This window comes from Hyla sarda, chromosome 2 (genome assembly GCF_029499605.1).
Source record: "Hyla sarda isolate aHylSar1 chromosome 2, aHylSar1.hap1, whole genome shotgun sequence".
NCBI classification, from domain to species: Eukaryota; Metazoa; Chordata; class Amphibia; order Anura; family Hylidae; genus Hyla; species Hyla sarda.
This window is the reverse complement of record NC_079190.1, coordinates 431,330,911-431,619,268: the sequence shown is the minus strand read 5'-3', so window position 1 is coordinate 431,619,268 and position 288,358 is coordinate 431,330,911. Positions and strand designations below refer to the sequence as shown.

Below are 288,358 nucleotides of genomic sequence, written 5' to 3'. Positions count from 1 at the left end.
AGCAAGAGTACGGAATTGTACGGCATACTCGCCAACGGAAGAATTACCCTGGACCAGGTTCAACAGGGCAGTCTCAGCAGAAGAGGCTCGGGCAGGTTCCTCAAAGACACTTCGGATTTCCGAGAAGAAGGAGTGTACAGAGGCAGTGACGGGGTCATTGCGGTCCCAGAGCGGTGTGGCCCATGACAGGGCTTTTCCGGACAGAAGGCTGACTACGAAAGCCACCTTAGACCTTTCAGTGGGAAACAGGTCCGACATCATCTCCAGATGCAGGGAACATTGGGAAAGAAAGCCACGGCAAAACTTAGAGTCCCCATCAAATTTATCCGGCAAGGATAAGCGTATCCCAGGAGCGGCCACTCGCTGCGGAGGAGGTGCAGGAGCTGGCGGAGGAGATGACTGCTGAAGCTGTGGTAGTAACTGTTGTAGCATAACGGTCAGTTGAGACAGCTGTTGGCCTTGTTGCGCTATCTGTTGTGACTGCTGGGCGACCACCGTGGTGAGGTCAGCGACAACTGGCAGAGGAACTTCAGCGGGATCCATGGCCGGATCTACTGTCACGATGCCGGCTGGCAGGTAGTGGATCCTCTGTGCCAGAGAGGGATTGGCGTGGACCGTGCTAGTGGACCGGTTCTAAGCCACTACTGGTTTTCACCAGAGCCCGCCGCAAAGCGGGATGGTCTTGCTGCGGCGGTAGTGACCAGGTCGTATCCACTAGCAACGGCTCACCTCTCTGGCTGCTGAAGATAGGCGCGGTACAAGGGAGTAGGCAAAAGCAAGGTCGGACGTAGCAGAAGGTCGGGGCAGGCAGCAAGGATCGTAGTCAGGGGCAACGGCAGAAGGTCTGGAAACACAGGCAAGGAACACACAAGGAACGCTTTCACTGGCACTAAGGCAACAAGATCCGGCAAGGGAGTGCAGGGGAAGTGAGGTGATATAGGGAAGTGCACAGGTGAACACACTAATTGGAACCACTGCGCCAATCAGCGGCGCAGTGGCCCTTTAAATCGCAGAGACCCGGCGCGCGCGCGCCCTAGGGAGCGGGGCCGCGCGCGCCGGGACAGAACAGACGGAGAGCGGGTCAGGTAGGGGAGCCGGGGTGCGCATCGCGAGCGGGCGCTACCCGCATCGCGAATCGCATCCCGGCTGGCAGCGGAATCGCAGCGCCCCGGGTCAGAGGACGTGACCGGAGCGCTGCCGCGGGGAGAGTGAAGCGAGCGCTCCGGGGAGGAGCGGGGACCCGGAGCGCTCGGCGTAACAGTAATCACCGGCTGGTGTTTTACTCAAATAATTTTTAAGCGTACTGTAGCGCATTTTTCTGCCTTCATAAGTGCATACCACATACCTACATCTAAGTAGTGTACTATTTTGTACCTGTTAATCTGTCAAGGGCATAGATACTGTGAAAAGACAGCCAAAAGTACACACCTGCTGCTGTTCTAGACAAATACTGTTTTAAGCGTAGCAAAGCGTATTGTACTCCCCTCATATATGCACTATGTATGTCAGGCAGAGAAGTGCCACGACATGCACAGAGGAATGGCAGAGGACTAAATTCATCAGGTGCAGGCAGAGGTCGCAGCAGACTAGGGACGAGTGGCAGCAGGAGTCGTAGCGAGAGGCCTGATCTTCCGGTATCAGCTAGCGGTCGTGTTTCGACCAGCAACCCATCTGCCGTCATCGATTGGTTAACACGGTCATCCACTTCATCACAAGTGACATCTGATACCCCCAGTCAACAATTGGTGGGTTCCTCAGACACAACCCTCAGTTGGCATGGCCTGGGTGCAGTCCCTGTCCTCCCATTGCCTCTGTCCTATGCGGTACCCTCCCCTAAAGAAGTATCTTATGCTGTGGGTTCAGCTCCACCATTCAGTGAGGACGATCTAATAGAGGACAGTCAGCAGCTACTGCTCAGCCAAGAAGTGGAGGAGACATGCGCCACTTCCTCCGCTATGCGGGCAAGTTGTGATGAGGAGAGTGACGTGGGAGGTGGTGTTGCCAGTGTTCAGAGTCCTGAAGCAGTCACTGTTGAGGAACTTGAGAACATCAGTGACATACAGACACTTGTTGATGATGATGAAGCCGATCGCAATTGGGAGCCAGGTGCAGAAGGGACTTCATCATCATCAGGAGAAGAGAGTTGCAGGTTGCCCATGAGGCAGCAGCTGAGCCAGCAAGGTGGTAGCATGGTTGGCAGTCAGCATGGTGGCAGAAGTGAAAATTCTGGAGCCAAACGTGCCCAGAGGAGACCACCTGCTTCGCGGCAGCCTACCTTCCCGGGAGGTAGTGGAACAGGGGTTCCTGGAGACGGCGGCAGTAGCAGTCAATTAGTGCGGACTGTTGGTGGAAAAATTAGCTACTCGGTAGTGTGGCAGTTTTTCATCAAGCATCCGGAGGAGGCTAACATAGCCACATACAAGATGTGTCGGCAGAAGGTGAAGCATGGCCAAGGTCCCAATGTTGGCACCATGGCCCGGCGTCAACAAATACTGTGCCACCATAAAGCGGCCTGGGAGAACCGTGGCTCCGATGTGGTGGTCCAGCTTGCTGCATCACTCAGTGGCACGCCGCTCCCTCTTTCAGCAAGCCAAGGTTCTACCACCTCAGCCAAAAGGGAGCTGTGTGTCCTTCTGTTCCTCTAGATGCTCCTGCTCCTCCTACTTTTAGTCAGTCATTCCGCCAGAAATCCATCGGAGAAGCCATATCCAAGAGACAACAGTAGGTTCCAACTCAGAAGCTAAATGTGCTTCTGTCCAAGTTGCTGGTGCTGCAGTCCCTCCTTTTTCAAGTGGTGGACGCTGCACCTTTCAGAAAACATATGGCTTGTGCCGAGCCGAGTTGGAGAGGCCCAAGCTGTCATTTCATTGAGAACACACGAAAAAACCTCCAAAAAAACTCAAGATCAAGCAGGGCGCATGGAACTCAGGTGAGGTAGGAAAGGTTTATTACCCACAATGCAATGCGTTTCGCGGAGAACCGCTTCATCAGGCATAGATGTGCCTGATGAAGCGGTTTTCCGCGAAACGCGTTACATTGTGGGTAATAAATCTTTCCTAGCTCACCTGAGTTCCATGCACCCTGCTTGATCCTGAGTTTCTTGGAGGTTTTTTCATGTGTCTGCTGTCTATCCCAGGAGTGGTTGCTGGATCCTACTTGGTCTAGTACAACCATCGAGGGTGAACACCTGAAAATTTGTGTTCATCTTATACACGTATCTACGATATAACACCATGGAGCGCTTTCCTTTGTTTTAGCTGCCATTTCTTTGCGAAGGCAGTACCGGCCCTGCACAGTTTTATGGAAGAGAAGGTGGGCCAGTCCTTGAGCCTGTCGGTGTGTCAGGGATAATACGCCACAACACCAACTTGGACAAGTCACACCGCTTTCTCTTCCACGCTCTCAGGCCATTGGTCCTGTGACAGTGTGCGACTCCACCTCATCCTCCACCGTGTCCTCAGCTTCCATTGAACGGACAAGTCTCAGTGCCCCTTCAGCATACCATGTGTGCAGGGCATGGCGGTGTCACTCTGTTCTTCACATGGTTTGCCTTGGCGAACTGAGTCACACAGGGGAGGAACTGCTAAAAGTCATTCATAAAGAAATCGGAGCATGGCAAACCCCATGAAAACTGGAAATGGGAACCATGGTCACCGACAACGGGATAAAGATCTTGTCTGCGCTGTGACAAGGAAGGCTGAGCCATGGGCCCTGTATGGCACACGTGTTCAATCTGGTTACCAAGCAGTTCCTGAAGTGTTCCCCCCATTTGCAAGACATCCTAACAATGGGAAGGAAACTTTGCATGCACCTCAGCCACTCGTACATCGCAAAGCACCCCCTGCTTAAGCTGCAGCATCAGAACGATATTCCTCAACATAGTCTGATTTGCGATGTTGCCACACGTTGGAATTCCACCCTCCATATGTTGGACCGACTATAGGAACAGAGAAAAGCCATCACCGATTTCTTGATGATCCAAGCGGATAGGGGTACTCCCCTGTGTAACTTCAATGTCAACCCAGTGGTAGCTCATATGTGACACCTGCCGTTTGCTCAGGCCCTTTGAGGAAGCCACATTATTAGTCAGTCGCCAGGATTATGGGATGAATGACATAATTCCACTGCTTCATTTCCTACAACACGTGTTGGAAAAGATGGCTCGTCAGGGCACTGGAGATGTGGCGCCTACATCTCTGTGGGGGCTGAACTGGAGGAGGAGGGGCACAGTTGAGCACAGTTTAGGTTTTGCGAAATGGGCGGTTTTTCTAGTCATCTGACAGGAGAGGAGTAGGAGCAGCCAAAGGAGCTAGAGGGTTATGAGACAGAGGACCCAGACACACCGTGGCAGTATGCAGTGGAGATGGAGGCAGGGAGTCCCTCTGAGTCACTTGTACAAATGGCACAATTCCCGAATTGCCACCATTCGGCAGCGGGATGACTTCTGGTTCTCCACCTTATTGGACCCTCGCTTCTGGCACAAAATGGGGGCCTTTTTTTTTTTTTTACACCCACTGAGAGGGAGGACAAACTGACATACTACAGAGACATCCTATGTAGTCAGTTGGCCGATGCCTATCGGTGCCATGGTCCACTCGAGGGGCCCTCTGCGCTCACCTTCCACTGCCATGGCTGCTGGGGAGGGGTGGCAGGAGCAGTACCAGCTCCATCAGCAGAAGCCTGAGTTTACAGTCACTCATGAGTACCTTTCTTCACCCGCATAGAGAAGCAACTCATCGGCAGCAGGTAGACCTGAAGCAGGACCTGAACCAGCAAGTGGTGGCATAACTTGGCATGCCCATGACAACACACCTTGAAGATCCACTGGACTTCTGGGCAGCCAAACTTGGTTTGTGGCTGCAACAAGCAGAGTTTGCCCTGGAAAAGCTGTCCTGCCCGACCAGTAGCGTGCTATCAGAGCGGGTGTTTAGTGCAGCGGGGGTCAAAGTCCCCCCGAGGAGAACTCGTCTGTCCATGAAAAATGTGACTGAAATTGTGAAGATGAATCAGGCATGGATCAGCCAGGATTTCCACCCACTAATGCCTGATGCATCAGAGTAGATTGCCCATGGTTCCACACCAACACTTCACAAATATGTATAGTGCCAGACAAATTTAAGGCACTGCTCCCCAGTTACAAACATTCCTCCGCATCAGACCTTTTTTCACCCCCCTTCGTCACCGGGTACTGGTATTGCAACCCACTGCACCACTCTGTCACTGGGTCACTTTCAGGACTCCTTATGCTGCTGCTGCCACCTCCAGGCTGTCTCATTCTGCCACTATATGGTCTCCTCATGCTGCTGCCACCTCCACGATGTGTTATTCAGCCACTATATGTTCTCCTCATGCTGCCGCCAACTCCAGGCTGTGCCATTCAGGCACTATATGGTCTCCTCATGTTGCCGCCACCTCCACGCTGTGTCATTCACAGCCGCTATATGTTCTACTCATGCTGCCACCAACTACAGGCTGTGCCATTCAGCCACTATATGGTCTCCTCATCTGCCGCCAACTCCAGGATGAGCCATTCAGCCACTATGTTTTTATACTTACGCTGCCACCAACTCCAGGCTGTGCCATTCAGCCACTATATGGTCTCCTCATGCTGCTGCCACCTCCATGCTGTGTCATTCAGCCACTATGTTCTACGCATGCAGATGCCAACTCCAGACTGTGCCATTCAGCCACTATATAGTCTCCTCATGCTGCAGCACTGCCACGCTGTATCATTCAGCCACTATATGTTCTCGTTCTGCAGCCAACTCCAGGCTGTGTCATTCAGCCACTATAAGTTTACTCATGCTGCAGGGCCTGGGACATTACCTAAAAAATGTTATGGTAGCACTAGCAACCAAAAATCTTTAATTTAAATTTGAAAATTCATCAGGGATTGTGAAGCCCTATTTTCTCCTCATGCTGACGCCAGCTCCAGGCTGTGTCATTATGCCACTATATGGTTTACTGATGCTGCTGGGCCTGGGACATTACCTAAAACATTTTTATGGTAGCACTAGCTACCATAAATCTTCAATTTAAATTTTAAAATTCATTTTTTAATTAGGGATTGTGAAGCCTATTGTCTCCTCATGCTTCCGCCACCTCCAGGCTGTGTCATTCAGTCACTATAAGGTCTCCTCATGCTGCCGCCAACTCCAGGATGTCAGTCAGCCACTATATGCTGCCACCAACTCCAGTCTGTGTCATTCAGCCACTATATGGTCTCCTCATGCTGCCAACACCTCCATGCTGTGTCATTCAGCCACTATATGGTGTCCTCATGCTGATGCCACCTCCAGGCTATGCCATTGTGCTGCTCTACAGCAGTGATTCTAATAGCAATGCCTGTAATCTGCATGTCATACGGAATAACAGTATTATTTCACTAACACATCACACTTACTATGCATGTTAGGACAAGGCAAAGTTTTCTACACCCCTATTGAGCCTCTCTGTGGGCCAGAAATAGCCGTTTTTAATAGCGATTCGTCACAAAAAAATTCAGACCGAACCAAGTTTTCGGAAAATTCGGCGAATCAGCTGAATCGAATTTTTCAAAAAATTCGCTCATTTCTAGTAAGTATGCCTGGTATGTACATGTATCTATCCCAAGATAGAAATGAAAAGTATAAATAATATGAGGTCAGACTAGGTGGACAATGCCCTTGCGCTATGTCCATGAATGCCAACAGAATACCCATTCTAAAGACACATCATATGGCTGTAGAGGCCAGTCACTTGAAAGCAGAAGATTCACCCTGTATCTTGCTTCGTGCATAGTCTATGTCACCAGTCCAAGCAGATTTGTAAGAAAGCAATGCACAGCACAATAGGTCCTAGGATGGCTCGCTCGATAATTGGCCAGTGTAGAGGGGCCAATGGTCGGCTGATTGGATCTTCTGTGTGCCCATTTAAGTTATTATTATTGTCCCTATTATTGTGTGGCCCATAAAGAAAAAATGAAAGGGCTCCACGAGAGATTCAGCCTTGCGAATAGTCAGTAAATGAGCACCAATCACAGAGTTCGATGCTCATTAAGGGGCAGTGTTCACTTGTTTATTTAATTGCAATTATCGAATTCAAAGCGTGGAGCATAAATGGAGGATACATACTAAGGACACATTGAGACTTGTCTTTACAGATTAATTCCCCGCTTTGTAATCAATAATTGCAATTCAAAACCTGAATGTGTGAACACAGCCTAAAAGTGCCCTCAGTCAATGGAGTTCATCAACGAACTGGTGGAATTTGCCAAGAAACAGAAGCAGCACTGCATTGTGGTTTCCAGTATTCAAGCATAAACATGGTCCTAAAGTAGTAATCCCATGAATAGGTATGGCTTGCTGCTCAGTTGTTGTATAGGGCCAGGGATGCTGCCATTTGACAGGAGTTCCTACTCCTGTACAAATCCGAATGGACCACTGAACCGGAATCAAATAACACGGCTGATTTGCTCATCTCTAGTGCTGTGGGATCCAGTGCAGTGAAGGCATAGACTGTAGACACTTCCGGTAGCGCCATACTATGTAAGTGTCATAACTTAATCAGATAAGTTTTTAACAGTATGTAAATTGCGAATACTGTTTACTGTAGCTGCATTTATGAATTGTATTATAGAGAAAATTAAAGGCTAACTACAATGTTGTTGATGCAGCAGGATACACTTTTAAAACTCCCTGAAATTATGTAGTCCACTGTGAAATCGAGGCGTCTATGGCAATTCCGTAATAGAACATTTGCTATACTTAGCCTTTAAGTAGAATCTAGTTGTAAAGAATGCTCACACTAGAACTTACCAGTCTTCTACCTTATGCAGCACAGTATTCTATTGCTCAGATAGATTCCCTGACAGTCATAGTTCTACCTACTGTTTTGTGAGGCACAGCACCCTCCCACTCCTGTTTTGGGCACAACATCTGGCTTCTGGATTTAACTTTCTCCTCCCTCTACTGGGCTTAGTAAAATGTTATATAATGGACTTAAACAATTGTACCTTCACTGCTTATTTAATTTTCATGTGTAATCGGTTGTATTGCAGTTATGAGATTTACTGAGGGAGGGGAACACAACACACTTGTCTTAAAAGTAACAATTTAGATTTTAATCATTGTTGGTGGAGAGCAATCCGTACCAAAAAAGTGCAAATGTCTGCAGATGAGAGCAGGATTTTATACACCTATGTAGCAGCAACAACTGCACCCAGCCCTGCCTCAATGCATATAAATATATATATGTATATACACATTTATAAAAAGTTAAACACCACCTCTATAAATGCTCTTACACCATAATCATTAGATGCATTGTGACAAAATAAAATCCATTCCCACCTATGTTGCAGAGGATAAACCCAGAAATACACAACACTACCTGTTAAAATAAAAAACAGGGGACAGTGCATAGAGGAGGAAAAAAGGCAAAAAAAAGTCATCAACTGAACAATGACATTTGGATTATTTGTTACAAAGTAATCTCTTGAAAAATAAATATTTGCTTTGTTATCAGGAAGCTATATTCATATTAACGAAACTCTTCTCACTTCTGCGGCTAGTGAGTTCAGACTGTATAAAGAATCTTCTGGCAGCAATGGAGTTATCGCGAGGTAAGAGAACCAACGCAATGGCAGCAAAGTGTTTAAAAAAGCATAGGGCCCACATTTTGGGCCCAAAATATTAATGCGTCAAAGGGTTCTGTCTCACCAATGCATGACTAGGGTAATTTGCAATAGTTGCTGCGTTACCCAGACTTATATTGCTGGGCAGTAACTGGTTGTGGAGACTTCCTCCCTTAGCAGCTGTAAGTTATTGACTTTGCACAGCATTAGGAAATAGGGTATAGTCAATGTCAATCTACTTTAACAAACCCTTTTGCCTTCTAGTGCCACTGCCAGTAATGGGTTAGAATACCCAATAAAAAATGTCAATAGACATTGAAAACATTACCGCACAGTGTAAATCTGGCTTTTCTGGTCCTACAACTTTATGTCATATAGTGTCCTTGGTGTGAGCCCCTACTTTTGGTTGGACAGTTGCCATAGGCACATGGAAAGGCTTTACTTCTATGACCCACATCTAACATTGTCAACCATATAACATTCACTGAATGTACTTTCTGACTGAGTTTTAGTTGCATTGTCTTTAAGGATGTAAAAAGTAAAAAGGAGGGGGGGATCTAGTGTAAGGCGCTCTGTTGTCCCTCATCATCAGTACTGCAGCATAGCTAGAGACTTAATGCCCCACATTTATTTACTTTTTGTCCTATGAAAGAACAAAATCCTTAACGTCTTCTCATTAACAGCTAATCCTGAATCCTGCCAGGGACAGGATAACTTAGACTGTAGCTTCTATCACAAAATCCTTGAAACTAGTTTTCTAAAATTCTCCACAAAAGCCTGTACAGTTCCAGTTTTCACATTTTTCTTCTGCTGAATATGGATTTCTTTCCAGTGTTCTTATCAGCAACGCTAAGTCCGATCAGTAGCCGAGCTTTCTCATCCTCCTCCTGTTGATTCATATCTGTCTTTGTCTCACTTTTCCCTTTTGTTTCTGCACCAGCAGCCGGTTTAAGACGTAGTTTTTCCTTAATGACCTGCAAAAAATGATTGATAAAAGTATTAACAAGTGCAATTAAGACTTGTGAAATGATTTGACTGTGGTTGCTAAACTTACCTGTGCCACAAGGGCCTTCCGACTGTCTCTCTTCACTGCCATGGCAAAGTCGAGCCATGTCCAGGTATTGTTGTGATACTCCAGACATGGTAACACTAGGTTCAGTTCTCCCCAGTCTACACTGTTTTTCTCACCCTTGAAGCAAATAAATAAAATGAGTTAAGTTCAAGTATTTCTAAATTAAAAAATCTAAAATAATTGCAGATATGGTTATACATTTGCTTCATCTCCTATCTTAAAGCATTAATGTCAATTTTAAACAAGTCTGACAGATCATAAAGACATGTCAAACTTTTAAATAGTTGGTGCACATCCAGACCCACACCAAATTTCTAGAATGAGTGGGCAGAAGCACTTGGCACTACTTTCCTCATCTTGCTAGAGAGACGTATTTTATAGTAAGTTTATAGAGCATGTTTACTGCATTGAGCTGGCAAAGTTTGGTTAAACTGCAGTAATGGTTAAAGAGTACCTATCATGAAAAAAACTTTTGATATGTTAAACATTAAGGCATTTAGAACACTTTTCTAAATGCATATCATTAAAAAATATATATATTTTTCCTAGTGAATTTTCTGTATGTAAAAGCTACCACTAGGGGTCTCCCTAGATGGTCCGGCCACTAGTCTTTTATAGATTTTGTAGCAGTGTAAAGAAACATAGCCTGTACTCACCGCTCAATACGGGTCTAACGGCCTCAGGTACCGGACCTCCTCGGTAGCTTGGGATTCACAGCAGCTGCTGACAGCGCTCAGAAAACAGGCAACTGCCGGCGGCTTCGTGTTACAATCAACGCTTCTTAGGCCGGAAGAAGCGTTGATTGTAACGCGAAACCGCCGGCAGTTGCCTGTTTTCTGAGTGCTGTCAGCAGCTGCTGTGAATCCCACGCTACAGAGGAGGTCCGGTACCTGAGGCCGTATTAGAGGTACCTGAGGTCCGGTACCTGAGACCCGTATTGAGCGGTGAGTGCAGGCTATATTTCTTTACATTGCTACATTGTTTTCTGACATTTGACTCTCTGTCCTAGCACCACCGTGGGTCAGAACAGAGACTCTCTCAGCTGTTCCAAGAGTCCTAAGAAGGGTGTGAGGATTTATGTTACTAGTGCCGCTACCTGTCTATTGTCTTTGAGAAGCTGTATTTTATAGATTTTGGACACATGCCTGGCATGAGTCCGAAATCTCAGACTGCAGCCGGGACACGTGACGTGCACAGCGCAGCTCCATGCCTGTCTATCAGATAGGCGGGAGAGAGTGCTGTGTGCGCCATGCGTGCTGCTGGGCTTCCTTGCTGGCGAGATGGAGTTCGTACCCCTGCCGGAGTGTCCGTGTTCGAGCCCACCCGAGAAGAGTTCAGGGACCCCACAGGGTGCAGAAGAGCAGAGCTCTCTCCTGACATGGCCGGCCGCGTCATCAGGCTCCTCCTGCCTGAGGAGAGCCGACGCGCTGGCCATGTGTCGGTGCAGCGCTGCTCTGAATGAGACTGAATGAGTCTGCCTTCTATGATCGAGGTCTTCTAAAGCCCGCAAAAAAATTAGAAGTAAGTGTACTAATGTTCACATCACCATATAAGTTGCTACTTTAGTGTTTTACAAATAGGGTGCCTCCAGCTGCTAGTAGTAGGCATGGTTGTGAAACACTGAGATGGAGGAAGGGCGGAAGTGAGCCTGGCCAGGCTTCAGAAGACGTCGCGCCTGCCGGGCTACACCCCCTTCCTGCCTCCACACAGCAGAATAACTGAGCAGCCATAGTAATAGTGAAAAAGGTATTTATGAGCATTTTTATGTCAAAATAAAGACAGGGATAGAGTTAGTGAGTGTCAGGGACAGATGGGGGGATTATGGACAGTTTAGTTGATGATAGGTACTCTTTAATCTTTCCTCCTTTAACACAAATCTGGCCTGCTTGAACATTAAAACCAACCTTTCAGCAGCAATGTTTGCAGAAACCAAGCTAGTCTCTTACGCCAGAAAGCAGCGGAAGAAACAGCACTGTGAAACCTAGCTGCAGTTCTGAGGGGCAAGAACTTTCTTGAAGGCAGAAGATCTACAACTACTGTAATACAGTCATACAAGCTGTAAATGCCTAATGGCTATCTTGGTGGCAAAGGCAGCTGGCACATGATGGTGGAGATCTGCCACAGATTTTAGGTAAAAAAATAACATCAGAATTAATATTTGATACGTCACTACGTACCTTATAGCTGACACAGAGAGGCACCTGTGGGATTTTAATGTAGATGAATGAATTGTTCATGGCAGCTCGCTCTTTCATCTTGTCCAGATCATCGACAGGATGCTATTACAGGAGAAATACACATCAACTTCTGATGTTACAGCATTTTTACTATCAAAAGGAATTCTTCAGTTAAAAACAGCCTTCCAAATTACCTCTGGTGCTTTCCGGAATGAACGTCTAACTCCAGTTGTCCTATTTAAACCCTGTCCACTACCCTTGCCTGGGCCTAGAGAGACAGTATCCTCTGCCACAATGAGCTGTCGCGGCTTTACTACCGGCATGCCTGGGATAACGTGCAAGAACAGCAAGATATAAGTAAATTCACGCTTTATTTTCCAGTTTAGTTACTAAACACAAAGGTCACAAGCATAAGGATGATGATATTCTTTTGGATGGCCTACAATTTTACAAAACTCAGTTACTTAGAGCATACAATCTGAGATTACAGAGACTCTGTTTACAACACCATCATAATTCCCATTACAAAACAAAATCCATGATTACAGTGATAAAAACTGTGATGGTAGTGTCTGGTTTGTCTGATAGAGTACATTAACAACACATTACAGACTAAACTGACTTATAATGGAGTCCAGCGTTGTCCTCTGATGGTAATCTGAACAAATTTTATAAGACATCTGACTGATTACTATGTGCAAAATTATCAAATTTTAGACAAAATTAGCCAATAGTTTTTATATAAAGGCCCATGTTCAATACCCTAGATACAATGAACACACAACACATTCTCATTCTCACCTGTTGTAACAAGTTTTGATTTATCCTCCTCATCTCCAACCTCCTCCTCTTCTACACTGCGTCCTGGGAAGAAGAATCCCATCATTCTATGAAAGAACTGATGGGTGAGCTGGATTGTAAGAGGAACCACATTCACCTGCAAATCATAAATAAATAAAATATTAATATATCATACCCCTTTCTTTCAATTGATTGGTTATACTTGATGGACATGTCTTTTTTCAACAATACTAACTATGTACTGTATTTAGTTAAGAATGCAGACACACAAAAAAGGCTGAGTAGCCAGCTACTGCTATGTTAGCCAGCTACACAGTCTATGTTTACCTTTTTGTAAAGGGTCTGTAAGAAAAGAGGTGGGGTTAAAGGGGTATTCCGGGAAAAAACATTTTATCCCCTATCCAAAGGATAGGGGATAAGATGTCTGATCACAAGGGGCACGCCGCTGGGACCCGCCTCCCCCCCACGATCTCCCTGCAGCACCCGCATTCTATGCGGGTGCCGCGTCTCCAGTTTCGGAAACCTCTGGGTTTATTTATTTTAGTTTAGCTTAGTTTTGTTTATTTTCGTGCAGAAATGCTACAGATTTTCTGCCGTGGAGAAACCACAGCATACCCTTACTGTTTGAACATAACCTAAAGGTAGACTGCAACAAAGCTTTGTTTAACTGAAGCTAACCCAGGGATCCAAATGACTGACAACATCACAATCTCTGAACCCCCTCTCCCCCAAACCGCTAGTATGGATTGGTAAATTTGCAGCCAGCCACACATTTTGTCTTCAGCAGCTGAGATGTGGTATTGTGTGGCATTAGTTCAAATGACTTGGTCACTATAAAATACATGGCTGGATTGAGTCCAGCAAAGCAGAACTCAGTCTTTCTTATACACCCTTTTTGTCTAAAGCAGCTAATAAAGTATTTATTCTGCTACCTGTTACAAGGAATATGGAACAAGAAATTTTTCTGAATACATGGCAGATACTAAGCACAGTACATAGAATACATTGGCATACATTCTACCATAAAAAGAAAAAACAAAAAACAAAGAAAGGCTGTTACTTCAAAGTGTTCTTTTATGGAGATGCCTCCCACAGGAGGTCGGACTTTGCTGTACAGTCTTAAAGCAAGCTGTCTGCCAGATTGAGCAGGACTCTGAGGCCGTAGCGCCACCTGTGCAATCAAAGGATATCCAGGTAATGAGTGGGTTATATTTATAAAGCAAAATAAAAAAATATAGGCTTGAGTATGAATGTTTGTAATTCAGCTCTGATATTCCTCACCTTATAAACTGCATTAGGAAGCAGATTGTTCATAGTAAACCAGCCAAGTTCTAGCAGATGCTCAGCAGTGTCATCAGACTTGTTGACCTAAGTAAAAAAAATCGGATATATTTTATTAAAGTTTTAAACATTTTACTATAAAAGAAAAACACACATCCCCCCAACCCCCCCCCCCCTAAAACCCAAAAAACAAAACAGTCCTATGGCCATAATATTCCTAATGCTAGACATGTGTCGTCCTTAACTCGAGCAAAGGCACCATGTAACATCACAGTGGGACAGGTAGTGCAAAGAGAGAAAAAAAAGTGTCAACAGAACATCACACACCATACATCCAAGATGTGAGCAGCACCCACTCAACAAAGAGGAGTCAGAGCCGGGTGTCCGTGGGCCAGAGCAAAGTCCCCCCCTCTACCTGAACGAAGGGAACATCAGCAAGGCAACGATCAGGGACTGTCCGGACCTAACCTGAGCTTACGCACCCACGGTCTGCTTAATGCGATAAATTTGTGGGTAGCTTTGTACCTTTCATAAATACCTCTCTCTAAGCGGTACCTCTCTCTAAGTGGACTATAAGAGAAATTAGAGTAATCAGGTCTGTCACCGTTGGAGGACTAGCTGTAATCCAGTAGTGGGCAATGAGCTTCCTAGCCTGATATAACACACGAAGCACCCCGATTTCAATCCCTGAGGGCTCAGACCCACACCTCGTAAGAACCCCCAAACACAACTTGGGTTCTGACGACAGAGTGATCCCAAAAGTAGTGTGAATAAGTTGGAGCACCTCCCACCAGTACAGTGTCAGGAGAAGACAGCCCCACATCATGTGGAATTGATGGGCCCCCAACTGACCACATTTCGGACAGGTGGAATCAGGTCAGAGACCAATGTTATGCAGGAGGACTGGGGACTTATACATCCTGTGTACCAGGAACAACTGCGACAAACGAATGGCCTCGGAGAGAGACAGATAAGGTGTGAGACCCCCCTCATCTGATATAGTCCCTGGATCCTTCTCCCATATACTACGTACCAGCAAGGGGAATCTCTCATGATATGAGTGCAGAAGTTCTGGATAGAGCCAAGAAATAATTCCAGCAGATTCTCTCACAGTAATGGAATGAATATCCAGCGATCTCGACCTGCCCTGCACCTCATAAACATGTACGTATTTGAAAAAGGTGCCATGCGGAAGCTCAAACTCGCCCTGGAGATCCCCAAATGATTTGAAAACAACATTGTCAGACAGCTGTTCCAATCCGCACAACCCCTTCAAGAATTCCGGCAACCCATGCATAAATTTAGTACAAACCATGAGACCAAGCATATTTCTGGTTCGTGCCTAAACCTTACACAAAAGCAAAGTAGTGGGAGAGGAATCACGGGGTCTAGTAAGAGCCCCAATTTCTAGAATGTGTAGAGGTACACGACCACCATGCCTAGCCATAAACAGTTTACCCACTGGGCCCAAAGCACTCACACCTGCCCAACCCTAAGCTGATGCAGCTGGGAGGTTGACCTAAGTTTTAGAAGAGAAAAATATTTATTACTCTGGAATAATGTCCACATATAATTTATAATTAGTTTTTTAAGGGGCTTTTCTTAGTGATTGCCATCAGAAAGGGAAGTATTACCTGTCCATACAATTCCCTTACAGTGGTTACAGCAGGAGGAATGTAGCACATGCCAGCTAAATGAAGGGTTGACCATGAAAATAACAGATACACAAGAGCAGATATGGCCTTACTTTTTCGTGTGATAGCTTTCCCTTACCTTGCTATACAGAAACCTCTGCAACTCTAGCTCTGCAATGCCCAACTGTCCATCCTGCTCAGTGAGTCTCCATCGCGCCTGTGCAAAGTAGAATTCAGTACGACGAACCACGCTCACATCTTCTTGCTGTTTACGCAATTCCATCTTATTTGCTCTTTGCAGCTGGAAGTCTTTAAAGCACCTAAAATAAAGCTGACTGTTATAATAAAATGGTCAAGAATGAGGGTCACAACACTAAAACCATCTGCCTGGTGAGCGACAGATAAGAGGAAGACAATAATGACTGACACCTGTTATTATTTTTGCTTTATGTCCACATAGTTAACACATATTGGGGTTCCGTCTCAGGAAGATAGTAGTATTAGGTTACCTGATGAGGATGTTCAGTTCTTCACTCTTCTGCTGTAAGTCCATCTTCTCCTGGAAGAGCTGTCCCTGCAGCTTATGGTGTTGCTCGTGCAGACACTCATTCTTGCTCTCATCGTGAAGCAACTAAAAGACAGAGTCAGCATTTCATTTTGGAAAAGAGACTGTTCCATTTTGAGAAAGCATCAGAGTGTAAAACATTAACAGACTACTATAAAGAATCCAGGGTGAAGAAAATATAATTAAGCTTAATGGACTGCATTGATATATATTGGATAAAACATGTATTTGCCATAATGTGTTTTGGCTGTGCAGAAGTTTATTTACTTCTATGTTGGCTTTTCAGCATCAGTTATTAAGAGTGACTGTAGCTTAGCAACTTGGTGTTATGGGAGTCTATGGTACACTTCTTCCCTTAGTGGTGGCTCAAATTGCCATTCTGTCTATCATGCTTTTTTTTTTTCCTTTATTTTTTTCCATTTTATAATTATATATTCGTCACAATTACATTAAATGCATCTTTATACACAGAACCTTCAATATGTATATAGTTTATCCCTCGCCATCAATGATACCTCACCCACCTCCCATCCCTTCCCTCTTCCTCCTCCCCCTCTACCCAGCCTGTTGTCTGTTAACATACCAATAATCATTCTTTTCATCTCCATCTATTCTATTCTTCTTTTTTCTTAGGCATAGTTTTTTTTTTAGTAGTATAACACTTCATATTTTTTTACTTTATTCACCAGGTTAATCCACCCTTTAACTTGTGGTGGCATTGGTGCAAACCATCTCCTAAAGATCACTATCTTAATCAGGCACAACAATTTTAAGAATAAATCTTTCTTTTCACCGATTCTCAAACCAAAAATCGCTTTGTCAAAATCATAAATTACTTTTATTCTGAAATTCTTATATCCTTTTTCCCATAACTTTTGTATTTCTTAATTTATATACCGTGGTTCCGGAAAAAAAGTGGTTCCCCTAATCCTAGTGATTGTCAAACTCCCTGTGATACCTAACAACCTCCTGATATACCTCCATGTCTTATTTAACATTTTCATAAATGCAGTATTTCCTAGTTGGGAGTCTCTCTCTCCTACACCTTCTAAAATTTCCCATATCGTGTAACTCCTTTTCATAAAACAACACTTTTTTTTTACCATAACAACCTCTGTCACCAAAAAGTTAAGTTGTGCTGCACTATAATAACATTTTAAATTGGGTACCCCCATACCTTCTAGTTTGACCGGAGGGTTAATCATTTTCTGCTTTACCCTCATACGTTTGCGGCCCCAAATAAGACCATTTCATTTCCTTTCTTAGCCTTTAAAATGTTTGTCATCAATCCATGTTGGTGCCGCTCTTTAAAAGTGTAACAGCATTGGCAATACCACTATTTTAATAAGGGCTATACGGTCTGCCATAGTCAATGGGAGTTTGTTCCATATACTAATTTTACAACTAATTTTATCTAAAACTGGAAGTATATTATTTTTATTATAATCTTCCATCGTTTTTGATATTTTAATCCCTAAATATTCCAATGACTCACTAGATCTCAGGATTACAATATTACCTATCGCCACTCTAATCTCTCCATCCAATGGAAGAAAACCCAATTTAGACCAATTAATTTTATAACCAGAGTATTGTCCAAATTGTTCCAAAATCTTTATTATACCTGGTAATTTTTCAATAGTGTTTTTGACAAAATTAAAACATCATCCGCATATAGTAAAAAAAAATTCCCTACCCCATTAATCCCGAAACACTCAAATACTTCTGCGGATCTAATGATATGCGCTAAAAGTTCTATTGCTATTGCAAAAAGGGTGGGAGAAAGTGGCCATCCTAGCCTGGTGCCTCTATTTAAGTAAAAGTTATCTGTTAATTCCCCATTGATTATAATCCTTGCTTTTGGGCAGTTATATATTGTATTTTTATTTTTTTTTTAACTGTAAATTTTTATTGAAATTTTCAAACATATAAATCAAAGAAAATGACAAGTAATCATAGCAACACGGACAATGCCCACAAGGATACAGGATGGTATAAACTGAAGGCTAGCTACAAGCCACTATGGCATAACAATAAACTAACTGATAATTCGATAGCTAGACAGTCAACATAAGGCACGTTCCTGTATGTGAAAACAATAATTTACCGAGCCCAGAGAGCAGCACAAACAACAATAGGGGGAGGGGGGGTGTTAATGAGGGAAAGGGAGGGGGAAAACACTGAGGGACCACACAGACGAACACTAAACGAAACATAGGACACAGATCAGGAGAAAGAAGAAGAAGAAGAAGAAAAGGAGAAAAGAAGTAGAGAGGGAGACAAATTCGACAGGTCAAGGCAGCTGTCTGTCAGAGAAACGATCCCAAGGTTCCCAAACCGAGAGAAAGGAGGGAATAGTGTTATTCAATAAGGCTATATATTGTTTTTATAGCTTTATCATTTCTCCCAGGTTCATCTCTTCTACTACCCTTACGAGGAATCCCCACTCCACCCTGTCGAACGCCTTATTAGCGTCATGAAAAGAGATGGAGCGGGGCCCCTAATCTATCACCTGTATATTTAGGAAAGTTCTCTGTATATTACTATAGATATTTCTACCCCAAATAAAACCTTTTTGTTCTTCACCTATGATATGACCTATTACTTTCTGTAAACGTAGTGCCCATAGTTTTGTGAATATCTTACAGTCCGTATTTAATAGTGAAATCGGACGATAGGAGTCCACCTCCAGCCCATCTCTGCCCTTTTTAGGAATTAGAGTAATGCAGGCTTCTGCCTTTGAAGGTGAAAGCCTACCACTTACTAAGGATTCATTCAACGTTTCTAGCAAATAGGGTATGAGTGTCCCCCCAAAGCTCTATATATTTCAAAGACCATCCCATGACTCCCTGGGGTTGAATTCCCAGAGAAAGACTTTAAAGGGGTACTCCCTGATGCCAGGCTCAGTAAAACAACGAAAACTCAAAAGCTCGGCATTAACAGCTGAGGTAAAGTGAGGTAAAACAGCAGACGTTGCAAAAGGAGGTCAGGCTGTAACTAGCATCCACTAGATGAGGTTTGCATACTAGGCGCTACAAGGCCAAAAGAATGGCCAGAACAACTCCGGCTTTGATGCGCTTCAGAGCCCCGGAATAAGGGTAAGAGGAGGAAACACATACAGCAGACAAAATGTGTGGTATCAAGCAAGCATCCACGGCAAGAGCTCATGGACTTGTGGTTGAGCTAAGTTCCAAAAAGATCCACCTCGGGAATGCCCCACTTGTGGCAGAGCTGAAGAAAATGCTCTGAATGGAAGTACCATTTACTGTAGTCCAGCTTCTTTTGGCTGAGGAAGTCCACAGCCAAGTTGTCCATTCCTGGAATATTGACCGCAGACAGGGCCGGAATGTGGAGCTCCGCCCAGCAAGACAGCCTAAGCAGCCTCCAACATGACCTACCACCTGCTCCTGGTGCCACTCTGGTGGTTCACATAGGCCACTGCAGTGGAGTTGCAGGTCTGGATAATGAGCGGCTGACCCTGAAGAAGTGAGGTCGAAAGGGACAGGGCAAAGATGATGGAGGAGGTCTGTGTCGACTAAACAAGACTTTGCTTCAGGAAGTGTAAGGAGGCTTGTGCTGGACCTGTAAGGTGTCCTGCACTGCCCGCATCAGCAATCTCAACTGATCGTCCTTGCCTGACTTACGGGATGTTTTGTTTGAAGCATGGTGGGGAGATTCATGTTCTGCACCTATCGATTATTGAATCAATATCTTCTGAAATATCTAATAGATACTCTTATTAATAGGGAATCATTTTGTATTTTTATGTTTAATACTCTAATTCCGGAAGATAAAGTTATTGAAAGCATTACTGTTTAGGTGCTTTATATATCACGCACTGTGTTTCTGAGAGGTTTATTAGCACTATCACTTGAATTTATTATAATTTATAGTTTTCAGTGCGTTTTTTGGGCCACTAATGATGTAACTTTATTAATATGGATTTATATTTTGCTGTTAATAGTACTATTAGAATATGCTGCTAATGCCATTAGGTTTATTTTATGTTATTATGTATCATTTTATAACTGCATATATCTACTCTATTTGTTTTTGTATTTCCGGTCATGTGACATCCTAAGGGGGTGTATATATACTTGCGAGATGTTTAGTTGTATCGTGCCTGTGGATAAAGCCGGCGTTATAAGTTTTTTTTTACCATTTTACTAAATTATATCCAGTTTACTGGAGTACAATTGGATTTGTCTGTTGGGCAGCGCAAGTTTATCCTCCTGGAGGTGGATTGTGGAGTCTGATCGTTATCACGCCCTTGTTGCATGTTGGAGGAAGGAGCTGCAGCCCCATTTCCTATGCTCGGTTCTTGGCTCACTTGTTATGTTATCTTCCTCTCGCCCTTTGAAGGAGTCACACAAGGAAGCGCCTCTTGTTCTTTTTAATACAGCAGAAAACAAAACTTTTCATGTCTTCCATGGATTCTGTAGTGTTTTTTTCTAAAGTAAAAACATGCTGTTTCAACATGCTTTTTCTGCATATTGCACAACACAAGTCCCCGAAGATGTTAGTGCATGGAGAGCCAATTTCCATTAAAGTATGGATAAAATAATTCAACTAAACTACCAAAGACAAAAGATTAATCAGGTATGTGCCACATAAATACTCAGTAAATTAGGTCTTGGTAAGGATGGAATCTGAAGCTCTACTTTAAATGTAACTAACTACATTTCAGTCACACAATGCAATGTAGAAATTACAGTACTGATAAGAAACAATCTGACCTCAAAATGACAAAAACACAAAAAACAAAAGATGGTCCCACCTTTACGACAGAGTACATCTGCTTCTCCAGCAGTCGTATTTGCAACACATGTTGGCGGACAGCCTCTTGGAGATGTAGAATGCTACTTCGCTGCTCCTCAGGGTTACTGGAGATCTCCAACTGGAAGCGCACACGCTGCTTTTTCTCACTGTGTTCCTAGTGATATTATACAAGACAAAATTAGTTAATCGATAGTGATGAGCACTGTAAGTGTAGTGACTACATTAACAAATGTTTTTACTTAATACTTATACAGTGGGCCCCCAAGTTAATTAGTTGATTTTGGACACTACACAAGTAGTGCAACACTGCACTGTACAGAGGCGCTTCATCCATGCTGACTGGCTGGCTCATCCAGGCAATCTCATGTACTGCAGAATAGCAATGTTTCTGGTGCTGCATGTTGTATGCGGTTTCAAGTTACAATGAAAGGACCACTGTATGTGGAAAACTCTATAACTGCAGGCCATTATATGCAGGACATTATAACTTTAGAGGCAATAAATGAAATAAAGGCATCAAAATTATTACATACCTTTCGTTTGGGCTCCACATGCAAAAGCAAATTGTTCACAATATCCAAGATCATGGCATATTGTGCTGGGTTGGTAGAGATTTCTAGGTGCTGGTGTTTTAAAGTAAAAGTATCAGCAGCAGCTGCAATGAATAAGAGTGTGGATGGTGAATATACAGCAGCAAGTGTGCCTGTCAAATAAAGGTTGTTCAAAAATCTCCACATTAAAGATTTGGTACAAAAAAAAAAAAAAATTCCTAAAAACTTTGTAAAATAAGGAAATTAGACTTCTGACTATAGGTTTAAGAGTTGATCCTACAGTTTATTAATTTCCCTACTCAATCTTATTTGGCGATCCGCTCAAATCTAGACTACCTTTGGTCCATTCAACAATAATGCAGGGACAGGTGCCTTATGCTTTAACCCCAGCATGTGAACCCAAAAGTCTAGATACTCTAGATAAGTGGCTGGGAAGATTGGACTTTTATTTCCAGGCCCTTGATGCTCAGCACTACCTAAAGTAATTTAAAGGAGTCATAGAGGATTATAAAAACATAGTTGTCTTCTTCCAGATACCGCACCAACCCTGCCCATGGGTTAGATCTGGCAATGCAGCTTGATGCCACTGAAGCAAGAAGGCAGAGCTGCAATTCCACACACAAACACACAAGCAGCGTATCGGCTTGAATTTTCATTACAGATCAAACTAAATTAGCACATTTTGCTTCATATCAATAGGCAAGGCTTTTTCTATTCTTTCATGTCCAAAGCAATGTACAGGTGTGCCACAGACTGAGCATAAAAAACAGAAGAGAAGTTGATCCTATGCACATAGATACACTGCATCCATTCAGCTGAAGAATTTAATAATAGGTACCAGACTTCTTAATGCAGCAGGGTAAATACCTTCTTGACCTTTCAGCAAGTCTTCCTTTTCTGGGTGTAGTGGCATTGAGGGAGGTTTAATTTGCAAAGCCAACTCAGGGTCTATATCGTGACTGTAGCTGATGTAGTACATGTGGCAATTACAGCGAGAGATTATTCTTTGCATTTGCTGGTTTTGTTGAGCCTCTGCTGGTTGACTCCAGTCTGTAAGAAACAAAAGAAAAAATGTAAGAAATAGGAGGGGAATAAAAAGGAGATTTTTTTTTACTCACCGTAAAATCTCTTTCTCGTAGCCTTCATTGGGGGACGCAGGATACTGATGGGTATATGCTCTTGCCACTAGGAAGCGCTGAAAAAAATGTCGGCTCCTCCCTGGCAGGATATACCCGCCCACCTGCCATGAGGAAATCAGTTCTGTCACAAAGCAGTAGAAGAAGCCAACAAGACGGAGAGATGTCCAAAGGACCCTAGAAGGAATCCCGAATAAAAAAAAAAACATGAACCGGAAAGGAGAATCCGGGCAAGACATGAAGATATGGGTGGGTGCTGTGCCCCCCAATGAAGGCTACGAGAAAGAGATTTTGCAGTGAGTAAAAAAAATCTCCTTTTCTCGGTCGCTTCATTGGGGGACACAGAATACTGATGGGACGTACCAAAGCAGTCCCTGGGGTGCGAAATAATAACCGCCAGAGAAGAGGACACAGTCCTGAGACTGAACCACATCCACCTGCAAGGCTTGCTGGCAAGACCCTCGGCCAAGAGACAACCGGGGCCTGGAAACAGAGCGTCTGGAAGCTCCACCACCCATGTAGATGGCCCAAGAAGCCAAAAGGAAGAGACTGGCCATAGCCGAGACCTATAGGCCGCAGAGAGACATGAGAAGGTCGTCTCGGAGGCCAGATGTGTCGTAACCATACTGTAAGGAGGTAGGAAACCAACTTCAAGGACACCACGGAAACAGACAGAGGACTGGCCCGGCCGATAAACACATGGAAAGGGGAGAGAACTGCATCCAGAGAATCAACCGATGGAAGAGAACATGGTGAGAGAACACCAGGGAGATCAAAATGCACCCTGAAGAAGGCGAGCACATAGAACGCGGAGACCAGAAAAACCCGGGAAAAAAGGAACAGAGACTAAACCATCCCAAGAGACATGATGGATTTGATTGACGACCCGAATCGACAAACTGTTGTTTCCAGAATCCCCGTCTCAGGGGACACCGCGAGAACCCTGGAGGAAGAACAGACTCAGAGTTTGACTCTGAGCGGCAAAAAGAGCAAATAGAGAACCACGTCCATGCAGAAGGTCAAACTGGCTAGACTGGCGCATTCTGGCTGACCAGAATGCCCTCCGTCCCAGGAGTACAGGGACCCCGAAGGAGCAGAAGGGAAGTAGACCAGCCTGACAAGGACCTGCACAACCTGAGAAGAGCATCCCAGAATACCGGAGCGATCAGACATGGGAACTGGAGTTCCCCAAGTCTCCCAGAAGCCCCACACCTGTAGAGTGTGAGCAAGCCCATCTTCAGAAAAGAATTCCAAGAGCAGTCCTGCCATGCAGAGACAAGAAATAGTGTGGTTGAGAGAGACCATCCAACAAAGGGGATCCCTAAGAAAATCTGGAAAGAAATGTCGTGCCTGCCACATTACTAAGGCCCCAAGGAAGGGATGCCAATGCTGCCTAGCAGGGTGCCTAATACAGGAAGACTCCCCGGCCCGCAAACACAAGTGAAGAGGGGAAACAAGCCTTGGACCCATTGGTCCAAACAGACCAGAAGACTTTAAAACAACATCCAATCAAGACAGGAACAGAAAGGGAGACAGAGGGAGGGGGGGGGGGGGGGGAGAGAGAAATGGCTCTACATGGTTAGTTCCCCAGCATCGAGAGAAACAATAGTCAGTCATGGTGAACAGCCCTGCGGAAGAAGGAATATCAAGGTTACGCCAGGCATGCTAAACACCGCCCCACGGAAATGGGTGAACATCCGGTAGACAACAGTAACCCAAGGAACTCTGCGACAACATATTGAGGTATGGAGAAACTATCCTCGTAGGTATGTGGACCCGGGATTCTCGTGGTGGATAAAGATGTGACTACATATGCAAGAAAAGAGCGTACGAATCATAATAAAGCTGTAGGAGGTACATCCTCAGGAGAACGAAATCTTTGGACCCTCTGAACAAAAAACAGAAGCCATATCCACAGAGCAATCCCGACTCTTTTCTGAAGGCATTAGGGGCTGTTGAACACACCATGTCATCCTATCAGGCCCCATTCCAGAACAGAGGTGCTCAGCCACAGTAGAAGTGCGGAATGAGACCATGTGAAAGCCCAAGTCCGCCCCCTGAAAAGGGGAAAGGTGGGCACCACACGTGCAGAGTGTCCACAGTATAAGTAGGGACACAGAGATGGATACTGCATGATGGTAGTGGGGAACAAGGACTGCTGCCACGCAAAGCAGGAGGCAAAAATTTGTATTAATGTACATAAAGAAGCCAAGGAAAGATGGAAAAATATTCAAAAGGCATCAAATTACAGATTAGACATTCTTATAATTTGTCAACAAAAGTTAAATTTTATTTCCATCATTTACACTTTCAAGATAACAGAAAACCAAAAAATTGCGTCTGCAAAAGTTTGGACACCCTGCAGAATTAATATCTTGTACTGCCCCCTTTGGCAAGTATCACAGCTTGTAAACTCTTTTTGTAGCCAGCCAAGAGTCTTTCAATTCTTGTTTGAGGTATCTTTGCCCATTCTTCCTTACAAAAGTCTTCCAGTTCTTTGAGATTTCTGGACTGTCTGTCACGCACTGCTCTTTTAAGGTCAAACCATAGATTTTCAATTATGTTGAGGTCAGGACATTGTGAAGGCCATGGCAAAACAGTTGGACAGAGGTTCTTTTCATTAAATTCTGTTCCCCTTCTTCTCCAAACGTACCTTTGCTTATTCTGGCCAAAAAGTTCAATTTTAACCTTATCGGTTCACAGAACTTGTTTCCAAAATACATCAGGCTTGTCTATATGTTCATTTGCAAAGTTAAAACGCTTATTTTTGTGGTGAGGACGTAGAAGAGGTTTTCTTCTGATGACTCTTCAATGAAGACCATATTTGTACAAGTATCTCTTTATAGTGGAATAGTGTGCCACAACTCCAGTGTCTGCCAGATCTTTCTGGAGGGATTGTACAGTCAAACGTGGGTTTTTGAATAGTTTTTCTCACAATCCTCCAAAATTTTGCTTTAACTTCCACTGTTCCTGATGACTGCCATTTCTTAATTTCATTCCGAACAAAGGATATTGACATCTGAAAACGTTTTGCTATCTTCTTATAGCCTTCTCCAGCTTTGTGAGCGACAACTATTTTCAGTTTCAGATTTCTAGACAACTGCTTAGAAGAACCCATGGTGTTGATTGTTGGGGCAAGGTCAGATGAGTCGGGGCATTTAAAACCTTTGAGATTGACATCACCTGGTCTTCCCAGATGATGATTGAGAACAATCCATGACACTGGCAGGTCTCAGCTTTGCAAAGGGGGCAGTGCATGCTATAAATTCTGCAGGGTGCCCAAACTTTTGCAGACGCCATTTTTTTGTTTTCTGTTATTTTGAAAGTGTAAATGATGGAAATAAAATCTAACTTTTGTTGACATATTATAAGAATGTCTAATTTGTAATTTGATGCCTTTTGGAGATTTTTCCATCTTTCCTTGGCTTCTTTATGCACATTAATACAAATTTTTACCTGGGGTGCCCAAACTTTTGATCCCCACTGTACCTATGAGCCAGAACGATGCTGGGAGCAGACCAACGTCACGCCACCTGAGAAAGGGGAACAGTGACTGCACCTGTTTCTGCGAAGGTCTAACAAACCTGCAGAAAAAGCTCCCAGCCTACCCCCTAACAGTGCTATAGACAGTATGCCATAGAAAGCATTAGAACTGCAGACACAGATAACTTATGTAGGATGCAAATGGTGCAGGAAACCATGCAGACACAGTCTGGCTTACTGGTATAAGGTCCATCGTATATGCTGGAGACCACGCAGATCACTGTCTGGTTTACTGGTTTAGGGTTCATCGTAGATGCTGGAGACCACATAGAACACTGTCTGGCTTACTGGTATAGGGTCCATTGTATATGTTGGGGACTACATAGACCACTCTCTGGCTCATTGGAATGGAGTCTGTGAACGGGGTCACTCCTCCGGAAACCGCACACTAGTAGTAGGGTACCGGAAGTCTAGCCGCGGATATGGAAGACAAGTGAACGGTGAGTGGAGGAGGGGGGGGAACGACACAGACCACAGTCTGTCTAACTGGTAAAGTGGCCATTGCACCCAGAAACCTTGCCCACCATGGGTTACTGGACTTAGCTGCAGGTGCGACGTACATGTAATGGGTGACCGACAGCGGTGGAAACCAAACTGAATGGAATACACTCCAGAGTGAGAGGTGGCGTGGTGGACTGGTGATTGAACTGAAAGCACAGGTGTGGCGGAAGAAGGCTCAGAAATGGAGGAGGGGACAGCTCGAAAGGGCCCCTTAGTTTTTGCTAGAAATGTATTGGCATCCGTTGGGGGACCCCATCGTTTATCTGCCAATACTGTATATGGGAGGACTAGAAATCAGCTACAGCAGCAGCAGACATGGCATGGCCACTGACAGTAGGGAAAAAACTGTCATGGAATGAATTTCCAGGACCCCAAGTAATCCAAGGAACCCTGCAGAAATGAGTTTCAGTACCATCAAAAGTGCACTAATATTGAAGCGACCCCCAAATCCTGTTGGAAGGGTCCCACAAATGTATGGCCCATGGACAGGAATCGTAGATCTAGCCAAAGGACCGAGATGAGACTGCAGGGATGCAGATCATAAAATCACTACAAGTGGGAGCGCATTGCAGGAATAAAACCAGGAGCTGTAATACATTTTACAACCACAAGGGGGTGAATATATAAATATAGTGCAAGCTGCGGCGGAGACAGTGGGTGAAAAAAGAACAATAATGTCCCCAGCTCCCCCGGCTGAAAGACAGCAGCCTCCAGCTTACAGCGTAAGCTGCGTTGGCGAAGACAGCGGGGAAAAGTAAACAGTAATGTCCCCAGCTGCCGAGGCGGGGGAGGAGGGCAGAGCTAAGCCCCTACTCCCTCAAACCAAGGCAGCGGCCGCCGGCTTACAGCACAAGCTGATGTGGCGAAGACAGCGGGGAAGAATAAAAAAGAATGTCTGCAGCAGCCAAAATGGGGGAGAAGGGCAGAGCTAAGCACAGAATAATGGCCACTGGTTTACATAGTAAGCGGTGGGAGGAAGGAGAAAAAGAAAACCCGGCGCTAGCAGGAGAGGGGACTAGGGGTGGAGCCATGCTCCGTTTCCCTGCCCGACCATCATGGCCGCTAGCAAAGAGTAAGTGCCGGGCAGTGGAGAGCAGTGCAGGGTTAAGTGCAACCACCCCCGCTGCCGATACAATAGATTTAAGAACAGCTTGGGAAGGGAGGGTGGGGGGATGAGGGAAGGAATACTCTACCGTGAAGATGTCCTCTCATACTCACCTGATGGAGTCTTCTGCAAGCTTAATGCCACACTGCATCATGCCTGGCTACCATAGCGGGGTGAGCAGGGGCAAGAGGTACTACCCTGGCACTGGCTGTTGGGGAGAAGGGGTTAACGGTCCATACTCTACAGTAGGGCAAAAAAGTATTTAGTCAGCCACCAATTGTGCAAGTTCTCCCACTTGAAAAGATGAGAGAGGCTTGTAATTTTCATCATAGGTTTACCTCAACTATGAGAGACATCATGAGAAAAAAAAATTCCATAAAATCACATTGTCAAATTATGGTGGAAAATAAGTATTTGGTTAATAACAAAAGTTCATCTCAATACTTTGTTATATACCCTTTGTTGGCAATGACAGAGGTCAAACATTTTCTATAAGTCTTTACAAGGTTTTCACACACTGTTGCTGGTATTTTGGCCCATTTCTCCATGCAGATCTTCTCTAGAGCAGTGATGTTTTGGGGCTGTCGCTGGGAAACATGGCCTTTCAATGCCCTCCAGGTTTTTTATGGGGTTGAGATTCAGAGACTGGCTAGGCCCCTCCAGGACCTTGAAATGCTTCTTACCAAGCCACTCCTTCATTGCACGGGCGGTGTGTTTGAGATCATTTTCATGTTGAAAGACCCAGCCACATTTCATCTTCAATGCCCTTGATGAAAGGAGATTTTCACTCACAATCTCACGATACATGGCCCCATTCATTCTTTCCTTTACACGGATCAGTCATCCTGGTCCCTTTGCAGAAAAACAGCCCCCAAAGCATGATGTTTCCACCCTCATGCTTCACAGTAGGTATGGTGTTCTTTGGATGTAACTCAGCATTCTTTCTCCTCCAAACACGACGAGTTGAGTTTTTACCAAAAAGTTCTACTTTGGTTTCAACTGACCATATGACATTCTCCCAATCCTCTTCTGGATCATCCAAATTCTCTCTAGCAAACTTCAGACAGGCCTGGACATGTACTGGCTTAACCTGTTATGGACTCAGGGCGTATGCATACGCCCTGCATCCCGAGTACTTAAGGTTGAAGGGCGTATAGATACGCCCGTGGGAATTCCGGTCCCCGCCGCTAGCCTTTTGGGGACCGGACCGGGATGCCTGCTGAAATCATTCAGCAGACATCCCGGCACATCGCTGAGGGGGGGGGTCCTGAGACCCCCCCCCCCCCCATGTCGGCGATCGCAGGAAATCGCATTTCAATTCAAACATGCAATTTTCTGCTATTCCGGGCTGATCGGGTCTCTGGTGACCCAATCGCCCGGAAAATAGGGATGATCGGAGCTGTCAGTGAAAGCCCCGATCATCCTGAGGGATAGGAGCGAGGTTGCAGCCTCCTCCTATCCCCTGCTATTAGTCAGCAATGAGTGCTGACCAATGGCAGTTGAAGACGGGGGGTTGCCATGGAAAACCCCCGCTCTGCCCACCCCTGGATGTCAGGCAGAACGGGGGAGAAGATGGTGGCCGGTACCTGCAAAGAAGGTGACGTGGGGACCTCCAATCGTCGGTGACATCAGCGGAGATCAGCGGCGCAGGTAGGGAGGAGATGGCGTGGAGCATCAAAGAAGGTGGCAGTAAAGCGATGGTTGCCAAACTGCAACTCCCAGCATGCCCAGACAGCCAAAGGCTGGAGGATCACACTTTGGAGACCACTATTACAGTGGTGCCCAAACGGTAGTCATCCAGATGTTGCAAAACTACAACTCTCAGCATGTCTAGACTGCCCAGGCATGGTGAGAGTTGTAGTTCTGTAACATCTGTCCCTTCAGATTTTGCAATTTTCATGAAAATTTTGAAAATTGCTGCTATACTTTCATGCCCTCAAATGTTTTCAAAAAGTAAAAATATGTCCATTTTATGATGCCAACATAAAGTAGACATATTGTATTTGTGAATCAATATCAAATTTATTTGGAATATCCATTTTCCTTACAAGCAGAGAGTTTCAAAGTTAGAAAAATGATACATTTTCAAAATTTTCATGAAATTTGTGGATTTTTCACCAAGAAAGGATGCAAGTAACAACGAAAATTTACCACTAAAATAAAGTAGAATATGTCACGAAAAAACAATCTCAGAATCAGAATAATCGGTAAAAGCATCTTAGAGTTATTAATGCATTAACCCCTTCCCGCAGAATGTCATATATAAACGCCGGGTTGTGCAGTGCGTTCGCGCATCCCGGCGTTTATAAATGACATTCAGTTAACCCGGCGATGCGCAGCATCGCACGGGTTAACTGGCAGAAGTCCCGCTGTTTCCAGCAGGGGACAACTTCTGCTTCACCCCCAGGACCATCAATTGATGGTCCTGGTCAGCGATCACTGTGATTGGTCCCTGTGGACCAATCACAGTGATCTGGGGTGAAAGTTCAGATCCCCCGCACTGCCCGCCCCCGGAAGTCGGGCAGAACGTGGGACGAAGGCTGCAGGGGCTCGCGGGGACCTGCGGCACACGGGGGGAACACGTGGGGACCGGCGGACTTACCTGGAGCAGCGGCAGGACCGAGGAGCAGCGCGGGACCGGCCACGTGGACGAGCAGCGACGGGACCAGCAGGTAAGTATGTAGTCCTCAGAGGCAGCAGTGAAGATCTTCACTGCTGCTACTAGGAGTCTGAAAACTACAACTCCCAGCATGCCTAGACAGCCTTTGGCTGTCTGGGCATGCTGGGAGTTGTAGTTTTGCAACATCTGGAGGGCCCCAGTTTGGAGACCATTGTATAATGGTCTCCAATCTGTGCTCTTCCAGCTGTTGCAAAACTACAACTCCCAGCATGCACTGACTGTCCAGGCATGCTGGGAGTTTTAGTTAAGCAACATCTGGCCCTTCAGATGTTGCCGAACTACAACTCCCAGCATGCCCTTCAGCTGTCTGGGCATGCTGGGAGTTGTAGTTTTGCAACAGCTGGAGACACACTGGTTGGGAAACATTGTTTCTAACTCAGTGTTTCCTAACCTGTGTGCCTCCAGCTGTTGCAAAACTATAACTCCCAGCATGCACTAAAAGACCATGCATGCTGGGAGTTGTAGTTTTGCAACATCTGGAGGGCCCCAGTTTGGAGACCATTGTATAATGGTCTCCAATCTGTGCTCTTCCAGCTGTTGCAAAACTACAACTCCCAGTATGCACTGACTGTCCAGGCATGCTGGGAGTTTTAGTTCAGCAACATCTGGCCCTTCAGATGTTGCCGAACTCCCAGCATGCCCTTCAGCTGTCTGGGCATGCTGGGAGTTGTAGTTTTGCAACAACTGGAGACACACTGGTTGGGAAACATTGTCTGTTTCTAACTCAGTGTTTCCTAACCTGTGTGCCTCCAGCTGTTGCAAAACTATGACTCCCAGCATGCACTAACAGACCATGCATGCTGGGAGTTGTGGTTTTGCAACAGCTGATGTCCCCCCCCCCCCCGCCCTGCCACCCCCGTGAATGTACAGGGTACATTCACATGGGCGAGGCTTTTACAGTGGGTTTCTCGCATCTTGAGATGCAGCAAATTTTGCGCTGGGAAACTCGCTGTAATCCCCCGCCCATGTGACTGTACCCTAAAAACACTACACTACACTAACACAAAATAAAATAAAAAGTTAAAACACTACATATACACATACCCCTACACAGCCCCCCCTCCCCCAATAAGGTCCGGTACACCACTGTTTCCAAAGCAGAGCCTCCAGCTGTTGAAAAACAACAACTCCCAGTATTGTCGGACAGCCGTTGACTGTCCAGGCATGCTGGGAGTTTTGCAACAGCTGGAGGCACCCTGTTTGGGAATCACTGGCGTAGAATACCCCTATGTCCACCCCTATGCAAATCCCTAATTTAGGCCTCAAATGCACATGGCCCTCTCACTTTGGAGCCCTGTCGTATTTCAGGGCAACAGTTTAGGGCGATATATGGGGTATCGCTGTACCCGGGAGAAATTGCGTTACAAGGTTTGGGGGGCTTTTTCTTCTTTAACCCTTCATGAAAAGGAAATGTTGGGGTCTACACCAGAATGTTAGTGTAAATTTTTTTTATTTTTTACACTAACATGCTGATGTTGCCCTATACTTTACATTTTCACAAGAGGTAAAAGGGAAAAAAAGCCCCCCAAAATTTGTAACGCAATTTCTCCCGACTACAGAGATACCCCATATGTGAGCGCAAAGTGCTCTGGGGGCGCACAACAAGGCCCAGAAGGGAGAGCGCACCATGTACATTTGAGGTGATTTGCACAGGGGTGGCTGATTGTTACAGCGGTTTTGACAAACGCAAAAAAAACAAAACCCCACATGTGACCCAATTTCGGAAACGACACCCCTCACGGAATGTAATGAGGGGTGCAGTGAGAATTTACCCCTCACAGGTGTCTGACGGATCTTTGGAACAGTGGTCCATGAAAATGAAAACTTGTACAGCCCACTGTTCCAAAGATCTATCAGACACCAGTGGGGGGCAAATGCTCACTGTACCCCTTGTTACGTTCCTCAAGGGGTCTCGTTTCCAAAATGGTATGCCATGTGTGTTTTTTTTGCTGTTCTGGCACCTTAGGGGCTTCCTAAATGCGACATGCTCCCCGAGCAAAATTTGCTCTCAAAAAGCCAAATATGACTCCTCCTCTTCTGAGCATTGTAGTTCGCCCATAGTGCACTTCAGGTCAACTTATGGGGTACCTCCATACTCAGAAGAGATGGGGTTACAAATTTTGGGGGGTATTTTCTGCTATTAACCCTTGCAAAAAGGTGAAATTAGGGGGGAAACACACATTTTAGTGGAAATTTTTTTTTTTTTTTTACATATGCAAAAGTCGTGAAACACCTGTGGGGTAATAAGGCTCACTTTATTCCTTATTACATTCCTCAAGGGGTCTAGTTTCCAAAATGGCATGCCATGTGTTTTTTTTTGCTGTTCTGGCACCATAGGGGCTTCCTAAATGTGACATGCCCCCCGAGCAAAATTTGCTCTCAAAAAGCCAAATATGACTCCTTCTCTTCTGAGCATTGTAGTTCGCCCATAGTGCACTTCAGGTCAACTTATGGGGTACCTCCATACTCAGAAGAGAAGGGGTTACAAATATTGTGGGGTATTTCCTGCTATTAACCCTTGGAAAAATGTGAAATTTGGGGGGAAACACACATTTTAGTGAAAAAAATATATTTTTTTTTACATATGCAAAAGTCGTGAAACACCTGTGGGGTATTAAGGCTCACTTTATTCCTTGTTATGTTCCTCAAGGGGTCTAGTTTCCAAAATGGTATGCCATGTGTTTTTTTTTTTTTTGCTGTTCTGGCACCATAAGGGCTTCCTAAATGCAACATGCCCCCCAAAAACCATTTCAGAAAAACGTACTCTCCAAAATCCCCTTGTCGCTCTTTCCCTTCTGAGCCCTCTACTGCGCCCGCCGAACACTTTACATAGACATATGAGGTATGTGCTTACTCGAGAGAAATCAGGCTACATAAGGCTAAATAAGTATATATTTTCTCCTTTTACCCCCTTGTAAAAATTTAAAAATTGGGTCTACAAGAACATGCGAGTGTAAAAAATGAAGATTGTGAATTTTCTCCTTCACTTTGCTTCTATTCCTGTGAAACACCTAAAGGGTTAAAATGATGACTGAATGTCATTTTGAATACTTTGGGGGGTGCAGTTTTTATAATGGGGTCTTTTGTGGGGTATTTCTAATAAGAAGACCCTTCAAATCCAATTCAAACCTGAACTGGTCCCTGAAAAATAGTGAGTTTGAAAATTTTGTGAAAAATTGGAAAATTGCTGCTGAACTTTGAAGCCCTCTGATGTCTTCCAAAAGTAAAAACTCGTCACTTTTATGATGCAGACATAAAGTAGACATATTGTATATGTGAATAAAATTTTTTTTTATTTGTAATATACATTTTCCTTACAAGCAAAGAGCTTCAAAGTTAGAAAAATGCAAAATTTTCTAATTTTTCATCAAATTTTAGGATTTTTCACAAGGAAAGGATGCAAGTTACCACAAAAATTTACCACCATGTTAAAGTAGAATATGTCACGAAAAAACAATCTCGGAATCAGAATGATAACTAAAAGCATTCCAGAGTTATTAATGTTTAAAGTGACAGTGGTCAGATGTGCAAAAAACGCTCTGGTCCTTAAGGCCAAAATGGGCTTGGTCCTGAAGGGGTTAAGTGACAGTGGTCAGAATTGCAAAAAATTTCTCCATCCTTAACCCCTTAAGGACCAATACAAATAAACCTGTACGCCCCTAAAAGGCCAGGCCTGTTTTTTTCACATCGGGGATGTCTGTCTTTATTAGAGAATAACTCTGGTAACGTTTTGCCAATCACGATAATTTTGACATTGTTTTTTCGTCACAAGTTGTCCTTCATGTACACAGTAAAAGTAAGCCAATATCATTTGTATTTTTTTTTCTTACAATGCAAAAAATCATGAATTTTTTTAAAAAAATCACGATTATTTGCTATTTTAACCCCTTAACGACGCAGGACGTATATTTACGTCCTGCGCCAGATCCCGCGATATGAAGCGGGATCGCGCCGCGATCCCGCATCATTTCGCGTCGGTCCCGGCGCTAATCAACGGCCGGGACCCGCGGCTAATACCACACATCGCCGATCGCGGCGATGTGCGGTATTAACCCTTTAAAAGCTGACCGCCGCTTCTAAAGTGAAAGTGAAAGTGACCCGGCTGCTCAGTCGGGCTGTTCGGGACCGCCGCGGTGAAATCGCGGCGTCCCGAACAGCTGATCGGACACCGGGAGGGCTCTTACCTGCCTCCCCGGTGTCCGATCGACGAATGACTGCTCCGTGCCTGAGATCCAGGCAGGAGCAGTCAAGCGCCGATAATGCTGATCACAGGCGTGTTAATGCACGCCAGTGATCAGCATTAGAGATCAGTGTGTGCAGTGTTATAGGTCCCTATGGGACCTATAACACTGCAAAAAAAATGTAAAAAAAAAAGTGTTAATAAAGGTCATTTAACCCCTTCCCTAATAAAAGTTTGAATCACCCCCCTTTTCCCATAAAAAAATAAAACAGTGTAAAAAAAATAAAAAATAAACATATGTGGTATCGCCGCGTGCGTAAATGTCCGAACTATAAAAAATATATCATTAATTAAGCCGTACGGTCAATGGCGTACGCGCAAAAAAATTCCAAAGTCCAAAAAAGCGTATTTTGGTCACTTTTTATATCATTAAAAAATGAATAAAAAGTGATCAAAAAGTCCGATCAAAACAAAAATCATACCGATAAAAACTTCAGATCACGGCGCAAAAAATGAGTCCTCATACCACCCCATACGTGGAAAAATAAAAAAGTTATAGGGATCAGAAGATGACATTTTTAAACGTATAAATTTTCCTGCATGTAGTTATGATTTTTTCCAGAAGTGCGACAAAATCAAACCTATATAAGTAGGGTATCATTTTAACCGTATGGACCTACAGAATAATGATAAGGTGTAATTTTTACCAAAATATGCACTGTGTAGAAACGAAAGCCCCCAAAAGTTACAAAATGGCGTTTTTTTTTCGATTTTGTCGTACAATGATTTTTTTTTTCCGTTTCGCCGTGCATTTTTGGGTAAAATGACTAATGTCACTGCAAAGTAGAATTGGCGACGCAAAAAATAAGCCATAATATGGATTTTTAGGTGGAAAATTGAAAGGGTTATGATTTTTAAAAGGTAAGGAGGAAAAAACGAAAGTGCAAAAACGGAAAAACCCTGAGTCCTTAAGGGGTTAACACTAATAGGTTGCATATATTTATACTTCCTGACCAAGTAGTTTATGAAACTTATACTTTCAGATGTCTACTTTATTTTGACAAATTTTTTTTGTTTTTAATTCACATTTTAAATTAATTAGAAGCCTAACAATTTAACTTGAAATTTTGAAAATTTGAAAAGTACCGTATTTATCGGGGTATACCACGCACCGTCCTATAACACGCACCCTCATTTTACCAAGGATATTTGGGTAAAAAAAAGTTTTTTACCCAAATATCCTAGGTAAAATGAGGGTGCGTGTGTGTGCATGGGTATACCCCGATACACCCCCAGGAAAGGCAGGGGGAGAGAGGCCGTCGCTGCCCGCTTCTCTCCCCCTGCCTTTCTTGGGGTCTAGAGCCATGCTGCCGCTGCTTCTCTCCCGCTAACTATCTGCGCCGCTGCCCATTCTCTCCCCCTGACTATCGGTGCCGGTGCCCCATTGCCGGCGATGATAGCCAGGGGGAGAGAAGCGGCGCCGGCAATGGGGCAGCGGCACTGATAGCCAGGGGGAGAGAAGGGGCAGCGGCACCCATTGCCGGCGCCGCTGCCCCGTTGCCTCCCCCATCCCCGGTTGTATAATTACCTGTTGCCAGGGTTGGGTCCGCGCTGCTTCAGGCCTCCGGTGTGCGTCCCCTGCGCCGTTGCTATGCACTGGACAGCGCGGCACAATGACGAGTGACGCCGTGCAGTGCATAGCAACGACGCAGGGGACACATACACCGAAGGCCTGAAGCAGAGCGGACCCGACCCCGGTAACAGGTAATTATACAACCGGGGATGGGAGAGGCAACGGGGCAGCGGTGCCGTCAATGGGTGCCGCTGCCCCTTCTCTCCCCCTGGCTATCGGCGTCGCTGCCCCATTGCCGGCGCCGCTTCTCTCCCCCTGGCTATCGGCGCCGGCACTGATAGTCAGGGGGAGAGAACGGGCAGCAGCACCGATAGCCAGGGGGAGAGAAGGGCCGGCAGCAGGGATCTAGACCCCAGGACAGGCAGGGGCAGAGAAGCCGGCAGCGACGGCAGGTCTCTGCACCTGCAAAGCCGCTGCAGTTCATTGATTTAAAGCGCCAGCTTTAAATCATTGAACTGCAGCGGCTTATCGGCGTATAACACGCAGGTAGACTTTAGGCAAAAAATTTTAGCCTAAAAAGTGCGTGTTATACGCCGATAAATACGGTACATCTTTTTTTTTTTATGTGCTATGCAAGGTTTGCAGAAATTTGAAGGTGGTAGAACATAGGAACACTCCCCCCAAATGACCCCATTTTAAAAACTAGACCCCTCAAGGTATTCGCTAGGGGGTACAGTGAGTATTTTAACACCATAGTTTTTTGGCAGGAATAATTACAAAGTCAGTGTTAAAAATTCGAAATTTGCTATTTTTAACAAATGAATAATTTATGGGGCATAATTTTTGTACATCACTTCTGATATTGTAAGAAATGCACCCTATATTTTATCAAGCTGCTCGGCCCGTGTTTGGAAATACCCCCGCTTAGGCCATATTTGGTTCCTTGGCCTCGTGGTAGGACCCCAAAAGAGAGGAGCCCCCTTTGGCTTTCAGGGTATAGGTACATTTCTGCAGTATAGGTGTCCGTTGTCATGTCAAAAAAGGGATCCAATGTATACTGTACCGTCTAATTCAGAAATGAATGGAGTTGCTACAGTATACGTCAGCATCACTCTTTTTGACATGATGCTGACTGATACCTCTAACACTGCGGAAACGCTGTATGAATGGGACGCAGTGTAGGGTCACAGAGCGCATCCGCAGCATATTCCACACCGCGGATGCCCGCCAGCAGTCACAAGGGTGAGATCACTGCTGTGGCTGGGTAGCTCAGTGTGTCCGTTCATGACTTCCGGCGGGAAATCCAACGCTATTAGTGGACACACAAAGCTACCCAACCGCAGCAGGGAGCTCATTATTGTGACTGTTGGCGGGCATCCGCAGCACGTAATATGCTGCGGATGTGCGCCGTGTGATCCTACACATACATTTATTAAATAAATATAATGAAAAATAAAAATGTATTTTTATTTAATTTTTTTACCCTTTTTTTTACATTTTTTTTTTTTAATACTTATTGTTGTTACACTTTTATTTATTTTATATTTTTTTCACTTTTTTTAATGCTTTGGAATACTTCGTATTCCAAAGCATTGCAGATATATGCTGCCTGCTAGTTTTACACTAGCAGGCTGCATATGAGGACTTTCCTCTGGCACGTCCTCACAGGCAATAACCGGGGCAGACCTGGGGGTCCTAGTAAAGACCCCCGGCTGCCCAGGTAAGCAGCAGCACCCCGCAACTAGTTGCAGGGTGCTACAGGAGAGAGACAGAGGGAGCCCCCTCCCTCTGTCAAAACTCCTTACAGCTCGCGGTCGCTTCCGACCGCGGGTGTAAGGGTTAAACTGCCGGGATCGAAGTTTTCTTCGGTCCCGGCAGTGCAGCAGGTCCCCGCCCGCCGGGGATTACACACAGCACCCCGCGATCACGCTGCGGGGTGCTGCAGGGGTGACAGAGGGAGCTTCCTCCCTCTGTCATAACACTTACAGCCCGCGGTCCCTTTTGACCGCGGCTGTAAGGGTTAAACTGCCTGGACCAAAGTTTACTTCATTCCCGGCAGTGCTGCAGGGTCCCGGCTGTGTGTTACAGCCGAGTCCCCGCCGCGATCTCATAGGTGCACTGGGCAGCATGCACGAGAAGCATGGACGAGTATAGATGTCCAGGTGCCGGAATGGCCGCCAACCTGGACGTCTATACTCGTCCGTGATCGTTAAGGGGTTAAGGTGAAAATGAGCTGCGTCCTTAAGGGGTTAAGCAGGGGGACATGTCTGGCACTGCATGATTTGAGTCCCTGGCGGCGTAGTGTGTTGCTGATGGTAACCTTTGTAACTTTGGTCCCAGCTCTCTGCAGGTCATTCACTAGGGCCCCCCCGTGTGGTTCTGGGATTTTTGCTCACCGTTTCTGTGATCATTTTGACACCACGGGATGAGAGCCAAAGATCGAGGGAGATTATCAGTGTTCTTGTATGTCTCCCATTTTGTAATAATTGCTCCCACAGTTGATTTCTTCACACCAAGCTGCTTGCCTATTGTAGATTCAGTCTTCCCAGCCTGGTGCAGGTCTACAATTTTGTTCCTGGTGTCCTTCGACAGATCTTTGGTCTTGGCCATAGTGTTGTTTGGAGTGTGACTGTTTAAGGTTGTGGACAGGTGTCTTTTATACTGATAACAAGTTCAAACAGGCGCCATTAATACAGGTAACGAGTGGAGGACAGAGGAGACTCTTAACCCCTTAAGGACCAGGCCATTTTACACCTTAGGACCAGAGCGTTTTTTGAACATCTGACCACTGTCACTTTAAACATTAGTAACTCTGGAATGCTTTTACCTATCATTCTGATTCCGAGATTGTTTTTTCGTGACATATTCTACTTTATGTTATTAGTAAAATGTTGTCGATACTTGCATCGTTTCTTAATGAAAAATTCCAAAATTTGATGAAAAAATTGAAAATTTTGCATTTTTCTAACTTTGAAGCTCTCTGCTTGTAAGGAAAATGGATATTCCAAATAATTTTCTTTTATTCACATATACAATATGTCCACTTTATGCTTGCATCAAAAAATTGACAAGTGTTTACTTTTGGAAGACACCAGAGGGCTTCAAAGTTCAGCAGCAATTTTCCAATTTTTCACAAAATTTCAAAAATCACAATTTTTCAGGGACCAGTTCAGGTTTGAAGTGGATTTGAAGGGTCTTCATGTTAGAAATACCCCACAAATGACCCCATTATAAAAACTGCACCCCCAAAGTATTCAAAATGACATTCAGTCAGCATTTTAGCCCTTTAGGTGTTTCACAGGAATAGCAGCAAAGTGAAGGAGAAAATTCACAATCTTCATTTTTTACACTCGCATGTTCTTGTAGACCCAATTTTTGAATTTTTACAAGGGGAAAAAGGAGAAAATGTATACTTATATTTGTAGCCCAATTTCTCTCGAGTAAGCACATACCTCATATGTCTATGTAAATTGTTCGGCGGGCGCAGTAGAGGGCTCAGAAGCGAAGGAGCGACAAGGGGATTTTGGAGAGTATGTTTTTCTGAAATGGTTTTTGGGGGGGCATGTTGCATTTAGGAAGCCCCTATGGTGCCAGAACAGGAAAAAAAAAATCACATGGTATACCATTTTGGAAACTAGACCCCTTGAGGAATGTAACAAGGAATAAAGTGAGCCTTAATACCCCACAGGTGTTTCACGACTTTTGCATATGTAAAAAAATGTAAAAAAAAATGTCACTAAAATGTGTGTTTCCCCCCAAATTTCACATTTATGCAAAGGTTAATTGCAGACAATACCCCCCAAAATTTGTAACCCCATCTCTTCTGAGTATGGAGGTACCCCATAAGTTGACCTGAAGTGCACTACGGGCGAACTACAATGCTCAGAAGAGAAGGAGTGATATTTGGCTTTTTGAGAGCAAATTTTGCTCGGGGGCATGTCACATTTAGGAAGCCCCTATGGTGCCAGGACAGCAAAAAAAAAACCACATGGCATACCATTTTGGAAACTAGACCCCTTGAGGAACATAACAAGGGGTACAGTGGGCATTTACCCCCCACTGGTGTCTGTCAGATCTTTGGAACAGTGGGCTGTACAACATTTTTAATTTGCACAGCCCACTGTTCCAAAGATCTGTCAGACACCAGTGGGGTGTAAATTCTCACTGCACCCCTCATTACATTCTGTGAGGGGTGTAGTTTCCGAAATGGGGTCACATGTGTTTTTTTTTTTTTTTTTGCGTTTGTCAAAACCGCTGTAACAATCAGCCACCCCTGTGCAAATCACCTCAAATGTACATGGAGCACTCTCCCTTCTGGGCCTTGTTGTGCGCCCCCAGAGCACTTTGCGCCCACATATGGGGTATCTTCGTAGTCGGGAGAAATTGCATTACAAATTTTGGGGGGCGTTTTTCCCTTTTACCTCTTGTCAAAATGAAAAGTATGGGGCAACACCAGCATGTTAGTGTAAAAAATTTATTTTTTTACACTAACATGCTGGTGTAGACCCCAACTTCACCTTTTCATAAGGGGTGAAAGGAGAAAAAGCCCCCCAAAATTTGTTAGGCAATTTCTCCAGAGTACGGCGATACCCCATATGTGACCCTAAACTGTTGCCTTGAAATACGACAGGGCTCCGAAGTGAGAGCACCATGTGCATTTGAAGCCTGAATTAGGGATTTGCATAGGGGTATTCTACGCCAGTGATTCCCAAACAGGGTGCCTCGAGCTGTTGCAAAACTCCCAGCATGCCTGGACAGTCAACGGCTGTCCGGCAATACTGGGAGGAGTTGTTTTGCAACAGCTGGAAGCTCCATTTTGAAAACAGTGGCGTACCAGACGTTTTTCATTTTTATTGGGGAAGGGGGCTGTGTAGGGGTATGTGTATATGTAGTGTTTTTTACTTTTTATTTTATGTTAGTGTAGTGTAGTGTTTTTAGGGTACAGTCACACAGCTGGGGGGTTACAGCGAGTTTCCCGCTGCAAGTTTGAGCTGCCGCACAAAATTTGCTGCATCGCAAACTTGCAGACTGATACTCACTGTAAGCCCCTGCCCATGTGAATGTACCCTGTACATTCACGGGGGGGGGGGGAACCTCCAGCTGTTGCAAAACTACAACTCCCAGCATGCACTGTCTATCAGTACATGCTGGTAGTTATAGTTTTGCAACAGCTGGAGGCACACAGGTTGGGAAACACTGAGTTAGGAAACAGACAATGTTTCCCAACCAGTGTGCCTCCAGTTGTTGCAAAACCACAACTCCCAAACATTCTCAGGCATGCTGGAAGTAGTAGTTCGGCAACATCTTTAGAGCCAGATGTTGCCCAACTACAACTCCCAGCATGCTTGAGTTGTAGTTTTGCAACATCTGGAGGACTACAGTTTGCACACCACTAATACAGTGGTTCCCAATCTGTGCCCTTCCAGATGTTGCAAAACTACAACTCCCAGCATGCCAAAACGGTCCAGGCATGCTGGGAGTTGTAGTTCTGCAACATCTGAAGGGCCAGATGTTACAGAACTACAACTCTCAGCATGCCTGGACAGTAAGGGCATGCTGAGGATGTGTAGTTTTGCAACATCTGGATGGACACAGTGGTCCCAAAACTGCGGACCTCCAGATGTTGCAAAACTGCAACTCCCAGCATGCCCAGACGCCAAGGGCTGTCTGGGCATGCCGGGAGTTGTAGTATACAGGGTCCCAATACAGCAATGCATGTCGCTTTACGGCGATGTGCATTGCTGTAAAGGGCCCGACCGCGGCTGAAGAGGAACTTACCTGTCGCCGCCGCCGTCTTCATCGCCAGGATCCGGGTCTTCAGGGACGAGGTAAGTACCGGGGCCGGGCCCCAGCACTTCCCCGTCCCCCGCTGCGTCCTCCGGTCTTCCTCCCGTCCTCTCCGGACTTCCAGGGGCCGGGCAGGGCGGGAGGAAGTAACCGCCCCCCCCCCGTGCTTGGTCGGTTAACTAACCGACGGATCGCAGGGTATAGGAGGAGGTGGCAGGCTTGCCACCTCGCTCCTATACTTTAGCATGATCCTGGCTGTCTGTGACAGCCGGGATCATGCAAAATTATCGGGCGGTCGGGTCCCAGAGACCCGATCAGCCCGGAATGGCCACAGATCGCAAGGGCGATTTCCCTTGCGATTTGCGGCGATCGCCGACATGGGGGGCCTACATGGCCCCCCTCGGCGTTTGCCCTGGATGCCTGCTGAAGCATTTCAGCAGGCATCCGGTTCCGATCTCTGCCCGGCGGAAAACGCCATGACGTTGTGGAACGTCATTGGTCCTTAAAGCCCAGGGTGCCATGATGTTCCACACCGTCATTGGTCCTTAAGAAGTAAAAGAAGAAGTTACAGGTATGTGAGAGCTAGAAATCTTGCTTGTTTGTAGGTGACCAAATACTTATTTTCCACCATAATTTGCAAGTAAATTCATAAAAAATCAGGCAATTTATTTTTGGGATTTTTTTCTCATTATGTCTCTCATAGTTGAGGTATACCCATGATGAAAATTACAGGCCTCTTATCTTTTTAAGTGGGAGTCAGCACAATTGGTGGCTGACTAAATACTTTTTTGCCCCACTGTATGTACCGTGCCCCTTTATTGCAGAAGGGGGAACAAGTAGCGCCATGCTCCTGAACACCCACCTTAAAATGGAAAATAAAAGGAATGAAAAAAAAACTAACTAAACATCCTTATCTATAAAACAAGAAAAAAGACCTGTTTCTGCCTCCTACTGACACTAGCCAAAACTGATTTCCTCATGGCAGGTGGGCAGGTATATCCTGCCAGGGAGGAGCAGACTATTTTCCTAGTGTGAGCGCCTCCTAGTGGCAAGAGCATATACTCATCAGTATCCTGTGTCCCCCAATGAAGCGACCGAGAAAAGAACATAACATTTCTGTTTGACACATACAAAAGAGATTCTAACCTGTGGTGGTGCTGACCATGCCTCCAACAGCTTGGCCACTCTCCATGAGCTCCTGCACAGAGTCCAGGTTCCTATGACGATGCTCCTCAATGTTCTTAACCTGCATTGACAAACAAGTGCTTTACACAGCCTTCAAGAATTGGCAATAAACACATTTGTTTTCTTAGAACAAGAAACAAAAATGGAAGACAAAAGGAACACGAGTGACACTTCAGAGCAATAAGCAATCTCAAAGTGAACATGTCAGGTCCCCTATGGCCCACAAACTACCCCCTGAAACCTAATAGGTCTGTTTAATAGTGTTCCAATGGATGGATGAGATTCTTTGGATTGGAATGGCACTTGTGCAGTATGTCAATTTCCCCTAACCGGTCATGTGTGAGTAGACTAGGCTGCAATTAGTTGTACTGGCTGCACCCTTCTCCCTTCCAGTGAGGCTTGCTATACAAATTAAGTTTGTGGGAAGCCCATCAACCTAGTTAGGGGAAATTTTAAAAACAGTGCAAGTACCATTCTAAGTTTTTTGTTTTTGTACTAAGTGTCGAAATGCTGTTCAGCAGACCTATCAGGGTACTTGGGGCACTTTGTGGACTATAGAAGACCTAACATTTTGAAGAGCGGGGATAGACTGACCTCCAGCCAGCGTTGCCCATCCTCTCCATCGCTTGGACTGCTCTCAGTGGTAGCAAAGTACTGCATGCTGTCAAGCTGGCAAGTCCATGATGTCTTCTGCTTCAGGGTGTCTCCATACCAGGAAGGTTGGTGCTGGCACTGCAAGAGCAGGGCTTTTGCTGCAGATACAATCACACAACCTTCAGTTTCTGCTCCTCGAAGCACCATCTGTAGATACAAATTTAAGATTTATGCACATGGTACTGCAGAACCACTGTAGACTATAAACATTATGTCTAAGATTGAAAAAGGAGATTTTTTTTGTACTCAACGTAAAATCTCTTTCTCGTAGCCTTCAATGGGGGACACCTATACTATATATGCCTATATATACCTATATATGCTCTTGCCACTAGAAGGTGCTGACACTATGGAAAAAAAAGTCGGCACCTCCCTGGCAGCATATACCCACCTACTGGAAGAGAGGTAATCAATTTTGTCACCAAGCAGTAGGAGAAGCCAACAAAGAAATATGACCGAAGGACATCAGAAAGGAATCCCGGATAAAAAAAAATAAAAAAAAGAACCGTAAAAGAAAATCCGGACAAAGAATGAAGAAATGGGTGGGTGCGGTGTCCCCCCCAATGAAGTCAACGAGAAAGAGATTTTATGGCGAGTACAAAAAAAAAAAAAATCTCCTTTTCTCTGTCGCTCTTCATTGGGGGACACCATACTCATGAGACGTACCAAAGCAGTCCCCTAGGGAGGGAAAAACAACCAACAGCAAAAGGGGAATCAGTTCAGAAACCGAACCCACTCGACCGTAAGGTCTGTGGACGAGATCCCGGGCAGAGACAACCGAGGCCCACAAACGGAGCTCCCGGAAGAACCCTGCTCCATGGAGAAGGACTAGGATGCCAAGGAAGAGACCATCCTATGTATGGATTTCAAAGCTACAGTCCATAAAGAGAGACAAGAAAAGGTTGACTAGGAAGCCAGAAGGGCCGGAATCATTCCGGGAGGAGGTAGGAATCAACTCCAAGGAACACAGAACCAGGCAGAGGGCTAACCCTGCTGATAAACAAAAATGGACAAGGGCACAAACAAGAGAACCCCATCCAGAGTCAACCAAGTCAAGTTGGGGCACGAGAGCTAACCTGCCCGAGACCACAACCCTCCCTAAGGTCCAAAGAACCAGAAGGGCCGACCTAGAAAAGAAGACACACCACAGCATACTAGGATAGTGTCCAAGACACGGGGACTAACCAGACACGAACCCCAGCAGTCTGAGTGGACCGAAGCAAGGAGGAGGAAACAAAACGGTAGGTTACTCCAGAAGACTGTAGTGTCAGTGTAGCTCAACTGACACCGACAAGGAAGGAGGAACACACCCTCCTCCCCCCCAGGTAGATTGCACAGAGGGAGCAGGAGAGCAATGGCAGGACCCAAACAACAGACTGTCGCCGAGCCATACAAGAGTGCATAAACTCCTCCAACAGAGGAGAGTGCCAAGTCTGTGTGAGAAGCAGTAGATAACCAAGAAACAGGAAGAGAGCCAGGCTGCAAAAGTGTACAGCTCAGCTGATTACTGTCAGAAAAACAAGGGCCAAGCCAGGTACCCCAACTAAATAGAGGAGGGGAAAACAGGGGGTGGTCGCTATGAAACCCAGGCCCAGACCATGCCAAGCTCCCTGATTCCCGTACCCCCTGTGGAAGGGGATGATCACAGTGCGCCAGGCACTATAGGAGCAGTGAAATGCCACCGGAAGGTCGCCCCATCATGCCCCATGCCAGAGCAGAGGAGTTTGACCGCCTAAACTTGTGAAAACAAGATCACAGGAAGGCCCGAGGCACACCCCACAGAAAAAAAAGGAAGGTGGACTCTACACGTGCAGAGTGGCTTAGCATATGTAGGGACACAGAGAGTGGTTAACGCACGATAGAGGGGTACCAAGACTGCAGATGCGAAAGAAACTGCAGACATTCAAACGTCTGGGCAGCATGGTGTCACAACCATGCCCCCCCCTAGCAGACCAACGTTGCACCCTTAGAAAGGGGAACAGAGAGTGCTGCTATTTCTGTGAAATTCCATGGAACCTGCAGGAAACGCCCACACCCCAGCTCCAAATGGCGCCACACACCAAGACTTCTGTCACAGACGCAAGGGATGAAGGATGTATGTGGAGCAGGAAAATGCAGACACAGTCTGACCGACAAGTATAAAAGATCCAATGAAAAAATTGAGACACGCTTTGGAACTTCACCTGGAAAGCGAGTCACCGGACTGTAACCGCAAGAGCGGCAAGAATGGGGAAGGTGACCTGGTGGGGTAGAAAACCATACAGACACAGTCTGGCTATCTGGCAGAGGGGCCACAGCGGGTGCTGTAGACAGAATCACACACAGAAAGTGGGTTACCAGCCTTCAGCCATGAAAGTGGCAGGCATGTAGTTAAGGAGGGAACCTGGTAAAGGAGGGAACCCAGAGAATCAGTATGTGGCGTATTGTAAGGACCCCCAAGACAAATACAGAAGGGGGGGCCGCATGGAAACATGAACCATATTATATGGTTTGATGCTGTGCTCCTGTACTTCTGTATTTGTCTATGTCCTTAAAGGAGTACTCTAAACTAAATCTTTTTAACGCCATTAGCTCTGATTTACAAAGTTATATAATACTCCCAATTACCTCCATTGCCTTCTGTGTACGCATAGTTGTTTTACAGCGAATCCGGAAGTGCAGCCTCCCTCACAGCATTATGACTGTTGTTCCTCAGTATGTGCGCGTCAGCGGCCATGTCTGCAACGAAACGTCATCGTTTCTCCGTTCCTCCCCTCTGTCAGCCCTCCCCAGACAGTGCGTCCATGTCACGCCCCAAGTTGAATATTCATAACGCTGTTCGCTTACTCAGCCGGCATTCGCTGGGCTGAGTAAACGCCTCTCTAACCTCCCTCCTATCATCCGGCGAGTCGCGCGCATGCGCATTCGCCAGCATACAAGGACCGGACATGTGATCTTATTCCACCAGTAATATAACAGATAGTTACGCCGCCGTAACTATCTGTTATATTCACAAAGCAACCTACGCCAATATGCAGCGCGATCTCAGCTTGATTGGAGGATGTAGGGGGGGGAGGAGATGGCGTAGTGGCTCTGGGTGGTGGCTAGAGACAGGGGGAGGCAAATACGAGGCAGTGAGGGGCGTTGTGAAGAATAATATTAGGGGTGGGGAGAAAGACTGAGGGAGGGATTGTGACCGGAATCATATGCGCTAGGAATGATGGGTAACGTCAATTATGAAGTCAGTTTCAGACGTACAGTACCCGGAAGTATGCAAAATTACCGGGGGCTGTAGCTGGAGAACCGCTGGACCAATCCTGGAGATCACCACCTCTATTTAAAGGTATTTACGAACCCTATTCTATGGTGATATTTATTTGCTTATCATAGTACTCCTTTAACTGCAGATACCTCGTGTGGCTGGAAGTTGCAGCTTCCCTCACTGGACTGGCTGTAGCGCCCGTGCTACTGGCAGTTTTTCTCTTTATATAGCGAGTGGTGGTATGGTTAAGCCACTTCAGCCTTTGGATCAAGAGAGAAGAGGACCTTGCTGCTTCTGACTCCTCTTCTCCTGCACCATGGACGCCATTTTTCGCCGGCTCTTATCCAGAGTTGAAGCCGAGGGAGGTTTACCCTGGCTGCGTCACTGCCTAGACTCCGCATCCCTTGCTGATGTGTACTGCCTTCAGCTGACCGCCAATCAACCTTCTGGCCTTCTTCCATTGGAGCCTGCAATCCAGATGCGGGGCCTAGCTCGGCTCCGCTTTCTGGCACTTCTTCTGGTCGCTCTGGTATTGCGACAGCTCCTCTGCTGGACAGTCCCCCAGAAGAACTTATAGGAGCAATACCAGGAGTAATAGGAGATCCCGAACTGGGTATACTCCGCCTCCTGCTGTTCCTAATGGTAGCAGGCGTAGAGGATCCCAGCAACACCAGCAGTTATCTATAGCAACTGATGTCCCTGCTAACAGTCAGCCTCTGCAGGACCAATCAGTTATGGATCAGAGGTCATCAGCTCGAGCTGGCACAAGTGGTGAGATGTCTGTTAACCCTCCTCATCTCTCTCCTACTTCTCCTATTACTTTAACCCCTTCTCTTCCAACATTGTCTGTTCAAACTAATTCTGGTGTTTCTGCTACTTCTGGTTCTTCTGCCATTTCTTTGAGGGACGAATTCTTTAATAAATTTGAGGAATTTCTGGCCAGGCACTCATCTGCTGCTGCTTCAGCGCCAGATGATAATTTCTCTGTCCCTCATCCTATTGGTAATATCCGACCTTCTGTTTCTGATTTTCCTCTGTGTAACAATGTTCTTCCTATTTTGGGAAGGGGCTCTGGTGTTAGTCAGACTTTTCTTAAGGAGTCCATTCCTTTTGAACTGTCGCCTTTAGGCTTTCACCTCTTTTTTTTCTCTTCCGTAAAAGAAAAAATTTGGAACATTGAATACATTGATATTATGTCTTTGGTCCCATCTTTTAAGGATGTTGTCTTGGAAGACGGGAACAAAGATAAAAAAGATGTAGACAAAAAAATCTCCTAGATTTAATTCTTGGTTGTATGCTTTTTGTATTTTTTCATCTGTTTTGGGAGAGCGGAAACCACAACTCTGCTCCGGTTTATTCTGTCACCTAGAAATTATTTTAGAAGCTTATAAAACTTTTGGTGGAAACTTTTGGTGAAAATTTTTGCCAAAAATTAGCGGCTTTTCCCAATAAAAAATGTGGACATAAGGATGTTTGTTTGTGGCTTAGTCCGATTGCTCCTTCTAAACAGCTTTTTCGCCCCTTACCATTATCCTCAGAAGTTCCTTCCATTTGTAAAGGATTGCGTTTCTTCTTTAATGAAGCAGTTTACAAATGGCCAAACAATTGTAAATATAAGTATGAATGCGCCTTTTGCAGCGGATCACATTCCATGTCAAAGTGTTTTAAAAAGCTTCAATCCTCAGGTTCCAAAGAATTTATTTCAAAAAGCCTGGACTCCGGTGAACCTTCTAAGAATGCAGCCGTTCCTAAATCATCATAATATAGCTGCAGCTAAATTCATTAGTGATGGTTTAAGACATGGTTTTCCTGTTCCTCAATTTTTTGGGACTTCTATTGTTCATAATAATTTATCCTCAGTTAAAAAATATCCTTGTTTAAGAGAATATTCAAGTTGAAATTTCTTTGGGCAGAGTTGCTGGTCATTTTCTTTCTACCCCCTTCTCTTGTTTCAGAGTCTCCCCTTTGGGCATCGTACCAAAAAAAGAGCCTAATTTTTTTAAGCTTATACATCATTTATCTTACACACTCACATTATCTTGTTTTATTAATCTTACTTATTTCAGCATTTCGTTAGTCTCTGAAAAGACAGTTCTCCCTACTACGTCAATTGATTTTCTCGGAATACATATTGATTCCATTTCTATGGAGTTCTCTTTACCTGATGACAAATTGTCCCGTTTAAAACATATCATTCTTTTGTTTCTTTCTATACAAAAAGGAACTCTCAGAGAATTCCAAAGTTTATTAGGCCTCCTTAATTTAACTTCTAGGGTTCTACCCACGGCCCGTGTTTTTTTCTAGCAGGATGTATTCCGCTATTCGAGGTTTTTCTTCTCATTCTCATATCCGTATTACCTCTTCCCTTAAAGAGGATCTGTGTATATGGTTACAATTCATATCGTCCATTAATGGTCACAGTGTGTGGCAGTCCGAGTTCATATCTTCTGATGCCATTCAGCTTTATTCTGATGCTGGAATGTATGTATATACCAGTCCTCAAGAGCACAGGGGATGTAGTAAAGAGAATATGTGGATCCAGATGATTAAATTAAAATACATTTATTATGTGGAATGGAAGGTATATAACCGATCACCTAGCAGGGCCCTTGCATCAGGCGAAAGGTATATTCCTAATTGACTAATACAGGTAAAACAGTAAAATAGCACAAAAAACAATTCTAAAATGAATATCGCTGTAAAAAATATTAATGAAGAAGATGGTGGATTTGCAAAGAGTCTCTTTTGGTTATTCAAGCCTCTTTCAATTAATGTACAAGGACCAAGTCTATCAATCATGAATGATGTACCACAGATATCACAAATGTCAGGAATACCACAAATACCAAAAGCATCAGAAAGTCTCAATGGTAATAGCGCTGATCGTCAGTGGTAGATCTTGGGAATCATATCAATTATAAGACCTAAAACTATGTTGCGGTCTTGGATGCAGTGTAGCAAATTAGTGTCAGCGATGAATCGCAGTGCACAGCACCACTCACCCTCCTTAGCGAACTTGTACAGCCGCGTCCTGTAAGAGCGATGTCTTGCTTGTATTGCGGTGCCTGTCTGTGTTGCAGTCAGGGGGAGTGGTTCTCCGGGGGACTCCGAGTGTCCAGGACTGGCACGGAGAGGCGTACGGCCTAGTGGGATGGTATCCAGGAGCTCTGCCGTCCGGGGCTGTGAATGAATGGCTGACAACAGGTGCGTGTCTGATTGATGCGCTAGCAGTGTGCGCGTTGTAGTGGTCCTAATTCCACGGGCATCCAGCTGTCTTTTAAAGTGATATACACAATGGATTTTATGCTTTAAAACAGGGTCAGACGCGTTTCAAAGCCACGGGCTTTTTCTTCAGTGACCAAAAAGCCCGTGGTCACTACACTACACTGTATCCAAGACCGCAACATAGTTTTAGGTCTTATAATTGATGTGATTCCCACGATCTACCACTGACGATCAGCGCTATTACCATTGAGACTTTCTGATGCTTTTGGTATTTGTGGTATTCCTGACATTTGTGATATCTGTGGTACATCATTCATGATTGATGGACTTGGTCCTTGTACATTAATTGAAAGAGGCTTTAATAACCAAAAGAGACTCTTTGCAAATCCACCATCTTCTTCATAAATTTTTTTACAGCGGATATTCATTTTATAATTGTTTTTTGTGCTATTTTACCTGTATTAGTATTATTCAATTAGGAATATACCTTTCGCCTGATGCAAGGGCCCTGCTAGGTGATCGGTTATATACCTTCTATTCCACATAATAAATTTATTTTAATTTAATCATCTGGATCCACATATTCTCTATTCTCTTTTATTTTTACTACATCCCCTGTGCTCTTGAGGACTGGTATATACATACATTCCTTCTCACATTGTTTCAGGCCCATTGGGTGGGGCCATCACCTTTAACCTCGAGCACTTTACCCATATCCTAAGTGAGCTACACATTTTTATCCATTTATTCTGATGCTGCTGGCTCTTTAGGATATGGCGTTATTTTTGGCAACCATTGGTCAGCTTCTTCTTGGCCTTTTAGCTGGATTGAGAATGGTTATACAAGGAACATTTTGCTTGTAGAATTATTCAGAATTCCAGAATTCTACTCCATTCTGATAATAATGGGGTTGTTTTTTGTATAAACTTTCAATCTGCAAAATCTCTTGAGGTTATAAAAATTTTACGTCAGATTGTTCTTCTTTGTCTACATTTGGTTGAAAGCTTCTTTTATCCCTAGATGTCGTAATTCTTCTACAGATGCTTTATCTAGATTTCATTTTCAGACTTTTCGGGAGCTGAACCCTTCAGCATATGTTCAAGGAACCCCTTGCCCTCCGGATCTATGGAACATCATTTTCCATTGATTATGGATTTACTTCATAACTCCCTTTCGTCTCAATCTTGGGCAGCTTATTCATCTGCTTGGAGACGATGGAAGGGTTTTTGTTGTTCTATTAATTCTGATTGTTTTTCCATTGATCCTTTTACTCAATTTTCCCTTTCTCTGGTTTCCTTTTCAGGCAAATAATTAAAGGTTATAACAAGTGTTCTTTTTCTTTAGATTCCCGTAGACGTATCTCTATGGAATTGTTGGTCAATCTGGTCAATGCTCTAAGTCATGTATGTTTCTCTGAATTTGAAATTCATCTTTTTAAATGCGCTTTTGTCTTACCTTTTTTCGGTGCTTATAGGATTGGCAAATTTACAGCCATTAATGCCAAGTCTAGTTCTCCTATCCTTATCTCGGATTTAGTTTTTCGTGAACAATTTATTCTCATTTTTGTTTGCAAATCTAAGACTGATCAGAGAGGATTGGAGCATTGGCTTCGTATTAATGCTATTCCTAGTTTTGTTCTTTGCCCCTTCAGGACCCTTTTATCCTGGGTTGATCTGTGCCCAAAAATTCCAGAGTCTCTTTTTATTCATAGTGACTGTAGAGTTTTGATCAGATTTCAGTTTTCCAGTGTTTTACGTAAATGTGTTTCTCACCTTGGTCTCGGTAGCTTTCGGTTGATGCCCCATTCTTTTAGAATTGCAGCAACTGAAGCTTATCGTTTGGGTTTATCTGAATCTGTAATAAAAAGACTTGGTAGGTGGTCTTCGCATAGAGTTAACCTTTACATTTGTCCTAATCTCTCTATTAAATACTTCTCTATTAAACACCCGTTCTCTCTACAGGTGTTCGTTATTCCGTATGGATTGTTGGTAATGAGTTTGTTCTTCACTCTTTTAATAGATCTTTTAATAGGCTTCTTCACTCTTTTAATAGACTCTCCAGCTTAAATTTATCCTTTGATTTGGATGTTGTTGATATTTCGTGGTTTGGTTTTTCTAATTTAACGTATTCGTACATTTTTAGATAAGATTAACCATATATCTTTCTCGTCCTTCTCCTTCTATTATAATTTAGCATTTTGGTGTTCATGATATTGGATTAGTTCAAACTGTTAATTTATTATCGGAGCTCAAAAATGATTTTGTTAAATTACATAAGATTTTTCCTTTACATAATATTTTCTTTACCTCATATTCTTTTTATTAACAAAATCCGTAAAAGGGTAAACAGGAACCTGGCCAAGTTTCTTCCTTCTTTGGGTTACTTCAGTTTCCGTCACTTGGAACTGGAAGATAATTGTCCGGGCCTGCTATTGGTCTTGACATTTTGAATCTTGATTTTCAAACTATTATTGAAAAAGGCATTGCGATGTTGGGGGTGAGGGGGGGCATTTAAAATGGCCCTGATGGGGGTTAGTCGCAAGTTTAATGCAGGTGGACATAATAATATTCATTATTTTAATATTTTATTATTGTTATTATTTACCTTACTGTTTACGGTTTTACTTTAAATAAACATTGGGGCCTATTTCACCACTATATATTTGTTTGTATTTTTGGGTTAGTTTTACATGCAAACTATTGGTTCTATGTTTCCATGTAAGGACCCCCAAGACAAATACAGAAGGGGGGCCGCATGGAAACATAAACCATATTATATGGTTTGATGCTGCGCTCCTGTACTTCTGTATTTGTCTATGGGCTTGCTCTATGTCCTTAACTGCAGATACCTCGTGTGGCTGGCAGTTGCAGCTTCCCTCACTGGACTGGCTGTAGCGCCTGTGCTACTGGCGGTTTTTCTCTTTATATAGCGGGTGGCGGTACAGTTAAACCACTTCAGCCTTCGTACAAGACCCATCCTCCCTCCCTTTATTATTTTCCTTTTTTATTTCTTTATACTTAATTTTGTCGCAATGTTTATAAGGGGGTTAGTCGCCTGTTTAATGCAGGTGGACACAATAATATTCATTATTCTAATATTTTATTATTGTTATTATTTACGGTTCTACTTTAAATAAACATTGCGGCCTATTTCACCACTATATATTTATATTATATTGTCTTTATTGGTTAGTCTTACATGCAAACTATTGGTTCTATGTTTCCATGTAACTACACTTTGGCAGTGGATAACCTGAACTACCGTCATCGGTGTGGGAATGTATGGTAGTGGACTTGACGTAGTAGTAGTAGACCATGCACACAACCTCCAGGCTGACTGGCAAAGGATTCCTGAATGCTCAGGGACACTCCATCAAACCCCTCTACAGAAAGTGGGGTATTGGAGTACAATCCGAAGTAACGAGCAATGAGGAAAGTCTGGCTGACTCATTAGTCCTGAGTACCTGCAGGGACCCTCATCTAGAGTCTTTACACCAGCAGAGAGGTACGGGAAACCTGACATAGCTCGCGGCAGCTCAGATATGGGAGACCGACAGCGATGGAGACCGTGCAGACAACAGTCTGGCTGAACAAGTACACTTCTAGGCGCTGGATAAAAGGGGACAGCCAGATAGGTGATCACTGTGCCCCACTGCAGCATGTGGGAGGGAGGGGAGGCCTATGAGCCATAGATCGTATCCCCGCCACCTTGGGAGATCGGGGGAGGCTGAGAAGCCGCGGAATGCATCCCTGTACCCCATCTAAGGTCCATAGGACATGCTGGGACACGTTTTCGTACACCTCCATAGCAGTGGGGTACTGGGACTCCAGTCTCAGATACATCAGCTGAGTGATGAGTGACAAGAGGCAGAGGAGACCACGCAGACCACTGTCTGGCTTACTGGTATGAGTCCATAGTATCCAACAGGTCCCTCTTTTGGACACCACACACAGCAGTGGGGTGCCGGAACTCCAGCGGCAAATACATCAGCTGTGTGATGAGGAACAGGCGGTGAAGGAAACCATGCAGACCACTGTCAGGCTTACTGGTATGGGCCCATAGTAGACAAATGGTCACTCCGGCGGACATCCTGCATCAGCAGTGGGGTACCGGAGTGCCAGCTGCAGACGCGGCAGCTGAGAGATGAGTAACAGGCGAGACTACTGGCCGGCCTATCGACATCAGGACCAATCCATGCCCACGCAGGGACACTTCCACGGAGACCTCTCACTAGACGGGAGGATCCAGAGCCCTAGCCGTAGATGCGGCAGCCTGTGGAGGAGGGAATCATATTGTATCACAAGCCAGAACACCCCCATGATGGGTGACCGGCGGACCTGACAGAGCGTCCTTAGCGCCTGCCAGGGATACAAAAATAAATATCTTGCAAGGGAACCCAACCAGTGTCTTGTCTCGGTAGAGAGGGACTGGAATTCAGCCATGGGAACGACGGGCATGGCACTCAGTGGTAGACACTGAATATATCCCTCACAGTTTCAGAGGGATCGAGAAATCCCTGGCAGTAACCCGCCACATCGGTGCGCATATGTTCCCTGCAGAAAATAGATATACCAGAGGCATACCTCAACTGACAATGTAAATAGTCTAAAGCAGGCCACCGTACAGGGTGACGGAAATAATAAAGTGACCCCCGATTCTGTCCCTTGAAAAGGAACCCTGCAGACATTAAACTGATAATCAGGAATCAGGGACCCCCACCTATAAGTGACCATTTATAGTAATTATGTCTTTCTATGTAACATTTGGGCCCCCTCAGGAGCCATGGCCCAGGTACAACTGCTGCCTGATCTTTTTTTGGAGGAGATAAATGCTGCCAGTTTACAAGACAGCTAACCAGGGTGTATGGCCAGCTTAAACAGACAAAAAAATGTAAAAAATCCCCTTGATTCTATGGGCTGCAGCATGTGGAGGAAAAAAAAACAATGCACTTGGCAGAAATACTATGGTAGGCATCAGAACATACACGACCACAGAAGAACAAAACATCATGGCTGGATCTATTGGACAAATGTGTACATTTACATTTATAGACTATAGATTATGTTCCTGGACAAACCACTTCAAAGGGAACCTGTAAAATTGAAAATGCAGTCCAAACTGCAGACATCATGGTATGGAGCAGGAGGAGCTGAGCAGATTGACATATAGTCTTATGGGAAAAGGTTCAATATACTTTGTCATTTTTTTCATGTGAACAACTTCTCATTCTGGGCCAAGTTGTCGTGTGGGCGGTCCTACTCAGAGAGTAAGAACTCTCTATACCCACAGATTGCTGTCACTCACAAGAAGCCACTTGACCACTTTGCACAAAATGATTAGATTTACATGGATAAATGACAAGTTATCCTGGAACTTATCACAAAAAACTATATACAAATCTACTCAATTCCCCCTGATCTATTTCATAATGCCCAAAGAAAGGACTCTATTTTCAAAGTGACAGGCTACCTTTACTAATAAGAAGCACCTTTTCATTTGCGCCTCATGCCACGTCTCCAGTCATTTTATAGCATCTTTTTCACTTAAAAATTGTATGGTTTATATGTATGTACATGACAAAACTCAATAAAAAAGCTCTGATAAAAAAAAGTAGTATGGAGAAAAAACATGGCCTGTATCCCACTTGTCTAAAGGTTGTGTGGGATATTGCAGCTCTGCCTCCGTAACTTTAATGGTATTACTGGACACAAGCCATGGTGCAGATCTGGGACAGATGCACTCCAGGAGCCAAACACTTGCCATTTGTACAACAAATGATCCAGTTATTCAGCCATTAATACATACCTGGCAATTTACCAGCTCAATGAGCCAGTTGTGGTTATAGATATCTTTGTCTTGACAGGCAGCTTTGCCACACAACTGTTCACTCACTCCAGGATCCTCTTCTGTGAAAACAACAAACTTATCGGTCTCTTCAATGAGCTTCTGCAGCATGTCTGCTCCTAGAGTAAGCCACGGGGACAAAAGCAATCAGTAGATGACACAAATATTGAGATGCTGGCAAATTCCTCTTAAAGAGGTACTCTGGTGGAAAACATTTTTTTTAAATCACCTGGTGCCAGAAAGTTAAACAGATTTGTAAATTACTTCTATTAAAAAATCTTTACCCTTCCAGTACTTATTGGCAGCTATATGATACAGAGGAAATTCTATAATTTTTTTATTTCTTTTTTGTCTTGTCCACAGTGCTCTCTGCTGACACCTAATGCCTGTATCAGGAACTGTCCAGAGCAGAAGCAAACCTATGCTGCTCTGGACAGTTCCTGACATGGACAGGTGTCAGTAGAGAGCACTGTGGACAAGACAAAAAAGAAATTCAAAAAGAATAGAATTTCTTCTGTAGCATAAAGCTGCTAATAAGTACTAGAAGTAATTTACAAATCTGTTTAACTTTCTGGCATCAGTTCATTTAAAAAAATAAAAAAATAAAAGTTTTCCACCGGAGCACCCCTTTAAGATTAGTTAAGGAAAAAGCAGAAACCAGCTGCAATTCCCACCTCCTGATGGAGATCTCTCAGCCCGTCCAGTAACAACAGGAGGTGCAACTTTTTTGGGTGGAGGAAAGCTGCGCATGGAGCCTCGTTTTAGTTTTTTAGCTTGCAACTGAGTGTCAATTTTCAGTCCTTTTAAGGCCTCTGTGGAAAGATTACGCTTCAGTATGGCTGCTTTTTTGTAACCATCATACAGTCCAAATGCGATATCTCTATTTAACGTTGTCCATGATGCACGAAGATCAACAAGGTGAAGGCGATGGGTGTAGGTTGGGTTCTCCTCACCAGTGGCAGACAATTCCTGTCAAGTAGTAAAACAAAACTTTGTTTTTAGTTGTACAAATAGTATTTATTTTCCCAAACATATATGTTCATTACTACCTCCCATTACAGGAGCGACCTATATATTAGAGTTTCCCAACCTTCCCAACCTGTCTTTAAAACATACCTGTCATTTCAGGATGCACTGCCCTGTGTGTACATGAGGAGCAGCAATATTTCTGCCAATTTTTCCAGCAGAGTTCTGCTTTGCTGGCTTCAGCTATAATTTGCAGTTCTCGCTAAGCTAGTTGGCAGAGCTCCCTCCTCCCCCCTCCATAGACTTGTATTGGTTTGCCTTGAAGACACCGGACAAACCTGAGCTGATTTTCAGAGTGAAAAGGAGTAAATACTGCCAGTCTGTTTTTTTCTCTGTTCATCTCCTACAAAACAACGGACACCAGACGAAAACCCAACAGACCCAATTAAAAGTCAATGGAACATATTGATGTCTGTTGTGCAACTGACCAGATCAGCTCCATTTTACAGTCCCAAATGGATTCTATGATGGAGAACCCCAAAGGTAGCTAAACGCTAATGTGCACTTAGCCTAAGCTTTCTCACTACCAGTGTTATGCTCTCTTATGTTCTTACCTGCCTTTCATAACTCAGTGAAGAAAGGCTAAGCAGATGGGTTTTCTGCACAAGATTGTCTATCTGGTGGTCTGCGTTTTCATCACAAGCTGAAGCCATCAGATGCACAGTTACTAGGCTCAGTTTGCTGGTCATCTGTGGCACGCTCCATTCTGAGATAAGGCGACGCATTACTGTGCCAGCTGTTAGGAAAAGGTGGAATTACAAAATAGTTGTAAATAAAGTAGTACATGTACTGTTTAATATGCATTGTTTACTCTAGTAAATGAACAGAAGGATGTTAAGTATATCTGACTATCAGCATGCAAACACTACAAAGGAGTGAATCTTCCATAAAAGTAAAGAACTGTCTCCCCTTCCGGGCTAGTATTATGCTTAGACCATTAAAGGGGTTATCCTAAGATTTTAACTTATTTATCCACAGGATAGGTGGGGATCCTACCACTGGCACACCCACCAATCACAAGAATGGGAAGTCTCTTGTACACTCTTGCACACTCCTGCCTCATTCACTCCTTATTGGACTACAAAAGAAAACTGAGTACATCACCGTGCATACATGCTTGACTGCAACGACATTCACTTGGTGGACATGGAATGCCTGAACTCATTATTGGTGAGGGTCACTGGAATAACTTCTTTGTCATCCGGGGTTTGTTCATAAGGAAAAGCTATGCGTTTTCTCTACACTTGTGGCGTGTGTTCTCTTAGATATTGTAAGGTTTGTTTCATTTTAGTCTAATATTTTAGTAAAGTAATATTCTCTGTTCTTAAATGTATTAGGAGTGGTTTGATGTTAATATTGACACTGTTACTTACCTTGTGGGATAAGCCTTTGCACTCCACGGGTAAAGATTTCACCCTGGCTGCACTCAACTTGAATTCCACGCTGCTGTGCAAATGATGCCCAGTAGTGGATCTAAAAACAGGGCAATAAAACAGCAATTGTCATGTATGGATATTATTTGTATTTTTTTGTATTTTTAAATAAAGAGTTCAATTGATCCAGACTACTCACCTGCAGTTGTGGAAATAAGGCGGTGTATGAAAGCTGCTTATAGTGCTGACCCAGCTTCTTTTTCCCAGGCTTCAAGTTATTAAAAAGCTTTCCACGGCAGATAGGGCGACTCACACTGCTCCATGTTGCCCAAAAATTCTGCATCCAGCGTAAGGTACTGCTATAAACCAAGATGCGAGGCTGGCAGACTTCTGAGTAGAAAACAATATTCATCAATTTGTTAAATTCTTAGAAAATGCTGATTCTTCTCATGTCAAGCAAAGCTTTTCAAAGGCATCTTTACCAAGCCAACCAGAACACTACTCTGTACGAATGAGGTGCAAAAATGCCCAACGCTGTCTACACATGGACATCTCTGATATCTCTAGTCCTATTGGAAGGCTCAATAATGGGTCAATCTTTACTTACAGGGTGGCAACCTTTAGAGAGTTTTTCTCCTGCTGGAGGATAGCAAATTTGTACTATTCGGAAATGAAAAAGTCAGGGACATTAATTTCTGTTTTGTTAAAATATTTCACATGTTTTGTGTGAGGTATCTGCTCACTGGCCGGACTGTTTTGCTACAATCATATCATTACAAGAGATATCCCATGAAAAACTTTTATAATCTATCCACAACAAAAAATAAAATGGAATTCCAAAGGATACTGAATGGTAATGCATGTGCATTGCCAATCCATTCGAAAACTATGGAACAATATTTAAGTACAGCCCTCAGCTATCTTCAACAGTCCCATACACACTGAAGAGTTGCAGGGCACATGCATGATCACCGCTCCATTTAAACTATCCTGGAACATAATGTTCTGGATCACTGTTCTATTGATCAGTTAGGTTCCTGTGGATAAATTATGCCTCTTTTGTAGTATAACATCTTTAGGTGCACCTGTCACCAGTATTTGTCCTGCAGATTTGTCACAAATGCCCTAGATGGAAATATCCCTTTATTTAAGGTGTAACTATTATTTCCCGCAGATTCTGTAACGTGACAGGGAGTGCTGCACCTTAGGAAACCCTACTTGTGTTCAGAATGAAAAGTTTTCATTAGAAGTTGATATGTTACTTACCAGCATGGGACTGGGTTAAATCCATTTTGATTGAAAGTATGAGGTTCTCAGAGCGGAAGGCACGATAAGAATCATGAGGCTGAATGGCAGAGAATTCTGCAATGCTGTCAGGGGAGCGAAGTGCTACACTATGGTGATCATGTGGGTTTCCATGGCACAGCCACTGCATATCGAAGATCATACAGAGGTCGGGCAAGTGAAGGAAACAGCAATCATCATACCTACAGATTATAAAACACGTTTTCTGTTAAACTGCTGACTCACCTCAAGTTTATTACACATCTATACAGATATTCAATGTGTGTGTGTGTATGTGTATGTATGCTCCAGCATCACTTCCATATGGCTGAAGATATTGCCATGAAACTTGGTACACGTTACTTATACTGTATGTCAATAAAAAATTAAAAAATTAAAAAATTAAAATTAAAAAATAAAAAATTAACCCTTACCCACCCCCATTTGTGAGGGTCAGGTTTTTGTTTAAAGTCCAATACAAGTCTATGGGAAATATATTTTACTGCATAACTTCCAAACGACTGGAGATATTTAGATAACACTTGGTCACATGTTACTTATATGTCAACTTAAAGGCCATCTGTGGCCAAAAACAACTTATCCCCTATCCGCAGGATAAGGGATAAGTGTTTGATTGCAGGGGGTCCGAACGCTGGGACCACCCGCAATCTCCTGCACAGATGGGTATATGCCAAGATGGGTATATGCTCTAGCCACTAGGAGGCGCTGACACTAGGAAAAAAAAGTTGGCTCCTCCCTGGCAGGATATACCCGCCCAACCGGAAAGGAATATCTGGACAAAAAAAGAAATGGGTGGGTGTGGTTACGAGAAAGAGATTTTACGGTAAGTAAAAAAAATTAACTTTTTCTCGTCGTTCTTCAGTGGGGGACACCTATACTGATGGGACATACCAAAGCAGTTCCCTAGGGTGGGAAGAACAACCACTAGTGAAAGGGGATCAGTCCCGAGACTGAACCTACTAGTCCGTATGGCCTGAGTACATGGAGATGGACTTGGATGTCAAAGGAAGGGACCATGCTTCGCAGAGACTCTAAACCTAGATCACATTGAGAGACAAGAAAAAAAGGTTGACTAGGAAGCAAGATGGGCCATCCTGGAAGGAAGTAGGAAAACAACTCCAAGGAACACAGAACCTGTTGGAAAAATGGAAAAGGGCACAACAAGAGAGCCCCACCAGAGTCTATCGATTCAAGAGAACATGGCGTAAAAACGCCAGGGAGAGCAGTGGACACCTGGACAGAAGGCAAGCACAGAAGGTGGAGACCAGAAAACCACTGGAAAAAAGAAAGACAGCAACCGGCTCAAGAAAGGCTTCGTACAGAAGATCGATGAACTGAACATCTGCAGACCCAAAACCCCCATCCAGGGGCGCATAACAAGCCCCCGGGAAGCAAAATAGCTTGACTGGTGTAATACGGAAGACTGAAACGCCCTCCATCTTGAGAGAGCATGGACCCTGATGGAGATGACGGAAGGTACTAACTGCCAAAAAAAGGAAGGGAACGTCCAGAAAAGGGGCATCCCCTGACACAGTAACCATAGGCCCCGAAACTGGAGGTCCCTAGGTCTCCTGAAAGACGGACATAGAAGAATAAACGGCCAAAGAAGGAGCGGAAAACCCTGAAAAGGAGCATCCCGGAACACCGGAGCGGCCGACATGGGAAAAAGGAGGTTTCTCAGTCTCCTGGAACACTTACATCTGAAGGGTAAGGAAAGCCAACGTCCGCAAAATGCTCCAAGTGACAAACTTCCATGTGGAGACAAGAAGAAGTGCGGCACTGAGTGACCGCCCCACAAATGGGAACGCGGAGAAGTCTGGGCAAGATCCCTGAACCTGCCTGAGACCTCAACCATCACTAAGGTCCAAGACTCAGGAGGGCCGACCTAGAAAAGAAGGCACGCCACAGCATCCCAGGATAGTGTCCAAGACAAGGAGACCAACCAGTCCTGGGCCCCAGCGGTCCAAGCGGACCCGAGCACACTGAAGCAACAACCGTTCAGGACGGGAACGGAGGTGGAAACCTGGCTGGGACACCCAGGCTCTGAACACAGGATGGTTACTACAGAAGACCGTGGTGTCCATGTAATGCAACTGACACCGTCAAGGGAAGGAGGAGCACACCCTACCAGCGAGAATGTGCCAAGGGGGAAGGACAGCAATGGCAGGACCCAAACAACAGATGGTGGCTTGAATGGCTGTCACCGAGCTGTACATGAGTGAATAAACCCTCCTACAGAGGAGAGTGCCATGGCTGCATAAACAGCAGTAGATAACTAAAAAACAGGAAGAGAGCCAGGCTGCAATAGTGGGCAGTAAGCACACAGGCCGACAGTAAAAAGCTCTTCTGAATGCTTTCAGCGAAAAACAAGGGCCCAGTCTGATACCCCACCTATATAGTGGGAAGAGAGAGATGGCTCCATCTCGGCAGTAGAAAGTGCCCAGCTAAATAATCCCCCCTAGTGGAGGGGAAAAAAGGGGTGGTAGGCATGAAACTCAGGCACTGACCATGCCAAACCCCCTGATTCCCATACCCCCGTGGAAGGGAAATTGTCAAGTGCGCCAGGCACTGTAGGAGCAGGGGAGTTCCATCCTATGGCAACGGGACAAAGTACTGGGCGGACGTAGCCCCTAGGAACTCTGAGAGAACATATCGAAGAGCCAAGTTGTGTCCAAGAGGGATTGGAATCCTGGACACTGGATGCAAGGAAGAAGCACACACATACCCAGCAACCAACAGCTTTGCGAGGAACCACCCCAAGGGGTGAAAACCTTGGGCCCGATGGGCACCAACAGAGCCAGTCTGGTTATGTGTAAGGCAACAGGCGCCTGAAAGCAGGTGCTGCTGTTGCTGTGAAAGGCCATGGAACCTGAAGGAAACGTCCACATCCCATCTCCTAATGGTGCCACACACCAGAACTGCTGCCACAGATGCAAGAGATGAAGGAGGTATGTGGGACAGGAAACAAGCATACATAGTCTGAAAAGAAAGTCACCAGGCTGCAGTAGCGGGAGTGGCAGGAAAGGGGGAGGTGATCTGGTGGATAAGAAACCATGTAGACACAGTCTGGCTATATGGCATAGGGACCATGGCCACACTGGGTCCCGCATTCAGAGCCACACATGCAGGACCCGCTATGAGAGCGGCAGGCATGTAGAGAGGGACCTGGTAAAGCAGGGAACCCTGCGGTCCAGTATGTGGTGTATTGTATAAGGCACATGGTGCAACATGGGGTGACTCACTCAGAACTACACCTCGGCAGTGGGTTACCTGAACGTCCAATCTCGCAGTGGAAAATGTATGATAGATGACCTGACGTAGCAGCAAATCATGCAGACAACCGTCTGGCTGACTGGTAAAGGATTCTTGAATGCACAGGGTCACTCCTTCGAACCCTCCCACAAAAAGTGGGGTACCGGAGTGCGGCCGAGCTAAAGGGCGACCTGGTGGTGCCAGACCCAGCAGACGAAGTCTGGCTGACTGGCATCAGTCCCGTGTAACTGCAGGGAATTCCTCACACTGGCAGTGAGGTACGGGAACCTGGCCATGCCTGCGGTAGCCCTGAGATGGGGGCCCGATGGCGGCGGAAACCGTGCAGACAACAGTCTGGCTGAACAAGAACACTTCCAGGCATGTCGAAAAGGGGGCGACAGCCAGATAGGCAACCACTGTGCCCTTCTGTCTCATGTGGGAGGGAGGGGAGGCCTAGGAGCCATGGATAGTATCTCCACTGCCCTGAGGACGGGGGAGGCTGCGGAGCAGATATTAAACTGAAAAGGACAGATATTACAGGCCTGTAATACTTAATGGATATCACAAGAGGGACCCATAGAAATTGAGGGCACAATTCAAAGAATGACCACAGGAGGACACCTGAGTGACAGCAGTGGAGAGGAACTTTTTTATTTATTTTTTATTTTAGTGAAATAAATATATCGGGGAGGAAGAGTGGAGAGCAGGTCGCCCCCGCGTAACCTCTGCCCGCAGGAACCCCTCTGCATGAAGGGCTAGGATGCCCACAGCAGGAACAGAACATATGCGGACAGTCCCTGTAAAGGCGGCGGGATGAAACGGGAAGGACCCTTGCAGTGCGCAAACCTGGAGAGGAGGAGCATCCTGACCTCCCGGTTCGCGTGCTGGCTCAGGGGGAGAAGAGGGACAGAGCTACGAGCATATGCTAGGAGCTAGGGGAGAGCTAGAATATAGAAACTTGCCAAGAGCCAGGGATGCAGCAGAAGCTGCATGAATAAAATAGCAGTGTTAACCTCAAACTGCCCGGACCCCCACCCTAGGTCACATAAACAGCCCCAGAAACTGGGCTACTACTGCTTGTTTGTCGGGGGGGGGGGGGGGGGTGTAGGGGGGCATACTCACTTCAGTTGCCACATACTCACCCCTTGACAGCTTCAGCCAGCATTTAGGCCACGCTGCGCTATACCAAGCTAAGATAGTGAGGCGAGCAGGGGGACCCGGACCCAGGGTACAACCTCCAGACATTGGCGATAAGGGGTTGACGGCCCACACACTTATCTTCCGTGCCCCTTTGTCGCATATGGGGGAACAGGTGGCACCATGCTCCTGAATCCCCACCTGAAAAAGGGAAACAAAAGGGAGATAAGAACCTAACTAAACAGCCCTTACTAGAAAATAATCTAAAAGGGAGCAGGTCTGGGGAGCTCCCCGACCTGTGTCTTGCCTCCTACTGACACTAGCTAAAACTGATTACCTCCCTTCCAGCGGGCGGGTATATCCTGCCATGGAAGGAGTCGACTTTTTTTTTTTTTTTTTAGAGTGTCAGCGCCTCCTAGTGACAAGAGCACATACCCATCAGTATAGGTGTTTCCTAATGAAGAGCGACCAAGAAAGTTAATTTAACCCTAACCTATCCCCCATTTGAGAGGGTCGGGGCTTTTGTTTAAAGAATGGGAAATGTTTAAAGTCTATGGGAAATGAATGTTCCCGCATAACTTCATACAGCTGGAGATATTTTGATAATACTTGGTACACATATTACTTATATGTCAAATAAAAATATATAATGGTTAAAGTAACCCTAACCGACCCCCTTACATGAAGGATGGGGTTTTCATTTCAAGTCCTATGCAAGTATATGGAACTTCTGTTACCTTCCAGTACCTTACTCTACAAGTTCTGCATCTCCTGGTGAGTGCGTCAGTCCGGCTGGCAAGCCACCACCCCACATGCCACGCTGCATCTCGCTAAGACTCGCCCACCATTTAAGCCATATCCCTTTCATTTTCTACCCTTTTTGTGCATTGGTCTGGCTTGCAAATGACACCTACTCCCACAAAGCCACGCCCCTTCTATTTTCAGCTTACACTATATATTAGGGATATGAGGATGGGATATGGGGTCAGGATATGAGGATGGATATGAAGACAAAAGCTTCCTCCTGCTTTTCCTCCGGATAACGCAGGATACTCAGCTAGTGCTTAATTGTACCACTGAATGAAGTCATATGTTATAGACCACATATATGCCCGTTTGTCAGTATAGGATTTCTTTCCCTATACAAAGGTATTCCTGAAAAGTATATTGTAAGTATATTGAAGTATACATTTTTAATAAAAGTGTGCAAGTGTGACTAGTCTGGAAGAAACTTAAAGGGGAACTGAGCTTCACATACTTACTTGGAAGCTGTGCGTACATTGACATCTAAGTCCCCTTTGAAGATAAACTGCCCAGGATTCCAGGCAAACTTAAGTCTGTTCCACTCCCAGTGCATGTTCTCTGTGGTATTATATGGGTCCTAAAAAAGGAAAAAGAAATTCAATGCATTCATAACATTTTACAAGCACAAAACATTAAAAAAAGATTTGCCTTAGTTGAAACCTTTACCTCAGTTGCCAGTTGATGAAGATTGGCTTGTTCAATGTCCATGCTGAAATGTCCATGAAGCAACAGTCTGCTCTTGTCCCACCATGGGAGTGGAGCACTGGGATCCACAGAAGGTTTGGTAAGAAGGTCCACATACTGTCCTACCAATGTCCAGGCTGGGTCCCAACATGGTCCCCAAACTATGGTGTATAGCTGAATTTCAGCTGCAAAAAAAACCCACAGCCAAATATAACAATCATATTTTTTGCAAAAACAATGTCTATGAAGTAAGAACTCTCCAAGAGGCATTTATGGCACATCCATAGGATATACCATACCTGGCTCAGAGGTGCAGATCTCACCCCCACCTTTTGGATGAATGTGGTTTTACAATCTCTGTTCTTCAAAAGTAATATGTTTATATAGAAGGCAAGCTTAAAAGGGGCTGTCCGGGTAAACTCTACTTCCCAAATTATCAATTGGTCTGGAGAGACAACTGCACACTGTGTGGTCAGGCAAATGTTGACAGCCAAGAAGTATTGTGCACAGGTCCAATATTACAAGCCTTCAGGGCTCTTTAAAAAGGTTTGGTATATTTATGGGACTGTTTCACTACCTTATTTTTCCGGTTTAGCTGCTTGTATCTTATAAACCTTCTCTCACAAAACCTGCTGATCATGTCAAGGCCTTGCCTACACAAATGAGATAAGTCTATTTTTATTCTATGGTACACTGAAAGAAGTGGGCAGCATTGAAGAACATAAAATAAATAAAAAGTGTAAGCTATAGCCAGTGCTCTGCATGTTTTTAGAGTGCAAAAAAAGTGCTGAAAAAGTAAAAAAAAAAACAGTTATAAGCACTTACAGTGAAAGTCATGGAAGAATTTCAGGGGTGGCATGTTCCTCTCCACTGTTGAATCGCCCCATGGAGCCCCTAAATGTACAACTTGCTTTCTGCGAGCGCTGGCTTGTCCAACCTGCTCAGTCCCAAGCAGTCTCCCAGAAAGATGCCAATCCCGGATCTCAAAGAGATATCTAGGATAGTCACGGATGCGCACTGAAATGGAAATATATGGGAAATGTTTTATTTTAATATAAATTGTTTTATTTAATATATATTTTAGTTTTCATTTACATACAGTCTAGATGGTAACAAAAAAAGTTTCAGCCTATGATCTGTATCTACATATTAAAGTAAATCAAAATGGAAAATGTGAGCTGGAAAATATCTGCACCATGGTCCACGGTGAGAGCTATGTTATGGATTCCTACTTAACAGCGGAAAGCAGAATCCACAAAGTTTTATCGCAAAATTGAAGGTGGAGTCTTTATCAAAATATGTGAGTACTAATTTTGCACGTCACTACAAAAAATACTACAAGGCAGAGGAGGAAAAAGCAGGAATTGAGTTGCCTGTGTCGACTCAATTCCTGCTTCTTCCTCCTCTGCCTTGAAGTTGCCTATGTTGTCTCTTGTGTGCGGGAAGGCTGCAGACAGGATCCCCATCGCCTTACCCACATTCCATTGTTGTGTATGTGGCTACACAACCACTTGCGGTAAGCGGTTTTCACTTTTTCCCTTGCCATGTCACAGGCATTCTTTCACCATGGAGCGCCTTCTTTCCCTGTTTAAGATTGCCTGCAGACTACAAAATTGCAGGAATAAGATGGTTATCTTACTGTCACTGGTGGCCAAAAAAGGTAGAGAACCCTTTTGGTGTCCAGGTGACAAAGAAATGAGCCTGGAAAAAGCAAAAATGGCTGTCCATTGTAGCTGACAGACAACCAAAGTTAACAGGAAAATCACTCTGCTTCTTACCCTAACAATAAAGAAAACAGAAACAATGTAGTATACAAGAAAAAATCTCCTTTTCTCGGTCCCTCTTCATTGTAGGACACCTATACTGATGGGACGTACCAAAGCAGTCCCCTAGGGTGGGAATAACAACCACCAGAGAAAGGGAATCAGTCCAAAAACCAAACCCACTCGACAGTAAAACCTGCGGATGAGATCGGGGGCAAGAGACAACCGAGGCACAGAAACTGAGCTCCAGAAACATCCCCCGTACATGAAGATGGACTAGGATGTCAAAAGGAAGAGACTGTCCATTGCAGAGACTCTAAACCTCCGGTCCAGATAGAGAGCCAAGAAATGGGCGACTAGGAAGCAAAATGGGCTGGAACCATCCCGGAAGGAGGTAGGAAATCAACTCCAAGGAACGCAGAACCAGACAGAGGGCTAGCACGGCTGGAAAACAAAAATGGAAAAGGGGCACAACAAGAGAACCCCATCCAAAGTCAACCGACTCAAGAGAACACGACAGAAAAATGCCAGGGTGAGCAACATACGCCTAAGCAGAAGGCGAGCACAGAAGGTGGAGACCACCCCGGCCAGTGATACGCTGAGCCCACTGTCATGTAAGAAGCTCTGGCCGGCTTCTTACATGACAGTGGACTCAGCCTATCAGTGGCCAGGGCGGGACATCGCTCCGGCCGGTGATAGACTGACGGCGGTCCGGCGTTCCAGTCCCCAGCGTGTGGCCGACGTAGGTGAGTTTAAAGTTTATTTTCTGTATCTTTTGCAGCCCGGGTCTATGGATACAGGGTACAGCAGTGGTCTCCAACCTGCGGACCTCCAGCTGTTGCAAAACCACAACTCCCAACATGTCCGGACAGCCGTCAGTATAGAGTTCCAGCGCTAGCGGCTCCCAACAAAGAGGAGGTGGGCAGTGCTTGAAGGTGACATCTGTGAGAAGTACCCCGCTGGGCTGATCATTAATTGGGGGGGCAGAACAGCGCTGGCGGGTCACCTAGGATTAGTTCCACGATGTGGGGACAGCGCTGCGCTGATAGAACATTCCCGAGGGGGAGGGGCCCAACCGGTATTGTGGTATGGGGGAAAATTCATATCGTGCAGCCCAAAAAATTTGGTATTCGGTATGAACCAGTATACCGCCCAGCCCTACGGCAGCCTGTGGAGGAGGGATAGATTGCATGCACACTCCAAGCACACTCCCTTGATGGGTGCCCAATGGACATGAGGAGGAACCACGAAAGCGTCCTTGGCGTCCACCAGGAAAGACAATGCGAGTGCCATCCACTGAAGAGGACGTGCCGCTGGTGACTTACCATGCGCACGCGTCCTCCTCGATGCTCCGCTCTGCTTTTTTCCTATGGGCGCACACATGGGATGTCAGTGACGTCCCTGCGTGCGCTACCTCCCGGCAGCCCCTGCGTTTTTAAAGTTAACGCTGGGGCCACCGCAGAGAGGTAACCACCGGGACATCCTTGTGTCCTGAAAATATTTTTCGGGACACAGGGATGTCCAGAATGTGACGGGGGCTGCGAGCTGTGTCGGCCGCCCGGCACCCCTGTTGCTATGGCGCCCTGTGCGGCCGCACAGCTCGCACACCCGAAAGGCCGGCCCTGCAGGTACCCAGCACATACTTTAAAAAGTATCCTATTGGCATACACTGGTCAGTGGGACTTTTTTTTTTTCTAGATTTACTATAGAGAGGTTGTTCGCTTTTTTCAATGACTACCAGAACATTTATGAATTCAGAAATCTTTGTTATATTAGCAGTGTCAGATACTTAATGCAATGTATTTACAGTTAACTTATCCATTCAAATACAAAATGTATATCTCTTAGCTTGAGGTTAAGCCAGTGCACATCTATTACTAAATAGTGCAGTTGTTTTTGCTAATTTATGTAGGTGCCCATTACGTTTTTTTTGTATTAAAGAATTACTATCATTTGAAAACAAACAAGAAAAAAACCTCTGACATGTCAAAGTTTTTGGTTCGTCTGGGCTTGGGCGCTGAGACAACCACCAATCACTAGACAGAATAGGGAGGAGCATGTGGTTAAACGCTTTATTCTTTGCTGTCTACTCGCTGCAGGAGACGGGCTTAATAGACTTTCTACAGAACCTGTCTCCTGTAGCAAGGCTACTGCGGGAAATGCAAGCACTCACATGTAATGAACTCACATGTGCCTTAAACTTCAGCGTATTTTTTTTAGACTAGGGCTATATGGTGACTTTGGCCACAACATGGGTCTTGCAGCCAAAGATTGCTGTGCTATACTATATGGATCATACTGCATCACAGATAATTCAAGGGAATGGAATCATGTTGCAACTCGTAAGTGGCCACAATATTTGTAAGCCAAAACCAGGAGTTCTGCATAAACAAAGCAAAGTATAATGGAAAGATTTGCACCTTTTCCGTGATCTGGCTCCAGTTCTGGCTTTGGTTTATAAATACTGATGCAAAATACTGACCCCTCCAAGGTCTCAACATGAGTTTTTTTTCCCCAAAATGTTAGCTATACAAATAATAGCTTCAACCCAATCTGTACAATCAAATATTTTTATAACACTATAAAGTATGTCAATAGTCAATGTAAAAATTGAACTCTATATGCTAGGATATTCTGTATTATGTAGTAAGCAGTTTTGGTAAAATGTTTAAAAGCCAAATCCTAACCATTAAGGGGGGAACTTACCATAAAATGTTTTGAGAGAGCACTTCATCATGCGGCACCACTGGATCACAAGGGGTAGCCCCTCAGGCGGGAAAGGACTGATGCTGTCAATGTCCCTCATATTCTCCAACACTTTGTCCAGCCCATGCAGAGTCTCATCTGCTAAGGCCACTATTTCAAGATCTGACATAGTCCAGGTTAGAATAGACTTCCGCATGGGAGTATTGCTGTAAAGGCGACGGGAGCGCTGGATGTAGATTTCTATGTTCTTCTTTTCCAAGGAGGTGTAAAGCTCTTCAATTTTTCGGGCTGGCAATAATTCCCCATGTTGTTTGCGCAAAGCAGCAACCTTGTCATCGAGCAGTCTTAACCTCTTGGCACTCTCCTTGCTCTCATCTTTCATTAGCTCATAATTATCTCTTAATTTCACCTCAAAGACATCATCCAAGAATGCAAATGAAAACTGTTTAACTTTTAGTACAAGGTCTGGAGGAAGTGGCTCCGGCTGAGTCCTTGGAGAACGATGGAGACCTTTCAGCCACTTCTGCACCCCTATTGCCTCATCAAGTATACAGGAAAAGTCATATCCATGAGGAAACTCAATGGAAACACTGGTAATATACAGAACCCATGCAGGGTTCCTCTCGGTGCCAAGAGAGCTAAATTGGCTTCGATGTAACAACATCTCCTCCAATTCAGGTATTCTCTGTGCCTCAACCTCTTTAAACAGAAAGATATTGTGGCCATCGGCATTGACTGTTACTTCAGGAGATTGCAGTTGATAGGAGCCTCCATGCTGATTGAGCCAGATCTTGTGAGCTGTGAATAGGAAATAATTCTCCTTGCAAACAGCAGTATGTAGCTTCACTGAACTCAACTCAACTGTTATCTGCATCCCCTTCCGATGAAGGCCTGGACTTTCTACAACTGGATTTTGTGACTGCTGAGGTGAACACTCGTCTGAAAAATGTCTGACAGACAACTGAGCTCTCCTGTCTAAGGTTGTGATCAGCAGATCCCTGCTCTGCAGAGCAGACAATGTGTGCTGATACAAATACATGTGATCCCAAGGACTCCAGTGCAAGACCAGCTCCTCCTGACACTGCACCTGTAAATGGCAGGAAATATAAATGATTAGCATTCTTGTTTTTCACATACTAACTCAAATAATAAGGCCAGAATTACACAGTTTTTGAGCCAAAGACAGAAGTGGATTCAATGTGGATCCAGTAGAGTAAAAGTCATTATTTTATATTTCACATATATTTCACGCTTTGGCTAAAAAAAAAAAAAAACAACTGCATTACACTGCACTGCAGGTGCGAATGCAGCCTAGGTAAAATGTTACATTACAATGTATATACTGTATAATTCACTGTAGTGCCTCCCAGACCTAGTTTGGGGGTTGAACAGCACTAAGTAGTCACTAACATTGTCCTTAAAGTATTAGTCCCCCTTCGCTGGGGCAGCAGGACACAATCAAACTTCACAGAAAATCTTGGAGGCTGATAATTGCTCTGAGACTCGTGTTCAGACGGATTCCCGGAAGTCATATGCTGGAGGTCTCACAGACTAGCCCGGGAAGTTTAAATGTGTCCTGCAGCCCTTTAAAGAGGTCCTGTCAGCCCTCCTGACACACCTGATTTAGTACTCGTTCCTAATGAAATAACTATTCAGGAGTATTAGAATTCAGCATTGGCCAATTTTTCTGCTGTTGCTTCAGGAAACCCATGAAGGAATTGACAACTGGGTGTTCCATTCCTTTTGCAACGAAAAGGTGTTGTCCTAGACAGTCTTACACCATGTGCGCTGACAGGACAGTAACATTTGTAAAATGTAAAAAAAATTATAATACTGTTTTATGAGGAATGCAATACTTTAAAAACAGACAGTTCTGGAGAAGCAGCAGGTCCTCTTTAATGGCAGCTCTTACATGTACAGATAAAAAAAATGTCTCTTATGACAGAAGCACTTTAAAGGACACATTCATAATCTGTTCTGTTTTGTTATAAGGTTGATGAAAGTATTGGTGGGAGTCTCGGAGGGAAGACACCCTAACAAACTATAGAACAGCTGCCTATCAGTAAATATGGGGTTTTCAGCTCCTGGACCTTTAGTGAAACTATATTAGGACACACGAAAAGAAAGATTTTGCTTGTAATAGTCATAATACATGGTAAGTCTGCAGAATAATATTTAAAAAAAAGGCCATTGTGCATAAAAGCTTTACAGCTTCTCTAAAAACAATTGAGCAATAACTTGTGTAAATGTGTTAAAAGTGTAAATGCAGGCATCGAGAAGAAACAATGCAAAAGTGATGCTTGACAATACATGCTGTCAAAAAGGAGATTTTTTTTTGTACTCACCGTAAAATCTCTTTCTCGCAGCCTTCATTGGGGGACACCTATACTGATGGGTATATGCTCTTGCCACTAGGAGGCGCTGACACTACATAGAAAAAAAAAGTTGGCTCCTCCCTGGAAGGATATACCCGCCCACTGAAAGTGAGGTAATCAGTTTTGTCACAAAGCAGTAGGAGAAGCCAACAAAGAAATACGTCCAAAGGACCCTATAAAAGAATCCCGGATAAAAATCCAATAACCGGAAAAGACTATCTGGACAAAAATTGAAAAAAATGGGTGGGTGCGGTGTCCCCCCCAATGAAGGAAGCAGGAACACAACACCAAGGAACACAGAACCAGATAGAGGGCTAGCCCGGCTGGAAGACAAAAATGGAAAAGGGAACAACAAGAGAGCCCCATCCAGAGTCAACCGATTCAAGAGAACATGGCAGAAAAAAACACCAGGGAGAGCAGTGGACGCCTGAGCAGAAGGCAAGCACAGACGTGGAGACCAGAAAAACACTGAGAAAAAGGAAAGACAGAAACACGCTCTAGAGAGGTCTGGCAGATAAGATCAATGACCTCAAAGTCCGCTGACCCAAAAACCCCTATCCCAGGGGTCCGACGTGAGCACCCGGGAGGCGAAATGTGCTTGACTGTCAGAATCCGGATGACCGGAACGCCTTTCAGCCCGGGAGTACATGGACCACAAAAGGAGGAGACAGAAGGAAGAACGGACAAAAAAGTAGAGCGACAGACATGGGAAGTGGAGGTTCCTGAGTCTCCTGAAAGACTTACACCTGAAGGGTAAGTAAACTCAAGGTTCACAAAATGCTCCGGATGACAAACTTCCGTGACGAGACAGAAGAAGTGTGGAACAGAAAAAACACTCCACAAACGGGATTGCGAAGTCAGTCTGGGCAGGATTGCTACACGTGCCCGAGACCTTAACCATCACTAAGGCCCAAGAACCAGGAGGGCCGACCTAGAAAAGAAGGCACACCACAGCATCCTGGGATAGTGTCCAAGACAAGGAGACTAACCGGCCTTGGACCCAATGTGGTCCGAGCGGACCAGAGCACTCCGAGGCAACATCCCCAGGACAGGAATGGAGGGGGAACAACAGGTAACCCAGCAGGGCACAGAAGGGGTATCCCAGAGACAGTGGTGCCAGGCTATGAGAAATATTTTATGGCGAGTACAAATAAAAATCTCCTTTTCTCGGTCGCTCTTCATTGGGGGACACCTATACTGATGGGACGTACCAAAGCAGTCCCCTGGGAGGGAAAAACAACCACTAGCGAAAGGGGAGCAGTCCCGAGACTGAACCCACTCGACCGTAAGGCCTGCGGACAAGACCCCAGGCCAGAGACAACCGAAACTGAGATCCCCCATCCATGTATATGGATTAGGACACCAAGGAAGAGATCGTGCTTAGCAGAGACTCTAAACCTACGTCCATACAGAGAGACAAGAAAAGGTTGACTAGGAAGCCAGATGTGCCGGAACCACCCTGAAGGAAGCAGGAACACAACGCCAAGGAACACAGAACCAGACAGAAGGGGAGGATGAACACACCCTCCAGGGAGATTGCGCCGAGGTAGGAGGAGAGCAACAGAAGGACCCCAACAACAGACAGTGTCGTCGAGCCATACATGAGTGTATAAACTCTGCCAACAGAGGAGAGTGTCAAGGCTGCATAAGCAGCAGTAGACATCCAAGAAACCGGAAGAGTGCCAGGCTGCAATAGTGGGCAAAAACACACAAGTATAGCAGTAAAAAGCTCATCTGAATGCTCACAGCCAAAAAAACAAGGGCCCAGCCCAATAGCCCACCTGAATAGTGGGAAGAGAGAAGGCTCCATCTTGGTAGTACAAAGCGCTCAGCTAAATAGTCCCCCTAGATGAGGGGAAAACAAGGGATGGTCAAGAGGAAACCCCTGAGGAAGGGAGAAAGAGTGCACTGTAGGAGCAGAGAAATGCTGTCCAACGGCAACGGAACAAAGTACTGGGTGTGCGGAGCTCCCAGGAACTCTGCTACAACACAACGAGGTATGGAGGAGCCAATGTGCATCCCCAGAGGGATCGGAATCCTGACCCCTGCTGCTGGGCAAAGATACAAAGACGTGACTACGAATGCAAGTAAGGAGCACACACAGATACAAAGCAACCAACAGCATTGAGAGGGAAACTCCATTAGGGTGAAACCCTGGACCAGATGGACACCAACGGAGTCAACCCGGTCGAGTCTAAGGCAACAGAGAAGGCGCCTGAGCCACCCTGTCCAGGAACTCAGGAAGATACCTGAAGACATCAGGCCCATGCCAGCACAAGTGTGCTCAACCGCCACAGACCTGCGGAAACAAGATCACAGGAAGGCCCGAGGCACACCCCACTGACAGAAGGGAAGGTGGGTTATACACGTGCAGGCCACTGACAGAAGGGAAGGTGGGTTATACACGTGCAGGGGGGGCTTTAGCAGATGTAGGGACACTGACATTTCCAATGAACATACATAGAGACTCTACGTGAAGCTTCACATGGAAGTGAGTCACCGGATTGCAGTCGCGGGAGCTGCAAAAATGGGTGAGGAGACCAGGAGAAGCAGAAAGCCATGCAGACACAGAGTGGCTATCTGGCATGGAAACCATGGCCACACCAGGTCCCGCCTTCAGAAAAACACACAAAAAGTGGGCCACCAGCCTTAAGCTATGAAAGTGGCAGGCATGTGGAGAGGGACCTGGTAAAGTAGGGAACTCCACAAACCAGCATATGGCACATTGCAGAGGGCTATGGAGCAACATGGGGAGACCCACTTGGAACTACGTCCAGGCAGTGGGTTACCTGCACGTCCGCACCCAGTGGGAAGTGTATGGTAGTTGATCCGACGTAGCAGTAAACTACGAAGACAGACGTCCGGCTGACAGGTGGAGGATTCCTGAGCACAAAGGAAAGCTCCTTCGAACCCTCCCCATAGACAGTGGGGCACAGGAGTGCGGCCAAACTTATGGGCGACCCGGTGGTTTAGGAGACCATGCAGACTAATGACTGGCTGACTGGCAGCAGACCGTTGTGCCTGCAGGAATCCTCTGACAGAGTCCTTACACCAACAGTGAGGTACGGGAAGCCACAGCTATGCACACGGCAGCCCAGAGATGGGAGACAGACAGCAGCAGAAACTGTGCAGACAACAGTCTGGCGTAATGAGTGACCCTCCAGGTGCTGGTGATAAGGAGGGGACACAGTCAGATAGCAATAACTGTGCCCCTTTGACACATGTGGAAAGGCAGTGAAGCCTAGAAGCCATGACTAGAATCCCCGTCACCCTGGGAGATCGAGGGAGGTTTGGAAACCGTGGATTGAATCCCCTACGCCCTGCATACCGCACAGACACGCCAGGTCACTCCACCAGACACTAAGCACTAGCAGTGAGGTACCAGAACTTCAGACGGCGATACTTCAGCCCTTGGAGAAGTGACAGGCGGCAGAGAAAACCATGCAGACCACTGTCTGGATGACTAGTACGGGTCCATGTAGATAAACGGGGCACTCCAGCGTTCACCTCGTACAAGCATGGAGGGTACCGGTAACTGCAGCCGCAGATACTTCAGCCCTTGGAGAAGTGGCAGGCGGCAGAGAAAACCATGCAGACCACTGACTGGGTTGCTGGTATGGGTCCATGTAGACAACGGTGCACTAAAGCAGTCACCTCGCACTAGCAGTGGGGTACCAAAATCCAGCGGCGGATGTGGCAGTTGTGAGATGAGCGACAGGTGAAACTACTGTCTGGCCTAATGAGAGCAGGTGCAATCCATGGCCACGCAGGGACACTTCCACGGAGACCTCGCACTGGATGTGGGGATCCGGGACAGCAGCCGCGGATGTGGCAACCTGCAGAGGAGGGAATAATGTATGTACACGACAAGAACACCTGCGGACATGGCAAACATGTCATGACAATCTGTGGTAGAGGAGAAACAGTTCTGACTGCAACACCGGTATCTTCCAAGGAATCATGAAATCCCTGGCATGACCCGCCACAGCGAGTCACATGTCTCTGACAGAGAGAGAACCCTGGCAAAAGCAGGTATGCCAGAGGCATACCACAACTGACTCATGCAATATGTCATATCAGGTCCCGTACAGTGTGAAAGAGACAAGAAAGGGGCACGTAGACAGTCCCAGAAAAAAGAGCGCAGCAGATTTTTTTAAAAAATACCCACTTTTCTACTGGGAGGGGAAGGAGATCTGCTCCGAGTCCCCGTACAGCAAAACGGCCGCCGACACCTGTGAGGGGAAGGATGGCAGAGCTATCTTTACCCCCCACCATAATAGCTGCTGGGTGAGGCAGATAAAATAAAAGTGACAGGTCCCGCTCTGAAGGAGAGAGGACGGGGGCGGAGCTAATCTCCGAGACCCCGTCCCTCCAACGGCGGGGGAGGGAGAGCAGCGGAGCCCGGCTAGGAAGGGTCCCGTCAGGATGGAGGAGACTACGGCCCTGAACCAGGGAGTCAGAGGAGATACAGCCTCTGACATCCCTGGTAGCGCTAATGACCTCTGCAGTGCACCAAGTCCAGAGGACTCGCTGAGGGGAGGAGAGGGGCGGAGCTAAGCTCCGTAAAAGTAACCGATCCTTCCCCACCGTGCGCTCCGAAAGTAGCGCTGCCAGAGTAGGGAGAGAGTCCTCTCACAGTCATACCCCAGGGTCCCACTCAGAACTCGGGGAGAGGGCAGACCTACCTGCCACCATTATGGCTCCCGCCAGTCAGTACAGCGCCGTAGAAGCAGAGAGCTGCAACAAGGGATATGGGGAGCAATAAGTACAGGTAGCTGCCGCAAAAGCCGGCGGCTGCCCTGAGACAGAACAGGCAGGCGAGACCACCAGAGGGAGTCCAGACCCCAATAAAGATAGGGCCAATGACACCTCAAATTGGCCATGGAGGAACAGCATATCCTCATTAAAGCAGATGCCCATCCGTAGTACACAGGCCCTTCAACACCAAGGGAGAACATTAACCCCTAAATTCCTGTGCCGGGAGGGGGAGGGGGGGGGGCCAACTTCATACTTTTATGTCCTGTGCCCCTTAGCCGCATATGGGGGAACAGGTAGCGCCATGCTCCTGAACCCCCACCTGAAAAAGGAAACAAAAGGGAGTAAAGAACCTAACTAAACAGCCCTTACTAGAAAATAACTTAAAAAAAGACGAGGTCTGGAGAGCACCAGACCTGTCTCTTGCCTCCTACTGACACTAGCTAAAACTGATTACCTCACTGCAGGTGGGCGGGTATATCCTGCCAGGGAAGAGCTGACATTTTTATATGTAGTGTCAGCGCCTCCTAGTGGCAAGAGCATATACCCATCAGTATAGGAGTCCTCCAATGAAGAGCGACCAAGAAAAGAGCAATTGGCCTTCATACAGTGTTTGTGTATTTTTTCTGACTGTACACTGTGAAAACTAAGTTTATGAAAACACTTCTACATAAGGCCTGCAAGTGGAGCAGCCCAGTATAAGCTTATTATAACATATTTTGGCTTTATGCTATCAGCATGTTTTCTACATAGGAAGGTCGAAGTGATATACAGGAGGAAACATGTATGTAAAAAATAATCTGCAATTAAATCTTCCAGTCCTACCTCTAAAGCCTGAATAGTGGTGTGGTAAGAAACGGACAAAATGGAGAGGTAGAGCAATTGGTCAGTCTGGTCCACAGCCTTACAACATGGTTCCAATTTTTCAGTGATTGACTTCAAAAGAGATGCAGTGACACCTTGCAGGCTCAGACTGCAGCTCTCTGCGCTTCCTATTAGGGTAAGTAGGTCTATCCTCACCCGTGCAGCACCTTAAAATAAAACAAAAACATTATTTAGTTACATATATTTTGATATATAATGAATTGAAAAAAATAGTTAAGAGGAAACCATAGGGGTGTATACCCATATCAGTCATTATTGTTTCTTACAGGTTGCTGAATAATAACATTGAGCAGAATGTACGCAGGTCAATACAGAGCAATACTGGAGTGCACTGGGTGACAACTGTGAATCTGCATGGTCCAGTGAATTCTGCTGTAGTCCCTAAATTTCCTTTAGTCCCTAATCATGTCACGTTTTGGGGCGTAGACATAGCTGGTATACGCTGGTATACCTGTATGAAGGCCAAGTCCTGAAAAAAAAAGTGTGGGAACTCACCCAAGATTTCTAATACAATATAATTCAAATACCATAAGGTCTATTCACCCCCACATAGGTCTGTCCAAGGTCCATGTCACTAAATGTACCATTCTAGGAAGGACAGAGGTGATCACCTGGACAGAGAGCCTTGCCCAGGAGAAAAGCCAGGTGGTCCTGTCCCAGCAGAGTGGCTGCCAGTGCTGGCAGAAAGAGGAACATGTATTAAAGCTGTAGTGACACATGGGTGGACTCCAAACAGACAAATTTGAAAAGAGCAGTGAAGGGATAGGAGAGGGTCTTCAAAAAGACCCGAGAAGCAGTTATAAGGCCAGAAGATCATTGTAAAGAACTGGATAAGTGTCCAAAAAGGATTCAGGGGGGGGGGGAATTCATCAAGGGTGGTGTAGGGGAACATTTTACACACCTTTAACCCCTTAAGGACCAAGCTAATTTTGGCCTTAAATGGCCACAAAAAAACAATAGAGCCATAGAAAATAAGTATCTCTATGTCTATTTCATTATTTTTTCCCCTAGTTTCCCTTAGAAAACTGCTCCTATAAAAGTGGCCACTAGAGGTCCTCATAAAATGTCCCACACCTGTTACTATGGTCTTTCCGATGTTAGCAACATCAGCTAGTCGGTGGGAGAACACGAAGTGAGGGGGTGGGTGGGCTGTGTGCGCTACCGGTTTGAAGATCTCCGAACACAGATAGCTGGGGAGAGCTAGCAGTGTGTGAGCTGCTGTGATTGGCTGAGAGGAGGCCACACCCCCTCACACCTCCCCAGCTCTCAGCAGCATGGAGTGAGAGAAAGAGAAGGCTTCAGTGCACAGCTCCGTCCATAGCATAGAGGAGAAGGAGCAGAAGTGACAGCATGTTCAGCCTTATACAGCAGCGTGTACCCCAGTAGTAAGGAGATGGGGAGGGGGTTTGTTACAGTGTGCCAGCCCAGTATTAAGAAGTTTACATGAGGAGGACAGCTGACAGCTCAGTGACACACAGTGAGGGAGGAAGTTTAGTCATGTACAGTGAGGGAAAGAGAGGGACACGCCCCCTGCTTGTGAGAAGATGAAAATTCTGTGTAATCTGATATAAGTTGATTTTAAAAGAAATACAGAAGCTAGACACATAAAAGATATATGTACATGATCAGGATAAGGTACTGAGTAACATATAACTTTTTTTTTCTGTGATATGATAGGTACACTTTAAGAACCAGGCCAATTTTATTTTTGCATTTTCCTTTCTTCCTCCTCGTCTTCTAAAAAATGATATTCCCATCCACAGACCCATATGAGGGCTTGTTTTTTGAGTGACCAATTTTACTTTGTAATTACATCATTTATTTTACCAAACAATGTACGGCAAACCCAAAAAAATATTATTTATGTGGGAAAATTGAAAAGAAAAACGTAATTTAGCAAATTTTGGAAGGTTTTGTTTTCAGGGTGTACACTTTTAGAAAAAATTACATGTTTTCTTTATTCTGTGAGTCAATTCGATTAAAATGATACCCATATTCTATACTTTTCTATAATTATACCTCTTTAAAAAAAAAATCTCAAAATTTTTAAACTAAATTATTATGTTTAAAATTGCCCTATTTTGACCACCTATAATTTTCTAATTTCTCCGTATACGGGGCCGTATGAGGGCTCCTTTTTTGCGCCATGATCTGTAGACTTTATCCTGTTTTGCTTATATTTAACTATTTAATCACTTTTTATTTTTTTATTTATTTTTTTAAATAAAAAAATTAAATAAAAATATGTTAATGGGGCCAATAAAATTTTTATTGGGGGAGGGGCTTTTTCACATTTTATTTTATTTATTTTTTTTACATTTTTTTACATAGTCCCATAGCGGACTATTTATAACAAACATTAGATTGCATATACTGAACATGCGCTATGCTTGATCTCAGACCAGAGCAGAAGTCCCCGGGATGACGGCTGGGGCAGGTAAGGGGACCTCGGGCAGTCATGTTGGATTGGATCCGATCATCCATTTACATGCCCACACTGCCGCAGATCTGTATTGATCACAGCATCTGAGAGTTTTATTTGCGGACATTATCGCGATCGTTGATGTCTGCGATTACCGGCAGGTCCCTGGCTGCTGATAGCAGCCGGGACCTGCATGTTATGTACATGACATAAATGAACGTCATGGTGCGTTAAGTCCCACCGCATCTATGTCCATTGTCGATAAGGGGTTAATTTGTGCCGTGTAAATAAAGTGCATGCACCAAATTTATTAAATGGTGCAAGGCATGTAATATATGGGTCTAGTACACATTATTTACTTTAGTACACTAGTTCGTATGATGGCTCCTCTGTGACTTTTTAACCAGCTTGTGACAACTTTTGTGCGACTTTTACAAATGCTGTCCAAAGTCAGTTTTGTAAGACAAGTCTGATAATGTGTAGATTTGAGAGAAATTGAAGGCACTGCGACAATTACCACTGAAATAGTGTATAACAACACAAACCAAAAGTCACAGGAAAAGTTGCAAATATTAACCCCTTAAGGACCAACACAAATAAACCTGTACGCCCCTGAAAGACCAGGCCTGTTTTTTCACATCAGGGATGTCTGTCTTTATTAGAGAATAACTCTGGTAACGTTTTGCCAATCACGATAATTCTGACATTGTTTTTTTGTCACAAGTCGTCCTTCATGTACATAGTAAAAGTAAGCCGATATCATTTGTAGTTTTGTTTTTACAATGCAAAAAATCATGAATTTTTTTTTTTTAAATTACGATTTTTTGCTATTTTAACACTAATAGGTTGCATATATTTATACATACTGACCAAATAGTTTATGAAACTTATACTTTCAGATGTCTACTTTATTTTGACAGCATTTTTTTTTTGTTTTTAATTAACATTTTAAATTAATTAGAAGCCTAACAATTTAACTTGAAATTTTGAAAATGTTGAAAATTAGGAACACCCCCCAAATTACCCAATTTTAAAAACTAGACCCCTCAAGGTATTCGCTAGGGGGTACAGTGAGTATTTTAACACCATAGTTTTTTTGGCAGGAATTATTACAATGTCAGTGTTAAAAATTCAAAATTTGCCTTTTTTCACAAATGCATAATTTGTGGGACATATTTTTTGTACATCACTTCTGATATTACAAGAAATGCACCCTATATTTTATTAAGCTGCTCGGCCCGTGTTTGGAAATTCCCCCGCTTAGGCCATATTTGGTTCCTTGGCCACGTGGTAGGACCCAGAAGGAGAGGACCCCCCTTTGGCTTTCAGGGCATCATTATATGAATAGTCCCCATTCATACTGCGTTTCTGCAGTATAGGTGTCCGTTGTCATGTCAAAAAAGGGATGCCAATGTATACTGTAGCAGCAGTATGAATGGGACGCAGTGTAAGGTCACATAGAGTGCATCCGCAGCATATTTCACACCGCGGATGCCCCCGGCAGTCACAAGGGCGAGTTCACTGCTAAGGCTGGGTAGCTCAGTGCGTCCACTCATGACTGCCGGCGGGAAATCCGCCGCTATTAGTGGACACACAAAGCTACCCAGCCGCAGCAGGGAGCTCATTATTGTGACTGTTGGCGGGCATCCGCAGCATATTATTTTTTACTATATTTATTTAATAAATGTGTTTTTATTTTTTACACTTTTTGAATTAATTTTTTACACTTTTCTTTTTATTCTTCTTGTTTTTATACCCTTTTATTTATTTTATATTTTTTTTACTTTTTTTAATGCTTTGGAATACTTAGTATTCCAAAGCATCGCAGATATAGGCTGCCTGCTAGTTTTACACTTGCAGGCAATTACCGGGGGAAGTCCTGGGGGTCCTTGTAAAGACCCCCGGCTGCCCAGGTAAGCAGCAGCACCCCGCGATAGTTGTGGGGTGCTACAGGAGAGAGACAGAGGGAGCCCCCTTCCTCTGTCAAAACTCCTTCCGACCGCGGCTGTAAGGGTTAAACTGCCGGGACCGAAGCTGTCTTCGGTCCCAGCAGTGCTGCAGGGTCCCGGCTGTGTGCTACAGGCAAGTCCCTGCCGCGATCTCGTGGGTGCACTGGACAGCACCCACGGGAATAATGGATGAGTATAGACGTCCAGGTGCCGGAACGCCCGCCAACCTGGACATCTATACTCATCCGTGGTCGTTAAGGGGTTAAACTGAGATAAATGATGCGACAAATTAACCCACTGTTTACACCCAAAAACATGTAAAACCTTTAATAAATTCCTGAGGGGAGCATAAAGTCCCAGCAAACAAGGCCAGAGAGGTCACAGAAAAACAGGAAAAATTTGAAGCCAATACAATACTCCAAAATGTGGCCGTGTGAGATCTGAGTGCTGGAGAAAGCTGGCAAGGAAGGAATGATTGAAAGATGTGTAACTCTATAGGAGTGGGAAAAAGGCTGCAGATTATGAGAGGCAGGAGAGCTCCTAAGAACAATTGCATGAAGAACCATCCAATTACTGGGATTAAATGTAGCTAACTGGTCGGCCGCAGTAATTGTGAGCAATGTCTGAGAAATCATACAGCGATAAGGAGAGATGCTCAGCAGGGTAATAGAGGATGGATGGCATCCAGCCTGTAATGAGATGAAGATGGAGGAAGAATCACCTGCTAGCATAGCCTCTCCATAAATCACATCACCAACATACATGGGTGAAATCAGATACTGGCTACACTGCCAAAAGGAGAGAAAAAAACCACATGGCCGTAGCCATTCCTGCTAGCAGAAGGCAACTATGTAATGCAAATAATCTGCTGAAAGTGACAGGGTTAAGGGACTGAAGTAGTGGTTGGGAAGATACATCCAGCAGTGAAGAAGAAGGGGGTTTAACAAAAGCAAACAAAACGCTTTATTTTGTCCTTATCTCATGTTTAAATAATTACAGAATGAAAGTTAAGTTTTATCTAGCATTGTTGGTCTAGTATTGATGCAGTGACCGAATGTGCATAAAATGCCCCAAAAATGTGAATAGAATGCCCCAAAAATGTGCATAAAAGCAATGCAATAAATAAACTTAAAAGCTTAAGGCTTAAATGGCATCCTATTTTTCAGCCTAAAAATATGCTGTGTGAACATAGCCTTCGGCTGCCTCCAGTTTTCTGTCTATTCTGCCAACTCATTTTTACACGTACCTCTGAACACTGCCTCTAACATGTATGCTTTTGCAATGAGCACAGTCTGTAGCCCCTCTTGTGCATCTGACTTGCATCTATGGCTACATCCTTATTACAATTTTTTTATGTAATGAGTAAACTGAATATGATCTTGCTACATACATCTTTGTGATGACTGTGCATTATAGGATATAGTTACTAAACCTTCTGCCCACATAAATGGTATTGTTACAGTCAAACTGGCCTGTCATAAACTCACTTTTAAAATCCAAGAAAGAAGTTGCAGGGCTAAAAATTTTAATAAACTCACCCACTAAAGTGGACAATGTAAACAAGTTCACGTCCTCCACCCTGGCATCCACTTTCCAGAGAAGGGCCAACTTGCTGCCAAGCTCCCCACATGGAGAAATAGAAGGGAGCGGGTCTTGTGAGGCTGGCAGAGGATGTTTAGATGCTACAGGCATAAGATTCAGTACACAGGAGAGACATTCTGCACATGTATCTGAAAACTCAACCTGCAGTCCTTGCACAGTGGATTCTATGAAGAGTGTATCGGCTTGTAGGATTCCTACACCCAGTGATTGGTTGTAGCTGCCCTGAAAAGAAAGAATAATCTATATTTTATGTATGCATAACTCATAGAAAATATAAGTCAACCACAATAGTTATTTTATAGAGAGTAAGTTCACCATCAGACATGATTTTACAGTTTATATTTAGACATTGATGCAACTTTACAAATAAAACACTCATCTTGAACTGAGGTACAACCTGTATCTATGTATGTGTGCACATATATATATATATGTATGTGTGTGTATGTATGTGTGTATGTTCCAGCATCACTTCCAAACGGCTAATATTAAGATATCAACATAAAACTTGGTACACGTTACTACTATGTCAACTACAAACATAGGATAGGTAAATTTACCCTTTCCCACCCCCATTTGTGGGGGTTTAGGGTTTTAGTTTAAAGTCCCATACAAGTCTATGGGAAATATATGTTACTGCATAGCTTCCAAATGGTTGGAGATATTCTGAAAATATTTGGTCACATGTTAGGGTACATTTACACCACGTTTCTTACATACGGGGACTGGATCTGGCTGGGAGGTTGGAAAACTGGGCACTCCCATATCCCAGCTGGACTCGGCCCCATCTGATTCATTCGAATGAGCCGACTAGAATCAGATAGTGACTCCGGTCGGCTCATTTCTGTCCAGTATCCAGTTTTGTGACCGTACTTAAAACCGTAGTATACCAGGGTTTTTAGTCCATTCACAAAACTGGATACAGGGCAAAAATGAGCCGACCGGAGTTACTATCTGATTCCGGTCGGCTCATTCAAATGAATCAGATGGGGCCGGGTCCGGCTGGGATACGGGAGCGCCCGGTTTTCCCATCTCCCAGCCAGATCCGGTCCCCGTATGTAAGAAATGTGGTGTGAATGCAGCCTTACTTATATGTCCATGAAGAAAGCACACATGAAGATGGCAGAGTACAATGTTCAGCTATCTTTGTGTGGCCCATAGTGTAGATTGAAGCACAGAAAGCAAAGCAGCACAAACTGCACGATGAACTTGCAGATGACAAAAGAATAGACTTATGAAGAAAATGCTTAGTGTGGGGAAGGATTTAAAAAAAAACAAAAAAAAACAGTGAGCTTAATTCTTACGCTGAAGTCCTTTTAAGAAGACAGATATTAACTAAACCCTTTCAGACCGTGCTCCTTTTTCAGCCAGGTTTACAACGGTAGATGGGTGATTATTTTGCACAGATGGGCTAAGGTACAATATTAAACATTTGTTGTCTCCTTTACAGCTTATGTGCATGGTCAAGTTCAGATATTAGAAATCTTTTAAGGTTTAGTAAAGATGGTTGGCATCAGTAGAAACAAATGTTCTTCCATCTTAAAATGCACTGCCTTTAAGTCTGACAGTTCTGAGAGCTCAGGCGCAAGATGGATTGGCTTGCATAGCTGCACCTGCAGATTGTCCTTTTGCATTTACTGATACCAATTACTGTATCTCCGGCTCTCCCATAGAGATAATAAAGGGGCCGTGTCGGTCGCCATTTCTTGCGGGGATCGATACGCCCCATTCCTGGTGACTGCTGGGGTGCTGTGCAGATGATCATGGGGGGGTCCCGCCATCAGGGCAGGTTAGTGTTCCTGCATTGGAGAACTCCTTTAATGATCTCATTTTACAAAAAAAAAAATTATTAGCACTGCAGGGCCATAGTTGATAATCCTACCTAATACTGACATGTACATTTATTTGTGAACAAATCCAATATGAAAGAATACGAAGGCACTCACCATCTACAAACATCTACAGACATAACATAACTAAAATGAAAATGTCATTTCCAGTATGCAGTTTTGTACGAAAGAATATGAAGGCACTCGCCATCTACAATGTGTCTTCTTTATTGCTGATGAAAAAATGTACAGGTATATGGCGGCTGCATACGTTTTTTCATCAGCAATAAAGAAGAAGACACATTGTAGATGGTGAGTGCCTTCATATTCTTTCATTTTGGATTTGTTTGCACGAATGAGCCAGTTTCCATGAATGAGCACCACCACACATTCTGCTTTGAACATTTTCTCCGGTTTAAGTCCGTATGCTGCATTTGAATACAGAAGGTTAACTTGCAGTGCCTGCACTTTCTCTTTACCTATTATCGGACATTGATTTTTAATATGTCTGTCCATGCTATGCAACAAACCTATAATGCCTTTAAAAAGGATCACATTTTTGTTAAAAGTACTAAAAGCTAACATTCATATGGGTTACGCGAGTTTGCACTTGAATCAAATATAGCTTAAGCCACTGATGTGAAGTTACACGTAAAGGTGTGTTGATCAGGACTAGAAAAACATGGCTGCTTTCTTCCAGAAACAGTGCAATATCTGTTAACAGATCATATTTGGCATAACAGCTCACACTGAAGTGAGTGGGACTAAGATGTAATACAAGACACTGCTCATGGAAACGGTGCCATTTCTGAAAGTAAGCAGCCATGTTTTCCTCATCCTAGCCAATCCGATAACTGAATGCAAAACAATAGCACAATAACAAATGACCTGCTCTGTTTATACCCAATACAATATCCTTATTAGAAAGTTACCACTGTTGCTTTCTTCGCTAATGAGGTCAGACATAACATAACATAACTAAAATGAAAATGTAATTTCCAGCATGCAGTTTTGTAAACCATAATCCTCTTACTCTTACCTGTAAGCTAAAAGAATCAAGCACAAAAGCCTCACCCCATACATGTGTATTTGGTGGGTGCAGGGCTTGCTGGATGTGGGAATCTTTGCCCACTCTCCAGCAGAGGTTGCTTACAGAGAGTAGAGCCCTCTGGTGGAGATTCTGTGTTTGCAGGTGCTTGAACTCTGCAGGAAAAAAAAGGAAATAAGTAACCTCATTTTAATCACACTTTCATCTTGTTTGGACTACAGTTCTTAGAATTTATTATTTCTACTGAAAAATTTGCATTTGGAAGAAACCCAGACAAGCATCTGCCACCAGACATGACATACCCAGTGAAACAGATGAAAATCCAACAGCAAACGGTTGTGCTTCATCCAGCTGGACAGACACATTGACATTAGAGATGTTGGAGTTGAAAACTATAGGAGCTAATATCACAGGAAGTGGTCTAAAATAAAATAAGACATCAAACATGTAAAATATATAACCATCATATTTAGAACAGGATTATTTTAATCCTTTTAAAAGGTTGGTAGCCTGTTAAAGGGGTTCACCAGTACAGATACCCAGGGGGTTGCTGTCAGTCTATGTTTATAGCAACCCCCTTGCAGCAATGATGCTTTGTGCATCCACATGACCACTGTAATCATTAGCCCAGTGTTTCCCAACCAGGGTGCCTCCAGCTGTTGCTAAACTACAATTCCCAGCATGCCCGGAAAGCCTTCGGCCATTCCATGGTATATTCACCTACCACACCTCTGACATGTTTTGTGATTTTTTTTTGTCGGCCCCCATTTACCTGCTATTCAGCTCATAAATTCCAGTTACTTCCTGGTTATGGTGGCTATGCCTGTGATCTCAAAGACTACATTTCCCTGCATGCACTGCTCTCATTTCCTGCTCTCCGCTGCCTGAGCAGAGAGCTTGTTACGTTAGTCACTCCCACAGCTCTGCTAGCTCACTCCCACATAACACTGAGCTCCAATCATAGCCCCCTATACAGCAGGGTGGCCACGAGGAAACAAAATGTAATCTCAGTGCTCAGAGAGAGGGACCCTGGAGTTGAAGCTGCAGTTTTATACTGTAAAATAACTCCCTCCCCCTCCCCTCTGCTTCTCTCAGTGAAACAGCTTTACTCTGGCACAATCAGCTCCCCCCTGCTCTGCACTCCTCTCCTCCTCAGCTCTAGCCTCGTAAATCACTCTGTCCCCAGTTCTGAGTGTGACAGCTCTACTCTCGCAGCTCCCTCTCTCCCTCCCCTCCATTCTCAGTGTGACAGCTCTACACTGGCAGCTCCCTCATCTCCCCCCTCTCCTCCGTTCTCAGTGTAAAAACATTAGCAAGGAGAGGGGAGAGAATCAGCCTGTTTGCTGGGGCTGCTATGATCTGAATCAGCCGGCATATAGGCAGTGCTGCTCAGCCAATCACTGCAGAACAGAGGGAGGATAGTGTGAATATTCATCAGATGGGAGGGGCTAAGGCCGAGCACAGGGAGCTCTCTGCAGCACAGGGGTTTTCTGGGTAATTGTCACGTCACGGCCCCGGGATGCTGCTGATAACAGCCTGAATAGGGGGTCGCAAGTCATGAAAACCTGGAACAGCTGAATTTCCTGTCAGACAGAAGAATGCAGATAAAGCTTGTTTCCAAGCAGTATTGGTAATGGAAGTGATTTACAAACCTATATAAAACTTTACCTTCTGCTCTTAAAGCTGAATTTTTTTTTTACTGTGAGACATGTCCTTTAAGAATATCTATGTTGTTTTGTTAATTATTTGTATGCACTCACTGTCAGATCCTAAATGGCAAACATTTACCATTTTAACAACTTATTCTTTGAAAGAAGGAAATGGCACTGAGAACTTTATAATTGTACTGCATTTAAACCACAATTAAAATGTACAAGGCCACAGTTTAGTACTATAAATAAAATAAAAAAAAAGAAAAACATTTCCTACAACTTCTAAACTTGCCGATTATTTTTGGTTGAAGCTTTGGAGACCCTCTGTATTTGGCGATCCAGCGCCAGCAAGCTGAACCAATGAGAGAACTCCTGGTGGCGGTAATGAATGATGCAAGTATTAAGAGCCATGTTACTCTGGATATCAATAGAAGTGACCTGTTCAGATATAAAAGGAATTGGTCAAAAGGTACATACATAGGCAATAAACCTCAACTAAGGACTATGGAACTGCAGTGAAACAGAGACCTCAGTGTGGGCAGGTGTTTATTAACCATCTATAACTAACCTTCATCCTGTGCATCCAAACAGTAACTTTGTCCCTGATTTACAAAGAGTGTTGTGTCGGTTTCTTTGTGGGTTTTAATTCCCTACAATTTTTTTTCCACGGTATTTCCTAAGGTTTCCCTACATTTTTCTTTTTTTTACACATTCTCTGATCTGTAGGGTTTTCCTCAGCTAAAATCCCCCACATTTTCTGTGGAAACCTTAGTAAATATGTTGGGTTTTTGTGAAACTGTCGGAAACACTCCCCTTTGCTGTGACCACACCCCCTTTCCCTAGCAGACACGCCCTTTTTTGGGTTTTCTCAGTAAAATGCAGAGTTGGTCGAGTTTTTTCATTTCTGGCGCAGGCAGAATTCTGGCGCAAATTCCGGCACAGACAGAATTTTCTGTCACAATGTGCCAGAATCTGCCGCACAACCAGACAAAACATGTCAGGTTTACATTAGTAAATCAGGGCCATTGTGTACAGTAACTCACCTGAACATCAGCCTTCAAATGATTTAGGCATAGGATCCTTTGTCGGCTTTGTGACAGCAACAAACCATCTGAAGATAAAAGCCAGACAACATACAGCATTATCTTAAAGTAACATTACATTACTACAAGCAGCAGTACAATTTAGCATTAGACTCTAAGCACTGAGTTCAGCACTAAGCCCTAGTTCATCTTATTCTAGCTTGGCAGCTGGAGTTGATATCTAGTGTTGTCACCAGTAAGCCATGTTCTTTGTTGCCAAGTAAATGCTTGTTTTGCTTACTCTTTAGCATTATGGGAGCAAAGTGTTTTATTATTATTATTTTTTTTTTTAACAGCTACTTCATAAATTATTACAATACTGAACACAAGAATTTCCATTTTATGTACAGTCAATATAATTAAAGGAGTCTCAGAACCCAGTAAAGGAATGTTGCTTAAGACGAGGCAGGCACATGCCTCAAAATAAATTTGGCACACAGATGGCACACCAGGCTGGAGTCATTTTCTGGCATAACTTACACCAATTTCTGACACGAAGGCCATGCCCCCTCACACTCAGTCCTTCCGATTTTTTTTCTTTATAGAGTTGTGTGTAAAGTGGCACAAAACTGTGACTGGCATACAGCCTTGATGAATAGACGGGCATTATGTGTAATTACATAAAAATAGGTTTTTCTGCGGAAAACATTGATTACACATCAGGTTGGGTGATAAATGTATGATCGCTGGGGCCCCACAACTGGAAACTCAACCCTCCACTAGAACAGGAATCCTGTTCCTCTTCACTGCATGACTGAAGTGAAGAGGTATTTTAAACCCTTAACGACCTATGCCATATATATATATATATATATATATATATATATATATATGTATATACACGGCGCGGCCGTGTGGCAAGTCTATGAAGCGAGCCATAAACATATACATATGTGTTAATACAAGTTTTTGTGAGAAAACCCCTGAAAGTTCTTCAATTACAACTTTCCACTTGAACTTGCAATAACTTACCTTCTATTAGGAGTTCAGAGCTCATTTGTGCCAGTTCTGAGGTGCCTATGAACTTTCTCATGGGCAGCTGATCCTCCTCCCGTGAATAATAAAACTTCAGCAGTTTCAGTGTCCAGTTCAAGTGCCTGACAAATAAACAAGGATATAAAGCATCAACTTGTATTTAACTCAGTTATTTATTATCTCATCATCATGCTCTGGTATTACCTTTGTTGACTGTTCATAGACAGGACAACAGTGCTGCTCTCAAACCCTACATCTAGTCTGCATGGTAATCGCTCTACAAGCTGCAGCCACTTAGGTGCCGTCATGTCTCCTGTCAAGAAAATGTCAAAAAAGATTAGGTAGGTATAAAACAAATGCCCTAGACTGGTTAATAAGAATGTATTTTATAGACAAAAAATAATAATAATAATAATAATGTAAATTACACCTAACTTTATTGTGACTAAAATCATATAAAAAGATCAACCACCCTAAAAAAGGGCAGAGTGTGACTATAACCAATGGGGTGCGTGTGAGCCAGGTCTAACAACGCTTCTAGATGAGAATACTTCCACAATGTGGAATTCAATAAAGCATTTCAGAATTTACTTCAGACCTTTATATAATGTTCACAATCACAAGAACAGAGGTACAGTACAGTGCCATATAATTTTATGGGCACTGTATTAGACATTTGTAACAAATACATGAAGTCATTTTATTTTTTTATTCTTTAAGTTTTTCATAAGAACATAAAAATACAACTCCTACTCAACCACACATACCCCATCACACAAAATACGTTGAGAACAAATAGATAGTAATCCATCACTTAAAGTGAAATAAGAGCAAAAAATATATAAATACTAGTATATGTTCGTAGTAGAAAGGAAGAAGTAAACAGAGTAGAAAATACAGCTACTCCTACAGGCTCATTCCTTGGTCCAATCAGGCCACTTACTCCATCTATCATGTCGTGCCTCTCGTACTCCTAAATGTTTATCTATATATCCCTCAATCATAAGTTTGTGATGAACAGTGGCTTTAACAGCCAAAAGATCTGGTATATCAGCGGATTTCCACCGCTGGGCAACAAAAATTCTAGCTACAGTAAGGACGTGGTAAATAATAGTAAGGTGGCAAGTCGGTATGTTGTCTAGGGTCAAAAAAAGAAAGGCAACTTCCGGGCCCCATGGAAGAGGGAAAGGGAGTGAGCAATCAAGATAACACTTGATACTAAGCCAAAAAGGGGTGAATAAGCTCACATTCCCACCAAATATGTATTAAGGTACCGATAGCATTACCACATCTCCAACAATACTTCGAAGATGAGGGATATAATTTAGCCAACCTAGCAGGTGTATTATACCACCTATAAAGCAGCTGACGCAAAGATTCAAAATGATTAACAAATCTAGACATCTTCCTATGCATAGCAAATACAAACCTCCACTGCTCATCTGTAAATTTTTGACCCAGATACTCTTCCCACCGGAGCTGATATGTGTAATGCCTGGGTCTATTAAGCTGTAAAAGCTCCGCATAAGCAATAGAGATTCCTTTAGTAAATATCCTATTGTTTAAGAAAAACTTCTCATACCATATTTGCAGATCTTTCCGCAGCCACTATGATGAAACATAGGGAGTTTGCATCAGGAACTCATCTACTTAGAGCAAGAGAAATTCCATACAAATGGGGTATGGGTTTTCCTACAAAAGTGCTGATAACATATAAGGGAGAAAAACATGTGGCACTATCCCCTCAAGCGCTACTACAACTCTGCCAAGGCTGGGGATTAATATCAAGACAAACGGAGGCACAAAAGTACAATAATGGTACTACTTTACAAGTCCCAACGTAATGGGTTACAGTCACCCACAAGAAAAAGAAAAGTCCCAAGAATAAAAATACGTGAACTGCTGTTATGGCAGATGATACCTGAACAATTTCTCTTATTTTTTTCCTTCTAAAAGTGCTTTTTTTGGCTTTCTTTTGCCCTGTTCCTATCTTTTGCTTCCTATTCCTTTTTGTTTGCAATTTCAGCAATATGACTACTTTAAGTTCTAAATAATGATGGTATAGCACACGATTAACTATGTTGGCAGAGGTCCAACATACCCCTGAATGGGCGGAGGATAATCGCCCTCTATATCTGTGTTGTGTATGTGTGATGCAAATAAATTTAAAAGAAGAACTGAGAGATTGTTGTTTAAGTGGATGTATGTTGATCCATCACCTTTCTATGTATGTAATGGAAAGTTTTGGAAATCTTCTGTAATATCATCCCAAGGCTACAATCTGTATTACGTGCCATATAGAGGATACTGTTAGCATCTAGTTTTCATACCGGCTTAATGACAGAAGTAATATAATCATTATAATGGGTATTAAGTTTATTTCTATTAATGTTAAAGGGCTCAACCCGCCCTTTAAGCGGTCAATGGTATGGAAGGAGGCTAGGAGATTAAATGCGGATGTGATATGTATACAGGAGATGCACCTCCTTCCACAAGATGCTAAACGCCTGTGTATCCCCATGTGTTTTATGCGCATGCACCCTATAAAAAGGTGGGGGGGGGGGTTGCGCTGGCTATCCGGGATAATGTAGCCTTTGTACCTCAACATGCGGAGAAACACGATAATGGCCGGTACATTGGGCACTGTCATGAAATAAAAAAATTGATATGTTGTAGTACTTAAGTACTACAACATATCTCTAATATACCGTACTTTAATAAAAAAAAAGTGATTTTAAAACAGTTTAAAATCACTTTTAAATTCGGCCACTAGGGGTCACCCTCCTAGTGGCCGAATGCATTCGGCAGTGACGTCACTAGTGAATTTCGACTCATTGAAGCCTGGCAATGAGTCGGAATTCACTCACTGCGGTGCTCGCTCCCGTCTGTCAATCAAACAGGCAGGAGCGAGCGCTGAGAACAGAAGAAGCGCGCATTGGCTCCCCTGCTCCCTGGCCTTGCACGCCGGCCCTGCCTCCCGGCATCCCGTCGCTGCTGTCCTGCCCGTCCCTGCACTGTCCTGGTATGTCTAGGGGGTGGGTGGGTGTTCGGGTAGCGGGTGTTGGGGTAACGGGGTTCAGGGGAGGGGTAGCGGGGTTCGGGTTGCGCCGCGGCCATGTATTGTTTTTAACACAGGTTGCCTCCAGTTTTTCCCCACTACAACTCCCAGGATGCCCTGACAGCCAATAGATGTCAGGGCAAGCTGGGAGTTGTAGCGGTGAAACCGCTGGAGGCACCCTGTGTAGATGAACTAAGGGCGGAAGTCCCCCCCAGCAGGCATCAGTGATGTGGTGCCTGCTGGGGAAGTCTGCCTGGTAGTGAGCACGCTACCAGGCAGACAAAACTGCATTTTTTATATAGTAAAAAAAAAAATTAGGCAGGGAGGAGATTAGGGATAGATGGGAAATAGGCAGGGACAGAGAGGGGGAAAAAAAGGGATGGTGGGAGCTACCCTTTAAATGTCAGTTAAATAAGTAGATTTTGTATGCTTACCGTAAAATCTCTTTCTTGGAGGATCCATTGGGGGACACAGAGACCGTGGGTATATCTTGCTGACACTAGGAGGCTGACACTAGGCATACAAAAAGAAGTCGGCCCCTCCTGGCAGGATATACCCCACCAACTGACTCTGAGCTAATCAGTTTAGTCCCAAAGGAGTAGGAGAGGGCCGACAAAAAAAGAAAACCAGCAGGTGTCCGAGGTAACCAGACAAAAAATAACCGAACACTACCCCTCGGACAGAAAACCAAACCATAGTAACCAAAACAAAAGGGTGGGTGATGTGTCCCCCAATGGATCCTCCAAGAAAGAGATTTTACGGTAAGCATAAAATATCTACTTTTCTTGGTCGGCTCCATTGGGGGACATAGAGACCGTGGGACGAACCACAGCAGTCCCCAGGGTGGGAAAAATACCCAAAACAGAATCAGACAGAAGACTGAGCCACTGCTGCCTGCAACACCTTGCGACCCAAACCGGCGTCAGCGGACGCAAAAGTGTGCACCTGGTAGATTCTGGTGAAGGTGTACAAAGACGTCCAAGTGGCCGCCTTGCAAACTTGCAAGGCTGAAGCCCTATTAAGTAGCGCCCAAGAAGCCCCAACGGAACACGTGGAATGCGCAGTCACCCAAAAGGGTGGGACCTTTCCCTTACGACGGTACGATTCCGAGATGGCAGAACGGATCCACTGCGAAATGGTCGCCTTGGAAACCGGAAGACATTTGCGACGACCCTCCGGAATCACAAAGAAAGTATCACCCTGCCGGAAAGATAGATCCGAACAGTGCGAACCACATCCAGACAATGGAGGGAATGCTCATTGGCGTTGGATGGAGCCAGACAGAAGGAAGGAAGAACAATATCCTCGTTCACATGAAAGGAGGAGACCACCTTGGGCAAGAAGGAGGGAGGCGGCCGAAAAACAACCTTGTCCAGGTAAAGGACCAAGAAGGGAGAGCGACAAGAGAGAGCCGCCTGCTCAGAGACCCTCCTAATGGAGGCAATGGCGATGAGGGAGGTGACCTTCCAGGAAAGAAAGAGAAGAGAAGTGTCCCGATAGGTTCAAGCGGAGCTTCCCTCAAAGCACCGAGCACCAGGTTGAGATCCCAAGGAGGGGTGGGAGACCGGTACAGCAGAGACGCATGGGCCAAGCCCTGCAGGAAGGTGTGGATGTGAGGGTTGGAAGCCAACGGCCGTTGAAAGAGAATAGAAAGAGACGAAACTTTAAGGGAGCTGAGCGTCAAACGCTGATCCAGACCAGATTGCAAGAAGGCCAGGAAGTGCGGAAAGGAAAAGATAACCGGAGAGACAGACTGAGCCTCACATCACCTGAAATAGGCCCACCAAGTGCGGTGGTAAAACCTACCATTGGAAGGCTCACGAGCCCACAGCATGGTGCAAATCCCCCTGGATGAAAACCCCCGAGCCCTCAGAACCGCAGTTTCAACCACCACAACGTCAAATGCTTTGACAGTAAATTGGGGTGGCAGAGAGGACCCTGGGAGAGCAGATCGGGGTGAACCGGAAGACGCAGAGGAACGTCGGCGACCAGGCGAATTACGTTGGCGTATTATGCACGTCTGGGGCAACCAGAATGTCAGGAACACCCTCCGCCTTGAGTTTCCTCAGAACCCTGGGCAGGAGAGGCAGAGGGGAAAAGAGGTAGGGAAGACTGATGGACGACCATGGAATTACGAGCGCATCCACTGCCATAGGGTCATATGAGTTTGCTACAAAGCAGGGAACCTGTCTGTTGTGGCGAGACGCGAAGAGATCCAGGTCCAGGGTCCCCCAAAGAGCACAGATCTGCAAGAATGCCTCCGGATGGTGAGACCACTCCCCCGGATCTGCGGAAGAGCGGCTGAGAAAATTTGCTTCCCAATTCTCCATGCCTGGAATGTGAATCGCAGAGAGAGCAGGCACTCGAGTCTCAGCCCAGAGCAGAATCTTGGAGACCTCCTCCATCACTGAGCAGCTGTGCGTTCCGCCCTGGCGATTGATGTAAGCCACCTCCGTCGTGTTGTCCGATTGGACTCGAACGGGATGACCCTGAAGGAGGATCTCCCAATGGCACGGATCTCCAGAAGATTGATGGGGAGGCGAGCCTCCTGAAAGGACCAGCGACCAGATCCTGAAACACACATTCCCAACCTAGGAGACTTGCATCGGTCGTGATGACCTGCCAGTGGAGGGGAAGAAATGACCACTCCTGGAGAAGTTGGACAGAGTCTGCACAGTGAAATGAAGGCTCTCAAAGTTTTGTGACCGGGACGGAGCATTGATCAGAAGATCGTCCAGGTAAAGGACGATCGAGATCCCCTGAGCCCGAAGAATGGCAATCCCCGCCGCCATGACTTTGGTGAAAACCCTGGGAGCCGTTGTCATGCCAAAGGGAAGAGCCACGAACTGGAAGTGGCCCGCTGGAACAGCAAAGTGGAGGGAATGCTGATGGGCAGGAAAAATTAGAATGTGCAGATAGGTGTCCCGGATATCTACTGAGGAAAGAAACTCCCCTTGATCAATGGACGCGACTACCAAGCGGAGGGACTCCATGTGAAAGCGGCGTAGCTGCAAGTTGTGGTTGAGAAACTTGAGGTCCAGAATGGGGACCACAAACAGATTTGAGTAGAACGCTGAAAAAAGCTCCCCTGGAGGAACTGGAACAATCACCCCCTGAGCAAGGAGGGTACTCAAAGCGAAAGACAGCCACCAAAGATGGGGAACAACGAGGACGGGATCAGAAGAACCAGTCCCGGAGAAAAGAAGCAAACTCTATCCAGTAACCATCGGATATGACGTCCCGAACTCAGTAATCCTGAACCTGCGCTAACCAAATGTTCCGGAAAAGAGACAGACGTCCTCCCACCCGAGAAGAGGATACGGGTGGGGGCGTCCCTTCAGGAAGAGGAAGGCTTATGGTTACCGGACTTGGCTGAGAAACCGCCAGCACGGTTGGCTTGCCTCCAGGAAGGATGTTCTTTGAAAGAAGGGGCTTTGCCTGCTTGGGAGGGCGCCTGCTTGGAAGGACGACCTGATGCAAAGGACTGAAAGGGCCAAAAGGTAGCCGTCCTCCGACAGAGGTCGGAACAGCAGGGTTTGTTCTACGTAAGCAGAGAGCTTTTGCCTCCAGTAGTTTCGGATATGATCTCCATTGGAGGAGAAGGGGGAGGAGTACCGCAGATGACCCCCCCTCCAAAGCGTGCGCACCTAGCTGATAGGTGCATCAGTGACCCGGTAGCAGTCGGACGGTGGGAGCCCCGTCAGCGCGCCCGCATACAGTGAGTGGGCGGAACTACATCCCAGACCAGGCCGCAGCCTCAAGTAATTTTTCCCCCCACCGTGCGCACTGTTCACAAAGCGAAAGTAAAGTGCGGCCGGCCGAGAAGAAAGAAAAGTACAGGCTGCTGCGAGAAGTAAGCAATGCCAGGGAGTGGCAAGGGGAGGGAAGCTGCCCCGCAATCCCCGAACCCCGACAGTGCTGATAGTGAATCACTATCCCCAACCCCTAGCCCCAGAAATAAATAAAGAAAAAGTCCCCCAAATGCTCAGAAAAAGATAGAGAGAATGAGGGAGGGAGGGAGGGAGAGGGAGGGGGGGATTGGGGGTTGAGGAATATACTCACCCTGCATACAGCCATACTCACCTAAAATGTCTTCAGCCAGCTATGATCACCTGCATCATATCAGAACCAAAGTGCAACCCCAGGCGCTGGCCGTTGGCGGGAAGGGGTTAACGGTGCATACTCTATGCCCTGTGCCCCTTAGCTGCATATGGGGAAACAGGTAGCGCCATGTTCCTGAACCCCCACCTAAAAATAGAAAAGAAAAGGAGAGAAAAACCTAACTACAGGCCCTAGCTAAAAAATAAAAAAGAAGACCAGGTCTGGAGTTCTCAGAGTAATAAGTGAAAAAAAGACCAGTAGGGTCAGTTTTAGGGGAAGATGTAGTGGAGTCCATTGTCTGCTTCCTACTGACACGGTAATGTGGCCAACATTGGACTCCACTACAACTTCCCCTAAAACTGACCCTACTGGTCTTTTTTTCACTTATTACTAGTTCAAATTTATATGATGCATGGAGAGTAATTAATCCTACAGAAAAAGCTTATAAGTTTTATTCTAACCTGTGTAAAGTATATACTCGAATTGACCATATCTTGGTATCAGGCTCCGTATTATCCCTAATTGAAGATGCTAGTATTATGCCTATTGAATGGTCAGACCACGCTCCTATAAGTCTTACAATTAAAAGAAAAATATCCTCAGCATCCAGTATCCGTCTGGAGACTTAATTCTATGGTTCTGCATAATCCGAAGTACCTAGATACAACCTTGTCTGCCATATCTAGCTATTTTCAGAAGAGGAGACCCCGGAGCAGCCTGCCGTGCTATTGGCCGCTCATCTATGTGCGCTCCCGACGGGAGCACAGCATAGATGAGCTAAGGGTGGAAGTCGCCCCCCCCCAGCAGGCATAAGTGACGCTGCACCTGCTGGGGAAGTCTGCCAGGTAAGTGAGCACTCTACCAGGCAGTCAAAAATATATTACTAAGGGGTTAAAAAAAAATTACAGGCAGGGATGGGGTTAGGGATAGATGGGCAATAGGCAGGGACAGAAACATTATTTTGTTACATGGTGGGAGCTACTCTTTAACACAGCAAATTAGCAAGATATAGTCTCAACTTTACCCTTTATCTCTTTAGGATTATGAAAAGGTGCTACGGCAACTGAAATTAACCTGCTACTGGCAAGGCAATAAAGCTAGTTCACAACTGGCTAAGCAGCTAAAAAAATGAGAATCTAAAACTCGAATTCCTTTTTATTTCTAATAGGGACGGCTCAAAAACTATGGACCCGCAGGGAATTGCTAACCATTTTCCTAAATACTACCAAGAGCTATACAATCTTAAGTCTGAGCCCTCTACTTTCCAACCTACTGCTGACACAATTTCTTCTTTCCTTTCCTCTGTTTCACTACATATGCCTCCCTCTGAATGTAAGGATTAACTGACATCTGATTTTTCTATTGATTAAATACTTTCTTGTATTCGTTCCTTTAAGCCCTCTAAGTCCCCGGGCCCTGATTTCATTTCAAATGATTTCTATAAAATGTTTGCTCCTCTACTAGCTCCATACTTGCTTAGGACTTTTAACGCCTTAAGGACGAAGCCCATTTGGGCCTTAAGGACGCAGACAATTTTACTTGTACGTTTAAATTTTTTCCTCCTCACCTTCAAAAAATCATAACTCTTTTATATTTTCATCCACAGACTAGTATGAGGACTTGTTTTTTGCGCGACCAGTTGTCCGTTGTAATGCCATCACTCACTTTACCATAAAATGTATGGCGCAACCCAAAAAATACTACTTGTGTGGGGAAATGAAAAATTTTGGAAGGTTTCGTTTTCACACCATACAATATACGGTAAAAATGACATGTGTTCTTTATTCTTTGGGTCAATACGATTAAAATGATACCCATGATAATATACTTTTCTATTACTGTTAAGCTTAAAATAAAATAGCAAACTGTTTAACAAAATTAGTACGCTTAAAATCCCCCTATTATGTAGACCTATAACGTTTTCATTTTTCCGTATAAGCGGCGGTATGAGGGCTCATTTTTTGCGCCGTGATCTGTACTTTTTATTGATACCATATTTGCGTATATAAAGCTTTTAATACTTTTTTTATAACATTTTTGGGGACTAAAATGTTATTCCACCATACGGTATCATTAACATTTTATTTTAATAGTTGGGATATTTCCGCACGCGGCGATACCAAATATGTATATAAAATACACTTTTTGGAGGTGAAATAGGGAAAATGGGACAATTTAAGTTTTTATTGGGGGAGGGGGTTTTTCACCTTTTTTTTACTTTTCTTTTTTACTTTTATTTTTACACTTTAATAGTCCCCACAGGGAACTATTCATAGCAATCAGTTGATTGCTAATACTGTTCAGTGCTATGTATAGGACATAGCACTGATCAGCGTTAGCTGTCATCTTCTGCTCTGGTCTGCTCGATCGCAGACCAGAGCAGAGCAGAAGACCCCGGGAGACGGCCGGAGCAAGGTGAGGGGACCTTCGGACCCCATGCTGGATGATCGGATCGCCGCGGCAGCGCTGCGGGCGATCCGATCATCACCCGCAGATGCTATCAGCAGCCGGGACCTGCCGCGCATGACGCGAGCATTGCTCCGATGCTCGCGGTTATGCATAGGACGTAAATGTACATCCTGGTGCGTTAAGTACCACCTCACCAGGACGTACATTTATGTCCTTCGTCGTTAAGGGGTTAATGCTATTGTCTCTATGGGTGCTCCCCCTGATGAGATGCTGGAAGCCCTGGTAGTCACCATCCCCAAAGCAGGTAAACCAATCGATAATACAGCGAATTTTAGGCCCATCTCATTACTCAATAGTGATATAAAGCTTTACGCCATGGTGCTGGCGGTCAGTCTTAATAAAATTCTGCCTAATTTGAAGATCTTTAAAGATCAAGTTGGCTTTGTTAAAGGGCGCCAGACATTAGATGGTACCAGACGTTTTCTCGACCTCATTGCTAAAGTGCGCGCTGATCGACTGTATCTAGAGACAGATTTTTAAATGAAAGATGCAATAACCTAAGTCAGGGATGCACATTGTTTCATTAATCTGTATGCAACAACTATTATAAACACATAAAATACTGATACAGGTGTCTGATATGGAGCAGACATGTTCTAGCTTGGTAAACATTTAAGTTATGATGCCCTTGGTGCCAACCTGTGTTTGTTTGTTCCTCTGTGCTGCTGCTCTCTTCAGTGTTAGCCTGAACTGCTGGAACCAGTCTTTTCTGGAGCAAGTCACTGTGGAACAGACTCTCATGCACCTCTGTGTGTAGACTCCGCACCTTTAGACCAACTGCTTGTAAGATCTTCTCATTGATGCTGCATTCCAGAGTAAGAGAAAGAGAGAGCTCTGCCAGACAGGCCTCATCCTGCAATTATAAATGGGGGGGGGGGGTTGATCACCTGGTTTAGACATCTCATCTGTGCTGGTTAACCTGTTAATTTTCCTTACTTCTTTTTTTTACATATAGAAAAATGTATTCAATTACAGTGTGGTATGATACACATTTCAGCAACAGCTATTTATGAGCCATTATAGGAATTCTATCTGCATTTATTTTATATGTCATAAGCAATGAGGGCATGGGAGCTAAAAACCCTTCTTAAAAGGATAGGTCCAGGTTGGAAATCAGTAAACAGGTTCAAAGGGGTTCAGGTTAAAACAGGGTAAAGTTGTAAGGGTAGCGAAAGCTTGTTAAATAAGGAGATGGAACTTAGCTGCTCTGCTTTAACATGATACTAACCTGCTTACTGCTCTTCAGTAACTTGCTAGACAGCTGGTTAAGGCTCAGGGTGCAGTCCATTCTGTAAGGAAAACAGGAAACTAATAAAGGATTCTGACATATCCCAACTTCCTGCCTTTGGGGCATCAAGCCTTAAGCATATTCCAGGGGTTAGGCTGTGTTCACATTTGCATTGGAGACTATGCTGCAAATTCTGTTATATATCATTGGGCTGGGTGGTATGACCAAATGTGTATCACTGTATTTTTTAAGTTACGGCGGTTCCGCGGTATATAACGGTATTTTCACCCCCCCCCAAATCATGTGACCCGCCAGCGCTGTTCTGCCCCCGCCCCAATCATGTGACCCGCGCGCGGTGTTCGGCTCCCTCCCCCCCCCCCAAATCATGTGAACCGTCAGCGCTGTTCTGCTTCCCCCAATTAATGATCAGCCCAGCGGGGTACTACTCACAAATGTCACCTTCAAGCACTGCCCTCCTTCTCTTTGTTGGGGGCCTCCGGCGATGGAACTCACTGTAGCCAATGGCTGTCCGGGCATGCTGGGAGTTGTAGTTTTGCAACAGCTGGAGGTCCGCAGGTTGGAGACCACTGCTGTACTCTGTATCCCTATGCCCGGGCTGCAAAAGATACAGAAAATAAACATTAAGTCACCTACGTCGGATGTTGCTTGGGACTGGAACGTCGGACAGCCGTCAGCCTATCACCGGCCACAGCGATGTCCCGCCCCGGCCAGTGATAGGCTGAGCACACTGTCATGTAAGAAGCCGGCCAGAGCTCCTTACATTGACAGTGGGCTCAGCCTATCACTGGCCGGGGCGGCACATCGCTCCGGCCGGCGATAGGCTGACGGCTGTCCGACGTTCCCGTCCCCAGCGTGTGGCCGACGTAGGTGAGATACAGTTTATTCTCTTTATCTTTTGCAGCCCGGGCATAGGGATACAGCATACAGCAGTGATCTCAAACCTGTGGACCTCCAGCTGTTGCAAAACTACAACTCCCAGCATGCCAGGACAGCCGTTGGCTGTCTGGGCATGCTGGGAGTTGTAGTTTTGCAACAACTGGAGGTCTGCAGGTTGGAGACCACTGGAGTACAGTATAGAGTTCCAGCGCCCGGCGGCCCCCAACAAAGAGGAGGAGGGCAGTGCTTGACATATGCGAGTAGTACCCCGCTGGGCTGATCATTAATAGGGGGGGCAGAACAGCGCTGGCGGGTCACATAGGATTAGTTCCCCGATGTGGGGACAGCGCTGCGCTGGGCTGATAATACATTCCAGAGGGGGAGGGGCTCAACTGGTATTGCGGTATGGGGGAAAAGCCCAGCCCTAATATGACTAATATGCCTAGTTAATTGGGTGCTATGATCATGTGACTGATTTTTAGGTTGTTTATATATGACCAAAGTGATGCAGGAGCGTTGGGTACAGACACATAAAAAATAAAAATCAGGGACAAGATAACATTTTCTCAACATATAAATGTAAAATGTAAAACACTTATACAGCTTGTAGAATTGTTGCTTTATAAACTTTTTTTTAGTAACAAATCCTCCTACGGCAAAAAATGAATGGTTACCTTTTTCCATCGCTGACCACTACAATGGCTGTCTTTGTTAAGGTCATGTGCCACAGAGATTCTGAGGAAGCTACATTGAGAACCATTATATTCACAGAGTCCAAGTGTACAGACAGTAGCTGCAAAACAAAATACATTTGTGTAAGAATGTCTTTGTTCTGTTTTGTTGGACAATTAACCACAATGTAGCTGTTGCAACATCAGAGGTCAGAGAGTACCTAAGGCCCCATTCACACGGCAGAATTTTGGAGCAGAATCCAGTGGAAAAAAGCAGCTCAGCAATTCTGTTGCAGCAGACTCATATTGTTTTCAATGGAATTCTGGGCACTTTGCATGTGACAGAATTTCCAGGGTGGGGACATCTGCCATGGAAATTCTAATTCCAACCTCCACAGAAAGAATTGAGATGTAATTTCTCTCTGTATAATCCGCTCGGAAATGCATTATCATCTCTGGAGACGGCACATTTCCTAGTTGTCCTAGCACTGGCTTGTTCTGCGGACGCCTGCTTCTTGCGGAATATCTGCCCGGAGATATTCAGCCTTGTGAATGGGGCCTTAGTGTTCTATTCCCACAAAAATGGCAGTGAAAATATCTGCACAGAACTAGCTCTGGTAAATTGCATTCTGTGTAGTGCCATCTTTATAGTAAGCACTGGTCAGAAATCTGCAGGAGTTCAGTTAAACAGGAAACAAAGATGTGTCTATTAATAAGCTTGTTGACTTTTTCCAGCAGTAAGGGTATGTTCGCAGTGCAGAATCTCTGCTGGTGGAATCCCGCGCGGAGATTCCGTTAGGCTGCCGCCGCCGAAAATACTTGGGCACTGTGCTGTCACCACTGACTGCTATGCAGTGCTCGCGAAATTCCGCACAAAGAGTGAACATGTTCTTTCTTTGCACAGAACAATTTCAACGGCACAATTGTCCGCCACTGAAATTCCGCAGTGTGAACGGGTCTCGTGGAAGACCCATTCACACTAATGGTACAATTCACTGTGCGGAATTCTACTTGCGGAAGTCCGCTCTCGGAATTCTGTGGGAATTCTGCAGTGTGAATGTACCCTAACCCAGAGAATGGACTATAATATATACAGGTTCCAGTTCAGGAACACTGTAGAAATACATGAAAATCCAAAAGGTAATCCCTCTCTAAAATGTAGTTATTCATAAAAAAAATCATAAACATACAACAGATATTAAATAGGTTTTCCAGCCTTAGAAAATCACAAACCAATCAGTACTAGATCAGTGGGGTCAGACTGCCAGCACCCCATCGATTAGCTGTTTGAAGGGGGTGCGGTGCTTGTCCGAGCACTGCAGCCTCTTTGATGTTTACTTCTGCTCCTCCTTGCATTGCTGTAATATTACTAGTGATAGTGTCAGGTACCCAAGACGATCTAGTATTGATGGCCAGTAATTTTGTAAGGCTTGTTAACTCATATAAGCATAATTGACACATGACCGAAGGAAGCTAAAAATGTCAGAACTATTGAAATCATTGTTAAACAAAAACTACATACTTGAGACAAGACTTTCAGTATTGATGGGTTAAAGGCTGTTTTCTCAGCATGCTGTGATGTAACTCCAGATGGAGCATCAGGAACCTGTGGTCTCAGTGGTAACAATCCTTGTAGGTCAATTCGTATGCGCACTTCTCCAAAACACAGGGCAAAGTAGTGGCTGGAAGCAAATGAGGTTAGACAAATCAGCCAAACTTACATTCCCCCCATGAATTACATAGATATGAAATCTACTGAAACAATGAATGTTGGGAGATGTCTATCAGTTGACAGGCAACACACTTACAAAGGAAAAAGCTAATATGGTCCTGGTATTAAAGACTACCTTGTATATTTAGAAGCCCAGTGATCTCTAATCACAAAAATCCCTTTACTTATTTATGGATATTTATCATTAAAGGGGTACTCCGGTGGAAAACAATTTTTTGTCCATGTCAGGAACTGCCCAGAGTAGGAGCAAGTCCCCACAGTAAACCTCTCCTGCTCTGGACAGAGGTGTCAGCAGAGAGCACAGTAGTCAGACTGAACAACAACAACAAAGAACTCAACTTCGTCTGCAACATACAGCAGCTGATAAATACTGGAAGTGTAAAACAAATGTATTCAAATTAACTGGTGTTGGAAAGTTAAACAGATTTGTAAATTCGATTTAACAATCTTAGTCCTTCCAGTACTTAGCTGCTGTATACTTCAGAGGAAGTTGTGTAGTTCTTACCAGTCTGACCACAGTGCCACCTCTGTCCGTGTCAGGAACCATCCAGAGTAGGAGCAAATCCCCATAGCAAACCTCTCCTGCTCTGGACAGTTCCTGACATATACAGAGGTGTCAGCAGAGAGCACTGTGGTCAGACAGGAAATAACTACACAATATTCTCTGTAGCATACAGCAGCTGATAAGTACTGGAAGGGTTAAGATTTTTTAATAGAGGTAATTTACAAATCTGTTTAACCTTCTGGCACCAGTTATTTTGAAAACATTTTTTTCCCCAGAGTTGCCCTTTAATGTCATAGGACAATAGAACATTCCCTTTAGTCTCCTAAGATAGAGGTTTCAAAAGCAGTACTTACGGTAACTCATGGTTCAGCAGCTTGCTAGATATCCAGATACTGTCGATCTCCTAAAATAGGGAAATGAACAGTCATTTAAACTATTTTTTTTTGTTTGTATTCTAAAATCTATTACCGTTTTCAGAATGCATAAAAATAGTGGTAGGAAAGCAAACAGGACAAGGAAAGGGAACAGCATGACGGTTCTCCAGCTCCCAATGGAAATTTTTTCCTGCACTATTACCAAGAAGACAGCTCATCCTTCACTTCTGTGCTTCCTATCCATATAGTGTTTCCTGGACACATTCCTACATGGCAGTGAGCTGGGTTTTTTGGCTACTTTTTTCTTATTTGGGGCAAGGAAATGTCATCCTATCATAATCAGCAAAAGATCTATTGGAGTCCAAAATGTTCATGATGTATAAGATAAACATTCACCATGAAGGGGAAGAACGATAACTAGGCAATCTAATCTCCAACTATCCGAATGTCAATCAAAATGTGACATTATAATTATTTATATGATGTAAATATATCAAAGATAAATCTGTATACAAGTCAAGAAAGAGTCCTGAAAATGGCATAGTCTGTAAAAAATATAGAAGGACAATCAAAGAAATAAAAGAGAATGAAAAAGATATGGATGAATTCATATTGTCGGAAATATAGTTATTGTCCCAAAGATGGCTCAAAGTAGTGAGTGCTGTTGCATGAAACAGCAAAAATGAAGAGACCAAATTGTTCGGCTTAAAGAGCACCTATCATCAACTCCACTTTCCCTAATCCCCCTTCCCATCTGTCCCTGTCACTAACGCTGTCTATCCCAGCGTTTTTTTTTATTTATAAATAAACACTTAAAATTACCTTTTTTTGTTCATCTTCGGTAGCTCAGAGAGGAGCGTCTGAGAAGGGAGGACGTGGGCGGGGCCCGGCAGGCGCGACATCATCTGAAGCCTCGCCCGGCCGCTTCCGCCCTTCTTCCTGTATGCTGCGATCCCTCTCGGGAGCGCGCATACAGGAGGTGTGTAGATCAGGGACGGCAGCCTCTAAGTCTCCTCCTCTCTGTTTGGATATACATGTGCAAGCCATACAGAGAAGAGGAACGTATGACTGAGCTGCCGTGCCCTGCAGGGATAACATTACATTCATTAAAATGGAAGGGATGCGCGCACAGCGCTCTCTCCCACCTGTCTGCATGACAGGCAGGAGCAGCGCTCAGTATCAGATTTCGGACTCAGCCGCCAGGCCGGCAGTAAGTCTGAAATCAACACAAATAGGACTCCTAGGGAGACCCCTAGTGGTGAAAAGTTTAAAGACATAAACATAGAATAATAAAAAAAAAAATTCATTGAACACAATTAGTAAATCGTTTTATTTGTAATAAACTATAAAATATCAAAAAACATTTTAATGAGAGGTACACTTTAAAGCTTTGTCCTATGTTTCTGCTTTTTTTTCCCTTTCCTATAGATGCCATGACGGTCTTAAAGAGATACAAAGAGACTGCCATGGCATCTTTTCTCTGTGAGCTCACAGAAAGAAAAGGACAATGGGCACAGCTGAAGACTACAGTCATTACGTTCGCACAACTCACCAGCCGCACCCTCACAAATCATAACATCTAATATGCCACTATGTATGACATTTCAGAAGTTGACTAAAAGCGCAGATAAAGGGGTACTCAGGTGGAAAACTTTTTTTATTTTACCCCTTAAGGACCAGGAGGTTTTCCGTTTTTGCACTTTCATTTTTTCCTCCTTGCCTTTAAAAAATCATAACTCAATTTTGCACCTAAAAATCCATATGATGGCTTATTTTTTGCGCCACCAATTCTACTTTGTAATGACATCAGTCATTTTACCCAAAAATCTATGGCGAAATGGAAAAGAAAATCATTGTGCGACAACATTGAAGAAAAAAAAAAAAAACGCCACTTTGTAACTTTTGGGGGCTTCTGTTTCCACGCCGTACATTTTTCGGTAAAAATGACACATTCTCTTTATTCTGTAGGTCCATACGATTAAAATGATACCCTACTTATATTGGTTTCATTTTGTTGTATTTCTGAAAAAAAAATCATAACTATATACAGGAACATTTATACGTTTAAAATTGTCATATTCTGACCCCTATAACTTTTTTATTTTTCCGCATATGGGGCGGTATGCGGGCTCATTTTTTGCACCGTGATCTGAAGTTTTTAGCAGTACCATTTTTGTATTGATCGGACTTATTGATTGCTTTTTATTCATTTTTTTCATGATATAAAAAGTGACCAAAAATGCACTATTTTGGACTTTGGAATTTTTTTGCACGTACGCCATTGACCGTGTGGTTTAATTAATTATATATTTTTTTAATTCGGACATTTCCGCACGCGGCGATACCATATATGTTTATTTACAAAGTTTTTTTTTTAATTGGGAAAAGGGGAGTGATTCAAACTTTTATTAGGGGAGGGGTTAAATGATCTTTATTCACTTTTTTTTTTCCACTTTTTTTTTGCAGTGTTATAGCTCCCATAGGGACATATAACACTGCACACACTGATCTTTTACATTGTTCAATGCTTTCTCATATTAAACCATTGATCAATGATTCTGCCGCTTGACTGCTCGTGCCTGGATCTCAGGCACTGAGCAGTCATTCGGCGATCGGACACCAGGAGGCAAGGTAGGAGACCCTCCTCGTGTCCCAGAGCTGTTCGGGATGCCACGATTTCGCCACGGATATCCCGAACAGTCCCCTGAGCTAACCGGCAGTGATTTACTTTCACTTTAGACGAGGCGTTCAACTTTGAATGCCGCATCTAAAGGGTTAATAGCGCGTGGCACCGCGATCAGAGCTGCGCGCTATTAGCCCCTTGTCCTGACCCGCTATGACGCAGAGCCACACCGTGGCCCCGTGTTATAGAAAGGGAGAGGACTCAGGATGTACCGGTACGTCCTAAGTCCTTAAGAGGTTAAATCAAGTGGTGCCAAACAGATTTAGAAATTACTTCTATTAAAAAATCTTGATGCTTCCAGTACTTATTAGCTGCTAAATACTACAGAGGAAGTTCTCTTATTTTTGGATTTCTTCTTTAGTCTGTGCACAGTGCTCTCTGCGGACACCTCTGTCCATTTCAGAACTGTTCAGAAGAAATCCAAAAAGAAAATAAATTTCCTCTGGAGTATTCAGCAGCTAATAAGTGCTGGAAGGATTAGGATTTTTTAATAGAAGTAATTTACAAATCTGTTTAACTTTTTGGCACCAGTTGACTTAAAAAAAAAAAAAAAAATTTCCACCGGAGTACCCCTTTAAGTTTAGGCTCTAACAGTATGCACCGCTGTCAATATTCCCGGCAAACTTTTCAGAAAAAGTATCGCTAAGATTTGACTGCATGCTAAAGCGTCATTTTGTTTATCCGTAGCACTGGTGCGGACATCTACAGCAATTCAGAACACAGATCACTTACCCCAATGTGCAACAAGAAAACAAGAACATTCATGTCACAGGAACACAAAGTACAGGAAAAAAGGAAACATCGAGCCAAGTTAGTGAGTGATTTTCCTTATGTACTTAACATTCTACAAGTTTGATGGAAAAACGTGCTTAGGAAGTACAATTCCTGTTCCCCTCATTTCACCGGATACACCAGTGTTTCCCAACCAGGGTGCCTCCAGCTGTTGCAAAACTACAACTTTCAGCATGCCCGGACAGCCAAAGGCTGTCCGGGCATGCTGGGAGTTGTAGTTTAGACACAGCTGGAGGCACCCTGGTTGGGAAACACTGGGATACACAAGTTATTCTCACCAGGGTTTGCTGCTGCTGCTTCCCAAATTTCAAGCTGATGTTCTGGAACCATAAGAATCCGAGGCTTCCAATTTTCAACTCTGCTCCAAGTTTCCTCTGACACCAGCTACTGGCCAGGCGATAAAGCAGCCATCTATATAAGGGACACAAGTATTTATTACATGCTATACACACAGCACTAGAGATGAGCGAACTTACAGTAAATTCGATTCGTCACGAACTTCTCGGCTCGGCAGTTGATGACTTTTCCTGCATAAATGAGTTCAGCTTTCAAGTGCTCCCGTGGGCTGGAAAAGGTGGATACAGTCCTAGGAGAATCTTTCCTAGGACTGTATCCACCTTTTCCAGCCCACCGGAACACCTGAAAGCTGAACTAATTTATGCAGGAAAAGTCATCAACTCCCGAGTCGAGAAGTTTGTGACGAATCGAATTTACTGTAAGTTCGCTCATCTCTACACAGCACCATCAACAGTTCACTGCAAGAGACAAGCTGACATTTTCTTTATCACATCTGTTTCCATAAACAGGAAGATCTGACAATCAGGAGTCTGGTAAAGCTGGTGCTTTCTAAGGCTTCTTTCACACTGTGTGTGAGGCTCTGTTACAAGCGGACGTTAAAGGGGTACTCCGGTGGAAAACTTATTTTATCAACTGGTGCCAGAAAGTTAAACAGATTTGTTAATTACTTCTAATAAAAAAATCTTAATCCTTCCAGTACTTATTAGCAGTTTTATACTACAATGGAAGTTCTTTTCTTTTCTGTCTAACCACAGTGCTCTCTGCTGACACCTCTGACCGTGTCAGGAACTGTCCAGAGCAGGAGAAAATCCCCATACCAAGCATATGCTGCTCTGGACAGTTCCTAAAATGGACAGAGGTGTCAGCAGAGAGCATTGTGGACAGACAGAAAAGAAATCTAAAAAGAATAGAATGTGTATTATTCAGCAGCTGAGAAGTACTGGAATGATTAAGATTTTTTAACAGAAGTAATTTACCAATCTTTTTGGCACCAGTTGATTAAAAAAAAAAAAAAAAAAGTTTTCCACCGAAGTACCCCTTTACAAACGTCAGTGTGAAAGGAGCCTAAAGTGAAAAAAATAGCATATAACATAACTGATGGCAGTGGGGGTCTAAGCAGCCTCCAGAAAGAGTCGATTGGAGTCTGCAGGAGATTAAGTGGCAAAGCAACATTCTAGCATCAACGCCGCTTTGTCCCAGCAATTGCAGGAGGAGGATACAGAGGTGGGGCCCTCACTGATAAGACGTGATCAATGGGGGAGATTTATCAAAACCTGTGCAGAGGAAAAGTTGCTGAGTTGCCCAATCAGATCGCTTCTTTCATTTTTAACAAGGCCTATGCAAAATGAAAGAAGCGATCTGATTGGTTGCTATGGGCAACTGGGCAACATTCGCGTCTTAGCGGCGGTCTGCCTGCCACAGATCAGCTGGAAAGATAGCCGCTTTCTGATGTTTTGCTGTAGATGGTAACCAAGCAGAGAAGCAGGTGCGGACCTCTAGGTAACTCGATGGTGGGTGATGTCACAGGAGCGCTGCCTGGAAGATGGTCTCGGGAGCGTTATGTTGGTTTGCAGAGCTGGACCGGAGTCACCGGTATACAATACTCGTGTACCTAAACGCGTTTCAGGGCTCTCATATGCTTTAAACATATGCAAGCCTACTGAGGAAAGGGCCATGTTTAAAGCATATGAGAGCCCTGAAACGCGTCTAGGTACACGAGTATTCTATATCACGGCAACCTGATTGTATACCGGTGACCTCCGATCCAGCTCTGCAAACCAACATAACGCTCCCGAGACCATCTTCCAGGCAGCGCTGCCCAGCGCCTGTGACGTCACCCACCATCGAGTTACCTAGAGGTCCGCACCTGCTTCTCTGCTTGGTTACCATCTACAGCAAAACATCAGAAAGCGGCTATCTTTCCAGCAGGTCTGTGGCAGGCAGCCCGCCGCTAAGAAGCGTGCCAGCATCTGGTACCATTCCAACTGTGCGGACTTCACATTATAACTCAAGGTGACATATTATCGGGACTCATTGCAGGCTGGTAACTATAATACATCTGATATATTCTTATCATTTTGGAATTTATACCATTCATGGGACTTGAACTCATTTTCGGATTATCGGAGGCTGGAATATCAAAAGCGACATCGCATTGTTGAAAATTTCTAAATGAAAGCTATCGGTGGTTGTTGATATAGTTATTTTATTTAGTGTTTTATATTATAATTCCCTCGGCACAAGGGCCCTGTGCTTTGAGGATTTACTGTTTAAAGAATTTTTTATATATTTTATATTGTGTAATAAATTTGCACTTTCATATTATAATTGAAGCACGATCCAGTCATTATTATTAGTATTAGATCATTGTATCAGGTAACTGATGCTAGCCTTGAGGGGCCGGCTATCTTTTTACATTTTGCCTTTCTAAATAAAAACACCAGGTGTAGGAGTACAGCCCTCTTACCTCGGCTAGTTAATTGTGAGCTGCACATTCCCAGTTTTTTGTTTTTTTTTACCCAGATTTTTAAATTACTTCTTTAAAAAAATCTTAATCCTTCCTGTACTTACTAGCTGCTGAATACTACAGACGAAATTCTTTTTTTTCTGGAAAACAGAGCTGTCTACTGACATCATGACCACAGAGATCTCTGCTAACATCTCTGTCCATTTTAAGAACTGTCCAGAGTAGGAGAAAATCCCCATAGAAAACATATGCTGCTCTGGACAGTTCCTAAAATGGACAGAGATGTCAGCAGAGAGCACTGTGTTCCAAAAAGAAAAGAATTTCCTCTGTAGTATTCAACAGCTAATAAGTACAGTGACCCCTCGACCTACGATGGCCCCGACATACGACAATTTCAACATGCGATGGCCTCTCAGAGTCCATTGCATGTTGAAGGCAGCATCAACATGCGATGCTTTTTTTATGTCGAGGCCATCGCATAAACAGCTATCCGGCAGCGCAGACTTCTTCAGCTGCCGCCGGATAGCCGTTTATGGTGCCCCGTGAGCTTCGGTGATGTCTCTTACCTGTCCTCGGGGCTCCGGCCCGTCCTCTTCGGGATCCCCTGCATCGCCGGCACTCTCCATCGTCGTCATCACGTCGCTGCGCACCCCATCCTGTCATCCAATAGGAGCGGCGTGCGTAGCGATGTGATGGCGGCGACGGATAGTGAGGATGCCGGGGAAGCAGAGGCCTTGCCGGAGCGTCGGGGACATCTCGGGGACGCGGCGACAGCGATGGACGGCGACATCCCGGGCAGCGGTGACGAGCGGTGATGGTCCGGAGCGGCGGGGACAGGTAAGTACAACTTCCTCTAACAGTGGTCTACAACCTGCGGACCTCCAGGAAGATATTTTAATAGAAGTAATTTACAAATCTGTTCAACTTTCTGGCACCAGTGGATTTAAAGAAAAAAAAAGTTTTCCACCAGAGCACCCCTTTAAGGCTGGGTTCACACCATGTTTTTGCAACACAGTTCCCGTATCAGGTTTTGAATAAAAAAATAATAATAATTCCTCAAAACCGGACTAAACTGTATCAAAACGTGTGTACAAATTTTAATCCGTATACCGTTGAAAAAAAGATGTCCGGTTGCATCCGTTCTTTTAAGAAAAAAACGTATACGTTTTTTACTTTTCATTTCATTATGAATAAAGTTTTACTTGTTTGATTGAAATTCCAAGAAAAAAAACTGTGCAAAGTCAAAAATCATCTGGTGAAAACCGGATGGAACCGTATGCACATACGGTTCTCATTGACTCCCATGTTAAAAAATATATATATATATGTATACACATACACACACAGGTGTTTTAATACGGTTTTTCACCCGGACCAAAAACCGTGGTAGGCTACAGTTTTGGGTACGGGAACAAAATTGACAAAACCGTACAGGATGCACAACGGACACAACCTGATGCATCTTTTGGCATACGGTTTTCAATGGAGAGTCAATGCATACGGTTTTCAATACGGTTCTGTACGGTTTTCACATAGAAAACATATACAGGAACTGCATTGCAAAAATGTGGTGTGAACCCAGCCTAAGAGAGGCCCATTCATGTCCTGTATAATTGAGCAACTAATGATATAACAAGTAAATGTCAACTATGCTAGGTGTCATACACAGTGTTACAATGGAGGAGGATGTGTGATGACTGCTCATATGTCATGTCTATCAACTTACATACAGGGGGATCTGGCCCTGGAAACTGGATTTAGCTCTTTTCTTGTCACTGACAGATTCAAGTTTTAGTTTCCTCCATCACAGCCTTAGCTGACTATAAAGAGGGGGTCTGAGAGTCCTGCTGTGTCAACTTGGTAAGTAAAGTGAAGGGGCTACTATGACTACTAGACAAGGGATGAGTCCAGCCACAACTACTGGGCAAGCGGATCGGAACCTGCTTTGGGGTGCATGCACACCATATTCTTGCTATACAGTTCCCGTATACGGTTTTAAGTTAAAAACCATACAGAGCTGTATAGAAAACCGTATGCATTGACTTAAAGGGGTACTCCACCCCTAGACATCTTATCCCCTATCCAAAGGATAGGGGATAAGATGTCAGATTGCGGGTATCCCGACGCTGGGGACCCACCTGTTGCGGCTTCCGGAAACGCTGGAGGCTTCGGCTCCCAACCACGGTGACGTGAGATCATGACGTTACGACTCCGCCCCGTGTTACGTCACGTCCCGCCCCTCAATGCAAGTCTATGGGAGGGGCGTGGCGGTGTGCAAGATCATGGGGGTCCCGATCAGGCATCTTATCCCCTATCCTTTGGATAGGGGATATGATGTCTAAGCGCCGGAGAACCCCTTTAACATCGTAAACCATATGTCAAACGCATCATCCGGTTTAGTCCGTTTTGTCACCCGCACCCAAAATTGTAGTCTACCATGTTTTTTGATCCGGGTGAAAAACTGTATTAAACCGTATACGTTTTTTGTTTTAACATGGGAGTCAATGGGAACCGCACAGAAACGTATGTGCATATGGTTCCATCTGGTTTTCACTATACGTTTTTTGACTTTGCTCAGTTTTTTTTCTTGGAATTTCAATCAAACAAGTGAAACTTTATTCACAATGGAGTGAAAAGTTAAAAACTTATACTTTTTTTTTTTTTTTTAAAGGGTACCTCTCATCAAATAAACTTTTGATATATTTTAGATTAATGAATGTTGAATAACTTTCCAATAGCATGTTAATGAAAAATATGCTTCTTTCTATTGTATTTTTCCCGATCAGTCCTGTCAGCAAGCATTTCTGACTCATGCTGGAGTCCTAAACACTCAGAGCTGCCAGCCTGCTTTGCTCACAGCCAAACAGGCTGTGAACAAAGCAGGCTGGCAGCTCTGAGTGTTCTCCTTTGTGAACAAAGCAGACTGGCAGCTCGTAGTGTTTAGGACTCCAGCATGAGTCTGAAATGCTTGCTGCCAGGACTGGTAGGGAGACCCCTAGTGGTCATTTCTTCAAAGTGGAAAATTAAATAGAAAGAAGCATATTTTTTAATAACATGCAATTGTAAAGTTATTCTGCATACATTAATATATAATATATCAAAAGTTTTTTTGATGAGAGGTACCCTTTAAAAAAATGGATGCAACCGGATGTCATTTTTCAAACCATATACGGTTTTCAACCGTATATGGGTTAAAATATGTACACACATTTTGATACAGTTTAGTCAGGTTTTGAGGAATTAGTTTTTCATCAAAAACCTGATACAGGAACTGTATTGCAAAAACGTGGTGTGCATGCAGCCTTATATATTCTAAAAATAAAATGGGGTGCAGCTGCAGCGTCTACTGAGGAAACGGAGGAATGTCTGCTCTAAAAAAGAAAGAAAAAATTTGTAGAGAGGGAAGGGGCAACACTACTTATACTCCAAGGAGAAGAGAGCACATAAATATGACTACCAAGGAGAACCGTATCCCATACTACTATGGGGGATCTCAAATGACGAAGATTGGATACAGGAAACTAATGATCAGACCATCGTTTCTCAACCAGTGTGCCTCCAGCTGTTGCAAAACTACAACTCCCAGCATGCCCGGACAGCCAAAGGCTGTCCGGGCATTCTGGGAGTTGTAGTTTTGCAACAGCTGGCGGCACACTGGTTGGGAAACACTGGATCAGACAGACCCATATCAAAGAACATGGTCATGTTATTTTAAATAGTCATAGGAAACTCCTGTTCTAACAGAATAGTTCATTGGTGCGTTCACACGGCCGTCTGTCCCCGTTTTTTTTATCCCTGTTTCGGTTCCGTTTTTGCAGGCTATAAACGGATTAAAAACGGTTTTAAAACATCCCATTCATGTCAATGGGATTTTTTTTTTTTTTTTTTACCATCTATTGACATCCGTTTGCACCCATCTATGCTCATTTCCGTTTTTTGACTGCAGAAAAAAGTATTTTTTACTTCCATCAAAAAAAAAAAAAAAAAAAAAGAAGAAGAAAAAACGGATACAGTACATTTAACATTGAAGTCTATGGAAAACGGATGAGCCTTTAATGTCATCCGTTTGAATCTATTTTTACTTCTGAGCATGCTCAGAAAAAAAAATATTTGGACAATAATGGATACAAACGGATACAAACAGATAACATCCGTTTGCATCCGTTATTGGTCTTTTTTTTTTTTTTTTTTTTTTTAAAGTCTGTGTATATTTTTGACGGGAGAAGAACGGGACGGGTCTAGATGGCCGTGTGAACGCAGCCTATGTCTGATAATCCAGCCCCTGACAGAATTATAGGAATTATATTGTGTACAATAATACCGCACATACCGTCTGACATGTTCTGCTTGGCTACTTTATTCTTGAGAAACAAAATGAAATATTCAGAAGCAAAATAAACAGAGAACAGTAAAGAACTACAGAAATGTCCCTTAGGCCACCGTCACACTGCAGTATTTGGGTCATTGTTTTACATTAGTGTTTGTAACCCAAAACCAGGAGTGCAACCTGCACAAAAAAAAAAAAAAAAAAAGTATAAAGCTGAAAGTGTTTTGGACCCATTTTTACTTTTGACTTGGGCAGCATGCACAACATGTTTTGGCGCCAAGTTGCCTTAAAGTGGTTCTCCAGTGGAAAACATAATTATTATTTTTTTTTAATATAAATCAACTGGTGCCAGAAAGTTAAACAAATTTGTTAATTACTTCTATTAAAATATCTTAATCCTTCCAGCACTTATCAGCTGCTGTATGATCCACAGAAAGTTCTTTTCTTTGTGAATATCCTTTCTGTCAGACCACAGTGCTCTCTGCTGACACCTGTCCAGAGCAGGATTTTTTTTTTTTTTTTATATAGGGATTTGCTCCTACGCTGGACAGTTCCTGGTATGGACAGAGGTGTCAGCAGAGAGCACTGTGGCCAGACAGAAAGGAAAGAACTTCCTGTGGATCATACAGCAGCTGATAAGTACTGGAAGGATTAAAGGGGTACTCCGGTGAAAACCTTTTTTCTTTTAAATCAACTGGTGGCAGAAAGTTAAACATATTTGTAAATTACTTCTATTAAAAAAATTTAATCCTTCCTGTACTTATTAGCTGCTGAATACTACAGAGGAAATTCTTTTCTTTTTGGAATGCTCTCTGATGACATCACGAGCACAGTTCTCTCTGCTAACGTTATTATAATAATAATAACGCTTTATTTATTGTTGTCCTTAGTGGGATTTGAACCCAAGTCCTCAGCACTGCAAGGCAGCAGTGCTAACCACTGAGCCACCATGCTGCCCTAAGCATACATCTGCTATGCATCTGCTATGAATGGTTGCTAAAATGGACAGAGATGTCAGCAGAGAGCACTGTGCTCGTGATGTCATCAGTGTTCCAAAAAGAAAGGAATTTCCTCTGTAGCATTCAGTAGCTAATAAGTACTGGAAGGATTAAGATTTTTTAATAGAAGTAATTTACAAATATGTTTAACTTTCTGCCACCAGTTGATTTAAAAGAAAAAAGGTTTTCCCCGGAGTACCCCTTTAAGATTTTTTTTATAGAAGTAATTTACAAATCTGTTTAACTTTTTGGCACCAGTTGATTTAAAAAAAAAAAAAGTTTTTCACAGGAAAACCCCTTTAATACATGGGAACAGAGGAACATATATCAAAGCTCATTGGTCATAATACCAGTTTGCCAGCACTCCAATGTATAGCACCTAAATAAATGGGGCTTTACAAATAGCGACTGCAATACTGCTGTGTGAAAGTGGCCCGATACTATCATGGGAGCCATCTTGGGTAAACACCAAGCATTTCCATAGTAAAGCCCTGTGTCAATAAGATGCACACAGCCCAGCATTGTGTTAGGTGCGGGGTGGCTCCACATAGAATACACCCCAGATAGCTGTATCCCAAAATACCAGCAGCCTTCTTACAGATCAGAATAGTGAAAGTCAGTATACCAGCTGCAGCCCTACACATTATATGAAGATCTCCCCATAGGCAGAACATTGCAGCCTCCGTATACTATACAGATAAGGTGGCCAAACCTCTACTACAATTCTGAAGTTCCTGAGCAATTGTTGGGTGCCCAGTTAAAGGGGTTTTCCACTACAGTAAGTGATAGTGTATCTTGTCTTATCAGAAAAGTGACATGTAGGGGGCTAGGAAACCAGTATGTGAGGTGACATGTATAGCGGAAAGAGGTAAATGTATGTTGGAGGACCGGTGACATGTATGTGGGAGGAAAGATAACATGTATGGGGGTGAGGTGGCATATAGAGGAAAAAAGTAAATGACATGTTAAGTGTAGGTTATATGTATAGGAAATTGGTGACACTTATGGGGATAAGCAATAGGTATGTAGGATATAGGGGACATGTATGTGGGGGTAGGTCATACATACAGAGGATAAGTGATCGGTATAGGGAGAAGGTTATGTGTATGGAGGATGGATATGTTTGTGGGACATAGGTGATAAGTGTAATGTATAAGGGACAGCTCATATGTATGTGGTCACGAGTGATACGCATGTGGAGACAAGTGATAGATATATATAGTGACAATGATGTATATGATGGTTAGGCGATACATATGAGGTGATACAAAGACACAAAAAGAAGGCTGCAGCAGACTCTAGGCCAAGAACTGAGGCCCTTAGCGCCCTTTTTGATCAAAACATGTTCCCCAGTTACTACATGGAGGTGGCCTCATTTTGGATAGGATCTTCTACTGCAACCTTCTTTCTGAATTTGCAACAGCAGCGTGCACATGTGTATTTGGTTGTTGTTTTATAAGTGATATGTATGTAGAAGGATAGGTGATGTGTGTGTGGTGACAAGTGACGTACATGTGGTGACAAGAGACGTGCATGGGGTGGCAAGGGACGTGCATGGGGTGGCAAGGGACGTGCATGGGGTGGCAAGGGACGTGCATGGGGTGGCAAGGGACGTGCATGGGGTGGCAAGGGACGTACATGGGGTGGCAAGTGACGTACATGGGGTGGCAAGGGACGTACATGGGGTGGCAAGGGACGTACATGGGGTGACAAGGGACGTACATGGGGTGACAAGGGACGTACATGGGGTGACAAGGGACTTACATGGGGTGACTAGTGACGTACATGGGGTGACTAGTGACGTACATGGGGTGACTAGTGACGTACATGGGGTGACTAGTGACGTACATGGGGTGACTAGTGACGTACATGGGGTGACAAGGGACGTACATGGGGTGACAAGGGACGTACATGGGGTGACTAGTGACGTACATGGGGTGACTAGTGACGTACATGGGGTGACAAGGGACGTACATGGGGTGACAAGGGACGTACATGGGGTGACAAGGGACGTACATGGGGTGACAAGGGACGTACATGGGGTGACTAGGGACGTACATGGGGTGACTAGGGACGTACATGGGGTGACTAGGGACGTACATGGGGTGACTAGGGACGTACATGGGGTGACAAGGGACGTACATGGGGTGACAAGGGACGTACATGGGGTGACAAGGGACGTACATGGGGTGACAAGGGACGTACATGGGGTGACAAGGGACGTACATGGGGTGACAAGGGACGTACATGGGGTGACAAGGGACGTACATGGGGTGACAAGGGACGTACATGGGGTGACAAGGGACGTACATGGGGTGACAAGGGACGTACATGGGGTGACAAGGGACGTACATGGGGTGACAAGGGACGTACATGGGGTGACAAGGGACGTACATGGGGTGACAAGGGACGTACATGGGGTGACAAGGGACGTACATGGGGTGACAAGGGACGTACATGGGGTGACAAGGGACGTACATGGGGTGACAAGGGACGTACATGGGGTGACAAGGGACGTACATGGGGTGACAAGGGACGTACATGGGGTGACAAGGGACGTACATGGGGTGACAAGGGACGTACATGGGGTGACAAGGGACGTACATGGGGTGACAAGGGACGTACATGGGGTGACAAGGGACGTACATGGGGTGACAAGGGACGTACATGGGGTGACAAGGGACGTACATGGGGTGACAAGGGACGTACATGGGGTGACAAGGGACGTACATGGGGTGACAAGGGACGTACATGGGGTGACAAGAGACGTACATGGGGTGACAAGAGACGTACATGGGGTGACAAGAGACGTACATGGGGTGACAAGAGACGTACATGGGGTGACAAGAGACGTACATGGGGTGACAAGAGACGTACATGGGGTGACAAGAGACGTACATGGGGTGACAAGAGACGTACATGGGGTGACAAGAGACGTACATGGGGTGACAAGAGACGTACATGGGGTGACAAGTGATATGTAAATAGCAATAAGTGATATATATGTGGAGATAAGTGATGTATATGAAGTGATACATATGTGGTAATATGTATATAGTGATATACTTGTATATGAGTGATGAGTATGCAGTGATATGTATATAGTGATATACTTATATATGAGTGATGAGTATGCAGTGATATGTATATAGTGATATACTTATATATGAGTGATGAGTATACAGTGATATGTGTATAGTGATATAGTTATATATGAGTGATGAGTATGCAGTGATATGTATAGTGATATACTTATATGAGTGATGAGTATACAATGATAAGTGATATGAATATAGTGATATACTTATATATGAGTGATGAGTATGCAGTGATAAGTGATGTGTATATAGTGATATACTTGTATATGAGTGATGAGTATGCAGTGATATGTATATAGTGATATACTTATATATGAGTGATGAGTATGCAGTGATATGTATATAGTGATATACTTATATATGAGTGATGAGTATACAGTGATATGTGTATAGTGATATAGTTATATATGAATGATGAGTATGCAGTGATGTGTATATAGTGATACACTTATATGAGTGATGAGTATGCAGTGATATGTATATAGTGATATACTTATATATGAGTGATGAGTATGCAGTGATATGTGTATAGTTATATATGAGTGATGAGTATGCAGTGATAAGTGATGTGTATATAGTGATATACTTATATATGAGTGATGAGTATGCAGTGATAAGTATATAGTGATATACTTATATATGAGTGATGAGTATACAGTGATAAGTGGTATACTTATATATGAGTGATGAGTATACAGTGATAAGTGATATGTATATAGTGATATACTTATATATGAGTGATGAATATGCAGTGATAAGTGATGTGTATATAGTGATATACTTATATATGAGTGATGAGTATGCAGTGATATGTATATAGTGATATACTTATATTTGAGTGATGAGTATGAGGTGATATGTATATAGTGATATACTTATATATGAGTGATGAGTATACAGTGATAAGTGGTATACTTATATATGAGTGATGAGTATGCAGTGATATACTTATATATGAGTGATGAGTGTGCAGTGATAAGTGATGTGTATATAGTGATATACTTATATATGAGTGATGAGTATGCAGTGATATGTATATAGTGATATACTTATATATGAGTGATGAGTATACAGTGATATGTGTATAGTGATATAGTTATATATGAGTGATGAGTATGCAGTGATATGTATATAGTGATATACTTATATATGAGTGATGAGTATGCAGTGATATGTATATAGTGATATACTTATATATGAGTGATGAGTATACAGTGATAAGTGGTATACTTATATATGAGTGATGAGTATGAGGTGAGATGTATATAGTGATATACTTATATATGAGTGATGAGTATGCAGTGATATGTATATAGTGATATACTTATATATGAGTGATGAGTATACAGTGATAAGTGATGTGTATATAGTGATATACTTATATGAGTGATGAGTATGCAGTGATAAGTGATGTGTATATAGTGATATACTTATATATGAGTGATGAGTATGCAGTGATAAGTGATGTGTATATAGTGATATACTTATATATGAGTGATGAGTATGCAGTGATAAGTGGTATACTTATATATGAGTGATGAGTATGCAGTGATAAGTGGTATACTTATATATGAGTGATGAGTATGCAGTGATAAGTGATATACTTATATATGAGTGATGAGTGTGCAGTGATAAGTGATGTGTATATAGTGATATACTTATATATGAGTGATGAGTATGCAGTGATAAGTGATGTGTATATAGTGATATACTTATATATGAGTGATGAGTATGCAGTGATAAGTGATGTGTATATAGTGATATACTTATATATGAGTGATGAGTATGCAGTGATAAGTGGTATACTTATATATGAGTGATGAGTATGCAGTGATAAGTGATATACTTATATATGAGTGATGAGTGTGCAGTGATAAGTGATGTGTATATAGTGATATACTTATATATGAGTGATGAGTATGCAGTGATAAGTGATGTGTATATAGTGATATACTTATATATGAGTGATGAGTATGCAGTGATAAGTGATGTGTATATAGTGATATACTTATATATGAGTGATGAGTATGCAGTGATAAGTGGTATACTTATATATGAGTGATGAGTATGCAGTGATAAGTGATATACTTATATATGAGTGATGAGTGTGCAGTGATAAGTGATGTACATGTGGTAATACATATGTTAGAAATACATGATGTGGAGGGCAGGTTACTGTATATATGGGGTATATCTGATGGACACGGTGGGGGAGGCATCCCATCCCCGCATTATCTAGGAGTCTGCAGACAGGTAGCAGCAGCACGTCTGTACAGTTTGCTCCGGTGACAGCTCAGCGCCACGTCTGACAGCTCCACCCGGCAGCCCCAGGCCCCGCTCCCTCCCCGGTACCCACCGTCCTAGCAGTAGGGCGCACACCGCCAGCAGCAGCAAGGCCAGGAGCACCACGGAGATGACAGGCATGGTGCCTACCCGGGAAGCCGGGCCACCGACACCGGCCGACCGGCGCCTGACACTGTCACACCGATCCGCAAGAGCATGGAGGTCCCTCCTCCTCCGGGGGGGAGGGAGAGGCCGTTACTATCTCGGGAACAGGAAGTGAGAGGGGGCAGAGCGGCTGCATCACGTGAGGAGGAGGCGGGGAGCGGCGGGTGCTGTGCCCTGTCATGGGGCTGAGGGAGGCCGCTCACCGGGACTTACCTCACTGATGGCTCTTTGTATTAGGAAACAATAAATTACTGTTACGTTGTGTAGCTTTTTACACTTATCTTTTATAGCTACGACCAACCAAATGGTGGCAGTTATCTCTGTATGTGTCTGTTTACACCGGACGCCTTAATAAATGCGCTTTGTGAAGCCTCCCAATATGGATCCATAGTTGAGGAGCACCTACTTGCCACGAAAAGCATCATTGCTGCCCCACAATGGGCCCTAGTCACAACCCCTGCTGCCCGCAGACCGCAGACTGGTTCGGGCACGTTTACACATGACGTATTCCGGATTTTATGGGAGATTTATCAAAAACTGCAGTTGCCCATAGCAACCAATCAGATTGCTGCTTTCATTTGTAAAAAGGCCTCTGAAAAATAAAAGAAGCGATCTATGGGTAACTGGTCAAGGATAGGGGATGAGTGCCAGATTGCAGGGGGTCCAACCGTTGGGACCCCCGCGATCTCCTTACGACGCCCCGGCTCTCTTCATGAATGAAATGTGTCAATTACCGCACGAAGCGACGATTGACATGCCCCTTCCATGCAGCTCTATGGGAGAGCCGGAGCGCTGCTCTCTGCTATCTCTGTCCCTGCCTCAGAGCTGCATGGAGGGGACATGTCGGCCGCAGCTTCGTGCTTTGGTTGAAACGGTTTCTTTCATACAGAGAGCCAGTTCGCTGTGCGGGAGATCACGGGGGTTCCCAGCGGTCGCCCCCCACGATCTGACACTCATCCCCTATCCTTAGGAGTTCTCCTTTAATAACTCTTACCATGTAAGTGTAAATTCTGCACTGACAATCTGCACACATCTGTACAATGCAATTGTGACAAATATGTATTTTTTAATAGCTTACTAAATAATAGGGTTAATAGCTTACTAAATAATAGGGTTAATAGCTTACTAACTATAGAGTGATGGACGTCTGACTACACTTAACACAACATTGGGGTTATGTTTACACTACTGCATATTTTATACCAAAACAGATTGAAGACCATCAGAGGTTAGCCTGACAGCCTTTCACAAAAATGTTTCATTGGGGATGGTTTTCCTGGTTTCTTCTTATGGGATCTGTTTGTTGATAAAGAATATAAATATGCAGCCATCACAGTTACTGAACACATAACCAAAAACCCCAGAAAGAGGAATGTATTGAAGACCTGGCACACATGGACATAATTCAAACAGTTATATCTTCCATACCGCACTACAACACTCTCAGGACCTGCACTTGGGTTGGTTTCATGGTTTTAACTTTCCCCGTGAGCCCCTCTCAACTGAATCAGCCTACCTACCTACAGGGAAAGCCTACCTACCAGGGCCTATCTACATCTGCCCAGAGAGCCTACCTACTGGGTCCTATCTACCCAGAGAGCCTACCTACTGGAACCTATCTTCAGGAGGAGCCTACCTACTGGGACCTATCTTCAGGAGGAGCCTACCTACTGGGACCTATCTTCAGGAGGAGCCTACCTACTGGGACCTATGTACATGGGGAGGTTACCTACTGAGTTTATCTACAGGGGAAGCCTACCTACTGGGGGATATCTGCACGAAGAGCCTACCTACTGGAGCCTATTTACATGAAGAGCCTACCTTTTGGGGGCCTATCTACAGCTGGAGCCTACCTACTGGGGGCTATGTATAGGGGAAGGCGGCTGCCAGCTCGGGAGAGCATGGGGCGGACTCTGTCCTGTTTTTGCCAGGCTATGTAATATGCATACGACTGTTAAAAATAGGAAGGCAGGTCAAGGGGGCAAAAACAGGACAAATCGAGACAGTTTGGGGCATGGTATACGCTTTGATACAAATCTGTACCAGCCATATCTCATTGTAATTAAAGCAGGTACTAAAGATCTAGGTACTAAAGAATCCTGCTTCAGCGTGCTAGGACTGTAAAATAACAAACTACTCAATAATCAGCTTGCCCGGTCCAAGCCGGAGCTTAGATCCTCCCCGATGCTTCAGTTTACTTGCCCTGATGAAGTCTGGTCTCAGCTCTAGTGATCTATATGAAAGGTGGAAAAAATAAAAATAAAAAAAGACCGACCGAATATTGTGTATTACCCTCAGCAGGGATGGAAATAACTGCACATGGAAGACCCACGTCTCTGTCCCCCCAAATGTCAGAGTACCAATTATGTTGAGTAGCTGCCGTGCCAGTAGGCCTCATGCCCTCATGTTGCACTATGTATGCATACTGATCTGAGGAAGAGGGCGATACCACCAAAACGTGCCATCTTTCGTTGTTTTGTTTATTTGTAAGGAACTTAGCTAAGGACCTTTAAATTAACCACTTGGCTTTCTTCCATTTGATGTTAAGAGTTAGCAGTGCTTGGAGTACAAAAAGTCTTGTTTCTACTACTTCTTCTTCTTCCAGCTCTGGTGATGAAGCTTCTCATCCCCTGAGGCTGCAAAAGGTTCAGTACATTATAAACAGGAAAAACCAATGTAAGATCATATGAGTAGAGATGATGTAAATTCTCCAGAAAATCTCACCTGCTTAACCCAACAAAAAGCGTGGCACCGCCGTAAAAATATTAAAATACAATAAATCACCAGGCCCAAATTAAATCCATCTAATAGTTTTGCAGGAATTAAATTCCATGACCTAGACTTTTTTTTTTAATTTATGGCTATTGCATTACAATGTTGGCTAAGGGCTGCCTCAGGGAGCCTTCAATATTCACCGAGCCATGGAAGCCCGAGGAGCACAGGTAAGACCTGGGCTTCCCCAGCAACCCTTTGCTACCCAGGAATGGACAATGGGACCACAAGACACCAGGGGTTTCCGGCATTTAATATTTAAATGCTGTGATTGCTATTGATCATAAAATTTAACCTTTTAAATGACAGACATCAGAATCATGTCCAATGTCAGACCTGAGTCGTGGGCCCGCGCCATATTCCCCTCACCCATTCCATGACATACATGTATGTCATGGGTCGGGCAGGGGATAAGGACAGAGATTGTTCCAAAGGACTGACGCTTAGCTAATGCAGTACCAATATTCAAAAAGGAGTCAAAAAGGGATCCTGGGAAATATAGGCCTGTATATTTAGAGGGGTTGTCCAGGGAGCAGAAAAGGTCCTACTTGTTCTGCTTCCCGGAGTTTCACTTTCACTCCCTGGTGGTCTCAAAAGCATACTGCTCTTAAATGAGATGGGGTGAGTTCTTGTCCCGATGATCACGTGTGGGTGGAACTCACACGTGATGTCTAATAGAGGCATGATGTTGCCACAACATTGGTTTCAACATGCAGCTATTGGATATTGTGTGTGGGTGTGGTTTCACCAACACAAGACGATTAGGACCACAGGGGGCAGTACTGGGTCCCCTTCTTTTCAATATGTTTATTAATGACCTTGTAGAGCAGGGGTCTCAAACTCACAGCCCGCGGAACAAAATTTTGCGGCCCGCACCAGGGATCTGGAATTTGTATTGCCCGATGCCCGGGACATGCAGTTCCGGGTACCGGGCAGGTGATTTCTTCAGGCATTTAGCCCTGCTTCGGGCAAACAGGGCTAAATGCCCGAAGACTTGAAACACTTCGGCAAACACTGCTACATAGGACACTGTGCACATATGATGGGGCAACCAGTCTTGCCCCATCACTAAACTGCTGCTTACATCTGCCTGCGCAGAAGTGCGCGTGGTGAGTGACGTCATCGCAAGCGCCACGCAGGGATGCCGACGTCCTGCGCAGTACGTACGATGACGTCACTTATAGCTCGCACCTCTGCCAGGAAGTCTCCGCAGGTGGGGAATCTGTGCTAAGGCTACCTAATGTGGGGAATCTGTGCTAAGGCTACCTCATGTGGGGAATCTGTGCTAATGCTACCTCATGTGGGGAATCTGTGCTAATGCTACCTAATGTGGGGAATCTGTGCTAAGGCTACCTAATGTGGAGAAACTGTGCTGCACTACCTAATGTGGGGAAACGGTGCTGCGCTACCTAATGTGGGGAAACTATGCTACGGCTACCTAATGTGGGGAAACTATGCTACGGCTACCTAATGTGGGGAATCTGACATGCTGCGCAGCGTGTGTGATGACGTCACTTATAGAGTGGACCTCCGCCAGGAAGTCCCCGCAGGTGGGAAATCTGTGCTACGGCTTCCTAATGTGGAGAATCTGTGCTAAGGCTACCTAATGTACTAAGGCTATGGCTAAGGCTACCTAACTGTGCTGCACTACCTAATGTGGGGAAACTGTGCTGCGCTACCTAATGTGGGGAAACTACGCTACGGCTACCTAATGTGGGGAAACTATGCTACGGCTACCTAATGTGGGGAATCTGTGCTAAGGCTACCTAATGTGTGGAATCTGTGCTACGGCTACCTAATGTGGGGAAACTGTGCTATGGCTACCTAATGTGGGAAATCTGATGTCCTGCACAGCACGTGCGATGACGTCACTTATAGCGCGCACCTCCGCCAGGAAGTCCCCACAGGTGGGGAATCTGTGCTAAGGCTACTTAATGTGGAGAAACTGTGCTGCGCTACCTAATGTGGGGAAACTGTGCTGCGCTACCTAATGTGGGGAAACTGTGCTGCGCTACCTAATGTGGGGAAACTATGCTACGGCTACCTAACGTGAGGAAACTATGCTACAGCTACCTAATGTGGGAAAACTATGCTTAGGCTATCTAATGTGGGGAATCTGACGTCCTGAGCAGCGCGTGTGATGACGTCACTTATAGAGTGGACCTCCGCCAGGAAGTCCCCGCAGGTGGGAAATCTGTGCTACGGCTTGCTAATGTGGGGAATCTGTGCTAAGGCTAGCTAATGTGCTAAGGCTGTGGCTAAGGCTACCTAACTGTGCTGCACTACCTAATGTGGGGAAACTGTGCTGCGCTACCTAATGTGGGGAAACTACGCTACGGCTACCTAATGTGGGGAAACTATGCTACAGCTACATAATGTGGGGAATCTGTGCTAAGGCTACCTAATGTGTGGAATCTGTGCTACGGCTACCTAATGTGGGGAAACTGTGCTACGGCTACCTAATGTGGGGAAACTGTGCTATGGCTACCTAATGTGGGAAATCTGATGTCCTGCACAGCACGTGTGATGACGTCACTTATAGCGCGCACCTCCGCCAGGAAGTCCCCGCAGGTGGGGAATCTGTGCTGAGGCTACTTAATGTGGAGAAACTGAGCTGCGCTACCTAATGTGGGGAAACTGAACGGCGCTACCTAATGTGGGGAAACTGAGCTGCGCTACCTAATGTGGGGAAACTGAGCTGCACTACCTAATGTGGGGAAACTGTGCTGCGCTACCTAATGTGGGGAAACTGTGCTGCGCTACCTAATGTGGGGAAACTGTGCTGCGCTACCTAATGTGGGGAAACTGTGCTACGGCTACTTAATGTGGCGAAACTGTGCTACGACTACCTAATGTGGGGAAACTGTGCTACAGCTACCTAACATGGGGAATCTGTGCTAAGGCAACTTAATGTGGGGAAACTATACTACCTAATGTGAGAAAAGTGCTACCTTCCTAATGTGAGAAAAGTGCTACCTTCCTAATGTGGGGAAACTGCTACCTTCCTAATGTAGAGAAACTGCTGCCTTCCTAATGCTCCCCCCCCCCCAGAAGTAGCACCCCCATCATCTGTCAGCTCATGTTATTACCACAGGGGGGTAGGGGGAATGGGGGGGGGGGGGTGTTGCTGATGGATGATGAGGGGCGCATTATATGTGAGTGAGGGGCGCATGATGGGGGCATTATATGTGAGGGGCACATGTGACCCAGCCTCACCCAGCCGCTACCTTCAGTGGCCCCCAGATAATTTGAGTTAGAGACCCCTGTTGTAGAGGGATTATAGAGTAGAATTTCAATATTGTATGTATTGTAATATTTCAGCTGATTTCCCAGTAGAACATTAGAATATGCAAAAAAAAAAAAAAAAGACATTTGAGTTGCTAGACCAGAGTTTTTCCAGATATAGAATGCAATAACTTCTGTGAAAACTTCCTCCATACTAGTGGGTCACCAACAATTGAAGGGCGCCTCTTTAAGAAGCCCTGTTCTATTTACATTGCAGTCTTTAAAGGGGTATTCCGGCATTAAACATCTTATCCCCTAGCATGTGCCAGGCGCTGCCTCCCAGATGGGGACATGACATCACAGTCACGTCCCTCCATTCATGTCTAGTCACGTTCCCGTCTCGGAGGCTGCTCCCTGCACAGAATGCCGGGGGCTGCACCGAGATCGCGGGGGTCCCCAGCGGTGGGACCCCTGCAATCATACATCTTATCCCCTATCCTGTGGATAAGGCATAAGATGTATAAAGCCAGAATCCCCCTTTAAGAGATAGCAACGGCCTACCTATCCGATATTTACAGCATATCCCTGGCAAAAATGAAATGAAGTGTTTTGTGCCTTGTGTATTTTCTGCAAAGTCAAAAGCTGGAGGACCAACTTCTACATGTGGGGATTCTATCCTTTGTGCCAGGGGTTGTCAGTGTCTTTTCCGGAGATACACCTTTAAATTAAACATTTGAGAAACAAGAGATGTGGATTAGGTATTAATCCAAGATTAAAGATCCACAGTGTGTTAGCTAGGAATTCATTGTGTAAAAAGAAACCAGTTGTATAAGTGGGATTACAGCACGCAGCTGTATTCCAGCCCTGACTAGTGCAGAGATTTCATAACAAATCACAGGGATGCATGAGACCTTACCGCACCTCTGTATACCTCCAGTTTTATGTGTCATGCTACACTGGATTCTGTATTACAAAGGAAATATTCCCTTAGAAGCGAGTAGAGATGAGCGAACTTACAGTAAATTCGATTCGTCACAAACCTCTCGGCTCGGCAGTTGATGACTTATCCTGCATAAATGAGTTCAGCTTTCAGGTGCTCCGGTGGGCTGGAAAAGGTGGATACATTCCTAGGAAAGAGTCTCCTAGGACTGTATCCACCTTTTCCAGCCCAAGGGAGCACCTGAAAGCTGAACTAATTTATGCAGGATAAGTTATCAACTGCCGAGCCGAGAAGTTCGTGACAAATCAAATTTACTGCAAGTTCGCTCATCTCTAGTGACAATGTCTGTGGCCAAATTGTATCCTCCAGAATGGTGTTCAGCAGAAATGTATTATGAGAAAGTAGAAATTGACAAAGTATTGCAGATGTATCACTTTTGAACAATCTTTAGTGCATTAAATCTTTTAAACAATAAAAAAAAAAAAAAAAGATTTTGCACAATTGTAAAAAATTTAAATATATGTATAATCTATTCCTGCTTAAAGCAAACCTGTGATATCACATAAAAAAAACTAATGCTTCTATATGTTACTCACTAGGGCATGGAGATTCTTTACATCTTTTTTGGGTCTAGCTTCTGTATTTGGTTTAGAAATCCCTTTGCTCTGCTGCTCACTCTTTCTGACATCTACTGCTCAGGAAGGGGCATGTCTGAGGCAATCACTGACCCCACTCTCACTCACTTCCTCCCCGAGTCTGCTGTGCTCTGCTGGGTCTCTTCATCCAATCACTGAAGGCTGCTTCTATAACCCCCTCCTCTCTGTTTTCATGCTGCAGTCGTATAGACAGAACAGAAGTCAGCACCGAAGAGCCCTAGTCCCACCCTCACTCCTGGACTTTGTCTCAGCCTCTGGATCAGCTGGGACAAAGATGATGATGCTCACAACAATATTACCCCGTGGGGTTAGAAAAATAAATAAATATCTATCATAAAGTGTTGAAAATAAGATGTAACTAGAGATGAGCGAACTTACAGTAAATTCGATTTGTCACAAACTTCTCGGCTCGGCAGTTGATGACTTATCCTGCGTAAATTAGTTCAGCCTTCAGGTGCTCCAGTGGGCTGGAAAAGGTGGATACATTCCTAGGAAAGAGTTTCCTAGGATTGTATCCACCTTTTCCAGCCCACCGGAGCACCTGAAAGCTGAACTAATTTATGCAGGAAAAGTCATCAACTGTCGAGCCGAGAAGTTCGTGACAAATCGAATTTACTGTAAGTTCGCTCATCTCTAGATGTAACTTTTATTGTGTAATAAATTAAAAATAGAAAATAGGTGAGAAACACGCATTTAATACCACAATCCCAATTGCATCCAAGTGTCCTTATTGAAGGGTGTCGCTCCCGGGTCACCACCGAATCAACCACCATTCAGGTGACTACCAAAATAAATAATGTATTTGTGTATTCCAGAATTTTAAAGTGATAACTGGGGTGACCATTACACCTAGGTCACTATTGACGTGGCGCTCTTGCTCAGAGTAAAAATCAAATGTGAATATCAGGGGTGTAAAATCAGCCTCAATCTTGATATCTAATCCCCCTCAGATTCTGGGTGTTAGCGATCACTTTTTGTGAGCACCACCTATAGTGACTGTGTTTCTCCAGTTATTCTGAATTGATAGACCACTTATGTAATGTGGACCATCAGATTTTCAGGTAGTTCACCTAAGTGGTCTAACAATTCAGAATAACTGGAGAAACACACAGTCACTATAGGTGGTGCTCACAAAAAGTGATCGCTAACACCCAGAATCTGAGGGGGATTAGAGATAAAGATTGAGGCTGATTTTACACCCGATATTCACATTTGATTTTTACTCTGAGCAAGAGCGCCACGTCAATAGTGACCTAGGTGTAACAGTATTCCCAGTTATCGCTTGAAATTCTGGAATACGCAAATACATCATTTATTTTGGTAGTCACTTGAATGGGGGTTGATTTGGTGGTGACACCTTTCAATAAGGACACTTGGACGCAATTGGGATTGTGGTTTTAAATGTGTGTTTCTCACCTATTTTCTACTTATTACACAATAAGTGTTACGTCTTATTTGCAACACATGTTATGATAGGGTTATAGTGTTGTGAGGTTTGTTACTTCTACATGTGTTGATTGGCCAATTTTAGAGTAGGTTGCAAGATGATGATGCTGGACAGGATTCAATTCTGAATGGCATGGGGACACCTAGTGGTCTTTCTTTAAGCAATGAAAATAAAATAAAAATGTCCCCTTTCTAAAGTATATTAGAAAGGTTAATGTTTTGCCAAAGTGTACTACATATAAAAGTTCTAATTCTAACAATGCCCATTATACAACAAATAGCATCAAAATCAGTTATCCTCCTAAATACCCCTAAAATGTATGCGCATTCTTTATTGAAAGAGCTTGTGTTCTTCCTATACATCTCATTCGGTTTATCAGGCGGTAAAATTAATCTGTGAGGTTAGATTTAGTAATGGATGTTTCATCAGTCTTAGTTTACAGCTCTGTGGACAGAGTTTCTCAAGCATAGACTATAGTCAAATCCTGTTATGCGCTGGTAAGAGTCGCGGCATGCCATAAAAATTCCTGCAATTCCAACAATAAAGACAGTAAGGCCTCATGCACATGAGTGTATAATGCCTCAGTTCAAAGTTATACAAAGCTGTAATACACAGTTTTACAAGACTTCTGTACCCCTGCATGCCTAAAGATCATACAAAGAATTTTCTAAACAAATCTTAGGATTTCGACTTGCTACATTGTATACACCCAGGCACTGCAGCTGTGCAGAACAGGTGACCGTTGGGGTGCAAAGCGTTGTTACCCTGCCAATCAGCTATTTAACCTGTGGGTAGGCTGTGGTATGGCTAATTAGCCGCAATGCGTGAACACAGCCTGACTTACCCCTTTTACTTGAAATCATTAAATGGGCAATCTCATAAAAACACATTTTTTGCTCTTGCACTCCTTATGGTAAATAAAAAATAAATCTAATGTACTTTGTTTTAATATGATGATGTTTTCTATGTTTTGTGTTTAAAAAAAGCTGGCACTAGGTGTCTCCCTACTTCTCCAGAGCACATTTCCCCCAATCTTTTGCACAGACTTTAGACTCCTGCTGGCCTGGTAGAAGTCCAAAAGCAGGAAATGCTGAGTGGGGTGTGTACAGCCTTAGCCAATCATAGCTCATCTCACACACTGAACTGCTCTGGGCTGGGCTGTGTAGCAGAGTGAGGGAGGAAGTTCTCCCCTGTATGGTTTCAGATGATGTCACTCCTGTTAGGGAACGCCCCTTCCCAGTCTGTGAATCAGACTGAGCAGAAAATAGAGCAATATCAAGGTAGAAAACTAAAAAAATAAATAAATAAAGGCGGTGGTTTATCATGATGGGGGCAGTGAACTGGGACGATTATAAAATTTAACAAGATCATGAGAGGTACTCTATAAAAATAATGCTCTTACATATGTGTGAAAGTGCCCCCTGGTATTCTTTTGATTCCTAGCCTGGATATCCACCTAATCTGTCCAATGCCAGGAAGACAAATGTTCACTCTAACCACCGAAATTTGACATAGCTGGTGGAGTTATTCCTAATACGGCCCAGATCAGGGTGCCTCCAGCTGTTGCAAAACTATAACTCACAGCGTGCTGTGAGTTGCAGTTTTGCAACAGCTGGAGGAACCCTGGTTGGCAAACACTGGACTGGACAATCTAATAAGATATGATGTATTAGAAGCAGTTTTTTTTTTTGCTGTATTATAGAACAAAGACATCATATGATGGCACAAAGCGTGTCTATGGTGCTGCAAGGGCCTGCCTCTATATAGGTTTCATTCATATGGCTTTGCTGTGTTCTGATATCAATAGCATAGAAATAATTGCAGAATAATAAAACAAACTATACTCTAACATATGGAATATGGGGTTTTGTTGCAATGGCCGGGTTTAGAAAAACAGCCAGGAAATACTTTACAAATTACTAATATGGGGCAAAAAATAAAAGTCAAAGATGTTATACAGTACTATATAAAAGGCTTTTAATATCTTTAAAAGGTTTTTCCCCTCCCACAAATGGACAGCATATCACTAGGATATGCATAAAGAGGCCGCAATGGAAGTTAAGCACTATGGTTACTTACCAGTTTTTCAATGCATACACGGCCAAGAGGAGCATGCATGTTTATGGTATGGAGGGATTGACTGAACAGACCAATATTCACGCCCCGGCCCACCCAGTGACGTGAGAGCCAGATGTAGTGACAAGGAGAGCACTCATCCCCGCCCCCACCCCCTGCACCTGGGGAGTGAATATTGGTGAGACAGGGGAGCTGGGCAAACTGGCTCCTGCCTCCATTGCACGCTGGAGTGCAATGGCAACAAGATTGTAATTGCCGAACTCTAAACTACAAATATAAGTAACCCCTCTTTTTACAGCTATTCACCTACACCATAACCCAGTATATTGGGTTTAGTGCAGGTGAAATAGCTGTCAGATTTTCTATTTTGATCAGACACATACCTATTGTTGTTTTGGGATTAAAAAATTCTGAAAATCTACATTTTACTAACACTGTTAGATCTTACGGTCACTATCCTCATGTATAGTTTGTCCCTTTTACAGAAACTATGGGGCAGATTTAATATTGCAAATGAACCAGATTTATTGTTTATATTAAAACATTTAGTGTTTGCAAGAAAGGGGCATGCCTTTAATGCAAATCTGAGGTTTATGTGAACACTTATGGCAAATAATGTAAGTCAACTAATAGACCTGAACTAAAGATATGTCCTGTTTATCTGACAGACTGTTATTTTATAGCAGATAGGGTTCTTCTGGTGTTGGAAGGCAAGAAACAAATAATGCACTTGGTTCTGAGAGCACTTAATTCTAGTAGTCACTCTAATGCAGAGCTTCCCAAATAGGGTGCCTCCAGCTGTTGCAAAGCTACAATTCCCAGCAGCCCTGGACAGCTGAAGGCTGTCAAGCCATGCTGGGAGTTGTAGTTTTGCAACAGCTGGAGGCACCCTGGTCGGGAAGCGTTGCTCTAATGTATAATAATATATAATCAAATTAATATAACATCCACATATATATGAACTTCGTGTATTGTTCTGCTCCTCGAGGTGTAAGTATTCTCCTAGATACCCATGTTTCTGAGTTGGATAGTCTGAGGTCTTCAAACTAGATGCAGCAGGTAAAATCTGAAGCTAAAGCAATTCCATGTGCAGTAATGTATCTGTAGTATTGGATATTTATCAAGGGGTAGCTGAGATGACAAAGGTATGCTAAAACATCAACATACAGTGGTAAACACCCAAAAGTATGCAGTGTGAACACAGTTTTAGCACAGCAGACTACAGAAATCAGAACATGGGGCATCTCGGGAATAAAGACTATTCTTAAAGTGTACCTCCAGTTACATTTTAAAGGGGTACTCTGCCCCTAGAAACCTTATCCCCTATCCAAAGAATAGGGTATAAGCTGTTTGATCTCGGGGGTCCCGCTTCTGGGGACCCCCCACCCTCTCCCTGCTGCACCAGGCGTTCGTTTAGAGCGTCGGGTGCAGTGCCGGAGGCTCATTACTTCACGGCCGCGCCCAGCTCGTGACGTCACGGCCACTCAATGCAAGTCTACGGGAGGGGGCGTGACGAGCCTCCGCCCCTCATCACCAGTCATCCGGCAAGGAGCGAAGTTCGCTTCGTGCACCGGATGTCTGGGGTGCTGCAGCAGAGATTGCAGGGGTCCCCAGCGGCGGGAACCCCGAGATCAGACATCTTATCCCCTATCCTTTGGATAGGGGATAAGATGTTTAGGAGCAGAGTACTCCTTTAACATAGAGGCACAGATTCCTAATAGAGGTGAGGGGTCCACAAGATAAAATATAAATCACCTCTGGTGGGGGCAACTGCAGTCATCCACACATCTCCCACAGATTAGCCAAGCAGAAGTATAAGCCAGCCATTCAAAATAATAGCCACCATGTAATGCAAGGACGTAACAGATTCACCAGAATGTGAACACAGTGAAGTCCGTATGCCCTAACAGTATATATGGACATTGTTGAAGAAAGATAACCCTTTATCAATACAGACATTTTTCCAAGTATTAAAGGAAATCTGTCATCAGTGCAGTGTCCCCTACACTAACCTGTTAGTACAGACAGGTAGTGCAGGTGACACTGATAACAATGGTACTTACCTTGTCCCTTCCGTGCTGTTGTTCTCCTGCAATCCTCTTCGGTATCTTCAGCTCCAGGCCTAACGTGGAGCATGGGTGGAGCTTAGCAGTGGGACCCAGCAGCGGTGACATCACTAAGCGCCATTCATGCTCCAAGTCGAGCCCGGAGCTGAAGATACCAAGGTATGAACGACAGGTGAACGACAGCACGGAACGGGACAAGGTAAGTACCATTGTCATCAGTGTCACCTGCACTACCTGCTTGTACTGACAGGTTAGTGCAGGTGACGCTGATGACCGATTTCCTTTAAATATATCAAAGATAATTATAGGAGGGTGTCCATTGTTTTACCAAGTTAGATGATATTCGAGATCTACAAATTAAAAGATAAAAACCACAACTTGAGATTTCTTTAAGTTTAAAAACCATTTGCTGCAGAGACAAGAATACATAATGATTTGTTTTCTACTGCAGATTCATGCTCAGGGATCAATCCGGCCCTTTGCTGCCATTACATAAAAATATGAAATAATAATAATACCGACACAAAGGTGCAACATAAAAGCTGTGCCCCATGATGCACTGCTAAATGTTCTTCAAAGTGAACTTTGTGGGATCCTGGAGAAATCTTCAGGGAGGTCAACACTGTACGGTTAATAAAAGAAGACTAAAAGACTTGAAAACAGTCTGTTCAGCTATCATAGCTCCGTGTGAGTGAAGTCAGTCCGTGGAGGTTCACTAGGTTTCATGAAGATGCCTTCCATTACTTTCCAGTAGTTATGCTGACTTGCATAGGTCATGCCATGCACTTCTCTCTGTCCATTTATAGGACGGCCGTATTGTTCTCCTGTGACAGATAGCAGTACGTTTGTTGACGTATGCTTGAACCTCACCTCTTCATCCCTCTGCCAGAATTCGCCATTACATAGTACAGTCCAGTCATCTAAGATGTCTCCTTCACCATCATCTCCAAATGCACTGACCTCCTGCACAATGAATAAGACAGAAATGTGTCAGGATAACTCAACAAATCACAGACCCATACTCGGAATTAAAACATTCTTAGGATCACTACATAGGCTGGAAACAAGTCCCAGGAGCTTCAGCGTAACTTAAAAGGGGTACTCCGGAGGGGGAATAGTTATACGGATTTGTAAAATTACTTCTATTTAAACACCTCAAGTCTCCAGAAGTTATTAGCTGTTGTATGCTCCAGAGGAAGTTGTGTAGTTATTTCCAGTCTTACCACAGTGCTCTCTGCTGCCACCTCTGTCTGTGTGAGGAACTGTCCGGAGCAGGAGAAGTTTGCTTTGAGGAACTGGTGCTTCTCTGGACAGTTCCTGATACAGACAGAGGTGTCAGCAGAGAGCACTGTAGCCAGACATGAAAGAACAACACAACTTTCTCTGGAGCATTCAGCAGCTGATAAGTTCTGAAAGGATAAAAGAGTTTCAAATAGAAGTTTTACTAATCTGTATAAATTTCTCGCACCAGTTGACTAAAAAAATTTACCCCTTTAAACAAATATTCCCATCTTAAATGGTAATGGCATATCTAAAATAAAATATCTAAAAAAAATATGCCAGCCAAATCCAGTTATTGATCATGGGTTTACCTGATTTCCTGATAATGGAGATGTGAAGTGATGGCTGTGTAGGTTTCGTCCTGTATTAACATGTGTGAGACGGATAGATTGTCCACATTTTATCAATGTTCCTCTTTCACAAACGGTTGACGTCTTTCCACGGATTCGCCAGTAACTGTTGCCATCATCTGCGGCAGTAACTCCAGTCACTGACTGCTGCCCGCTGCCTGCGATGACAAGATAGTTAAAGGGGTTGTTTGGTTTACAAAACACATTTTGAAACACAATGGGGGATATTTATCAAAGCTGTCTATGTCCCGCATCAATATAGACCAAACTACAGAGGGTTAGTCTGGTCTATTGTGCGCCTAATTTATCAAATGGCGCACGGCTCTTGATAAATTCTGTGCACAGACTGCATGATCAATGCTTTAGACTGTATTTAAACCTGCTCCAACATGGACTGACATTTCAGCGTACATTCAGCCGATGCGACTTGTCGCTGAAAAGTCGCTTTTGATAAATTCAGCACCAATGCATTTCAGTCTAAAATAGACTAGAATGCATCATGTTCTAAAAATCCTCTACAGCAAAAGTCGCAGAAAAGTCGCACATATTTAGACTGCGACTTTCTGTGCGACAAATTTAGACAAGAAAAAACTGTCTAAATCCTTTGATAAATCTCCCCCAATATTACAGAATTCTGACATATCCTAGAAACCTGTGAAGCATTTTTTGATTGGTCAGGATCTAGGTGTTCAGACCCCCACTGATCGAAACATATAGAAAGCCAGAAGAAGCGCTTCTCCCCACTGCTTGTTCTAATTTACTGCAGGAGATAGGCTGCACCGTAAGTCTATGGAGACCGTCTATACATGTATAGAGGGGTATTCCGGGTTTATACATCTTATCCCCTATCCAAAAGGATAGGGGATAAGATGTATGAACGCAGAGGTCCTGCCGCTGGGGACCCCCGCGATCTCTGTGCAGCCCCCAGCATTCTGTGTCGGGTGCTGCTTCCGAGACGGGGAAGTGATGTCACGGTCACACCCCCTCCATTCATGTCTATGGGAGGGGGCGTGGTGGCAGTCACGTCCCCTCCCATAGACAAGAATGGAGGGGGCGTGGGGTGACATCACGAGGGGGCGTGACTGTGGAGCCACATCCCCATCTCGGAAGCACAGAATGCTTGGGGCTGCACCGAGATCGCATGGGTCCCAAGCGGCGGGACCCCTGCGAACATATATCTTATCCCCTATCTTTTGGATAGGGGATAAGATGTATAAACCCGGAATACCCCTTTAATAGAAAGAAGCATATTTGTGCATTACTTAAACAACCTACTGATTTCAATATGCAATGTATGATGCCACATTTCCCTATGATGGTGCTGCAGGGTAACTGGACTCTTACTACCAGTTCTACCTGCAAATCACATCTCATTGCTGGGGACACCCTGTGATCAATAATGTCTCCTGGTGTCTATAAGGCCAGGTTCACACTGTGGAATTTCCTACTGGAATTCCGCTCAGGAAATTCCGATGCAGCAGAATCCTATTGCTGTCAATGGGATTACGCTGCACAGAGCAGACTACGGAATTTCATCAGCAGATGTTCTGCCGCCAAAATAACTAACTTGTTTATTCTTCTGGTGGAATCAACTCTGCAGACATTGTCGTCTTTGGGGACTGCAATGTCTGCACAGTCAGAAATTCTGAAGTGCAAACTCAGCCTAAGGTAATCACTTGGACATTTAAAGGGGTACTCTACTGGAAAACCTTTATTTTTTTATCGTCATCAACTGGTGCCATAAAGTTAAACATATTTGTAAATTACTTCTATTAAAATCTTAATCCTTCCAGTACTTATCAGCTGCTGTATGCTCCACAGGAAGTTCTTTTCTTTTTTAATTTCCTTTCTGTCTGACCACAGTGCTCTCTGCTGACACCTCTGTCCATTTTAGGAACTGTCCAGAGCAGCATAGGTTTTCTATGAGGCTAATTTTTTGGGCCTCAATCTGTAGATTCTAACGGTACCATTTTTGTTTTGATGTGACTGTTTGATTGCTTTTTTTTTTTTTTTTTTATTAAATTCGGGAGTTGCAGTTAGTTACTAACTACAACTCCCAGCATGCCCTGATCCAGCCTGTGGCTCAGCAGCTGCTCCAAATGAAAACTACAACTCCCAGAGTGTTGGAATATATAGTAGAATATAGTATAGGTCAGTGTTTACCAACCAGGGGTGCCTCCAGCTGTTGCAACAGCTGGAGGCACCCCTGGTTGGGAAACACTGGTATAATATATGGTGCAACATATTAGTTGGATAAGTACCGGCCATTGCATTGTTAGTATTTTTAATATAAAAATACCGGCAGGGTCGCCAAAATACTGGCTGTTCCGGTAAAATACCGGCCAGGTGGCAACCCTAAAGACAAAGGTATGACTAGCTGAAAAGATACCATATCATGTGTAGTTTTACAACAAACTCATGATTTTTAAATACTTGTTAAAGGACAACTGCAGCGGTATGACACTTATCCCCTATCCACAGGATAGGGGATAAGTGTTTGATCGCTGGAGGTCCGACCGCTGGGACCCCCCTGATCTCCCTAAGGGGGCGCCGCCATAAGCGCTCATGGTGAGCGCTAAGGCGCGTAGTGTCGACCTAGAGGTTGACCTAGAGGTCGACGGTGACGCACCGTCTCCTCCCCGTCCCCATACAGTTCTATGGGGGATGTGGGGAGGCACGAATGCTGCCTCCCCGCCTCTCCCATAGAGATGTATGGAGGAGGCTTGCCGGCCGCAACGTCATGCTGCACGGGACAGCCGCGGCCCCAAACAGGAGATCGCCTGGGGCCCCAGCGTTCGGACCCCTCGCAATCAAACACTTATCCCCTATTTTGAGGATAGGGGATAAGTGTTTGTAACGCTGCAGATGTCCTTTAATACCTGCAATAAAGATATGAAAACTGTATTAAACCCTTGAAGGGTTTGTCCAGTAAAAAAAACAAAAAAAACATATCCCCTATCCACAGGATGACGGATAAGTATCTAATCACAGGGGGGGGGGTTCCCAACCAGTGGTCGGCAGAACAGGCCCCAGCTCTCCGAGAACAGTGTATGCTGCAGACGGCACGAGCTTTATTCATTTCTATGCGAGCCAGGGATGTCAATACAGCATTCCGGTCTCTCTGGTGCTCCCACAGAGAGGAGCATGTGCCATCTGAATCATGTGATCCTCTTAAAGTGCAGGGGTCTTAAAGGTTGATCAGACACTTATCCCCTATCCTGTGGATAGGGGACAAGTTGTCCTTTGGATAGGGGGATAAGATGTCTAGGGGCGGAGTACCCCGTTAAGGACCATTCAGCCCATCTAGTCTGTCCAATATTCTAAACAATATCTTTGCCCCTATCTTATATGAAGGATAGCCTTATGCTTATCCCATGCACGCTTGAATTCCTTTACTGTATTTGAAGCGACCACTTCTGCAAGAAGAAAAAATATTTTGTGTCATGATATTGTGGATGTTTGTGCGATAAAATTACAATACCCAGTTTGTGTAGTTTTTGATAAACATTTTTCTCTCTTAATTGGTTGACCACAGTTTTAGGTCCGGTTGTAAAAGCGCATACGGCGCAAAAATGAGCCGACCGAACGTTTCACTCCGGTCGGCTCATTGAAATGAATGACATACGGGAGCGCATACGGTGACATACGGGAGCGCGAGCTTTTAGCTCCCCCCTGCCGTATGCGCTCCCGTATGGGACAAAACGTAGTGTGGACCCAGCCTAATAATGTGGAAGATACTGTTTTGGTGGGGGATGGGTATAGAGTAAAACAGATTTAACCCCTTAAGGACTCAGCCCATTTTGGCCTTAAGGACTCAGACAATTAAATTTTTACGTTTTCATTTTTTCCTCCTGGCCTTCTAAAAATCATAACTCTTTTATATTTTCATCCACAGACTAGTATGAGGGCTTGTTTTTTGCGCGACCAGTTGTCCTTTGTAATGACATCACTCATTATATCATAAAATGTATGGCGCAACCAAAAAACACTATTTTTGTGCGGAAATGAAAAAGAAAAACGCAATTTTGCTAATTTTGGAAGATTTTGTTTTCACACCGTACAATTTACGGTAAAAATTACATGTGTTCTTTATTCTTTGGGTCAATATGATTAAAATGATACCCATTATTATATACTTTTATATTATTGTTGTGCTTTAAAAAAATCACAAACTTTTTAACCAAATTAGTACGTTTATAATCCCTTTATTTTGATGACCTCTAACTTTTAGTTTTCCGTATACGCGGCGGTATGAGGGCTCATTTTTTGCGCCATGATCTGTACTTTTTTTGATACCACATTTGCATATAAAAAGCTTTTAATAAATTTTTTATAATTTTTTTTTTTATAAAATGTATAAAAAAAAAGTAGCAATTTTGGACTTTTTTTTTTTACGTTCACGCCGTTCACCGTACGGGATCATTAACATTTTATTTTAATAGTTCGGACATTTACGCACACGGCGATACCAAATATGTCTATTAAATTTATTTTTTGCGCTTTTTGGGGGTAAAATAGGAAAAAACGGACGTTTTACTTTTTTATTGGGGGAGGGGATTTTTCGCTTTTTTTTACTTTTACTTTTACATTTTTTTTTTACACTTGAATAGTCCCCATAGGGGACTATTCATAGCAATACCATGATTGCTAATACTGATCTGTTCTATGTATAGGACATAGAACAGATCAGTGTTTTCGGTCATCTTCTGCTCTGGTCTGCTCGATCACAGACCAGAGCAGGAGACGCCGGGAGCCGGAAGGAGGCAGGTGAGGGGACCTTCGTGCGGCGTTATGAATGATCGGATCCCCGCAGCAGCGCTGCGGGCGATCCGATCGTTCATTGAAATCGCGCACTGCTGCAGATGCCGGAATCTGTATTGATCCCGGCACCTGAGGGGTTAATGGCGGACGCCCGCGAGATCGCGGGCGTCGGCCATTGCCGGCGGGTCCCTGGCTGCGATCAGCAGCCGGGATCAGCCGCGCATGACACGGGTATCGCTCCGATGCCCGCGGTTGTGCACAGGACGTAAATGTACTTCCTGGTGCATTAAGTACCTCCGCACCAGGACGTACATTTACGTCCTGCGTCCTTAAGGGGTTAAAGGGTACTCCGGGGAAACTTTTTTTTTTTTTTTTTTAATCAACTGGTGCCAGAAAGTTAAACAGATTTGTAAATCACTTCTATAAAAAAAAAAAAATCTTAATCCTTTCAGTACTTTTTAGGGGCTGTATACTAAAGAGAAATCCAAAATAGAAATGCATTTCCTTTGAAGCCATGACCACAGCGCTCTCTGCTGACCTCTGCTGTCCATTTTAGGAACTGTCCAGAGAAGGAGAAAATCCCCATAGCAAACATATGCTGCTCTGGACAGTTCCTAAAATGGACAGCAGAGAGCACTGTGGTCATGACATCAAAAGGAAATGCATTTCTTTTTTGGATTTCTCTTTAGTATACAGCCCCTAAAAAGTACTGGAAGGATTAAGATTTTTTAACATTAGTGATTTACAAATATGTTTAACTTTCTGACACCAGTTGATTTAAAAAAAATTAAAACTTTTTCCACGGGAGTACCCCTTTAATCGTGGTGTGCCACCTGCTTATGCAAGCCATTGACAGAGCTATAAACCACAAATGTAAGTTATTTTGAATGACTAAACTATTAATAGCGTCAATAGTTTCCTGTTCTGCAAGAACTACTTGTATTTCACTTTTCACCCGACACCCTCTGTCGCTGAGTAAACCAGCTTTGCCCTAGATCTCTTCATCTTATGTAGCCCTGCTAAATATGGCTGCTATACCAGTAACTTTCTTTGCAGTTACCAAGCTATCATTTAGTCACTAAGGGGGGAGATTCATCAAAACCTGCGCAGAGAAAAAGTTGACCAGTTGCCCATAGCAACCAATCAGATCGATTCTTTCATTTTTGAAAGGCCTTCTTAAAAATGAAAGAAGCGATCTGATTGGTTGCTATGGGCAACTGGTCAACATTTCTTCTACATGGGTTTTGATAAATCTCATCCATACATCACACCAGTGCTTCCCAAACAGGGTGCCTCCAGCTGTTGCAAAACTACAACTCCCAGCATGCCCGGACAGCCTTCGGCTGTCCGGGCATACTGGGAGTTGTAGTTTTGCAACAGCTGGAGGCACACTGGTTGGGAAGCACTGCATCACACAGATGCCACTCTGTGCCAAAATGATAGTTACTCTTTTTGGGTGCGTTCCCGTATACATTTTCAATTTGAAAACCGTATGTATTGACTCTCCATTGAAAACCGTATGCCCAAAGATGCATCCGGTTGCATACGTTTTGCATCTTGTACGGTCTTGTCTGGTTTTCTTCCCTTACCCAAAACTGTAGCCTACCACGGTTTTTGGTCCGGATGAAAAACCGTATTAAACCGTATATATATATATATATATATTTTTTTTTAAACATGGGAGTCAATGGGAACCGTATGTGCTTACGGTTCCATTCGTTTTTTTGCCATACGTTTTTTTTTACTTTGCACAGTTTTTGCTTGGAATTTCAATCAAACAAGTGAAACTTTATTCATAATGGAGTGAAAAGTTAAAAACGTATACTTTTTTTCTTTAAAAACAGATGCAATCGGACAGTTTTTAACTGTATACGGGTTAAAATTTGTACACACATTTTGATACAGTTTAGTCAGGTTTTGAGGAATCCGTTTTCCATCAAAAACCTGATACGGGAACTGTATTGCAAAAACGTGGTGTGAATGAAGCCTTAAAGGGTTATTAGGCAAATAGAGATAGAGTTTTCAAATTTTGCAAGCATGCAAAGGCGGACACACACACACATATTATATATATATATATATATATATATATATATATACACACACACATACACAGAGTCATGGCTGTAAATGTTGGCACCTCTGACATTTTTCAAGAAAATGAAGTATTTCTCACAGAAAAGGATTGCAGTAACACATTTTGCTATACACATGTTTATTCCCTTTGTGTGTAATGGAACTAAACCAAAAAAAGGGAGGAAAAAAAGCAAATTGGACATAATGTCACCAAACTCCAAAAATGGGCTGGACAAAATTATTGGCACCCTTAATGTAGCACACCCTTTGGAGTCGCTTCCTATAACCATCAATAAGCTTCTTAACCCCTTAACGACGCAGGACGTAAATGTACGTCCTGGTGAGCTGGTACTTAACACACCAGGACCTACATTTATGTCCTATGCATAACCGCGAGCATAGGAGCGATGCTAGCGTCATGCGCGGCAGGTCCCGGCGCTGATAGCAGCCAGGGACCCGCCTGTAATGGCGGACACCCGAGATCGCGTGGATGTCAGCCATTAACAACTCAGATGCTGTGATCAATACAGATCATGGCATCTGCAGCATCATGGTACTTTAAATGGATGATCGGATCGCCCGCAGCGCTGCTGCGGCAATCCGATCATCCAGCATGGCGGCCGGAGGTCCCCTCACCTCCGGCCGTCTCCCGGGGTCTTCTGCTCTGGTCTGCGATCAACTATTAAAATAAAATGTTAATGATACCGTACGATGAATGGCGTGAACGAAAAAAAAAAAAAAAAAAGAAGTCCAAAATAGCTGCTTTTTAAAAAATATTTTTTATAACATTTTATTCCAAAAAAAAATTAATAAAAAAAAGTATTAAAAGTTTTATATAAGCAAATATGGTATCAATAAAAAGTACAGATCACGGCGGAAAAAATTAGCCCTCATACCGCCGCTTATACCGAAAAATAAAAAAAAGTTATAGGTCTTCAAAATAGGGGTATTTTAAACGTACTAATTTGGTTAAACAGTTTGCGATTTTCTTTTAAGCGCCACAGTAATAGAAAAGTATGTTATCATGGGTATCATTTTAATTGTATTGACTCAAAGAATAAAGAACACATGTAATTTTTACCATAAATTGTACGGCGTGAAAACAAAACCTTCCAACATTTGCAAAATTGTTTTCTTTTTAATTTCCCCACACAAATAGTGTTTTTTTGGTTGCGCCATACATTTTATGGTAAAGTGAGTGATGTCATTACAACGAACAACTGGTCGTGCAAAAAACAAGCCCTCATACTAGTCTGTGGATGAAAATATATGAGAGTTATGATTTTTTTTGAAGGCGAGGAGGAAAAAATGAAAACGTAAAAATAAAATTGTCTGAGTCCTTAAGGCCAAAATGGGCTGAGTCCTTAAGGGGTTAAACTAACCTGATCAGCTTTCATGAGGAGGTGAGCTCCAGACTGGACCTGGGGGAAATTGCTAAAAGTCGTATATCTGGATTTTTCCAAACAATTTGATACTGTCCCACATAAAAGATTGGTGCACAAAATAAGAAGGATGGGGTTGGGGGAGAATGTGTGTAAGTGGGTAAGTAACTGGCTCAGTGATAGGAAACAGAGGGGGGGTTATTAATGGTACTTATTCTGATTGGGTGACTGTTACTAGTGGGGTACCACAGGGGTCAGTCTTGGGTCCTGTCCTATTTAATATATTTATTAATGACCTTGTAGAGGGGTTGAATAGTAAAGTAACAATCTTTGCAGATACTAAACTCTAGAGGACAGTGCACTGTTACAAATGGATCTGGATATGTTGGAGGTTTGGGCTGGGAAGTGGCAGATGAGGTTCAACACTGATAAATGTAAGGTAATGCACATGGTGAAGAAAAATCCGGAACGGGGTTATATATTAAATGGGAGAACACTTGGGGCGACGAGGTGCATCAATAGGGGCATAGATGCCCACGACAAGGAAATTATTCTACCGCTGTACAAATCACTAGTCAGACCACACATAGAATACTGTGTACAGTACTGGGCACCAGTGCACAAGAAATATATAGTGGAGCTGGAGAGGGTTCAAAGATGGGCAACCAGAATAATACGGGGAATGGGAGGACTACAGTACCCAGAAAGATTATCAGAATTAGGGTTATTTAGTCTAGAAAAAAAGAAGGCTTATGGGAGACCTAATAACTATGTATAAATATATCAGGGGACAGTACAGAGATATTTCCATTGATCTATTTATACCCAGGACTGTATCTATAACAAGGGGGCATCCTCTACGTCTAGAGGAAATAAGGTTTATACACCAGCACAGACGGGGGTTCTTTACTGTAAGAGCAGTGAGACTGTGGAACTCTCTGCCAGAGGAGGTGGTCATGGTGACCACTGAACAGACAATACACTGTGATCACTCATGTACACCCCCCCCGATGTGTATGTATCCCCATTCACTATCCGATCAGTGACATCATCAGAATCTGCCACGCCAGAGCCGCTGCCCCCCGGTTACCTGATCCGTATCTGACGTCATGGGAGTGGAGGCGGACGTTGTGCTTAGTGTTGAGCAGCTTCAGTACGGAGCCGCACGTCACCACAGACAGCTCGGTGCCGCTGCCATACGGGAACAGCAGAGGCGTGATGAAGAGGAGGAAAGAGCCCGCTCCGTCCTGTGCCTTCATCATCACTCACACACCGGCTCGGCACACACCGGAAACGTCAGCAGACTGCACCGGAAATGCACCCTTGGTAACATAATAAAACCGGAAGCCACACTCCGCCATCTTAGAAATGGGCAACTATCACATTACGTTATTCCCTTCCGATAATTACTCTCGTTTACGTGTATATATCGCCTACCTTTCCTACGCGATCTTTAAATACCGCGGACCACGATTTCCAGTTACCCGGATGCGGGGATTGCGCAATACAGTAGTAGAGTTCTACGGAGCATGCGCGCAAAAGAAACTCCCTGGAGCTCTTAGTTCGCGCGTGCGCAGCGAGCTGCCCGTGTCCATTGGCAAGCGGTGGCGCATGCGCCCTCTCAATTCCATAGGGTCGGGTCCTGGTAACGACGCATGCGCCGTACGCGAAACTGCGGGAAGTTACGTCACGTTGGTCCGCTGGGTGTTTTTTTTCTTTCTCCCCCTCCGTTGGTCTCGTACACAGTAGCGGGGCCTCCATCTTTACACGGCCCCCAACGCCGTAACTTACTGTCCGTGTACACGGAGAGGAGATACTCGGTAACTAAGGTGAGACTTGCTTACGAACACCAGGTGCTCTGCTCCGAGTTAGGTGTGTGCCAGGGAGGAAGGCCTGAAGTGTAGGCCATGCCCTTACCGGGGGCTCAGACTGCAGTATCGACGATTGTACTGGAGGGAACAAGGTGATAGAGCTGGTAATGGCGACCATAGCCTCCATGTGGGGCCCAGTGTGTGTCACTCTACATGTGGTGTATAGATCAGCCATGATTGATCATGATCAGCTGTATTCGAACATTTACCGCAGTGTTTCCCATACAAGATGCCTCCAGCTGTTGTGAAACTACAACTCCCAGCATGCCCAGACAGCTGAAGGCTGTCTGGGCATGCTGGGAGTTGAATTTTTGCGACAGCTGGAGGCACCCTGGTTGGGAAACACTGATCTAACATAACGTAATCCGGTCACCTAGAGCAGTGTTTCCCAACCAGGGTGCCTCCAGCTGTTACAAAACTACAACTCCCAGCATGCCCGGACAGCCAACGGCTGTCCGGCCATGCTGGGAGTTGTAGTATTGCAACAGCTGGGGGTACCCTGGTTGGGATACACTGACCTAGAGAATCGGGGATTTAAAGTGACGGCACCTTGCAGGGTTATGCCATCGCTTTCTCGTCAGTGGAGTCTGTTCTGATCACTGACCCTCCATTTAACTCTTTATGGGCCGCTGAAATACATTTTGGGGTGGCCTCATCCCAGTACATTTCACTGTTTAGTTTATGTATCTAACTTTAGGTTACATTCACACAAACTGTATCTGCTGTAGGTTTCATGCTGTTAAAGGGGCTATTAGGCCGAAGGTTTTTTTTTTTTTTTTTATATTGGTCGATCTATATACATATATAATGTCCAATCCTAACAAGTGATTGGTTTACTGACAGTGTGTTGTATTGGGCCCAGAGATCAACTGAGTGCGACTGAGACCAAAGCCAGGTCGAATACGTCACACTGCCGCTCAGCCAATCACTGGTGAGGTGGGACACCCCTGCCGCCAGCCATTGGATGAGCAGGCCATCACTAGTGCTAGTCCAGGAAGATGGGGGGCTAAAGTGTACTGAGGGGGAGTAGACGGAGCCCCGTACAGGAGATTGTGGGCAGATTTATGAAACAAAACTTAAGTAACTATGTGAGAATAGATTATAGTTAGGGAAGTGCTCAATAAAACTTAACATTTATTAATGCTAGATAAAGGAAAGGTCATAAAATCACTCAATAGTGATGTATTATGAATCAGACAATACAGTGTCTCCAATGCGACACTGATTTATAATAAGTAGAATCACTGTTAATAAATCTCCTGAAGTGTCAAGGAGAAAAAGAGTACCCCTTTTAGTACAAAAGAAAAAAGCCCAACGCGTTTCTAGCGCCACTGTCTTTACGGCGCCGTCCTCAGGGGATTTTTAAGAGGTTATCTATAGCCCCACGGCAAGGTATAGAAGTAATTAATGAATACACTTAATTATACATGTATTCCAAAGACCCATATGCCTTCTCCTGGGCTTAAATGATGAAATCAGCAAATACAGGATTCTGGTCGGTACTCAGGTTAATCATCCTGTTCATTTACCGCTGATTCATTCCTGTTTCTGTCCGGGAGCGCTGCCGGCTTGTTTCTGCCTGGCGCGCGCTCTGACAGTGTGTCGTATTGGGCCCAGAGATCAACTGAGCGCGACTGAGACCAAAGCCAGGTCGAATACGTCACACTGCCGCTCAGCCAATCACTGGTGAGGTGGGACACCCCTGCCGCCAGCCAGTGGATGAGCAGGCCATCACTAGTGCTAGTCCAGGAAGATGGGGGGCTAAAGTGCACTGAGGGGGAGTAGACGGAGCCCCGTACAGGAGATTGTGGGCAGATTTATGAAAACCTGTCCAGAGGAAAAGTTGTCCAGTTGCCCATAGCAACCAATCAGATCGCTTCTTTTATTTCTGAAAAGGCCTCTGAAAAAAAATGCAAGTGATCTGATTGGTTACTATGGGCAACTTTGCCTCTGCACAGCTTTTGATAAATCTCACCCTTATTCTCTATCCAAAGAATTGGGGATAGGTGTCTAAGTTCACCTCCCTGGACTACTCCTTTCATTAATAAAAAAAATAAAAAAAAACTCCCTCCAGTTTGCCCCTTTTAAATGAATAAAAATATATTTCTGAACACAGCAGTGGATATGGTATGTGTGAATGTACCCTAAGAGGTCTCTCTGCTCTGTTAAAGAATTCCCCTTTAGTGTTGATGTACAATTAATCCTTTTAAGATACCTCACCAGCTTTATGGTGTTTTTTCCCCTCCATACCATTGGCGGTGTTAAGTATGGGATGTTGCCCCCTCCCCCCAAATGACTTTTCATATTGATGTATTTACCTTTTGTGGTACTAATAAAATATTGATTTGAACGCATCGTTGTGAGTGATTCCATTACTTGTAGGAGACGGATAGTAGAGGACAGTGCTATATAATGTGTGGAGCTCTGTTTATGCAGCTTGGTGTGGGCTGAGCATAGGCTGTGAATAGGAGTCCCGGTAATTCCTCTTAACCCCATTAGAGACCAGTAAACATTTCCTTTTTGTTTTGCAATTTCATTTTTACCTCATTGCCGTCTAAAAGTTATAATTCTTATTTTTCCATGGATAGGGCCATATGAGGGCTTGTTTTTTACGGGACCTTTGCAACCTTCATGTTACTATAAAATATATTTGCAAACGAAGAAAAAAATATTTATATATCTAGCTTCGGCAAGCATGCGCTGTTCCTGGTACTGAATGCATACTTTGGCTATTAAAGTGTACTTGTCAGCAACAAAAACTTTTTTATATAATGTAGATAATACCATTATATGTATATTTGTAATATACATTGGTTAAAAAATGTGTATATTTTTGTCCCTGCAGCTATTGCATTTATTTCTATGATGAATCCAAACACAGGAAGTGAGGGTGAACAAGCGGGGATCTGTACACTAAGAAAAAGCAGGACAGTGTGAACTGAGGCTCTATAACATGATCCTGGCTCATACATCAGGATGATTGACAAGCCAGGAGTCTGCACAGAGCCCTGCCTGTCCTGCCCTCACTTCCTGTTTTTGGACTCATCATAGACACACAGGCAATAGCTGCAGGGACAGCATTTTTTTGACCCAAAAATATACACAATTTTTAATCAATGTATATAACAAATATACATGTAATGGTATTATCTACATTATATCAAAAGTTTTTGATGAGGACAGGTACACTTTAAGTATGTACCCCACCCCTTCCTAGACTGTCAGATGGGCTAACACGCCCTACATCTCTGGAACGGAGAGAAGCCCCACACTATAAATAGGTTTATGATCAGCCCTAGTCCTCTGCGCCCCCCGCTGGTATCTCACTTTTTACAAAGAGACCAAAGGGATTATTCTGCTATATAAATGTTGTATTTTGCTTGGTGTGCAATAAAAAAGTAATTCTTACCTTCCTTGGTCCCCTACCGCTCCTGTTATGTCATCTGTTCCCCCGCTCATCACTCTGCTCACTACTTCCGATATGGACTCATCTCAGTAGGACCTGAGAATTCAGCCAATCACTGGCCACAGTTGCATCATATCTCAGTCAGTACCTGAGCGCTGCTGCTCTCAGCTCTATATCATTGTGCCTTATGAGACAGCGCTTCTCTATAGAAGCCGCCTCCAGCAGCAAGACCTAGCAATAGAGAATTACATTACACTGGGGAAGCTCCATCTCAAAGGGGGAGATTTATCAAAACCTGTGTGGAGGAAGAAGAGTGGTGCAGTTGCCCATAGCAATGAATCAGATTGCTGCTTTCCTTATTTCAGAGGCCTCTGTAAAAATGAAAAAAGCAGTCTAGTTGCTATTGGCTACTGCACCACTCTTCCTCTACACAGGTTTTGATAAATCTCTCCCGGAGAGCAAAGAGTAGAACAGAACAGGGAGGAATACGCACTATTCAGGTATTTAAGGCCCTATGTTTTAACAAATCTCACTTTGACACTTTTCTCCTCAGTAGTCAAAATATCACTAGTGGTACACTTTAAATTCTTTATTTTTTTTAAGGAAGTCATACTCCCAAATTGGGAGTCCCAATACCAATTCCCTGCTGCTCCTGTTAGGTGCAGACCACAATTTTTACAGCTGAATCCGGTGGGAGAATTTCAGAACCGCCTGCTACCCGATCCGTGGCATGCCCCATTCATTTGAATATGCCGATCCGAGGCAGCTAGAGCCTTTTCTCGGCTTATTCTCCTGTATCCAGCTTCTGACCTCGACTGGAAACAGCAGCAGACCACGGTTTTCAGTCTGGTTAAAAGACAACGTGTTGCTATTAAAGTACTCCGCTGCTCAGCGTTTGGTACAAACTGTTCCGAATGCTGGAGCCGGCATCAGGAGCTCGGGATGGCATAGCCCTCCCCCTCATGCCGTCACGCCCCGCCCCTCAATGCAAGTCTATGGGAGGGGGCGTGATGTTCATCAAGCCCCCTCCCATAGACTTGCATTGAGGGGGCGGGTGTGATGTCATGAGGGGGTGGAGCTTTTCCATGACGAGCTCCTTGCTCCAGCATTCAGAACAGTTTGTTCCAAACGCTGAGCAGCGCAGTACCCCTTTAAATTTGCACTGGGGACATTTCACCGTGGGACTCTTGGGGACAGAGGCTGATGTGAGATGTTGGTCTCTGTACAGCATGTCAGAGTATTTTGCTGCTATAGATGCAACAGAAAACAAATAATGGATTTTTTTTGTGGCCGGAAAGGACTTGTGAAGATTTATAAGGAACCCAGATTAGGGGAAAAAGGAACTTCTGGCAGCTGAAAGGTGTAGATGCCAGTTTCCTCTAATAATATGGATTCCAAAGTTTCTTATAGTCACAAGCTCTACTAACGGATTCATGTAAAGAACATAACCATTGATACTCTTTATTCAGGACATATGTTTGTCTTATTCATAAGCGTAAAGCTTCACACCATAGCATTACTTCTAGGGGAGAACACTGTAATACAGAGGCAGCACGCAGTGGGGATACAGCCCCATATCTTAAAAAATCAATGCTGTTCTAAGGGGCCTGAGCAAGCAGTTAGTCTTGCATGGACTTTAAATACACGGAGAACCAGCGTATAATGAATCAAAAATAGAAAAAAAGTTTTTCAATACAAATCATTAAAAACAGTCACAGACAAAGAAATAGCCATAGAATTAAAAACAGAGAAAAACTGACAGTGAAAACCGAAGAAATGGAGTCCAGCACTTGGAATAGAATCCCAGTATAATCCCCAGGTATATACAACCTTGATCACCAAGGTAAACCAATAATGAGATACGGGATACTTGATACTCACCCAGGGGTTAACACAAACAAATTAGTAAACAGTATAACACATAGTGTGAGATAACATTACCAGACAATGCAAACCAAGTGCAGGACGCCACTGCCCGACGTTTCGCCACCCAGGGAGGCTTCTTCCGGGGCGTCACGCCCCGGAAGAAGCCTCCCTGAGTGGCGAAACGTCGGGCAGTGGCGTCCTGCACTTGGTTTGCATTTTCTGGTAATGTTATCTCACACTATGTGAGACTTGCTTTTTTATATCATATTTATGATAAAGCTGGGGGTTTTATTCAAGTGCTGGACCAACCTTTGCTTCCTTCATTGAGAAATAGCTATGTAAAGTATATGGACATCTTAAAGGAAACCTGTCATCACATTTCATGCTGCCTTAACCCCGAGTCATCAGGATGTAAAATAATGATCTGCATCATATAAAGATGGACTCTATGCTGAAAAGCCAGGGATTGGCTCTACTGAGCTGCAGATTTCTGCCATAAAGTTTCCTGAAAATCCTTATTCATGTACATCCTGGCTGTGTGAAGGAACCCACTTACTGATGTGAAGTGTGTCTGCTAAAATTATAGTGCTATTGATATAGAAAGCTTGCTTTCTAGAATGGGCAGTGCCAATAAGTAACCTGCTTAGGAAGACAATGAACAATCCTCACAGACTGCTACAGTGACAGCCTGTACTCTGTGGACAGATAGCCCATGGTCATTGAAAGAGGGATTACTATCCACAGTAGGACCTGTTGTGCAAGGCGCTGGTGAAGCCGATCATAACGAAATAACAGGATCATGTGGCTTCTAAGTTGTGCACAAATGCAAAGTTTGAACTTGTCTCATAAAGAGGACAAAAACCCATTCACTGTTACTTTGCTCATCCTTAGGGCATGTTCACACATTTAGATCATATAGCATTTTTTTTGTTGTTGCGATTTTCATGAAACCATGGCTAAGGCTGCGTTCACACCACATTTTTGCAATACAGTTCCCGTATACGTTTTCAATATGAAAACCTTAGGGAACCGTATTGAAAACCGTATGCATTGACTCTCCAATGAAAACCATATGCCTTGTGGCCATTTTGCATCCTGCAAGCTTTTGTCAGTTTTTTTTCCCGTACCCAAAACTGCAGCCTACCGCGGTTTTTGGTGTGCGTGAAAAACCGTATTGAAACGTATACGTATTTTTTATTTTTTTTTAAACATGTGAGTCAATGGGAACTGTAGAGAACCGTATATGTGTATGGTTCCATCCAGTTTCTGACTTTGCACAGTTTTCTTGGAATTTCAATCAAACAAGTGAAACTTTATTCCTAATAGAATGAAAAGTTAAAAACGTATGCTTTTTTTTCTTTTCTTAAAAAACGGATGCAACCAGACATCTTTTTTCAAACAGTATACGGTTTTTAACCGTATACGGGTTAAAATTTTTTACACACATTTTGATACAGTTAAGTCCGGTTTTGAGGAATCCATCTTTTTTTTTTTTTTTCAAAAACCTGATATGGGAACTTTATTGCAAAAACGCGGTGTGATCCCAGCCTAACACTTTACTCCCTTTCTACAGTATAGGCGATAACTAGTAGATAGTGAGATCCCACTGCTTGGACCCCCACGATCATAAGAAAGGGGGTCAGATCTTCCTGAGAACAGAGCAGCTGTATACATGCTCATCCAGTGCTCTGTCCACTGTCTATGGAACTTCTAAAAAATAATAATAAATAAATAAATATTGGAGTTTAGCACTCCTTAGTGTCCCATAGAGAACTAATGGAGTTGTGGTGAAACATGCACACTACCCTCCATTTACATAGGGGAGTAAGTGACCAGCAGTCTAATGATTGGTTGGGGGGTCCCAGTATTCGGACCCCCCAGAGATTAACTAGTTATCTCCTGTTCTATGGCTAGAAGATGACTTTTAATCTTGGGATAACCCCTTGTAAGTAGTTGTGTGGTTTCCTGATGCGAAACCGAAACATTTCATATTGGGCTCCTAAAAACACTTTCAAGAACTCCGCATACAGAGAAAGACAGATTCACAGTGATACATGTCGTAAAATAAATATTAACAGAATGATGTATTTTATTAGAAAAGTCCAGACAGAAATATGATCTAATACAAGATGTGCCTGAGTGGGTATGTGCCATGTGTTAAATGTTCATGACAAATATGTAAATACTCTAAGAATACGTTTCCACATAATATTTTTTTTTTTTTTTTTTTTTTTTTTTGGGGGGTGTTTTTTCTACTCTAGATCACTTTTATCTGTGTAATAAACACCATACATGAAACAGTGAATAGCTGCCAAACATTAAAAAAAAAAAAAAAAAAAAAAAGCACTTTCCACTAACATAAGGTCAGACAAAATGACTAGAGATGAGCGAACTTACAGTAAATTCGATTCGTCAGGAACTTCTCGGCTCGGCAGTTGATGACTTTTCCTGCATAAATTAGTTGCGCTTTCAGGTGCTCCCGTGGGCTGGAAAAGGTGGATACAGTCCTAGGAGACTCTTTCCTAGGACTGTATCCACCTTTTGCAGCCCACCGGAGCACCTGAAGGCCGAACTAATTTACGCAGGATAAGTCATCAACTGCCGAGCCGACAAGTTCGTGACAAATCGAATTTACTGTAAGTTCGCTCATCACTAAAAATGACAGAAAAGGAAATACCAGAATAAGATGTGTGGAAACATAACCTAAAACAGTAGAAGCCAAAAAAGAAATCACAGCTGGTTCTGTAGTTTTCCGGTTGAAATACTTTCCCGTGTGGACAGTTCAGAGGTTAAATTGGGGGGGGGGGGGGGGGGCGTAGCAAGTGACTATGGTGGTGCTTTACTTAATTCAAGATCATAGTACGGTGTGCAGTGTGCATATGAAGATAATACAGTGGCACTCGCAATCTTGTCGTTTTAGTTTAGTCCTTTTAATAAATCCATATTAAAAGGGCAGTTTAGAACGTGGACAGAGGCTGGAGCAACATATGTTTCACGCCTGCGGCGTGAAACATATGTTGCTCCAGCCTCTGTCCACCTCCCAAACTGTCCTTTTCATATGGATTTGTGAAATAAAGGATTGCTTTTAAAACAACAAGTTGGTGAGTGCCACTGAATTATTATCTTTATATGCTCATAACCTAAAACAGTCCTTTTCTGCAAATAAACCACTTTCACTTGTCAAGTTCCCCATGAAGACTTGGTTGTCCAGAACTCTGGATAAAATCTTCTAAACATTTTTGAAGCAGCTTTAAAAATGAAAAAAAAAAAAAAAAAAAATGTCTTCATTAATTTTCACCACTTTTCAAAACCCATAAGGTTCTTAGTCAATGATGGTCATGAAGTCTATAGTCAGATAAGACGTATTCCTATGACTGTTACCCTAGCGTTAGCTGCCAGTGATTTCCCATTAGAACAAGGTAGAAGGGTCAAATCCATAACATCCCTGGTGTCTCTAGTGCAGCATAGTATCTGCAGCTGGGAGCCACATGCGGAGAGCCCAAAAGCTACATGTGGCGCCTAAGCCGTTAGTTGGGGAACACTGACCTAAAATATGTTGTTTTAAATCTTTTAAGACTGTTAGAAATGGCAAACTAGGTAACACTCTACATTATATCTTCTGGCTGCAGAAACATGTCTGACTTTGTGGAAAGTGAAGCAGAGGAATCTGAGGAAGAATACAACAACGATGGAGAGGTAGTACAGAGAACCACCAAGAAGTTTGTTGAAGATGATGATGGTAAGTCGAATGGGTAAAACTTATTTTTAACTAGTTCCTAAAGTTGGGTTCACACTGTGGAATCTCTAGACAGAATTTGCGACGGAGATCCCACGGGTGGTATGGACCGCATTGCCATCCCCACAGACAGCAATGCATTCCTGAGCGGATCTTTCAGCAGGTCTGCTTAGAAATGCATTGCTGTCTATTAGTTCAACTGTTCCATTAGTTTAACCACATTTTTATCTTTCGTCCTAAAACTAGATAGGCTTATGACAGGTGAGCCGGGTCTGTTCTACTTGATGAAAATCTAAGTATGAACATGTTTAGGATTTCCTAAGGGTTTAGACACAAGTTCTGCACCTAATTCTTCATCATCTGACCACATTGTGCATCCAGTTTAGCCTTAATCTGTGTATGGATCCACTATGGTATCTGTAACAAAAATCTTTGGTTCACCCCCAGATTTTTGCTGTAGATTCTCCAAAGACACGACCTAGACAAATCCCGTACATGTGAATATACCCTTAAGTTATTGATGTTAGTAGCCACTAGTTTTAAACTTAAAGGGGTATTCCAGGAAAAAACTTTTTTATATATATCAACTGGCTCCAGAAAGATAAACAGATTTGTAAATTACTTCTATTAAAAAATCTTAATCCTTTCAGTACTTATGAGCTTCTGAAGTTAAGGTTGTTCTTTTCTGTCGAAGTGCTCTCTGATGACACGTATCTCGGGAAACGCCCAGTTTAGAAGCAAATCCCCATAGTAAACCTCTTCTGAACTGGGCGTTTCCCGAGAGACGTGTCATCAGAGAGCACTTAGACAGAAAAGAACAACCTTAACTTCAGAAGTAATTTACAAATTTGTTTAACTTTCTGGAGCCAGTTGATTGATAGATATATATATATATATATATATATATATATATATCAATCAATCTCTCTCTAAGTGTTTTCCTGCATAACCCCTTTAACCCCTTAATGACCAAGCCCATTTTCACCTCAAGGACCAGGCCAATTTTATTTTTGCGTTTTCGTTTTTTCCTCCTCGCCTTCTAAAATCCATAACTCCTTTATATTTCCATGTACAGACCCATATAAGGGCTTGTTTTTTGCGTGACTTTGTAATGAAACCTCTCATTAGCCATAAAATGTACGGCGAATCCCCCCAAAAAAAAATTTTATGGAGGAAATTTAAATGAAACCAAAATTTTGCACATTTACAAGGGTTTTGTTTTCACACTGTACGCTTTACGGTAAAAATGACGTGTGTTCTTTATTATGTGGGTCAGTATGATTAAAATGATACCCATGGCTAGATACTTTTATATTTTTGTACCGCTTAAAAATCTAAAACTTTTTGTACAAAATCTAAAATCGCCCTATTTTGACCACCTATTACTTTTTCATTTTTCCGTATATAGGGCGGTATGAGGGCTCATTTTTTGCGCAGTCATCTGTACTTTTTTTTAGATACCACATTTGCATATATAAAACTTTTAGATCGTTTTGTAATTTTTTTTTTTAATAAAATGTGACAAAAAAGCAGCATTTGTGGACTCTTAAAATTTTTTTTACGTTTACGCCATTCACCGTACGGGATCATTAACATTATATTTTGATAGTTCGGACATTTACGCACGCGACGATACCAAATATGTTTATTAAAAAAAAAATGTTTACGCTTTTTGGGGGTAAAATGGGAAAAACTGACAATTTTCATTTTTATTGGGGGAGGGGATTTTTCACTTTTTATGTCCCCATAGGGGACTATCTATAGAAATCGTTTGATTGCTAATACTGTGCAGTGCTATGCATAGGACACAGTACTGCTCAGTATTATCGGTGATCTTCTGCTCTGGTCTGCTCGATCGCAGACCAGAGCAGAAGACCCCGGGAGACGGCCGGAGCTAGGTAAGGGGACCTCCGGCTGTCATGCTGGATGATGGGATCCCCGCGGCAGCGCTGCGAGCGATCCGATCATCCAATCAAAGTACCGCAGATGCCGTGATCTGTATTGATCATGGCATTGGAGGGGTTAATGGCGGACATCCGCGCGATTGCGGATGTCGGCCATTACTGGCGGGTCCCCGGCTGCTGCTAGCAGCCGGAACCTGCCGTGTGTGACGCGAGCACCCTTCTGATGCTCGCGGTCATACACAGGACGTAAGTGTACGTCCTGGTGCGGGAAGTCCTGCCAAACCAGGACGTACATTTACGTCCGTGGTCGTTAAGGGGTTAAGGCACCACTTTTCCTCTATTGCAGATGGCTAGTGAACAAACTTATCCTAATCACATGTATTGTGTTTTTTTTTTACTCCCTCCAGATGAAGAAGAGGAGGATGAAAATCCAGACGAGCAGGACGAGCAAGGAAACTTAAAAGATTTTATTAATGACGATGATGATGAGGAGGAAGAAGAAGAGGAGGAGGAGGAGGCAGGAAGTGGATCTGGAGGTTCAGACGATGAAATTGGCCGCAAAGCAAGAAAGCGCAGTAAGTGTGTTATAGTGGTGTAATGCGTGCAGCACAAAATCATCTGAGTCCATAACATCAGCAAGAGAAATAACGAGGGGCCACTCACCGCATACTGTGCTTCACTTTCATCTTCGTGCATAAAAAAACGCCAGCAACGCAAGACAGGACGCCTAAGGCGTCCTGTCTTGCCTTGCTGGTGTTTTTTATGCACGAAGATTAAAGTAAAGTGAAGCACAGTATTCGGTGAGTGGCCTCTTTATTTCTCTTGCTAATGTTATGGACGCATGTTAACCTCCAGAGTTGTATCTGGCTGTAGCGATATATTGGAAGTGCTATAGTGTGGTTGTGCCAACTCATGTATCATGTATCACATTGACAAAATCATCTGTAATATGTTATGTTTCAGTTGTTTTTGTTTGTTTTTCCTCAGCATTTGATGACAGACTGGAAGATGATGACTTTGATCTAATTGAAGAAAACTTGGGTGTTAAAGTGAAACGTGTAAGTAAATATGTTTTTATTGATTTTATTGCTACTATAATACATGTTCTGTGTGGCTAAAGGTTGTCTTTTAAAAATCTGATTTAATCACTTCTCTAATCTGCCTGAAACCAAGACTATCTGGTTTTGAACATATCAACCATATTCAGCTCAGCTTTTATGTCCTCTTGAGCTCTGGAAAAATAAAAGCTGAGCTGTGAGTCGTTGCTGTGGGAAAACCACTATTTGGTTTTGGCAGATTACTAGCTCTGGGCCCTTGTCCTAATGAGCAACCCCTTTTACTGCATTTTATTAGACAACACCTTCATGTATCTCTATCTAAAAACACAATATACTTGGCTGTTACCCAACACAGCAAAAATTCAGACGCGTAAAAAAAATGTCAGATGATGAAGACGAAGAGGAAGATGCCGGAAAAGAGGAGTATGAGAAAGAAGCCATCGCTGAAGAAATCTTCCAGGACGGTGAGGATGAGGATAGACATGACTTAGGTGATCAGCCAGTTATTGCTGCTGAAGAAGAAGAGGAGGAGGAGGATGAGGAATCTGGTAAGTATTTCCATTAATGTTTTGTTAGTTTTTAATATGAAATCCGAGACCAGGACTTGAAAACATCCTTGTATGTTACAGACATTGATGACTTCATTGTTGATGATGATGGACAACCGCTGAAAAAACCTAAATGGAGGAAAAAGCTTCCAGGATATGCTGATGCGTAAGTAATAGATTCAAAAGTGTATCATTTTGTAACAGGGCTCATGCAGTAAGCAAACGATGTACTACTTGTATTGATGGAACAAGATATTGCAATGAGCTTAAAGGGGTACTCCGGTGGAAAACATTTTTTTTTTTTAAATCCACTGGTGCCAGAAAGTTAAAGGGTACCTCTCATCAAATAAACTTTTGACATATTTTAGATTAATGAATGTTGAATTACTTTCCAATAGCATGGTAATGAAAAATATGCTTCTTTCTATTGTATTTTTCCCGATCAGTCCTGTCAGCAAGCATTTCTGACTCATGCTGGAGTCCTAAACACTCAGAGCTGCCAGCCTGCTTTGTTCACAGCCAAACAGGCTGTGAACAAAGCAGGCTGGCAGCTCTGAGTGTTCTCCTTTGTGAACAAAGCAGACTGGCAGCTCGTAGTGTTTAGGACTCCAGCATGAGTCTGAAATGCTTGCTGCCAGGACTGGTAGGGAGACCCCTAGTGGTCATTTCTTCAAAGTGGAAAATTAAATAGAAAGAAGCATATTTTTTAATAACATGTAATTGTAAAGTTATTCTGCATACATTAATCTATAATATATCAAAGTTTTTTTTGATGAGAGGTACCCTTTAAACAGATTTAGTAAATTACTTCTATTAAAAAAAATCGTAATCTTTCCAATACTTATCAGCTGCTGTGTGCACCAGAGGAAGTTGAGTTGTCCTTTTCTATCTGACCGTAGTGCTCTCTGCTGACACCTCTGTCCATGTCAGCAACTGTCCAGAGTAGGAGCAAATCCCCATAGCAAACCTCTCCTACTCTGGACAGTTCTTGACACTGACAAAGGTGTCAGCAGAGAGCACTGTGGTCAGACTGAAAAAGATCAACTCAAATTCTTCTGTAGTATACAGCAGCTGATAAGTACTGGAATTTACAAATCTGTTTCGTTCTGGTACCAGGTGAAAAAAAAAAAATAGTTTTCCACCAAAGTACCCCTTTAGATATGAACCAGCCTTCAACCAATGTAACCGTTAAAGAGGCAGCACTGTTTACACAAGCACCACAGCCAAAGAGATAATTGATGGGGTTGGGGTCCCTGGGGGGGGGGGGGGGGGGTCAGACAACCAGTGTTCTAATATTGATAGCATATGATGGTGGCCATTAGATTTTAAAGACTAGGTAACCCCTTTAAGGAAATCAAATTGAAGAATAATTGCATAGATAATCTGTTTTAGAATAAGAGAAAAAAGGAAGAACTAATGTTTCTCGGTCGCTCTTCGTTTGGGGACACAGAGACCATGGGTATATGCTCTTGCCACTAGGAGGCGCTGACACTAGGAAAAAAAAGTCTGCTCCTCCCTGGCAGGATATACCCTCCCACTGGAAGTGAGGTAATAACTTTTAGCATGTGTCAGTAAGAGGCAAGACACAGGTCTGGTGCTCTCCAGACTTGGTCTTTTAAAAAAAATATTTTCTAGTAAGGGCTGTCTAGTTTAGCTTTTTTGCCTCCCTTTTTGTTTCTCTTTTTCAGGTGGGGGTTCAGGAGCATGGCGCTACCTGTTCCCCCATATGCAACAAAGGGGCACAGACATAGAGTATGGGCTGTCAACCCCTGCTCGCCAACGGCCAGCGCCTGGAGGTTGTACCCAGGGTCTGGGTCCCCCACTGCCCCTGCTCGCCCCGCTATCTTAGCCTGGTATGATGCACCATGGTCATAAGCTCGTTGAAGCCGTCTGGGTTAGTATAAGACCACCGCGGGTGAGTATATGAATATATCATCCCCTCCACCTGCCAGTGAACTCGGTTACGGCAGCCATTTCTGTCTCAAGGCAGCTGCCGGCTTTTGCAGCAGCTCCCTGTATTTTCAGTGGCCACCGATTTTCTTTACTTCAGCTGGTGGGATCTCCTCCAGCGCTTGCTGGTCAGCGGGACCCATAATGATGGCAGGTAGCTCCGCCCCCCCCCCCCCCCCCTTTGGAGACTAACTGAGGGAGGACTCCCTCCCCCCTTTGTCGTCGCTGTCTTGGAAGCGCTGGAAAGGAAAAGCCCAGCGCCTTTCTGCGCCTCTCCTAAACGGAGCTTAGCTCTGCCACTCCTCCCGCAGCGAGCCCTCCAGGCTTAGGGTGTTGAAGTAGTTGTTCACGCTACCAGGGATGTCAGAGGCTGTCTCCCTCCTCTGACTCCCTGGTTCAGGGCCATTTATCCTCCAGCTCAGCGGAAGCCTGTCTAGCCGGGCACGGTCCCTATGCCAATTAGCTAGACTGTCTACATGTTTTTTTTTCATCCACCAGATCACTTCCCCCATTCCTGCCGCACCAGCGGCAGAGAACCGGTGACTCTCTTTCAGTGGGAAGTTCTGAGGAAGTGGCTCTGTGGATTCATTGGACCTTTCTACCAGTGAGTCAGAATGTGTCTGCATATTTCCTGCACTTCATTCGTTCTTCATCTCTTTAGTCTGCGACTGCAGTTCTGGTGTGTAGCGCCATTAAGAGATGGGGTGTGGGCGTTTCCTGCAGGATCTATGGACCTCTCAGCAGCACTCTTGGTTCCCCTTCTAACAGCGTAACGTTAGTCTTCTCAGGGCATGGTTGTGGCACGCGGTTGGGTGCTGAGACTAGTTTATATGCTTCTGGATGTCTGTGGTTCCATTCGTGGTGGCAGTCTTGTTACCCCTCTACTATCATGAGGTACCCATGTCTGTGTCCCTACATATGCTCTGGACACCCTGCCCATGTAGAGCCTTCCTCCCCTCCTTTTCGGTGGGGTGTACCTCAGGCCTTCCTGTGTAATTGTTTCCACAGGTCTGTGGAGGTTTATCTCCTCCGTTTCAGGCATTGGGCCTGCTGGGGCCACGGACTGTTCTGCAGCCCCAACCCCCCCCCCCACCACCACCTTATGCCTCCAGGTATCTTCCTGGGTTCCTGTACGGGGTGGCTCAGGCGCCTGCTCTGTTGCCTTAGTGCGGCCACGGAGCCATCCTGGCCGATTAATAATTAATATTTGCCCCCTCTATTTTCCACAGGGTCCAAGGTTTTGCCCCAATGGGGTGTTTCCTCCCAACGCTGTAGGTTGCTACGTGTGCTTCTTACTTGCATTCGTAGTTATGTCTTTGTGTATCCCAGCTCCAGTGTCCAGGATTCAAATCCCTCTGGGGACACAACATGGCCCCATGTCTTGGTGTGTTTTCGCAGGGTCCCTGGGGGCTACGTCCACCCAGTGCTTTGATGCGTTACCGTAGTGCTTTGATGCATTTCCTTGCTCCTAAAGTACGTGGTGCTCTTGGGGAAATTCCCTTCCACAGGGGGTACTAGGATCAGGAAGCTTGGCACAATCAGTGCCTGAGTTTTGTCTCCATCTCCCCTTGTTTTTCCCCTCCACCAGGGGGACTTTTTCACTGATCACTTTCTTCTGTCAATATGGAGCCATCTCGCACTTCCCCCTACATGGTGGGGTACCTTGCTGGGCCTTTGTTTTTTTTTCTGGGAGCGATCGCAAGTGCTTTTCGCCGGCTCTGCTTGTGTGCGCTTACTGCTCACTATTGCAGCCTGGCTCTCCTCCTGTTTCTGGTTGTCTATTGCTGCTCATGCAGCTAGGGCATTTTTCTATGTAGGAGGGGTTTATGCAATCGTCTGCCAGTCTGCCATTGCTCTCTTCCTTCCTTGGCGCAATATCCGGGAAGGGTGTGCTCATCCTTCCCTTTTGTCACTCTCTGGTGCTACACTGCCACTCTGATCTTTTGGTGTAACCTTCTTGTGCCCAGAGCCTGGGAGTCCCAGCTGGGTTTTCTTTTGCTTTTCCCTCCATTCCCGTCCTGACAAAACTCTGGTTCTCTCTGACTGCTGGGTCCAAGACCAATTAATCCTTGTTTTGGGCTCTCTCCTAGACTGCTGTTGTTTACCTTATTTTCTGGGTCTGTCCTCCTGGTCCTTTGGGCCTTCGTGAGGATTGTGGTCTCGGGCACGTGTAGTGCCCCTGCCCTGGCTTCTCCCCGATTCCTTTGTGGGGCAGTCTTTCGGTACCGCTCTTCTTCTTGTCCTGACATAGCAGTATGTCTCCAGGAGCGTTTTGCGGTTGTTGGGTTTGCCCCTCCTACAGGTGGGGCACCTCCTGGTGACTCGAGAGTCTCCAGTTCCGTGTCCCCTTTCCGGGTTACTCCTTACTTTCCATTTCATCCTTCAGAGTCCATTTACTCCGGGGTTGGACGGCAAGCCTGTATACCGGGTTGTTCCAGTCGCGCCCTTTTTCAGCTGCTACATGGCTGTAGTTCTTCCAGCTTTTCAGCCTGTGTTGTGTCCGCTCTTCTCCCCCTGTGCTCATGCTGTGCCCCAGGGACAGTGGTTTTTGGCACCTACAGCCTTTTGGTTGGTTCGTATCTTCTGCACCATGCCTCTCTGGAGACATCTCTCTTTTCCAGAAGTTTCTGGTCTTCATCTTGACTTGCTCGCCTTCGGTTCTCCCTGGCGTTTTCTCGCCAGGTTCTCTGATTTCGGTTGGCCCTCTGTATGGGGTTCTCTTGTTGTTCCCTTTTCCTGTTTTGTTCCCAACTGGGCTCTCCCTCTGTGTAGTTCTGTGCTTCTTGGAGTTGGTTTCCTACCTCATTCCAGGTAGGTTCGGCCCATCTGGTCTCTGCATTGCCCCTTCTTGTCTCTCTCTGTGGCAAGTTGGTTTAGAGTCTCTTCTAAGGACGGTCCCTTCCTTGGCATCCTAGTCCATCTCCATGAACAGTGGGAAGTGCCGTACGCTCAGTTCCAGGCCTTGGTTGCCTTTTTAGCCCAGGGTCTCATCCGTGAGTCTTATGGCCGTCTGAGGTTCAGTCTCCAGACTGGCTCCCTTCCTCTGATGGTGTTCTTCCCACCCCAGGGACTGCTGTGGTACATCCCATCGTCTGTGTCCCCCAATGAAGAGCGACCGAGAAATTTTATTTTATTTTTTATTTTTTTTGTACTTACCATAATATCTTTCTCGTAGCCTTCATTGGGGGACACAGCACCCACCCATGTCTTCATTCTTGTCCGTATTGCCTTTTCCGGTTCTTGGGTGTTTCTCCAGGATTCCTTCCACGGGTCCTTCGAACTTGTCTCTTGGTTGGCTTCTGCTACTGCTTTGTGACAAAACTTATTGCCTCACTTCCAGTGGGCGGGTATATCCTGCCATGGAGGAGACAACTTTTTTTCCTAGTGTCAGCGCCTCCTATTGGCAAGAGCATATACCCATGGTCTCTGTGTAGCCCAATGAAGGCTACGAGAAAGATATTACGGTGCTAGCTTGATCCACTTCTGGTTTAAGCATAATAGACTGGGAAAACTGCCACATAACAACCTGTGTCAACCCCATTAGGTTTTAGTTTTTAAAAGGCATCAAGGGCCAAATACACCCCCTAGTCCTTAAAGGTTGGTAATTACCTGAAAACCGGTTTATGTTTGTGAAACTATATTTAACATTTATTATTTTCACAGTGCGTTGCAGGAAGCTCAGGAGATCTTCGGTGTAGATTTTGATTATGAAGAGTTTGAAAAATACAATGAAGACGATGAGGAAATGGAAGAGTATGAATATGAGGATGACGAAGCAGAAGGAGAAACTCGTGTCAGACCCAAGAAAACTGCTAAGAAGCGTGTAAGCCGGCGCAGCATCTTCGAAATCTATGAGCCAAGTGAACTGGAAAGCAGTCATTTAACTGACCAAGACAATGAGATTCGGACCACAGATCTGCCGGAAAGGTTCCAGGTAAAATTGGTTATTAAACTGCAAAGTGGTGGTACTGGAATTAATTTACCATTATCACACAGGTAGCAATCACTATTTTCTTTTTCACTGTGATAGTGTGGACATAACACTTTTTTATTTTATTTTTTTTATTTTTTTTGTAGCTGCGGATCACACCTGTTAAATCTGCCGAAGATGATGAGCTGGAGGAAGAGGCTGACTGGATTTATAGAAATGCGTTTTCAACACCAACAATCTCCCAACAGGTAGTATTCAATATTGTAAAATAAAAACTTCACATATTCCTCAGCAACAGGCAGCCAGACTTAATTTGTCTTGCTCTAAACCAGGAGAGCTGGACAAAGCAATTTCTTAATTTGGCTGACACTTTCCTTTTCTCTGAATGCATAATTTGTTGGCTGCAGTTGCATTTAAACAAAGGCATCTTTTATTCATCTTTATAAATGTATGTATTATATATTTAATTTGGATTGCAATTATGTAGTTACTCTTATTTCTGTTGTCATAATTGTCAGTAGGCATAGCAGGACCACTCCTCCGAGTGATCAGGGCAGTGCTTTCCTATCTTATGTACTTGGCTCGTTGAGTGGCCTTCTGGTGGTGGAAGGCTCACTACAAGCAGCCTGTTCACTGCCATTGTAGTCAATGACAACATGTAGTCCCACTCATTTAATACCAGTTTATGTATTATGGGAGCCGTTTGCTTCAAAAGGTAAAATGGAAAACTAGATTGCCGCCAGCTGCTCTCTAGGTAAAACAGCTAATGGACTTAGAACCTTCTGTATAAATATCTTAGGTCCTTACTCATTACCTTCCTATAACAGGAGAGCTGTGACTATTTGGAGCGTGGTCAAGTTGGCAGCAGCTTCAGCCGGAAAGGACCAAGCACTATACAGAAGATCAGAGAAGCTCTAAATTTTATGAGAAATCAACACTTTGAGGTATGTGAATTATAAACACACATGTCAACTGGATAGTCTGAGGCTATATGACCAACATGCACTTATCTATCTCAGTTCTCGTCCTTGAGAATGTCCTGTTTATTAAAATTTTCTCTTCCAGGTACCCTTTATTGCATTTTATAGAAAAGAGTATGTGGAACCAGAGCTAAACATCAATGATTTGTGGCGTGTCTGGCAGTGGGATGAGAAGGTAAATCCTCATTTTAAGATGGTTTAAGGAAGTATACACCATTAAATTAATGTCAATTCACTTGTGGTAATGGAACCTGCAAATTTGTCAGGTTCATAAGACAGTGAATAGTCAGTTCTTTAAAGTTTTGCTGAAAGCAGCTGCAGTTGGTTTGGCCACTCTGCTTGTGTGTGTTAAATGGGGTGAGGCGAGTTAAGCCGCTGCCAGACAGTTATGGCAGCAGCTTATATCACTGAAAACAAAAGGATCAGGCAGTTGAAATCCATCATGACTGATGCTTCTGTCCTCCAACATAATCTGTTGTGGGAGGGTCAGAAGGCCTCACATGCATTAGTCAGTTTGTTCAGTTTGAGATACCTAAAGAGTAATTATGGTATCAGAAAATATCCCTGGTTTACTCACCTCTAATAGTGTAATAAAGATGACTTGTATTACATCATTCCTCCAAATAAGAGCTGTTAACACTATTCAATCAGTTTTATGAAAGTTTTTTATTTGTCTTGTTTTTGTGATTTTCTTTTAAATAATGATTATTTTAACCCCTTAAGGACCATGGGTTTTTCCGTTTTAGGACTTTAGTTTTTTCCTCCTCACTTTTTAAAAATCATAACCCTTACAATTTTGCACCTAAAAAACCATATGATGGCTTTTTTTTTGCGCCACCAATTCTACTTTGCAGTGACATCGGTCATTTTACCCGAAAATCTATGGCGAAACGGAAAAAAAAATCATTGTGCGACGAAATTGAAGAAAAAACGTCATTTTGTAACTTTTGGGGGCTTCCGTTTCTACGCAGTACATTTTTTTTGTAAAAATTACACCTTATTTTTATTCTGTAGGTCCATACGATTAAAATGATACCCTACTTATATAGGTTTGATTTTGTTGTACTTCTGTAAAAAATCATAACTACATGCAGAAAAATGTATACGTTTAAAATTGTCATCTTCAGACCCCTATAACTTTTTTATTTTTCCGTGTATGGGGCGGTATGAGGGCTGATTTTTTGTGCCGTGATCTGAAGTTTTTAGAGGTATAATTTTTTCATTGATCGGACTTTTTGATCGCTTTTTATTCATTTTTTCATGATATAAAAAGCGACCAAAAATATGTTATTTTGGACTTCGTAATTTTTTTGCGTGTACGCCATTGACTGTGCGGTTTAATTAATGATATATTTTTATAGTTCGGACATTTACGCACACGGTAATACCACGTATGTTTATATTTATTTTTATTTACATGGTGTTTTTTTATTTTTTTTTATGGGAAAAGGGGGGTGATTTGAACTTTTATTAAGGAAAGGGTTAAATCACATTAAACTTTTTTTTTTTTTACACTCTTTTTTGCAGTGTTATAGGTCCCATAGGAACCTATAACACTGCACACACTGATTGCCAGCACTGTTCACTGCAAAGCCATAGCTTTGCAATGATCAGCGTTATCGGCGGTCGATTGCTCAAGCCTGAATCTCAGGCTTGGAGCAATCGCCGAGGGGACACGCCGGAGGCAGGTAAGAGTACCTCCGCTCGTGTCCCAGCTGATCGGGACACCGCATTTTCACTGCGGTAGTCCCGATCAGCCCAGCTGAGCAGCTTTCACTTTCGGTTTAGACACGGTGTTCAACTTTGAACGCAGTGTCTAAAGGGTTAATAGCGCGTGGCACCGCGATCGCTGCTGCGCGCTATTAGCCCCGGGTCTTAGCATCAGATACATGCTGGGACCGACCCAATATGACATCCTTGGGCGTTAAGCGGTTAATACTGGTTAAGAACAAAGTACATGCTGTCTTTCTTTCTAATTATCAATGTTATATCTGAAGGAAATGTGCAATGTATCAGTGTGTGTGTGTGTGTGTGTGTGTGTGTGTGTGTATGTATATATAATAAAAAATTACTTTTGTTTTTCCTCCTTAGTGGACCCAGCTCAGGATAAGAAAACAAAATCTGATGCGTCTGTTTCAGAAGATGCAAGCCTATCAATATGAGCAGATTTCTGCTGATCCTGACAAGCCATTAGCAGATGAAATAAGGCCTTTGGATACCACAGATATGGAAAGGTTACAGATTTTTTTTTTTTTTTTTTTTTTTTTATGTATACCTTTTTAACATGTTTTTAAGCAGCTTTAAAACATTATTTACAAAGTAATCTTTATAAGAATTAACTGATCTTTCATTATAGGCTGAAAGATGTCCACTCTATGGATGAACTCAAGGATGTCTATAATCACTTCCTACTGTACTATGGAAGAGATATTCCAAAAATGCAGAATGCAGCTAAGTCCAGTCAGAAGAAACTCAAGCGAATCCCTGAGGAAGGGGAGGAGGAAGGTTTGTGAATCCCTATATACCTTTAGAAAAAAAATCCTGTACAGTGCTGTATTGTTTCTTTGGTTATTGAGGTGTGTGTGTGCTGCAGTAAGGAGGGTAAACTCTACAGAAGAGTGATCTTTTTTGAGCCAAAGCCAGGAGTGGATTCAAAAGGCTTGGAAAATATATCTTTCTCTATCTGCTCCATTGGGGGACACAGACCATGGGTGTATGCTGCTGTCTCTAGGAGGGATGACACTATGGCAACAAAAAAGTCGGCTCCTCCCAGCATGATATACCCGCCTCCAGGCCCTGAGCTAATCAGTTTTAGCTTAGTGTCTGAAGGAGGTGGACATGGTCTGGAATTCTCCAGACCAGGTGTTCTGTTTTTTATTATTTTCCTAGTTTTTTATTCCTTTTTCTTTCATGTTTTCAGGTGGGGACTCGGGAACTGCGGCTCACTGTTTCCCCATTGCGATTGAGGGGGCACAGACATTGAGTATATGCGCTGTTCACCCCCTCTCGCCAACGGTCAGCGCCTGGGGTTGTACCTCATAGGTCCGGGTCCCCCTATTCCCTGCTCGCCTCGCTCGCACATGGTAGCTCGGCGTGATGCAGGTGACAGAAAGCTGACTGAAGACCTCATAGAAGACTCCATTTGGTAAGTTCTTCTGACTGAGGTGAGTATATATTCTTTCTCCCTTAGGTGCTGACTTTGCAACCTCTGGAGACCCTCAGTTTTTGGCCCACCTTTCAGGGTCTAAGGGGCTGGCCTGTGCTAGGGGCTTATCTTTTATTCTGGGGCGAGCAGTGGCATATTGGAATGAATGGGCACTTTATTATTGGGCACTCGTGTGTGTTTTACTATGCGGCTGATAGCCGCGGCGCTTACCATGTGGCTGACAGCCGCGGCGCTTATACTGTTCGGGCGCATGAAGTGCCGACTTACTGTCGCTTTCGGCAGCGCACTACTGCCTGCGAAGAAGTGTCTCGCCCGCTCACTTAATGTGGCTGACATGTGCGCTCGGTGCAAGGAGCGGGCGCCATTACTATTTCTCTTCATCGGCATTTCGGCGGCCGGGGCGCTATAGCTCCGCCCACAGGGCAGCCGGAGCTTACTGGAGGCGCGAATCGTCCTCCAATCAGTGCCGTGCGCGTGATTAGGTGGCAGGGGCCAATCAGACAGTGCCCCTGCTCCAGGCACGCCCCTCTCTGGCTATTGGCTGGCCTGTTTCTCCCTCTCTAGCTACACAGAGCAGAGTTCTCCTCACAGCAGCTGCCACAGGGGGCACAAGGGACACAGACTCGGGTGAGAGAGTTCTTTTTTTATGTCCGTACCCAGAACTGTTCCTCCCTCTAAACAGACAACTGGAGTGTTAGTTTACTATTTTGTCTGTAAGAGCTGTAATTCCAAAATGCCTGGTTCCCACTTGCTCTGCCTGCTCCACTGCTACCCCAGACCCCCTGGTACCCCAGAATGCTCTTTCCGTTCCGGTGGATTCGGCCGCCCCTCCAGCCTGGGTTTCTTCCCTATCCCAGTATATGGATGACTTGACTCAAGTCTCCTGTTCGGTGGCTGAGGCACCCCGTGACTTGGTGTCTGCCTTGAAGAGGTCTGCCCTGCGCCGACCCTATAAAGGGCCCCGCTCCTCTTCTCCACATACTTCACGCTCTAACAAGCGTACTAGGGGTGCCTCTTCTGACTCTTCCATTGAGTCTTCTGGTAGACTTGGGTGCTCCCCTCTGGGTTTCTATTCCAGTCTTTTTGTGGTCCCCAAGAAGGGCGGTTCTGTGCGGGCAATCCTGGACCTCAAGCGTCTCAACCGTCATCTTCTCATCCGCCACTTCCGAATGGAATCTCTACGTTCGAAAGTGGCATCCATAGAACAAGGGGAGTTTCTTTCTTCGGTGGGCTACCTCCATGTTCCAATATTTCCCGGCCATCAACGCTACCTCCGCTTTGGGGTTCTGGAGGGGCATTTTCAATTCGTAACCCTCCCCTTTGGTCTGGCCACTGCTCCTCGGGTCTTTACCAAGATCTTTGCGCCAGTGATGGCCCTGTTGTGGTCCAGAGGAGTCTCAGTGATCCCTTACCTGGATGACCTTCGCATCAAGGCTCCCACCAGAGTCCAGACGCTGGAGACTGTGGATCTCAAACTCCAGACCCTGGATCGCTTCGGGTGGATGGTCAACCGGGACAAGTCTGTCCTCTCTCCCACCCAGTCTCTAATCTTCTTGGGACTTCAATTCAACACGGCCTCTGCCCGGATCTGCCTTTCGTCGGACAAACGTCTGACTCTCCTATCAGGAGTCCGCTCCCTTCGGGCCCAGGTCCCAGTTTCCATCCGCATTTGCATGGAAGTCTTGGGTCGGATGGTAGCGGCCATGGAGGCCGTACTCTTTGCCCATTTTCATTACCGCCCCCTTCAACTGGCAATTCTCTCTCGATGGGACAGATCTCCTCTGTCTCTCGATCGCAAGATTGCTCTCCCTCGTCGGATCCGTCAGTCTCTGCTCTGGTGGCTCCGCTCCCCCCTTCTTCTTCAGGGGCGATCATTTCTTCCCCTCCACTGGCAGGTAGGTACAACTGATGCCAGTCTGTCGGCCTGGGGTGGTGTGTTCAGGGACTGGACGGTTCAAGGCCACTGGTCTCCCCGGTAAGCCCTTCTTCCGATAAACATTTTGGAACTGAGGGCGATTCTTCTTCTTTGGGAGTCCCTGCTTCAATCCCGCCCTCTCCGCGTTCAGTCGGACAACGCCACGGCCGTGGCTTAAATAAATCGGCAAGGCGGCACTCGCAGCTCGGCAGCCATGGCCGAGGTGACAAAGATTCTTATCTGGGCGGAAAACAAGGTTCCGGCCATTTCGGCGATTCACATTCCGGGTGTGCTCAACTGGGAAGCAGACTTCCTCAGCCGACCCCAGCGAGTGGTCCCTACATCCAGAGGTCTTCTCGCAGATCTGTGACCTCTGGGGCATTCCAGACATGGACCTCTTTGCGTCTCTGCACAATCGGAAGATCCTTCCATTTGTGTGAAAGTCCCGGGACCCCCTGGCTCTAGCCATGGACGCCCTAGTGATTCCTTGGGCGGAGTTTGCTCTGCCCTATCTGTTCCCTCCCCTTCTGCTCCTTCCCAGGGTTCTGAGGAAGCTCAAAGCGGAGGACGTTCCCGCCATTCTGGTAGCTCCAGATTGGCCCCGAAGGTCGTGGTACGCCGACGTGTTCAGGCTCCTGGACGACACTCCACTGCGCCTTCCACTTCGTCCGGACCTGCTGTCTCAGGGTCCTCTTTGCCACCCCAATTTACAGTCACTGCATTTGACGGCGTGGCGGTTGAGACCGCGGTTTTGAGGGCCCGCGGTTTCTCTTCCCAAGTCATATGCACCATGCTCAGGGCTCGTAAGCCCTCCTCGGCGAAAATGTATCACTGTACCTTGCGGTCTTATTTTCGTTGGTGTGAAGCTCAGGTCTGGTCTCCTGTTACTTTTTCTGTCCCCCGTCTTCTTTCCTTCTTGCAGTCGGGATTGGAACTGGGGTTGTCTCTCAGTTCCCTTTAGGGTCAGGTTTCGGCCTTTTCTATTCTCTTCCAGCGTCCTCTGGCTTCTAATTCTCATGTCCGGACCTTCCTTCAAGGAGTGGCGCATGCTGCCCCTCCTTATCGGTCACCTTCTACCCCTTGGAACTTGAATCTGGTTCTAGGTGTCCTCCAAGATGAACCTTTTGAACCCCTTAGGGAGGTGTCCCTGCGCCTCCTTTCTTGGAAAGTGGCGTTTCTTGTTGCTTTCTCCTCCATTCGGGCAGTGTCTGAATTGGCAGCTCTCTCCTGTCGTTCTCCGTTTCTGGTGATTCACCAGGACAAGGTTGTCTTCCGGCCAGATCCTTCCTTTTTGCCTAAGGTTGTTTCGGCCTTTCATATCAATGAGGACATTGTCCTTCCGTCCTTTTGTTCCGCTCCTTCTCATCCTAAGGAGCGTTTACTCCACAAACTGGATGTGGTTCGGGCTGTTAGGTCTTACCTCTCTATCACTTCTTCGTTTCGTCAGTTTTATTCCTTTTTCGTCCTTACGGAAGGTCGTCGTAAGGGACAACCTGCTTCCAAGGCCACCATTTCTCGGCGGATCCGGTCTGCCATTTCGGAAGCCTATCGCTGTAGGGGAAGATTCCTTCCTTCAGGGTTGTGGCTCATTCTACCCGTTCTGTTGGGGCATCCTGGGCTCTCCAGAACCAAGCCTCGGCCTCGCAGATTTGCAAGGCGGCTACCTGGTCGTCTTTACACACTTTCTCGAGGTTCATACCTTCGCATCGGCTGATGCAAGTCTGGGCCGTAAAGTGCTGCAGGCAGCAGTGGAACAGCCGTCTGCCTTACTGTTTATCCGCCCACCCAAGGGACAACTTTGGTACATTCCATGGCCTGTACTACCCCCCCCCCCCCAATGGAGCAGATAGAGAAAAGGAGATTTTTTTTAATCCTTACCATAAAATCTTTCTCGAAGGATCCATTGGGGGACAGAGCTCCCGCCCTTTTGGGTTTCTCTTTGGTTCTCTGTCCAAGGGTGTGTTCAGTTATATTTTTCTTCTGGTTCTCGGACAGTTCGTGTTTTTTCCTTGACCTGTCTGTCCTCTCCTATTGCTCTGGTACTACAACTGATTAGCTCAGGGCCTGGAGGCGGGTATATCCTGCTGGGAGGAGCCAACTTTTTTGTTGCCATAGTGTCATACCTCCTAGAGACAGCAGCATACACCCATGGTCTGTGTCCCCCAATGGATCCTTCGAGAGAGATTTTACGGTAAGGATTAAAAAATCTCCTTACTTCCTGCTGGATCTACGTCTGGCTTTGGCTCAAATAACTACATAAAAAATGCAATTGTTTTTGTAACTATAGTTGTTTTTGTTAAACAATCTTAACCCCTTAAGGACTGAGCCCTTTTTCACCTTAAGGACTCGGCCATTTTTTGCAAATCTGACCACTGTCACTTTAAACATTAATAACTCTGGAATGCTTTTAGTTATCATTCTGATTCCGAGATTGTTTTTTCGTGACATATTCTACTTTAAAGTAGTGGTAAAAATTTTTGGTAACTTGCATCCTTTCTTGGTGAAAAATCCCAAAATTTGATGAAAAATTTGAAAATTTTGCATTTTTCTAACTTTGAAGCTCTCTGCTTGTAAGGAAAATGGATATTCCAAATAATTTTTTTTTTATTCACATATACAATATGTCTACTTTTATATTTGCATCATAAAATTGATGAGTTTTTACTTTTGGAAGACACCAGAGGGCTTCAAAGTTCCGCAGCAATTTTCCAATTTTTCACAAAATTTTGAAACTCGCTTTTTTTCAGGGACCAGTTCAGGTTTGAAGTGGATTTGAAGGGTCTTCATATTAGAAATACCCCATAAATGACCCCATTATAAAAACTGCACCCCCGAAAGTATTCAAAATGACATTCAGTAAGCGTTTTAACCCTTTACGGGTTTCACAGGAATAGCAGCAAAGTGAAGGAGAAAATTCACAATCTTCATTTTTTACACTCGCATGTTCTTGTAGACCCAATTTTTTTATTTTTGCAAGGGGTAAAAAGGAGAAAATTTTTACTTGTATTTGAAACCCAATTTCTCTCGAGTAAGCACATATGTCTATGTAAAGTGTTCGGCGGGCGCAGTAGAGGGCTCAGAAGGGAAGGAGCGTCAAATGGTTTTTGGGGGGCATGTCACCTTTAGGAAGCCCCTATGGTGCCAGAACAGCAAAAAAAAACACATGGCATACCATTTTGGAAACTAGACCCCTCGGGGAACGTAACAAGGGGCAATGTGAACCTTAATACCCCACAGGTGATTCACGACTTTTGCATATGTAAAAAAAAAAAAAATATTTTTTACCTAAAATGCTTGGTTTCCCTAAAGTTTTACATTTTTAAAAAGGGTAATAGCAGAAAATACCCCCCAAAATTTGAAGCCCAATTTCTCCCGATTCAGAAAACACCCCATATGGGGGTGAAAAGTGCTCTGTTGGCGCACTACAGGTCTCAGAAGAGAAGGAGTCACATTTGGCTTTTTGAAAGCAAATTTTGCTCTGGGGGCATGCCGCATTTAGGAAGCCCCTATGGTGCCAGGACCGCAAAAAAAATCCACATGGCATACTATTTTGGAAACTAGAGCCCTCGGGGAATGTAACAAGGGGTTAAGTGAACTTTAATACCCCACTGGCGTTTCACGACTATTGCATATGTAAAAAAAATAAAAACATTTTTACCTAAAATGCTTCTTTTCCCAAAAACTTTACATTTTTAAAAAGGGTAAAAGCAGAAAATACCCCCCAAAATTTGAAGCCCAATTTCTCCCGAGTACGGCGATACCCCATATGTGACCCTTAACTGTTGCCTTGAAATACGACAGGGCTCCAAAGTGAGAGCGCCATGCGCATTTGAGGCCTAAATTAGGGATTGCATAGGGGTGGACATAGGGGTATTCTACGCCAGTGATTCCCAAACAGGGTGCCTCCAGCTGTTGCAAAACTCCCAGCATGCCTGGACAGTCTACGGCTGTCCGACAATACTGGGAGTTGTTGTTTTGCAACAGCTGGAGGCTCCGTTTTGGAAACCGTGGCGTACCAGACTTTTTTCATTTTTATTGGGAAGGGAAGGGGGGCTGTGTAGGGGTATGTGTAGGGGTATGTGTATATGTAGTGTTTTTTACTTTTTATTTTATGTTTTGTTAGTGTAGTGTTTTTAGGGTACAGTCGCACGGGCGGGGGTTCACAGTAGTTTCTCGCTGGCAGTTTGAGCTGTTGCAGAAAATTAGCTGCAGCTCAAACTTGCAGCCCTATACTTACTGTAAGCATCCGCCCATGTGAGTGTACCCTGTACGTTCACATTGGGGGGGACATCCAGCTGTTGCAAAACTACAACTCCCAGCATGCGCTGAGAGACTGTACATGCTGAGAGTTTTAGTTTTGCAACAGCTGTAGGCACACTGGTTATGTATCACGGAGTTTGTGACCTTACTCAGTGTTTCAAAACCAGTGTGCCTCCAGCTGTTGCAAAACTACAACTCCCAGCATGTACGGTGCATGGTGTAAGGTGACTGCTGGGAGTTGTAGTTTGCAACAGCTGGAGGCACACCGGTCGTGAAACACTGAGTTAGGTAAAAAAAAAAAAAACTCTAAGTTTCACAACCAGTGTGCCTTCAGCTGTTGCAAAACTACAACTCTCAGCAGTCACCGACAGCCAACGGGCATGCTGGGAGTTGTAGTTATGCAACCAGCAGATGCACCACTACAACTCCCAGCATGCACTTTAGCTGTTTGTGCAAGCTGGGAGTTGTAGTTATACAACAGCTGAAGGTACACTTTTCCATAGAAAAAATGTGCCTCCAGCTGTTGCAAAACCATAAGTCCCAGCATGCCCATAAGGGAATGCTGGAAGTTGTGGTGGTCTGCCTCCTGCTGTTGCATAACTACAGCTCCCAGCATGCCCTTTTTGCATGCTGAGAGCTGTTGCTAAGCAACAGCAGGAGGCTGTAACTCACCTCCTGCTGCTGCTCCATCGCAGGCTGTCCCTCGCCGCCGCCGTCGCTCCTGGGGCCCCGATCCCAACATGGACGCCGGGGATCGGGGTCCCCAGCACCCGGGGTCGTCTTCCCGCACCCGCTCACGCCCTCCGGAAGAGGGGCGGAGCGGGTGCGGGAGTGACACCCGCAGCAGGCGCCCTGATTGGTCGGCCGGTAATCCGGCCGACGAATCAGGGCGATCGTGAGGTGGCACCAGTGCCACCTCACCTCTGCAGGCTCTGGCTGTTCGGGGCCGTCAGAGACGGCCCCGAACAGCCAGTTATTCCGGGTCACCGGGTCACTGGAGACCCAATTGACCCGGAATCGCCGCAGATCGCTGGACTGAATTGTCGACATGGGGGGGCATAATGACCCCCCTGGGCGATATGCCGGGATGCCTGCTGAACGATTTCAGCAGGCATCCGGCTCCGGTCCCCAACCGGCTAGCGGTGGGGACCGGAATTCCCACGGGCGTATGGATACGCCCTGCGTCCTTAAGGACTCGGGATGCAGGGCGTATCCATACGCCCTGCGTCCTTAAGAGGTTAAAAGGAGCCATGTGACCTTTAATAATATAGTGCATAGATTTACATTTAATAGTTCATACAGAGTACAGCAAAAAATAAATTACATTGACTTTCTTTTTATAAGTTTTAATTTGTTTTTCTTACTTTTTCAACCCCTTGCCACAGAACGCCGGGTTTTCTCTGTCGGCAACCATTGGGGGGGGGACACAGACCGTGGGTATATGCTCTTGCTGCTAGGAGGTGCTGACACTAGGCATACAAAAAAAAAAGTTGGTTCCTCCCGGCATGCTATACCCCGCCTACTGGCCCTGAGCTTATCAGTTTTAGCTTAGTGTCCTAGGAGGCAAGACACAGGTCTGGAGTTCTCCAGACCTGGTCTTCTCTTTTTCTTGTTTTATAGATAGGGACTGTTTTAGTTTCTTTCATTCATTTTATTTTTCACTGTTTTCAGGTGGGGATTCAGGAGCATGGCGCTACCTGTTCCCCCCCCCCCCCCCCATATGCGGCTAAGGGGCACGGGACATAAGATACAAATGCACTGTTAACCCCTTCCCGCCAACGGCCAGCACTTGGGGTAGTAACATTGGGTCCAGGTCCCCCTATATTCCCTGCTTGTCCTGGTCTGTAGCAACATGACGTGATGCAGGCATCCATAAGTCTGGCTGAAGACATCTTCGGGTGGAAGACAACTTCAGGTGAGTATGGTGCTAGGTGAGTATGTTTATTTCCCCCCCCCCCCCCTTCAGCCCCACTGCCTGGAGTTTTCAATTATTGGGGCCACCTTTGAGAGGACAGGGCACTTCTTTTTATTGTTTCTGGGGAAGTAAAGGAGGACTCTGTCCACATCCCTGCAATGTCGGGACTCCGGGACAGAGTTCCATCTTCCTCCCTGTCACTGCCCTTACTAGCGGAGCTTTTACCTTCAAGCCGCGCGTGGTGGCTCTTACAGCCGCCGTCTTCTCCCTGCATGCGGACCTTTTGGCCGCTGCAGGGATCGCGCGGCTGGTTCTCTTCGACTAGTCGCCGGAGTTAGTTAAGGGGTTATGGCGGCCGCGGTGCCGGAGGCTCCACCCACCGCTCGCATTCCCCTATGGCAGTTTAGCGCGTGCACCCAGGGGTCACTGATAAGCCTATCAGCTGGTGCGTGCGCTCAGGGGTCATTATTAGCCAATAGGCTGGTTTCTGGGAGACGGCCTGCCCTGCAGGTGGCTGGCTCCTCCCCCTTCTCTCTCTCTCACTTTCTCCCTTCTGCTCTGTTACTTCACGCAGTCAGATACTGGGTTCTCTCAGCTCCACTTCTCTGCCTCTTCTACCAGAACAGGGACACAGACCGGGTGAGATTGCTCCAGTTTTTTTCTTGCTTTCTTTGGCTACCAGCTATGTTTGACCCCAGACTCGACCCACCCCCCAGACAGCCGACTGCTCTGGTTACCTACTATGCATGTGTGGGTTGTAAGTCCAAAATTCCAGGGGGTTCTATTGAATCTTCCTGTTCCGCCTGCTCCTCCAAACTGACTTCACAGTCTGTTTCTGTGGCCCCTGAGGCTCCAGCGGAATGCGTGGGTCCCGTCCCCCCTCCAGAGTGGGTATCTTCCCTTACCCGGTCGATTTCAGAATTGGCTAGGGTCTCCAAGTCAGTGGCTTCTGCCTTGGAACGGTCATCCCTGCAAGGCTCTCCCAGGGGCTCGCGCTCCCTGTCCCCGGACCCACTATTCCTCCATGCTTCTAAGCGCGCTAAGGTAGTTCCCTCTGGCTCCACACGGGAGCAGGTCCAGGGTGGCCCCTCATTTCACCGGTCTCGCTCCCCCTCTCCGGCCCTCGGGCGTACCCCAGGCTCCAGGGGCCGTTTTGGTCATCGTTCTAGGTCCCCATCCCCTCATTCCAGGTCTCCTTCTCCCCTGTCGAGGGCTGCCTCCGCAGACTCCCGTTCTCCAGGGTAAGCGGTGGACGAAGGCTCAGATTCCACCTCGGATCATGAGGATTACTCTACAAAGTCCGATGTGGTGGACGGTTTAGTGTCAGCCATAAGGGGCACTTTTCATCTGGAGGACCCTGGAGCTTTGGATCCAGATCCAGAAGACTCCTTTTGCCGATCACGGCGTGCTCCCAAGGAGTTTAGCTCTCATGCAGAATTTGACGCCTTGCTGGATGCAACTTGGAAATACCCTGTGAGGTGTTTTCAGGGAATCGAGAAGGTGCAAACACCTTTTCCCTTTCCTCAGGACCTAGTTGCCAAGTGGACGATTCCACCCAAGGTTGACCCGCCGGTTTCCCGCCTGTCCAAGTCCACCACGTTGTTTCTTGCGGATGCAGCGTCCCTTAAGGATCCAGCTGACAAGAAGATGGAAAATTTGGCTAAGTCTGCCTTTGAAGCTGTTGGGTCCTCATTACTCCCCACTTTTGCTTCCACTTGGGTGTCCAAGGCGGTGTCAGTTTGGGCTTCCCAGCTTCGCCAGGGGACCCTTGCTGGAATTTCCTGGGAGTAACTGGCAGAGGCGGCTCTCCCAACCGGGCGATTTCCTTTGCTCAGCCACTCTGGATTCCGCTCGCTGCTCGGCCTTTGCCTCGGCCAACTTGGTTGCCATTCGTCGCGCCATGTGGCTGAAAGCGTGGGACGCCGACGCTGCGTCGAAGAGGTCTCTGACGGAGTTACCCTTCTCGGCCTCTACGGGAAAAGTTTGAATGAGATTATTTCTGAAGCTACGGGAGGTAAGAGTTCTCTGCTTCCACAGAACAGATCTCTGCGCTCCGACCCCTGCCGGAAGGAGGCGTTTTTTCGGTTGACGGCTCCGGGTCGCCCCTCCAAGCAGGCGCAACCTCCCCCTCATAGAGCACCCTCCTCCATCATGGAAGTCGGAAAACCGATCTGGCAGTTTTGCAGCCAAATCGGGTACCCGTAAGCCTGCCTCTTCCTGAAGGGGCGCCCCAACCTGCGTCGAGTACTCGGGAGGTTGGCTGTCTCTTTTCCAGGACATCTGGCTGTCTCAGGTCCAGGACTCCTGGGTACGAGACATTATTTCAGGAGGCTACCGCATAGATTTGCTTCTCTCCCAAAACACTGTTTCTTTCAATCCCGCCCTCCACAGCCCCCTTCTTTGGCGGCGGCCTTTCAGACCGCTTTATGTTCTCTCCTCTCCCAGGGAGTGATAGTGCTGGTCCCACCGGGAGATCGCAGGTCAGGGTTCTATTCGAACCTCTTTGTCGTTCCTAAAAAGGAGGGCTCTGTCTGTCCCATTCTGGACCTCAAGTTGCTCAATCGCCATCTGCGCCTCCTACATTTTCTGATGGAGTCCCTCCGGTCCGTGGTGGCCTCCAGGGACCAGGGCGAGTTTCTTTCTTTAGTGGATATCCGAGACGCCTATCTCCACATTCCGATCTTCCCGGCGCATTAGCGTTTCCTTCGTTTCGCAGTGTCGGAGGGTCACTTTGTCTGTGGCGCTCCCTTTTGGTCTAGCCACGGCTCTCAGGGTCTTCACCAAGGTCATGGCGACTGTCATTGCCATCCTTCACAGTGGGGGGATCTCCGTTCTCCCCTACCTGGACGATCTATTAATCAAGGCTCCCTCTCTGTCCGAGAATTTGGAGAGTCTTCAAATCACGCTTCACACCCTGTCGTCTTTGGGCTGGATCATCAACTGGGAGAAGTCGCATCTGCTCCCCTCCCAGTCCCTAATTTTTCTGGGCTCCTTTTCGACACTGCAGTAGCCCGGGTCCGTCTTCCCCTGGACAAAAGGTGCTCTCTGCAGGTGGGGGTCTGTTGCCTGCAACGCCCTGCACTGGTCCCGATTTGCTTCTGCATGGAGGTTCTGGGCCGTATGGTGGCTGACATGGAGGCAGTCCCCTTCTCCCAGTTTCATTGTCGCTCCCTCCAACTGGCCATCCTGGGCAGGTGGGACAAGTCCCCTTTGTCCCTGGATCGCAGGATTCTTCTGCACCCGGTGGTACGTCGGTCCCTTCTTTGGTGGCTCCACTCTCCCCTTCTTCTTCTGGGGAAGTCTTTTCTTCCCCTTCAGTGGCGGATCGTCACCACCGATGCGAGTCTCTTGGGTTGGGGAGGTGTTTTTCGGGACATGACTGTCCAGGGTCGCTGGTCTCACCGGGAAGCCAGTCTCCCCATCAATCTCCTGGAGCTTCGGGCGATCTTCCTTTGCCTCCTCCATTGGGAGCATCTCCTTCAGGGTCGGCCGGTCCGCGTTCAGTCAGACAATGCGACGGCTGTCTCATACATCAATTGCCAAGGCGGCACCCGGAGTTGCTCGGCTATGGTGGAGGTCTCCAAGATTCTCCTCTGGGCCGAGGCTCAGGTTCCTGCTCTTTCGGCGATCCACATCCCGGGCGTGGATAATTGGGAAGCGGACTTTCTCAGCCGCTCCTCGGCGGATCCGGGGGAGTGGTGCCTCCACCCGGAGGTGTTCTCACAGATCTGCGACCGTTGGGGGACCCCGGATCTCTTCGCATCTCGCCTCAACAGGAGGGTTCCCCTCTTTGTGGCAAAGTCGCGGGATCCCCTGGCCTTGGCAGTGGATGCTCTGGTCATCCCGTGGTCGTCCTTCTGCCTCCCTTATCTTTTTCTGCCTCTCCCCCTCCTGCCCAGGGTCCTGAGGAAACTCGAGGCGGAGGGGGTTTCTGCCATTCTGGTGGCCCCAGACGCGCGTGGTACGCAGACGTGGTCCGGCTGGCCGGCGACGTGCCGCTGCGCCTACCACTTCGTCCTGATCTTCTTTTTCAAGGTCCTCTTTGCCACCCCAATTTACTGTCGCTGCATTTGACAGCGTGGTGGTTGAAACAGCGGTATTGAAGGCCCGCGGGTTTTCTGAGGGGGATATTCGTACCATGATTCGGGCACGCAAACCTTCCTCGGCTAGGATTTACCACCGCACCTGGAAAGCTTATTTTCGGTGGTGTTTTCCCTTCTGCGCCTTATTGCTTTTCTCCAGTCGGGGTTGGATCAGCATTTGACCCTCAGTTCTCTCAAGGGTCAGGTGTCTGCTCTCTCTATCCTTTTCCAATAGCGGTTGGCCTCTAATTCCCATGTACGCACCCTTTTGCAGGGTGTGGCCCGCATGGCTCCTCTTTTTAGGTCCCCCACTCCTCTGTGGGACCTCAACCTGGTGCTTGGGGCCTTGAGGGAGTCTCCTTTCAAGCCCCATAGGGATGCCTCCCTTCTTATTCTCTCGTGGAAGGTCGCCTTTCTCATTGCCATCACTTCTATCCGGAGGGTCTCTGAACTGGCGTCACTTTCCTGCCGTTCCCCCCTTTTGGTGCTTCATCAGGACAAGGTGGTTTTCCGTCCACCTCCTTCCTCCCTGCCCAAGGTAGTTTCCTCCTTTCATGTGAACGAAGAGATCGTTCTTTCTTTTTGCCCTTCTCCTTCCAATGCCAAAGAGCGTTCCCTTCACACCCTTGACGTGGTTCGGGCAGTCCGGATTTACCTTTTGGTCACCTCCTCGTTTCGCCAGGGGGACTCCTTTTTCGTGGTTCCTGACGGTAGTTGTAAGGGTCTTCCGTCTTCCAATGCGACCATTTCGGGAATCGTACCGCCGCAAGGACAAGATTCCACCCTTTCAGGTGACTGCGCATTCCACGAGTTCTGTTGGGGCTTCTTGGGCTCTCCGTAATAGGGCTTCGACCCTGCAAGTCTGTAAGGCGGCCACCTGGTTGTCCTTGCATACGTTCACAAAATTCTATCAAGTGCATACTTTTGCGTCGGCTGATGCTAGTTTGGGCCGCAAGGTGTTGCAGGCAGCAGTCGCATCCTTCTCTGCTTGATTTTGGGTTGAGTATTTTTCCACCCCGGGGACTGCTTTGGTACGTCCCACGGTCTGTGTCCCCCAATGGTTTCCGACCGAGAAAAGTAGATTTTTGTTCTTTTTTGATGCTTACCGTAAAATCTTTCTCGGAGGATCCATTGGGGGACACAGCGCCCACCTGTGGTTTGGGTAGAGGTTTTCGTTGGTTTTGTCAGAGAGGTGGCTCGGTTTTTTCTTTGGTCTGATTCTCTCGGACTCTTGCTGGTTTCTCTTTTCTTTTTGCCGGTTGCCCCTCCTATTGCTTTGAGACTAAACTGATAAGCTCAGGGCCAGTAGGCGGGGTATAGCCTGCCGGGAGGACCCAACTTTTTTCTCTTCTTTTTTTGTATGCCTAGTGTCCGCGCCTCCCAGCGGCAAGAGCATATATACCCACGGTCTGTGTCCCCCAATGGATTCTCCGAGAGAGATTTTACGGTAAGCATACAAATCTACTTTTTACGGCCTGTGATGTGAGCTCAGGAGCTGAGCTCACATCATACCCGCACGGTCCCGGCTGCTATCAGCAGCCAGGGCCCGTAGCTAATGCCGGACATCGCCGTTCCAGCAGATGTCCTGCATTAACTCTTTAGCCGCGTCTAAAAGTGAAAGTAAAAGCATCCCAGCAGCTCATTCGGGCTGATCAGGACATCGCAATAAAATTGCGATGTCCCGATCAGCTAGGACGCAGCAGGAGGGTCTCTTACCTGCCTCCTGCGTGTCTGAACGGCGATTGATTGCTTAAGCCTGGATTTCAGGCTTGCAGCAATCAACCACCGATAACACTGATCAATGCAAAGCTATGGCTTTGCAGTGAACAGTGTAAAAGATCAGTGTGTGCAGTGTTATAGCCCCCTATGGGAGCTATAACACTGCAAAAAAAAAGTGAAAAACAAAAAGTGAATAAAGATCATTTAACCCTTTCCCTAATAAAAGTTTGAATCACCCCCCTTCCTTTCCCATAAAAAATAAAAAGCTGTGTAAAAATAAACATATGTGGTATCGCCACGCGCGTAAATGTCCGAACTATAAAAATATATTATTAATTAAACTGTTTGGTGAGTCCAAAGTCCAAAATAGCGTATTTTCTGTCTCTTTTTAGAGCATTAAAAAAATGAATAAAAAGCGATCAAAAAGTCTGATCAAAACAAAAATGGTACCGATAAAAACTTCGGATCGCGACGCAAAAAATGAGCCCTCATACCGCCACGTACATGGAACAACAAAAAAGCTTATAGGGGTGAGAAGAGGACAATTTTAAACGTATACATTTTCCTGCATGTAGTTATGATTTTTTTTTCCCAAGTAATACAAAATCAAACCTATAGAAGTAGGGTATCATTTTAACCGTATGGACCTACAGAATAAAGATAAGGTGCCATTTTTTTAATGAAAAATGTACTACGTTGAATCAGAAGCCCCCAAAATTTACAAAATGGCATTTTTTTTTCTTCCATTTTGCAACGCAATGATTTTTTCCCGTTACGCCGTAGATTTTTGGGTAAAATGATTGATGTCATTACAAAGAAGAATTATTGGCGCAAAAAATAAGCCATCATATGGATTTTTAGGTGCAAAATTGAAAGAATTTATGATTTTTAAAAGGTAAGGAGGAAAAACGAAAGTGCAATAACAGAAAAACGCTATGTCCTTAAAGGGGTACTCCGCCCCTAGACATCTTATCCCCTATCCAAAGGATAGGGGATAAGATGTCAGATCGCCGCGGTGCCGCTGCTGGGGAGCCCCGGGATCTCGGCTGCGGCACTGCGCTATCATTACAGCACAGAGCAAGTTCGCTCTGTGCGTAATGACGGGCGATACAGGGGACGAAGCCGCGTGACCTCATGGCTCCGCCCCTCGTGACATCACGGCCCGTCCCCTTAATGCAAGTCTATGGCAGGGGGCATGGCGATCGCCGCGCCCCCTCCCATAGACTTGTATTGAAAGGGGCGGACCGTGATGTCACGAGGGGGCGGAGCCGTGACTATGCTCCGGCCCCTGTATTGCGCGTCATTACGTGCAGAGCGAACTCGCTCTGTGCTGTAATGATAGCGCAGTGCCGCAGCGTGGGTCCCCAGCAGCGGGACCGCAGCGATCTGACATCTTATCCCCTATCCCTTAGGAGATAAGATGTCTAGGGGCGGAGTACCCCTTTAAAGGGTTAAATCCTAGTAACTGTTTCGTGTGTGTGTGTATATTTGTAATTTTTTTTTTTTTTTTTCCCGCTCTGGTACATACAGATTGAGAAGGTGTCCCAAGTATATAATGCTGTATTACATTCTTTACATTCTAGGAGCAGAAACTGCTGAACCAGAAGAAGAGGAGCAAAAAGGTCCAGAGCTGAAGCAGGCTTCACGTAGAGATATGTATTCTATCTGCCAGTGTGCTGGTCTGGGTAAGTGTTATTCTGATTCATTTGTAATGTTTAACCCGTCTAGGACACAGGGCGTACAGGCGACGCTCGGCGGGTGGGGAACAGACCGGGATGCCTCCTGAAATCTTTCAGTAGGCATCCCATGCCAACGCATGCTGCACTTTGGAGCTCCGTATTTCAAGAAAACAGTTTAGGGCCACATATGAAGTATTTCTGTACTCGGGAGCAATTGCGTTACAAATTTTGGGGGGCTTTTTCTCCTTTTACCCCTTTATGAAAAGGGAAAGTTGGGGTCTACACCAGCCAGTTATTGTAAAAAAATAAAAAATGTTTATACTAACATGCTGGTATTCCCCCCCCATACTTTTCATTTTCACAAGAGGTAAAAGGAAAAAAAGACCCCCAAAATTTGTAGCACAATTTCTTTAGAGTACAGAAATACCCCATATGTGGGCGTAAAATGCTCTGAGGACCCACAACATGGCTCAGGAGTTGAGTGCACTATGTACATTTGAGGCCTAAATTGGTGATTTGCAAAGGTTTGTCTGATTTTACAGTGGTTCTGACATAAATTAAAAAAAATGACCCCATTTTGGAAACTACACCCCTCACAGAACTTAATAAGGGGTATAGTGAGCCCCACAGGTATTTAACATAGAGGACCTTATCATCTATCGGCTCCATTGGGGAACACAGACTTTGAGTATATGCTGCTGTCTCTAGGAGGCTTGACACTATGGTAACCAAAAAGTCGGCTCCTCCCAGCAGGATATACCCGCCTCCAGGCCACTGAGCAATTCAGTTTTTGCTTAGTGTCTTAAGGAGGTTGACACTGGTCTGTGTTCTCCAGACCAGGTCTCATATTTTTTATTTTCCTAGTTAGGGAATGTGTTCTTTTATTCCTTTTTCTTTCCGTTTTCAGGTGGGGACTCAGGAACTACTGTTCACTGTTTCCCCATTGCGAGAGGTGGCAGGCATCTTGGGTGTACTGTTAACCCCCTCTCGCCAACGGTCAGCCCTTGGGGTTGTACCTCATGGGTTCGGGTCCCCCTACCTCCCTGTTCACCTCGCTATGAGCTTGGCTTGCTGCAGGGGATAATGATGACTGAAGACTCCATGACTGAAGACTCCATTAGGTAAGTTCTTCAGACAAGGTGAGTATATCTCCCTCTCTCTACAGGTCCTGGATGAGCCCTTGCAACCTCTGGAGACCACTGACTTGTGACCACTCTTATGCTGGTTTTTGGGGTTCTGCCTGGAGGGTATTGTTCCCACCTTATTCTCTATATGGAGCCCCCCTTTTTTTATGGAAAGGGGCTCTCTTTATTCATTTGGGGGATGACAGTGGTGCTTCTGTGTGGAGATTTTCCCTGCACTCCGGGCCAGGGATCACTATGCTCTTACTTTCACTTTCTCTTCGGCGGCCGCGTGTGTGCGCTGGCCGCCGTCAGCCGGGATACTGCCGGCTGGTTATCTCCGCCCGCTCCCGACCTTCGCATATGCGATTCGCATTTGCGCTCGGGGCCAGGAGGGGGAGCCATTACAGGGGTTTCACAGTACGTGCGGTTAGCTCTGCCCACTGCCTTGCACTGTTCTCCGGCACGAAAACTCTCTCCTACAAGCGCTTTGCGCGTGCAGAGAGAGGAGTTTCTCTTTCACGAAACAATTCTACTTTGAACATGGCAATCAATCTAGTAAGCTGTTAGCACATATAGTCAGGCAGAACTCTTCTGCCCCTGCGATTCTTAAGATAGTGGCCTCGGATGGGTCCGAGCTGTTGGGGGTTGCGGACATTGCGCGTTGCTTTGCCACGTACTACTCTAATCTTTACTCTTCACAGGTGCAGTATGGCACTGAGGAGTTGGACACCTACCTGGCCGGTATTGACTTTCCGGTACTATCGGATAGTGATCGGATGATGTTGGAGGCCCCCCTCTCCTTACTGGAGATTCAGGATGCCATGGGGGACATGACTAAGGGTAAATCTCCGGGCCCTGATGGCCTTCCACTGGAGGTTTACTTGCGGTATTCCGACATGCTCCTTCCTTCCCTGCTTGCAATGTTTGAACGTGCATTCGAGAATGGTATTTTACCTGCCTCTATGTATGAGGCAACCATAGTTGTCCTCCTAAAACCTGATAAAAATCCTGTGGAGTGCGGTTCTTACAGACCCATTTCGCTGCTGAATCTGGATTATAAGGTGCTTACGAAAGTTTTAGCTAACCGATTGAACAAGGTAATCCTATCCATAATTCACCCAGATCAATCCGGCTTTATGCCTGGCAAATCCACATCCGATAACATCCGTAGGGTACAGGCGGCTGTCCAGGTGGGAAACACTCTGGGGGGAGATTGGGCTTTGGCGTCGCTGGACGCCGCCAAGGCCTTTGACTCCGTGGAATGGGGTTATTTGCAGGCTACCCTTGTTAAATTTGGTTTTGGTCCTAACTTTAGAAAATGGGTGTCCCTCCTGTACAGATGCCCGCAGGCCCAGATCCTGGTGAATGGTGTGTGTTCTTCCCCATTTGCTCTCGGCCGGGGCACACGTCAGGGGTGTCCCTTGTCCCCGCTTCTGTTTGCGGTGGCAGTGGAGCCCCTCGCCCTCCGCATTCGGCAGGATCCTGGCTTCCGAGGTATGTCTACGGGGGGCCGGGAGGAGCGCATAGGCCTCTATGCCGATGATATGGTGTTATTCCTCTCTGACCCTACATTGATGCTTCCTTATGTCATGACACTCATGGACCGATTTGGGTATTTCTCTGGTTTACTCATCAACTGGACTAAGTCTGCAGTGATGCCGCTTCTGTCTAGGGATTGGCCCCCGGTAATGAATGGCCTCCCGGTGGTTTCCTCATTTAAGTATTTGGGGGTGCACATTCACAGAGATCCTTTGCTTGACCTGTCCGCCAACATACTCACTCTACTTCCTTATGTTAAAGCGAAGTTCCGGGTGTGGGCCACGCTCCCATTGTCGGTCGCTGGCCGTATTAATCTTATTAAACTCATTGTCTTACCTAAGTGCCTTTACGCGCTGGAGCATGCCTCAGTGCCTGTACCTAGACGCTTCTTTGATTCTCTTCACTCCCTTCTTTCACCATTTATTTGGGGCCCCAATAGACCTAAAATTCGGCTAACCACGTTACAACGCCCCAAGTTGGCGGCGGGAATGTCACTCCCTGATTTCTATTTATATTATTTGGCCGGTCAACTTCGGTATATCAGGCACTGGATCTCTGGGGATGTGATGCCGGATTCCGAACAGTCCCTAGCTAGGTCTGTCCCGATAATGACCCTTAGGATGCTGCTAGATAGCCCTGTCCTGGGGGGTAGAGCTTATCTCCAACTTCATAAGCTGGCCATAAAGGTATGGCGGGCTGCTAGGGGGATATATGGATATACTGACATCGCTGAGGATACCCCTCTATGGCATAATCCTCAACTTCCTCAAGTGAGCGATGCTCTGGACCCAGTCTTCTGGCAGGACGCGGGGGTGCTCACCTTGGGGCATGTTTATCGTGACAATGTGCTCTGTTCATTTGATCAGTTGCAATCCAGTCATGCTCTTCCTAGAAACAGTTTTTTTAAATACCTCCAGCTCCGACACGCCCTGAATGCCCAGTTCCCAATGGGGAGCCCATTGATATCAGCGTTTCCCCTCATTGGGGTTCTGAAGTCTCAGGGTCCCAGGGGGCTGGTGTCCATCCTGTACACGCACCTTATTCAGGCCAAGAACTCCCGCAATCCAGTACCGGCGGTCCGGCATTGGGAATCCCATATCCCTAATTTGACTAAGGATGTATGGGAGGACATTTTTTCCTCCCACATGTTAGTGTCCCCGGCAGCGAATAATAAATTGATCCAATTGAACATTATACACTATAGTTATATCACTCCTTTAAGGCTCAATAGAATGGGTCGTTCAGACTCCGATGCCTGTCATCGTTGTAGCGCTGCCAGGGCAGACTTTTGGCATTTGATTTGGGCCTGCCCCTATATCGCAGCTTTCTGGCATGCAGTGCTCACTTTTTTAGCAACTCTGGTTCAACCTTCCCTATCTCTTGATCCTTTGATCTGCCTTTTTGGTATCTTAGATGAAGAGATATGGACACATCATGTACGTACGTTTTTGCGGGAAACTCTGTTCTTGGCCAGGAAGGCTATTGCTCTTAAATGGATGGACCCCGGCTCTCCTACCCTGACTCAATGGAAGGCTATGGTGAATGCTACACTGCCTTTCTCACACATAGTGTACAAAAATAGGAAGTGCCCGGGTAAATTTTATTCTGTGTGGGGTGGTTGGTGTTCCTCTCCCTTGACTCAATGCTCGTACTCTGTGACTCCCTCTGGGACAGTGTAAGATACATTGATGCTATGCTTACTGTCTATGGTCTCTACTAACCTTTGTTTCTCTTTCTGTGTACGTCTGTCGATTCCTTTTCTACCTCCTTGGATGCGTGGGTGCCTTTCGGGGTTATTTATCATGGGTTATTTGATGGTACCACTAACTAGTGATAGTATTGGTGCTCCTCGCGGGATGGTATATGATTGCTAATTTTGGCGAATGTTCGCCTTCTTGTTCTATTTTGTTTTCAGTTTACCTACCCCAGTTGGGTAGTGTTTTAAGACTTCGATGTATACCATGTGATGTAACCTGGAGTATCCTGTCGCTTGCATTCTGTAACTTGATGTATGGTCTCATGACCCTTTTCTATGTACTGTAGATATGCTTCGTGTTCACTTTAATGGGCCTGTGGTCTACAGTTATTTACTTTTCAATAAAACGAATTTAAAAAAAAAAAAAAGAGAGGAGTTTCTCAACCAATCAGTGTGCCCTTATTCTAGCCCGCCCCCCCCCCCCCCCTTCCCTGCTCCTTGGTCCAAGTTTTCAGCTAGCTCACAGGAGTTCTCCCCAGCAGCTGCCTGTTTAAGGGACACAGACTTGGGTGGGGCCATTTTCTTTTTTACTTATTACACTCTTAAGTCTTTTAACTCTAAAATGTCTGGTTCTGCTGAACCAACTTGCTCTGCCTGCACCACTGCTCCCCCAGACCCCCTGGTGGTTTCTGTTTAGGATGTCCCTCCAGACCCTGTGAGTTCGGCCATCCCTCTACCTGGGTTTCCTCACTGGCCCTCCAAAGGGACCCGTTCCCCTTCCCCCTATGCTGACCGCGCTCGTAAGAGTCATCGGGTTTCTTCAGGGTCCTCCCCTGAGTCTTCTGGCAGGCGTGGATGCTCCTCTCTGAGGAATCGCTCCCCTGCTCCAGCAGTTTGCAGGCGTCTCTCTTCCAGAGGACGCTCTCATGGTTGCCGCTCTGGCTCCCCAGACCCGCGTACCAGGTCAGTCTCTCCCTCATCCAGGGCCGACTCAACAAGCTCCCATTCTCCTGGAGAATTTGCGGATGAAGTCTCCGATTCGGCATCTGATTCAGAGGACCGATCAGATATGGCTGACACGGTGAACTCATTGGTTTTGGCCATAAGAGACACCTTCCATCTAGAGGACCCAGGATCTTCGGACGTAGTTTCAGAAGTATCCTTTCATCGTGCCCGTCCAGCACCCAAGATGTTGGATGTTGGAATTCGCCTGGAGGCATCCTGACAAGAGGGTTCAGGCGCGGTATCCTTTCGCCAAGGACCTCATCTCAAAGTGGACTTCCCCTCCTTCGGTGGACCCGCCAGTCTCACGCCTCTCTAGGGCTACGACGCTGGCGGATGCGGCTGCCTTAAAAAATCCGGCAAACAAAAAGGGTAGAGACCTTGGCAAAGTTTGCATTCAAAGCGGCGGGTTCCTCCCTGCTTCCCGCCTTTGTTTCTGCCTGGGTGTCGGAAGGCACTCTGTTTGGTCCTCCCAACTCCGTCAAGGTGTTCTTTCTGGCTCTTCTCCGGAGGAACTGTCTGACCTAGCACTCCAGTGCTACAAGGCTGGAGACTTTCTATGTTCTGCTTCCATGCAGTCAGCCTTCTGTGCTGCCTTTGCCACTGGTAACCTAGTGGCCCTCCGCCGCTCCATGTGGCTTGAGGCATGGGACGCGGATGCCGCTTCCAAGAAGTCTCTTACCGAGCTTCCATTTGCCGCCTCCCGACTTTTTGGCAAGCGCCTTGATGAGATCATCTCTGAGGCGACCGGCGGCAAGAGTTCCTTATTACCTCAGAATAGGGCTCGCACTACTTCCCATGGGAAGTATTCTTTTCGGTCCTTTCGGACTTCTGGTCCCAATAATGGGTCGGGGCAGGCACCCAAGCGGGACAAAAAGGTTCCCTCCATCCGGGTGCGCCCCTCTTGGAAATCGGAAAGTCGTTCCGGCCGTTTTGCTGCCAAGTCTGGCACCTGCAAACCCACTTCCACATGAAGGGACGCCCCCACCCGCAAATTTTTATCGGGTGGGAGGTCGTTTTTTATTTTTCGGAGACGTCTGGGCGGCGCACATTCAAGACTCCTGGGTCAGGGACGTGGTGTATAACGGATACCGGATCGAAATTGCTACTCTTCCGGAGGATTAATTTTTTTCTGTCCCGGGCCCCACCGGTCCCCTTCGCTAGCGAGGGAATTTCGGGGGGGGGGGCTTCAGTCCCTTCTCATCCAGGGAGCGCTTTCGAGGTTTCTATTTCAACCTTTTCGTGGTTCCCAAGAAGGGCGGTTCTGTTCGGCCCATCTTGGATCTCAAGCGTCTCAATCAACACCTAATCCGCCATTTCCGAATGGAATCTCTCCGCTCAGTGGTGGCGTCTATCGATCAAGGGGAGTTTCTTTCCTCGGGAGTTTCTTCCCCTTCGGTCTGGCCACTGCTCCGCGGGTCTTTACCAAGGTCTTGGCACCCGTCATAGCCCTACTACGGTCGTGGGGTGTCTCAGTGATTCCTTACTTGGACGACCTCCTCGTCAAGGCCTCCACCAGAGCCCAGGCTCGGGAGAATGTGAGCTTCACTCTTCAGACCTTTTGTCGCTTCGGGTGGATGGTCAACTGAGACAAGTCTGTTCTCTCCCCCACCCAGTCTCTGGTCGTCTTGGGGCTTCAGTTTTGACTCGGCCTCTGCTCTGATTCGCCTCCCGCCGGATAAACGTCTGGCCCTCTTGTCGGGAGTCCGCTCCCTCCGGATACCTTCCCCGGTTTCCATCCGTACTTGCATGGAAGTCCTGGGTCGGATGGTGGCAGCCATGGAGGCCGTACCCTTTGCCCGGACCCATTGGTCTCTGCGCTGGTGGCTCTGCTCCCCCCCTTCTTCTTCAGGGGCGTTCGTTCCTTCCCCTCCACTGGCAGGTGGTCATGACAGATGCCGGGCTGGGGGGGGGGGGGGGATGTTTTCAGGGATCAGATGGTTCAAGGCCTCTGGACTCCTCAAGAATCCCTTCTTTCCATGAACATCCTGGAACTGAGGGTGATATATCTTTGTCTGAAGCATTGGGAGTCCCTGCTTCAGGGCCACCCTGTCCGTGTCCAGTTGAACAACGCCACGGCTGTGGCGTACATCAATCGGCAGGGCGGCACTCGCAGCTCAGCAGCCATGTCCGAGGTGACAAAGATCCTCCTCTGGGCGGAACAAGAAGTTCCGGCCATTTCGGCGATTCACATTCCGGGAGTGCTCAACTGGGAAGCGGATTTCCTCAGCCGACCCCGGAGAGTGGTCTCTTCTTCCGGAGGTGTTCGCACAGATCTGCGACCTCTGGGGGACCCCAGACGTGGATCTCTTCGCTTCTCGACACAACTGGAAAATTCCGATTTTAGTGTCAAAGTCCAGGGACCCCCTGGCTCTAGCTGTGGATGCCATAGTATTTGCGTGGTCGGGCTTTGTCCTGCCCTATCTGTTCCCTCCCCCTCCTTCCCAGGGTTCTGAGGAAGCTCAAGGCGGAAGGAGTTCCCGCCATTCTGGTGGCTCCAGACTGGCCCCGAAGGACATGGTACGCCGACGTTCCGTCTCCCATTTCGTCCAGACCTACTGTCACAGGGTCCCCTTTGCCACCCCTATTAACAGTTGCTGCATTTGACGGCGTGGCGGTTGAGACCGCGGTTCTAAGGGCCCGCGGGTTCTCTTCCCGGGTCATTCGCACCATGCTCAGGGCTCACAAGCCCTCCTCTGCGAAGATTTATCACCGTACCTGGCGGGCTTACTTTCGTTGGTTCGAAACTCAGACCTTTTCTCCAGTTACCTTTTCCGTCTCCCCGTCTCCTCTCCTTTTTGCAGTGTGGGTTGGAACAAGGGCTGGCTCTCGTCTCCCTTAAGGGTCAGGTTTCGGCCCTTTCCATACTCTTTCAGCGTCCTCTGGCTTCCAATTCGCATGTCCGGACCTTCCTTCAGGGCGTGGCACATTCTGTCCCCCCTTACTGGTCCCCTTCTCCCCTTGGGACTTGAACTTAGTTCTGGGTGCTCTCCAGGACGCACCTTTTGAGCCTCTTAGGGAGGTTCCCCTTCGCATCCTATCCTGGAAGGTGGCTTTTCTTATGGCTATTACTTTCATTAGGAGAGTATCTGAACTGGCAGCTCTCTCCTGCAGTTCTCCTTTCCGGATAGTTCATCAGGACAAGGTTGTTTTCCGGCCAGATCCGTCCTTCTTACCTAAGGTCGTTTCGGCTTTTCATCTCAACGAGGACATCGTCCTTCCGTCCTCTTTGTCCCGCTCCTTCTCATCCCAGGGAGCGCTTACTCCACAAATTGGATGTGGTACGGGCTGTTCGGACTTATCTTTCTTTTTTCGTCCTTATGGAAGATCGTCGAAAGGGACAGCCTGCTTCCAAGGCCACCATTTCTCAGTGGATCCGATGTGCTATTTCGGAAGCTTACCGCTGCAAGGGGAAGATCCCACCCTTCAGGGTTCTGGCTCATTCCACCTGTTCTGTGGGAGCATCCTGGGCTCTCCGAAACAAGGCCTCGGCCTTGCAGATCTGTAAAGCGGCCACCTGGTCGTCTTTGCACACTTTTTCGAGATTCTACCAGGTTCATACTTTCGCATCGGCTGATGCTAGTCTGGGCCGTAAGGTGTTGTAGGCGGCGGTGGTACAGCCGACTGCCTGACCTTTTTTCTCTGCCCACCCAAGGGACGGCTTTGGTACGTCCCAAGGTCTGTGTCCCCCAATGGAGCCGATAGAGAAAAGGAGATTTTTTAGACTTACCGTAAAATCTCTTTCTCAAAGGATCCATTGGGGGACACAGCTCCCGCCCTTTTCTGGGGTTCCTTTTTGGTTATCTGTCCGAGGGAATGTTCAGTTAATTTTTCTTCTGTTTCTCGGACAGTTCATGTTTTTTTTTCCTTTGACCTGTCGGTCTACTCCTATTGCTCTGGGACTAAAACTGAATTACTCAGTGGCCTGGAGGTGGGTATATCCTGCTGGGAGTAGCAGACTTTTTGGTTACCATAGTATCAAGCCTCCTAGAGACAGCAGCATATACCCAAGGTCTGTGTCCCCCAATGGATCCTTCGAGAAAGAGATTTTAACGATAAGTCTAAAAAAAAATCTCCTGTTTGTTTTGATCAGACTTTTTGATTGCTTTTTATTTTTTTTATGGTATAAAAAGTGACCAAAAATACGCTATTTTGGACTTTGGAATTTTTTTTTCGTGTACACCATTGACCGTGCGGTTTATTTAACAATATATTTTTATAGTTCGGGCATTAAAAAACGCAGCGACACCACATATGTTTCTATTTATTTTTATTTACAAAGTGTTGTTTTTTTATTTTCTATTTTTTTTATCTGAAAAGGGGGGTGATTCTGACTTTTATTAGGAAAGGGGTTAAATCACATTTATTAAGACTTTTTTTTTTTTTGCAATGTTATAGCCCCCATAGGGGACTATAACCTGCATTACACTGATTTCCTACACTGATCTCTGCCATGCATTAACATGGCATTGACCAGGGTTATCGCCGCTCGACTGCTCCTGCCTGGATCTCGGGCTTGGAGCAGTCATTCGACGACTGGACACGCAGGAGGCAGATAGGGATCCTCCTCGTGTTCTGCAAGCTGTTTGGGACGCCGCTGCCGGGATGCTTTCGCTTTCACTTCAGACGCAGCAGTCAACTTTGATTGCCGCGTCTGAAGGGTTAATACCTGGCATCACCGCGATCGGTGATGTCCGGTATTAGCTGCGGGTCCCAGCCATTGATGACCGCCGGGACCAACCCAATATGACGCGGGGTCACCACATGTTCCTGCGTTATATCGCGGAAGCCAGCGTAGGACTTCAATATACGCCCTGCGTCGTTAAGGACTTAAAGCCCAAATGGTTTAAATGCTTAAAGATGCTAAAACTGCTCTATTTCCCTTGCACAGTGACCTGCTGCCACCCAGCAGTGCAGGGAACTGCAGTAGGGCCTGGAGTGCAGCTGTGCAAACAAACTGATACAGCATTAAACTAACCCTGTGTACCGTTCATTCCCACGATCAGAGGCGTCTTACCCCCATCGACTATGACGAGCAATAGGCCATTACTTTGAGACAGCAGTAAAGTTCACAGCTTATTCTAATATGTCATCTTGTTTTTATAGATGGATTGGCAAAGAAGTTTGGGTTGACACCAGAGCAGTTTGGTGAGAATTTGCGAGACAGTTACCAGCGTCATGAGACTGAGCAGTTTCCTGCTGAACCTCTAGAACTTGCTAAAGATTACGTGTGCACGTAAGTTTGTGGTTCACATACTGTGTGTTTACTTGGTATAATAATCTGTGCTTCTATGATTTCGTCTGGTCATTTTTTCATTACACAATACCAATCTGGTATAAACATACAAGAGCAAAAAAGAAGACTGGGAACAAAAATATGAGAAAAAAAAAATCTATAAAAATGGAGCAGCACTCCAATACAAAAAACGTGAATTTATTTACTCATGTCACACACAAAAATAGCAACGTTTCAGCCCCTCAGTGGAGCCTTTTTCAAGCATGGTGATACATCAAATGGGGAGGGTCTTTATACCCAGTGAAATAATTAACATCAATTAAGCAATAATATACAAACGTTCAGGATCACATATATAAGTGCAAATAAAGTGCGCAATATCTGTAAACATATGAGTACCTGAGTACATATCAAAGTGCATTTCATAGTGAAAGTGCACGATTAAATTCCATAGGGCCCGAAATTCAGTGCTCCATTAGAACAATCTATAGTCATATACAGCTGTAGCAAATCAATAATACATTCAGAAATAGAGGAGCCACTCACCCGCTCTGTACTTAATGAAATGGCCGCCTCGGCTTGTAATCAATGCAATAGAGCATGCGTGAAAATCACACACGCTCCAGGTCTGTCGCCTCCGGGTCACGTAACAAGTCATGTGCTCTTTCGGAACACATGATAGCGGCTTCTTCACATGACTGCTCATGTCCCGATTGCTGTCAGATATGAAATACTACCTAACAAGGTCCTGGACTGCGATCATGTGGCATATCACCATGGATACTGCCGACGCTATCATGCGTCTGTGCGACCCATCTAAGAACTACGCAAATGACAATGTATATAGCAAATTCTATGAATGTGTAACCCAAACGTGAATAAATGTTATCTAAAAAATCTTTATATGTATAAGAATATGTGGAAGAGAAAATTTTATGAAATGTGTTAGATATGAAACTACTGACCCTATACGGTATGACTGGGATGTGCTCCATGGCTCCTCAGCCTCCCCCGATCTCCCAGGGGGGCGCAGTTTCTATTCATGGCTCTTAGGCCTCCGCAACCTCCCACCTATGACATGGGGCGCAGTGATAGCCTATCTGACTGTTCCCTTTTCGCCAGCACCTGGAAGTGTATCTGTTCAGCCATTTTGTTGTCTGCATGCTTTCCGCCTCCATCGGTCTCTGATCTCAGGGCTGCTGCGGGCATGGCCAGATGGGTAGTTCAGGTAACCTACTGCCAAGGTTTGATTCCTAGTGAGTCACTCCATGTTGCTCCATCGGCTCTATACAATGCACTACATACTGGTTTGCAGGGTTCCCTACTTTACCAAGTCCCTCTCTACATGACTGCCACTCTCAGACTGAAGGCTGGTAACCCACTTTCAGGTTGTGGTTCCGTATGCGGGACCCGGTGTGGCCATGTCCCTATGCCAGATAGCCATACTGTGTCTGCATGGTTTTCTACACCAGGTCACCTCCCTCATTCCTGCCGCTACCACGGCTGCAGTCCGGTGACTTGCTTTCCATGTGAAGTTCCAAAAAGTGTGTCTCTATTGGTTCATGGGACCTCTTCTACCTTTAAAAGAGTACTCCGGCACGCACTTTTTTCCTTTTAACCTGTCCAGGCTGCAAAATAAAAGAAAACACACTTTCCCTTACCTGCCAACGAGCCCCCGGAGCTCCGGTACAGGTGTTTGGTCCCCGGGCTGTATTCTTCTTACTTCCTGTTAGCCCGGCACGTCACACGTAGCTTCAGCCTATCACCGGCCGAGGTGGGACATCCCCATGTGTAGAGTCCACCTTCCTTTTGTTTGGTGGGGTGTACGGCGATTGAGCACCTCTGTTCTGGCAGGGGGCCTGATGAGGCAAGACAGTCATTCCAGCCCCTCCCATGCCTCCAGGTATCTTTCATGGGTTCCTGTGCAGGGTGGCTTAGGAGCCTGCTCTAGTGCCTTAGTCTTTGCCCAGAATGGCTCTCAACACAGTTGGTTGTGTGTGTGCTTCTTACTTGCATTCGTAGTCACATCTTGTATTTTTGCCCTGCTCCAGTGTGCAGGATTCCGATCCCTCTGGGGACACAAGTTGGCTCCTCCATACCGCGATGTGTTGTCGCTGGTACCCTGGGGGCTACATCCATCCTGTACTTTGTCCCGTTGCTGTGGGTGGCATTTCCCTGCTCCTACAGTGCCTTGCACTTTTTGACAATCACCCGTACCCCCTGTGTCAGTACCTGAGCTTCATCTCGACCATCCCTTGTTTCCGCTCCTTTAGGGGGACTATTTCTTTGAGCACTTTCTGCTTACAGGATGGTGCCCTCTCTCTTTTCCCATTATATAGGTGGGGTATCTGGCTTGGCCCTTGTGTTTTGCTGAGAGCAATCAACAGAGCTTTTTGCTGTCTATGCTTTTGTGCTTACTGCCCATGATTGTACCCTGGCTGTCCTTTTTAGTTTCTTGGTTATCTACTGCTGCTCACGCAGCCTTGGCACTCTCCTCTGTAAAAGGAGATTATGTAATAATGTATGGTTCGGCGACAGCCAGTCTAGCCACAGTCTGTTGTATGGGTCCTACCATTGCTCTCCTCCTTTCTCTGTGCAAACTCTTGGAAGAGTGTGTTCTTCCTTCCCTTTTGACAGGGTCAGTTGTGCTGCACGGACACCATAGTCTTCTGGAGTAACCTTCCTGTGCCCAGAACCTAAGACTCCCAGCTGGGTTCCCTTTTGTTTCCCCCTCCATTCTCGTTCTGGCGGGATGTTTCTTCAGAGGTGTCCAAGACCGGTTAGTCTCCTTGTCTTGGACATTGTCCTAGGATGCTGTGGCATGCCTTCTTTTCAGGTGGCTCTCCCGGTTCTTTGGGCTTTGGTGATGTTTGAGGTCTCGGGCAGGTGTAATGATCCTGCGCGGACTTCTCTGCGATCCCATTTGTGGGGCGGTCTTTCTGGACTGCACTTTTCATGTCTTGACATGGAAGTTTGTTTCCCGGAGCGTTTTGCTGACGTTGGGTTTCCTTACTCTTCAGGTATAAATCTTCCAGGTGACTCGAGCATCCCCAGTTTTCATGTCGGTCGCTCAGGTGTTCCTGGATGCCCCCTTTTAAGGGCATTCCGCTCTTTTCCTCCTTCGGGGTCCATGTAATCCCGAGATCGGGGGCGTTCCAGTCATCCAGGTTCCACCAGTCGAGCTACAGACAGGGGTTTTGAGTCTGCAGCTATTCAGGTCTTTCTCATACACCAGACCTCTCTAGAGCCGGTTTCCGTCTTTTTTTTTTTTTTTTTTTCTCCTGTGGTTTTCTGGTCTTCACCTCCTGTGCTCGCCTTCTGCTCAGGCGGCGTATGCTTCTCTCCCTGCTGTTTTTCCGCCATGTGTTTTTTTTTATCTGGGATTCTTTTCTCGGGCCTTTCAGACTTGTTCTTTGTTGGCTTCTCCTACTGCGGCTATATCCTGCCAGGGAGGAGCCAACATTTTTTTTCCTAGTGTCAGTGCCTCCTAGTGGCAAGAGCATATACCCATCAGTATAGGTGTCCCCCAATGAAGGCTATGAGAGAGATTTTACGGTGAGTACAAAAAAATCTCCTTATTGGAGTATTAAAATATATAAATGACATTATAATATAACTAAAAATAAAGTTAATATCAATTAGGGAAATGTGTTAATAGACCAATATTGCAGTACACACATTCCCAAACTGGGATAATTGAAATCAATCTACATTTCAGCGGGATGTTTATTGGGCACCCTTGCCAATCACCATTTCATCAGACAGATTTATCGTTTGTTTTTGACTTAATAATTTGATGCATTTTATTTTTTTTTATTTTTTTTTTAGTCAATTCGCCACACCAGAGGCCGTACTGGAAGGAGCACGGTACATGGTTGCCCTGCAGATTGCTAGGGAACCATTGGTCAGACAGGTTCTTAGGCAGACTTTCCAAGAAAGGGGAAAGATCAACATTGTCCCAACTAAGAAGGGCAGAAAGGTAATTATTTGTTATTTCAGTTAAGTTAAACAATTTAAAGGGCTACACCACTTACAGACATCTTATCCCCTATATCTCTGTGCTGCACCCGGCATTCTAAACAGTATGTTTAGAATGCTGGGTTTGGGTGCTGGGGGCGTGACGTGACGTCTCCCACGCCCCCTTGTGATTCCACGCCCCCTCCCATAGACATGAATGGAGGGGGCATAGTGTGATGTCATGAGGGGGAGTGGTGTGACATCATGTCTCCGGCCGCGCCAGCATTTTAAACTTATGGTTTAGAAAGCTGGGTTCTGCACGGAGATTGCGGGGAGGACCCCTGTGATTATGGATAAGATGTTGGTGGGCGAAATACATCCTTTAAAATACTGTCTGTAAGGCTTCTATTTCCTGAAGCTCAAGTATTTTTTTTTCTTCTAGCAAATAGACAAGTCTGTTATAATTTTAAACGGGTACTCCAGGGGAAAACTAATTTTTTCAAATCAACTGGTGCCAGAAAGTTAAACAGACTTGTAAATTACTTCTATTAAAAAAAAATCTTCCAGTACTTATCAGCTGCTGTATGTTCCAGAGGAAGTTCTTTACTTTCTGGATTTCTTTTCAGTCTGACCACATTGCTCTCTGCTGACGCCCCTGTCCGTATCTGGTACTGTCCAGAGCAGGAGAGGTTTGCTATGGGGATTTGCTTGTACTTTGGACAGTTCCTGACTTGGACAGAGGTGTCAACAGAGAGCACTGTGGTCAGACAGAAAAGAATTCCAGAAAGAAAAGAACTTCCTCTGTAGTATACATCAGCTAAGTACTGGAAGGATTACATTTTTTAAATAGAAGTAATGCACAAATCTGTTTTAACTTTCTGGCACCAGTTGATCTGAAAAAATTAGTTGTTCACCGGAGTACCCCTTTAACTATCTGTACAGTAATTGTATTTAGGATGTATAGTCTAATAGTACTTCTTTTGAAAATTCAGGAAATTGATGAAGCCCATTATGCATATGCATTCAAATACCTGAAGAACAAGCTTGTTAAAGAGCTTAGGGATGACCAGTTTCTTAAGGTGTGCATTGCGGAAGAGGAGGGACTGCTCACTGTTGAGATCTCGATAGATATGAAAGATGTTGAAGGGTAAGTAGGAATTTTTTTCATGAAACTCCACATAAATCAAACATAAAGGAAATCTTTTTTAAAAACAGTGGCTTGGGTTACAGTGCTCTCTATCCAGCAAGCCATTATGCAAACATATGGGAAGATTTACTATTACAAATGTACATAAAAGCTTGTGCCTTATTCAGCAGAACTGTAGGAATGGTAAAGAGGTGTGGCTTTCCTGGAATGGGGTGTGGTTTGCTTGCAATCCCCAGACTTGGCACCAAAGATTGTGTACCGAGACTAAAGCAATCACAAGAGGTGTTTGCTGGAAGTCCCATAGACTTTCTGAAAACATGTTTTCTGATTGCTTTAGTCTTGGGTCTCAAGCTACCCAGTTGCCAGGGATTTTAAAAATATATTCTGCCACCAGACAGTAGTTGAGTAGTCCTGTTTAGTAAAATGTATCATCTATCCAGAAGATAGGGGATAAGTGTTAGATCGCGGGAGGGCCAACCGCTGTCTGGCACCCAAGCTCTCCCTATGCACTGAGCTGTGACGACCACCGCACCAAGCGTTTGTCAACACGACCCCTTCATGCATCTCTATGAGAGAGCCGGAGATACATAAGTACAGTGCTTTGACTCGTCCATCAAGATGCATGGAGGGCACGTGCCTAACCCTGCTCCGTGCACGATGAGAGCCAGAGTGCCGTGCAGGAGATCCCAGGGAATCCCCTAACCTTTGGACTGGGGGGTAAATTTTAATTACGGATAACCCCTTTAAAATAAGCCAACAAATAGGTGATTGAAATTTAGGCTAGACATTGTTATGGTGTGACATTTGTATGAGGACAGCATTAGCCACAGTGATACTACTGCTTCATTTTTTATTTTTTAGCAAATTTGCCCTAATGTATTAAATAATTGTTGCTTTAGTCTAAGTGTATACAGTAAAGAGGTTCTAATATATTCCTTTTTCTGTAGTTATGGCAATGAGCAGACCTACTTTGAAGAGATTAAGCAGTTCTATTACAGAGATGAGTTCAGTCACCAAGTACAAGAGTGGAACAGGCAGAGAACATTGGCTATTGAACGGGCCTTAAAACAATTCCTCTACCCCCAAATGGGAAAAGAGTTGAAGAGCAAACTTCTACTAGAGGCTAAAGAGTTTGTAGTAAAGGTGAGACATAAATTTTAACATGCACTAGGAAATGAAATCTGGATTCTGGTTGCAGTGCGCAAAATGTAAGCTTTGTGTATGGAAAAGTGTATCCTGCAACATGTTTACTTGTGAATTATCATAACTTTTGTCATGTCTTGATCTGCACGGAGGAATTCATTCCTGATGTTTTTTGTTTAGTCATGTAGCCGTAAACTGTACAACTGGCTGAAGGTGGCTTCATACCGCCCTGACCAACAAGTAGAAGAAGATGATGACTTCATGGAGGAGAATCAAGGAAAAGGAATTCGTGTACTAGGCATTGCCTTCTCCTCTGCTAGGTATGTCTGTTGAGACCCAGTTGCCAATGCAATTTTAGCAAATTAAACAAAAAATAAATAAATAGGTATACATCTAGCCTTTTTTTTTAATAGAAATCAATAAGGTCCTTGCTCTATAGGGAAGTTGCAGTTGGGAAGATACCTGCTGGACATATACATCTATTCTACAACCCCAGTGTGATGCGAACAGTCTGACACTTGCACATTTATATTTGTCGGTGCCGGACATACAAGTGTAAAAAAAAAAATTATTTTTATACTAACTGTAAAATCGCTTAAGAAAAAAGTCAGCCCCGCCTGGCAGGATATACCCTGCCCACTGACACTGAGCTAATCAGTTTAGTCCCAAAACAGTAGGAGGAAACCAACAACAACTAAAATGCAAAAATAGCCCAGCCAAAAATGATCAATAGAGATGAGCGAACTTACAGTAATTCTATTCATCGCGGACTTCTCTGCTCGGCAGTTGTTGACTTTAGCCTGCATACATTAGTTCAGCTTTCAGGTGCTCTGGTGGGATGGAAAAGGTGGATGCAGTCCTAGGAGAGAGTCTCCTAGGACTGCATCCACCTTTTCCAGCCCACCGGCACCACCCACAGATAGGAATTTGGGTACCCAGACAACAATGGATCCTCCGAGAAAGAGATTTTACAGTAAGTATAAAAAAAATGGATGACAAAGCCACCACAGCCTTCAACACCTTACGCCCCAAACTGGCGTCAGCAGACGCAGAAGTGTGCACCTGGTAAAACTTAGTGAACGTGTGCACGGACGACCAAATGGCCGCCTTACAGACTTGCAGGGCCGAAGCCGTATTGAAAACTGCCCAAGAGGCCCCAACAGAGCGAGTGGAATGAGCCGTAACCTGGAAAGGGGGGACCTTCCCCATAGAACGATAGGCCTCTGAAGTGGCAGACCAGATCCACAGTGAGTTGGTCGCTTTAGAAGCAGGGAAACCCTTGCGACATCCCTCCGGGATGAACAGTGCATCGGACCACCGAAAAGAAGCGACCGAGAGGTAAATCCTCAGAGCTCTGACCACATCTAAATTGTTAAGGGAGCTGGGCAGAATATCCTCATTCAGATGAAAAGAAGAGACCACATTTGGTTGAAAAGAAGGCACCGGCCAAAGCACAGCCTTCTCCTGGTGAAGGACCAGAAAGGGGGGTCGGCAAGCGAGAGCTGCCAATTCAGACACCCAGCGAATGGAAGTCACGGCAATGAGAAAGGACACCTTCTAAGAAAGAAAGCGAGAGATCTCCCGAAGAGGCTCAAATGGGGCAACCTGTAAGGTGCCGAGGACCAAATTCGGATCCCAAGACGGAGTGGGAGACCGGTAGGGCGGAATCTCGTGCGTCACCCACTGAAGGAAAGTGCGCACATGAGAATCAGAAGCCAGGGGGCGCTGAAAAAGAATAGAGAGCACAGACAACTGTCCCTTGAGCAAACTCTGTGCCAAACGTGTTTCCAGCCCCGACTGCAGAAAGGAAAGGAGATTCGGCAGGGAAAATTTGACAGGAGATAGAGAATGGACTTCGCACCACCGAAAATAGGCCCGCCAAGTTCTGTAATAAATGCTGGCGGAGGATAGTTTACGTGCCTGGAGCATGGTGCGAATGACTCGAAGAGATAAACCACGAGCCCTCAGCACCGCGGTCTCAACAGCCACGCCGTCAAACGCAGCGGAAGTGAATTGGGGTGGCAAAGAGGACCTTGAGCGAGAGCAGTTTGGGCCGATCCGGAAGCCGAAAGGAAACATCCGCTACGAGACGCACCACGTCAGCGAACCATGAACGCTGGGGCCAATCCGGTGCCACTAGAATCGCTGGGACGCCATCCGCCTTGAGCTTCCTCATCACCCTGGGCAAGAGGGGAAGCGGAGGAAAGAGGTAAGGAAGGGGGAACAGAGACCAGGGAATGACAGTGTCCATTGCTAGAGCCAGTGGATCGCAGGATTTTGTCACGAAGGCGGGCACCTGCTGGTTTCGTCAGGACGTAAATAGGTCCACGTCCAGAGTTCCCCATCAGTCGCAAATTGCTGCAAACACCTCTGGGAGGAGAGACCACTCCCTTGGGTCGGGAGAGGAGCGACTGAGGAAATCCGCCTCCCAATTGTCCACTCCCGGAATGTGGATCGCCGATAAGGAGGGAATCTGGTGCTCTGCCCAGACAAGAATTTTTGACACATCTGTCATTGCTGCAAGTTCCCCCCTGGCGATTGACATAAGCCACCTCTGGTGTTATCCATCTGAATCTGAACAGGATGGCCCTGGAGAAACGGCTCCCAGTGAAGGAGACAAAGAAAGATGGCCCGAAGGCCCAGGACATTGATGGGAAGCCGAGCTTCCTGAGGAGACCAGCGGCCTTGTACCGTCCGGTCCTGAAAGACAGAGGTAGGCTTGCGGGGACCTGATTTGGCAGAGAAATGTCCAGAACGACCGTCCTGCTTTCAGGAGGGGCGTGGCTAGAAGGTAGGGGACTTCCGCGACTGTGCAGATGCCGTCTCGCCCTGGCGACCCGAGCCAAACGTACGAAAGGAAGAGGTTTTGCGGAGAGAATGAGTTCGACTGCGCCTTACCCCGGCACCTCTCTATCCACCTTGCGACGGCCCTCCAGCAACCAACAGGAGCTCCGGAAGATAAGCGCGCAAGAGTATCAGGGGGCTGAGCTACTGCTGGAGCGTACCAGGCCGATGCCGCGAGCTAAATTAATGGCGCGCGCCGGTCGCCACCTCTGCTCCTCCTGCGGCCTGCTGCGGTGCCCCCTAAAATAGGACGGAGACCGCATTGATGTCCAGAAGGGAAGGGGAAAGGCCAAAAGTCCCGGCCAGACAAGGGGACACTGTCTAGCCTGTCACACTAGCAACAGGAGCAGCGTGCAGCATGAAGGGGCAGAGGGCTTAAATATGCCAGACCCAGGGACATTCCCGGAGTTCTTCTAAGGTAAGCCCTAGAGGGGGGAGCAGAGATGATATACTTACCTGTGCAGATGGTTATACTCACCCCTGAAGTCTTCAGCCAGCCTGGTGCCACCTGCATCATACCAGGCTGCAAAAGCGGGGCAAGAGGGGCCTGGACCCAAGGCACCACCTTCAATGCTGGTCGATGGCGAGAAAGTGTTAACGATTCATACCCTATGAACCATGCCCTATAGTCGCAAATAGGGGGACCAGGCAGTGCCATGCTCCTGTCACCCCCAACCTAGAAAAATAATTAAATAGGAAAAAAAAAAAACTTTATAAACTAGAAAATAACAAAAAGACCAGGCCTAGAGAAACTCAAGACCTGCGTCTGCCTCCTAGGACTCTAAGCTAAAACTTATTAGCTCAGTGTCAGTGGGTGGGGTATATCCTGCCAGGAGGGGCCAACCTCTTTTTTTTTTATTTATTAAGCCAAGTGTCAGCCTCCTAGTGGCAACAAGATATACCCCATGGTTACTGTGTCCCCTAATAGAGCTGATCGAGAAACTTATACTAGTAGTTCTGAATTTAATGTGGATGTATTACATTGCTGATCAAAACACCAGAGAAATAGATCCATTGAAGACCTTGGTTTCTATGATCTATCACAAATTGGTGCTTATGTTTTTCCTATTTTGCTTTTTAGAGATCACCCTGTATTTTGCTCCCTGATTAATGGAGAGGGTGAAGTAACAGACTTCCTGCGCTTACCATACTTCACCAAAAGAAAGAATGCTTGGCGGGAAGAAGAAAGAGAGAGGAAGGTTAGCTCTACTGTCTTATTCGTTGTGTTATGTTGTAAATTACTAAAGTGAAACACTGAAATTTTACTTTTACTTTTCATAGACTAAGGACATGGAGACACTGAAAAAGTTCTTGATAAGCAAGAAACCTCATGTGGTCGCCATAGCTGGAGAGAATCGGTATGTCCCACATAATGCATTTTTTTGGTGGATAGGGTCCATATCACATTATCTAGTTTTGTTATTATGTATTTCAAACCTAAACAGGAAAAAGAGAACAAGTGGAAATTCAGAAGTGTGAATGGGAGTGTGGAATCCCATAGAAGTTTATGGACTTTAACCCCTTAAGGACTCAGGGTTTTTCAGTTTTTGCACTTTCGTTTTTTCCTCCTTACCTTTTAAAAATCATAACCCTTTCAATTTCCACCTAAAAATCCATATTATGGCTTATGTTTTGTGTCGCCAATTCTATTTTGCAGTGACATTAGTCATTTTACCCAAAAATGCACTGCGAAACGGAAAAAAAAATCATTGTGCGACAAAATCGAAGAAAAAACGCCATTTTGTAACTTTTGGGGGCTTCCGTGTCTACGCAGTGCATATTTCAGTAAAAATTACACATTATCATTATTCTGTAGGTCCATACGGTTAAAATGATACCCTACTTATATAGGTTGGATATTGTCGTACTTCTGGAAAAAATCATAACTACATGCAGGAAAATTTATACGTTTAAAAATGTCATCTTCTGACCCCTCTAACTTTTTTATTTTTACATGTACAGGGTGGTATGAGGACTCATTTTTTGCGCCGTGATCTGAAGTTTTCATCGTTATGATTTTTGTTTTGATCGGACTTTTGATCACTTTTTATTCATTTTTTAATGGTATAAAAAGTGACCAAAAATGCAGTTTTTTTGACTTTGGAATTTTTTTGCGCGTACGGCATTGACCGTGCGGTTTAATTAATGATATATTTTTATAGTTCGGACATTTACGCACGCGGCGATACCACATATGTTTGTTTATTTTTTTTTTTTTTTACTGTTTTATTTTTTTTATGGGAAAAGGGGGGTGATTCAAACTTTTATTAGGGAAGGGGGTTAAATGACCTTTATTAACACTTTTTTAAAACTTTTTTTTTTGCAGTGTCATAGGTCCCATAGGGACCTATAACACTGCACACACTGATCTTTTACACAGATCACAGGCGTGTATTAACACGCCTGTGATCAGTGTTATTGGCGCTTGACTGCTCCTGCCTGAATCTCAGGCACGGAGCAGTCCTTCGCCGATCGGAAGGAGCAGTCCTTCGCCGATCCCGGTGTCCTGCAAGCTGTTCGGGACGCCGCGATTTCACCGCGGCGGTCCCGAACAGCCCGACTGAGCAGCCGGGTCACTTTCACTTTAGAAGCGGCGGTCAGCTTTGACCGCCGCTTCTAAAGGGTTAATACCGCACATAGCGGCGATGTGTGGTATTAGCCGCGGGTCCCGGCCGTTGATGAGCGCCGGGACCAACGCGATATGATGCGGGAGCGCGGCGCGATCATATCGCGGGAGCCGGCGTAGGACGTAACTATACGTTCTGCGTCGTTAAGGGGTTAAAGGGGTATTCCAGTAAAAAACTGTTTTTTTTCCATATCAGCTGGCTCTAGAAAGTTAAACAGTTAAATTTGTAAATGACTTCTATTAAAAAATCTTCATCTTTCCAGTACTTATCAGCTGCTGAAGTTGAGTTGTTCTTCTGTATGACAACGGTGCTCTCTGCTGACATTTCTGTCTGGTCTCAGGAACTGTCCAGAGCAGCAGAGGTTTGCTATGAGGATTTGCTCACTAGTCTCCTCCCCCCCACTTCCTTTAGCCTATAGGAGACACTGGAAGGTGACGCAGGTCACGTGCGCCGCAACTGAGCGCGTTTGGTGCTGCTGGCAAGTCACTTGACTGCAGAGTCCCCCAGGCTAGGCTGTTGCTGCAAGTTACTCCTGGGACCGCAGTCTGCTACTACTGAGCCTTCTCCACCTGTGCTACACGCTGCTCCTGTTGCTGCAAGCTGCTCCTGTTGCTGCAATCTTCTCTGCAAGACAACTGCGTCTTCAGGACACAGGAACCTGGGTGAGCTTGTTCCTTTTTCTTTTGTCTCTGGGATAGCTGACTTATCTGATTTGCAATGTCCGTACCCAGCTCTGAACCCTCTAACAGACCGCTGGTCTCTGTTTTGGTCACTTACTATGCTTGCTCGGGATGTAACATTAAGTTGCCAAGTGGTTCGGCTGTGTCCACCTGCTCTGCCTACTCTGCATCATGCCCCAATCCTCCCACCCAGGATAGCTCCTTGGTGCACGTGGTCTCTGACCCTCCTCCAGTTTGGGTGTCTTCACTGTCTCAGATGATCTCTGATCTGGCACAGGTCTCCAGGGAGGTGGCTACTGCCTTAAAGCATTCCTCCTGGCATCCTCCTTCCCAGGAGGCGAGTTTGGTGTCATTGGGCCGCCGACGCTCTCACAGGCGTCCCAGGGTCATTTATTCTGATTCCTCTCCTGAGCGTAGGTCAATCTCGTTCCCGGTCCCCATCTTCTAGGCAGCATCCTCGATCACGTGGTCGCTCCTCCCCTAGTGGCTGTTCCCGATCTCCGGCCCACCAAGCCAGATCCGTGTCACCCAGATCCAGAGCCTCCACTGCTCATTCCCGGTCTCCTGGCGAATTGGTGGAGTCAGACTCGGATCCACAATCAGAATTTGAAGAGCTGTCATCCATGTCCGGCATGGTGGACAGCTTGGTGTCAGCTGTCATGGACACCTTTCACCTACATGGCCCTGGAACTTCGGATTCTGCTCTAGAAGTTTCCTTTCGCCACACTCTCCACTCTCCCAAGGTCTTCAATTCTCATAAGGAGTTTGATGACTTGCTGGAGACTGCCTGGAAGCAGCCGGAGGAGCGATTCCAAGGGTCAAAATGGTTGAAGGCTATGTTTCCATTTTCCCAGGACCTGGTCTCCAAATGGACCGCCCAGCCTTTAGTTGACCCTCCAGTCTCCTGCTTATCCAAATCCACCACTCTTCCTCTGGCGGATGGGACTTCTTACAGGGACCCCGTAGACAAGCGGATTGAAAATTTGGCAAAGTACGCCTATGAGGCGGTTGGCTCATCTTTACTTCCTGCTTTTGCCGCAACTTGGGTAACCAAAGGCCTGTCGGACTGGGCCTCTCAACTCCGCCAAGGTGTGTTATCTGGGGCTCCTCCTGACAATCTGGCTGACATAGCACTCCAGATCTCCAACGCTGGCGAGTATCTGTTTGGCTTCCTTAGAATCTGCATGCAGTGAAGCCTTGGCTTCGGGCAACTTGGTAGCCATTCGCCGCTCTATGTGGCTTAAGGCTTGGAAGGCTGACACTGCCTCTAAGAAATCTCTCACTGAGATGCCCTTTACGGGTGGCTGCCTTTTCTGAAAAAGACTGGATGAAATCATCTCTGAAGCTACCGCCGGTAAGAGCTCTCTCCTTCCCCAGAATCACGTGCGTTGCACCGATTCTGGCTGTAAGACCTCTTCCTTTCGTTCCCTTGGCTCAGGGTGTCAGGACAAGCCAGGATCTGCGCAGTCCAGGAAAGCGCCTACTTGCCCCTCCTGGAAGCAGGATGGCTGTTCTGGACGTTTCTCTGCCAAGTCAAGTACTTGCAAGCCTACCTCAGCCTGAAGGGGCGCCCCCACCCGAGTCTTCTCCTCTGGTGGGCGGTAGCTTGTCCCACTTTCGGGACAATTGGTTGGCGCAGGTCCAGGATTCCTGTGTTCGGGATGTCGTTTCCGACAGTTACCGTACAGAGTTTGGTTCTTTTCCCCGGGTCGTTTTTTTCCTGTCCCGGCCTCCCCTCTATCCGGACATGGCTGCAGCCTTTGTCGGCACTTCACACTCTTTTGGCGCAGGGAGTCATCGTGCCGATTCTGGTCCAGGAACGTATTTTGGGCTTCTATTTGAACCTTTTTGTTGTTCCCAAAAAGGGGGAAACTGTTTATCCGATTCTTGATCTGAAGCTCCTCAATTAACATCTACGCCTTCGACACTTCCGAACAGAATCTCTCCGTTCGGTTGTTGCATCCATGGATCAGGGCGAATTCCTCTAGTCTGTGGACATCCGGGATTCATACTTGCACATCCCAATTTTTCCGCCACACCGTTTTCTGCAGTTTGTGGTTCCGACAGGCCATTTTCAGTTTGTGGCTCTGCCTTTCGGGCTGGCCACTGCCCCCAGGGTCTTTACGAAGGTCCTGGCAGCGCTGATTGCCATCCTCCGCTCCCAAACAGTGTCACTGCTTCCTTATCTGGACGACCTGTTGATAAAAGTCCCGTCCTTGCCCAAAGCAGAGAGAGTCTCCACATCACGCTTCAGACTCTGACCAGTTTCGGGTGGTTGATCAACAAGGAGAATTCCAATCTCTTTCCTTCCCGGTCTCTGGTTTTCCTGGGCCTTTGATTCGACACCGAGAAGGCTCGGGTTCTTCTTCCAACGTACATGCGGCGCACTCTTCTGTCCGGGATCCGCCTCTTGCATCGCCCACATCCGGTGTCCATCCGTTCGTGCATGGAAGCTGTTCCCTTTGCGCAGTTCTGGTACCACCCTCTTCAGTGGGCCATCCTGACTCTCTGGGACAAGTCTCCACTATCCCTCCACCGCCGGATCAGTCTGTCCACTGTGACACGTCGATCACTTCTTTGGTGGCTCCGCTCTCCTCTCCTTTGGGAGGATTGCTTGTTTCTCCTGCTGCATTGGCAAGTCGTGAGCCTCTTTGCCTGGGGAGGCATTTTTTTCTGGACAGGATCGTACAGGGCCGCTGGTCCCCTCAGGAAGCTCGTCTGCCCATCAATGTCCTGAAGCTCCGGGACATCTTCCTTTTGTCTCCTTCACTGGGAGTCGATTCTCTGGGGCCGTCCAGTTCCAATTCAGACAGACAACACCACGGCTGTGGCTTACATTAAATGGCAAGGGGGCACTCGCAGCCGCGCTGCCATGGCTGAAGTGTCCAAGATTCTGAGTTGGGTGGAATGCCACGTTCCCTCCATATCGGCGATCCACATCCCAGGGGTGGAAAATTGGGAAGCGGACTTTCTAAGTAGCTCCTCACCCGATCCCGGGGAGTGGTCTCTCTACCTGGAGGTGTTAGCGACCATTTGCGACCGTTGGGGGATGCCGGACGTGGACCTCTGTGTCCTGCCTCAACCGGCAGGTTCCAGCCTTCGTGACTAAGTCCCGTGATCCTCTGGCCATGTATGCGTTGGTTGCCTTGGGCACAGTTCACCCTTCCTTGCCTCTTCCCTCCGCTCCCTCTTCTGCCCATGGTGCTGAGGAAGCTCAAGGCGGAAGGCGTCTCGGCAATTCTGGTGGCGCCAGATTGGCCTCAGCGCTTGTGGTTTGTCTCGTAGCAGATGTCCCCTTTCGGCTTCCGGTCGGCCCGACCTTCTCTCTCATGGTCCGCTTTGCCACCCCAATTCACTGCCACTGTGTTTGATGGCGTGGCTGTTGAAAACGCAGTGCTAAAGGTTCTGGGTTTTTCGTCCCGGGTCATTTGCACCATGCTTAAGGCACGTAAGCAGTCCTCTGCTAGGATTTATCACAGGACCTGGCGGGCCTATTTTCGGTGGTGCAAGGCCCGTTCTGTCTCCTGTTCATTTTTCCTTAACGAACCTGCTTGTGTTTTTACATTTGAGGCTAGAAACGCGGTTAGCACTCGGTTCCCTCAAAGGACGGGTGTCCGAGCTTTCCATTCTTTTTCAGCACCCCTTGGCGTCTGATTTGCATGTTTGCACTTTCCAGCAAGGGGTGGCACTTTAGATTCCGCCCTACAGGTCTCCCACTCCACCTTGGGACCTGAATTTTGGTTCTTGGCGCTTTACAGTGCTCCCAGTTTGAACCTCTCCGGGACATCTCTGTTTTCTTTCTTGGAAGGTGTCCTTCCTCATTGCCGTGACTTCCATCAGTAGGGTGTCAGAGCTGGCGGCGCTCTCCTGCCAACCCCCTCTTTCTGGTGCTTCACCAAGACAAGGCCGTGCTCCGGCCAGTGCCTTCCTTTCTACCGAAGGTGGTCTCCTCTTTTCATTTGAATGAGGATATTGTCGTTCCCTCCTTTTGTCCAGCTCCATCTCATCCTAAGGAGCGCACTCTCCACAATCTGGACGTGGTCAGGGCTTTGCGGGTTTACCTCTCTGCCACCTCTTCCTTAAGACATTCTGATTTGTTGTTCGTCATTCCGGAAGGCCGACGCAAGGGTTTACCTTACCATCTCTCGGTGGATTAGGTCTGCCATTTCAGAGGCTTATCGTTCTAAGGGGAAACCTCCCCCATTCTGGGGTTAGGGCTCACTCCACTCGCCCTGTTGGTGCCTCTTGGGCGGTCTTCAACAGGGCCTTGGCCCTGCAGGTGTGTAAGGCGGCCTCTTGGTCCTCCATACGTTCACCAAGTTTTACCAGGTGCACACTTCTGCTGATGCCAGTTTGGGGCGTGAGGTGCTGCAGGCGGCAGTGGCTTTGCATCTGCCTGAATTCTGGTTGGTTTTGCTTCCCATCCCGGGGACTGCTTTGGTACGTCCCACGGTTCTTGTGTGCCTCAATGGAGCCGAATGAGAAAAGGAGACTTTTTAGACTTACCGTAAATCTCTTTTTCAGAGGATCCATTGGGGGACACAGCTCCCACCCTGTTGGTTTTTAGTTTGTTGACTGGTTGCCTATCTGTAAGTTGGTTAATTTGTTTTTGGCTGGGCCTTTTTCGGACTCTTATGATTTTCGGTTCCTCCTACAGCATTGGGACTAAAACTGATAAGCTCAGAGTCAGTGGGTGGGGTATATCCTGCCAGGAGGAGCCGACCTCTTTTTCTTTTTTTTTTTTTTTTTTTTATTATTAAGGCCTAGTGTCAGCCTCTTAGTAGCAGCAAGATATACCCACGGTTCCTGTGTCCCCCCAATGAATCCTCTGAGAAAGAGAGATTTTACAGTAAGTGTAAAAAAAATATTTTTTCTCCAAGCTGGAACTTGATGTTGTAAAGGCACTATATAAATTTGTGTGTATTCTTATCAATTGATAAACAATTACTCTTTTGTATATCATGCTACTTTTTAATTGGAACATGCTTTTTTTTTTTTATTAAAATGTATTGTCTTGTTCAATTTAACAGCATGCTCTTTTAAAATTGCAATAACAACAAAAAGGAATTGTTTTGTGAATGGCTCGAAAAGACAATAGAACTCTTTATCTACTTGGTAAATGTCAGTTTAAAAAAAAAAAAAAAAAAAGGTACATAAAAAAAAATAATGTACTTGTCACTTTTGGTAATGCCCATACACCTCAGTGGGGTGAGAAGAAGCAAACACAACCCCATTCTTTATGAAGTGACTGTCCCAACAGTCAGATTATAACAGGGTAAGATTATGTTCACACGGTTATTTCCATGCAGACATTACTCACATATTATGGTTCCGGCGAGTGCTAGGTACACTCGAAAAAATGCACCATCTCTTACACTGCAATGCATTTCCGAGCTGAATCGGCAGAAAGAATAGACTACCATTATTTCTGCGGACACCCGAATGGGGATTTCCGACACAGAAACCTCTGCTACGGAAATTCCACCATGTGCACAGTGCATTGAAATCAATGAGACTCTGCTGCAGGGGACTTTAGGAGCGGAATATTTCTGCAGAATTCCACTGTGTAAATATAGCCTAATCATTTTATGACCTTTTGGAGTCACACATAAAGAAAAAAATGCCTGCATTGTCGGTTACCAATCTGCTTCACTGAGCCTTGAATTGTCTAGTTCTAGTTGAATAGTTTGTTTTATTACATGTAATATTTTCTTTATTGTAGGGATGCACAAATGATGGTCGAAGATGTTAAACGCATAGTTCAAGAGCTTGAGCAAGGCCAGCAGATGTCTTCTATTGGGGTAGAAATGGTGGACAATGAGTTAGCAGTTTTGTATATGAACAGCAAAAAATCTGAAGTAAGATATGAAAACTTTACTTTATACATATTGTGGTTTAATAAAAGTAGAAAAATATATAAATTGCTTTACTTTGTTGAGAATTATCTAGATCTATTACTGTGTGATGTGTTTTTTTTTTTAACTTTATTTCGCACTTTACAATTTAGCCAATAGATTGTGTAGATGATATATTTCTTTCTTTCACAGAATGACTTCCGAGATTACCCTCCAATTTTACGCCAGGCAGTTTCCATTGCACGACGCATCCAAGATCCCTTGATAGAATTTTCTCAGGTCTGCAGCACGGATGATGATATCTTGTGTCTGAAATTGCATCCATTACAAGTAAGTGCTTGTTAATGCTTTTGCACGGTGTTCTCTTTATAAGCCCATCTTGTTTTCTAATTTATTTCTATTTTGCTAGGATCAAGTAGTAAAAGAGGAATTGCTAAATGCCCTGTATTGTGAATTTATTAACCGAGTAAATGAAGTGGGAGTGGATGTCAACAGGGCCATAGCTCATCCGTACACACAGTCGCTCATTCAGTATGTCTGTGGACTTGGATCCCGTAAAGGCTTGCATCTGCTGAAGGCAAGTAGCAAATCTTCTGATACACTGGTATTCTCTATATTTATTGCATTTACTCGGCTAGACTAGTCTTAATGTTGTGGTTCTTTACAGATCTTAAAGCAGAATAATACACGTTTGGAAAATCGTACCCAGCTGGTCACAATGTGTCATATGGGACCTAAGGTCTTTATCAACTGTGCTGGCTTTATTAAGATTGACACAAACTCTCTTGGTGACAGGTTTGTTTTAGTTTGAAGTTGAAATGGAAAAGCTTGGGACAGATCTGTGTTTACAACTATGTAGTTCTTACATCCTACTATCTTTACACATTTAGTACGGATTCCTATATTGAAGTCCTAGATGGTTCACGAGTACATCCAGAAACTTATGAGTGGGCTCGTAAGATGGCTGTAGATGCCTTAGAGTATGATGAATCTGCTGAAGATGCCAACCCAGCTGGAGCACTAGAAGAAATTCTCGAAAATCCTGAAAGATTAAAAGATCTTGATCTGGATGCATTTGCAGAGGAACTTGAGAGACAGGTTTGTTTTATGCAAAATTAATAATTCTTTAGATTTAGTCTGGTGCATATATTTTTTTTTTTCTTTTGCAACTTATTTGGTGAGGTGACCAACTGGTGGTTGCTGCTTTTGCTTTATTATCTCTCTCTCTCTCTCTAATTGCTTTATAATAAAATGTTAAATACTTCCTTACAGGGTTATGGTGACAAGCATATTACATTGTATGATATTCGTGCGGAGCTCAGCTGTAGATACAAAGACCTTAGGACTCCATACCGATCCCCCAATCCTGAAGAAGTATTCAACATGCTCACCAGGGAAACACCAGAGACTTTCTACATAGGTGAGTGCACTAATTCAACTAGCAAAACCACTTGTAGTAACACTTTCCCATTTTCTGATGCGCACAAGCATTTTCTGATGCACAAAAGTGTTGAGTATATGGTCTATAGCTTCCAAGTCATGCAGTGTTCAACTTTATTTACAAAAGAATTTCATCGCTTTTTCTACCAGGATAATTGTTTTGAGCTAGCTCAAACCAGCGTGCATCTGGTACTTATATTATCCTGTGCTAATATTGGTGAATTTCTCGTTCGGCTCCATTGGGGGACACAGGAACCTTGGGTATATCTTGCTGACACTAGGCATTAACAAAAAAAGAAGTCGGCCCTTCCTGGCAGGATATACCCCACCCACTGACTCTGAGCTAATCCGTTTCAGCTTAGTGTCCGTAGGAGGCAGACGCAGGTCTGGAGCTCCTCACATGTGTCAGCTGGAGTATTTCCTGTACCCTCTGCGAGGCTAAGAGTGCAGCACATTTATATTTTTGACAGTAGTCCGTATAGAAAATGCTAAATTTGTCAACTGCATCACACTAAGTTTCTCATGACCATGGTGCCCTATTATTGTCCACTATGGTTTCAGCTTTGCTCGGTATCTCCAGACCTACACTTCTCAAATAAAAGTGGTTTTCCACTAGACACAGATCCCTCTTATCTGCAGGATAGGGTATGTACTGATCACTGGGGGTCTGATCACTGGGATCCCCACTGATTAAGAACAGAAGGTCCTAGGTCCCCCCTGGTTTGAATGGAAAGACTGACTGGCCTGTGGTTTGATGTGATCTTCTTTATTGTGCTGCATAGATATTAGTTACTCATTAAATTACAATCATTCTCTTTTCAGGTAAACTTATCACCTGTAACGTAACAGGGATTGCACACAGGCGACCACAAGGAGAAAGTTATGACCAGGCGATCAGAAATGATGAGACAGGACTTTGGCAGTGTCCATTCTGTCAGCAAGATAACTTTCCAGAACTCAGTGAGGTAGATAAAATATATGAATGACCCTAATATCACGGCTACTAAATTTATGCGAGAACTAATTGATTTAATCTATGCTACAGGTATGGAATCATTTTGACAGTGGCTCTTGTCCTGGTCAAGCAATTGGTGTTAGAACCAGGCTGGATAATGGTGTAACTGGCTTCATTCCAACCAAATTCATCAGTGATAAAGTAGTGAAGAGGCCTGAAGAACGAGTAAAGGTATGCTCTGCATGACATTTGACATCTAGCAGTTCACACCAGCTGTATAGGTAGCATGACTAATAGGCTAATCCTTTCTCCATTATAGGTGGGCATGACTGTTCACTGCCGAATAATGAAAATCAACATTGAAAAATTCAGTGTGGACATGACGTGCCGTACATCTGATCTGATGGATAAAAACAATGAGTGGAAGTTACCTAAGGACACTTATTATGACTTTGATACAGAGTCTGCACATCTAAAACAAGAGGAAGACCTGAAGAAGAAACAGCAGCGGACAAGTAAGTCACTATTGATCAATTTGTATAGACTTATATGAAGTTGGTCAGTTTACAGCAGCAGTGTCCAAAGTGTGGTCCTCCAGATGTTGCAAAACTACAACTCCCAGCATGCCCGGACAGCCGTTGGCTGTCCGGGCATGCTGGAAGTTGTAGTCTTGCAACATCTGGAGGGCCACACTTTGGAGACCCCTGGTTTACAGTGTTTGAAGAGTAAGTCATTTTTATGTGGCGCGTCACATGGCGCCTTAACCTCTTGATGAAAGTTGCTATTTATAGTGCTGCAGCAATGCACTTAAAGGGGTACTCCGGGGAACTAAACCCATAGCCCATTGTTTTCCCTGACATCAACCTAGTTAATTGTCTAAATATCATTTGTTAGCTTTATAGAGAGCATGCATGTAATTCCTTACCCAGGAGTACCCATTTAATATAAAAGTGCTGTAAGTATATATGTACAGGCCTAGGAGCTGTGCCATCTTTTGTTTCTACTGCTAAAAAGTAGGGATCGACCGATATCTATTTTTTTTAGGGCCTATACCGATAATCTGTGGACTTTAAGGCCGATGGCCGATAACTTATACCGGAATATTGGTATAAGTTATCGGTATCGGCTATTTCAGCACCGCATCCCTCCCCCCGGCCCCGCTGCAGATCAATGATCTAAAGCGGGTGCTTTAAATCAATAAACTGCAGCGGCTTTTGTTAGGCCAGAGACTGCCGCCACCACCCGCTTCTCTCTCCCTGCCTGTCCTGGGGTCCTCCAGTCCAACCACCACCTATCGGCAAGGTAATTGCTGATACCGATAACGTCGAAAATCGTGAATATCGGCCGATAACGGCCAAACAGATAATCGGTCGATCTTTACTAAGAATTATAACCGTTGTCTAAAGCAAGTGAAGTAAATCAAATATAGCATGTGTCATTTTATATTGATAAGTATCCTATGTGTTCTAGTAATCTTTGAATGTATTGGTGGCTGCTTGATTTGTCCTAGTTGCTTTTAATGTGAAAAATTCATAACATGACTTACGATAATATTAATGATTTCCTCTTGCAGCATACATCAAGCGAGTCATCGCACACCCCTCTTTCCACAATATAAACTTTAAGCAAGCAGAGAAAATGATGGAGACAATGGATCAGGGCGATGTTATCATCCGTCCAAGCAGTAAAGGAGAAAATCATCTAACAGTCACCTGGAAGGTCAGCGAGGGAATCTACCAACATGTGGATGTACGAGAGGAAGGAAAAGAAAATGCCTTCAGCTTGGGCTCCACACTGTGGATAAATACTGAGGTATGCTAAAGTAGTCCTATTAGTCCTAGAATGCAATGGTATGGGACTGCCATGACTGTTAATGTGTATAAAGTGTAAATGATGCTGAGGAACATTTACCTCACAGAGTTTACCTCAAAAAATGATGGCATATTACTTGGTGTAACATGCGATGGCTGAGCCTCCCACCACTTGGACCATACCCTGTCAGTGGACCGGAGTGTTTCCTGACCCATGGGAATTAAATGGAGAATGGGCTTTGTACATGGAGGTTATGGAAACAGTACATGGCCACTGTTTCCCGAATATGTAGAAGGCACAGAACTGGGACAAGCAAACATTTTTAGCTTACCATGTGGACTGTGAAATTTTCCTAATATTAGACTGGAATTGATTATACTTCTAAATGTTATTTTTGTAGAAATATGACTTCATATTGAAACTAGATTGTTACTTTGTTCATACAATTTTGTGTAGGAATTTGAGGACCTGGATGAAATCATTGCTCGGTTTGTCCAGCCCATGGCTTCTTTTGCAAGAGATCTAATCAACCACAAGTACTACCAGGACTGTAACAATGGCGACAAGAAGGTAAGTGTCATCGTTGTTGGACATGCTGGACTTCCTTTATTTTCCTATTGCGTTTATTTGGGAAAATCCCATAACAAATTTTCAATATATCCATCAAGTGTGAACATACCCTTACAAACTGTTCCGAACGCTGGTGCCGGGAGCTTGTGACGTCATAGCCCCGCCCCTCATGACATCATGCCCCACCCCCTCAATGCAAGTCTATGGGAGGGGGCGTGACATCCGTCACGCCCCCTCCCATAGACTTGCATTGAGGGGGTGGGATGTGATGTCATGAGGGGGTGGGGCTATGACGTCACAAGCTTCATGTTTTGTGTTGGTATTTAGATTATATTTAATTTTGTTTTCTATGTGAACAGAAACTAGAAGAGCTCCTAATAAAAACAAAGAAGGAAAAACCTACATTCATCCCGTATTTTATATCTGCCTGTAAAGAGCTTCCTGGGAAATTTTTATTGGGGTATCAACCACGAGCAAAACCAAGGTAAGAGCCTAGTTGGCTGTGAAATTTTAGCCTGTAGAGAAAAACCATTCATTTTTTCCAGAAAAGCAGCCATCTCACTTTGATTGTTTTCTCCCTCAGAGTGGAATATGTCACGGTGACACCTGAAGGCTTCAGATATCGGGGGCAAATATTCCCTACAGTTAACGGACTCTTTAGGTGGTTTAAAGACCATTACCAGGATCCTGTTCCAGGTAAGTACTTCGCACCATATATTGTGAATCAGGTTCATCTTGTCTTGTTTCAAATTTACCTATTTACCTATTATGAATTGGCGTGTGCATGCTCTGGCATATTTCGCATTTAGTCAGCAGCATCATGGGACATGGAGTGACTATATTTGACTTTGTTTATCAGGTATTACTCCAAGCAGCAGCAGCAGAACAAGGACACCGGCCTCCATGAGTGCCACCCCTGCCAATATTAATCTTGCAGGCAAGTTCTCCTATCTGGTGAAATGTTGAGCGAAATGTTTTTTTCTTTTTTTAAATCAGATCTTTTTTATTAAGCTTTTGACTTTTACAATACAAAATATACAAACACCTCCCCAACAACAATGTTGTTCTTTATTTAATGACACCCAAATATATATATGATTTTATATAATTATTTTATAGATATTACTTTATAGATATATTTTATATTTATATTATAATATATATTTATATAATAATAATTAAAAAAAAAAATATATATATATAAATTTTTTTTTATCAAATTTTTTTTTTTCTTGCAGATCTTACTCGTGCTGTCAATGCCTTGCCACAAAACATGACTTCACAGATGTTTAATGCAATTGCTGCAGTCACTGGACAACATGGACAAAACCCTAATGCCACACCTGCCCAATGGGCATCCAGCCAGTACGGTTATGGTGGAGGCAGTGGTGGTGGGAGCAGCGCATATCATGTAAGTGTCTTCTCAAACAAGCAATTTTTTTTTTTTTTTTTTTTATAGCAAGAAAAATGTAGACTGGTTACCACTGTTGGTCGTAGTCGGCGTTGCTTATTTGTGCTCCTTTTTAGAACTTCTTTGGAGAGTGCTGTTTGGATATGTGTTTTTGCAAAGTACTTGAGACTCTAGTAGTAATATTTTTAACAATTTTTTAATTATTTTTATTTTTTTTTAAGCCTAGATTTGATGTTGGTTTTGGGAGAACATTGTCTTAGACATGACATTTGTTCCTGTGCTAATTATTCTACTTGTTCTTTAAGGTGTTCACAACGCCTGCTCAGCAACCTGTGGCTACTCCTCTGATGACACCAAGCTATTCTTACGCCACTCCTAGTCAACCTATTGCTACACCACAGTACCATCAACTGCCACCAAGTGCCACACCTACCCCAGCACCTACTCCCCAATCCTCCCATTCACAAAGCAGTTCAAGTTCCCGGCACAGGCAACAACAGTCCAAGTGAGTACAACATTATTATTCCTAATGCAGGCCATATGTGTCTTCAAAATAATTGTAACCAGATGAATTATTTGGCCTACAGCTTTTAACCCCTCTCCCCTATAAACATGCATGCTTGAATTGGCACTACATCCGTGTTATTCATCAGGACATTGTTTCCCAACCAGGGTTCCCCCAGCTGTTGCAAAACTACAACTCCCAGCATGCCCGGACAGCCTTTGGCTGTCCGGGCATGCTGGGAGTTGTAGTTATGCAACAGCTGGAGGCACCCTGGCTGGGAAACACTGCATCAGGGAGAAGGGTGATAAGCATTTGCCACACATCTTTGATAGATGTGATTGTTCTCTTGAGAAACCAAAGTTTCAGGCATGTTAGAATAAGATTTGGCCGTAAACATTAGTCACCAGAATCTGCACTGTTTTATCTAAAGCGTGTGGCTGGTTTTGACCTATTTAGGCTGGGGTCACGTCACCAAAGATCTGTAGAGTTGTGTGCCTGTCACAACTAATAAAAGTGAATGGGGGGAGGCATTGTGATCCACAAGTCGGCTCTGCAATATTTCCTAAATTTCTGGTGGATCGAGTCACATGAACTTTTGGGATTTAGTGAGACCGCACTCGCTTTTATCAGCTGCGAAGCATGATTCAGGCAGTGCAACATGGCATTCTTAGCCCGTATGACCTGGGTCCCAGCCTAGGTCGCATTAAGCCTTAAAGGGGTACAACTTCAACTCAACTTCAGCAGCTGATAAGTACTGGAAGGATTAAGATTTTTTTTTTTTTATAGAAATAATTTACAAACCTGTTTAACTTTCTGGAACCAGTTGATTTAAAAAAATAAAATAAAATAAATAATAATGTTTTCCACCAGAGTACCCCTTTAATCTTATATGCTAGCTGTATTTTTATAGGCTGACCAGTTTCTGGAAGTTTAAATACCACTGCAGTGCAAGGGAATAAGTGATGAACATCAGTCATTGTGTGCTTTATGGTTATGTGCTTTAATATGCTATGTCGTTTTACAAGCTTTCATGAGCTATTTCTGTGACTATATGTAACCTTACCGAAGCTGACATTACCGTATATACTAGAGTATAAGCCGAGGCCCCTAATTTCACCCCAAAAACCCAGGAAAAGTTATTGACTATAAGCCTAGGGTGGGAAATACATCATCCCCCCCGTCATCATCCAGATCCCCGTCATTAACACCCCCGTCATCATCACCCTGTCATCTTCCAGACCCCCGTCATCATCACTCTGTCATCATCCAGATCCCAGTCATTAATACCCCTGTCATCATCCAGACCGCTGTCATCATCACCCTGTCATCATCACTCTGTCATCATCCAGATCCCAGTCATTAATACCCCTGTCATCATCCAGACCGCTGTCATCATCACCCTGTCATCATCACTCTGTCATCATCCAGATCCCAGTCATTAATACCCCTGTCATCATCCAGACCGCTGTCATCATCACCCTGTCATCATCACTCTGTCATCATCCAGATCCCAGTCATTAATACCCCTGTCATCATCCAGACCGCTGTCATCATCACCCTGTCATCATCACTCTGTCATCATCCAGATCCCAGTCATTAACACCCCTGTCATCATCCAGACCCCTGTCATCATCCAGACCCCCGTCATAATCACCCTGTCATCATCCAGATCCCCCCCCCTTCATCATCACCGCCTGTCAATCCCTTCAATCAGTGGTCTTCAACCTGCGGACCTCCAGATGTTGCAAAACTACAACTCCCAGCATGCCCTGACAGCCATCGGCATGCTGGGAGTTGTAGTTTTGAAACATCTGGGGGTCCGCAGGTTGGAAGACCACTGCCAGGCCTTCGTCATCATCCATTTTCACCGAGAGGCACTCTTCTCTGCTCCGGCCCCAGACTAGTGACGTTGCCTTGATGATGACGCACAGGGACGTTCATGCGGGAGGTCCCTTTGGGTCGTCGTCAAGGCAGCGTCACTAGTCCGGGGCCCGGATCGGAGCGGAGTAGAGGGCCTCCCAGTGAAGATGGACAGCCCGGACTGACTAACCCTCCCCACCGGACGGTCCCTGCAGCATAGATGGCCCGGACCAGCTCACCCTTCCTTCCCACCGAGGGGACGTGAGTAGAAAACTAAAGGGGGGGTCTGGACGATGACGAAGGCCCGGCAGTGGTCTTTAACCTGCGGACCTCCAGATGTTTCAAAACTACAACTCCCAGCAAGCCCGGACAGCCGATGGCTGGTAGTTGTAGTTTTGCAACATCTGGAGGTCCGCTGGTTGAAGACCATTGATTGAAGAGATTGACAGGCGGAGAGTTCACTCGAGTATAAGCCGAGGGGGGCGTTTTCAGCACGAAAAATCGCTTATACTCTAGTATATACGGTATATCTTGTTTTAGCTGGCAACGATTTATTTTATTTTATAAAAAAAAATTTTACTGGGTTTTACATATAGTAATTTCTTTTCTTCCTTTTTCACTACCAGACCAAGCAGTTCAACGCCTATCGACTGGGGAAAAATGGCAGAGAAGTGGCTGCATGAAAAAGAGGCAGAGAGGCGGAAACAAAAGCAGCGCTTAACTCCTCGTCCTTCACCAAGTCCCATGATTGAAAGTACACCCATGTCAATTGCAGGGGACGCCACACCACTGCTAGATGAAATGGACCGGTGAAAACATATGCGTGAAAATGAACTTTAAATGGCCACGTGGAACAGTCATGCTCCCTATCTTAACAAGTGTATGAGTTGCTCTGAACCAAGCGGGTTTATAATTTCTGGGCCAAGATGCGCATAGCTGTACATGAAAAGATTGGACCCTCTCATGTGAAGCCTGTGTTTACATGATTGGTTCTGGTGGAATCATCCCTCCAGCACCAAACCTTGATATCCTATTGTTTCACGTTAGTGTTCACTTCTAAGAAAAGAGGTAATAATGTTTGCCTCTTTAGGGTAAAAAAAAAAATCGGTATGTTACCTGTTTTTATGACCTATGTTTTAAACATAGAATGGGCTTCACTTTTATTTAAAATTGCATATTCTGCCAAAGAATGCAATATAAAAAGAGATCTGAAGCAAAGATCTCACTCCTCTCCTGTATGTGCTGAACCATACAGTCTACTGTATAGACACTTGGAAAAAGGGCTGATGGGAGATGTCTGTATAAAAAAAACATTCTGCCAGAGGTAGTTATTCTGGGCTCCTCTGCCAAAGGGATGCTTTTCTCTAGCAAAAAAAATAACAGGCTTCATAGAGTAACACACTTATTCTTTGGTTGGAGACATTTGGGTAAATGTATTTATTATTTTTCCTCCTTGCTCTGGTTCCCGCTGCAGTGAACTGCTAATAGTAAGTTTGCGGCTGTGCGCTTCACACTCTTTGCATATGTACGTGATGCATCATAGCATTTTTTTAAAAATCTTTGACATTGCAGTGTGAAGGTGTCTTGGAGCTCTGTTGGCACCCATAGATTTTTTTTATTTTTCATTTTTTGTTTTTTCAGCAGGAGAATAAATGGTCTGGAACAAAAAATTACTTACTCATTTGTTTTATTGACTTTGTTTTTCCATCTGACAAAACACCACAATCTACCAACAGTATAGGACAGGGAAAGAGGGGTCAGGCATATATTTTGACTTGGTTCCCTTTCCCAACTAAAATAATCATGCTGACAATGCATGTTTTTGTTGGAGTCTGAAGAAACACTTTACCACAATAAAGGAAAAAATTCACAGGTTCTCTTTACATAATGCTAACACCTTCTGCTTTTCATCCCCGCTTCTGCTGGCTTGTCCTGTAAGTCTAGTGTTCGTAACGTTATCGTTAAAGTGTACCTGTAATCAAACCATATTTTCTAAACTAACTCAGATTATATTTCCTGACTACTCTGAATACCCCTCCTGCCCTTAAAAAATATTCCCTATAAAAAGCTCTGTATCATATCTTTCTCTTGCTCACATTGTGTGAGCTCCTGGCAGGAGAAAGTGGGTGTTCCACAGAAGGCGCAACGTCACTGACGCCTGCGAGAGCTGTGCTTTGCCATGCCCCACATGCACTTCCTGAGTTTGGTCTCCCGCCAGGCCGAAAGGAGACCTAACTAATTGTTTGACTTGGTCAGGGAACAGAGCCACCTAGTAGCTGTTTTTTCAATCACATTAAAAACATATAATAGGTTGAGAATTTTAACAGCAAGTAAATAGCAAAGTGTCTTGTAGCAAAGTGTCTTGTAGCAAAGTGTCTTGTAGCAAAGTGTCTTGTAGCAAAGTGTCTTGTAGCAAAGTGCCTTGTAGCAAAGTGCCTTGTAGCAAAGTGCCTTGTAGCAAAGTGCCTTGTAGCAAAGTGCCTTGTAGCAAAGTGCCTTGTAGCAAAGTGCCTTGTAGCAAAGTGCCTTGTAGCAAAGTGCCTTGTAGCAAAGTGCCTTGTAGCAACACAAGGAACAATATACACTGCTCAAAAAAATAAAGGGAACACTTAAACAACACAATGTAACTCCAAGTCAATCATACTTCTGTGAAATCACTGTCAGCTCAGGAAGCAACATTGAGAATTTCACATGCTGTTGTGCAAATGGAACAGACAACAGGGGGGAAATTATAGGCAATTAGCAAGTCACCCCCAATAAAGGAGTGGTTCTGCAGGTGGTGACCACCTCTCAGACCAGACCACTTCTCAGTTCCTATGCTTCCTTGCTGATGTTTTGGTCACTTTTTAATGCTGTCAGTGCTTTCACTCTATTGGTAGCATGAGAGAGTCTACAACCCACACAAGTAGTGCAGCTCATCCAGGATGGCACATCAATGCGAGCTGTGGCAGGAAGGTTTGCTGTGTCTGTCAACGTAGTGTCCAGGGCATGGAGGCGCTACCAGAGCGTTTGTGCAAGGAGAATCAGGAGGAGCACTGCCAGAGCCCTGCAAAATTACCTCCAGCAGGCCACAAATGTGCATGTGTCCACTCAAATGGTCAGAAACAGACTCCATGAGGGGGGTGGTATGAGGGCCCGACGTCCACAGGTGGGGTTTATGCTTACAGCCCAACACCGTGCAGGACATTTGGCATTTGCCAGAGAACACGAAGATTGGTAAATTTGCCACTGGCGCCCCGTGCTCTTCACAGATGAAAGGTTCACACTGAGCACATGTGGCAGTCTGGAGACGCTGTGGAGAACGTTCTGCTGCCTGCGACATCCTCCAGCATGACCGGTTTGGCGGTGGGTCAGTAATGGTGTGGGGTGGCATTTCTTTGGGGGGCCGCACAGCCCTCCATGTGCTTGCCAGAGGTTAGCCTGACAGCCATTAGGTACTGAGATTAGATCCTCAGACCCCTTGTGAGACCATATGCTGGTGCGGTTGGCCCTGGGTTCTGCCTAATGCAAGACAATTCTAGACCTCATGTGGCTGGAGTGTGTCAGCAGTTCCTGCAAGAGGAAGGCATTGAAGCTATGGACTGGCTGCCCGTTCCCCAGACCTGAATCCAATTGAGCACATCTGGGACATCATGTCTCACTCCATCCACCAATGCCATGTTGCACCACAGACTGTCCGGGAGTTGACCGCCACCTCATCGGGAGCATGCCCAGGTGTTGTAGGGAGGTTATACAACGCATGTGGAGGCCACACACGTTAATGAGCATCATTTGACTTGTTTTAAGGACATTACATCAAAGTTGGATCAGCCTGTAGTGTGGTTTTCCACTTTGATTTTGAGTGTGACTCCATATCCAGACCTCCATGGGTTGATAAATTTGATTTCCATTGATAACTTCTATGTGATTTTGTTGTCACATTCAACTATGTAAAGACGAAAGTATTTCATACGATTAGTTCATTCATCCAGATCTAGGATGTGTTATCTTAGTGTTCCCTTTATTTTCTTGTGCAGTGTAGTAAAAGTTTAGTTTGGTGACAGGTACTCGTTAAGGGTGGGAGGAGTAGTTAGGTGGCAGCCTGAGTTAGGGTGGGTTCACACTAGGGATCGACCGATATCATTTTTTTTTAGGGCCGATACCGATATTCTGTGGAGGTTAGGGCCGATAACTTATACTGATATTCCGGTATAAGTGAACGGCTATTTATCCCACCCGGCGCACCGACTCCTTCACACCCCCGCCCCCCCCACGCACCGGCCAGAGACCGCTGCCGCTGCCCCTTTGCATCCCCCATTCCCGGTTTTATAATTACCTGTTCCCGGGGACCGCTCTACTTCTGTCTCCTGCGGCATCCTCCTGAGCAGTCACTGTGCGCAATGACGGTGACTTCGCGTTGAGGACGTCACTCATCATTGCGCAGCGCACAGCGTAACACAGGACGCGCAGGAGCCAGAAATAGCGTGAAACCCGGGAACAGGTAATTATAAAACCGGGGATGGGTGAGGCAATGGGGCAGCGGCCGGTGCAGTGGTGTGGAGGGACATTATCGGATTATCGGCAAGGTAATTGCCGATAACGTCCAAAATCGTGAATATCGGCCAAACCAATAATCGGTCGATCCCTAGTTCCCACCACGGTTTTGCTATACGGTTTCTGTATACGGGTTCATAAAAAAACAACTAATGCAACCGTACAGAAAACCGTGCCCATAGACTTCCCATTCAAAACCGTATGCACCATAATGTATACGGTTGTCTCCGCTTTTCACTTCATAATGGAGTGAAAAGTTAAAAACGTATACGTTTTTTTCTTAAAAAACGGATGCAACCGGACATCATTTTTCAAACCGTATACGGATAAAAATTTGTACACACGTTTTGAGGAATCCGTTTTATCAAAAACCTGATACGGCAAGTGTATTGCAAAAACGTGATGTGAACCCAGCCTTAGTTTAGAAAAGTTTTTGGTGACAGGTACTTTATAAAGGCTGTTCACTGCATTAGCAAATGGGCTAAAGGTCCCCATACACTCTAGAAAGTCAGTGGATTTGGCCAACTTTTGACTAAAGTGTATGGCAGCCTCCTGACCCTCCCCCGACTGATGAGGGCTTTGGGCATTTTAGATTTCAATTGCCAGACCCTTTTGTTCTCAGACACCATTTACTGCCAAAGTTTGTGTGTGTATGCACCATATTGATTGAGAGAGCTGTTGACCAAACCAACATTTGGCTGATAGCTCATGAAAGTGCTTGACCACCAGTGCTTGAAATGTGGAAATAGTTGAAGGGTTATTCCAGGATTTTTTTATTTTGACTATGCTACAGGGGCTGTAAAGTTTAGTGTAGTTCATAATATAGTGCTGTACCTGTGTGTGACATGGTCTCGCAATTCTTCTGTGATTTTCGCCTCAATTTCTTTTAACAGCATACACAATTACTCTGGTCTCAGGTTTTCCCAGCTTGTAGTGTGGCAGAAACATGACATCACTAGTCAGGTGTGCAAAGGGAGCCTGTCATGCTGGGTGGAGCGACCACTGGGTGGGAGAGAGATCAATTTTCAACAGCTGTAGGCACCCTGGTTAGAAAACACTGGTCTTTTGAATGAAATGCAACTCATTTGTGTTTTAATTTACTGTAAGTTCGCTCATCTCTAGTTATGATCTAACAACTTAGCCATTTAGCCCCAAGACAAGCACAGATCCTTTCTAAGCATGTCCATTACTGTCTGACAGATATGTACTGAAATCCCCTTTAAAGCACTCTGCTGTTTTCCATATCAAGCTCTCATTCAGGTGTATGGCTTTATCCACAGAAGCCAGATGTGCCTTGTGGATTAAACCATGGCAGGCCAATGCCTATTCTCAAAGCAGCTTCTGTAATCTGGAGTATGGAACTCAAAGACTTTTTGGTTAATAGATTGAGAAGTGTAATCTCTTCCAGGTAGAGGTTCCTTTCACAGGCACTCCTCTGCATCTATATTTCTCTAGAGCAGTGGTTCTCCTGGGTGTACGTTTAAATAAAATAAAAATAAAAAACTAATGGTGGCCATCTGTCACGCCCCCTACCATAGACTTGCATTGAGGGGGTGTGTGTGACGTCACCATCTTCCGTTCTCGTGCTTGGGATGGTATTAGCCTGAGGGCCTCCAGCAGTTCCGGAAGCCGTTACAGGTGGGTGCCGTATGGTAGAATGCGGGGGTCCCCAGCGTCGGGACCCCTGGGATAAGATGTCTAGGGGTGGAGTATCCCTTTAAATGAATGAATGGGGTATGGCACAGATCTGCCAGTAATACAGCAGGACCCAGTTTTGAAATTTCCTCTTCTGATTCACAAATTGTGGTGTGTGCATGCCCCCTTACATCTGGTATTATAATCAAGAGCTGCACTTACTATTCTGCTGGTCACACTGTGCACATAGGTGGTGAGAGGATCAGGGGGCTTGGGGAGGGGATATGGAGTAAAGAAAAGCATATAGATTTGAAATAATAGCAACTATATTAATTACAAGCATGAGAACATTGCACTTGTTTATTACGTGGTGCGAATAAACTTGTAATTTTGCTCTGACCATATACATTTTGCTGAATCAACTTCTTCAGCTTTGGTGGGTCACCTGCATAAGCCGGAGGTGGTCTTCGCTAACTCTCCAATTGGACTTAATTACAAATATGTCGCTGATATGGGAGCGGGGAAAGGGGGGGGGGATAGGCTTCCAAGGGAGGATTCCTAGTGTGCCCAGCGCCGAATAAGAGAAGGAGAAAGAAAAGCGCTCCATAGTGTTATAAGGTAAATGTGAGCAAACGCCAATAAGCTTGTTGTGCTTACCCAAGGGGTTGTGTAAACCATAGACAACACTGGCTGAAGGTGTATAATAGTATAATCAGGTCCTTCTGCAGCTTTCCTGCCTGGAACTGTAACAAAGTATATCTTCTAGCAGGCGCCAGGACTCCAGTGGTGCTGAGCGGACTACACAGACAGGTAATTGAGGAAATTGGTTTAATGACTGAAATGCAACGCATTTCTTGGCACAATGGTTGATTCATCAGGCATCAGAATTAGTCGCCGATGAGAGCAAGCAGACATTGCTATCACCCATTCGGATTCCACCCCTGTCATCCGGGGCATGAAGAAAACTCTCTGCTCTGTGCCAGATGACCACTAGTGAACACAGTCGTCATGTCTCCCTATTGAGCCTGGGTGATGGCCCTTAGATCGTGGAGGGTCCCAGCGGCCGGACCCCCTGCGATCAATAATCTTATCCCCTATCCTTTGGATAGGGGATAAGATGTCTAGGGACGTAGTACCCCCTTAAGTCTTCTCTGTCATATGTATTTTGAGAAGATCTGAAAGTGTATAGAAAATACAATCTGTGTAAATTTGAAGCTCAATTTTTCAAACAGGAGTTATGGGGTGTGTTAAAAATAGAAAACAAAGCATGCTCTAATAGATAAGTGGTCAAAACAATGGAAACCGCAGTTCAATGTTTCCAAATGTAAATTAATTCACTTTGGGGTGAAGGCATCTTCTAATCCTTAAAGGAATCTAAGTTTGCATCGGCAGTCCAGTGTTAGTGAAGACTTCAGAAGAGAAGGATTTGGGGGCAGTGATTTCTGAGAGCCTCAAGATGTGTCAAGAGTGTGTCCAGGCTGGAATACTTAGGCCCCTTCCACACTACCCATGTCACACAGTAGTGTGACGGCCGTCAGGGCCGCCGGGGAGAATAGAGGGAGAAAAAATACTGCTTGTGCCGTCTTTATCTCCCGCTGAAAAACAGTGGTGCCTGACGGACCCAATTGACTAAAATGGGGTCCATCTGGACCTGTTGTTGCCCATTGCACCCTGTCAAAATGATGGCCATCAAATAAAAAATAAGAAAGAGTTTGGCGGCCGTTCTTGACGGCGTGCAATGGAAGTGTGAATGTAGCCTTAGATGTATTGCTAGAGGGATAAACAGAAGGAAGATGGATGAAGTCCCACTAGTGCTGAAAACCTCACCTGCAAAAAGATATTGAGAAATTGATAACATAGATTGGGTCCAAAGACTGTCTACAAAAATGGTGAAAGGTGTAAGAAGAACCTGTGGACAGCCCCCCATTTTTATTCAATATTGTCTTATGCCTTAACACCGACAGTGCTTACTCTTTCTTTTTACATGCCCTCCGCCTCCTCCTGAGATGTTAGGGGTTTAATAAAAGGCCTAGTCAGATTTTATTCTTAAACCTACAAATGCTTTTTTATTTTTTTTTATTAATCCCAGCAACTCTGGGTAGGGAAACTGGCAAGATTACTTTCTTAAAGAAGTAGGCAGGGTGAGAGTGCTGTGTTGAAGTTGATGAAGAGCTGAGTTAAAGCATTGCATTCTGGGAATTATAGAACTGAACAACTGCTGAACCAGGGAGAAGAGAACTAACTCCACCCCCCCCCCCCAAGCAAATACAATGATCCCTCAACTTACAATGTCCTCAACATACCATAGTTTCAACATATAATGTTTTTTTCTGGACCATTGTAACTTGAAACCTGACTCAACATGCAATGCTACAGACAGTCCAGATCTGTGAATCATGTCACAACTGGAGGTACTGACCAATCAGAATGTGCATTTTACTGGTAAATCACCTATATTACTTAAGTGTATGCACTGACTGGCTGTCTGGTAGCGCCCCCTACAGTACAGGGAGGTACTACAAGTTCTGTACTACTCCTTACCTGTGCCAGGGTTAGCTGCTCCTTTGGACACCAAGTAAGGGCGGCTCCATTTAGGACATTGTGTGTACTGTATAGGACCCTGAAGAAGCTCCTGTCCCCTACATAAACTATTGTTTCCCAACCCGGGTGCCTCCAGCTGTTGCAAAGCTACAACTCCCAGCATGCCCGGACAGCCGTTGGCTGTCCGGGCATGCTGGGAGTTGTAGTTTTGCAACAGCTGGAGGCACCCGGGTTGGGAAACACTGACATAGACAGTGATATAAAGCTCCCAGAAGCTCTTTCTTACTTTTATATGTAAGAACTTGCTTTATTTCTATTACTTATCTACTTATTTTTCTTTAATCCTCACATTTTCCTATTTTTGATGACATTTTGGTAGTTTCAGAACCAATTACCAGGTTTCCATAGAGTTATGGTCTCAACATACAATGGTTTCAACATACAATGGTCGTCCTGGAACTGGTTAATAGTGTAACTTGATTAACTGGGGCAGACAAAAAGCAATGTTATATGCTACTGCATTTGTTTTTTTTTCACCTGTCATCTGAGTACCCCTTTAAAACCTTTTTTCTTTTAAATCAATTGGTGCCAGAAAGTTAAATAGATTTGTAAATTACTTCTATTAAAAAATCTTAATCCTTCCTGTACTTATTAGCTGCTGAATACTACAGAGGAAATTCTTTTCTTTTTGGAATTCTCTCTGATGACACCACGAGCACAGCTGACGTCATTATGATGATAACAATAATAATATTAACTCTTTATTTATTGTTGTCCTTAGTGGGATTTGAACCCAAGGCCCCAGGACTGCAAGGCAGCAGTGCTGACCACTGAGCCACCATGCTGCCCTTAGGATACATCTGCTATGCACGGTTGCTAAAATGGACAGAGATGTCAGCAGAGAGCACTGTGCTCGTGATGTCATCAGTGTTCCAAAAAGAAAGGAGTTTCCTCTGTAGCATTCAGCAGCTAATAAGTACTGGAAGGATGAAAACATTTTAATAGAAGTAATTTACAAATATGTTTAACTTTCTGGCAGCAGTTGATTTAAAAGAAAAAAGGTTTTCACTGGAGTACCCCTTTAACCCCTTAAGGACTCAGCCCATTTTGGCCTTAAGGACTCAGACAATTTAATTTTTACGTTTTCATTTTTTCCTCCTCGCCTTCTAAAAATCATAACTCTCTTATATTTTCATCCACAGACTAGTATGAGGGCTTGTTTTTTGCGCGACCAGTTGTCCTTTGTAATGACATAACTCATTATATCATAAAATGTATGGCGCAACCAAAAAACACTATTTTTGTGGGGAAATTAAAACGAAAAACGCAATTTTGCTAATTTTGGAAGGTTTTGTTTTCACGCCGTACAATTTATGGTAACAATGACGTGTGTTCTTTATTCTGAGGGTCAATACGATTAAAATGATACCCATTATTATATACTTTTATATTATTGTTGCGCTTAAAAAAAATCACAAACTTTTTAACCAAATTAGTACGTTTATAATCCCTTTATTTTGATGACCTCTAACTTTTTTATTTTTCCGTATAAGTGGCGGTATGGGGGCTCATTTTTTGCGCCATGATCTGTACTTTTTTTTGATACCACATTTGCATATAAAAAACTTTTAATACATTTTTAATAATTTTTTTTTATATAAAATGTATTAAAAAAGTAGGAATTTTGGACTTTTTTTTATTTTTTTTCGTTCACGCCGTTCACCGTACGGGATCATTAACATTTTATTTTAATAGTTCGGACATTTACGCACGCGGCGATACCAAATATGTCTATAAAAAATGTTTTTTACGCTTTTTGGGGGTAAAATAGGAAAAAACGGACGTTTTACTTTTTTATTGGGGGAGGGGATTTTTCACTTTTTTTTTTTACTTTTACTTTTACATTTTTTTACATTTTTTTTTACACTTGAATAGTCCCCATAGGGGACTATTCATAGCAATACCATGATTGCTAATACTGATCTGTTCTATGTATAGGACATAGAACAGATCAGTATTATCGGTCATCTCCTGCTCTGGTCTGCTCGATCACAGACCAGAGCAGGAGATGCCGGGAGCCGCACGGAGGAAGGTGAGGGGACCTCCGTGCGGCGTTATGAATGATCGGATCCCCGCAGCAGTGCTGCGGGCGATCCGATCGTTCATTTAAATCGCGAACCGCCGCAGATGCCGGGATCTGTATTGATCCCGGCACCTGAGGGGTTAATGGCGGACGCCCGCGAGATTGCGGGCGTCGGCCATTGCCGGCGGGTCCCTGGCTGCGATTAGCAGCTGTTACGCCGAGCGCTCCGGGTCCCCGTTCCTCCCCGGAGCGCTCGCCTCATCCTCGTTGTTGCAGCGCCCCGGTCAGATCCACTGACCGGGTGCGCTGCGGTCCCGCCTCCAGCCGGGATGCGATTCGCGATGCGGGTGGCGCCCGCTCGCGATGCGCACCCCGGCTCCCGTACCTGACTCGCTCTCCGTCGGTCCTGTCCCGGCGCGCGCGGCCCCGCTCCCTAGGGCGCGCGCGCGCCGGGTCTCTGCGATTTAAAGGGCCAGTGCACCAATGATGGTGCCTGGCCCAATCTTCCCAATTACCTTGATTAGTTTCCACCTGTGCACTCCCTACTTATACCTCACTTCCCTTGCACTCCCTCGCCGGATCTTGTTGCACTTGTGCCTAGTGAAAGCGTTCCCTTGTTTGTTCCTAGCCCGTGTTCCAGACCTCCTGCCGTTGCCCCTGACTACGATCCTTGCTGCCTGCCCCGACCTTCTGCTACGTCCGACCTTGCTTCTGTCTACTCCCTTGTACCACGCCTATCTTCAGCAGTCAGAGAGGTTGAGCCGTTGCTAGTGGATACGACCTGGTCACTACCGCCGCAGCAAGACCATCCCGCTTTGCGGCGGGCTCTGGTGAAAACCAGTAGTGACTTAGAACCGGTCCACTAGCACGGTCCACGCCAATCCCTCTCTGGCACAGAGGATCCACTACCTGCCAGCCGGCATCGTGACAGCAGCCAGGATCAGCCGCGCATGACACGGGCATCGCTCCGATGCCCGTGGTTATGCTTAGGACGTAAATGTACGTCCTGGTGCGTTAAGTACCACCTCACCAGGACGTACATTTACGTCCTGCGTCCTTAAGGGGTTAAGGTGGTCATAAACATTCAATAGCCGTTGACCACATTTTTATGTTTAGAACTAGTGTTGCTCGCGAATATTCGCAATGCAAATTTTATTCACGAATATCGCATATTCGCGAATATTCACGAATATAGCACTATATATTCGTAATTATGCTAATGCTAATTTTTTATATGCAAATTTTCGCATATGCAAATTTTCGCATACACGAATATTCGCATATGTGCAAATAAAACGCGAATATTACGAATATGTGAATTTAGCGAATATATGATGAATATTCGTCCATATATTCGCGAAATATCGCGAATTCGAATGTGGCCTATGCCGCTCAACACTATTTAGAACAATAGGGTTGGGTAGTTGAAATGCAACATGCCTGGCCGCACTCATCCGGATTGGCTTTTGTGTACAGTGTATGGGCAACTTTAGACGGACAAATGTTCTTTCACATTTATTGAAGGATATCAGGCTGATAAACCTAGTGTATCAGAAGACTGTCTAGTCTAAGTTTACACTAACTATTTGTTGGTTTACTCTGAACCAGAATCGTGTGGCAAATTTTTTAGTGCATTTAGGCCACGCACTATATGACCCAACAGAAAAGTGTTTAAAACAGTTTTATTGCTGAGACCTTTATTCTGGTGCATTTGTAATTAGAAATCTCAGCTATTGCGTATGTGCTTTCCGAAATTATAAAAAATGTATTTCATAAAGAAACCCTGTAAAACTTTTCTAGTCAAATATGGTGCTTTATGGATTTTACACAAGAATTAGGAATCAGATTTAATATCTTCTTTCATGTGTCTTAAAGGGGTACTCTGCCCCTAGACATCTTATCCCCTATTGAAAGGATAGGGGATAAGATGTGAGATCGCAGGGGTCCCGCCGCTGGGGACCCCCGGGATCTTGGCTGCAGGACCCACCTGCTGTGGCTTCCAGCAGCGCTGGAGGCTCTCATCTAATACCTCACGACCACGGTGATGTGAGATCGTGACATCACGACTCTGCCCCCGTGTAATGTCACGCCCCACCCCGCCCCCTCAATGCAAGTCTAAGGGAGGTGGTGTGACGTCACACAGGGGCGGAGTCGTGACGTCACGATCTCACGTCCCCGTGGTCGGGAGCCGAAGCCTCCAACGTTTCCGGAAGCCGCAACAGGTGGGTCCTGCAGCCGAGATCCCGGGGGTCCCCAGCGGTGGGACCCCCGCGATCTGACATCTTATCCCCTATCCTTTGGATAGGGAATAAGATGTCTATGGGCGGAGTACCCCTTTAAAGATTTGTTCGTTCCTTATAAACCACTTTAATTAGTTCACCTGGACTGTTGTGCTATGACCGGCAGTGGTGGTGGTGTGTAGTGTATGGTTATTTTCTATTTTGTTGCCCTCCCATCCAGTTTCTTCTACTGATAATACTGTCACTAAAGAGTTATTGCAATACCCAGGAAAAACACACTACAGCCTAAACTTATTGACAAAATCTTAATTTATATGTTGTTATATGCAAGCAGCAGGTTTGCACTGAATATTCTCATGTGATGCATAGAAGAATTGAGATGCGTTTAGCAGCAGAGTGGTTAATGGCATTATTTTGCACATTACATTTTACACATTTAAAGGAGTTATCCAAGCATGTAAATGAGCACTGTCAAATACAAACCTTTTTATATGTTGTACATTTTGGCAAAACATTAACCTTTCTAATATACTTCATAAGAAAATTTTATTTCCTTTTTATAGAAATCATGGCTTATAAAATCATGGATTTGTTCAAGTTGAAGCATAGGCATGGACAAAGTCCAGTAAGTGAAGGTGAGCTAGCACTCCTCTGTGCTCTCTCCTGTCTGATAACATTCCTCTGTGCTCTCTCCTGTCTGATAGAACTCCTCTGTGCTCTCTCCTGTCTGATAGGACTCCTCTGTGCTCTCTCCTGTCTGATAGGACTCCTCTGTGCTCTCTCCTGTCTGATAGCACTCCTCTGTGCTCTCTCTCCTGTCTGATAGTACTCCTCTGTGCTCTCTCCTGTCTGATAGCACTCCTCTGTGCTCTCTCCTGTCTGATAGCACTCCTCTGTGCTCTCTCCTGTCTGATAGCACTCCTCTGTGCTCTCTACTGTCTGATCGTACTCCTCTGTGCTCTCTCCTGTCTGATAGCACTTCTCTGTGCTCTCTTCTGTCTGATAGGACTCCTCCTTGCTCTCTTCTGTCTGTCAGTACTCCTCTGTGCTCTCTCCTGTCTGATAGCACCCCTCTGTTCTCTCTCCTGTCTGATAGCATTCCTCTGTGCTCTCTGGTGTCTGATAGCACTCCTCTGTGCTCTCTCCTGTCTGATAGCACTCCTCTGTGCTCTCTCCTGTCTGATTGCACTCCTCTGTGCTCTTTCCTGTCTGATAGTACTCCTCTGTGCTCTCTCCTGTCTGATAGCATTCCTCTGTGCTCTCTGGTATCTGATTGCACTCCTCTGTGCTCTCTCCTGTCTGATAGCACTCCTCTGTACTCTCTCCTGTTAGACAGTACTCCTCCTTGCTCTCTTCTGTCTGTCAGTACTCCTCTGTGCTATCTCCTGTCTGATAACACTCCTCTGTGCTCTCACCTGTCTGATAGCACTCATCTGTGCTCCCCTGTCTGATAAGACTTCTCTGTGCTCTCTCGGGTCTGATAGGACTCCTCTGTGCTCTCTCCTGTCTGATAGGACTCCTCTGTGCTCTCTCCTGTCTGATAGCACTCCTCTGTGCTCTCCGGTCTCTGATAGCACTCCTCTGTGCTCTCCGGTCTCTGATAGCACTCCTCTGTGCTCTCTCCTGTCTGATAGCACTCCTCTGTGCTCTCTCTTTCAGATTGCACTCCTCTGTGCTCTCTCCTGTCTGATATCACTCCTCTGTACTCTCTCCTGTCTGATAGTACTCCTCTGTGCTCTCTCCTGTCTGATAGCACTCCTCTGCACTCTTTACTGTCTGACAGTACTCCTCCTTGCTCTCTTCTGTCTGTCAGTACTCCTCTGTGCTCTCTCCTGTCTGATAAGGCTCCTCTGTGCTCTCTCCTGTCTGACAGCATTCCTCTGTGCTCTCTCCTGTCTGATAGCACTCCTCTGTGCTCTCTCCTGTCTGATTGCACTCCTCTGTGCTCTCTCCTGTCTGATTGCACTCCTCTGTGCTCTCTCCTGTCTGATAGTACTCCTCTGTGCTCTCTCCTGTCTGATAGCATTCCTCTGTGCTCTCTCCTGTCTGATTGCACTCCTCTGTGCTCTCTTCTGTCTGTCAGTACTCCTCTGTGCTCTCTCCTGTCTGATTGCACTCCTCTGTGCTCTCTCCTGTCTGATAGTACTCCTCTGTGCTCTCTCCTGTCTGATAGCATTCCTCTGTGCTCTCTCCTGTCTGATTGCACTCCTCTGTACTCTCTCCTGTCTGATAGGACTCCTCTGTACTCTCTCCTGTCTGATAGCACTCATCTATGCCCTCTCCTGCCCTATCAGACAGCACAGAGGAGTGCTATCAGACAGGAGAGAGCACAGAGGAGTACTATCAGACAGGAGAGAGCACAGAGGAGTCCTATCAGACAGGAGAGAGCACAGAGGAGTCCTATCAGACAGGAGAGCGCACAGAGGAGTGGTGGCCCACCCTCACTTACTGGACTTTGTCCATGCCTGTGCTTTAGCTTGGACAAAACCATGATTTCTATAAAAAGGAAATAACATTTTCTTATGAAGCATATTAGAAAGGTTAATGTTTTGCCAAGATGTACAAAATATAAAAAGTTTTTGAATCTGACAGTGCTTATTTAACATTGATGGCCTAACCACAGACACTGCTGGACAGCTGATCGGCAGGAGTATCGGCACCCTGCTGATCAGACATTTATGGGCTATCCTGTGGTAAGGTCATCAATGTTATATGCCCGAACACCTTTAACTCCATTACAAAGAACAGAGACAGAAAAGAGAAATACATTGCAGATCCTTGTTCACTTATATGTCTGCTGGGATGCAGGGTACAGTTTTGGGTTTCTTCCTTCTTTCTCCTCTATCCTTTCCTTCCTTCCTGTTTTTCCTTCTAGGCTTTTTAAGGCAAGGTTTTGATTCTTGTGGAAGTGATGTTGTCGTATCTTTGAATGCTTCCAGCTTGATGGTAGGGGCAATGGTTGTAGTTCTAGAATCTACATTCCTCATAGGTTCATCATTAAGAATATCATTAAATGGATCCTGTCTGTGTCCTATATCCAGTATGGAGTCCAGTGGGGTGATGGTCACTGATCCCCTCTCGTTTTTGATAATTTCTTCACGCCAGATGTCTTTCGAGGAAGATTTGTTGTTTACTTTATTGAGACCATTCTTTCTTTTACCTTTAAGACCTTTTCCTTTTTTGTGCTTCCTCTGTTTCTGCTTTGTTTTGTCTTTCTTCTTTGTAGTTTTCTCTGTTGTGGTCTGATCCGGAGAAGTGGTTGGACTGATCGTCATCATGATCTTTAGGAGATCCTCAGTGGCTTGCATGACTTGTCCGAGAGTTGGTTGTCCTGGTGGTAGCTCTAAAGATGGCAGATGACCAGAATCTTCCTCTTTTGGCTTTAAAGGATCATTTATAGTATTTCCTCCATAATCATAGAGTCCAGACTCTCTGGGGACAGCAACTGTTTCATTTCTGTATTTTTTACACCTGAAAGGAAAGCAGTGCAAATATTAAAGCCAAGAGCTACTGTGATATGAATTAAAGTGTATTCCGGCTTTATACATGATGTATGATCGCAGGGGTTCTGCCGCTGGGGACCCCTGCGATCTCGGTGCAGCCCCCGGCATTCTGTGCTGGGTGCTGCCTCCGTGATGGGAACTTGTCGTTATGGCCACAGCCCCTAGTGATATCACACCACGCCCCTCCATTCATGCCTATGGGAGGAGGCATGACGTCATTTCACCGTCTTGGAGGCAGCACCCGGCACAGAATGCCGGGGGCTGCACCGAGATTGCTGGGGTCCCCAGCGGCGGGACCCCTGCGATCATACATCTTATACTCTATTCTTTGCATAGGGGATAAGATGTATAAAGCCTTTAACATACTTTTAGAGAAACTATGTACAGTGGGGCAAAAAAATATTTAGTCAGCCTCCAATTGTGCAAGTTCTCCCACTTTAAAAGATGAGAGAGGCCTATAATTTTCATCTTAGGTATACCTCAAATATGAGAGACAGAATGAGAAAAAAATATCCATAAAATCACATTGTTTCATTTTTAAAGAATTTATTTGAAAATTATGGTGGAAAATAAGTATTTGGTCACCTACAAACAAGCAAGATTTCTGTCTCTCACAGACCTCCAACTTTTTCTATAAGAGTCTCCTCTGTCCTCCACTCATTACCTGTATTAATGGCACTTTTTGGAACTTGTTATCAGTATAAAAGACACCTGTCCACAACCTCAAACAGCCACACTCCAAACTCCACTATGGCCAAGACCAAAGAGCTGTCGAAGGACACCAGAAAGAAAATTGTAGTCCTGCACCAGGCTGGGAAGACTGAATCCGCAATAGACAAGCAGCTTGGTGTGAAGATATCAACTGTGGGAGCAATTATTAGAAAATGGAAGGCATACAAGACCACTGATGATCTCCCTCGATCTGGGGCTTCATGCAAGATCTCACCCTGTGGTGTCAAAATGATCACAAGAACGGTGAGCAAAAATCCCATAACCACACGGGGGGGACCCAGTGAATGACCTACAGAGAGCTGGGACCAAAGTAACAAAGGCTACCATCAGTAACACACTACGCCACCAGGGACTCATATCATGCAGTGGCAGTTGTGTCCCCCTGCTTAAGCCAGTACATGTCCGGGCCCATCTGAAGTTTGCTAGAGAGCATTTGGATGATCCAGAAGAGTATTGGGAGAATGTCACATGGTCAGATGAAACCAAAGTAGAATTTTTTGGTAAAAACTCAACTCGTCGTGTTTGGAGGAGAAAGAATACTTCCTACTGTGAAGCATGGGGGTGGAAACATCATGCTTTAGGGCTGTTTTTCTGCTAAGGGACCAAGACGACTCATCCGTGTAAAGGAAAGAATGAATGGGGCCATGTATTGTGAGATTTTGAGTGAAAACCTCCTTCCATCAGCAAGGGCATTGAAGATGAAACGTGGATAGGTCTTTCAGCATGACAATGATCCCAAACACACCGCCCGGGCAACGAAGGAGTGGCTTCGTAAGAACAATTTCAAGGTCCTGGAGTGTCCTAGCCAGTTTCCAGATCTCAACTCCATAGGAAATCTTTGGGGGGGAGTTGAAAGTCTGTGTTTCCCAGCGACAGCCCGAAACATCACTGCTCTACAGGAGATCTGCATTGAAGAATGGGCCAAAGTAAAGTGAAGACTTACAGAAAACGTTTTACCTCTGTCATGGCCAACAAAGGGTATATAACAAAGTATTGAAATTAACTTTTGTTATTGACCAAATATTTATTTTCCACCATAATTTGCAAATAAATTATTTAAAAATCAGACTGTGACTTTATGGATTTTTTTTCTCATTATGTCTCTCATAGTTGAGGTATACCTATGATGAGAATTACAGGCCTCTCTCATCTTTTTAAGTGGGAGAACTTGCACAATTGGTGGCTGACTAAATACTTTTTCGCCCCACTGTATATCTGTCTTAAACTCCCCTGCAGTGCCATTAGAGGGTGCCACACAGTTCTCATTAAAAGGTGGACCATCTTAGTAATGTGTGGACTGATCCTTTTTGCAGTAGCTTTCCTCTTCATCTAATAGAAGATATAGGAAATAAATGACTGTAAATTAGTGCTACTGTCTCAAGATTTCATTCTGGAGACTAGTGTTGCTTGCGAATATTCGCAATGCGAATTTTATTCGCGAATATCGCATATTCGCGAATTCGCAAATATTTGCGAATATAGCACTATATATTCGTAATTACGAATATTAGTTTTTTTTTTCACAGTACACATCACAGTGATCATCCCTCTCTGCTTCCAGCTTGTGTGGTGTAAAGAAGGCTCTAATACTACTGTGTGAGACTGGCGTGCGAATTTTCGCACATGCGAAAATTTGCATATGCTAATTTTCGCATATGCGAATTGTCGCTTATGTTAATTTTCGCATATGTTAATGCGAAAATAAAACGAGAATATTACGAATATGCGAATATCCGCGAATATATGACGAATATTCGTTCATATATTCGCGAATATTCGCGAATTCGAATATGGCCTATGCCGCTCAACACTACTGGAGACTAAGTTGCATTGCATTTTGCTATTTGGCTACACGCTCATCTATGAATACTGGCACTGGCTAACAATCAAGTGTGTTTGACAATGCCCGTCTTACTTACCAACCATACCAGTGCCTCTCCACACATTGCTCCTCATACGCAAACTCAAAGCATTTCACCTGGATGACATTAAAGAAAGCCTGTCCCACAACCCGGGAAGCTGTATTGTTCACCTTTCGAAGGCAATCTTTAAATCTAAGGAACAGAAATAACAAATTATGTTAGCAAAATTAAAGAAAGAAGATTGTTACATGTATAATTTTTTTGTATTTTTTTTACATCCCAATATTTTAAAATTTTGAGTAAAAAAAATGTATAAATAAAACTTAACCAAAGTTATGCCTGGACAAATCAAAACATTTTTCTAAGGCCATATTCACAGGGCAGAAAATGTGGGAAATGTCCGCCTGGAAATGCAAGTGGACATTCTGGACTTGTGCTTGTTTCGCCGACACTAGGACTGCGGAGTGGAATCAGCAAAAACAATGAACCTGTCCATTATTTCTGTGGACATCGAGATCAATGGTATTCTGCAGAATTTGACTCGGAAATTGTGTAAATAAGGCCTAACGAAATCTTGATACTTTTCTTAAGTAACAATCCAATCACAGCTGAGCATCCAGTTGTCTAACTTTAGGATGAACCAGTCACCAGCCACAACTGCTTTACATCAGGCCCATAATATTCGTGAACTACAAAGAATTCAGAAAGTTGTCGACACTTTCACTTTCTCACATTTGGTATGTTGCAGCCGTGTGCCAAAAGTAAAGATAAAACAAACTTCCCCCATCACCCTGTACTCAGTACCTCATATTGACAAAGTGAAAAAAGAATGTTAGAAATATTGGCTAATTTATTGAAAAGGAAAAAAGAAAATATTGCATTAATATATAATTATTCAGACCCTTAAAGGGGTACTCCAGTGGATTTTTTTTTTAAATCAACTGGTGCCAGAAAGTTAAACAGATTTGTAAATTACTTCTATTTAAAAATATTAACCCTTCCAGTACTTATCAGCTGCTGTATGCTCCACAGGAAGTTCTTTTCTGTTTAAATTTATTTTCTGTCTGACCACAGTGCTCTCTGCTGACACCTCTGTCCATGTCAGGAACTGTCCAGAGCAGGAGAGGTTTGGTATGGGGATTTGCTCCTGCTATGCTCAGTTCCTGATACAGACAGAGGTGTCAGCCGAGAGCACTGTGGTCAGACAGAAAAGAAATTCCCCTGGAGCATACAGCAGCTGATAAGTACTGGAAGGGTTAAGATTTAAATGGAAGTAATTTACAAATCTGTTTAACTTTCTGGCACCAGCTGATATGAAAAAAAAAAATGTTTTCCACCGGAGTACCCCTTTAACTCCTTTGTCAGTGATTACAGCCTCCAGTTTTCTTGGGTATGATGCCACAAGGTTTGTACACCTGGATTTGGGGACTTTCTGCCATTTTTCTCTAAAGATCCTTTCAATCCCTGTCAGGTTGGATGGGGGCCGTCAGTAAAGGCTAATTTTAGGTCTCTTTAGAGATGTTCCATTGGGTTCAAGTCAGGGCTCTGGCTGGGCCACTCAAGGACATTTACAGAGTTGTTTGTCCCTAAGAAATTCCTTTGTCTTGTCTACGTGCTTAGGGTCACTGGGGGAGAGTTCTTAAAACCTGAGCAGATAAAAAAATAAAAAGTGAAGCAATTACCCATAGGAACCAATAGATGTCTATTTTATTTTTTTAGAGACTTTTTTTTTGTGTGTGTGAAGAAAACAAACAATTTGGTTACTATAGGCAACTGCACTACTCTTCAAGAGCAAGAGCATTCTGGATCAGGTTTCTATTAAGAATATCTTTAGGTCCTTTATGTGCTTTATTTTTTTATTTTTTAAAGAAACTCCAGGAGAGGCTTCTTCCTGGTCACTTTGCCATAAAGCCCAGATTAGTGGAGTACTGCGGTGATGGTTGACTTTTCTACTATCTGCACATAGGATTTTTGGAATTACGTCACAATGATCATTGGGGTCTTGGTCACCGGGACACCGATTGCTCCCGATCCCAGTTGTTACAATTGATGGGACATAGCAAATGAATGAAGGACTGGCTGTGCTGGGGACCCAGTGGCTGGACTTTCACTGACCAGCTTGTTATTCCTTATCCTATGCACAAGGGATAACATTTTGTGATCGGAATACTTCTGTTAATAATAACGTATAGAAAGATTAATTTCACTCACCTGTTATGTCTTGCAGAATTTCTTTATTTGAAGGATATTCAGGACAGAAAGATTGTCCTGAATATGCTTCAAATAAAGAAATTCTGCAAGACATAACAGGTGAATGCAACTGATCTTTCTATACGTTATTATTGATTATGCTACTTGTCTACACACAGTTAGCACCCCCGTGTGAAATCAGGACTGCTGCTGTCTCTTTATTTAGTTGAAAAAGTGGATACTTTGCCCTGCCATATCTGCTGACCAAACCTTTTGTTCTCAGGAGAAAGAAGCTACTGCCAGAGGTGTTGGGCAGTGGCTTTCGTGCTTATTTTCTGTGGTGAGGGTGTGATGAGGGCAGATGGAATTACCCTAGGGGCAGATGGCATTAACCCCTTGTGTTCATGACGCCAGGGCATGGTTTATCCTCTACACCACCCAAAGGAATACCCCTGGATCCCTGGCTAGGGCATATAATGGGATATAATGACTCCGACACCAAGTTACGGAACAACAGCAGCTTTACTGATTCAGACAGACTTGACCTGTGGGGCAATGGACTTGAGAATACGTGGCTGCTTGACTGACTTTAGGCCTCCTCTGGACTCCAGACACACTGACAGGACTTGACCTTACTGCAACTCAGCTAAGCCGAAAGAGCATAACAGCTCCAAGAGAGTAAGCTAGCTCCACTAAGGGCTTATATGGGGGAGACTAGGAGGGGTCCCATAGGTCACCCTTAGGTCACATGGTCACTGGTACCTCACTGGGTTACAATCACATGACAACAGGTCTTAAAGCTATAACACATTTTATGTACATTACATGGTATAACATAGGCATTTAAGGGAGTCGGTAGAACACAAGTGCGGGGGGCCAGGGGTCACTGTATGGAGTCTGCTGGACAGGGCAGCTAGGGTACAGGGGTGCAACTCCTATACTGGGCCACCACATTTCATTCAGTACTTTTGACCAAGCATGCATGTGTATGGGGGGAGGGGGGTTAAAAGCTCCAGTATATTATAAATGATAATAGTCGACTGACCTAAACTGTGGGCTGACTGGACAGCTCAATATACTTGGCCAACTCGACAGCTCCATATACTAGGCTTTTTTTTTCATTTTTTATTGTTTCCTTGTCTCTTTTTTTCCCCATTGTATTGCCTTAACTTGCCTTAAAATCCATTGTACTTGATCTCTCTTTTCCCAGACATCTGCAATAAAGGGGCAGTCAGGAGACCCCATCCCCCCTCCCCACCCCCTCCATAAAAAAAAAACAGATCACTAAAAAATCCTGCTAAAATGGTTGGGTTTGGCATTTTATCTAGTGTGTGACCATCTTTAGTCATTACAGAGCACAAACTCAATAAAAAGATCTGTATCTCAGCTGTGCATCTCTATAAAGCGCTCCTCCCAGAGTATACTGGGAAGAACAAAGCAAAGTGAAAGAGCCTAAACACATGAAAAACATGATACAATAGCCTGTCACTTACATGGCGTAACCATCAGACTAAACACTTACAAAATACTTATCACTTTTCATTCTTTGTCTTCAGTTTCTTCCCACCAAGGTAACCAACTGGTATACACATGCAATATACTTTATACCAGACATAATTCCTCCAGTCAAGGACATTTGTCTCCTCATCTTGTCCTTGTTTTGTGGGCCAGTGGTTAAACACTGCATTCCACCGATAACTATGAATAAAGGCCACACGACTGGAACCTTCCATAATAATGCAAAAAATGTCCTATAAAACATTATGCCTAGTATAGAGACAATGAGGGACATTTATCAATGTTTGCTTATGTATTCTTTTTTTTAATTAATTTTTTCCTTACTTTTTTTTTGCTTATGTGCAACGTATTTATCAACTGGTTTCAGCCTGTTGATAATTTTCTTTCACGTAAGCAATTTTTCCTTTTCTACTTTGGTAGTAGCTTTTTCTGCTCCATGTTTGAGCTGGAGTAAATTTAGTCAATTTTTAACGCTGTTGCGACTTTTTTTTGCGCAGTTGCGACTGTCGCAGTTAATAAATACCTAACTACCCGTAGTCCATTTTAAAATTATTACTACATAGTAAATTTTAGGAAAACTTGCTTTTCTCGCTTTCCAGTCAAAATGTCGCACAAAAATCGTGTAGTCGCAGTTGCGACAATTTTGCGACAATTATAGTAAAGAAAACCTGACTAAACCCGTTGATAAATGTCCATAAATATTACTAGACAGTACTTCCTATAGTTACAATTAGAGATGAGCGAACTTACAGTAAATTCGATTCATCACGAACTTCTCGGCTCGGCAGTTGATGTCTTTTCCTGCATAAATTAGTTCAGCTTTCAGGTGCTCCGGTGGGCTGGAAAAGGTGGATACAGTCCTAGGAGACTCTTTCCTAGGACTGTATCCACCTTTTCCAGCCCACCGGAGCACCTGAAAGCTGAACTAATTTAAAGAAGTTCGTGAGGAATCTAATTTACTGTAAGTTCGCTCACCTCTAGTTACAATGTCAATTGATTTCCAGACAATCATTGCACTTTAAAAATATTGTAACTTGAGACCAAAACTCAATAGGAAACTAGAAATCGTTTTCATATACCGCAGAAAGTGAAGATCAAAGCAAAATAAGTAGATAACTAATACAAAATACTATGCAGTGAATGGAAGCTCCAGTTATACTATTGTAAATTTGTCAAAATTTATACACAAAAAAAAAAAAAACTTCTTGAATGCCTTGCGCCACATTTATTTTGAGTTTTAAACACCTTTGTGCCTCCCATGAAAAGGGTGTGGCTCAACTGTAAAGGGGGATAGCTAAAAATTGTGGTGTAACATTTTGGAGTAAAGTAAGCTACCGTATTTTTTGTCGTATAAGACGCACCTAATTTTATGGGATAAAAATCTAGAAAATAAAGATTCTGAACCAAATACAATGTAAAGTATAGGACAGTGATCTTCAACCTGCGGACCTTCAGATGTTGCAAAACTACAACTCCCAGCATGCCCGGACAGCCGTTGGCTGTCCGGGCATGCTGGGAGTTGTAGTTTTGCAACATCTGGAGGCCCGCAGGTTGAAGACCACTGGTATAGGAGGTAGTACTCACGTGTCCTGGCCGCTCCGGACCCGTCACTGCTGCCCTGGATGTCGCCCTGTCGCCGCATCCCTGGGGTGTCCCCGTTGCTCTGGAACATCTCTGCTGCCTGGTATCCTCGCTCTCTGTCGCCGCCATGACGTCGCTACGCACGCCGCTCCTATTGGATGACGGGACGGTGTGCGCAAGGACGTGATGGCGACGAAGGAGAGCGCCGGCCATGCAGGGGATCCCGGCACGGAGCAGACACTGAGGAGGCAGGTAAGGTCCCTCCTGGTGTCCTGTAAGCTGTTCGGGATGCCACGATATCACCACAGCGGTCCCGAACAGCCCGACTGAACAGCCGGGTTAGTGTTATTTTCGCTTCAGACGCGGCGGTCAGCTTTGATCGCCGCATCTGAAGGGTTAATACAGGGCATCATCGCGATCGGTGATGTCCTGTATTAGCCGCGTGTCCCGGCCATTGATGGCCGCAGGGACAATCGTGATAGGTGTGTATTCGCCTTGTAAGACGCACCAGTTTTGGGGAAGAAAAAGTGCGTCTTATACGGCGAAGAATACAGTAATAACTGTTCTAGACTACATAGAGTAAAAGAGGCCATGTCAAACTGCTTAGGTCAGTGTGATAAATATGAAGCTCTTTTTAGATTGTCTAGTCTAAGGTTACACCATCAAACTGTTAGACAGGGGCTGTCCGGGGAGCAGAAAAGCTCCTAAATGTTCTGCTCCCAAGTGCTTACTTCCGCCATCTGCAGGTCTCAGAAGTATACTTCAGAGATGAGAGAGGATGGATGACATGATCATTGCATGTAGATGAAACCACGCATGCACACAATGACCAATAGCCGCAGGACTTTGCCCGCCTTGCAACATCTTGTGCGAGTGTGGTTTTCGAGACGTGCAGAGGGCGAAAGTACAACTCCCCAGAAAACTCCTGTAATAAATTTGGAATAGTGCACTAGAAAAATAAATCAGTGCCGGATGACTGGCAATGCGGGGTGGAGGCTTGTGACATCACGGTCGCGCTGCTTGTGACATCACGGCCACACCCCCTCAATGCAAGTCTATGGGAGGGGGCGTGGCGGCCGTCAAGCCCCCTCCCATAGACTTGAATTGAGGGGCCGTGGCCGTGACGTCACGAGCCACCCGCACTGCACCCAACGCTCTAAACAAACGTCGGGTGCAGCAGGGAGATCGCGAGGGTCCCCAGCTGTGGGACCCCCATGATCAGATATCTTATCCCCTGGGAGGAGATGTCTAGGGGCGGAGTACCACTGTATATTCTGTATCCCAACTATATATACAAACCCAAATTCACCAGTGCTCTTGTTAAGTTTGCTAACCCAGTCATTTAAACCTTGCCTAAGTATACATCTAATGCATCATTACTTTGGTGAAAGCGTGAAATACAGCAGGGAACATACCTATTGTCACACTCGCAATGACTGATGGTATGCCAGAGGTAGTTCTTGTAGCCATAACTGAAAGTAAAGGGATGGATGACATGTTCACAGTGATCGTGAGTCCTACAACACGAGTCCGTCTCTTTATGCTCTCCTATATGATAATGAGATAAAGAGGACATTGAAAGAAGATCCTAAAACATTGGATCATCTGAATATCTTAATGGAGCATGTATGCACACTTTATTATAATTTGATAGCCTGTATTTTTTTTTAGGTTTCCCTCATATTGAAATTTTTTTTGTTTAGCACTGCTGATGTGTGCACAGAGGCATGCATACTTACCATAGATACAGATTAGAATGGTGCTATGTGGCCCAGCACGGACCTACTCCCAATGCTTCTCTTTACACCATTTGTTTTTCCCCCTAGGTGTCTTAATTCTCTGCACCCCTAGGTGTCTTAATTCTCTGTTTACTGTTGTTTGGCTCAGTACATGTCTAGTTACACCAAGATCAAACACATAAAGTGGGGACAAGACTTACGTAGTGCTATGTGCTAGTGTTGAGCGGCATAGGCCATATTCGAATTCGCGAATATTCGCGAATATATGGACGAATATTCGTCATATATTCGCGAATATTCGCATATTCATTATGTCCTAGTTTTATTTTCGCATATGCGAATATTCGTGTATGCGAAAAATTTGCGAATGCGAAAATTAACATAAGTGAATATTGGCATATGCAAAATTAACACGTGCGAAAATTAGATATGCTAATTTTCGCATATGCGAATTTTCGCACACCAGTCTCACATAGTAGTATTACAGTCTTCTTTACACCACACAAGCTGGAAGCAGAGAGGGATGATCACTGTGATGTGTACTGTGAAGAAAAAAAAAAAAAAACAAAAAAAAAACAATATTCGTAATTACGAATATATAGCGCTATATTCGCGAAATTCACGAATTCGCGAATATGCGATATTCGCGAATAATATTCGAATTGCGAATATTCGCGAGCAACACTACTATGTGCAGATAAGATACAGATTCTTGATTGTGAGACTGTAAACTGTGCCTTCCTTCCTCTTCCAGAGGACACACACAGTCCCTGAAAGGTAAATCAATGTTTCCTTCTAATCCCTGACCAGTGACCACCTCTAAAGTTCTGGGCAGCTATACCATATGTTTCTACTACTCTATATATGCAGTGTTGACTCTGGAGGTAACCCCTTCCGTTTAGCTTGTCATCATCAACAGCAGCAGCATCAGTCCAGTGCTTAATGTAGCCCCTTCCTTGCTGTGCTGCAACAGTTTCTTTTTTTTTCTGCTCACATAGCATCTTGCAAACCCTGCGCATCAGTAGCCCCTTCTTCGTCCACATGCCAGTACTGTACTGTTTCAATAATCAGTCCTGCACATAGCCAGCCTGTTCAGTCCAGTTCACCATCATTATAACATGGCATAGCAGAGGAGAAGTTCCTGTGCTGTGACTAGACAGACAAGTAAGGGAAAGGAAATCCCTGTGTGTGCACTACAGGCAAACAGCCCAGCTTTGGTTTCACCCACTGAAATTGGGAAAATGAGAAATCGCTGTCATCATGGAGTTGACACTCAGTGGCTCAATAGCAGAAGTGACAACCAAAAGTGGTCTTCTATGGGGGAGGATTTCTCAAAGCTAGGGCTACTATGCATAGAGTATGGTTGACTGAAAATCTGTCTTTTCTAAGAGGGGGTCTTTTCGGGAGGTTTGGATGAAGGCAGTGGCGTAGCTATATAGGTCGCAATCTGCCACTGCCCTATACTATACTTATATGCTGCAGCGGTAGGGCCCTGGGCGCAGCCCAACGTGTCATTGCACTATACAGTACTTATATTTCGCAGTGGTCGGGCCCTGGACGCAGCCCGCCGGCTGGGCCCGCCATTGCCAGCACTTTTTTTTTAATTACCCCTAAAACGGCAAGCGATACACGAACAGGCCAGGGGCTGATGGGAATAGACATGCGCCGCGTAGGCACGCACGTCACTCCAAGCCCCTGACGTGTCACCGGCCTCTGACTCTCGTGATAGCTATGCCCGGCAGTGGAACAGTATCAGCAGCCTCCCCGGTCCCACAGCACTGCACCACTGATCACAGCGGATCTCCGGGAAGGTGTGGAGACCAGGGATCGGGTGTGGGAGCGGTGTGATGAAAGGGGAATGAGGAGGGGGGGGGGGTGATTCCAATAATGAGGATGGGGTTCTGGGGGATGATTACAATAATAAGTATGGGGTCCGGGGGGGGGGGGGGTGATTCCAATAATGAGCATGGGGTCCGGGGGGAGGGGGGTGATTCCAATAATGAGCATGGGGTCCGGGGGGAGGGGGTTGATTCCAATAATGAGCATGGGGTTCGGGGGGAGGGGGGTGATTCCAATAATGAGCATGGGGTCCGTGGGGAGGGGGTTGATTCCAATAATGAGCATGGGGTCCGGGGGGAGGGGGGTGATTCCAATAATGAGCATGGGGTCCGGGGGAGGGGGTGATTCCAATAATGAGCATGGGGTCCGGGGGAGGGGGTGATTCCAATAATGAGCATGGGGTCCGGGGGGGGGGGGGGTGATTCCAATAATGAGGATGGGGTTCTGGGGGATGATTACAATAATAAGCATGGGGTCCGGGGGGGGGGGGGGGTGATTCCAATAATGAGCATGGGGTCCGGGGGGAGGGGGGTGATTCCAATAATGAGCATGGGGTCCGGGGGGAGGGGGTTGATTCCAATAATGAGCATGGGGTCCGGGGGGAGGGGGGTGATTCCAATAATGAGCATGGGGTCCGTGGGGAGGGGGTTGATTCCAATAATGAGCATGGGGTCCGGGGGGAGGGGGGTGATTCCAATAATGAGCATGGGGTCCGGGGGAGGGGGTGATTTCAATAATGAGCATGGGGTCCGGGGGAGGGGGTGATTCCAATAATGAGCATGGGGTCCGGGGGGGGGGGGTGATTCCAATAATGAGCGTGGGGTCCGGGGGGAAGGTGATTCCAATAATGAGCATTGGGTGGGGGGGGGGGGGGGGTTGGATTCATATAAAGAGCATGGGATCCGGGGGGGGGGGGGGGTGATTCCAATAATGAGCATGGGATCCGGGGGGGGGGGGGTGATTCCAATAATGAGCATGGGGTCCGGGGGGGTGATTCCAATAATGAGCATGGTGTCCGAGGGGGGGGGGATTCATATAATGAGCATGGGGTCCGGGGGGGGGTGATTCCAATAATGAGCATGGGGTCCGGGGGGGTGATTCCAATAATGAGCATGGTGTCCGAGGGGGGGGGGGATTCATATAATGAGCATGGGGTCCGGGGGGGGGGGGTGATTCCAATAATGAGCATGGGGTCCGGGGGGGTGATTACAATAATGAGCATGGGGTCCGGGGGGGGGGGAGGGTGATTCATATAATGAGCATGGGGTCCGCGGAGAGGGGGGTGATTCATATAATGAGCATGGGGTCTGGGGGGAGGGGGGTGATTCCAATAATGAGCATGGGGTCCGTATTATGGCAGTATTATATTCAAGGGGTACAGTGGGTGGCAGTATTATATTCAGGGTACAGTTGTTGCCAGTATTATATCCAGGGGAAACAGTGTGTGGCAGTATTATATTCAGGGAGTACTGTGTGTGTGGCAGTATTATATTCAGAGGGTACAGTGGGTGGCAGTATTATATTCAGGGGGTACAGTGTGTGGCAGTATTATATTCAGGGTGTACTGTGTGTGGCAGTATTATATTCAGGGGGTACAGTGGGTGGCAGTATTATATTCAGGGGGAACAGTGTGTGGCAGTATTATATTCAGGGGCACAGTGGTTGGCAGTATTGTATTCAGGGAGTACTGTGTGTGGCAGTATTACATTCAGAGGGTACAGTGGGTGGCAGTATTATATTCAAGGGGTACAGTGGGTGGCAGTATTATATTCAGGGGTACAGTTGTTGCCAGTATTATATCCAGGGGGAACAGTGTGTGGCAGTATTATATTCAGGGGGTACTGTGTGTGGCAGTATTATATTCAGGGGGTACAGTAGGTGGCAGTATTATATTCAGGGGGTACTGTGGGTGGCAGTATATTCGGGGGTACGGTGTGTGGCAATAATATATTTAGAGGGGACAGTGGTTGGCAGTATTATGTTCAGGGGGTACAGAATTATAATGATTATTGTCTTTATACAGAGGATGAGGATCTGCTGACAAATTAAGAAACCAATGATGTTCTGGCATCAGACTCTGCAGAGAAGATGGAGCTGGAAGACGTCCTGGTGTCTGGACCAGATGGAGAAGAAAAGAAAAGACAACAGAGAAGACGTCACTCAGGTCAGTGATATTGTGTGTTCTGTCTGACGCAATCTGTGACTCTCCAGCTGTTGTAAAACGGCAACATTCATAATGCCTGAGGCTCTCTAGACATGATGGGAGTTGTAGCTTTGCAACATCTGGAGAGCCACTTTAACCAAGGTGATTGGTGGGGGTCCCACATTATAAAAATGAGCTGCTTATTCTGGGTCTATTTTTTTGTCCCAGTCCTGCCCTGTCTGTAAGTGACTTATAACTTTGTATTCTCCTGACTGTGTCTCATCAGTGCTGTGGTCACTGATCTTGTTGTGCGGCCGAGTAAGGGGTTGTCAGGGAGTAGGGAAGCGGGTCGTCAGGGAGTAGGGGGGCCCAGGACAATTTTTTGCATCGGGGCCCTGTGGTTATAAGCTACGCCCCTTTATGAAGGTACTCAAAGGTTTCTGTAGCTGTAGGTTTATTTAAGCTGTAGAAGCTGTAGGTTTACTTAAGCATAAACTCTGTACATGATACACAGTACACAGCACACGTTCTGGCTTGTAATGGCCTTTGTCAACTGCATGCCTAACAGAACATAAATGACGCTATATATACCCATCAATAACCTAATTGTGACGTGATCACTGCATCCCAGCAACCACACATCAAAACAAAAACAAAAGCACACGTTCAATTCATGAATGAACTTAGTAAATTCTCTAGTGGGATCAGTAAAGTCTCTTCAGTTTTCCCTCTATAATAGAACAAAATGCAAGTATGGGCATCTCTATAGAATAATGCAACTATAAAAGTTGTGAGTTGTGTGGGAATGCATGCTGTGTACTGTGTATCATGTACAGAGTTTATGCTTAAAGGGGTACTCCCATGGAAAACTTTTTTTTTTTTTTAAATCAACTGGTGCCAGAAAGTTAAACAGATTTGTAAATCACTTCTAATTAAAAATCTTAATCCTTCCAGTACTTTTTAGAAGCTGTATACTAAAGATGTCATGACCACAGTGCTCTCTGCTGACCTCTGCTGTCCATTTTAGGAACTGTCCAGAGAAGAAGAAAATCCCCATAGCAAACATATGCTTCTCTAGACAGTTCCTAAAATGGACAGCAGAGGTCAGCAGAGAGCACTGTGGTCATGACATCAGAGGAAATGCATTTCTTTTTGGATTTCTCTTTAGTATACAGCCCATAAAAAGTACTGGAAGGATTAAGATTTGTTTAATAGAAGGGATTTACAAATCTGTTTAACTTTCTGGCCCCAGTTGATTTAAAAAAAAAAAAGTTTTCCACGGGAGTACCCCTTTAAGTAAACCTTTGAGTGCCGGGATTTCTGTTACCTTCATCTGGATAGTGCCGACCACCTACCTTTACCTTTTTGGGAGGTTCACTGTATTTTTAAATAGACACTGTGTAAAGGCATATGTGAAGCACCTCTAGAGAGCTTGCTCTTTGGGGCCACCTATTCAATGTACTGTCCCTGTAAGGCAATGCTTGACCCCTTGAAACTAAAATGGGAATTATCATCCAAGCTAGAATTTCCACCAGAAGAAAGAGCCACCCACCTGCAGACAGCTGTTTTGGGGCTCTTTCCCTTTGTCAGTGCAGAACAGGGTGCTGGCTGGCAGAGAGGTCTTTGTTGTGGTACTTAAAGGGGTAGCCCGGTGGAAAACATTTTTTTTTTTTTAAATCAACTGGTGCAAGAAAGTTAAACAGATTTGTAAATTACTTCTATTAAAAAATCTTTATCCTTCCAGGACTTATTAGCAGCTGTATGCTACAGAGGAAATTATTTTCTATTTGAATTTCTTTTTTGTCCTGTCCACAGTGCTCTCTGCTAATACCTGATGCCCGTTTTAGGAACTGTCCAGAGCAGGAGAAAATCCTCATAGCAAACCTATTCTAACCTGAAACGGACAGAGGTGTCAGCAGAGAGCACTGTGGACAAGACAAAAAAGAAATTCAAAAAGCATAGAAATTTCCTCTGTAGCATACAGCTGCTAATAAGTACTGGAAGGATAAAGATTTTTTTTAATAGAAGTAATTTACAAATCTGTTTAACTTTCTGGCACCAGTTCATTTAAAAAAAAAAAAGAAAAGTTTTCCACCGGAGTATCCCCTTTAAGGGGTATTGTTGAGGAGAGAGCCAAATTGGAGTAGGGGATATTAAGCTGTGTGGGAAAACATAAGTTGCAAATATATACTCATGTATACGAACACATACAGATGTCACAATTTTATTTTTATTTTTGCACATAAATTTATGACTTATAACAACTCTGTGCCACTTTTCTGAACAGAGGGTGGATTTTTGGACTATGCCTTTTGCAGGTTTTCTATAATTTAAACCAGAAATAGGCCAGAACATTGAACCTGCTCAATGTTCTGGTGGAATCCGCTTCGCAGACATTGGCGTCTATGGGATGGCAATATCTGTGCGGTCCTAGTGCCGACTGATTTAGGCTGGGTTCACACCACGTTTTGTTAACTACCGTTCCCGTATACGGCTGGTCGACCACGTTTTTGCCTGCGGTCGGGAAACCGCATACGGCCGAAAACGAAGCCGATCGGAGGCTGCAGTTCACTCCGGTCGGCTCATAGACATGCATTAAATACGGTTCCCGAATACGGCTGAGTGCGGGTGCCGCGATTAAGCCCCGCCCCCTCCTCCCAGCCGTATACAGGAACCGTAGTTAACAAAACGTGGTGTGAACCCAGCCTAAGTCAGCATTGGCTGCACTTGAAATCTGGCCGGAAAGTGTGAACCCCGGCCTATAAGATCCCATTCTTATTTATACACGATCCCTCTCTGTTACAATGAAATAGTTTGTGACTCACTCTATGGATAAGATTTATCAGAACCCGTGTAGAGGAAGAGTGGTACAGTTACCTATGGCAACCAATCAGATTGCTTCTTTCATTTTTAAAGAGACCTGTGGAAAATGAAAAAAGCGATCTGATTGGTTGCTTTGGGCAACTGCACCGCTCTTCCTCTAAACAGGTTTCGATAACTCTTCCCCTATGTAACTAGGTGGCTTTGACGTTCCAGAGCATTGATCCCCAGCCTGTGTCTGTCCTAGCTGTTGCAAAACTACAACCCTCAACATGCCCTGACAGCCATAGGCTGTCAGGGCATGTTGAGAGTTGTAGTTTTGCAACAGCTAGGACAGACACAGGCTGGGAATCATGGGGGAGATTTATCAAAGCCTGTGTAAAGGAAGAGTGGTGCAGTTGCCCATAGCAACCAGTCGGAGTGCTTCTTTCATTTTTCACAGGCCTCTTTAAAAATGAAAGAAGAAAGCTGATTGGTTGCTATGGGCAACTGCACCACTCTTCCTCTACACAGGTTTTGATAAATCTCCCCCCATTTCTGTAAATGTCAAGTTAGCTAGTTACATAGCCGTAGTAGTGTGGAGAATTCATACTCCAATAACTAGGCACTTTGCCATTCACAGTCCTGGGAAAGCTGGGAAAGGACAATACTGGAAAGACATATAAAGGAAATAAAAACTTGAAATAAATAGCTTGAAGGGGTACTCCACTGGCCAGCATTCAGAACTAAATGTTCCGAACACTGTTTTCGCGCTGCGGGGTCGGCCACGCATGATGTCATGGCCACTCCCCCTCAATGTAAGTCAATGGGGGGGGAGGGCGTGAAGGCCATCACTCCCCCTCCCATTGGCTTACATTGAGGGGGCGTAGCCATGACATCACGAGGGGGGAGCAGGACAGCAAAAGGGGGCGTGGTGACCCTCGAAGCCCGCACCAGCATTCGAAACTTAATGTTCCGAACGTTGGGGAGTGGAGTACCCCTTTAATGGTCTATGCACACATACAGTATTCTGTGCAGATTTGATGCGCAGGATTTTCTGCTGCAGATTTCAATGTAACCCGAACACAGCTTGAAATCCTGCGCAGAATACTGTACGTGTGAACAGACCCTAAGGGTGTATTCACACGTACAGTATCCTGCACATATTTGATGCCCAGGATTTGAAACTACAGGTTTGATGTTGTGTTTAGTCATTTAGTTTACATCGAAATCTGCAGCATAAAATCTGCAGCCTCAAATTTTGTGCATCAAATATTCATAGGATACTGTACATGTGAATAGACCCTAACTTAAAAGATGAATGGTGAACGCATTTACTCAAGTGATAGCTTTCTGTTCTGCTTTGCTCATAAGCATGCCTGGCAAAGCATGTATGTTTATTGTTACCTGGAGATTGGGACAAGCGTCAATGGGTAACGTTTTTGCTGCTTATCCCCAGAGAACAGCACATGGGCAAGTATACCCAAATTTTGTTTCCTCGATAACAGATGTTCCATCTAACATCTGGACGCCCCCTTTTTTCAGGATCTGTCCATGACGTTTTACCTGGTGTTTTTCTGGACAACTGCAATGTGTGAACCCACCTTTTAGGTCACGTGAACACCCCACTAAAGTCCTATCAACTGAAACCAAAATCTGAGCCCAAACACTATTGTGCTGAAATCGGCCTAAAACACCCCCTTTCATTCATGAGTATGGTATACAGTGGTCCCTCAACATATGATATTAATTGGTTCCAGTAGAACCATCATATGTTGAAACCATCGTATGTCGAGTACATATGTCTATATAAAAATGGTAATTGGTTCTGGGGCCTCGGAACCATTGTATGTTGAATACATATCTCTATGGTAAACTGCTAATTGGGTCTGGGATGACCATTGTATTTGGAGTGTATGGGGAGTGTTTAACAAACCAGGGTGCCTCCAGCTGTTGCACAACTACAACTCCCAGCATGCATGTACAGCACTTGACTGTCTGGACATGCTGGGAGTTATAGTTTTGCAACAGCTGGAGGCACACTGATAGGGAAACATTGATGTATGGGGTAGTGTGTTTATGTATTGTATGTGATGTGTGACATTGCATACAGTACTGTACAGTTCTTTAAATACCTTCAGGGGGGACAGAATGTCCTCCATCACGATCCTGCCGACTACAGCTCTATAGGAAAGGAAGGGGAGGGCAGCCAGCAGCTCATTGGATGCCTGCAGCAAGATGCTGCAGGCTATTGGCTATGGCTGCACTGTGGGGCGGGGCTTACACGGAGCTCACAGTGGAAGCCTGCGTGGGTTAGCAGGACAGCAACAGGAGGCAGAACAGGGCACACGGGGCACATTAAACAACTGTCAGATGCTGAAGTTGTCAGCGCTGTCAGATAGCTGTTTGTATGATGGCCCCGACACACAGCAGCATCATATGTCGATGCTGCCTTCAACATATGATGGGCTCTGAGAGGCCATCATATGTTGAAATGATCATATGTCGGGGCCATCATAAGTCGGGGGGTCACTGTATATACCAAAGGGTATCTTTAAGGGCGAACATGTCCCAAAGCCACAACGTCCCTGATGTTTACCACAAGGCCAATCGTCATATTGGGAGAGACTAAGCAACTTTTCCTCTGGACAGGTTTTGATGAGTTGCCCATAGGCGTGCGCAGCCTACTGCATTAGGGTGTGAACCCTAAAGCACAAACTCACTACGCTCACGCGTGTGTATATATATATATATATATATATATATATATATATATATATATATATATACATATACACACACACACTCCTGCTTGCATAGTATAGGAGGATTGGATCCAGGGCCGGTTTTAGGCTTAGCGTGGCCCTGGGCAAAATCAGAAGTGGGGTCCCAAAAGTCGTAATAGTGCACTAATCAGATTAGCACATTTTTTGGTCACTTCAAATACCATAAAAAATATCTAAAAAGCAAAAAAAAAAATAAATGGTACCGATAAAAACTACAAATCACAGCGCTAAAAATGACCCTCATACATCCCCATATACAGAAAAATAAAAGTGCTATAGGGATCAGAATAGTACAATTTTATATTTTTGTATAGTTCCCCCACATTAGATTGGCAGTATAAATCTCCCACATTAGGATGGAAATATATTTCCCCCACATTAGGTTGGCAGTATAGTTCCCCCACATTAGGTTGGCAGTATAGTTCCCCCACATTAGGATAGTAGCACAGTTCCTCCACATTAGGTGCAGCACAGTTCCCCCACATTAGGTGCAGTACAGTTCCCCCACATTAGGTGCAATACAGTTCCCCCACATTAGGTGCAATACAGTTCCCCCACATTAGGTGCAGTACAGTTCCCCCACATTAGGTGCAATATAGTTCCCCCACATTAGGTGCAGTATAGTTATAATTGTAGGGAGGAGGACAAGTCTAGAATTTACCATGAGGCTTACGGGACTAATTCTACCCCTGATCTTATATTTGCCAAGGGGTTTAATGGGCGGAGCCAAAGGGTTGTCAAAATTAGGTTTTGCCTAGAGTGTCAGAAATCCATGCACCAGCCCTGACTAGACCTCCCACTTGTGTGTATGTTTGCTGGTGTTTATAGGGAGGCATTTCATGTGGATTTGAAAAAAAATAGTAAGTTGAATGGTAAAACTCATGTTTTTCTTTACTTGGCAAACAGAAGAACGCTTTTACTATAAGATGGGGGCACAGAGGAGGGAATATTCCAAATAGAATTTTTTTTTGCACCAGATTGGTTGAAAAAGTGATGCGGCACCCAGCAAGCTTGGAGCAGCGTGCACGTTGTAGTTTTGGGTCTGCAGCTGACCCAAAACTAGGACTCCCAGCATGTTGCACCATAATCTAAATTGTACTCCTATATAGATGTGTGGAGTTGTAGTTTTGGTCATCATAGATTGTATCAGGGCATGCTGGGAATTGTAGTTGGTAACTGCACCTCCCAGCATTGCATTCCTTCAAGGAATGCAATGCTGGGATTTTCAGTTACCAACTACAATTCCCAGCATGCCCTGATACAATATATGGTGACCAAAACTACAACTCCCATTATGTTGCACTGGGGGTGCTGTGTGTGTGTGTGTGAGTGTGGGGGGGGTGCTGTGTGTGTGTGTTTGAGGGGTGCTGTGTGTCTGAGGGGTGCTGTGTGTGTGTGAGTGTGGGGGGGTGCTGTGTGTGTGTGTTTGAGGGGTGCTGTGTGTTTGAGGGGTGCTATGGGTGCTGTGTGGGGGATTGGGCACATAATACATACATAATATAAAATATATACATAATACATTAAAAAAATGTTATTTCAGCTACGAGGTCGGTGCTGTAGTAGTTTTTAGTATTTTTGCTGGTAGAAGAGCACGGACTGCAGAGAGTGGGCCGTGTCCCGTGTATCAGAACAAAGGAAAAAAGAAAGTTGCCTCTTTCAAGGTGCTTGTAGTATTAAAACATCAAACCTTTACTCTGTATGCATTATAAATAGAAAAAGGTGACATCAATCATAAAAGAGAAGCGAAACTCCAACACGTTTTGAGCAAAATGTCGCTCTTAATCATGGCTATATGTAGCCCAAACGCACTGGAGTTTCACTTTTCTTTTATGATGTCACCTTTTTCTATTTATAATGTTTACAGATTAAAGGTTTGATGGTTTAATACTACAAGCACCGTTATCCTTGGAAGAGCTGGAGGAAACTTTCTTTTTTCTTTTGTTCTGATTCATAATACATATATACATACGTCATACATACATACACACATCATACATGCATAACCTACACACATATATATATATATATTATATATATATATATACACACACACATACATACATAATGCATAAATATATACTATATGCATGCAAACATCATACATATAAAATACATACACACATCATACATGCATAACCTACACACACATACATACATCATACATATATAATACATGCATGCATCATACATACATACATACATACGCACACCATACATAATACATACACAAATCCATAATATATACATATACACATCATACATAAATACATCATACTGTATGTATGATGTGTATATGTATGATGTATTTATGTATGATGTGTATGTGTGTATATATTATGGATTTGTGTATGTATTATGTATGGTGTGCACATGTATTATGTATGTATTATATATGTATGATGTGTGCATGTGTATATTATGTATGTATGTATTATATATGTACGATGTTTGTATTTATGCATTATGTGTGTATATATATATATATATATATATATTATACATACATAATGCATAAATACAAACATCATACATATATAATACATACATAATACATACATAATACACACCATGCATACATATTACACACACCATACATATTACACACATCATACATACATATTACACACATCATACATACATACATACATAATACACACCATACATACATATTACACACACTATACATACATATTACACACATAATACATACATAATACACACCATACATACATACATAATACACACCATACATACATATTACACACACCATACATATTACACACATCATACATACATATTACACACATCATACATACATACATAATACACACCATACATACATATTACACACACTATACATACATATTACACACATCATACATACATAATACACACCATACATACATACATAATACACACCATACATACATATTACACACACCATACATATTACACACATCATACATACATATTACACACACCATACATACATATTACACACATCATACATACATAATACACACCATACATACATACATAATACACACCATACATACATATTACACACACCATACATATTACACACATCATACATACATATTACACACACCATACATAATACACACATCATACATACAATATTACACACATCATACATACATACATAATACACACCATACATACATATTACACACACCATACATACATATTACACACATCATACATACATATTACACACATCATACATACATATTACACACATCATATATACATATTACACACATCATACATACATATAATACACATCATACATACATATTACACACATCATACATACATATTACACACATCATATATACATATTACACACATCATACATACATATTACACACATCATACATACATATTACACACACCATACATACATATTACACACATCATACATACATATTACACACATCATATATACATATTACACACATCATACATACATATAATACACACCATCCCACCCCCCCCCTCCCGTCCTCGGTCTGTGCACTTTTCTTACCTGCGGCAGCCATGTTGGGGTCAGAGGCCGGGCTCGTCCAATCCCATCTGCTGCACACTTTGCACCATCGCCCACTTCTTCCTCATGCCGAGGAATGGACACTCGGTGCCAGGAGTTGCGGCCAGGATCATCCCAGGAGGTGGAAGGAGACGTGCGCAGCTGCGGGGCAGCCCCTGCGCCTTCCGGTAGCGCAGCAGTGTGCGCGGCCGGGGAAGGGGGAGGAGCGGCCCGGAGGAAGGGGAAAAGAGTGGCCCAGAGGAAGGGGGGATAGAGCGGCCGAAGGACGGGGGATAGAGCGGCCCGGAGGACAGGGGAAAAGAGCGGCCCAGATGAAGGGGGATAGAGCGGCCCGGAGGACGGGGGATAGAGCCGCAAATTCCGCAAATTAAAAAAAAATGCATTTTTAAACATCCGGTTTTTTTAAAAAAATTTGCGGCTCCGGCCGCTCTATCCCTGCTGCCTGCTGCCATACATGATGGGGATGTAGTCCTGAACTGTGAGCCTACATTATGTAGGCTCACAGCTCAGGACTACATCCCCATCATGTATGATTGTGACTGTCGGGGATGTCCGGTGGGGCTGGGGTTTAGTAGGGAGAAAAAAAAAATAAAGTCCTGCAGCAGCGGGCCACGGTGATTAGGGTGTGCCTGTGCACACCCGGCACACCCCGAGCGCACGCCTATGGAGTTGCCCATAGCAACCAATCAGATCGCTTCTTTCATTTTTGAAAAGGCCTCTGAGAAATGAAAGAAGCGATCTGATTGGTTTCTATGGGCAACTCAGCAACGTTTCCTCTGGACAGGTTTTGATAAATCTCCCCCATTGTCTTTAACATCAGACACAGTGCCCTCAGTTAACCAGAGAGCTCCCGCTGTCAGCCAAAATAGCTTATGTTTCTCCACATTCCAGTTAATGAGGCAACTGTTACCGACTATCTATTGCTGTGCAATGTTTTTTTATGACGTTTTCATTTGAAGGTTTTACAGCATACGCAGCCAGAAGTTACTTTAAGGGCGCGTTCACACATACGCAGATTTGATGCGCAGGATTTGATGCACAGGATTTTCTGCTGCAGATTTGAATGTAAAATAAATCACTGAGCACAGCTTCTAATCGGCAGTTACAAATCCTGCGCATCAAATCTGCGCAGGATCCTATATGTGTGAACGTACCCTAAAGAAGTTATCCAGGAAAATAAAAAAAACATAGCTACTTTCTTCCAGAAACAGCGCCACTCCTGCCCTCAGTTAGTGTGTGATATTACAGCTCAGTTCCATTGAAGTGAATAGAGCCAAGCGGTAATACCACACATAACCAGAGGACAGGGGGGCACTGTTTTTGGAAGAAAGCAGCTGTTTTTTTCCTAATCCTTTAAAGTCTACAATAAAATACAGTCTATATGCATATTCAATGTTGCAATAGATGAATGCATTGTCTCATGCAGTAACTGATGGCACTCCAATAATGTATAAAAAAAATTTAATAAAAACAATTTGACTGCAATGTGAGAACACAGTCTGTCTGCTTTTTTTTTTTTTAATATGCAGCCTGCCTTCAAGGGGTACTCCACTGGAAAACCTTTTTTTTTTTTTTTTTTAAATCAACTAGTGCCAGAAAGTTAAACAGATTTGTAAATTACTTCTATTTAAAATATTAATCCTTCCAGTACTTAGCAGCTGCTGTATGATCCACAGAAAGTTATTTTCTTTTTGAATTTCCTTTCTGTCTGACCACAGTGCTCTCTGCTGACACCTCTCTCCGTGTCAGGAACTGTCCAGAGTACAAGCAAATCCCCATAGCAAACCTCTCCTGCTCTGGACAGTTCCTGACATGATCAGAGGTGTCAGCAGAGAGCACTGTGGTCAGACAGAAAGGAAATTCAAACAGAAAAGAACTTCCTGTGGATTATACAGCAGCTGATAAGTACTGGAAGGATTAAGATTTTTTTTTTTTAATAGAAGTAATTTACAAATCTGTTTAACTTTCTGGCACCAGTTGATTTAAAACAAAAAAATGTTTTTCCAATGGAATACCCCTTTAAAACTCCCAGGAAAGCCAACAGCACACACTTGAGATGGGATTCTAAACCTAACGGTGTTGTCTAGTGTAAAACAACTTATCCCCTATCCACAGGATAGGGGATAAGTGTCTGATGGTGGTGGGTCCGACTGTTGGGACCCCCCGCGGTCTCCTGCATGAGACCCAGCTCTCCAAGAGGAACAGACAGCACCCACTCCATTCATTTCTATGAGTACAGATCTTGGGTCTCTTCAGCACTTCCATAGAGAATGAATGGAGCACGTGCCGTCTGAAGCATGTGCTCCTCTAAGAGAGCTGGGTCCCGTTCAGGAGATTGAGGGGGGTCCTTTGGATAGGGGATAAGTTGTTTTTATACAGACCACCCCTATAAAGTGTATATTTTTATTTTATTTTACGAAAAATGACTATAGCACAGCACTGTGCATGATAGTAATTATTTTGTAATCACTTTGATTTTGAATTCATCGTTGAAATACATTTCTGAGCGCCCGTTCTCCCTACCTCAGATTACTATGTATCACCTGCTCTATCTCTATAGTGCGACACTCAATGCTGTGATGCTAATATATATATATATATATATATATATATATATATATATGCTCTGTGCATTCCCTAAGATAGTGTCGTTACCTGCAGACTGCACATATCCTTATATTTAACATACCAGCCATGGGAACACTACCATAATGTAGACTATACTACTAAAGCTCATGCCCTATAGTAAATTATATGACTATACATGTACTATACTTCTACAACAGTGTAGCTGCACTAAGGAGTAGATTCATTTTTCATAGTACACATCAGCGTTTCCCAACCAGTGTGCCTCCAGCTGTTGCAAAACTACAACTCCCAGCATGCCCGGACAGCCAACGGCTGTCCGGGCATGCTGGGAGTTGTAGTTTTGCAACAGCTGGAGGCACACTGGTTGGGAAACAATGGTTTAGATAGTTGCAGGGTTAACAGTATTAACTATTTAGCAGCCAGTTTACGGCTGCCGCTGTTTCTTTCCGTCGCTGCTTTTTTTTTTTTTACTTTATTTATATATTTTTCAAAAAATATATAATAGATATGAAAACCGACAACATGCTACATTAAAACACATCATCTTACCAATTCACATATCTATAAACATATCTTATATAGGGTTAATAGACCACTTTGCACCGCAGAATATTTTTCACGTCTGACGCTGTATCATAGATATTTAGTTAGAAATTCCTGAAATGTATTTAATCAAACATGTTCTATATGTAACGTCTTATCTTTATACATGCAGCCACTGTAGATATTTCCTTTAGAAGCTACTATAAAACTATGAGACTATAAAGACTACTTACCAAATTCAATGCAAACAGCTTCTACACCAAAAAAAAAAGTTACATTGTGGCTAGAAATTAGATGTACAGTATTAACATTTTTTTTTAACAATTCCATTTATGCGTAATGTCATAGAATAAAGATAGGTACATTTCGTTTTCTTACCAAGATCACTTATTTTTTCGGCAATATTTCCAACTCCACACCAGAGCGTTCCTGGGTAGGTGAAGCCCCTTTTGACCCTGACATGCTGTCCTGTGGACCCTCCCCTATTTCTATAGGTGTCTGGATCCAGGAAGATCAAGCATGCCATTCTGGCTTCAGCAAAGCCTCCAAAGCCAAAGTCCCACACACCATCTTGTCTTTTTCCCTGGCAGTGGTGGAGAAAATCTCTGACAGTCTCAGCATCTTCATCCAAAGAGCATGACACCAGTTGCCTCCTCTGGTCCCATGTGGTGGTCACCACTTCTTTGCCATTAGTCACCTGGTATCTAGCATGGTGGCCCTGAAAGGACAGCTGGGCACAGTCATGCGCACCCACACTATACTGGTCACCAAGAGCCCCCAACACCCCATAGACAAAGGCGCTTAGTAAGAGAGCAAGCATCTCCCCCCCTCCTAGGTCTCCAGAAAGTTCAGCACCACAGTCAGGAGACAGCACCAGCCCAGAGCCAACTGGCTTTATAAGAGGACTTCACAAGGTCGTCTGAGCACAGACATTTAGGAGGAGGGACTTCTGGATCAGTCGTTTTTCTCTCTGTCCCCACATACAGCCTTAGGATCTACCCCCTTAAAAACACAACCATACTAGCCGTGAACTTGTGATGCTGCTGTGGGTTTGGGGCATTGTAAAAAAATCTCTTTCTACAACCCTGGAAGATCAAATGACTAACGCGCCCAATTATATCTATTTCTCTACAAATGGGCTTACAGCTCTTTTCATCCATTAAATCAGGAACCCGTCGCATTGTGACATCTGAAAGCAGTTCCCAGAATAGCTAAAAGCCCATTTCTGGAGCTTCTACATCATCCTAGGCATTCATGAAGTTGGTCTTTACAATGTGGGGCAGATTTATCAAAACCCGTGCAGAGGAAAAGTGGCCAAGCTGCCGTTAATAACCAATCAGATCGCTTCTTTCATTTTTAACAAGGCCTCTGCAAAAGGAAAGAAGTGATCTGATTGGTTGCTATGGGCAATTGGGCAACTTTTCCTTTGCCAGGTTTTGATAAATCTCCCCCTGTATCTTTTATATTGAAAAGTTAAAGTTAAATGTCCACATGGCGATGAAAATGATTGTATGTTTTCATTGCAGTTCAGTTTAGCTGCTAAAGTTCTCCATTTAGTTTGTTGCAATTTAGTTATAATACGATGTGGCCAACAAATAGTTACTTAATGTTAAACTAAGAAAGCAAGACGTCAATCTAGACAATGCTGGGCAATGTAGTTCAATAATGAGAGGGGAAGTAAGTGCATACAGGGGATTTGGAGACCTCCCTTCATAGACCTCAGTGTATTGAGCTGTTTATGGTAGCCTTGATCTAGATCTGGTAGCCTACATTTAGAAGTAGTAAACTCCATGACACAAAGCCTGATCATGCACTTTAACATTAGAATCGTCTACAATTAAAAGCACGGAAATATGAACTATAAAAATGTATTTGAGGACGTTGAAATCTGGCTTCTTTGTGAATTGTAATAACATTCTAACAGTCTAAAAGTTATGAGAGCCCCTATAATGAGTTTAAAGGAATTCTGTCATCAGTATTACCTGCACTAACCTGTCATATAGGCCTATGGTGTGGATGATACTGGCCAAAATGATTCTTACAGTGTCCCGAACCGTTGCTCCGTTCCGCCGTAATTCATCTTTTTCGGTATATGCAAATTAGTTGCTTGGGGCACCGGCGGAGCTACGAACCCTGCTCCGGGCACTGTGACGGCATCTTCACCAGGAGATGACTGGAGGAGGACGCATGGAGGCGCCTTTCAGGTCCAAGGTGACCGCGGGAATGAAGCTCAGCCAAATGCCGCTTCGTACCTAGGAAGAGTGAGAGTAACAGGCCGAGTGAGCAGGGAGGGGGATTATGAATATGGAGGAGCCGGGCACAGCCCACTCTGTGAAGATGACGTCACAGTGCCCGGAGCAGGGTTCATAGCTCCGCCCGTGCTCCAAGCAACTAATTTGCATATACCGAAAAAGATGAATTACGACTGAGTGATGGTTGGGGATGTGGTATCATTTTGATCAGTATCACTCGCACTACAAGCCTGTATGACAGGTTAGTGCAGGTGATACTGATGACAGATTTCCTTTAAAAGGGAACCTGTCTGCAATCGCGACCCCTCAAATGTCTAAAACTACCAGACAGATGGGGGTAAAACAGTTTTCAAATACCTAGGTAGAAGAACATGCTACTTGCATCACCAAGGAAAACGAGTTTCAATGCCCCTTATACAGTGACCCCCCGACCTACGATGGCCCCAACATATGATCATTTCAACATACGATGGCCTCTCAGAGGCCATCGCATGTTGAAGGCAGCATCAACATACGATGCTTTTGTATGTCGGGGCCATCGCATAAACGGCTATCCGGCGGCGCAGACTGCTTCATACGGGGCCCCGTCTGGTCCGCTGATGATCATTTACCTGTCCTCGGGGCTCCAGCGCGTCCTCTTCGGGATCCCTGCATCATCGGCGCTCTCCATCGTCGTCATCACGTCGCTGTGCACGTCGTCCCGTCATCCAATAGGAGCGGCGTGCGTAGCCACGTGATGGCGGCGACCGAGAGCGAGGATGCCGGGGAAGCAGAGGCCTTGCCGGAGAGCCGAGGACACCCTGGGGACGCGGCGACAGCGAGGGACGGCGACATCCAGGGCAGAGGTGACGAGCGGTGACGGTCCGGAGCGACGGGGACACGTGAGTATAACTTCCAATACCAGTGGTCTTCAACCTACGGACCTCCAGATGTTGCAAAACTACAACTCCCAGCATGCCCGGACAGCCGTTGGCTGTCCGGGCATGCTGGGTGTTGTAGTTTTGCAACATCTGGAGGTCCGCAGGTTGTAAACCACTGTCCTATACTGTACATTGCACGGATCCCTCAACATACGATGGTTTCAACAAACGATGGTCCATTTGGAACGGATTACCATCGTATGTTGAGGGATCACTGTACTATGAACACAAGTGCCATATGGGTGGTCTCTTCCTGTGCAGCGTTCAGCATTAAACATTCCCTAAACTCTCTTGAGTGACAGCTCTAGCATCCATCTTGGCCAGTGGTCTGCAGCCCTTCAGATGTAGCAGAACTATAACCCCAAGCATGCCCTGCTGGCTTTTCTATATAAAGTATTGTTTGTAATAATTATTAAATGTTTGAAAATAGAGATTTTTGCATTGCATTTTTCTCCCCCGCTTTAGGACAGTTGCTACTAGGTAGCTCGTAGTGTTTAGGACATTTTTTGGAATCTAGGTGTAAGTGTAGCTGTAACTAGCTTTGTCTACTGAAACCAGCAATGTGCTGTAAATAAAAGTGTTTTAATGTTTTCCAGATAAAAAGTTCAGCTTGGAGTACAGTGTCCTAGTGGACAGTGCTAATCCCTTTTCCCAGAGCTCCATGAACTTGAGTTACCTCAAACTTGTACACCCATTTCCTCAGTTTTTCGGCAGGAGGGGCGGATGCTGGATGTGTTGCTGTGGTGGCTTGGTGGGGTGATGGAAATGGACCCATAGGATTCCTCTTTTCTCAATTAGTCCCAACCACCACACCATTTGTCATTCTGCCTTTCATGTCGTTGTCTTTTAGTATTCCTATTCCCTCCACCCCCCCCCCCCTTCCCCCAGGGTAAGAGGCCTATTGTACAGACTCTGACCTATTTCCAGTCTGTGATCTGCAGGGAATGTAACAGAAAGAGTCTCTTTATTACAGGACATTAATCAAAGTTGTATTAAGTAACCCAGTGCATTTTGATGGGGGATTAAAGGGAAAGCTGTGAAGTATGCAGATACATTCCACAGCGACGCGGCCATATGCTCTGTGATTGGCCAAATCCAATCAGCTGTTTCACACACCATACAATTTCACATGACATGTGTAGATGTCATATAGCTACCTTACAGTTGGCAAAAAATACTAAGCAATCCATACATAATTAATAGTAGTGTGTATGTCTGTTATTGAGAAGATGAAGTAAACATCCATAGTGCAGGGAGAAAAGTAAGTGAATTATGAATTTAGTAAGCTGTGGACCCTCCACCATAACAAAATGTTTCTCTATGTACATAAAGGATTAGCACAATATTGAAGAAGAATTACTTTTCCAAATGTGGTCATCAATGTTCCTAGGACGCCTTGCATGAAGTTCACTTCAGATCCTGCCACAGCAGGGAGATAAAGTGTGAGACTTTCCAAAAACACCATTCCAAAAACACACATCATCTTTTCCATCCATTCTTTAGTTGATATATCTGTGTGTTTTGTTCTTGTCCTGTTGCACTGCCTAACTTCTCTTCACCTTGAGGACATGTACTGCTGCTCTTAGATAAGTTTGTAAAATGTTTTGATACATCTTTAAATTCATTGTTCCCAGTCCTGACATAGCAAAGCAGCCGCAAGCCATGATTGTCCCTCCACTGTGCTTTATAGTTGGGATAAAGTTTTGGTGTTGTATGTTCTTTGAGGTGTGCATAAGTGCTGAAAGTTCAACTTTTGTATTATTTGCCCTTTTTCCTGTTGTATTGCGGACCATTCAGGCAGTCTTGGGCAAACTTGAGATGCAACTACCTTTGTGGGTATCCTTCTAAAAATCTAATTTTTCTTAAGTGTTTTCGAATAGTGGACACATGAACAAATGTTTTTGCAGTTAGTAGTGTATTCTGTAGAACTGTAGCTGTTACCTTTGTGACTCTTTCTTATCTCTTTCAGGATTGCCTGTTGTGCTTTTAGAATGATCTTCACAGGACACCCGCTCCTATGGAGAGTAACAGCAGTCAAGACAATTTGTCTATCCATAGATTGATGTACACCCAGAACTTTAGAAATGCCTTTGTAGCCTTTACGAGCTTCATGCATCTACTAAGCATGTCTTCTGACAGTTGTGTGTATTGAGTAACAGTTCACACTGAAAGTTGCATGCATTGAGGCACGGTTCACACTACCCAGCCTTCCTTGAGAAGAGCAGATGGGCAAAGAACCTAAAGACCCACACTTTCTATCACATCTCCATAACGGAAACATATTTTACCAATTAGCTCTTGGGGAGGGCATACCTTTAACAGAGGTTCTATGTGTGAGATCATGGGATCTTTTGTGTTAGATCAAGTGGCAGGGCAGTATGTGTGCTGCTACTTCATTTATTCTCTTTGGAACCACCAGAGATTTCTGAGTGCAACGCTCAGTCGGGCGCCCTTTTGGAGATCACAGGGGGCCCAGTGGTCTGACCCCTGCAATCTCACACTTATTCCCTTTCTCGTGAATGGGAGAGAGGCTAAATTATTTTGGAACACCCTTTAAACCTGACCTTTAGTTTTGGCCCATCATTGAAAATGTCATGGTATTGGATCAAAAGATTATTAATAATATTTACTATATGATAAATACTGAAAAGAAATTGAGGGTTTTGGTGAAAAATGAGCTCCACTTTTGTGACAAGTGGCAGGCAGTGGCTGCACGGCTAATAAAATTACGGGATGCATCAAAAGAGGCATAGATGTCTATAAAAAAGACATATGAAATGGTCAGTACAGAGGTCTTTCTAGTGATAATTTATATCAATGCAGCAATAATCACTTCTCTACCAGTGACAAACAAAAACCATAGTGCAGCAATAAATTCCTTCTCACCAGCGGCAAACCAATGCAATAACAGCAATAAATACTTCTCCACCAGTGACAAAGTAATGCCAAAGTGTTACGTTATGCGCTCTGGCCACACACGCTGGCCGTGAGCGCATGGTCCCCTTACCTTCTGCTGCTGACAGGGCTGGGACTCGCATCGTGGGATGCACCCGCATGTGAGCCCCAGTCCGTCAATCTCGGGTATTTCTCCTGCCTTTGCCTCTCTGCTCCGGTGCGTGTCCCCGTCCCCTAGGGCGCGCGCGCGCCAGAACTTTAAGCTTTAAAGGGCCAGTACACTCATTAGTGTAATCCACCTGTGGCTCATTTATAAATTCCTCCACCCTCCTCAGTTCCCTGCTGGATCTTTGTTGCCTTGTGCCTTTGAGAAAGCCTTCCTCTGTATTGCCTTGCTGTGTATCAGATCTCTTGCTCTTGTGAATTGACCTTGCTCCTCTGCCGCCGGCCTACTGAACTCCTGCTTCGCTTTGACTACGCTACTGTGCCGCCTGCCCTGACCCTCTGATTCCGCAAGTTCCTCTGGGAAAATCCTTTGTGCTCGCCAGATTGAGATGCAAGGTCCTGAAATGGGGTCATTCTTCCTTGACAGCAGGACATCCTGGAATACGCAAGACTCTACTTATTTCCCGGCACTGGTGGCCCCATCTTGAACGTGATGTTTCTGATTTTGTTCGGTCCTGTGTAACATGTGCCCATGACAACACTCCGCGACAAAGACCTGCAGGACTCTTACAGCCTTAACCCATTCCAGAGACTAAAAAACTGGGGATGTGCAGCTCACAATTAACTAGCCGAGGCAAGAGGGCTGTACACCTACACCTGGTGTTGTGATAAGGGAAACAAAACTAAAAAAGTAGCCAACCCCTCTAGGCTAGCATCAGTTGCCTGATACAGTGATGTAATGGTAAAAATGATGACTGGATCGTGCTTCAATTATAATATGAAAGTGCAAATTTATTACACAATAAAATACATATAAAATATAAACAATAACTCCTCGAAACACAAGGGCCCTTGTGCCGAGGAAAAATTACAATATAAAACTTATAAAACTTATACACACACCAATAGCTAGCATTGAGAATTTTTTTGAGAATTTTTTAACAATGCAATAATACTTTAAATCCGGCCTCCGATATTTCAAATGGGTTAAATGTCCCTTAAAGGTATGGATTCCAATTATACGTAAGGTAAAGTCCCATATAGGATATAGATTCCAAATTTTAAACGTAGAATGGGTAAATTATAGTTACCAGTCTGCAATACATCCCGATAGAAAGTCACCTTGAGTTGAAATGTGGAGTCCGCACGATTAGGTGGTACCAGACGCTGGCATGCGTCCTCGCGGCGGTCTGCCTGCCACAGACCAGCTGTAATAATAACCGCTTGCTGATGTTTCGCTGCAGATGGTAACCACACGATGAAGCAGGTGCGGACTTCTAGGTAACTCGATGGTGGGTGACGTCACAGGCGCTTGGGCAATGCTGCCTGGAAGATGATTCCGGGAATGGTGTACTGCTTAGCAGAACTGGATCGGAGTTCGCCTTTGAACAGTCAGGTAGCGGTGATGTATAATAATCTTATACCTAGACGCGTTTCTGGGCTCACATGTGCTTTATACACGGCCCTTTCCTCAGTAGGTTTGCAAACCTACTGAGGAAAGGGTCGTGTATAAAGCACATGTGAGCCCAGAAACGCGTCTAGGTATAAGATTATTATACATCACCGCTACCTGACTGTTCAAAGGCGAACTCCGATCCAGTTCTGCTAAGCAGTACACCATTCCCGGAATCATCTTCCAGGCAGCATTGCCCAAGCGCCTGTGACGTCACCCACCATCGAGTTACCTAGAAGTCCGCACCTGCTTCATCGTGTGGTTACCATCTGCAGCGAAACATCAGCAAGCAACATTTGCAAACCTACTGAGGAAAGGGTCGTGTATAAAGCACATGTGAGCCCAGTTACCATCTGCAGCGAAACATCAGCAAGCGGTTATTATTACAGCTGGTCTGTGGCAGGCAGACCGCCGCGAGGACGCATGCCAGCGTCTGGTACCACCTAATCGTGTGGACTCCACATTTCAACTCAAGGTGACTTTCTATCGGGATGTATTGCAGACTGGTAACTATAATTTACCCATTATACGTTTAAAATTTGGAATCTATATCCTATATGGGACTTTACCTTACGTATAATTGGAATCCATACCTTTAAGGGACATTTAACCCATTTGAAATATCGGAGGCCGGATTTAAAATATTATTGCATTGTTAAAAAATTCTCAAAAAAATTCTCAATGCTAGCTATTGGTGTGTGTATAAGTTTTATATTGTAATTTTTCCTCGGCACAAGGGCCCTTGTGTTTCGAGGAGTTATTGTTTATATTTTATATGTATTTTATTGTGTAATAAATTTGCACTTTCATATTATAATTGAAGCACGATCCAGTCATCATTTTTACCATTACATCACTGTATCAGGCAACTGATGCTAGCCTAGAGGGGTTGGCTACTTTTTTAGTTTTCCATTGCAGAGACTCCCTGGTCCCATATCGCCATGGATTTCATTACCGATTTGCCACCTTCTCATAATAACACAGTCATCTGGGTCGTTGTAGATTGGTTTTCCAAAATGGCTCATTTCATTCCTCTGCCAGGTCTTCCTTCTGCCCCGCAGCTGGTGAAGTACTTCATGTTACATGTCTTTCGTTTACATGGTCTTCCTCAGCATATCATTTCGGATCGTGGTGTGCAGTTTGTCTCTAAGTTCTGGCGAGCCCTTTGTAACCTTCTGGACATCAATCTGGACTTCTCCTCGGCCTACCACCCTCAGTTCAAAGGTCAGGTGGAGAGGGTTAATCAAATCCTTGAGACTTATCTTCAGCATTTTGTTTCAGCTCGCCAAGATAATTGGGTCGACCTTCTCCCCTGGCCTGAATCCTCATATAATCATAAGGATTCCGAGACCACGAGGTCAGCCCCCTTTTTTGTTGTCTACGGACTCCATCTCCGTTCTCCTCTTCCTCTCCCATTCTCCTCCGGTGTGCCTGCTGTTGATGAGCTGGTCCACCATCTGGCAACAGACCCGACAGTCGTCCCAGGCTTCTTCACGCATGAAGGCGCAAGCGGATAAAGGTAGAAGACCTCCTCATTCCTTCTCTCCTGGTGACATGGTGTGGCTTTCATCCAAGTACATTTGCTTCAAGATCCCCTGTTACAAGCTCGGTCCCCGCTACCTTGGTCCCTTCCAGATTCTACAAAAGATCAATCCTGTCTCCTACAAACTCTGTCTACCTGCTACGTTACATATTCCCAATTCCTTCCATGTCTCTCTCCTCAAGCCTGTTGTCATAAACTGGTTCTCTCAGAAGAATCTTGTCCCCACACCTGTCTCCGGCTCATCTGACATCTACAAAGTTAAACAGATTCTTGCTGCAAAAACTGTAAGAGGTAAACAATTTTTTTTTTGTCGACTGGGAGGGTTACGGCCCTGAGGATTGATCTTGGGAGTCTGAGGAGAATATCCTGGACCGTGACCTTCTCAGGAGTTTTCTCTCTCGTAAAAAGGAGGGGGAGACCAAAGGGGGGGGGGGGGGTACTGTTACGTTATGCGCTCCGGCCACACACACTGGGCATGTGCGCATGGTCCCCTTACCTTCTGCTGCCGACGGGGCTGGGACTCCCATCGCGGGATGTTCCCGCATGCGAGCCCCAGTCCGTCACTCTCCGGGTGTTTCTCCTGCCTCTGCCTCTCTGCTCCGGCATGCGTGTCCCCGTCCCCTAGGGCGCGCGCGTGCCAGAGCTTTGAGATTTAAAGGGCCAGTATGCTCATTTGTGTAATCCACCTGTGGCTCATTTATAAATTCCTCCACCCTCCTCAGTTCCCTGCCGGATCTTTGTTGCCTTGTGCTTTTGAGAAAGTGTTCCTCTGTATTGCCTTGCCGTGTATCAGATCTCTTGCTCATGTGACTTGACCTTGCTCGTCTGCCGCCTGCCTACTGAACTCCTGCTTCGCTTTGACTACTCTACTGAGCCGCCTGACCTGACCTTCTGATATCCAGACTACGAGTTGCCTTATCCCTCCTGCGCCTCGCATCTCCTCAGCTGCCTGTGTGGTCGAGCCGTGCCAGGGGTAGCGACCTTAGACCCTGCTCCCTGGTACGGTCCAAGTCATCTGCCACACATGTCCAGCGGATCCACATCCACTGGGGTTCCTGTCTTCAGAAACGTGAGTGTTACACAAAGTACAGCAATAAATACTTTTCCACCGGTGACCAACACCACAGCGCAGCAACAGAAGCTTTTCCATCAGCTAAAAACCAATGCCATGGTGCAGAAATATTTTTTTTTTCCCCTACGAGTGACAAACTAACATCACAAAGCAGCAGTAGATAATTCTCCATAGCAACTAATGTTCTTTAGTCCTATGGAAAAGTATCTACTACTGCACTGTGGTGTTGGTTTGTCACGGGTGGAGAAATAAATACTCCACCAGTGACAAACCAACACCACAGTGCAGGAAAGAATATTTCTCTACCAGCCATAAACCAACACTACAATGCAGCAAAGAATATTTCTCCACCAGCCATAAACCAACACTACAATGCAGCAAAGAATATTTCATCACCAGCCATAAACCAACACCACAATGCAGTAAAGAATATTTCTCCACCAGCCATAAACTTTAACGCCGGCGGTTGGCGTCCACCGACGTGTACCCCGATCCACCGTCTTTATGGGACGTGCAGCACGCACGACTCCACCTGCTCGCTGCAGACTAAGATCTGAGATTTCTGCATCTGCTCCTATTCCTGTTACTTCCAGCAGAGGTCGCACTGGGTCAGTTGCTCTTAAGATCTATGCACGCCCATGATCCAGCCTTCCTCTAATCACACACCTGCTCCTGCCATATAAGGAGCCTCTGGACTTCCTGCCTTTGCTTGATCTTCTTGTGTATATTCCTTGAGCTAAGGCACCTGCTACCTGACCTGCTGTATCCTGTTTATTGACACTGCCTGTTCCTGACCTGTTTCTTCCTCTTTTGTTTTTTTGCCACACCTGGATTGATTCAGACTGTCTGACCATTCTTTTGCTGTTGGAGCTGCCACTTTTCCAACACCTTAACACTTACAGCTCTGCTACATCTTGCTATTCCAGCTTCCCAGGCCTGGTGCTCACCAGCGCCATCTGGTGTCAGCCAGCTCCTTCTGCCGTGATCTCTACTTCCAAGTTCCTGATCTCCTAAGCCAGCTGTCACAACCGAGGCCGTTCCACCATCAAGATCTGGCTACTTGGTAAGTGACACAGAGGGGTCACACCCCATGGAGCATTATATAAACCAACACCACAATGCAGCAAAGAATATTTCTCCACCAGCCACGAACCAACGCTACAATGCAGCAAAGAATATTTCTCCACCAGCCATAAACCAACACCACAATGCAGCAAAGAATATTTTTCCACCAGCCATAAACCAAAACCATCATGCACCACAGTCCTAGACCATAACATTTTTGTCACCATTTGAAAAGTGCTGCATACCACATTTCTCAGTCAAAGCCAAAACTTGTAAAGCTCGGGTGATGTTTAGTGTTGAGCGGCATAGGCCATATTCGAATTCGCGAATATATGGACGAATATTCGTCATATATTCGCGAATATTCGCATATTTGTCATATTCTCGTTTTATTTTCGCATATGCGAAAATACACGCATGCGAAAATTAACATAGGCTAATTTTCGCATATGCGAATTTTCGCACGCCAGTCTCACACAGTAGTATTACAGCCTTCTTTACACCACACAAGCTGGAAGCAGAGAGGGGTGATCACTGTGATGTGTACTGTGAAGAAAAAAAAAAACGAATATTCGTAATTACGAATATATAGCGAAATATGCGATATTCGCGAATAATATTCGCATTGCGAATATTCGCGAGCAACACTAGTGATGTTCTGAACGTAGTCACTAGCTGACTTGGATTCACCGGAGGATCTTCTGATACTCTTGTGGACCAGTCTGACCCTAACAATACATAAAAAGGAATCATTTAAAGGGGAACTCCAAACAAATGTTTTCAAATCAACTGGTGCCAGAAAGTTAAACAGATTTGTAAATTACTTCTATTTCAAAATCTGAAGCCTTCAAGTACTTATCAGCTGCTGTTTGCTCCAGAGAAAATTGTGAAGTTCTTTCCAGTCTGACCACAGTGCTCTGTGCTGACACCTCTGCAATCTCATACGGGGCCCTGGCTGAGCTGCTGAGTGTGACGTTCCAAACACGCCCCCTCCATTCATCTCTATAGGAAAGGTTGAGACACAGCGTTCGTGTGCCTCCGCCTCTCCCATAGAGATGAATGAAGGGGGGGGGTGTTTCCACCAGTTGACGTGCTGGGTACGAAACGCACCCTAGCAGCACAGAGCCGGGGGCCCCATACGGAAGATCGCGGGGGGTCCCAGTGGTTGAACCATCGCGATAATACATTTATCACCTATCCTGCGGATTGGGGATACATTTTTTTTTTAGCAATGGACCTGTTCTTTAACAAGAAACCTGTTGGGAAAACAGATTTTTTGAAGCTTCTTTGTTTTCATTTGTGAAGGACAAAAATTTAATAGTGGTATTTACATGCTTGGACTGACCCACCAGAGAACAGGTGGATTCCCCAATGGGCCCCTTAATATCAATGAGACATGTCTCAGCATTTTCCTGCAATTTGCACAAGGAGACAGTTGTATTACCTACACATTCTAACAGCTCAATGGTTGAAGGGTGCAAATTCTAAATGGAACATGCTTCAACAAACCATACAATGTACTTTGTCATGTCTGACCCTTGAACAATATTCTCACAGAGGGTCTCCTGTGCCCTGGTGAGAAAATCCAGATTGGTTAAGCCCCCTCTAATGTGAAGACATGAGAAATAATAATGGCCTTGACCATGACAGCAAACCAAAGACGCCAGGAAATACTCAAGGTCATGATGCTTTTTGATGAAGGAATTAAAAGGAATATTGTTATCAGGTCATGTAGAAACTTCCCGTGCCACAGCATCTCAAAATGTATGAAGTCATTAACATTTTTCAACAGTCAAGTGAAATGTTTTGTTGCCATTTGTAGGCTCAGTAATTCCAATGTCCTACATTATAATTCATCTATATTTAAATGTATTTTCTATGTAATACAACATTTAGCCTTTGAAGAGGAAACATTTTTTCATTATAATACAATTCTCCATGTTTTCTCTGTCCCAAACACATTCACTGTTTAGTGTTCTTAGCATAGGGATTGTACAGGGCAAGCTGAGTAAAAAGTAGGATTAGGATAAGATGTTTGATCGCAAGGGTCCCGCCTCTGGGAATCCACGCGATCTCTCCTGCAGCACCGTGTCATCTGCTGCACGAAGCAAACTTCTGATGACTTGCGATACAGGGGCCGGAGTATCGTGATGTTACGGCCCCACCCCCTCAATACAAGTGACATCACGAGGTCGGCAGGGTCGTAACGTCACACTACTCCGGCCCCTGTATCGCTTGTCATCAGGCACGGAGCGAAGTTCGCCCTGTGAAGCAGATTACACAGGGTGCTGCTGGAGAGATTGAAGGGGTCCCCAGCGGCCGGACCCCCTGCGATCAGACATCTTATTCCCTATCCTTTGGATAGGGGATAAGAGGTCTAGGGGCGGAGTAGCCCTTTAAGGTCTAAATTGCTACAAGCAGGAAACCTTTCTGATTGGCGTGAATGCTGCTAACCATGGTTATCTTCAAGAGAATCATTGCTTTGCATCAAAGAGCTTTACATGCAAGGACAATGCTACTTGTAAGATTGCCCATAAATCAACCATTTATAGCATCATCAATAACTTCAAGGATGTAACGAAGGCTTCAGGGTGGCCAAGAAAGTAAGGCAAGTGCCAGGACCATTTCCTAAAGAGGATTCAGCTATAGAATCACTTTAAGACCAGTACAAAGCGTGCTCAGGAATGGCAGCAGGCAGGTATCAGTGCATCTGCACACACAGTGAGGCAGAGGCTTTTGAAGGTCTTGGCTTGTGTCAAGAAGGGCAGCAAAAAAGCCACTTATCTCCAAGAAAAACATCAAGGACAGACTGCTAGAAGCACAGGGATGTACAGGAACTGTAGAGGACTGAGGTAAGGTTATTGGGAAGCATTTATTAAGTATTTTACACTGGTTTTCTTGGGTAAATTTGTCGCAGTATTTTGGCACAATGTTTATTTTTTTTGGCGACTTTTCATTTACCTGTGTATTGGATTGTTGCTGTGGTAGACGTGTTTTTGGTTGATTTTTTGCAGTGGTCAGGGATTTATAATCCTCAAAAAGAGGGTAGAAAAAGAAAAACACAGAAATTGTGATATACTCCAAGCACTGATAGGACAAGAATGGGTTACCATCAGTCAGGATTTGCCTCAGAAGGTGATATCCAGCATGCTGGGGGGGGGGGGGGGGGGGGGGATTGCAGAAGTTTAAAAAAAGAAAATATTACAGGGTTCATAATACAAAAAAAATAAGGACACAGTCTATCATAGGGACTTAACTCAATCTAGCGTCCTAAAGGGGTTGTGTTATGTACTTACCTGTCCTTTCTCCCATGGTGGGTCCTGCCTCTGTGCTGTGCCACCAGGAGCATTGCTGATTTTGGAGCCTCATGTCAGTAGAGAAGGCAGTGCAGACCACCCAATCAGTGATTAGGACTCTCTGCCCTATTTCCTTACTACTCTTTCTGGTTGCTGATTTTGCCATGTATGTTTGGCTTTGACCGATCTGTCTGAATATTCCATATAGTGAAAGCTGCATGCTCTTAATGAGTGTACGAACCGCCGTCCAGTTGGGGAGTGTTGCTTTGGGCTGATAAAACACTGAAGCAGCAAACTTTGTGAAAAACGAAATTTGAGTCAGTCTCAATTCTTTTGGCTACAGTTGTAGACAGCTTTCATAATAAAAAAATTCTAAAAATAAGGATACTGTCTGTCATAGGGCTTAAAGGAAAATGGTCAGCCTGTTGACCCACACTAAACCCAATACACTGGGTTATGGTGTGGGTGAACAGGAGTCCGATAAGGGGTCACTGCCTAAAATACATACCTTAGGTCTGGAGCTATGTCCCACTGAATATACGCTGCTGTAATCTAGCTCAATTTGCATATTCATTGTCTGTGACTTCACGTCCTAGTGTCATGGAGTTGCTGGTCACGTGAGCGCATGCGCCAACTGAGCACTCACTTAACCAGCGGCTCCACGTCGCTAAGACGTGGCGTCCCAGACAATGAACATGCAAATTGAGCCAATGGGGCCCGCCTCCAGCGGGCCATTTACAGAATACAGCAACGGATTTTTGGATTTTGGACCTAAGGTACGTTTTTTAGTCGGTGACCCCTCATCAGACTCCTGTTCACCCACACTATAACCCAATGTATTGGGTTTAGTGTGGGTGAACAGGCTGATTGTTTTTCTTAAACTTAATGTAGCTTCTTAAAGTGGTTGTGTCATGTACTTACCTGTCCTTGCTCCCTTGGTGGGTCAGGCCTCTGTGCTGCGCCTCTGGAGCAACCTCGGCTGCTAATCCTGGAGCCCCATGTCAGCAGAGAAGACAGTGCAGACCACAAAATCAGTGAGTATGACTCTGGCCTATTTCCTTACTACTCTTACTGGTTGCTAATTCTGCCTCTGCCATGCTTGTCTGGTTTCAACTCAATCTGTCTGAATTTTACATATAGTGTAAGCCCAGTGCACTTAGTGAGTGCAGGGACCATCGCCCAGTTGGGGACACTGCTTAAGGCAGATAAGTAGGTATGGAAAGTAGTTTTGGTAACGCAGGGCTGCACTGTTCCCTAGCTACTGTGAGACTTTGTCTACAATTTTAGAAAATTGGGGAAGGGCTTGTATAAGCATATAAAAGAAACAAAATGTACCCACCCTTAAATCCACTGGGTGAGCAATGAGCTAATACGTCTCCGCAGCCAATCCCTGGCCTCAACAGTCTAAGCTTGCATATAAAACCCCTGATGGCTGTGACACACACACTCAATATAAATATAAATATATATATATATATATATATATATATATATATATATATACACAATCAATACAGAATGAAAGCAAATATACACCCTTACATAAGGCATTTAATTAAAATGGGTATTTCCATATGGGACAACTCCTACTGACTTTAAGGAGACTGGAGAAAACAACATAGCACTGTGAGCAGGGGATAAGTCCTGGGGAAAAAAAGTATGGGAACCCAAGATTTCCACTTAACGGCTGGTCCTGCAGGACTCCTGCTAATGGGGGCAGTGTTTCTGCTGTGGAAGAAGTGCAGGAATTCTGTTCCCATGCGTTCCCGCAGGACTTGAGCCCTGACTATGAGCTAAAGGTTCTTAAGTTAGGTGCGGGTCCCAGAGGTGAGACCCACAACTATCAGATAAATGTTTCAGAGGGGTTACCCCTTTAATTCCACATTACAGACAGGCACAAAGACAGTCCTTCTATTCATCTACTTATCATACAGTATCATACATCTCTGCTTCCTAGAGTATGTCAGAAAGCCCTGGACAGGAAAGAATTGTATGGGAGGGGCTCATGACAAGGGGTGTCTGAGCAGCAGGAGAGGGTTAATAGGAGGAGGGTTTAAGTGCAGGTCAGGGAGAGGACAGGGGAGGAGTAGACAGGGGGTTAAAAGGCTGGGGGGCGGAAGAGGAGGGGACAGTTTGCAGGACAGAGCCACAGAAGAACGTTACCACCCGCCCGCCCTGTATTTTGTTTTGTATAATTGTCACGGCAGCGGGAGTGGGGGGGAAGGCTTGGAGGCACATTTGGAGACTTATGATGGACAAAGTGATTGGTTGGCTGGGTGGCGGCACCCAGCTTAGTGATTTCCTTGTGGGCATGGGGCCCCAAGGAGGGGTATGGACTCCGAAATTGGTGGTCCGGTGACCTACGGCCAGGGGTAAAGTAGGAGGTCCCTTTCAGGTGGATTGAGGATGGAGAGAGTGGGTGAGGTGCCTCCAGGTCTTTCCACTAGTTCTGGTTTAAGAATAGGTTATACCTGTTATGCTGTTATGTTATGTATAATGTTCATACGGTTATTTATTGTTATAACTTGTTATTGTTTAATAAAAGTTGGTCAGCTGTGGCCGTTTTACACCAACAATGTCTCAGAGTGTTATTCGGAGGTGAAAGGTAATTGTTACGCCGAGCGCTCCGGGTCCCCGCTCCTCCCCGGAGCGCTCGCTACACTCCTCTCACTGCAGCGCTCCGGGCCCGGGGCGCTGCGATACCGCCTCTGGCCGGGATGCGATTCGCGATGCGGGTAGCGCCCGCTCGCGATGCGCACCCCGGCTCCCGTACCTGACTCGCTCTCCGTCAGTTCTGTCCCGGCGCGCGCGGCCCCGCTCCCTAGGGCGCGCGCGCGCCGGGTCTCTGCGATTTAAAGGGCCACTGCGCCGCTGATTGGCGCAGTGGTTCCAATTAGTGTTTACACCTGTGCACTTCCCTATATCACCTCACTTCCCCTTCACTCCCTCGCCGGATCTTGTTGCCTTAGTGCCAGTGAAAGCGTTTCCTTGTGTGTTCCTAGCCTGTGTTCCAGACCTCCTGCCGTTGCCCCTGACTACGATCCTTGCTGCCTGCCCCGACCTTCTGCTACGTCCGACCTTGCTTCTGTCTACTCCCTTGTACCGCGCCTATCTTCAGCAGCCAGAGAGGTTGAGCCGTTGCTAGGGGATACGACCTGGTCACTACCGCCGCAGCAAGACCATCCCGCCTTGCGGCGGGCTCTGGTGAAAACCAGTAGTGACTTAGAACCGATCCTCTAGCACGGTCCACGCCAATCCCTCTCTGGCACAGAGGATCCACTACCTGCCAGCCGGCATCGTGACAGTAATAAGGGTGGTGTAAGGGTCAGCAGCATCTAGACAATCCCTGAGTCATGGATTTTGAGCTTTTTCAGAGGACATGTCTAGGTGAAGTTTGTTACAGTAATTTCCTAAAGTATAGTTTTTGTTGACCAACTGCATTATATAATGAGACAATAGTAATTAATTAATGTACTAATGAAGGAAGAGCATTAGCAGCCTTTCCCCTTTCCCTTTTTCTGTACAGGGACTTATGTTTGGCCCCTTAAACCTTTATCCTCGGTGTCCTTATCATATCCATAAATGTCTTACTGGGCTTTAGATAGGTAGTGAACCTATCTGCATGCATCTTATCTGCTGACCAAATTACTGTACTTGGTAAAGGACTGAATTTTGTGCCGACAAGTAAGTTTGAACTTTTTAATACCATATTAGATGTTAATAAATTGGCAAGAGGACTCACTCTCAAAAGACATTTTCACAAGGGGGTTATGAGTCATGAGGAGGGAGAATCCTCAGGTACAGTTGTGGGAGGATCAGTAGCGAACGATAGTGAAGAAATTAATGTTAATGTTACTAATTTCAAGGATCAAAATGTATTATTACAGCTTACCTGCTTGCAGAAAGAAAATGCAGTTATCGATGATAGTAGGAATAATAACTACCGCTCGGCCAACCCTGGTTTCTATCCTGTTGCCTCCCGTTCGGAGGCGCTGGACAGATTCCAGGAGTTGGTCGAGCGGGACCTAGTGAAACTCAATGAACAGGTGTCTCGGAATAATGCTTATGACAATTTAAATAAAAATGAACGTATAGCATTGAAGGAATTATCTGAGAATAAATCTATCGTAATTCGTAATGCTGATAAAGGTGGAAATATTATTGTTCTGGATTCAGGGTTATACAAACAACTTAATGAGGATATGTTATTAGACACATCTACTTACTGTAAATTAAGAAATGACCCTACTAAAATGTACCAAATGGAACTTAAGAAAATATTGGAAGAGGGTGTAGCACTGGGGGCAATTAACAAAAAACTGGAAGAATATCTATTTGTAGAGAATCCAGTTACTCCAGTGTTCCACTCACTCCCCAAGGTACATAAAGGTGTATTTCCACCTCCCCTTCGGCCAATAGTTGCTGGCATTGGGTCGCTGGGTGAACGCCTTGGAGAATGGGTGGATCACCATCTCCAACCCCTGACTAAAATCACCCCCACATTCACACAAGACACTAAGCATGTGATCAATATCTTAGAAAAAATCGTGTGGGATGAGCAGTTGTCATGGGCAACGTGTGATGTTATAGGCTTATATCCATGTATTCCCTGGTCTAAAGGCCTCGAGGCCCTGTCCATTCATATGGAAAAGTTCAGCACATACTCCCCTGATCTGCGGGAATTCATCACCATCGCCACGGAGTTTTTGCTCAAACACAATTACTTCGTGTTCGATGGTGGTTTCTACCTGCAGACCAGGGGAGCATCAATGGGTGCCAAATATTCCCCGTCCTTTGCAAATATCTACATGTTTCACTGGGAGCAACTTTTTATTTTCAGTGACAAAAACCCATATTATGACAATATACACTGGATCAGTCGCTACATAGACGATTTATTGATTATTTGGAGGGGTACAGAGACACTATTTTCGGAATTTGTCAAGTATATTGGAAATAACAACCTAAATTTGGGGTTCACCTCACATTTCGATAAAAATACAATTAATTTTTTGGACATTTCGTTGATTAGTGGGAGTGATGGCATAGAAATTCGCCCCTATAGAAAAGATACAGCCTCTAACTCCATTCTGTTAGCCTCTTCCTGCCATCCACGACATGTCCTGGATAATATTCCCTATGGCGAATTATGTAGAATAAAACGTAATTGCTCTAGTGAGATACAATTTAAAATTGCAGCAGAGGAACTCCATACTAGATTGGAACAGAGGGGTTATAGTGAAAAAATATTAAAAAAAGCAGAAATAAGAATAGAAGGACGGGGACGTGAGGAACTAGTATCCTATTCTAGCAGGCATCAGAATAGAAGGGACTCACATAAGGTTGGAGATATATCGGCCAAAAATACAAATGAAAATGTAAATTCGAGTAAAGATAGACCACCATTTTTCGTGACCTCATACAGTACTCAATTTGGACAAATTAAGAAAATAATAAATAGATATATCCCGGTATTAGAAACAGACCCAATATTAAGAGACTTATTATCAGAAGGCATTTCTATTGTGTCCAGGAGAGGCCCCACTATTGGAACCAGGGTCTCACCGAGTCTATTTATTAGCCAAAAGGAAAGTGTAAAGGATCGGGACTGGTTGAGGAATATAGGTAACCGCAAATGTGGTCATACCAGATGTATCACATGTACACATATGGTGAATACAAATACTGTAACGTCTTGCACAACAAATAGAACATACAATATACATCAATACATCAATTGTAATACTAAATCCATCATATATGTAGCCACATGCATTGCGTGTAACTTGCAATATGTAGGATGCTCGGGGAATTCATTAAAAGTGAGGTTTAGGAAACATATTACGGATGCTAAAAGTAGTTTGACAAACATGTCCATGCTATCACGTCACTTTAGAGAGTCCCATTCAGGAGACACTACCCATTTACGAGTATTGGGAGTAGAAAAAGTCACCTTAGGACCTAGGGGAGGCGATCTTAGAAAGAAACTATACAATAGAGAGGCACATTGGATGTTCCTCTTGGGAACAAGATTCCCGCAAGGATTAAATAAAAGATTGGATTTAATGTTAACGTGTGCATAAATGGAATAAGTAAATATAGTGGATGTACACAATTCATCCTTAATCATGTAAGCCTAGTCCCCGGTTTAATATTCATTCTTTGTTTCCTGTGCATATATAATAAATTTTGAATTGTTGCAAATTATAGGGGGATGTTCACACGACGTGATGCATATCATGCGGTTATCGATTTATATATATAAATATCTCGGATTTTGATGTTTACATATAGTTCAAAGTGCCTATTTTGGTAAATATGTACCTCTAAACCAATATGAATATCGGTACATACGATAAATTTTGAATTGTCGCAAATTATATAGGGGGTTGTTCACATGGTGTGATATACACCATGCGGTTATCGATTTATATATAAAAATATCTCGGATTTTTTGATGTGTAGATATAGTTTAAATTGCTTATTACGGTTAAATATGCACCCCCAAATAAATATGAATATCGGTAGTATTGGTAGATTAGTCTTTGGACCATTCAAGTTTGAAATTTTACTTAAAATGTGAAAGCCGCATTGATTGCATCCTGGTGTGAACTCTCTTTGAACGATTAAATGTGATCATGATTCCCAATGCCATGTTTTGTAACCAACTGTTTTTAATTAAGATCCATGTGGTCATGTGACCAAACTCATGTGTATTTTAACCTGCATTATTGAATGTATGTCTATCTACGATTAAGCACCTGAGGGTGCGAAACGCGTCAGATTGTGTCCTGCCTAAGCGTGTGAATAAAGCCATTGACAAGTTTTATCTGCATCTTCTCGAGTGCCGGACGTTTTCTTTTCTGTGAGAGTTCTACTAAGCCGGGAGCGGTACCGGTGTCCGCAGCACGAGATAGTGCAGCAAACGCGAGAGTGGTGAGCAGCCTGACCCTATCTGCATCATATATATATATATATATATATATATATATATACACAATCAATACAGAATGAAAGCAAATATACACCCTTACATAAGGCATTTAATTAAAATGGGTATTTCCATATGGGACAACTCCTACTGACTTTAAGGAGACTGGAGAAAACAACATAGCACTGTGAGCAGGGGATAAGTCCTGGGGAAAAAAAGTATGGGAACCCAAGATTTCCACTTAACGGCTGGTCCTGCAGGACTCCTGCTAATGGGGGCAGTGTTTCTGCTGTGGAAGAAGTGCAGGAATTCTGTTCCCATGCGTTCCCGCAGGACTTGAGCCCTGACTATGAGCTAAAGGTTCTTAAGTTAGGTGCGGGTCCCAGAGGTGAGACCCACAACTATCAGATAAATGTTTCAGAGGGGTTACCCCTTTAATTCCACATTACAGACAGGCACAAAGACAGTTCTTCTATTCATCTACTTATCATACAGTATCATACATCTCTGCTTCCTAGAGTATGTCAGAAAGCCCTGGACAGGAAAGAATTGTATGGGAGGGGCTCATGACAAGGGGTGTCTGAGCAGCAGGAGAGGGTTAATAGGAGGAGGGTTTAAGTGCAGGTCAGGGAGAGGACAGGGGAGGAGTAGACAGGGGGTTAAAAGGCTGGGGGGCGGAAGAGGAGGGGACAGTTTGCAGGACAGAGCCACAGAAGAACGTTACCACCCGCCCGCCCTGTATTTTGTTTTGTATAATTGTCACGGCAGCGGGAGTGGGGGGGAAGGCTTGGAGGCACATTTGGAGACTTATGATGGACAAAGTGATTGGTTGGCTGGGTGGCGGCACCCAGCTTAGTGATTTCCTTGTGGGCATGGGGCCCCAAGGAGGGGTATGGACTCCGAAATTGGTGGTCCGGTGACCTACGGCCAGGGGTAAAGTAGGAGGTCCCTTTCAGGTGGATTGAGGATGGAGAGAGTGGGTGAGGTGCCTCCAGGTCTTTCCACTAGTTCTGGTTTAAGAATA

At 44.8% G+C, this 288,358-nt stretch overlaps 4 protein-coding genes across 4 annotated transcripts; 1 reads left to right on the top strand and 3 right to left on the bottom strand.

Moving 5' to 3' along the window:
- Positions 1 to 8,074: 8,074 nt before the first annotated feature.
- On the bottom strand, positions 8,075 to 123,057 carry BLTP2 (bridge-like lipid transfer protein family member 2). Its single transcript, XM_056559095.1, has 39 exons — positions 122,806 to 123,057; positions 109,541 to 109,673; positions 105,767 to 105,816; positions 104,699 to 104,858; positions 103,180 to 103,298; positions 101,609 to 101,669; positions 101,020 to 101,233; positions 90,957 to 91,065; positions 90,750 to 90,874; positions 89,739 to 89,806; positions 88,988 to 89,133; positions 87,346 to 87,464; positions 87,035 to 87,198; positions 84,103 to 84,388; positions 78,134 to 78,339; positions 70,179 to 71,265; positions 66,535 to 66,726; positions 65,692 to 65,894; positions 65,484 to 65,602; positions 59,794 to 60,014; positions 58,727 to 58,917; positions 58,528 to 58,627; positions 57,709 to 57,890; positions 56,803 to 57,097; positions 56,090 to 56,247; positions 43,759 to 43,965; positions 43,126 to 43,225; positions 22,342 to 22,524; positions 21,457 to 21,578; positions 20,922 to 21,077; positions 16,089 to 16,210; positions 15,719 to 15,899; positions 13,946 to 14,032; positions 13,725 to 13,835; positions 12,665 to 12,800; positions 12,058 to 12,188; positions 11,864 to 11,965; positions 9,669 to 9,803; positions 8,075 to 9,588 (listed from the first exon to the last, which is right to left on the bottom strand). Exons 1-39 carry the CDS (start codon positions 122,871 to 122,873, stop codon positions 9,409 to 9,411), a joined length of 6,729 nt encoding a protein of 2,242 aa, XP_056415070.1. The 5' UTR covers positions 122,874 to 123,057; the 3' UTR covers positions 8,075 to 9,408.
- A 13,400-nt stretch (positions 123,058 to 136,457) lies between these two features.
- SDF2 (stromal cell derived factor 2) lies at positions 136,458 to 147,252 on the bottom strand. The gene is made up of 3 exons (XM_056559094.1): positions 147,020 to 147,252; positions 137,672 to 137,868; positions 136,458 to 137,042 (listed from the first exon to the last, which is right to left on the bottom strand). Exons 1-3 carry the CDS (start codon positions 147,189 to 147,191, stop codon positions 136,755 to 136,757), a joined length of 657 nt encoding a protein of 218 aa, XP_056415069.1. The 5' UTR covers positions 147,192 to 147,252; the 3' UTR covers positions 136,458 to 136,754.
- A 176-nt stretch (positions 147,253 to 147,428) lies between these two features.
- Positions 147,429 to 225,001, top strand: SUPT6H (SPT6 homolog, histone chaperone and transcription elongation factor). The gene is made up of 37 exons (XM_056559093.1): positions 147,429 to 147,758; positions 156,702 to 156,811; positions 159,120 to 159,287; positions 159,700 to 159,770; positions 160,126 to 160,318; positions 160,400 to 160,484; positions 165,932 to 166,202; positions 166,346 to 166,447; positions 167,027 to 167,143; positions 167,265 to 167,354; positions 169,271 to 169,413; positions 169,536 to 169,684; positions 185,820 to 185,921; positions 196,383 to 196,512; positions 200,341 to 200,491; positions 201,462 to 201,616; positions 202,564 to 202,759; positions 202,940 to 203,079; positions 206,685 to 206,802; positions 206,885 to 206,961; positions 214,633 to 214,768; positions 214,958 to 215,095; positions 215,175 to 215,342; positions 215,433 to 215,560; positions 215,656 to 215,863; positions 216,038 to 216,185; positions 217,028 to 217,170; positions 217,251 to 217,391; positions 217,480 to 217,675; positions 218,734 to 218,972; positions 219,429 to 219,542; positions 219,902 to 220,026; positions 220,126 to 220,238; positions 220,402 to 220,479; positions 220,781 to 220,953; positions 221,259 to 221,458; positions 223,945 to 225,001. The coding sequence occupies exons 2-37, from the start codon at positions 156,706 to 156,708 to the stop codon at positions 224,129 to 224,131; spliced, it is 5,199 nt and encodes a 1,732-aa protein (XP_056415068.1). The 5' UTR covers positions 147,429 to 147,758; positions 156,702 to 156,705; the 3' UTR covers positions 224,132 to 225,001.
- A 13,877-nt stretch (positions 225,002 to 238,878) lies between these two features.
- PROCA1 (protein interacting with cyclin A1) lies at positions 238,879 to 280,419 on the bottom strand. Its single transcript, XM_056560192.1, has 7 exons — positions 280,404 to 280,419; positions 271,922 to 272,018; positions 270,856 to 270,929; positions 265,976 to 265,996; positions 249,152 to 249,284; positions 242,505 to 242,639; positions 238,879 to 239,821 (listed from the first exon to the last, which is right to left on the bottom strand). The coding sequence occupies exons 1-7, from the start codon at positions 280,417 to 280,419 to the stop codon at positions 239,137 to 239,139; spliced, it is 1,161 nt and encodes a 386-aa protein (XP_056416167.1). The 3' UTR covers positions 238,879 to 239,136.
- Between the last annotated feature and the right edge of the window lie 7,939 nt (positions 280,420 to 288,358).

Bases quoted from the DNA above. Each gene is read 5' to 3' on its own strand.
- BLTP2 (XM_056559095.1), bottom strand. From the start codon at position 122,873: ATGCCTGTCATCTCCGTGGTGCTCCTGGCCTTGCTGCTGCTGGCGGTG. The intron at 90,875-90,956 runs GTAATACCAGAG...TTTATTTGTCAG, and splicing joins TCTATGAACAGTCAACAAAG to GCACTTGAACTGGACACTGA. The intron at 43,226-43,758 runs GTCAGTCTATCC...TTGTCAATGCAG, and splicing joins ATGGGCAACGCTGGCTGGAG to GTTAAGAACATTGAGGAGCA.
- SDF2 (XM_056559094.1), bottom strand. From the start codon at position 147,191: ATGATGAAGGCACAGGACGGAGCGGGCTCTTTCCTCCTCTTCATCACG. The intron at 137,869-147,019 runs GTAACCGGGGGG...TTGTCATCGCAG, and splicing joins TGACGTCAGATACGGATCAG to GCAGCGGGCAGCAGTCAGTG. The intron at 137,043-137,671 runs GTAAACCCATGA...TTCATTGTGCAG, and splicing joins CTCCATTATCAGGAAATCAG to GAGGTCAGTGCATTTGGAGA.
- SUPT6H (XM_056559093.1), top strand. From the start codon at position 156,706: ATGTCTGACTTTGTGGAAAGTGAAGCAGAGGAATCTGAGGAAGAATAC. The intron at 159,288-159,699 runs GTAAGTGTGTTA...GTTTTTCCTCAG, and splicing joins CCGCAAAGCAAGAAAGCGCA to CATTTGATGACAGACTGGAA. The intron at 217,392-217,479 runs GTATGCTCTGCA...TCTCCATTATAG, and splicing joins GGCCTGAAGAACGAGTAAAG to GTGGGCATGACTGTTCACTG.
- PROCA1 (XM_056560192.1), bottom strand. The intron at 270,930-271,921 runs GTAAGGGGACCA...TACTCTCCATAG, and splicing joins AGCCCTGTCAGCAGCAGAAG to GAGCGGGTGTCCTGTGAAGA. The intron at 239,822-242,504 runs GTAAGTAAGACG...CTTTCCTTTCAG, and splicing joins GAGAGGCACTGGTATGGTTG to GTGTAAAAAATACAGAAATG.